This window comes from Falco cherrug, chromosome 15, assembly GCF_023634085.1.
Source record: "Falco cherrug isolate bFalChe1 chromosome 15, bFalChe1.pri, whole genome shotgun sequence".
In the NCBI taxonomy this organism is placed as follows: Eukaryota; Metazoa; Chordata; class Aves; order Falconiformes; family Falconidae; genus Falco; species Falco cherrug.
The window spans coordinates 4,413,910-4,683,493 of NC_073711.1; the positions used below are offsets into that span (position 1 = coordinate 4,413,910).

At 43.3% G+C, this 269,584-nt stretch overlaps 2 protein-coding genes and 1 non-coding gene across 6 annotated transcripts; 1 reads left to right on the forward strand and 2 right to left on the reverse strand.

The window, feature by feature from the left end:
- Positions 1-2,145: 2,145 nt before the first annotated feature.
- Positions 2,146-201,024, reverse strand: PAK3 (p21 (RAC1) activated kinase 3). Of its 4 annotated transcripts, none has more exons than XM_055727253.1 (15): positions 201,004-201,024; positions 40,212-40,408; positions 33,809-33,909; positions 28,912-29,065; positions 27,305-27,342; positions 24,634-24,762; positions 23,486-23,648; positions 18,797-18,860; positions 14,983-15,031; positions 12,006-12,118; positions 11,029-11,146; positions 10,080-10,179; positions 9,444-9,640; positions 4,157-4,294; positions 2,146-2,610 (listed from the first exon to the last, which is right to left on the reverse strand). In XM_055727253.1, exons 2-15 carry the CDS (start codon positions 40,384-40,386, stop codon positions 2,521-2,523), a joined length of 1,629 nt encoding a protein of 542 aa, XP_055583228.1. In that variant the 5' UTR covers positions 40,387-40,408; positions 201,004-201,024; the 3' UTR covers positions 2,146-2,520. The 4 variants fall into 4 exon arrangements, with proteins under 4 accessions (XP_055583228.1, XP_055583229.1, XP_055583227.1 ...); XM_055727254.1 differs by lacking the exon at positions 201,004-201,024 and adding an exon at positions 79,795-79,816; XM_055727252.1 differs by lacking the exon at positions 201,004-201,024 and adding an exon at positions 79,434-79,555.
- CHRDL1 (chordin like 1) lies at positions 163,329-208,814 on the forward strand. The gene is made up of 12 exons (XM_055727255.1): positions 163,329-164,167; positions 167,101-167,252; positions 169,145-169,257; positions 173,246-173,339; positions 191,192-191,337; positions 192,352-192,445; positions 196,189-196,256; positions 197,555-197,729; positions 201,047-201,241; positions 202,983-203,150; positions 204,322-204,411; positions 205,680-208,814. Exons 2-12 carry the CDS (start codon positions 167,156-167,158, stop codon positions 205,808-205,810), a joined length of 1,371 nt encoding a protein of 456 aa, XP_055583230.1. The 5' UTR covers positions 163,329-164,167; positions 167,101-167,155; the 3' UTR covers positions 205,811-208,814.
- Positions 208,815-236,590: 27,776 nt separating this feature from the next.
- On the reverse strand, positions 236,591-236,679 carry TRNASTOP-UCA (transfer RNA opal suppressor (anticodon UCA)). The gene has a single exon. It is a non-coding gene; the product is annotated as a tRNA-Sec (tRNA).
- Between the last annotated feature and the right edge of the window lie 32,905 nt (positions 236,680-269,584).

Consider the following 269,584-nt stretch of genomic DNA (forward strand, 5'->3'; position numbering starts at 1 on the left):
GGTGGGCAGCCCAGCGGGGGCGCAGCCGCCGCACCAGGCGGGAACTCGCTGCCGTTGCCCACTACCCCGTAAGTCCCACTACCCCATAAGTCGGTGTTCAGCCAGGTGGAGGGGGCAGGGAATCCTCCGCACCGCACGCCCTGCCCGCCTGTCGGGCCTGTCTCAGGGAAGGGAGGGTGCGATTCCAGCAGCCCCTCCCGCAGCCTCCGATACCCCTCAGCCTGCTCACCCCCCCGCACTGCGTGACCGAGTGGAGCAGCTCCCCTGCCTGGGCGCAGACCCCCCAGCTCTGCTCCGCTGCAGCGTGCCCAGGGGGTTTCTTTTATCCGGGGGGGGGCTTGGCTGCCATCGCTGCCGGCCCCAGGTCTCAGCTGCTGCCGCACAAGCCGCGGGTCGCTGGCAGCTCTGTCCCCCCCGCGTTCCCCCCGCCTGGGAAAGCAAAGATGCCGGCTTTGGCAGGGTGTTTGGGCACCTGAAAAATCAGAGCTGCTGTGCTCCCCAGGAAATCAGGAACGGTTAATTCATATCACGGGGCATCGACCTCCGTCCGCTGCCTCAGCCAAAGCGGCGGGACGGGCAGCGCCACGAGGGCAGGCCGGCGGGCAGTACGAATGGCAGTTGCAACACAGAGACTGGAACCGAGTAAGAAGCCAAAGCCAAACAAGCCGATGGCCTAATTCAAGAACAGCCCAAGCATCTTTCATTCTTATTGGCAAAACACAAAGGTGGTCAGTCCCTTGAAGGCTGCTTTGTAGGACTGGGCCTGAACAGGAAGATCTACAGCAGAAAGCTGGTTTACTCTCCCCCTACCCCACCCCCCACCCCCCCGCCCCCCAATGGGTGGGTGTTGTTTCAATTGCTGTTTTGAAGGGCTTTGTACTACAGAAATACAGCAATACTCCATGCAAATGCTTTTTCTGGGTGAACCCACACTGCATCTTTCAGAAATGAATAAATAAAACACAAATTGCATACTTAAAATCCTCTGCTCCCTTACAAATCAGCTGACTAGTCAAGCACAACCCTCAGTCACATCCAGGATTCCCCCTCCCCGGCAGCTCGGAGCTGCACTCAGCAGTGCTTGCTGTGCGCAGGACAGCAGGCGCAGGCTGGCTCGATGCCTCTGAGCGGCTCCGCAATCCACTCTGCATCGCTCTCGCTCAGCGCAGGACTCCAGGTTTCAATGCGCTTGCTTCCAGAGCCGCCTGCTGCACTGGCTGACGCAGATCCCAACCGCGGGAGCCGTCACGCACCGCGCCAGCCTCAGTTTCCATGGCAGAACCTGCGTGCCCAAAGGACACTCACCTTGCGTGAGCCTGGGAGCAGCCCAGGCCTCCCCCTCTACCGAGGGCGGCGCAGACACTACTAACCTTTCCCAGGAGCTACAAGACGACCAGGAGAGCAGGCATCCTCGGAAGCGACGCTGCCACTCAGCTGTTTTGCCCTTCTTCTCTGCTCCTGCCCAGACTCGCGATGGCTCACGCCACTGGCCTGCGCATTTCACAGCGCGGCTGCGATCCACCTCGGGAGCAGCCCGCTGCAGTCTGGCTCGGACGGGGGTGTCAGTCGGGTCCCAGGGAGAGGCCAGCACCCGGTGTCCCTCGGCTGCCGCTTGCTGCTGCAAGCGCCTTCTCCCAGCCTGGGTGTGCGGATGCTGAGGCTGCTCTGTGCTGTGCGAGGGGCCGGCTGGGGCTCAGCACCAGGCAAGGCTGGGCCCGCTCTCACCTCACATTTCTCCTTCAGCTTTGCATCAGACAAGCCCTTTCTGAGCACACTGACTGATCTTTCTGCTTTTTCGTTTTACTAAGACTCTCATCCAGGCAAACAGTTTACAATTAGTTATACAAATCAAATTGTCAAGAACTGAAACACTATCTATTCACAGTTGAAAGCCTGTATCTCAACAGGATGTTTTGCCTGCCCCACTCTTGATTTGGTTTTGATTGGAAATGCAATTTCTCTTTCTTCCTCAGCTAGAAGTACCATGACTGGGCAAATAAATACCAGTGAGTGGGCTGTGTTCAAAAGGCAGTGCAGTCTGGAGTTTATGAATGAAGGAGATCCTTCTCCAATCCCAAACCATACCAAAAAAAAAAAAATCCCCCCTCCCCTTGAAAAAAAAACAAACCAAAAGAAATAACAACATAAAAGGAACTTTCCATCTTTAAGAAACAACTGACAATTTAAAAGTGAACATACAGCTTATTCAAATGGTGAGAAGGAAGGGAATCTTCCAACTGAATTTGCTTTACCTTGGAAATAATCGAGGCAGCAAAGCTTTTTCGGTCATTACCTCTGTCTTAAGCCCTGTGTAATCTTAGAAATAAATTAAGGAGCCAGAAAGCAGGTGGGACTGGGCTGTTCTCCCTCCTACCACCATGACCATGACCGTTGGTTTGTTCATTCGTCCATCTGTCCCACAGCACAAGAGTTGAGGTTTTACAGAGTTTTCGTTCTCAGTCCTGCTCTGAGAATGCTCTGAGAATGAAAGTCTGCATGGGAGAAAGCCGGCCTGAAGCGCTAGCGGCTGCTGTTCTTAATCGCTTCCTTTGCTGCAATGATCAGTGGAGTCAGGCTGGAGAGAGGCTTGGCTAATTTTAAAAATGGATGCTGCCCAAAGGAGAAAAAGAAATGAGCTATTACTTTCCAAACTCAGTTACTCACAGGCTCAAGCAGTGTTCCTCTGGTTACCAGGAATACGCAGAAACAGGGCTGAGGGGCCCACCTGCATCTCCACGTCCAGCACCTTGCTGTCACGGGCAAACATGACCCATAATGCTATTAATCCATTTAGCACGGTGTCTCCAGCTTGCTAGGATTTGTGCTCCCAGCGCCGTGGGAACGTTGCTTTCTGTCCCAGGGCCTTGTTCCTTTCAGGGAACTCAAAATGCTTACTCCTAAAGACACGGGCTATTTTAGTTGTCAAAAAAAGACAAAGGGTGTAAGCCATTCCTCGGGGAACGCCAATGCCTGTAGGAAATGTTTATCCCAGCAGCATTCAGGCCCACGTGCTGTTCTGGAGGCCACTGAGGTGCAGGTTTTCAGCACCGAGACAGGAGCAGGGGGACAAGTGACAGAGTGCTGATGGACTCAGCTCTGGGTTGCAGTGAGAGCAGTGTCTGCCACCCCCTGCCCTGCCCCTCCTGCGCCGGCTGGCACCTTCGCTGCAGGGACAGCCAAGTGGCACGTTCTGCAGCTCCCGATCTGCCACAAAACCTGGCAGCAAACCTGTAGCGGTTCTCATTCACTCGGCTGTGCCAGGCGGCAAGTGGAGCTGTGACAAGTCCCGCTCAGCTGTCCCTGTTTCGGCGGCAGAAACCTCCCCAAGTGGGGCCCAGTGGCAGAAACCTCTGAGAGTGGGGCAGGACGGACAGCCGGGGCCCCTCTGATGCTCACACTGAGCACCCACAGCACCCCTCCTTCCCGCAGCCAGCCCTCTGACCGCCGGGCTGTGACTGCCGTGGTCACCTCCCTGGCTGTGGCCGTGCATGGCAGTCACAAACCCAGGCCAGGCCTCCGTGCCTGGTATCGTTCCACTTTGGTTATTTTGCCACCCTGTAAAACTGATTATACCACCAAAATACACAATTGGGCCAGGAAAATGCTGAGAGGGCTGGAGCAGCTCTGCTGTGAGGAAAGGCTGAGAGCTGGGGTTGTTCAGCCTGGAGAGGAGAAGGCTCCAGGGAGACCTCACTGCAGCCTTGCAGTACCTAAGGGGCCTATCAGGAAGATGGGGACAGACTTTTTAGCAGGACCTGCTGCGACAGGGCAAGGGGTAATGGTTTTAAGCTGAAAGAGGGCAGACTGAGATTAGATCCAAGGAGGACATTTTTTATGACGAGGGTGGTGAAACAGTGGAACAGGTTGCCCCTAAAAATGGTAGATCCCTGGAAACATTCAGGGTCAGGTTGGACGGGGCTCTGAGCAGCCAGATGTAGTTGAAGAGGTCCCTGCCCACTGCAGGGGGGCTGGACTAGATGGCCTTTAAAGGTCCCTTCCAGCCCAAACCATTCTACGATCCTACTTATTTTTCATTTGCAAAGCATCAAGACTAGAGACTAATACGAGGGGGTTCCACCTGTCACCTTCGAATTTAGCTGATGAGAAAACCGTCACATAGCACAGCGGTTTCACTTGCAGCTGCTTCGCGTTTTACCTGCAGAAGCTCCTTGGCAGATCCTCGCCTGTCCACATCCATCTCCAGGCAGCAGTTTAGGAAGTCACGAAACACAGCGGACAGTCGCTCGGGGTTCTGCAGCTCTGGTGTCCCATTTGTAGCTATCAGATACAGCGCCTGCAGAAAAAGGAAAGGGGAGATCCCACCGGTTTCTTTCATATCCAAACTGCTCATACAGACACCATTTTTTTTAAGGTCCAGTCTCCAATGGCAGTTTCTTCCCTCATAGAGGGTTAGGAATGATTTTTCTATGCCAACAAAAAAACCCAACGACCCTTGATGCGGCCACAGCTATTCTAACATCAAAATGATCTCGCCTTGACGGCCGATTTCATTGGCTGACCTAGTTAGTATGAACTACATCAGCAAAAGCACATTTTGCTTCTCCAAGTATCGACACTAGCTTTACAGGCTATTTTAAAGAGTGAATTTGGTCTAACTGTATTATTTCAAAGTATTATTACATAAAATCCATCTCTGCAGTGCTCACTGGTGCCTAAAGTACAGTTTTCCATAAATCAAAGGTAGCCAAGTTCTTCGCTCTGTTCTTGATAAAAATGGTAACCGGATGAAAAAAAAAAGGTAAATCCATCAGCTTACTCCTTGGATAAAGAAACAAAAACACCTGGAACCTCATTTTCAACACAGACACCTAAGTTGCATGCACAAATATATTACGAAGAAAATGCATAATTGGGCAGACAGGAGCCACTTGCATCTGTGTCTTTCAGCAGTCTCCAAATTCCAGATCAGCTTCATTTATTAGTAAAAGAAAAAAACTTTTAATGGTCTAATCAGAAAAGTGAGTAATCCCACCCCTCTGGTAACCCTGCATGAATTTTGATACTCAAGTAACTACATTAATGCTGTCCCCATCCCAGAAATTGCCAGAAAAGCTATGGGAGGTTTTGGTAGCTGGTTACTGAAAGCTGGCTTGGTGACACGGAGAAAGCGGCTCGGTCATGAGATACATCCACCAAGTATTTCAGCAAACACGGACAAGCAGCAGCGCAGACTACGGTGCCTTTCAACTGCAATCGTCACGTTTCAGGCAAGCTTCCCAGTGAGAAGAACGAGGGGGCAGCTCATCTCCCACACCCGCTGTTTTAACCCAGAGCAGTGTGCGATCTGAGAACGGGGGGGCTCCGTCTGTGGTAAGGGTCGAGTCCTCTGTGGGTTCCCCACCATGATGTGCACAAACATCCAGCTGCTTGTCTGAGCGCAGACCTGTGCACACAGCCTACCCCGACACCTGAAAATTCCAGCCTTTCTCCTCCTTGAGAGCATCTAGCTCAACCTAAGCTTAAGTTTCTTGAGCAAAGCCAAGGATGCTCGCTTCCATTCAGCTGGCGGTGTCCACGCAGCTTTGCAAGCCCTTCCTGATACTCCTCAGGCCAAGGAACTAGAACATAATTTTGCAAAACCTAAGGTGAGCATTATCCAGTGCGGTGCACTCATACCCAAGGCCTAACGTGCCGAGAAGCCAGAGAGATCAGCTCATTCTGCTTTTGCAAGATGTTATTTAAAAAGACAAACATTTTGAACTATTCAAACTTGTAGAATACGTCTGAAATATAGAGCAATAAAAATAGAAATAGGCCTGAGAGTCTTCCGTGATAGTAACAGCTCTGCACTACTGGTGTTTAAACAGATTGTGACCAAACTGACTTTGCTATTATCCTCTTAAATACAGAGGAAAATTTCCAAGCCTAAAAAGGCAAAAGAACTATCCTAGAGTAAAAACAATAAAAGGAAGCTTCTTTACTTTTCCCACAGCATAAATGTCACAAAATCAGCCTTACCCTGTCCACCTGCAGCTGATCTCAGCCACTGGACACGGTGGTGAGCTGAAGTGCCTGCCCTCACTACACTCCCATCGTGCTACCCGAGGGATGGCGTTTCTCCTGGGGTAAAGGAACACAGCACTGATGTCGCCCTTGGAATTTTTATTCCAGCTATGTTCACCTGACTGCAAAACAGGAGTTCCAGGACTACTGGAGCTCTTTTACTTGCTCATTTCTTCACAGAACATGAATCATGAGGAAGAGCCATCTTTAGCTAGGTACTGCACCTCCTGAGTATTTCTACAACAACAGAAAAAGGTCTACAGGAAGCTGAAGTACCTTCTTATCATGTATCTTTTGGTTTCCTATGATACAGATGGCAAAGAAAACCAGTCCAGTACAAAGGAAATAAATGTTTGCAGTAGCTGCAGAGGGGCAATAAGCTCATTCATTCGTTTAACATACCAAGAAACAAGAAAGGATTCAGCATACAATTACAGCCGCACTCCGTGAAAATGATATCCTAAAGTCATCCAGGCCACCCAGATACAGACAGAACAACATACAGATGGTCTAGAAGCCTGAAACTATAGAAGATCCACGGTATTTGGAAAATATGCTACAGTTTGGAGGAAAACTGATGTGCTGAGGTTAATAAATGAGAAAGCAAACAGAAATGCTTAGTTTGGTTTGTTTGTGTTTTTCTGTTTTGTTTTTTTTAACTGAAACTGGGGAGTTCCAACCTGCATTTCCAAGGATATTTATCCCACCAGTGTTTGTCCCTCAGGCCCTAGGCATATGCCTGATGGAAGGAAATCACAGCGAGAGAAAACAAACACCATCACAGAAATATCCAGGCCACTCCAGGCTGGAAAATAGTCCATTCCTTGAGTTCTGCGTAGGCTGGAAAGAACCCGAGCAACGTGGGATGCATTTGCTCTACACATGAAAAAACAATAAATGCATCTATATTAAGATTGTTGTTAACTTTATGATTAATGATCCTTTAATGCCCTTGTAATTTATTATGTATTTAAATTAAATGTCAGTAACTGGATCTCCTGAGTGCCTTCCATTACCAAAACAATCATTCACAAAAATGAAAAAGCGTCCTATTGTTTCCAGGCTTTGCAGAATTCCCTGAACATGGTCTAAACGTGACTATTAAACCCAACAACTGTGTTCCATCACCTAAAAAATTTCTGTTCCATCAGCTTAAAAACTTAGCTGTAAAACCAAGTCTTGCTTGGTGAGAGCAAGACCTCTCACTGAAGTCTCCGATTCCACACACAACAGCTGATGGATCCTGTCCCTGCTGGGGTGGATTTACCTTAATTAAACCCCCCCGTAACGGGAGGACTGCAGGTGGTCCATCACAAGCTGTTTACTGCTCCCAGCGCAAGAGCAACAACCTCTGCAAGAGTCCAGGAAGCTGGTACAGACAGTACTGACTTCAGGTGCCTGATTTTAACCTACTGCAATTTTACTCAGACACCTGAAGATGCCTTTCTTAGGGGTTCAAGTTGATCTTAACTCCAGCCAGAGATGAGGCATGTACAGAGAAAAAAAGCACCTCAGATAATCTGGGTAAAAGCAGGAACAGCTGGACGTGAATTTGGTCAAAGATAAGAAGTTGACCTGAGGCTTCTCAAGGAGCCCTGGTCAACATCTGAGGTTAAGGAAGCAGGGAACTTTCAACACCTAAACCAGTAATGCTAACTATCTTCATCTGTTCTTCACAGTTGGAAAAAACCCCTTGAGATCATCAAGTCCAACCATTACCCCTGCACTGCCAAGGCCACCACTAAACCCTGTCACTAAGCTCCACATCTACACACCTTTTAAACACCTCCAGGGATGGTGACTCCACCACCTCCCTGGGCAGCCTGACCCAGGGCTTGACCACCTTTTCTGTGAAGAAGTTTTTCCTAATGTCCAATCTAAACCTCCCCTGGTGTCACCTGAGGTCATTTCCTCTTGTCCTGTTGCTCGTTATCTGGGAGAAGAGACCGACCCCCCCCCCCCGCCTACACCCCCCTGTCAGGGAGCTGTAGGGAACAATAAGGTCCCCTCTGAGCCACCTCTCCTCCAGGCTACACCCCCCAGCTCCCCCAGCTGTTCCTGGGTAAGACTTGTTCTCCAGCCCCTTCCCCAGCCCTGGACACGCTCCAGCACCTCAATGTCCCTCCTGCCCTGAGGGGCCCAAACTGAACCCAGGATTTGAGGTGCAGTCTCATCAGCGCTGAGCGCAGGGTGATGGTCACTGCCCAGCTCCTGCTGGCCACGTTTTGGTGACAAGCCAGGGTGCTGTTGGCCACCTTGGCCACCTGGGAATTTTTTTTGTGAGGGTCTTCCATGGAAGCAAGTGGAACATGGGGTCCTCTCTTTGCAGGAAACTGAAGCAAAGCTGGTGATGTGCAAAAGCCCATGCTGGTAAATCTGGGCTGCTGCCACCCTGCCGGCTACGGTGCACTGTGCTCCCTCAGCACAGCCCGAACCCAAACCTCCCTGCTCCTCACCCACCCTTGCGAGGGGACACACCGCTGAAACCACAACCCTAAGGCACCAACCAAACCAGGTCTTCCAAGAAAACTCAGGAAGCTTTTTTCAAAGCCAGCGGAAGACTGAAATTTGTGTAATTTTTTTGTTCCTTTCTTAAGCAGTACGGCTGAGGATTTAATCCTGCCCGTTTTTCAGCTGGCAGTACAGAGTCTGGGGTCCGCAGGCCAGACAGCACGCAGCTTTACTGCTGTGAGAAAAGCTAAAGGTCATGCTCTATTTTAATTTTAACCTTAACAGAAATCATGTATGTATACAGGTAAGTCAAAATTAATTTCCTCATAAATTCCTGCATCCTATCAGGAATTAACTGTGCAGCATTTTGACTTCCTTTCAGCCATCAGCCATGAGGTTTTATCTTGGCATACATTCCTCCACTATTACACTCTTATTTGGTCTAAGAACTGGTCATTTCATTTTAAGGAACAATGACGACTTCAAAACATGAAAAATGCATTAGTTTACTACAAGTATCTGTGCATAAACATACTTTCAGGCATGTATTTGGTAATAAATAACTATGGCATTGCTCTAACTAGTGACACTTCTGGAAAGGCTCTGATCTGAGTTTGAAGGCTCCCCTGCCTGCAGATAAGAGTTGAAATGGTTTTCGTAAAAACTCCCCAACTGGAGAAACGTGCCACTGAAAAATTCCTGCCATTCAGAGATACAGCTCAAAGAGTTCAAAAACCATACGGGAACTTTCAAGCACCGTTGTTCTGAACGGGCTACATGTCACTTCTGAGGTTCTCCCACCGACATAACCTAAGCTACGGGACACGGGGATACGCTCCAGCGACACTCGGGGAAGTGGCCCTCAGCAGAACCAGCTCGTGCTGATGTTTCTGGAACCTTGTCTCATGGGAGACAAAACATGGGACAGATTAGAACCACAGTGGTACCAGATCTTATATGCACCTTACCCTGAGAGGATTTTCATTAAGGTAAGGAGGTTCTCCTTCCACCATTTCTATTGCCATGATCCCAAGTGACCAGATGTCCACTTTGGGGCCGTACGCTTTTCTTGTCACCACCTCTGGTGCCATCCAGTAAGGAGTCCCAACCATTGTGCTCCGTTTACTCTGCTCAGGGGTGATCTGAGCACAGAAGCCAAAATCAGCTGAGGAGAAAAACAAGTGTTGTTAAAGCCAGCTTGAATTGTAGAACCAAGCAAAAAAAAAAAAAAAAATCCCACTACGTGCCTGTGAAAGCGTTGTTGAATCTATCTGGAAACGTGGCCACGCTCTGTTTACTCAGTGCTGTAGCCAAGGAAATCCTGAATTGGCCACTTAAAAACCCCTCAAGTTTCATGCAGTGGCTTTTATTCACTTGAAGCTTTAGACTGCAACTTCCTCTCTCCGGAAGGGACGCAGACAAACCAAAGCCAACTCTTTACACCTTTTCCTTTTTACACCTCTCTGCACGCTGGTACTGTGCTCTTAGCTCGTAGCAGTGGTCAGTGCGCTAGCACAGGCATCGCTTTTGGGTAACTGGCAGTCAGTCAAAAGCAGCACCAACGCCACGTCCTGGGAACCCTGCGCCCGACCAAGAATACCTACTCAATTTGACAGATCCGTCCATTCCGAGAAGAATATTGTCACTTTTGATGTCTCTGTGAATCACTTGGTTTGAATGAAGGAAATCCAGCGCTTGCAGGCACTGGTAGATAAAAAAGAAACACGAGGGTAAAAATTAATGACCTGATTTCATCACACAAGAAAGGAAATGGCTCTAAAAGATTTAATTTCTAGATGAATTGTGAGTAATGGCAGAATATTGTGCTGTCAAGAGGAATGACTTGCTGCTTCAACTATTAGAGTAATAACTTTCTAAATGAAGGCATATTAGCTTCTGAAAGAGAAATGTCACTTATTGTTACAGACTATCCCCTGAAAGCACAGACAGAATGACTGCTGCTGCAATGAATGTGCTATCTCCATCCACATGAAACACCATTGTTTGCCAAAAAGTCCCTTCCTTCCGTACAAAGTGGATCACTTTCAGGTGGGAGGTTGCATGACAAAGATTTTATTGTTAGGTTCTACAGCAGATTTGAAAGTAGCATGTTAGTCATTTTTCAGAAGCAAACACCATTTTGGGTGGAACTCTATCCTTCTAAGCTGAGAGCTGTGATAAATTAGCCTCTGTTTTTCTTTGTTATTATTTTAAAATAATTCTGCAACCAGCATGTTTGCTTTTACAGGCAAGGAATGCAGTATAGACATGCTCCAGGCAAAGGTTTAAAGAGGCAAAGTTGGGAATAGTAAAAATAAAAAAAAAATATATAAACAAATAAAAAAGAAATACAGTAACAGTATATAAGAATATAACTACAGGGTACAATAAGTGCAGTGATACCGGCAGGCAGTCCACTTCAGATGCTTTCTTCTCCGTATTATAAAAACAACACAGAAACAGCTCTGAACATGAAATCACTCACGTTCTTACCACCTGTTCAGAAGTACCATCCCGTCCCAAGTCATCAGAAGCCCATGTGGGACCCCTTACCTCCCTGCAGACAGCAGCTATCTGTCCTTCATCCATACATGTCTCCGTAACGACATCGGTTAAAGAGCCTCCAGCCAAGTATTCCATAACCACCCAGAGCTCATCACCAACTAGGTAGCTGAAAGAAGAAAACAATGGCATTAAGATGAACGTGCATAGCTAAATTACCTTATGGAAAAGACTACAGTTGATTTTTGTTTCCAGGTCAATTTAAATGAAGACAGAATAAAACAAATAGACATTCCTTGGCTATTACAGTACTTAGAATCTGTGCAGTCTAAATGAGAAAGGCACACAAGTGAAAAATTAGACATCTTAGATGGCAAGCAACTGAAAAATGCAGTTGAGTAACAGCAAAGATAAATCTTGAACCAGGACCTATAACATCATCTGGTTCATCATCACAACACATAAATTCAGTTACTAACTCCAGGAACAAGGCCACACAGCTTTCAGTTGTCCATGGTACAAGGGTGTGTACCACTGAGGACAGAAATTGGTCAACAGTTTGGAAAATCTTACATAAAATACATTCAGAAATAGGAAAAAAATTTAAAAACTGGCAAATTATGTATTTCTGGAAACAAGAACCTAGTCTTCCTGGCATCCACAGCAGTGGAAAATTGTGGGAACAGCCCAAGGGAAATAATTTCTATGATGATTTATCAGGACTTATCACAAGACACAGAAAATATGATCGACTTCAAAAAACAAACCAAAACCCAACCAAACAACATGGAGGTAGTGAACTTACAGGCTGTTGTTTTAGTAAGATATAGCTGATCCAGCTTTTGAAAACAGTCTTCAAACTATGTATGCCAGAAAAGATTATTGCAGACAAAAAGTAATCTCCTCCCATGCATTGTATATGAGTAGATAAATAATAAAGAGGTCAATTTGCTGCCAGTGACCAAAGTTTTCTTTTATTCTTTAGTTTGCAGCATATAAATGAACATGGTAATACCTGAAATACTTACCTGTCTAAGTAGTTAACAATATTGGGGTTCTTATTTTCCCTCATGACCAGGATTTCATTAATAATTAGTTCCTTTTTGGGCTGTTGTTGGAGATTCATTTGCTTTATGGCCACCTAAAATGACATTGAAACCCATTAACTTGAGCAGTCTGTTGCACAAGATCAGAATGAACAGGGAGTGAGTGTTTTTGGAACGACACAGCAGAGCTGTGCCAAAGTGTCTTGTTATTAGACATATGAGTAACTTATATTACATATTATATAATATAAGAGTAACTTATATTACATATATTAAATTAGTAACTTATATTACAACACCCTATTCCTCTGCTAGCTTGGATGCTAGTTACAGGACACACAGCCATATACATTTTGCCTTGTAAAATCCGTAAAAATGGTCTTTAAACTATCAACCACAAATCTCTAACACCGCTCTCTAGATGCATGTTCTTCTCAAATGGCCTTAGTTTATCACCACTATTATTATTCATGCACATTTTGCAAGCAGGAAGTGATTGTGTTACTGTGAAAATATATAAAAATATACTGATCATTGTTACAGCAACTGCTGATACTCACTTGATTGCGTAAGAACAGACATATGTACATTACATATAAAATGCCATACTAAAAAGATAGCTAAGGTTACCAAAAAACCCACAACCAACGATCTTAGCACCTCCTAATTTCCTGAATTTTGATTTAGCAACCCTAAATAAAATTCTTTAACAGTTTAAATTTGCAATTATTTTCTGGGTTTAAAAAGAATAATCAATTCTGTGGTATTTTATGGATACACCCAGGGTTATAAGCAGAGCTTGGGGCTTTTAGATCCCTTATAGACCTCTATTTAAGAGCAGTTACAAAGCGCAGCACTGCAGGTGGATGAGAAACTACCAGTACGATTCAGATGTATTTTCTGACAGCCAGAAACGATAAATCAGAAATCTTAAGCTGCGGCCCCAAAGAGCAACAGGATTCTCCAAGACACCACCTTGTCCATTTATCACTAATACGGTCCCCCTTGCTATGAACCGTTGTAGCCATCCTGCCTCCTCCTGCCTCCTCTGCCCTGTCCCATCTCCCCCCAGGCAGCCACGGTGTCCCCTTGAGCTTTTCATCCCGGCCTCCTTGCTGAGCCCTCTCCTGCCACCCAGCTCGGCTCCAGCCAAGGACTCCTACAAATCCACCTTTCCTCGAGGTCCCAGAAGAGCCCCACTGCCCGACACGCACCGTGGTCCTGTGGCTATTTAAAGGTGCCTCTCGCTCCCTCCACACGCAGTTTGGCCAGTTCCCCCTGCCTGGTCCCACTCCTGACGTGGCACGCCAGAGACCACCCCTCCGCTCTCACTCCTCGTCTCCTAGCCAGGCTTTTCAGACAGGGTTTGTAGACATTCAAAAACTCTGGCTTGGAAAAGGAAACGAATGTTAAGATGCCACTTTAAGTCGACCACTACAGGGGCCGTCAGAGCTAACGCTGCTTTCCTCCAGGATTTGTTTCTCACACCCCTGGCTCCTGCTTCCCTGGGACCAGTTCACGGGCTGTAACGGGCCATTGCTGACACCGGTCCTAAACACGACTGTTATCGTTTAGCCCTCTGCTCTCGATACACACCTTCTCACTCATCAGTGTGTGTGTGTCAACCAGCTTCAGCAGGACTAAACCACAAAACCGCATCCTAAACATGAACTCTCCTTAATTAAGTCTTTCATGATACTTTGAAGATCAAACGCATGATGGAAAAAATGCTAAACAGTATTACTGTCTGAACCTGAGATTAAGGCAAATTGGGACTGAATGATGGCAGCCTCCATCAGCTAGTTGATGCATTAATATATTTAATAATTAAGACAGAGCTAGTGTATCCTTCTCTGAAAGATACTGCTTCCCTCCTTGCATTCTTTCTGGTCGTTAATAAATTAATGTCCAAAAATTAAGCAACGTGTTGAAGCTGTTCATTCCTCCCTGCCACAGGGACATTTGTGACCACCCCCAGGGTTCTCCGGAGCCCTCTCATTACTACTTTATTATTTATTAATAAATTAATATTTATTTTATTTTTTATAATTTATATATTTAATATAATTAAATTAAAATACTAATAGTAATGTATTAGATAATACATTGTTACTCAGACCTATAAATTTTAACAATTTGTTTTGCTAACTAATCTATGGCCAGGTCTACAGGTCAATTTTTATGCTGTAAATTAAAGAGTTAAATTGTATAGAGAGACCAATATTCTCTGCAATAGCACAACTTCACGCCCACTGGGAAGCAGAGATGTAACTATTTCTAAACCCATACATTTACAACGGCAATAAAAATTGTATAGGTTTTAGCCAGCCCAAAAGCTTGCCGAGATTTCTTTACAGATTTCTCTCCATTAAAATACCCATTCTGGGATGATGGAACATAGCACCAGGCTGGACCAATGACACTGTGGAGAGCACAGACTTGTCCTGCAGACAGAGTAAGTAAAAAAAATAATTTTCTTACAATTGGACTTAAAAGCTACGGGTGAAGCACCAGCCCAAGCACAGAGACCAGCAAGGCTCTTACTGATTCCGGGGGGACGAGGACCTCCCCTCAGGAATTCGCAGGCACCTTTTCAGGCATTAATCAACACCTCAGTGTAATGGTTACTGGAAAGCAGAGGGCCACAGTAAGTGTTCAGTTACTGAGGCACAGAACCACATCGCCCCTGAAGAGCTTTCATGGAAAAGCTGAAGACAGTAGGTGATGTATTTGCCAGCTGACAGCAGTCTGTGCTGAGGAACAGCCTCACTAGAAGATAGATCTTACAGGCTGACACTGGTCTGCGCTTCAAAGGAACAGCCTTTACAGTAAAGATCTACTTGATCTTTACTGTAATCTTTACTTCTTGAGTAAAGAATCCAAAAGACCCCTCCCCCGTTCACACCAGAAGGGAAAGCACTGAGTACCTGCCAGATCTGCTGGGACTCTTGACACTTACCTCCTGCCCTGTAGCAATGTCGATGGCTGTATACACAGTTCCCGAGGCCCTAGAAACAAAACAGCAGCAAAGAAATGAGAAGCAGCTTAGTCCCTGTACGCGAAAGCCAGCCCAGATAGATCTCTGCTGCCTGCAGTGTCTGTAGAACGCTTCTGTTCCCCCGGTCCTTCATCCCGCAGCGCAGCAGCCCACCAGCCCTCTGCCATGCAGGGCATCCAAGATAAGACTTATGTCCAACATGAAGAAAAAGGGCTGGTGCAAAACTCAAATGTACATACTAAATTATCTTAGTTCAAAACTTAAGGGGGGGGCGTCTGCAAAAACTGGAAAATAATATATTTAATTCTTCTCCCATTTTCTCCAGTTTTGCTTCGTTGATTTTTGGTTGGGTTTTTTCCCCTTTTGTGTGCATGCGTGTGCTTTCCCCAGGGAACGTAACATACAGTCTAGCTGCGCCTTCTCAGACCTCTTATTTGAATCTATCTGTAAAACTCGAGCAACACCACCCAGCCCTTCTGAGAACCTGAACACGTGTGACAGCCAGTCGAGGAAAGAATCTAGCCACAGCTTTCTCCGGCACGCAAGGAAACTGTTCTCCAGCCAGCCCGGCAGGTCCCAGCTAAGGCAGGTTAAAGGCAGATACTTTGTTTCACACACAAACGGAGAACTACTCAAAACAGAGAGTCCTTAAGCAGCTTCTTTGTCTGCCAAGAGCTGTCAGCAGCTCTTCCCTTAGGTGTGCCACACGCGTGAAGGACCCTTCGTGGTGTCTGTGTCTGGCTTCTGTGGCAGACACAGGTGCTGTTGCAGAGCCACCAGAACTAAGTGGCACGCTCACCTGCAGACCAGGCAGCCTGGGACTTGGTTTGCCACCTGCCTCTCGTTAGAAGAGGTTATTTCCCTGTAATGACGTGAAGGGCTGGAAAGGCCACGATCAGAGGAAATCCCTTTGGGTTTCAAACCAACTGCAGGCTTGTAAACCCTCATGGGGCTTCTTTCTGACCACAGGCTTACACTGCCAGCGCTGGCAGCGAGGCAAGGGACAGGCAGGGTGGGAATTCTGAGAGACGGGAACGTGCATCCAGCAAGTGTCCCACTGACTGAAAAAGCCATAATCGGTTTGCTCGTTTTTACGTGATCCCCCGGCTTGTTTGTTTACCTGCAGGCTGAAATATTTCTGAAGCATTTTAATTCAACAGGCACCAGAGACCGTATGTCTGTGTTGGGAACAATGTTCTCATTGGGCACGCTATGTATTCTTTTAATATAAATGCAAATACATTTTCCTATGACTAATTGTCCAGATTAATCCAATTTGTTTGCATAAAAAGCCAACACCATTTATTCAGACTTGCTAATACCGTGCTGTATCTCCTCAGCAAAGTCCTATCAGGGTTTATTTTAAAACGGGTATTTCAATTAGGATGCTTCTGGTATGCTCCAGGCCATCTGTGAAGAGTTCAGATAAAGGTGAGTAATTTAAATAAAGCTGTGAATGAATTGCAAGGGCTCTGCAATTCTGCATTACAAACTTTTACTTCTAAGCCACTATAATTTCTGATCTGTATCGAACTTTTAAAGGCTTCTGTAATATCTTAGTTTTAACGCAGTTAGGCAAGTACCAGGGCCCACAATTAGATCTGTGTCACTGTGATGCAGAGCAGTACAAGTTAAAAAAGAAAAACCAACCTGAACCCAGGCTGCTCATAGCTCCATAATAATTTGTCTTTCTCGCAAGAGCTAACACTGTTTGAGCAAACACAGCCTCTTTGTCAAGCACCAGGTAACTACATTTCCTTCGGTGTCAGCAGCATTTTCAGTCCTTAGCTGGAGAAAGATGACAAGCCAGAGACTCGGCACTGAAGCTGACCTGTTCCTCAGCACAGGCCTGCTGGCTGCCGCTCACTGCAAAGTGGCTGTACAGCCATCCCACTGTTTCTTAACTTACCAGCCGCGTGAAGCCACCAAGTGCTACGTGCCAGCCAAGTTGCTTTTCCCCAAGTAAGAAGTTGCTTTCTACCTGCAGTTCTCTGGGCAGCCACCTCTCCTGCTGCCTTGCAGTGCTCTCGTTAGCAGCTACTAAAAACCTACTGGCTTCCACCGCTGCCAGTGCCTTTGGCGTAACTGTACCCGACTCATTGCAAGGGCAGGCAGCTCAGGAGCTGGCACCTGCATCAACTAAGCACATCAGCAGCATCCAAGGCAGTGCACCTCAGCCCAGCCCTGCTGCAGACAGACACGCTAACCCCAGCCATGCAGCAGTCCGGTCCCTCCTCCTCATCCTGTTTCATTACCTTTGTGATGATTTTTTTTTTCTTTAGGGTCTTTCCCCATCACTGTAAATTGACCACCAGCATTACAGTCATGAGCTGGTTACGGCAGCACACGCGCTCCTCTGTAAGAAGGGCGTGCAATCTTCAGGCTGTACTAAAAGCTGGAGGAAATCAATCTAGATACCCTTTCAGGCCAGAAATTAGCCACTTGTCTTTCCACCAGTTGTTGAGGCACCTCTGTACAAGCTCACTCCTAGGACTGTCAAAATAAAAGATTGTGAGGGTGATGGTCATAGACTCATGGTGACAGCAATAATCTGCTTCACACACATGTTTATTCTGACTCTCACTTCTTCAGTTGACACTTATCTTAGGGGAGACTGGCACAGCTCTAAGTGTCCACCGACACTTTACGAATGACAATAAGAACCAAATCTTCGGGTAGAAAGCAAGCTGGAATCTGAGAAAGGGTTTTTACAGAATGAATGGAGCAGGAACACGGTCCCACAAGTGCCCTACCAAACAAGATACATCTGCGATAAAGCCTGCCGGAGAAAAGAGCACGAGTGTGTCTGGCTTTCCGCCGTACATGTCAGTTCTAGGTCAGCAACATGCTACCCCGAGTTCAAACCTCACAAGCAGTTCAGGCAGAGAAGTATCTCCTGATGTCAGTAAACAGCTCCTGTCATACACCGACAGCAGCGGGATCCTGGTGTTGCACAAACAGCACTAGCCCTCCTGGAATTACAACGCAGCCAAGGAAACTTGTGCCAAGCAGGGAATCCATCCGTATTTAAAATGCAAGTCAAACACCTAATTTTGATCTAATTTCTTTTGCTCTTGCCTCCTCACATAGGAAATATTTCAAATCAATCCTAATGCAAGCAAAGTTTGGTTTCAAAAGGGAATAGCTTGGTTGATTATTTTCAGTAAACGCCTACAACCTGCAGGATCCACAAGTGCTCTGCCATCAGGTAGGCAATGAAGTACTTTGTGATCCACTGCATTTGTTACTAAATTTTTGGGGTTTAACTACCTCTGCTAGAAAAGAGAGTTTATCATCCAACCTTAGGTTTCAGTTTCTAAACTATGTGGTTATAATCCTGATTACTGAGTATTTTTTTTTAAGCAAAAATATTTGAAAGAAATGTTATTGAGAACTATTATTTATCTGACAACTATCAGGTGTTAAATTGCTCTTTTAGGCAACAAAGATTTTTCTCCTTTCTGTAGTGTAGCCATATTATTTTGAAACATACAAAAATGATTCCTCATAAGAAAACAAGCAAACATGCCACACACTGGAGGGACAGTAGATCTTCCAGATCCTGCTCCCTGCTGCAGGCAAGATATTGCCAGCATGAAGTTGTCTTTGATAATGCCTTCTTACCAAAGTCGTAAATTCTGATCAATACTGAGAGACAGGAGAATCTAAACTCAGTGTCTGAACATGTCTGAAGCTCGCCCAACTTCACACCTGATATTACAACAGCAAAATACCTGGCCCATGTTTTTGTACAAGCAACTGTGATTAGACTTACCCTTGACCAATTTTTTCAAATCGAGTGTATTTCTTCTTAGGGTCTCCCACACTCACAATGCTCCCTGAAAAAAACAAAGTGAAAGATGCTCACTTAAAAACAGAGGTACCACCTTCCAGCAGGTCAGAAATGCAGCCCCATGGTCTGGGGTTGTGAACTGTTTGTAGTCAGTTGGGTAACACCCCACAGGCAGCTCTGTAGCACAGCCAGCCTCCACGAAGACTGGTTTTCTACAGTCCTTTGGAGAGTTACCTTGACAGGAAACGAAGAACATGGAGAAACATTCACAGGAGACAGATATTAGAAAAGAACAAGTACCAATGCAAGTAAGTGTTTGTTGTCTATAAACATTAATGAGAGCTGGAACAACATAGCCTTTGTTTTCTTAGGAAAAATAACTCTGTGTGATTCAACATAACGTTCAATACTTCCGAAGATGAAATGCACCTTGGGTTCTGGAATCAATTTTTATGAATACGTGCCATTTTCAGAACAGGAAGAATATTGCAAAGTGTTTCCAGAAGGGGATTTCTCAATCTCTCAGCTGTTTGCCAAAAGAAGACCTTTATGTTTTTCAAGAACAGCATCTCATGTTCTAATCAATAATTATGGGGCTCTAAGAACTATGACCCCCCGTAATTTATTACCAGGCTGAGCTCTGAAGACCTTGCTTGTGCCATTTTTAAGGACCACACTGCCTGTCTTCAACCTGACCCGGACCAGTTACTAGCATTTGACTTGCGCTCTCAACACTGCACAGATGCTGATCTTCACAAACAAGCAGGGCCACGATGGGCAACAAGAGCGATACTCCTCAGGCAGAAGCCTCACACAGGCAGCTGCACAAATGAGATGCTGATAATTTCATGGGTACAGGTGATGGGACTGAGCAGCCAGGCCAGCCGGGCTGCGCTGCAGCAGTGGGAAGGCTGGGCCAGCGGCCGGCACAGGGCATGGGACAGTCCGACTCCATCAGCCACTGTGGAGCTCATGTGCCAGTGGAAGGTGAAAATTAAAGCATGCGCTGCTTGATGGCTTCTTGCCCACTCAGAGGTGTAGGCAGTGTGAAGGGGAAGGAAAGAAAGCAGTAATCAGGACACTGTGCTTGCACGGAATGAAAGAGCCAAAAACTGATAAACTCAAAACAAATCCAAAGGAATAATTAAAAAAAAAGTATTGTTTTTTCTGGTCCGGTAGTTTCCTAGATAAAATACAAACAATGACGTTTAAGGTGATGGCTCAATGCAAATGACTTCTGAAGATTTAACTTGGAACGTACATCACAAACACGTTAAGAAGATTAGTTCAGGAGGAAAGGCTTCCAATGTTTTGCAGCATGTTTTATTTGACTGATCTGGCAATATTCCTGTATCACAAATACAAACATGTACTTATTTGTTCATCTGTGCATCCAAAACAAGAGTAGGTGATGCACCACTCACTGTAAGTAGTAACAAGCATCTCTCCCCTGTCCAGGCCATGTCTCTGGAGCAAAAGGCTTTAGCATCCAAACGGGCATCTGACTGGATGCCTAGCCAGGCATCCTGCCTGCCAGCATGGCAAGAAAACGGGGCATCAACACCATCTGGTACACTCCCTGCTACAACAACGTTGCTGGCCTTGGCAAGATCGCTAACGGGAGCTGCAGGAGAAGAGGTTTCCTTCGCCCCACAGTACACACACCGCCCCCCCCCCCGGACTCCAGTGCCCACTGCTGATGGCAGTGCGAGTGCCTGCCTGCTGGCTGAGGATGCTACAGTCTCGAGTAGCCTGAAGCTGTCCTGCCCTGCTGTGCCAGCCTGCAAGGGTTACAGTAACTGGACTGTCTGAGTCTGAGCCAAGGACATAATGCTTTCATGACCTGGTTAACTTTTCATAGTTTCGTCTCAATGAAACACATCCCGTAAGACAAAGCTTTCATTTTGCTTCTCTGTAGCGGGTCTCCACTAAAAGATAACTCTTCAGTCAAGAAGAACATGACCGGAGGACTCCGGGACTCCTTTTTAACTGACTGGAAGAAGGGATGAGAGACGAGAAAGCATACCCCCTTGCTCACACTGCTGAGCTTAACCGTCCCCCAGACAGGGATCCCCCTGAGACTCTGCAGTACCACACCAAACGCGGCCGTAATCCTGCTCTGGGCTGGGTAACAGGGAAAACGCTGTGCCGTCGGTGTCTGGCTAGGTGCTATTTTCAGCCAGTTAATGGAACCATGTATCTATCACAACAGATATCAGAAGTTCATAGAAGTTCAGAAGAAAAAGACTGCGTAATAAATATTTTGAAAAAGATTCTTCCCAATTTGGCAGAGATTTTGCAGTTCAGATTTCTGGAGTTTTCCCTCAAAACATGAGTAGCTGTTTTCACAAGTTTGTGTTTGAGGCTGGTTTCCTGTGCTTAAGCCAATGCACATCAAATATGACAGCACTAAAATCAACAAAGTCACTGGTACGTGCCTCCAGTTCAGAGAGGCACTCCCTACTCCAGACAGAAGATAAACCTATCAGCAATTTGATGTCTTTAAGCACTTTCCTTTATTGAGTCCTAAATTAAGTGGCTAAGAAAGCAGAACTGGGCCACTTCTGTTTTGTAATTACAGTGGAACATATTCGTGATTTCATTACAGACAGAATTTTGTTTGATCTTATCTCAATATTACAGGCTTTACTCCCTAGTAAAACTTGCAATGAAAGTGGCTCTAAAAAACCCCAAGTTATTTCAAACCAAAAAGAATTATGAAAGCAATCTAAAATAAAAGAGGGCAGAGGACATCTTCCAAAAGTAGCATAAAATCACTTGTGGGGGAAGTAGGCAAGATGGAGACGTCATACAAGTTAAAACAAAACAAAACAGTAAAAAAACAACCACGACATTCTTAAATATAATTACCCCAGGTCTATAACAAAAAAGCATCATCCCCTGTTTTCACATAGCTTCAAGAAAGCACAAAAAGATTTTCACTGTCCACATCACAATTTGCCCAAGGCAGACCTTCAGACCTTGCTCACTTGGTATCAAATTCTTAAGAAAGAAAAAGCATGAAAGCATGTAATATTTCAAAGATATTACACACAATAACTCAAGGGCTCAGCCCTCCATCTGGCATACGCAGAAGCGTGAAGGAACGACACGTGTACTTACGTTCACGTATGCAGGGTACCTACCGATCTCACGGCGAAAGCCTGCCTCAAACATTTAGCCTCAGCTGAAGAAGCTACAATTCCTCCCTTTACAGGCTTACATACCTGCAGGTAACTAACTGCCTGCTCTGGAGTTTATTTCAGTGTGCTCTCAGCTAAAGCTACTGAACTTACCCCTTGGACAGACCCTAACGCCACTGGCATACAGCTCCTTATAGTTCTGTCAACCTGCTGAGGGTGCAAAAAACTCTACACAGGCAGCTGAAATCTCTCAGCTAAGGAAGGCTTGAGCCTCTGCAGTCACACCAGCCATCAGTGGCGGGGCAGGTACGACAAAAAGGTTGGTGTAGCACAACAATGAGCACCGACAACCACTGTGAAGAAGCCACAGGCAGACTGCACCCCTTCACAAACAGCTGCCCCATTAAAGACGGACCATTATTGACTTTGAGATCAAACACAAGGAAGTGTAGATCAATCCACTTTCTGTCCTAACAGTTAATGGTAGACACAGAGTAAACTTCACTATGTTATGAACCTAACAATTGATTATCTGAGAACACAGCACTGCCAGCTACTACATGCCAGAAGCAGATTAAACTGGTTGTACCGCAGCATCACAAGGACTTGGTGTGTTATCCTAGAGTATGATCTGCACGGGGGGTTGGGGCCAAATGTTTCTAATAGTATTAACTGGCTGGGAAGCAGCTATGACAAAGTGCCACGTGTCTGAGGAATATACAGGGAATGTGCTGGAGGCTGGCTCCTGAGAAATGCTTGCAGTGCAGTTTTATGCTAAGACAAAAAAAGAGAGAAAAAAAAAGGATTGTTATAAAATTGCCTGTTTTTTTGTTGAAGGGGAGGACACACTGAAAACACCTCTTCCTCTCTATCCATGGTGTCAACTGATGTTTCTTCAAAGGAGTTCTCTCTGACAAAAATGTAGACTTCTAACAAAAACTAACTCAAATATATTAGCAAAACTATTAGTAGTAACAACAATCATAAAATTGGCACCAATACAATATTTGAGGCAGGAGAGCTCCTTCAGGCTGAAGGCAACAGCGTAGTGCTGTAGATGTCTACTGGTAAAAAACCAAACCAAATCAAACAAAAACAACAACAAAAAACCCAACTGAAAAAAACCAACCAAAACTCGAACACATTTCTGGAAAATAATTTGGTTCTGATGACTGGTGAGAAAGTCAGGAGTGTGAAGAGAATTTAGTAACCCTAATACTCTGTTCAATTTGTCCATCGGCACACAGGAGTTCACTAGGTCATTCACTAGGTCACGGCCTTCTGCTCAACCAGAAACAATCTCTGCTCTTGCCTTCAGCACAGAAGGAAGCTCAGGCACATCCACCCCGGTCACAGCTGCCCTCAGAGGCAGGAGGAATACCCCAAGCGTGCTCTCGCTCCCACAGTAACACTTTGTGTAGGGAGTCGTCAGTGACTGCCACTAAAGAGAGGACGACCACTTGGTACGTATAATCCCGAGGCACGCATGCGGTACTGCTTTATCACACAAGAAATGCAGAAAACATACTCAGTTTCTCTAGGATCTCCTCATCTGTCATCTTGGATTTTTTTCGCTGCCGGTCTGTGTTTCTGTACAAAGTGTTCGTGTTCGAGTTCTCAGGTTGAGGAGTGGTGGCTTCTTTAGCTGGTGCTGGTGCAGCGGCAGGTTCAATTACAGAGCGTGTGTAGATCTGTGACAAGAAATTATTTTGTGTCAGAAAGGTGCTTTGCAGAGATGCCCCTGAGATCCTATCACAAATGCAAAGCCTTAGGAAGATGCTGTCTGCCACATCCAGGGCTCTTAAAATGTTTGTGTTTGCTGTCCACTTCTCAAACGACGCAGGCAAAAATGAAAGCTAGTTTTACACAAGTTCATGGCCACTGTCATTTTCAATTTTCATTAATTTTCTGAAAGATGACTGAAACAATGAATTTACTGCGTTCTAAGGATACAGAAATAGATCTGGCCAGGGCCAGGGCCCCAGAGCCTTGTTCCTTGATGCTCATGTGTTTTCAGGGGTAACAAAATGACTCTTCAGTTGGTACGTGTCTGAATAGAAGCAGGGAGCATTTCCCTCTTCTGATCACGACTGCTGAACTGCCTTCTCACCAGTGTCCCAGCCTTCAGGGAGTGGCCACTAGGAACCGTGTTCCAGTCCTTCAGGCACCTTCTCTTTACAACACCTAGCTGCGTGGGGTTCTTCCCACCAAACTCCACTCATGTAAAAGTTGAAGGTGTAGTCTAAGCTCTTCTCCTAGCTCCTTATACAGTCTGTGGAGAGGGACAGGTACCTCCCAGGGAACAGTTTCTCCTACGTATCCTGCGAGGGCATGAACTGTGTCTGATGACCACTCTCTCCACTGATGACAGAGAGCTTACACAGATACTTCAGACACAGTTGTTCACTTTTACACCGGTGGCATTAAAAGACACAATGCTATTTCTTACCTGATACTAAGACAAACTCATGGTCCCTATTAGAATCACAGGAAACTCCTAGCTCAATGTGAAAGTTCAAACCAGATTTTTCTGCTGTCAGTGGCTTGGGTGAAACACTATGTCATGGTAGGACTCCAACCCTCAGCCTTCATCCCCAAATGGCGAGTGCTGCCCGACTAAGAAACATGCAGCTCTGAACGACATCAAATACAGCGCTAACCGAAGCTGGGACTTACTGATTTTGTATGTTCAGGCCGAGGCGCAATTACAGGTGGAGGTTCATTGTCATCTTCCTCTTCATCGTCTTCATCCTCTTCCTCAGAAACAGAGGGAGCTAGCGGGGGTTCTGATGCTGTTTTTGTGCTCTGTGGACAGACAGTAGCTTGAGTGACAGTCACCATTCCAGCATTTGGGAGGTTCGATAATCACCCACAACTTTAGTCTGCTTAGACATCAGAAACCGATCAAGATGTGCCTACAGTCCTACGAGCCTCAGTTCTAATTCACACACAGCACAACACAATTTAAAGGTTACAAATTACCACGCTGTTTTGTTAATTCATCTTGGCGTATTTCATTTTTGCTAAAAACAACTAAATCATTCCCATGCTTAGTCAATTTCTAATTTCACAAAACGTAATACTTGAATATATCACTAGAAATCACATCTAGTTGCTGGTTAATTGCTTTGGCATTGTGTCTACAGAAATGGTAACAGTTAATTAAGCTAACAGGTGTCTACTGGCTAGGTTAATTAACACACTTCGAAGTGCAAAGCCTCCTTCATCGTCTTGCTGGGAATTTGATTTTGGAGAGAAAGGCTATTTGTTTCTTTACTGTTTTACCCGCAGAATAATCATATTGCCCGCTTCCACCACACTGAATTTGCCTGTTTAGCAGCATCTTTTTCAGCACCATCCTCTTTACCTAATCGTCAGTGAACACATTGAGCTTTTCACGGTTTGCCTGTTCTTACCACAACGGTACCGCAGAGCGAGCGCAGCCCTCAGCAGCGAGGTTCAGCCTGCCGACCTGCCCGGAGCTGCCAGGCAGGCATCCTGACTGCTCCCCCAGGCTCCTGTTACTGGCAGCAGAAAATAAAAGCCACTGCCAGGGTGCAGTCACCCTTCAGGCAGACTGCAAATACAGGGCCGCCAAGGGAAGCCTGGCTGATCAGTTGTCTACATGCAAATTGAAGTCTGCAGCACAGATATTTAAAGTTAGGTGCGTCGATACCCGCCCCCCCAGTCCCAGAGGCTACTCAAAGCAGGGGGTTCTATCATGTCACAGATTTGCTGGGGAAACAAAAAATAAATGAAAAGGTGTCTTGTAAAGTGTTTGCTGCTTTAAAGCTAGCTACAAGCCATTTGGAGAACTGAAGCAAATCAAAGGCGCTATTCTACATATTCACATCTCATTTGCATTACCTTTTAAAGATAACGCAAAAATGGCACCAACTTGGTCCAGGGAGACCTAATCTTCACGCCTGTGTGTTACTGTATGGATGGCTGTGTCAGTGCCTTAAGTCACCTGTACTTGAACACACTGTCATATACACACACGCAGAGTCTGGCATTTTCTCTGAGGCTCCGTTCCATTGCCCAGCTTTTAAAGGTAGATGGTGACAGGCTACTGATCCAGCCAAAGCAGGGAACGATACATCAGACACCCTAAACACCAGTTAAAGGGCCAACTCTGCCAAGCAAGGGGTGCCCTAATGGGAAGGTGAATGTTACTTTGTCAGACATTACGTCAGATGCTTTCTATGCATCATTAGCACCTTGCTTACATGTGGCCAGAAGATGATTAAGGGAAAAATAACCAAGGGAATAATCACACTTCTGTTATGTCCAATTCTTGTAACTGTCTTTTCCATTGGGCTCCCAGCTTGGTCTGACAGCATTAAATTGTGCAGCTAGAACATATACAATGTAATGTTATTTAACACAAGACTCCCATTAAGGAGCAAAATGAAATTAAAGTCATTCCAATGACTACTTGATCCTGTCAAGAGTTGTTTTCCCTGTGCTATAACATTCAAGCAGCATCCTCTGAGTCGGTAACTTTTGAAAGCCGACATCTTGACTGTCTCACCACCTATGTCTGCCAGAACAAAATACCACAGCAGCTGCCGATGTGTCCATACCCACTGGAAAAACTATTGGGAAGACTTACTGCACTCTGGCGAACCCCAAACTTCCTTTTAAAGATTTTATTAAAGATAATGAAAGTGCATCAATTGAAAATCTGAAGTGTGAATATTCAAAGATGATTTCCATTTCATTATACACAGCCCTTGCTGTGCAATCACAAACCTAAAATTAAGTTGCTTAACACTTGAAAATAAAGGCCAAACCCCCATTCAGTCATTTTCTATTTAATGCATTAACATTAACACTAATAAACCTGGTCAACATTAATGACGCTGTCATGACTACATCTCTGGGATTGCTATGGCAATCCAGTATTAATTAGAGTGGATGATTATTTAAAACTTTCTTTCAATGGTTCCAGTGAGTTACATATCAATTATAACCTTATTTATATTCAGCTACATATTCAGCTGTACTAATGATAAATGGTAAAATTTAATAGGAGGAGATTCTTAGTTGTTAAAACTAAATTAAAATGGGCTAATTAGACAGTATTGCATATTGTTGCGAATTATGTATCACCATGGCTAAGAACAGCAAGCAATCTTCTGTCTGCAAAACCAGACTTTCACCTATCTAAGAGTCCTTAAACAGAAAATTAGAAAACAGCCAGTGATTCCTTTTCCACTGCAAAGACACTAAAACGTACTTTCTCTCTGCCTACAAGGCTGGCACTCTATCCTAAAAGGCAAAGCTCAAGCTTGCTCCACAATTCTTACACACTATGCAAGGAAAAGGTTACTTTCACACTCACCGAAGGATGGCCTTCTATGTATCCACGGGCGCTTTTATCTGCAATGTGCAAGGGAAAATTAACCAGATGCTGTTACAAAACTGCCTGTTGTGGGGAATCCCACAGAACAAGTAAATCCAAACAGATAGCATTTTTTTTTTTCACAACACCCCTCCAGCAGCAACAGGTATTTTACATAGCAAGCAAGATAACAGGACAATATACTAAGTTATTCGTCTACAGTTTCTTGTGCCTATTTTTTTGCCCTGTTTTGCCAGTAAACAAAACAAATAGAAACTTGGTCATGAAAATGCAAATTGTTCTGTAAAAGTCAATAGTTCTGTTCTGCCCAAGAGCTAAAGCAGCTTTTTTTTTTTTTTTTAAAAAAAAGAAAAATAAATTGCATGCATTGATTCTCTTTAGCTTGCTGAAAATATTTCCCCATAAAAGCTTCCCCCAAACCCCCCTTAGCTGCGGCAGTTCTACTCTGAGAGCACAGTAACAGCTCCTGAGTTCAGGAGCATACATTAACTGTTTTGAATTTTGCATTTCATCACAAAAATAAGTGCTATTTTAGGAAACATTAAGCGTCATGTTAGACAGTCAAATCTCTTCATTATGCAATTTAGAAAAAATATGCTTTCTGTCAAAATAAGCATTAGTCAATTCTGGAGATAACTGCACAGGTTTCAGGAGGACTTCTGAGAAGCTGTCCCAGTCTTCATTTTGGAAGTTGTATTAGCTGAACCAGCAACCTGAGGAAATTACAGATCCTACTGCCACATGCTATTACGCGTAGGGAACTGAATCACTGCAGGTTAAACTACAAATGCTGTCCATACCCCATTGGACAGGGACACCCCCTTATTAGCTGAAGCTGCTAACATGAGCTTTACCAAACTAATGGTATCTTAATAGTATTTCTGTTTAAAACAACTCAGTTGTCCAGGAATAGCAAAGGAACACATGGATACAAAGGCCAGATATGCCACACCTAGTAAAAACCTCTACTTACTTCCTAGGTGTCTCACCAGCCTGGCTGTGGAGTCCAGCAAAAGTAAAATAATAGGAAAAATTTGGACAGGAACACCTAAATGAGTCTCTTCCCTGAATGAGTAAGCAGCAGAGACTGCCCTGGATACCCAGCATTCCATCTTATCCTACTGGAGCAACATGTCTTGACATCACAATAGCAGCCATTCCAGAACTGTTTGCGAATTTATGCACAGTAAAAAAAACCAAACAACTTCGCCACCAGTAACATAAAACAACCCTTGAAAATTCTCCTGTATCACAAAGGATCACCAAAAATCCCCATAGTCCATAACCTGTTGCTCAAAGGATCCAAGAGCAACTCACAAAATGCACGAAACAAGTATAGCCTACACCCCACTGTGAACGCTGAGAAGGAACACGGATGCAAAGAAAGAAAAAGTAAACATGACCTTCGTTCTAAAAACAACTGACAAAGAAAAGTTGCAGTTTCAATGACATTTAGGGGACAAAAGGAGAAATATAATTCATTTCAGGACTATTCCACAAAGCGGAATTTTTTAAGGTTGCTTCTTGACCGCTTGAATGTTGAACTCTGGCCTGACGCTCCCTTTTGCGCAGTGAGATCTACTTACCTCCTGACGTAAAGCTCATATATTTCTGGTTGTTAACTGTTTCTTTGGAATCATAAAATTTGAGAACATCTAGGACAGCTTGTGGGTTCTTCTTCTGCTCCAGTTTAGTTATGTTGGAGGTCTGTAGTAGCCTGGCCCACTGCTCTGGAATGCCCTGTAGATGTCAAGTGGAAAGAACGCAGATTTAGAATATTTAACAGCTGTGGCCTCACAGATCTTTACCAAGATCCCATGCTACCTGTAAGATTACTTTTCAGAAATTTTGATTGACACCTTACGATTAAAATTAATAGCTTATACGTTAGATGCAATCATTCTCTTCTCTATCAAAATACAGAGCTAAAACCAGGATCCAACTTTAAAAAGAAAAGAAAGTTATGACTGTGATAGGAAAAAAAGTGCATGAAACTCATCTTTAAATCAACTCTGCTCTTCCATGAAATAATGATTTAAGGCTTAGCTTGTTTTCCTGGTGATTCAGTGCAGACATAACAAGACTATTCTAAATTTGTGGACAACACAGTGTATTTTAGGAGCTTTACACTGGATTTTTAATGCTTAATAACACAAACACATTTTGCTGAAATGATCGCTGCTGTCCGATTGAAAGGTAAACCCCACCCTGATACAATTCATTTTCAGCATACCAGGGAACACTGCGGGGTTAAGAATCTGCATTTAAATTCTCAAAATTGTAACACTGAGTTGTACCACTGCTGCTAAGGATGTCTCCTTTCTTGAGCTCCTGTAGCGCTGTAGGTTCTCTACTGTAAATATGCAGAAACCAGGGACTCCAAAAACAGGCTGAGAGTGCCAAAGCCTTGGATGAATTCTAGGACATCTTATGAGTGAGGGTGGCATTTGAAAATTGATCCAATTGCTGAAAGCCGCAACTCTGCATTGAAATTGTATCGGTGAAAAATTGCTTTAAATATCCAGTATAATTTCCTAAATCTGAAAGCCTGTAATTTTCCCCATTTACTGCACAGCCAACATCTATCAGCGAATTCTAGGGCTTACTGAATGAAAAGCTACACCTGAAGTACATTTACACTTCGCCTTGGCGCCACCCCAATCTAGGTAAACACTTAAATACAGCTTCTGCCTAAGAAGTTCTCCACAAAACAATGTGTGACATGGGCCTCCAAAGTTTAGGATTAATGAAAAAAAAGTGGGATAAGCCAAGCAACAAATCTACTGCACACACATCAACCTGCTGCTGCAGTGCTATGACATCTCAAAGAAGCATTTTGATGCAAGATTCTTTTGGGCCTGTGACGCACCTCTGGGAGCTTCCCTGTGCACATCTGTGAGCCATAGAGATCTGGCTGTAATGGACGTAAATAAAGAAAGAAAAGAAAGTTAAAACAGGATGTGGGACAACTTAGAAGGTGGTAGGAAGAAACCAATGGGCCAAAATGGGGAAGTCCCATCTAAAATGGGAGTTACAAGGTAGATACCAAACAGATTAGGTGGTGGACAGGCTACAGGAAGGCAGGCTTAGGAAAACGGAAAAATCACAACTGTTCCAAAGTTTGGAAGCATCATTCCCCCTCCTCTCTTTTATAAATCAGTTTTTCTTTCCCTCATAAAAATACATTACTGAGGAAAAATTACCCATGATTTCTTTTCTTCATTAAAAAAGAAGAAGTTATAATAGAGAAAGATCCGGGCTTTTGCTATTTGTCTAGTTTTGAAAGCCAGGTCAGCATTTTTGAATGGCTCTACACCAGGTTTTTTCCAATGGTTCTCCAGCCCTGAGATCACAATTGGCCAGTGCCCGAGTCAAAGTGCAGTGGAAAAAGCAGCTGGTCCAACTCGGTTTTCACACTGGGAGGTCGTGTATTGTCGTAACAGAAACAATCTATGTGTGACTGAAAATCAGGCCAATTCTAAAGAAATGCTTGATTCGATTAACAGTGTGCAACTTCTTCACATCTATAGCCAAAACTTTCTCCCACTTGCTAATGTCAGAATCTTGAAACTTTAAAAGTTTGGTGGGTGACCACATTTCCTTCTAGACTAGGGATCAGGAAACTCTTTCAAAAACGCATGCCTTACAAAACGCACTCCCCAAAGCCCTGCAAACCACGCTTCTTCCTCCATTCAGAAAATGCAACTGTTTCTTCAAAATAAATCAACATAAAGCTCTAGCAGCATGCTCCCACCCAACAGTTTCCAACCAATTCCACTTTGAGCTTTAAAAGCCCTACTTCTTAGCGAATGCGGTTGCTCCAAGCACAGTGAAATGGAGATACAACGTATTTCATGAGCAACAACACAGCTTGGTGCTCAAGCCTGAAAGCCAGATACTCAGGAGACCATGCAACTGACTGGAGATGCAACTAACAGCAACCAGGTAATGCATCTGGGGGGTGACTGGGGGTGTCAGAAAATGGCCCAATGCAATGCACATAACCAGTGGAGCAGACGCTACTGGCATGACAACTGTAATAATCTGAAACAAAAAAACCAAACCCCATATATATTTGCACATTTATTGGACATTCCCATGGCACTTCCAAACTTTTGAAAGAGACAGACGGTGTGATCACTAGACAGTGGGAATATTTTTACATGATATGGCAAGTGGCAGTCCCTTCAGCAGGACACACTTACCACATGGCTACCCAGCTGATACGTGGGTTGTATCCAGGTTGGGACAAATCAAACATGCCTCATGTAACGTAACGCATCTAGGGTTAGTTGGGAGCTGATAGCTAGTTCTTAATGGTACAAAAATCCCCTTGCTTTGACATTTCACTCCACTAAGGACTACAGTGTTAAGTCCTACCCTGGCAAGCTGCATGGAGGACGACACCTGTCCCTCTGGTTTGTTTCAAATTGGTTAGCGCCTTCTCAAACCACAGCACTGCACTTCCACACTGTAGGAACAAGTATTATTGTAGAAATATTGTGCAATTGTAAAACAGCAGCCGTCTAATGTCCACTGTTTTGAAAGGGAGAAGGATATTAAGAAAAAATTGTGCTATAGCAATAAAGGTGGACATCTTTAGCCACGCACAATCGTTTTGTTCTATAAAAGTCCAGGACCTGTGCTGCTGGCATCTGACACACACCCCCACAAAAAAATCTCTGATGCTAGAGACTGTTTTGACACACCGGATGATAATAATAACATTCAAATCAATCCAAACCGTGATCTCTGAAGTACTGATAGAGAGTGCTTGTGCTTAGAACTGAAGTGTGTTAACCTCGACATCCCTCCTTTTTGTTCCAGCTGGCAGGGACGTGAAACTAACTGGGATCCTCACCACCAGTTAGTCTACGAGAGACCACGATTGTGACCCATCGCATTTGCATTGAGCCAGAAGGAAAAAGTCTGAAGCACAGGGTAGAAATAAAGGCAGAAGGCTGAAAGGAAGAACAAATATAGAATAAGAACAACTGAACATTCAGTGGGGAGAACAGTGAAATGAAGAAGGAAGGAAAGAAAAGCTAGACAAGAAGAAGGGATGCAAACACAAAAGGGAGAAAACGAAAGCAGAAAGTAACAGAATGTATAATATGATACCAAGGCAAAGAGAATGGCACTGAAGATTAATCTGAACAATAAAGTGACTACAGGGGGTGGGGGTGGGGTGGGGGAAGAGGAAAACCAGGATAGATAGTAGGGAAAACACAATTCTGAAAGCTTTATGTTAAGTTTCTGATGAAAAATGACCACATCCGGGCTTTTAAAACGAGCATTTAATCAAGCCCTAGGGTTTGGCACAGAAATTTTGAAGTAAGATTTTGTAAGCGACATCTATTTTAAAAAGGCTAATTAAGTAATCCACATATTTTCAATGTAGCTGTATTTCCTAATTACTAAGGATAATTCAATTTCACTACTCTTTTGAAGACATGCTTTCATTAAATGTGTGGTTTTTTCTTCTATTGTTATTGTTGTTATTGCTATTGCTACTGTAGCATACAGAAAGTTTCCAGCTTCAAGAAATGTTTCTGAGGAGCAAAGGGAGCAATCAAAGTAGGAAGTGATGAAGAGATCACACTTAGGGCTCACACTCGGAAAATTAACCATCCTTTGCCCAGGCAAATGATTTGTCCCATCCTGTTTGGTGTATGCAGCCAGTCAGTACTAGCACACTTTACCATTTGACACATGGTGATAACACAGTCTGACCACTTAGCTCACAGGGTACTACTGATGGTACAGAGTTGCTAATGCTTCCTCTCACCTCCACAGCTCAACCAAACGTAAGCTTACGGCCATCTTAGAGTTAAGGATTAATGGTTTCAGCACCTAACTAGTAGTCTGAGAGAAAATGCTTTGAAGCCCCCTGCACACTTCAAGGAGCTTCCATCAGACTCATTTTTCCCAACACTTCATACGCTTTGTCATGATATAAGTAGAAAAAGCTGACTACTATTTTATTGATACATAAAGGCTAGGAACTGTCTGGTCACCTAGTCTATGGACGTATCTTGAAGGACATTAAATTAAAACGAATGGACTTCCACAATGCTGCCTCTTTCTGGGTGTCTCCAAGGGCTGTCTGCAGAGCAGCTGGACTTTGTGCTTTGGGTCTGACTGTCCATAGCAAGACATATATTATGTACATGTGTGAGGGTTTTTTATGCTTTTCCAAAGACACTGAATAACCAAGCCCTGTAGCAGCTTGTGTGACTGGTAAAAGCATACACCTACATTCTTCCAAGATTTCATTTTCCACAGACACTCTGCTGACAATCCTTGGAGAAAAAAAAAGCAGCCTGAATCAGAAGTAAAACACCCCAAACCCTAAGCCCAGCAAATAAAAGTCTCTTTCTTCACAGCCTGACTGCTGTCATCTGACGTTTCTGGCAACAGGAGGCTATTTGACCATCAAGAAACTAGAATCTCTGGTAAGCACACAATTCAGCAGTTACTTACTGTGAATTCTCCAGTGACGGCATCAAATCCCACATGAATGGTATGTTCGAAGTCTGAAGGAAGAGATATCTCAGGACGTTCTTTCTCTTTCTTCTTGTTGGCTAGAGGCAAAACGTTAACACGCACTTATTCTCTGCACAGCTTTTCATTCAAAAATTTTCACAATCAGGTGTTCGCAAAATAGCATTTCAGAAGCAGAAAATCATTAACGCCCATCTTACTTGACAAACAGACACAAACTAATACACCACCAGCCTAACTGTCGAGCCCTGTGGGGGAAGGTCTGGAGCATCTAGGTGTCATTTCATTTTGTGTTTCTTCCAATCGAGTGTCACAGCTGCCAAAGCAAGCTGTTCATGAAGTAGCCTTCTTAGGCTATCTCTAACCAGTACGATTGCTATTAGCAGTTCTTTTTTTCGTCACTTTTTCCATATCTAGCAACTGACTCGTGTTTGACTTTGCTCTGTGGGTTCCTGCAGAAGCACCCCAGGACATGCAGGTGCACGCCTGTGTGCATGTGTGTCTTTCCTCCACACACTTTGGACCTAGTGTCAAACTCAGCCAAATCAGAGATAAGTTTCTTAACATAACCAGGTTCCTACAAGTTCCGTGAAAACAGGCTGCTCAGGAGAAGACACCTTTCTGAGTAAAAGGCTGAAGAAGCAGCAGCTCTGTATTAGAAACCACAGAATCTGCACAGCAAAAAATGCCATTGGAAAAGCTTCATCTGAGCTCACAACTAAGACAAATAACCATAACACCCAAACTTCATTAGTTTCCAGGAATTCCTTGGTTTTAAATCACTCCACCAGTACTCACAGAGTGTGGAGTACCTTACTGAAGGACAGACTTGGAGTCAGTCGATCTGCATATGTTTCTTATCTCCCTTGTATTATAACACCTTTTTAAAGTAACATCCCTCGGGTCATCCATCTCCTGTGCTTTTTACTATCAACAAATCTCACTTCAGCCCAGTTTTATTGACCCTGATAAAGAGTGAGTGGAATAAAGGCTGTGAGAAGCTGCCTTCACTCTGGTGCATCAAGAATCCATGTTCAAGCGAGATTTCTCTGAAAAATGGTGACAATAATGCCAATTCTGGACAACTCCCAAACACCCAGATAAACACAGCATAAACCCACATTCAAACATCTCTCTGGCAGGTACCTGAAATATTTGGCTTCCCTGGAGAACCAGCATGCTCCAAGACTAACTACCACATGGTTGAATAATACAGTACAGAGTTATTTATAGCATCTTCTCTAGTGCCAGTGGTACACCTGGAACAGCCCAGAGGGCAACTGCCATTCCACCAAATACATTTGTCATTTCAATGGAAAAATGCTAAATGATTGGAACAGAACAAATGTTACAGTGCCCACGTGCAGTATGCGGAAGTTATTAACGCTAACTCAGGAAATAAGACATGCATAAAGTGCTCATGTAGGATACAAAAAGGTCACACCACGTCACATCTTTAAAGGAAGTGCTCTGCTCCCCAGCATCCCACCTCTCTCTGCTGCCCTTCTCGCCCATTTAATGCGTGTCTGGTTTACATACCCTCACCATGGTCCTGAGCAGGCTGGCTCTATAGACGTGATGTGACGCGACTTCACGCCAGCAGTTGTGAAAAGCCCAGAGATACACAAAAGGTTTATGCTGCGCCTATCACCACGATACTCTGTATCAGGATCTCTAAAGGCCAGCGGATCACCATACATTAACGGGAATATGAAAACGAACACACACGCCATAATTATGCATCAACAGGAGAGAAAGGAGCAGTTTGTTCAGGTCCTGTACTCCCTCAGTGCAGCACCAGTGACAGTCATGCTATGCACATCAAAAACAGATGAAGACAAGCCTGCACGTGTCTTATTTCACGCAAGCAAGCATCCCCTTCTACCAGTATCAACCAGGATGGAGCTTTGCTGAATTTATCTTCTGGCACATAAGCCTTCTAACATAAAGCACTACTATGCTCACAGACTTTTAATTAACATCTTCCTTTGGTGTTTTAGTATTACGTTTGCCAGCTTCCTAACTTTACCTAGGGGTCTCATCCAAAGGCTGAACCCTGTATCAGCACCCCTCCCGCCCAGGGTCTGTCTTTGCTCACAGATAGCTCCACAAGGCCTCCCTTTGCACATATTTCTTACTCTGCCTCCCAGCCTCCTTTAGTTGGAAGATGTGCTGCTCCTCATAATTATAGTCTAGAGGATTTTGGATGTTTTTAATCCTTTCTCTGCATTGTTGCATTTATCCTCATTAAATAATTCACTGTCACCTTTTGTCTGTACTGCACACCCCTGCACAATGTTAATTGATGAATTATTTTCATTTAGCATTCAGTAAAGATGGCAGCAATATATCAAATACAAATGCAAATGCTCTCCCCCTTCTTTTATCTCTAAGATTATGTTGTTCAGCTTTCAGGATAGATGTTGCCAGTTACAGGATGTCACCCCCGTTCAGCACATATAGCTTTCTATTGCAGACAACAAAACTGGCTTCTCCTACCTCATCGTTTCCAAGCATATGCAGTGAAAATTAGATTTAAAGGATCATCAAACTCAGTTTAAAGCAACAGCCAAATCTAAAAGCAAAATAAGGCATTACAGAAAACATTCTATCAAAAGCAGCACTTGTCCATTTTAGGCCTCTTCTGCTGGAGGACAAGCGTTCCAGCTCATTCCCCAAGATCTGGCACATCTGCTTCAGGGACCTCTGCCTACCAGACTGCAGGTATAAACCTATGGTCCAAATGCTGATAAACTATGAACTAAATACAGAATTAAACATCTCCTTGCAACACCCTTGCCCCTCTCCCGTCTGAAAGCTTTGACACTTCTCCCTGTGCCCTGCAACTCAAATCACTTCTATTTCACATAAGTTGGCAAAATGATATGAAAAGGCACGACTGACTTGAAGCAGCGACTGACTGGATTTGAGGGTTTTATCCTGGACATTCCTATTTGATTTTCTTATAAATGCCCCTCGCAATACACTCCTGCTGCACAGCAGTTAGCCATGAGGGTCACCCACACCACCTCAGCAGCAATTACAGATTAAAAGACTCCAAGGAAAGAGTGTTTGGTCTCACGCAGTCTGCATCACCATCATCATTATTATGTTAACAAAGCAGTTGTTTGGGAGCAAAATGTGACCCAGCTAACTGATAGCTTTTCTCCAAAGAAGAAGGAAGGGTTTGACCTCACGCTTATGCCCTCCTGTTTGCTTGCCTCCTCATCACATTCTGCTCTTTCCTCCATCCCTTCTCCCACTGTCCCTCCCAGCATCCTTCCTGCCCTGCTCCTCCTGTCCTACTGCAGCAGCCTTGTCCTTTTCTTTCTCCTCCATTAATCTTAACCCACTGGGTTTCTCTCCTTCCCTCTTCTCTTGTTTTTCTGTACAGGAGGCAATCAGATGAGTGAAGGTCAGATGCCGCTCCCATCTGCAGCTAAGTTTAGAGCAGCTTCCGTGGAAGTACCATTATTCACCCAGAAATCTTGACAAGGATGTACCCTCTCAAGCTGAAAGGGGCATCGGAGCTGTGGTGGGCCCTCCCCTCGCGTTGCTTTAGGTTGAATGCTCTACAGTGCCTTCATGGAGCCACCAGCTCACACACAGTATTAATTTATTTCATAGCACAGCAATTACAGGCGGTTTAATGAAAGAAGAACAAGGCTGTATCAAACAACCAGAAGGATGCAAGTAATTTCTTTCTGCTCTCAATTCTCCTGAGGTAACAAGCGCTGCTGAAAGGAAACACTAACGCTATGAACTCCACCACAGTTCCCATCACCATCATCAGCTCTGAGGAAGGAAGGCCAATTTCACAGCTTCAGCCTCAGCTATGGGGGAACAGGTTCAGCTCCTTGTTCCACACAGACTGCCCACATGACACCGGAAACGTATGTCAGCTGCCTGCCTTGGCTTCCTGCCCCCAGGAAATGGGGTACTTCATCCCAGAGACAAGGCTGAGAGGAGCTATACCAAGGACAGCCAGGAGGTCAGGTGCTATGGGAAGGAGCAAGACACTAATGCCTAAGTGGCTTGTTTCAACTGCAGAAGCACAGATAGGTCCCAGAGAGTCATCACAGCTTACCAAAACAGGGTTTTAAACAAAGAAGTGCTCAAACCCTAACTGAAACCTCTACATTCCAACAGGAGAGTGACTACGAAAGATTCCTGTTCCCTGAGCACAGCAGTCCCAGCATGCACCATTGCCATGGAGAGAACACACCGCAGCATATCCGTCCTTGCATCCCTCCTGTCTGGCAAGCAAGTGAAAGACAAAGTTCCTGCAGGTTCAGACAGAAACACTCTGTCATGGTGTTTTCTTCATACTCTGTTCGCTAGTACCAGTGGTGGACTATTAATATAAAGTTGTGAGATGCTGCAAGCACTGCACCAGCCCAGAGCAGCCACATCAATCATCTTCAGCTTTATAAGCAGGACTCTCAAAAATGTGTCACAGTCTGTGAAGCACGTACAGGCCAGCTGATACTCTGACCCACAAACCAACCCTGAGATGAAGTGACCTGAAGGGGCTTGGCCAGCCAAGCTAAACTTCCTCCATTTATTATTCCACCCAACAAAGACCAAGCTGTAACCCTTAGCTTACCTTGCCTCACAGTCACATTTAAAATCATGGTACTTGTATGTTTCTTAAGATTGCTCTGACTGGTGTTAATTACATTTTTTATGTCACTGATCATTTCCAGGAGGGGTTGTTTCTGGATCTCCCCGTTTCTGCATGCACTTCACGCTGCACCTCCTACCGAAGAAACGTTCCCTCAGAGAGGCGTGATACCATCCTGCTGGCAGCCAGGGAAGAACTGACCCAAATCCTCCCAGGAATTAAACAAGCAGGGAGAGATTTTACTTTTGGCCTTTAAAAAGAATCAACTGAAAATTAGTTTTGCTCTGAGAAGGGGACATTTTGGGAAGCACTCTGCAGAGCAACCTTAGGCCAGGTCTGCCTGAGGAACGGGCCCATCCAGCCACAGCCTTCGCATGAGAGGAAGCATCAGGACTGCACCTGACCAGGGGAGGAATGGGGCTGGAATTGTGCCTCCTGCTGCCAGTGAGGAGTTCAGAATGCCAGACCCACCTCCAGCTGCTCCCGTGACCCATGGAAGAGGCTCACGAGCAGTGCCGGTGAGCTGGAGCTGCAAGGGAATGACCGCAGTTCCTTAGTTCTGAGCTCCACTTGGAGGAACAGTGACACACATTGAAGGCAGAATCCCCCTTAAAATGCAGCTGGATTTCATGCTGCTGGTCACAACCCTCTGAGCCCAGCATTTCAGCCAGTTTTCAGTCCACCTCGCTGTCAGCTTATCCAGATGGTACTTCATCGGTTTGACTGTGAGGATGCTATGGGAAGGTGCATTGAACTCCTTACTAAAGTAGGAACAACACGCTGCACTCCACCACCAAGCCTGTCATCTCGTGGTAGGAGGCTGTCAGTATGCCTCAGCATATACTCCCCTTCGTAAAGCTGTGCTGACTATTCCCAAACACATTCTTATCCTTCATGTGTGTGGAAATGGTTTCCACGAGGACTTGCTCCACTAGTTTCCCAAGGACCAAGGTGAGACTAACTGGCCCACAGTTCCCCAGATCCTCCTTCTTAAAGACAGAAGTGACATTTGCTGTCTTACAGACACCAGAAACATCCCCCAGTCACCATAACTTTTCAAAGATAATCAAGAGTGGCCTTGCAAAGACATCAGCTCCCTCAGCACTTGTGGGTGAAGCCCACCAGTTCCTACCGCATTACAAAAAAGATCTCTTCCCTGAATTCTGTAAATACACTAACTCAAACCAACTCCCTTCTGCACATGCATTTCAAAGAATGGGAACTGAAATGCTGTTTCCTGTACATTTAAAAGACTCTTGCTGTAACCACACCTAGCAGGTTTTAAACCAAGCCAATTCTGCATCCACTCTCACTGCAAAAGCAAAAAGCAAGAGCCTTGTTCCTGTTCCTGGAATGTAAGTGCATTTAAAACAACCCCCAGAGTGTCAGGCATGTTGCCTTTCATTTCTGCAAAGGTATTTTCAAAAGTACACCACCTCATCTCTGCTTTTACTGCAAATGCAAAGCAAAATCCAAAGGAAAGGATTCCCCAGCTCAACTATAAAGTTATTTTTAAAAGGCAAGTCCCACAATGTGTGCACGTTTTACTGGCTTTTCCAAGACAGCAAAGTAACTGACTGAACACCTCCTCCTCTTCTGAAACATGTTACTAGAGTATTTGGCACAGAAGGCTTTGGAAGGACTTTACCAGATTCTGCAGCTGAAACAGAAAGAAAACAGCGGCAGGAAGACGGCCACGACCAACCAACAGAAAGCAAACAGAGACGTAGCCACCCATTCACACTGCTGATACTTTACTTTTATCCCCTCCTCCTGGGAAGATGGAGCGAAGCCTGGCTTTCTTGTTCTTCTCCTCAGGGGCCATGGGGAGCGGTTTTGAACTGTGGTTTAGTGCTGAAGAATCGCGATTGTTGCTGTTCATTCTCAACGGTGGGGCTGGAGGTTTCTCTTCAATATCCAGACTATCGGACATCTTCAGCAGCCCTCACAGCCTCCTGCAAAAGCAGAACAGAAAGCATGCCTGTCAAGTAAGGATGCCAAGGCTGGGGTCCTGGGGAGGGAAGAGGGCAAGAAACGCCTTCTGGTGGAGTAAAGAAACCTCTCTATTAGACGTTTGCTCTGAATAAGGTTACCGCTGGTTGCTATAAATAAATGCAACAGCCAATTCCTAAAAATTACTGTATTACCAAAAAAAGAAAAGCTTTTTTTCTCTCCATTATAGCCTTTTTAAACCTTTATTTACAACTTTTCTCTTGCAGTTGTTTACAATCCGAATTTTCCTCTAAAATCAGACTTACAAAGGAAAATTTAAATGTTTTACTGAAACTACCTGGTATCGTAGTGAACCATTTTTATGATGTAAGAAACAAGGAGCATGTTGGGGGGATATGGACAGCCAGCAGAAAGATCTCTGTTCTCTTCCTGCTGTGTTCAGAGAGAGTTTAGACCTGGGACTGTGGGGCTTCAGAAGGAATGACCTTCCCCAAGGAAATTCTTTCAGAAGTACCAATGAAAAACTTTCTTGCACATAAAAGTAGAGCACGTGTTTGCTTTAAAATCCATCAAAACCTAAGAAAAATTATCACATCCTGAAAACAGTTAAAGTCTTCTCTTTTTGTCCTGCTACCACACAGGCCTGTCACCACAGGGTTGTTTGTGGCACAGCTTTGAGTAAGTGCAACCATAAAGTCCCACGTATGGTATATCAGCAAGGAGTGGATACGTATGATCTTTTGTTGACCACAAACAACATGGGTACTGACCTAAGGTGAAAAAAAGCAACCCAGAAATGGTTACAAAACTTTCATAAGCTGGGAAAACACCAGGCAGGTAAGACTTCTCAAATTCCTCATCTTTCTAGTGTATCTTAAATACTAAAATTCAAGTCTGGGTTAAGCAGCTGGTTTAAGAAACAAGCTCTTTCTTCAATTCAAATAAAAGTATAATAATAAAAAAATATGAAGCAACTTATGTTTTCCAGCTATGGAAATCGTAGGGGGTTTTTTTATTATTATTTTTTCAGAAGTATCAGCCAAACATGGTAACTGTCGCTTACGCAAAGAAGTCCTGAAGCTCAACTGGTAACAGCACTGCTGCTCTCACTTCAGTCAGGTAAAGCTGCCACGGCTGAGGGTTTTTGGGGTGTTTGGGTGGGTTTTGGGTGTTTTTTTTGTTGGTTTGTTTGTTGTTGTATTTAAAAAAAAGAACACCTGAGGTTAATGTTTTCAACAATTCCATTTATATTGATATAGCTGGAATTTTGCTAGGATTTCCAGCCAAAGTATTAATAGGGGATAATCAAATCCACATTGCTTTAACTGACAATACCCTCCACGTAAAAATGAAATGATGAACTGAAAAATTTAGAGATATTCACTGTAGACTGTTTTTCATGAAATAAGCATTTTAGCCTCTGTGATAATTTTTTAATTACTACACATAAACAATCACTTTTTATTACTTGACTTACATTTTTTCATTTAATCTAAATGAAATCCCACAATGCTAGGCTGAAATGCAAAGCATTTGCTCAGTGACGAGAACAATAAATGAAATATACCATCACATTTCTGTTTTGCACCGGTCCCTGGTTCCACAAAGTGCTGTTCCTGAACATCTGGCTGCTCAGGGACCCATCCCAGGGTCACGCAGCTGAAAACCCTAGCAACAGCCCCTTCCCTAGTATATACAGCATGAAGCCAGGATCCTGGAGATCTTGATTCACAAACATGAAATGAAAGGTGTTAGTGACCCCAGCTGTGCACCTCCACAGGGGAGCAGTATGTATGAGCACCCTTCCCAGCTGACTTCATCAACTGGTTTGTGTTAAATCACTGCTCTGAATTATTCTGGTCTATTTTGCCTGCAGCAAATTGGGGGCAGCTTGAACAATTGCTCCACCGATAGATTAACACAGTGTTCAGCAGCCAAAGAAGATGTCTATTTGTAGACTCGAGCCCTACATGAACTGCTAGACCTTCCCTACACCACGGAGTTGCCCACCTCCACCTGCATCCACAGGCGATGCTGAACCACAGGCAGCCACCGACCGGGCGTCATTCCCTAGAACTTTGCCTTCAGGCCCAGAAGCATGGGAAAGATCACGCGCTCTTAACTAATGAAGTCACGTGCTGGAGGCAGCTGTCAGACAGAATGATGTTTTTGTCATTTGGAACACCCCACCTGGGGAAGCACAGACGTGACCCTTCAGACCCCCGCCGTCGCCAGCACGTGCCCGGTCCCCACGAGAGGGTTTGGCCGACACAGCCTGGCTGTCCAGGTAGAGGTCGACTGGGAGACCTGCCCTGGAGATGACGGACATGGCCCACCCTCCCATGGAAGCACGTATGCCGGCAGTAACACGCTCCGTATCACCAAGGAATAGCTATCGCTGTGCCCAGGCTAGGGCTTGTGCTGATCTGACCTTCAAGTACAGACTGGCCTATTTGTCTAGAGAACTAAATGGTTTCAAACAGTTAACGTTACTGATCTCCATAATTTCTATCCTGAAATGCAAAAAGGTTTTCAGTAATGGGTGGGAGAAAAAAAAAAAAACCAAACACAACCAACCAAACAGTGATGAAAACTATTGTTTCGGTACCAGTGAGACCTACACGTGCCATACATGCTATCTCGGGGAAGGCGAAGCGCATGATGCCCAGGTATTCCTGCACAGGGAAGCAGGCGGGAGGTCCCAGGTCATGGAACCCAGCAGAGACACTGGGACACAGCTCCCTGTGCCTCCAGCAGTTCTCACAGACTGGGAGCTTCTGGCGACAGAGACCTTTATTTTCTCTTTAAGCCACCTACAAATGCTTTCCCAGTGCCAAGGCAGCCTTCACTCGCCCAGATCACCGGCCTGAGGCTGACCGCAGAAGCACCAAGGCACGTCTTCAGCTTGTTACCAAAAGCAAGATGGTTATTCTGCGAAGTCCATTACAGGGCACAAAGTTTCAGCTGTCCCTCAGAATGGGACAACTGCATCTGTCACTGCATCTATTTGTAAACAATGCCAGTTTGCTGAAACAGGTCCTCCCATGGGATTTCATTCCACAAAGAATACCATTAACGGTTTCTGGCCCAATTTGCCTATGATGTAATGATTTCCAAGATTTTGAAAGGAACACTATATTTTGTTCAGAGCTGTTTCAGGCTCAGTTTCAAGAACTGTACAAAGCTCTTTTATTCACTTCTAAACCAGAGGACAAAAAAAAAGAGGGGGGAAGATAGCCTAAAAAGGCTTAATGGTTGATATTAACTTTCTAAAGCTGATCTAAATGAAAACTAAAGCAAACCACAAGGCAATAGACACCAAGGGCCTTAAAATTTACAGTTTTCCTGATCAGAGGCCATCTGCTCTTTCATTCATTCTAATTTTGAGAATTTCCATGTGCCACTGAATAATGTCAAAAGAACATTCCCTACCATGTTAAGACTTCAGATTTTAAGCGTTTTGCACCAAGTCACTCCAACCTTAATTTTGGGAAAACCTGTAATGAACAGAGAGCCAACAAGATATGTTCAGCTCAGAAACTTCTCAGGTTTACATTACAGAGAAGTGTCAACAGCATGACAGCCCAAGCTAAACCCTGTCCTGGGGCCAGGTTTTCCTGTCATAATAATAAGTCCTTGGTCCTGCTAGTCTTGTCCTGCATGGGACAACCCCATCCAAAACCAGCTTCTCTGTATTGGAAATGACTATGCCATACCTTCAGTCAAGCAGCCAAATTCTGGTGTTCTCTCTCCCTTTTTTTTTTTTTTTTTTTGGGGGGGGGGGGGGGGGCAGGGGGTGGAGGGTCTTGTGTGCTTTTTAATAAAAGGGTATTGGTAAGATTGGAGTCAAAAGCCTGGACATTAGGAAGTAGTTTCTTTACAGAGAAGGTGGTCAAACAGTGGAACAAGCTCCCTAGAGAGGCAGTTGACACCCCAAGCCTGTCCCTGTTTAAGAGGCATTTGGACAACACCCTTAAACAGTATGCTTTTACTTTTGGTCACTCCTGAATTGATCAGGCAGTCGGATGAGATGATCACTGCAGGTCCCTTTCAACTGAAATATTGTATTCTATTCTAAAAGCTAATTATCTTGGTTTCTTATAAACGTGAGGTTCACTGAGAATTTCATTCTTTGGAGATTACCTTTCAAAACAAAATGCTTTCACTGCTCCCATCATCTGACAAACCAGTAAGCATGCATTGAAGCACTCCACAAAAAAAGAAACTCAGCAAAACAGTGTATTTGGCCTCCTGATTGTAAGACGGGAGTTGTACCCTTTTTTCCATACCCAGAAGCAATAGCTACTGCCTCATTAAGAACTCTTCAGTGTTGCAGCAGCACCAGTTCCTGCCTCCCAGGAATAATTTCTGCTGGCTCATCCCCTTCACGCACCTCTTGTTCATACAGACACAAGTCTCTCCACCCAAAACACACTGGTTTCATGAGTTTTTGCTATGCCTCCTGGCAGGCTCCCAGGCAGCCTTGCTCCCTGTAACGTCTACACTCAACATGCAAGGTGCTGTTGATTGCATTCTTCCCTGGAAAGAAATGGTCACAAAACTTCCATTTCTTAGGTGCAAGGTGAGTTCCCAAGTCTCTGACTTCATGCTGACTAAGTTTCTACGCAGTGCTTCAAGAAGCATGTCATCCACTGAAGACCTTCTCCCGGAGAACCTACTGAAAGCAAACCCCTCAAGATGACAAAAAACCCCCATCCAACTCCCACCTGTATCAGAATTGCAAATTCTAGCAGTAACAATGCTTAAGTAACATAGTCCATGCCCAAAAGACGGCAAAATCCACAGGACTAACTGAAGGGTAGGGCGCAGTTCCAGGGTCTTGAAGCTAATATTCCACAGGCTCTGCAAGCCCAGGGTGACAGCGTGAGCACCGGTTTACACTCCTGTCACATTTTTTACACTCTTCCTGCAGCCCTGAGCACTAGAGACTCCTTTTGAAAAAGCAGAACTGAGATTGCAGAATAATTCTGCAACAGAGATGAGGTCCTGCTAAGTCCTGCATGCAGACATTGGGAAACCTGCGCCCCACTGCTGAGTGCTGCTGCAATCCAGCTAGCTACCAGAGCACTTCACCATGGCACACCAGAGCTATGGGAGCCACCCAGGCTGTCAGCAGGGACAGCTCTTGGAAGAGGCTAACCTGTGCTCACCAAGAAGACAGAGTGCACAATCAGCAGGATTTTCCTCATCTCAGTCTGCAAAGATCCCATTAGTGCAACCAAGGCAGTGCTGGTAGCCCTTTAAGAGGCAATTCCTAATATAATAGCGTGTGTGCAACAAAGAGGACAGACACCCAACAACCACCTACTTCCAAAGAAAATTCCTTTCAATGCCCATTGGCTTTAAGGAAGCATTTAAAGAAACTGACTGTTGTATCAAAATACAAAAGTGTATTTGACTGTGTTAGCTAGGGCTTCACAGCCAAGTGGCAAAAGCTGAAATTAAATTCTCAGCCAGGCCAGTCGCTTCCACTCAACTATTACGGGGTTACAGAAGACGATCCAACGTCCCTTCCCCCCATCTCTTCCAATCACCAGTTTTGTTAAGTGTAAAGACAAACACTGACTTCAAATACACGGCATTCAGCTTCTCCATGACTCAATTCCCCCTTTGCAAAAGCTTGTCTTATAATATTTTTATATCTAGTTCTTGCCAAGCTGGGGAGAGGAAAGGAAGGAAGATGCTTGAAGCACCAAAATGTCTTCAAAACAACACACACAGAAAATTGGTTCAATTCAGTGCAAGTTCAGAGCAGAATCTCATGCTGGGCCTTTATCCCAGTAAGCTCTTCACCCCTGTGTATCTGGGGAATACTGTTTGTAGATAGATCTTGAATAGCTTTCTTAGGTTGGTCACGTTATTTCAAAGTCTGCACCATTCAGACATAACTGGTTCCAATTAAGACTCACAAAGAGTATCCTGTTTGCAGAGACACTGGTGTTCATTTTCAAAGCCTCAGAGATACTATTGCAGCTTGTGATGCAGCAAAACTGTCTCTAAGATCCCCTGACTGGAAGGAGCCATGCCAAATTTCAGGCAGTTGCTTTGCAAACGTAACTTGAAGATGCAATGCTCGCTCTTTGTTTATAAATATACTTCCTGCAAAAAGATATTTTATTACTTAGTTATACAGGCTAAATTCTGCTCCCAGTGATACCCATCCATTTCCAAGAAATCAATGGTGATGTAACTGAGAAGGATTCTCTCTAGATATTGAGTACTGAGACACTCTGTTAAGTACTACCTGAAAGTATTTATACAGTACTTCCCAGCTCAGCTGCCGATGTAGAAAAGCAGATACAGTTGTTCTGCATGTTTACTTGCAGTTTTCGTAAAACTTCATTTGAAAAAGCAGCTTGCTAGTTGTACAGGATGGATGCAGTCACAGTTTCACTGCTTACACGACAGATGTTCACCGCCTTCTCTGCAAAACTTAAACTAAGTTACACAATACTGACACCTTTTTGATAATAAAAGGCCCATATTCAGATTCAGCTGAAGCAGAGGGCGCTCAGGGTCGGTCCATCATAGCTCCAGGGCAGTCTGTGCCCTGCTGCTTCCACCCCTGGCTTTGGTGGGCTGGGGGTGGGTGCGTGGGGCTGGCTCTGCCAGGTAGGACAGATGCAGCCAGGGTGCCCCAGTGCCTTCGGGAGCAAAGATGTCTTTCTGGGACCTCCCCCGCATGTGCGTGTTGCAAACCCACCATTGCATCCCTTCTTTATACAACCCTGAAAAAAGGGAGCATTCACACGAACTACAGAAGGAATTATAAATCTAGAAGCCCTAACAGTAACGCTTCACTTTCATACAAGTGTCTCAAAGCACAATACAAACATTTGCCAATTAAACCTCCCCATTCCCCTCACAGGCAGGTAAACATGCTCTGAGCTGAACCAATTATTCAAACTGAGTAATTTCTTTGATGAATGTACTCTCTTTTTCTGTTTGCAAACACCCTGTAAGTAGCTTATGATTTCCTCCAATATATTCATTTATTCAGAAGTTATCCTCCGAAACTTGCTACAAGTAACTTCTGGCCTCTGAACTAGCTGTTCACAAGCAGCTCCCTGTGCCCAATGGGTATTCTGAATTCAGGCTGTATCCGCGCGAAACTACCTGGGGTCACAAGTGCTTGCAACTGTTTGTTTTCTGACATGGGATAAACAAGCTTCTGTTAGTAAAACTCTTAATGCTGTGATTCCCAAGTGACTTACTGATTTAAAATTCACTCTTGACAGTGTACTTGCAGCGATAGCGTCAAAAAATGAATACAGAAGGGATGCAAATGCAACAGCTGTGAATTTAATGGTTTTCACTAAATATTTCTTCGAACCTAAATTACTGTGTCCTCTGTCTGGACCTTAGGAGTCACCCAGTTAAATTGCTAAGAGCTGGGAATGGACTGAAGCAGTGGAGAGCTTGTCACAACTGATGAAAGTAACCTGCAAACCTATTCCCCTCCCCGCTTAATTTACATTTGACAGCATTTTTCAGTAAATGGTCTTCAAGGATCTCCCCTCTTCAAACTTAGTCTACCTATCTACCTACCTTTCTTTCCACAACTCTTTCAACTCTTTCTCTGCAAACCACCAATGCAGCCACAGGCACCGCTTTACAAAACACATCTGACTTTCATCTCACAACACCCTTCAGCCCACCTGCTTCAAGCACCTCTTCCCACACGGTACGGTGCTGCTGCTCTGCAGGCTCCCAGCATCCAGTACGAGCTCCCACTACAAAAGCTTCATGACTCCTCACATAGCTTCGCTCTTCCAAGTGCAACAAGTAATGGGACGTGCCCCAGTTTTAACAAAACACTTCTCACTTTCCCTCTCTGTACAAAGCCACGGCTTTTCGGGCTGAGATGCCAAAAAGCAAAACACAAGACTATTTTTGCATCACTAAAGCCAGCGATGTTTCAAGTTAGGTGTGTATGTAAGGGCTGTGCTTAACCAGTGCTTAACGTACGAGGTAACATGAACAAGGATGCTGAGGCTTCAGCAAAGCTGCAAGACACCGTGAAAGAAACCCCTGGAGAGGGTCCCTCTCTGCCCCGCTGGGACGGGGCTGAGCCCTACAGCACACTCCTAGCCAACATATTTTCTTTGTGGGTGTTTTTCAATTACACCAAAACAAAAGCAATCTGTTCAAACTGTGCTCATGCCGAGATCCTGGCCACTTACTAAACCACTTGAGCTTTGGGATGCTTACATGACCTGGGAGGGGGAGAAGTGTGTGTACAGAGGGTGTGGGGCAGTTTTCCGCATGAAACCTTGTCCAGGCACTCAGTAATTAAACCTTGTAACAGCACAGCGAGGAAAGGAAGTATACTCCTACCGGCTACATTAAGGGAGCACCTCGCAGCACCGCAGCATCAGAAAATGGCCTGCAAAGTGCTTGTAAAGCCACCCAGTGTAGCAAACACGCAAATGAAAAGTGGAAAGGAGAAGTACGGGTAGTAAGTGCATGGTCAAAGCTTGGCTGCCAGGAAAGCCCCTGTGGTAACCCTATGCCAGGCAGCCTCTTGGTCATTATTATTTTAAAAACATTAACGGTATATGGATTTTAAGAATTAAGAACCACACTTCCAGGTAACTACATTTTGATAGGAAAAGTGACTTAAATTCACATGAGAGGTATGGACACATCATACCCTTGGGAAGAGCCACCGACACCTCCACCCAATCCCAAACAGCTACATTGGTATTTCTGTCATTGTTTTAAACATCATGGTTTGAAACAAAAAGGTTGTGCTCTAAGCTGCTGAATTTGGAGATACTCTTAGACTGCCAGAGCAATGGACACCCCAGAAGGAGCTAAAAGCAGAAAAAGTGATGGACACCAAAATGAGTGGAAGTTCCCAGAACTATCTCCATGATGCCACAGCATTTTCTTTTCTTTTTTTCTGTTTCTTCTAATGTAATGGGAAATGCTTCCCTGTGACTGATAAGAAATAATGAGAAAGTACCAGAGAAGGCATTCATATGCAAGAGGAAAACCCCAAAAAATCTTACCACTCCCTGTTTTGCTTTTTATTTACACAGCTGAAGGGCTCCACAAAGCTGAAAAGGATGTCTCATCATCAGCTATGCCTATCAGATATCCCACGTTCCACAGGACTGCATCCCTTGCCCTCATCCACACATAAAAGCATCTCTGTGAAATGAAGTGCAGATTTAAACCACTGCAGATAGACTGAAATAATTCTCCATATGGACTTTATTATTTCTAGTTCAGACCTTAAGCCTCAGGTTCACTTTTGTTCTCTAGGAGTCAAATGTAAACCAAAAGCTGCTTACTGGAGACACCAACATGGCAACTCCAGCAATGAAAGATTCATGACCTTAATTTGGATTAAAAATAGTCAAGACAAACTGTTTGAGTTTGCAACTTTAAGGCAATCCTGAAGCAGTGTCCAAGAACAGGTAAGAGACGCCAGCCCCTACTGCAAGCTACAGATGGAGACAAACAAGTCACTTGCTCTGACTTAATGAGTCCTTTGAGCGTGGCAACAAAGCCTGCCCATGCCCTTTCCTTCTTGCATCCCGAAAGTGATTTAAATGCTTTCTAACTGACAATCAAAATGGACAGTCACTGATCCCAACAGAACTGACAGGCAGTAATCCTTGGGCCTGCAGTAAGGCTCTGTAACCCGCGTTGCTGGATTTTTTGCAGGTTCAGGCTAAACACTTGTTGCTTCACTTAGTTGGCCACTCAACCCGAGCACAGAGCAAAAAGGTCTACGCTCTTCAGAGATCATCTTTTCCTGGTACTAAAGAATTCATGATGGGAAGCCTTACTGCAGTCTCCGCAGTGGCTTAACAAAAGGTTGTGATTCCACCGGTTCGGCTGGAGAAAGGCAAGGCCCAAAGCAATCCAGAGAACCCAAACCTGGGCTTGCTCACTGCAGCAACTCTTAGCGTTGCCTGGACACTTGAAACACTAATCTGACCAGGTTTGAACAAGACCCATATTTATATGGTGGGGAGCATGCTACTATTGTGCTCAAAGATGACAACTGCCACAGCCTGGCACAAGAATTTCACCCCTTCTCTCACCATGAAGACATGTTAAAAGTGAATCCATACTAGCCTAGGAAGGTACCAGGCTACCATGTATGCTTCACCTACACCTGAGAAATACCCCAGGTAAATCATGCTGTGGTACTGCATCAATGTGAATGTCTCTGATTTTACACATCATGTGTGTTGCCTTCTGCAGAAAAAGTTACAAAGCTCCCGTACACCCACATATCTGGAACCACACAGGGCGATGTCATCACTTCACACCAGCAGGAAGACACTGCTTTCTTCTGTTGACACAGCTTCAGGACATGCAGGTTGAACTGCCAGTTCTTCCACTGGCCTTGGACAGCTTAGCAGTCTCTTCACCTCGTCCTCCTACCTTTATCCTCTCTTCCTCACTTCTTGTGCCTCTCTAGTGTGCATGCATCTGGGCACAGGGTTTGCCTCCAACCCGCATACACAGTATCACACAGTGGTCTCTGCCTATGCTCTCAGCAGAGTGATGCACATCTGTCCACCAACCCCACCGTTTGCACCATCTTCAAATGGACCTGGAGCATCCCCATGCAGAGCGCTGAGGTCCATTTCACACAGCCTGCTCTGTTGCAGCAGGGGGGAGGCTGACAGGACTGCAAACCGCCAGCGCAGGAGCCTGAATCTGGCCACTCAAGCAAGAGTTTTGATCCCCAAGTACACCCAGGCTAAAAACCAGCGACCTGGGCAGAGCATTCACCTGTCACAGGGTTTGGCAGATGCAGGCTTGCTCTCATCATTATTCTTTCTTACCATGTAAACAATATCAAAGGAAACCTCTTCTTGCTTAGACTTCCACAATAAAAATTCTCTACCTAACAAGTCCTTGAGTTCACATTTTTTGGTCACCCTAAACTACTGAACTCCAGCTGATGCATTAAGACTGCTTTTAATAAACCACTTGGCATCTTGCCTATTAAGTTTTCAATGTTGTTTACATTAAAAAAAAAGAATCAAAGAAGGTTTGGAGGAAGAGAGGGAGGAAAAAAAAAGGAAAAAGGACTATCTTCCCTGCTCCTCATATTCTCTGCAGGTGTTGGTGCTCTCTCTGCTCTTCCATAGTTTATTCTCTGCTTGACATACTTACAGAAGATGTGCCATGACAAACACAACCAGCTGACCCCCCCCAGCCTAGCACCATTCCAAGCCACGCTAACTATGTTCACCAAGGAAACAGCCATGGCCCTTGCCCCACAACTGTCCCCGTGGGCAGACCAAGAGCTGGCTTTGCCTCGAGCCACACGTGTGCGGTTGTGCAGGAAGCCAGCAAGAAGGTGGGTGTACTGGGCCAACTGCAGCTCAGCTCTGCTCAGGCGCTGGCCCGTGCCCCACTAGACACATGCCAGCCAAGCCAACAACCACCACACAACTGTGGAAGAGATGAGGAAGCAGCAATATAATGCCAGTCATTGAAAATTAGGGACAGTTGCCATTTTCTAGCACCTTCCAGTCACCTTTTAGCACATTTTGCCTTTGCAATTGCTTAGTCTGCGAGCTGAGAAACTTGCTGTAGTAAATAACACTAAACCTCTGTGACAGAGAAGGATGAATCTCACATTTAGAAGGTCTAACTCGAGGCCACCCCAGGATTGCCAGGCAGAGCTGGGAGGTGAACCCCACTCCAAGAAGGAAAAATAAAGAACAGGGAGTCCTCTGGATGTCTCCAGCTCTGCTACTGGGGCTGAAGACAAAGACCTCTAGTCAGAAGAGCGTGGACTTCAGGCCTCCAAATGCCACAAGCAGATACAAAGACCAACACCACATGAGAAGATTTGCTATATTGATCTTCCTAAGGCATTACGGTACGTTTGGAAGGACACAGCTTCTGCCTCCAGGTAAGGAAAGGGCGAAGCCCAGGCTGCCACATGCCTTACACCCGGGAGGTGGATGCATTCCAGACTCTGCATCATCTCTCTAGGGCACTAGGGCAGGAAGGCATTCATATACCCATTTACTTCCTCAGGGACAATGTTTTGCCTTTTATTCTTTGCCAGGCCTTTTATTTACAGCTGACTAGCTTCATATATATAATATTCACCTGCTACGTTAGTGATCTTATCGTGCGTAATGGCATATCTACCTTGGGGGTATTCTGGATCTGGAGCAGTCAGAGGGGGGAAATGGAGCAGTTGCTGCATGCACTTATTTCCAGTTGCCAGCTAGACCCTGGCTTCAGAGCAGCAGGATGGGAAGACCAGGAGAGCAAATGTACAAATGCTATTCTTAAATAGGTCAGGGGAGAAATGACACCTATATGCAGAAAGCAAAACGAGATCCACACACTAAATGTGGTGTTTTCTCAGCTACCACAATGGTCTGGTATTTTTAAACTGCTAAAACAGGGACTCAGCACTTAATGCCTCATTGCTCAAAAAAATAATCTTCTGTTCCAGAGCAGAGCTCTACTACTCCTCTTTGCCTGACTCCATATTCCAACAGGAAAACAGTCCACCATCCTCTTACAACCCAAATAAAAAATAAAGGGGTTTGGGGAACTACTTACAATTCCTCTGCACTTGTCATAGCCTCCTGCAGAGTCTGCAGCCACCATGGCTAAGAAAAATGGGCCAGCACAGGATGAAACACCACCCCCAAAAGGTGGTGGCATCCAGGAGTAAGGGCACCCCAGCCTCAGTCACCGTAAGGCAGAGTGCTTGAGCCAGCAGGGACCGTTCCAGTTTTGGAAATGGCACTGTCCCCATGTTACAAATCCTAGTTAGAGCAACTGGTAGGTAAATCATAGTTTGGGGTTTCATTTGTTTCCTGCAGATTTTCACTAGGACAAACCACTTCTCCATACAAGCACAGATGCCTTGTCTGAAGAACCTGGGAGCACTTTTGCAAGTCACTGATGCAAAAGGACACAGATCTTTTAATATACACAGACAAGAGCCAAGCCACATCTGTTCCCAACACATCAGGGTGCCCCCATTCTCTGAAGGTCTCTGTCCAGAATGTGCGGAGCCAATCTGCACTTGCTCCTTTAAGAGGGAAGCGCCTCCCTTGCTCAGTAGGCATTTCTAAAGCAGCCTGAGGTCCTAATGCAAATCCCTACAAAAGTGCGAACTCCCAGAGCAGCAGCTGACACTAATGCAATCTTGTATAAGGTCAAAGAAAGCACCAAAAATAAGGAACCATCAAAAAAGCACAGAAACAAGTAAACAAACAAAAAAGCAAGGGAAGAGGAAACAGGACAACAACAGGACCTGAAATAGATTCCTTGTGCCAGGCACACATCAGATTTATGGCATAAAAGCTTTGCAAATAAACCTGTTCTTAAAACAGCTCATCAACATTTACCCTGCTGCTGGCTGAAGCCTACTACTGTTTGACACTCCCTACCTTCTATTTACAACTTCAGGCCTTAAAACTGAAAGGTATTAATTGAGCACACTACGAGGCACAAAATGACACCTGCATTGTTATATATTCTATAAGCAAAGCAGGCTGAGAACTGGGGAGGACAACAGAGAAGCAGTATCCCAAGACAGATGTCCAAGACAACCTTACCAGCTCCTCCTCCGCTTGTCTTTATCCTCCCGTCATTTCAAACAAGGGCCAAGGGTTTGGAGGGGCACAGCTCTCCCAGGCATGCACTCGCAGGTGGGTACTCAGGCACACGGCCTGGAGAGCTTGCGCCAGGGCACCGCGACAGCCAGCGAGGAGGCAGATCCAGCTGCACTGACCCAGCACTGTGCCTGAGCAAAGGCAGCTGATACACAGGCACCGTACCGAGGCAGAGACAGCTCATGACCAGCCAACTCCAAGAGCAGACAGAAGATGGTACGCCTCTGTGCTCGCTTCGCGTAGAGCTGCGGAGCCTTGCAGATCCCTTCTGGCAGCCTTGAGCAGGCTTGTGCCCCACTCCTGGTGCTGACAAATGCTGTAGAGCATTTCAGCGTGTACACAGACAGCAGCAAACTACTGCTCCTCGGCTCAGCTAGCAGCAACAGCCACCTCAAACTACAAGATGCCCATGTCTGCAGTGAGCGATGTAGGCATGTTCCTTCCCAGGCCCCATCCCAGGAGGGCCAGTAGAAGCTATGGGAAGATGCTGGGATACTAGGGAACTGGCAGCACACTGCCAGCCTCCAGGCTCACAATATGCACAGCTCCACCTCCCCACAAACCAGTGCCTGAAACTGGTCACCACCAGGGAACAGGAGCAGGGCTCTGCCTGCTGTTTCCTTGCAGACCATATCCACAGAATCATCAGAGTTGGAAGGGACCTCCGGAGATCATCTGTTCCAACCCCCTGCTAAAGCAGGTTCACCTAGAGCAGGCTGCACAGGATCACACCCAGGTGGGTTTTGAATACCTCCAGAGAAGACAGAGGCAGAGTCATGTGCTGAGGGTACAAGCATGGGACACCTGCCACAGACTTCACAAACTACCTCAGACAAGTTACTCACCGTCTTTGTGTGTCTGTTCTTGCAAACTCAGTTGTTTCTTGAGAAACTCAACCCTCTTTTCACTGCTGTTAACATAGATGGGAGGTTGCTTCCATTTTGCCAGACCTACCAGACTTTAAAGAACCTAGAAAGAGCCAGTTTAGTTTCAGAAACCTGACAGCAGTCATGTTGCTAGCCAGCCCTCGGTACATGCAACACAGTGTCAACAACCGGGATAATGAAGCAGAGAAAAAGGCCCACAAAATACCTCCCAGGAACTGAAAAAACAAGCACTGGAGGGGATATCAAACCTCTGGAAATGCTGGATTGCTAGGGGGAAAAAAAGTCAACAGAAGCAAGAATAAAGCCTGTACATTTATCTGTCCTTGAGGAGAAAAAGACAAGAAAAATGGAGGTGAAATGATTTTACTAAGCAGCAGAAAACTAGGAGAAATGAGCAAGACACTGTTGCCAGGGACAGTATCTAAAAAAAACCAACACAGAACAGCAGATACATCGTCTGATCTCAGACAAAATGAACCTGTCTAAAGGCACTATTGTTGAGGCAAAATCACAAAGCAGAGAAAAGAATAAATGCTTCAGTTACAGAGCTGTGCATCACCACGTCTATGTGTAACTCCAGAGATACTAGAGGCCCCCTAGTGAAGCAGGTAACAGCCCAAGCCACTCGCTGCTCTGGTTACAGGGGAGCCTGCGAGGCTCCTGCTCCAGCTCTAGAGAAATGCCTCCAAACGGCACGGTCTGACCTACCCAGTGAGTGTGGAAGACAGTGACAGACCCAAAGAGCGCATCTGCACCAAGTAAGAACGTGGTTAAAGGAACCCAGGCCGCATGGAGACAGACAGCCCGAAAATACAGACTTTGTGGTCCTGAGCACAGTACAGGAAGATATGTGAAAAGAAAAATGCTCATCTCAGAGCAACGGGGTAAACACATACAGGAAACAGAATACCTTTACGATGGTTTCTCCAAAGAGTTAAGCAACAAGAGTGAATGCAGTGACTGAGGATGCTCCTGTGAAAAGAAGGGTCTCTGCAGTACAACCTCAGCAGACGAACAGACTCTCAATAGTCAGGCTCCACAAAAGAAGCTGCCAGCCATTCTACAGCTATGTTTGCTGTTGTGCCATTAAATCAAAGACCAATTTGATTCCAGTTGGATTGTAGAGCCAGCTGCAATGGTAAGAGGCAATCTTAGACTGGAGAGATGCCACCACACATTGAAAATGTAGAATACAAAAAAATGTTCTGAGGTCAGTGGGCAAATACAAGCTGTTGATAAAAAAAATATCTCACAAAACCAGAGGCAGTATCACTTTAGCGTGACAGAAGCTGACAGAACCATCCACTGCTTGGCAGGAAGGTGATGTAAATGTGAAATAAACGTATTTGATAAAGAAATATCAGCATTTTCATAGAAACTTATGTCCCTAGAAGGCCTCAGAAGACAAGATGCTTTGATTAAAAAACAAGAAAGAAAAAAATAAAAGACCACAGAACACACTAAACCAATTAAAAGCCACACTAACTAACAGGTCACAAAGACAAACTGATCTAAGAATCATCACTGAGTCAGCCTGTTCCTAGTGAGGTTAACTCCTTGTCCTGCATTTACCCAGAGGCCTCTAAAGACAGTCTTAGAGCAAAAGACATGATGAGCACCTTACAGTGTACCGGGCTGGAGAAGCTCTGCAGACTCTGCACCACCACTCAAGTCTGTGAGCATCTGAGGCCATCAGCACACACTGCAGCGACAGGCGGTGGTAAGGGATGGAGAACCTCCATCCTGGGGCTCAAGGGTCCTCAGCGGCAGAGGGTGGGGTCAGGGCCACCTCAGGGAGCACAACCAGACATGGGTCCCACCCCAGCTGGAAGGGCAGCTCATCAGCCTGCTGTCTCCACCAGCGGGGCAAGGCTGGAGGCAGTCAGAGCCAGGAGCTGGGAACACAGGTAGCACAGCCCTGGCTGCCTGCTGCTGGGCTAGAGACCTGCATCAGTCCTTATCTCCTGAGCCGCTCAAAGAAGCCGGTACACCAGAAGTTGCTCTGCCACTAGCATGATTTTGTCAGCTCCTCCCTAATTTACAGCCTTAAGCAGATGCCTGCTTTTCCCTGCCCAGTCCTGAGGTACCAAAGTCCTACACAGCAGCTCAGAGCAACACTAAGATGCCTCAGAAGCAAACCCATGAACAGCAAGTTGGGAAGCCAGCGAACCCATCCCGTCTACCAGGTGACGCCTAACAGGTCACAAAGCACATTTACTCAGACAGAAAAGAAGCCACCAGCTACACCCCCTGGAATGTGACTGTTCCATCCACACCTTACTAATCACCAGCACTGTCTGGGTCACAAGCCAGGAGAAAGGACCACGACAACAACCTGGTGGAGTACATCCAAGAGATAATTGCCCATGTTCTGCAGAAAGCATCAGCATACAGCGCTTCCTGGTTGATCACTAGTGGCAGCAAAGACATGCAGGAAGGGAAGCTACAGAATGAAATGTGTGTGCCTCAGCAGAAGAAAAGACAGTAGTTTAACACATCAAATTATTACCGAACTAATGGGAGACTCCAACTGATTTCAGAGTGCAGCAGACAGTAATGCAATGCTGGCTCCTTGATGAACCGGACGACAAGAAAAAAAATACTACCTTCTCTTTGCAAGACTACATGTCACGATATACCAGCCAGCCACGTCCTCAGAACTTCTGTTGATAGCATGTACCCTTGCCAGCACTCATTAGAGTGCCACCGTCCCGGGTGAATCGAGTTACAGCAACAAAAAAATACCTGCTTATGCCCCAACCTTTTCTAGCATTGCTTGGCAGCCCAGAGATCCACTCCACCAGTGAGACACACAGACCTGGGCTAGGAGAAAGCTACAGTGGAAAACTAGCCAAAGACCTACTAGTGTAAAGGTTCAAACACCCCACCACCCCCCAAGCCTTGTAAATTTTGGAGTGAAACCTAAGCGATGCCTCTGTGAAAAGGCAGTGACCACCTGGTCCTGTTTGTTTAGTCTTTATACCTGAACAAAAGCATCCACCCACTTTTAAGAGGTGAAGGTTCTTTTGCAAAACCAATGATTTCTTCCAGCTCAAACAGCTCTTACTTGTCATCAGAAACCAAATAAGACAATAAAACCTTGGTGTACCAGAGAAGAGAAAATATTTATCTTGCATTAAGTAAACTCTTCCCAAGGTGCAGGCACAACTGTGAACATGAAGAAATGGTAAGAAGAAACGAAGATGGTAGAACCTGTTTGCAGCTACACACCTCAAAGCCAGAAGGGATACGAAACTGGATCTCCTCTCTTCAGGAGTAAAAAAAAATGTCACAAAGAACCACAAATTATTTATTAAAGAGAGTATGATACCACAGGGAAACAAAACAAAACCTAAAATAATCTAGATGCAGACATTTCTATCAAGAGAAACCAAATAACAGTACAGGGAAGACAGCTCTTTCCTCTATTATCTTTAATGCAATTCTGCTTATCAGCATCATCATTACAGCTAAAAGTGCAAAGACTTTAACACATTTAGAGTCTTATTCAATTCCCACTGAAGTCACCGAATAGACTCCAGTAATGCTGTATCAGGTTTCTATGGGCCCTTCCAATCTGAGGAGCTAAACACTCCTTTAAGAACTGAATGAATTCAGCTTCCTTCCCTTTGTGAGGAAAATGCCCTGGCCGCCTGCCCTTTCTGACTCAGACACACTTGGCCCAGTCCTGCAAAGGACTAAGTTCCCTCTGCTCCCACCAAAGTCAAGGGCATCTCTAAGGCTCAGCATGCCAAAACCCAGGCTGCCAGCCACACCGGGGCCAAACGCCAAGGCGCCAGCTAGTAAATGCACAAACCCTGAGAAGAAAGAAGTGTGAAGGCAAAGCCCATGGCACGGAGCAGGCGGTCCTGTATCATTTTCTGCGCATGCCAGGCTCATGCAAGTCCTGCTGTACCAGTGGGCATGCTTCTCCATTTCACCCTGGGACCTGCGAGTCTAATCTGAGCTGACGCAGAATGGTGCACACACTTGAATGAGCCTCCGCTGAAAAATGTGGGCCATCACATCTTGGTTTATTACTATTTCATTATTTTCAGATTCAGTTCGGACCACAGCAGCTCCTAAATAAATGCAACACTTTACAGATGTTGTTCCTGTATTACTTTGTGCTGTAAAATATTTTTCTTCTATTCTCTACAAAATATTTATACAGAATGGTAACATTTGTGCATCCAAAGAGCCATTTATCTCAGTTTTACAAAGCCCTTCACCAGCTACAATTAATTAAACCCCTTGATAGCATAAAACTAAGTTTCTGTAACACCCATCCCTAACTCTGATAATCTCAAAGCACTTCTGGAGTGATCAGTGAATCCTTATTAGACAAATCACACACTTGTCTGTAGAGCCAGGGACAGAATCCTGGGCTTTCCACTGCCAGAAGTCTCCAAGTAATGGGAAATGAGAAAAAGCGGTAAAGCCAGACGCTGCAGACTGCAAACCACACAGCCTGGGCCGGACCAGGCTCACCCTTGGCACCAGAAGCTGGGCAGAGCTTACCTGAGCGAGCCAGAAGATGGGCATCAACCTGCAAAGAGCTTACAAATTAGGAAATCAATGCCCAGAGATTAAATTACCACTCCAAATTGTCCTAATAAATCTACGAATGTAAAAATGAGATAAATTAACAAACAGGTCACCAACTGTCCCTGATACACACCCCAAGAGCCCGAACTCCTCCTCCTGCTGTCTAACATTTACCACCAGCAGTTGTAAGCTCTCCAGCCCAGGAATGCAACCGGAGTTCCCACATTCTGCCCCTTGTACACACAGCATGTAATGTATCAAATCTACATTCTGAATTAAATTGTACAAAGCATCTCCTGTACTCCGGGGAATAGCAAACACTGCCAGCTGAAGACAATGACAGCAAAATCATCTTTTGCCCCAGCGCACTGCCACACTTGTTAGTTATCCACCATCCAGAACAGTCCAGTCCAGACAAAGGTCTACGGAAAGTCAGCTTTATTATCCCTGAGACATCAGGTGGTTTGCTGCACTCCTACCTGCCACACAGCTGTCCCGTCCTTGTAAAGCTGCATACCCTCTGCTACGTCTGCCCCGATATTCTGACATTCAACCACTTGCCTACAGCTACGGCGGCAGGTGTACCTGGTCACATCACTTACTGAATTCTCTTCTGCTCGATGCACTGACCACATGCCCTCTGCATGTCTGCAGCCTCTGGTTCCCTTCAGCTACATCACTTAGTGGCTGACTTCTTTCAAATAATTGATTAATGCTGCTATTGACATGCCCATAATTTCTGCTGTTCTCATGAGGAGCTAAGGTCTTTTAAAAATATGGCCTTTGATATCCAAATCAAATCCAAATATCAAAAGGGCTTTCTCCCATCCTGCCTCCTTGTGCAGGAGTGCAGGAGGAAGTGCCAGGAATCTGATGTTCTCTTCTTCTCTGCTCTGTAACTGACTAATCACGGGGACTCTGGCCAATTGCATAATTACAATGTGCCTCAACTCCCTCATTTCTCAGCGGCTACAATTACGCTGTAACAAATCCCTGGTGACCTGGGACTGATCCTGTACTTTGGATTCTGCCTCCCTGCAGGCACTTCACATTTTTGACAGGCACAGGCCATGCTCCTGGGAGAGCCAAGGTCTCCGACTGGAGCTTGTCATGGATTTTTCAGCAACTTACATGTCAGTGGCTTGAAAAAAAAGAATCTTTTCATGGGAATATACCACTGCTCTGGAAGGCTTCATCAAAAGGATGTGTCTCTGGATGAAACTGAGAGCGGATGAGCATTTCCATTCTCTTATAAAGCAGCTGAAGAAAATGCAGACCTGGGACTGTTAACAGGAGAGGGAAACCTGGGTTCAATACAGGCATCAGCCTGGCAGGTATCCTGGCAGGGGATCCGGATTCCCCAGGAACAGTTTTTCCACTCCTTTGTGAAAACTTCTTAATAGCGCTCCTTTCACTCCCACTCTTTTCTAAAAAGCTTTAGAAGATTTAAGTGCCAGGGAGATACGGAAGAGAAAACCCTTTCCCACCTGGCCCTTCGACAGGGATAGAGCTGAGGTTCCACACACCTGCAAGTGGTGCTGTGTACACACAGCAACCTGTGTGTCACCGGCTCAGCTCCCAGGAGTCCAGGGATGTTAGAATCGCCACCCAACCTCCCTCCAACAAAGAACCAGCCTGCTAGCCACCTCCCAGGGATTCTGTGCAGATTAATGATTAGTTAATGGCTGGAGAGTGCTTGGAAAAGGTAGAAAGGAAGGTACTGCTGTCATTTCCCATGACTGTCACAGCGCTCTGACACATGCCACAGGCAACTTGGATCTGTCCTTCCTATGAAGCTGTGATGCTGGACTCCACATTCATCAGTTCTTCCAAGCACAACATGTAAGTTACAACAAGCAAACTACAATCTTGGCCTAGAACCTTTTAAGAGAGCTCTGGAGATGGGCACAGCGCCACACGTTCTTAACATGCAAATGTAGCCCGTGAGACATCACTGTCCCATGAGACTATCTGAAAAAGCCCTTCTGCCAAAAGCTACTGCGCATCCGGAAAAGCTGGCGGAAAGGAAGATTTGTCCGTACTGAACTACTGTACGTAGCAGCTGCTGACTCAGCCTGAAGCACCACTGAAGGGATTTGGGCTAATTTTCCAACCCCACAGTGACAAAGGCTGATGCACACATTCTTGCAACTTGGCTCCAAGGACGCTAAGTCCCAGCAGAGGGGAGGAGAGGACCACCAGGACTTGGATCTACTGGAACTCACCAGCCTTCCCTTCAGCTTCTTCACCCAAACTGACAACATGGAAGGCACTGGCCAAACTCTCCTTAGAAAATTATTTATTACAACACAAATTTTAATGCCAACACATCTAAAGCAGGCCTAACTCTTCCAGCAGCCAGTATTACTTAATTTGACAATCCAACTGCACAAAATGGATTGAAGCAAAGGCTGGAATTTGCACAAGCATGTTTATGCTGGGTGTCCACACGACTCAAAGCAGGTGATTTATAACTAAATCAGTTAAGCCACTGTCACTTTTCTGACAAGCCCAGAACTTTCTCCTCCCGGACTGACAGGACGGATTACCTTCATCTCTTTGTAAGTCAAAAGACCAAAGAAATATCTATTCTGCAGCCAAAGTTGTGCTTGACATTCTTAAAGATGCACTCAACTTTGCTCTTCCAGCAGGCACACCAGCACAGGTCACAGCCCCCTCCCAGCACAAGGGCCTTGGTGAGAGCCTGGCCCATGCCAGCTTCCATGGAGAAGCTCGAGGGGAGCACCTCTGCAGCATCACCTTATGCCCTGGAAGAGAACACTGCAGTTCTGGCCCCCCAGGAATTACATACCTCTACTCTTTACCTATCTATCCTCAGTAAAAAAAAAAAAAAAATCTGCTTTGATAACTTGCTGGCAATGGCTGTCAAAAATCCAATTTATGTGCATGTGAGTGCTGTATGTGCGCACATCAGAAATTACTTTTATCACTCAGCTTTCTCACTAATCTCCTTTTTACCAAACTCTGTGGATATAGGGTAACCTGATATTAAAAGAACTCTGCTAGATTATCAGTGCAGGCAGTGTCCAACACCTCCATTTCTGGGTGTGCAATCACCTGCAATTTCAGATAATGCACCTTCCCCAAGGCTTTGACAAAATACACGTTTGTGTTGCAGAACACCAAGAGACAGAAAGGCAATAAATTCTCCTCCCCATCCCTCCTTCCAAGAGATAAACAACTTGGCAACTTGAGTGATAAAGGACCAATATAATTATATGTCATTAAGCTGCAACTAACACTGGTAGAAAATGGATAAGGGCCTGCTGATTAGAAATGCTATCAAGGAACATCTAAGATGTGGCATTAAGACACACTGAAAACAGAATACATTTCATGCTTCTCCTAGAAATACTTAACTCTACTTCAAGCTGTCACCTCTTGTTTTACGTGGCATGAGCACTTTATGCCATGAACAATTCTTTCTTCCATCAAAGGTTTTATGAAGGAGAGAACAAACAGCATCTACTAACAAAAGAGCGCCTCCACATTCTCTCTGGCAAAACGAAGCCCGTCTCAATCTTCTTTCAGAAAGAAATGCCAGCCTGATCAGAAAACAGTACCAGACCCCACCGCACATCCCAACTCTCCTCATCCAAGGGCTCCACCTGAATCCGTACCACTCCTGCATTTACTTCTTGGACTTTCTTGAAAGAAAATTCCTGTGCTGAAAATCTCATCCATAAGTTCCTTGCCAATCATGACCAAAACTTCATTCATTTACTTTCCAAGAATATTATGAGAATCAGTAATGCAGCAGAGAAATCACTGCCCGTTTCAGGTGCAGGCAGAAGGCAGTGCTCAGCTCCCATGAGAATCCAGCTCTGATTGCATGAGTCTCACCGTCCACGTGGAGAGCAAATACTTCTACTCATCTGCCAAGCGGCAGGTGCTTAGACTTATCAAGCACATATTCCTGCACATTCCCTTCAGGGTCCAGACAAAGTATCTTCAATATCAAGAACCCACCTATATAACACCAAGAGAGCTACTGGTACCTCTACAGCCCATTCGGGTCCCGGCCTCTCCCCAGAGATCACCACAAGGGGGGTTAAACAGTGGTTCTGGTATTTGCAATGGAAAAATTGTGGGCTGCTGCAGGATGTGGGACTGCATTCCTTTAAGTCTGAAACAGGTTTCATATCAGATCATACAAATCTCTGATGACTTGTGAGCTGAAGAGGGAAGTTTCTCTGCCCCTTCGACCGGTTCCACTGATTTCTATGACAGGGGAGTTTGACAAACAAAAGCATTAGCCCAGTTCTAACCTGACCTGTCTTCTGATCCCACACAAACATTTCTATGTGGCCAGTATATGACTGGCCACCAAGGCAGAATCTGTGCCAGTCTTCTAGGTTTGCACCATTCTCAGCTCAGCGAAGTTTCACAACAGCTGAAAGCTGAAGCCTTTATCAGAGGTGAGTGTTCAGCGTTACTGATGGAACTCAGTCATGATTATCCAGGTAGATGTTATACTCTTAGCAATTACCATCAACACTAACATAACTTGCTGCTGCGAACTCCAGGAGTACCTTGATCTGACTGACACTCAGGGGGCATTCCATCATAAGGTGCAACATACGATCCCAGTCTGACAAGCTGATGCTGCAGACTGTGTAAATGGAGGTGAATCACTTCCTAGGCCTTTGCAGGTGGCTTGTTTGCCCTCAAAGAAAAAAGTTTCCATTCTTCTAAAGGCCACTTGGACAGCACCACCATACATTCTTTTCCCTGTCTATAAAGAAGCACCTTTAGGGTAAAAGCCATTTTCCGACTGGCCTACGCCTGCAGCCACCTGCAAGATGCCTGTCCCAAGAACTCTGTGAGAGGAAACCTTGTGAGAGGAGAAGGACTTAGAAAGAGAGCTATAGAAAGGATGAATGTGTGCTGGAAAAGAGCAGAAATCTTGAGATCATGTTGCTATTGCAAATGCTAATTAGGTGTCACATCAAGATGAGAACTGATGCAGTTGTGAAATACAACTATTTTATAAAACTCAATTTTGTAAATTAAATGAAAACTTGAGGTCAGACCACATAACTGGAAGTAGGATTTGGCCTAATGCCATCACAGAATCATAGAATGGTTTGGGTTGGAAGGGACCTGAAAGCCCATGTAGTTGCACCCCCCTGCCACAGGCAGGGACACCTTCCACCAGACCAGGTTGCCCAGAGCCCCGTCCAGCCTGGCCTTGGGCACTGCCAGGGATGGGGCACCCACAGCTGCTCTGGGCAGCCTGGGCCGGTGTCTCACCACCCTCACGGTGAGGAATTTCTTCCTAATAGCTCATCTAAATCTCCCCTCTTTCAGTTTAAAGCCGTTGCCCCTTGTCCTATCACTACTTGCCCTTGTGAAAGCTCCCTCCAGCTTTCCTGCAGCCCCCGTCAGGCACTGGCAGGCTGTGCAGGGTCTCCCTGGAGCCTTCTCCTCTCCAGGCTGAACCACCCCAACTCTCCCAGCCTGTCTGCACAGCAGAGCTGCTCCAGCCTCTGAGCATCTTCATGGCCCCTCCGGCCTCCCTCCGACAGGTCCGTGTCCTTCCTGTGCTGGGCCCCAGAGCTGCACGCAGCGCTGCAGGGGGCTCAGGAGAGCAGAGAGGCACAATCACCTGCCTCGACCTGCTGGCCACGCTGCTTTTGGTGCAGCCCAGGATACCGTTGGCTGGCTGGGCTGACAGCGCACATCGCTGGGTCATGTTGAGCTTCTCATCAACCAACACCCCCAACCAAGTCCTTCTCCTCAGGGCTGCTCTCCATCCGTTCTCCACCCAGCCTGTACCTGTGCTTGGGATTGCCCCAACCCACGTGCAGGACCTTGCACTTGGCCTTGCTGAACTTTGTGAGGTTCGCACAGGCCCACTGCTCAAGCCTGTCGTGGTCCCTCTTGATGGCACCCCTGCCCTCCAGCACAGTCAATGATCCAACACAGTTTGGTGTTGCAGCAAACTTGCCGAGGGTGCACTCAGTCCCACTGTCCGTGTCACCAACAACGATGTTAAACATCACTGGTCCCAGTTCCAACCCCTGAGGAACGCCACTCGTCACTGATCTCCACTTGGACATTGAGCACAACTCTTTGGGTGTGAACATCCATCAAATCCATGTCTCTCCAGTTTAGAGACAAGGATGTTGTGTGGGACAGTGTCAAATACTTTGCACAAGTCCACGTAGATGATGTCAGTTGCTCCTCCCTTATCCACAAAACAGTCACCCAGTTGTAGAAGGCCACCACATCTGTCAGGCACAGTTTACCCTTAGTGAAACCATGCTGGCTGTCAGCAATCACCTCCTTGCTTTACATGCGCCTTAGCACTGTTTCCAGGAGGATCTGCTCCATGACCTTGCTGGGCAGAGATGAGACTGACTGGCCTTTTCATAACGACTGGCCTCTGGGACAGCAGGTGTGTCATGAAACCCCTAGTGAGATAGTTAATGCAGGCTAAGAGAACAGTACTGACAGATTACTTTTGGCTCAAAGCAATCTCACCACTGAGCTCTGACAGAGGTTTGAAAATCCCTTCAGATCCCAGAAACTTGACTGCACAACAATGCAACATGTGGCAGAACACACATCTACATGTAATACTTACCTGGGATGCTGCTTGGAGTGAGTTTGTTTAGTTTCCCCTGCTCTCTCAATTCCAATGTGTTTGTATTTCCAGGAATTTAAGTGAAAGGGCTGAGAGTGATAAGATTTTTCCAACATCACAGGAAAAAATACAGGAAAACTGGTAGGCCAGAGTTGCAACTGCGTTTTCACTTGTTTCACAAACAAAACACCACTTGTGCCGAGTGGGTGCGGGGGGGAGATGTCAAGTTTCACGTATCGCCCAAATTGAACAAGAGCATTATTTAACTTCCCAGTTAAATGGACTGAAATGGGTAAGTCCCTTCAGCTGAGGGATATCAGCTTTCTGGAAAGACAATGGCACAAGCCTAATGTGGGAATAATTCAGGCCCTACCTTTTCCCTTCAGAATGTAAGGCACAGACATTTATACAGAAATGCAGCTCCACAGGCTGTGGGATCCAGGGTACCAGAAATTCTGCTCAGTGCAGTCTCAGGCAAAGCACAGGGAGAGGAGAGCCCAGAGGGACAGTCTCTAAGATGTGATTCCAACATCCACAGCTGGCCTAAATTTTACTCCATGCCAGGAAGCAGCTCTTTTTCTCACAGATGGCTGCTGTTAGTGAGCGCTGACACCCACCACGGAGCAAGTGGGCATGCAATATTAATAGCATCAATGAGAAAATTATGAGCCCACATCAAAGCACTGAAAGTTGTTTTTAATGACTTTTGGCTTTAAAACTAAGTGCAAAGGGAAACGTATTACACACAGCTAGGCATATTTAGAGGACTTTCTTTTTAAGATGTGAATCTGCAGTTTTCAAACACACACACATGTATGCAGAATGACCCCTTAAGGACAGAGAAAAGCTGCTGTCAGCTGTAACTCAGCAAATCACAAGTTACACAAAGAAATAAAAATCAATTCTGCTCTGAAATTTACCCTGGTAGAAAAGTCAAAGGTATCATAACTAATAGCTGGGAAGTTCTTCTGTGACCATGTTTTTCCTACAACACAATCATCCCCTTGGAATCTGGGTCCAAAGATTCTGCTGGAATTAAACAGAAGGAAACCAATGATGTAAATGAAGTAGTACAAACTCATTTGCTAGAATTTTTCTAGTAGCAGGCAATGATAAAAGAGCATAATGAATTAAACTAATTTAGAAGTCTCCCCTCCTCCATTAAAACACTCTTGACGTTTGACCAAACTACATAGAGCCTATTTTCATCAACAGAGGCAGCACAGCTGAAACACAGATGAAGACACAGTCAGCAATGCAATCTCTACGAGAAGATTCTTGGATTTTGGGATATAATAAATCAGGGACAGATACAAAGCATAGAAACACGATTATGAGGATATACAGTGGCTGTTACTGGTGTCCCTTCTGACTGGCACAGGGACTGCTCAGCCACAGCTAAGTCTCCACAGGCAGGCACAGCCCCCAATCTGAGTTCCTCTGCTTGTACTCCAAGCAACTTGAAGCACGTGTGTTTTGATAGCTGTAAAGGCATGTGAGCCGAACTGTACCCACACCAGCGTGCCCTGCAAGGCGTCCATCATAGTCGTGCCCTGCTGACAGCTACAGGAGTCTATCATTTCCAGCTTAGAGGACATGTGCTCTATCACTGCAATGCTCTGAACAGCTGTAAAGTATGGCACGACGGTAACAGTGAAGTCTTCATGTGATTCTAGATGTGTTTCTTTGATAGCTTTGCCACTCTAACATCCACCCACAGTGAGGGCCTGACATCTTTTTAAGTAGTTCGTTGAGACATTACAACCTGATGACTCCACTTAGTTATTTATCTTAATCTGCAACAGACCTCAGAGCTGTACAGTAAAATAGGATGGGCTATTTCCTCTCTGAGCAGGTGAAAGCTGGAATCAACCACTAATATATCTGCTCTACTTTCTCTGCTCAGTTAACTGGTTTCATTTTGAATCAAACCCTGCCTAGCTTGTACTTATTATTTGGGAAAAAAAGACAGGATCAAAGCCAATCCTGTCTTACACACGTGCAGCCTCCCTGACTTTACTGGCGCTCAGGCCAGACAGTCTGAAATTACATCACTGGCATCTTGATGCAGCTTAGATGGCATCACCTCAGGTTACATAGGAACACAGGACTGGGAGAGACCCACCGGGTCACCAAGTACAGTCCCACTGCCCAGGCAACCATGTCACCCAATCCCTTTATAAATGAATCAAAAATAGTTATGAGCCATGCTTCATCAGGCACACCCCTGGCTGGCCATGAATGATATACTGTGGTGTAAATTGACTCGGGAAAAAGTATTACAGACACATCCAAAACAAATTAGCAACTGCAATAAGCAGGGAGGCAACCTAGTCTAATGGCCAGGCAATGGGACAGGCAGCAAGGTGGCTAGGTCCTGCTGCTGGCTCCCGTGCTGACCATTCCGCCCACGGTGGCATTGCTCTAACCCTTCAGGTTCCTCTGGGTTGAGACCAAGATACTGGCGTTGTCCTTCCTCTGTAGGTTGCCTTTAGCTCTACAGACAAAGAGAGGGATATAAGAACTATTTTTATCCACTCAGTCTCCCCAGCAGGTTTTTAAAGCCCGTTTTAGAGCCCTCCATTGCAATTCAGTCTGTGAATAATTTGCTACCTGCATCTCCATAAAGTTTAACCTGTCAGAGCCTGGCAAAGGTGTAATTTCATCCGCAGGCTCTTCTGACTTGAGACTCTGGAGCTTCTCTTTGTGGATAAAGTATCAAAGCAATAGCTCTGTGAGACAACGGCCCTTTGCATCTCACAACCCATGCATTATTCTCTCTAAACATGGTTCAACAGGCCCCAATCGAACTTTTGCTCTCCCCTTATTTCTCTTCCCCCCCATGCACATTTTTAAGAAAGAACATACACAGATAACAGCAGTAGACAGAGACACAGACAGAGAGGATGGTTTATCCCACAGGCAGAGAATTACTGCATCGTGATGTAATGACCTTGTTCAGAAAAGAAAAAGGTTACTTACATGACAGCATGAGTTGTAGAAATACCAGCTCCTTTCCAGAACAGGGTAAAACAATGTCCATTTAAAGTTATGCTGAAGAAAACGTAAAACACTTGTCCAGTGAACTGGAGAGAGAAAGAGCAAACTTCAGCCCAGCTGGCCTGGATATAGTCTCTCTCCAGATACACGTAACACATCGAACCAAACAAGCAGGAGTGTCGTTCAGCTAAGTACGCACGGAAAGGCGATGCCATTCTGCTTTCTATGTGTCTGCATCTTCAAACACCCAGGAGTCCCCCCTGCCCCCTACAAAGGTACAGGGCAAAAACCAGCCACTTTTGTGTTTCATTTCAGGTGCAACATGCTACAGAGCCAACCATTTTATTTGCCCCCTACGAAGACGTTACATTTGTGCTTTCTTTGAATGTTTTCTTCCCTCACAGAACAACTGGAAGGAAGAAGGCCACATGCTGCCTGTATATGAAGCAATCCCATGAAAGAATATCTCGAGGCCAGGCTTGGCTTCTCTGTTTAGACAGCATTCAGTGAAGTCTTGGCCACGACTAAAACTCCAAGGCTGAGTTAATCACATTTACAACTACAGGTTCCTCAAAGGGACTTGTTTCTAATGCATTTTCAAATGCTATGAAAATAGTAGGTATGGTATTTATCATTTAAAACATTGTAAAATAACACTGATGTTACTGCCCCAGTATAGCACGCTTATTTCACTGCTCCAGATTCAACCCTCACTGTTGTTATTCTGCTAAAGCGAAGCGTATGTTATTAAAGCCAATATATACCAACAGATACTGCAGTTGTGAAAGTAATACAGTTCTTCCATGTAAAACTAGGCTTCCAACAGGAAATAAAAGGTATTTGGCAAGTCTTAGCCTGCCAAGGGCAACTGCTACATGTCCTGTTTCCTGGACAAGAAAGCCCTCCAGTTACTCCAGATACTTCCAGTGGTGAATGCTGAGCTTGTCTGGTAAGTTTTCTGAGCCCAGTGGAAATCCTACAGCAGACACAGAAAGCTCTGAGTCTAAACTGGCACCAGATGCTTTAGAAAACAAGTGAATTTCATTTTGTTACAGGAATACGAGAAGGCCAAAATGCTTTATTTGTCAGCACAGGAACAGTCACTCATCTAAGAACAGGAATATTCTGTTGAAGTTGTTATAAAGTGAGACTCCTCCAAGGAAACCCTGCACTGAGCAACAGTGCCATGTGCCAGCTTGCAGTGCTCTCCACACTCGTACGCCACAAGAAATGTCTTTTCTATAGCAGATGAACAGCAACAACAGCCTTCAGACTAGAGTATGGAATATAATTTGCAACAAATCCAATGTCTCAGGAAGACGTCTACAACATCTCCCTACTAGCTCAAAGACTCCCTACGAAGGCCAACTCAACATCATGCGTCTACTGCAATGTTTCTTCTCAATTAACCAAGAAAAAGTGTATTAGCCATACATCAAAACTGCATTGCAGCTAGAGCTGCCAATTACTTATGGCAAAAAGAGAGGCTGATTCATTTGATTGTATGTGGGCCTTGGCCGGAGTTTTCCCAAAACGCTACAAGAAAAGAAGAAAACCTCAGTGAACCTCCCCCTCATTCCCACTCCTTCCTCCCCCCAAAAATCACAGTCAAGAGCCCTGTGCTTGCAAAAGCAACATTTCCTGGAGGATTCTTTCTCCACATCACTCCTTTTCTAAATTCAGACAAAACACACAGCAACTCAAAATGCGTTTGCATATGATATATACACTTACAAGGACACCCCTCCCAAACAAGTGAAATGCAATGCAGCATCTAAAAAGCCTTTAAGTCCCCAGAGAGTCCCTACACCTGCCATCATAAACCCCAGTGTCACACGGCACCTGTGCAATGTGTAATGGCCACCCTACAACGCTCAGCTCAGCACCCAGCCTGCAATGGTGGGCGAGCGGGCGGGGGGCTTGTCTTTTTGCTCAAAACAGTCACAAAACAGAGTATTTCTGCTATGCACAAGAACATCCTGAATCTACATCGTTTCACAAGCCCCTTGTTTCAAATGTGTTTAACATCTGACATGTCAGAAGCAGCAGCGCTTCATCCGGCGTGTCCCCGTTTCAGTGTGTATGTTTCAAATGAGCCTTGCGGCCTCGGGGTGGCAGGGCTCTTCTCTCCCTAGCGCGGCCAGATGGAAGCACCACAGGTCTGCTTTGAAAAAGGCCATGTGAAGTCAAGTTCCACCATAAATTGTCCTCATTGGTCACTACGGACCCAAACTCTATCAATTAGGTACCTACTGGCTGAGGTTTGCAAGGTCCCTGGCCACACCAACACTGCTGCCCGCAGACTGTTCAGGACACAAAACCTCAACTGTTTGCTTCTAACTAGTATCTTCCATGGCTCTGCCAGCACCCTACTGATGACCTTGGACATTTGACTTCATCCTTGTCTGACACGAGTCACGCTGGCACCCAGGATATGTAACCCCGGAGCAGACCCTGCCTTAACACATCTCTGCTTTTTCTCCAGGCCTTTCAGCCATTTATTGTAAACCTTTAAAACAGTTTTCAAAGAAAATGCGCTTTGAGATCCTCAGATCTCAGACACTCAGGCACAAAAGGTGCAGACAGATGCTTGAAGCATGTACCTGCTGCTCACTGCCTTCTGGCACTCGTATTCAAAATTCAAGTGAGCACACTGGGAGGGAGCCTGGGCCAGCCTGAGCCACCCTTTCTGTGGCAAGGGCAGTCAGACATGGCCAGCTCCATGGACCACAATGCAGTGTCTCACCAACGCTGCAGGACAGACAGAGCAGTGCAAAGCATCTTCTGCCTAAGGACCTCACCGACAAAACCCATCACTCTAAGGAGAACTTATGCTTCAAAGGCTGTTTGGAATAAGAGCACAATTTTTTCTTCTCCTTGCCCAACAGTAAGTCCTACTGCAGGGTGACTTTGGGATTCTGTCTACCAGACTGCTTCCTGGCATACATACACAGCTGTAACTCTCCATGTATAATTTCTGTTCTGGTACGCAAGCAATTATACTCAGGATAACCGCTCCAACAGATGTATTCCTCAAACACAGAATCACACGTGTTCAGCTGTACCCATGAGGCCAAGCTCTGCCATTCTTCTGGGAGCAGCAATGCAAACACCAGGAAATACGGCTCAAAAATATGCTCAAGAATCAGGTCACTGATTTCTTCCATCATCTGTGGGCCTGGAAACTTTGTCCACATGCTGTTGCTCACTTAAGTATGAGGAGAGAGATCTTACTACACCAAGGACTTGGAACTGATAAACTACCTCATACACAGACTCCCGTTGCTTTTCCTCATCACACAAAGAAGCCTGGCATTCACCTTAAGTGTCCAGAGTGCTCTACAGACCACAGGAGAAGGCAGGGCATGCCCTGAAGAGCACGTTGCTCAAAAGCTCTCACTGTCTGCATTATGGATCGTGGCTGTACAAAGTGCCTCCTAATTAGATGCTTTGGAGACATTTTACTTCAGAAAAACACAATGGCACCAGGAGCTCCAGTGTTTCAATGTCACTACAGCTTTCAAAAAGAGAGGTCCAGGACACAATCTTGGTGTGTGAACTGTAAGTATACTGCAGAAAAGAGTAAGTCTCCACTCTCAGCTTATTCCTTCTGAAGTGTTTAATATTATTCATTAATGCCACTAGAGAGGATTCTGCATTCCCATAGTGCAAGAAAAAGTGGAGAGAGAACTGTTATGGCATGGAGAGATTGTGTGGTGCAGGATGTGGGGCAGAAATGAAAGGAAAAGACTGTCCCCACAGACTGCCGCCCTAGATACTTCCAAATACTACCCCATCTATTTCTAGTCCATGCATCCTATGAAGTGCATGCTGCCTCCTCATAAAGAAACAAATCGGGAAGAAAATTCTGGCTGCTTTAGTCTTTTTTCTTGCTAGAAATCTCATTTCTTCTGAACTTGAGATCCCAGAGCCTCTGGAATGAAGAGAGGAGAGTCACAGCACAGCACAGCTAACAGAGACCATATCTGTAGGAAATAAATAACCAGGATGCCAACCTGAGCTGGCTAGGCTCACTGAAAAGATCAAACGGGGATGTAAGCAGCTACTTTCTGGAGCAGGCAGGCATCGTTTCAGTTGTTCAAATATTCATGCCCCAATAGGAGCTGTGGTATCAATGTCCGTCCCTGATACAAACAAACCTGAGCTCAAAGCATGACAATCTGTGTTGTGCAGAGCGGAATCACAATTAAAGGCACTTTCCAAGCCTCTACTTCTGCATGCACACATTTGACAGCTTTTCTGGTGACACTTCAAGAGCATCCCAAATCTGAGTCCACAATCTTCTGCCTGTGAGGGCAGAAGACATTAAAAACAGTTTTAGCAAAAGCCCAGGATTTTAATTGTGTGACTTCCATTCTTCCCTCTCATGTTTACCATGCACCAGCAGCCCCGTGTTGCATCTGGGGAGTGGCTGGGTGTACCTGATAAGTGTGACCTGGCATCTAGGCACTGCAGGTTGAATCAAAATTCTCTGCAGAGAAGTGCCTGGAAAACTTCTATCTGGAGGATTTTCTCCTTCACAATAGGGAGTGGAGAACGACGAGACAGAAAATGGAAAACATTAGAACTTTCACTCCCCTTGAGACACACACGCAAGTACCTTTCCCAAATAAAGCAAACAGCGATTTATTCATGCCAGCAAAGGGACAGGGACTGGCGGGGGGGTCACACAGCTGCTGCCCATTCAACAGCACTGTCTGGAAAAATGGGCACACTCAGGTGACATGGCAACAAAACATTTTAGTACTCCTCTAATCACATGCAGCCAGCTGTGCATACACCCTGCAAAGCAATGGTGAGCCTGCTAAGGTGCCAGAACATTTTCAGCACTTGAGGATTAAAAAGAAAAATGAGAATGGTCTGGCTCTGGAGTCTGTGCTGTACTGTGACGTTGAAATGGCAGTTTGTTTCATGCTTATAGGGGGTCTAAGGCTGGACAAAAATGACATTGCAGTACACTGTGTTGTGGTAAAGCCAAGCACATGCACGCGCAGCAAGCTGGATCAAACCACAGCTATCACTGGTCTGTGTGCAAGGTATCACTTTCAGAAGTCAAGGGATTGTGTCAGAATCTTTGTTTCCATTTCTCTGAGGAAGCAGGCTTTTGCCCTTAGGATTATGAAGAAATAGGTAGAAGTTCCCCAAAGTTTCCTTGAATACATGTATCAGGACCCAAATTAACTTAATTTGCTTTTGATGGCAACATAAAAATACACACAACCAGAGCAGAAAGAGTAAAGGAGGTGCATCCAACCTTAACTTGCCATGTCCCATCTTTGCAAGCCTTATACAGTGCAGTACTGGAGTGTCCCGCACATGTACTGCACAGAGAGACCCAAACCAGCACTGTCCCGCGGAAGCAGTGCAAACTATTCAAACTGACAGCAAAGACTCCAGGGCAGAGAAGCGTTTTGCTCTGGATCAGCCAAGAGTCAGTTGCACCTGCCAATACACTACTAGGTAAGGAACTGACAATAAAAAATAATGTTGGGAAATGAGCCCACTGAACATACAGCAACACCATTTTACCCTTGAATATTTAATGCACACAGTCATGATGATAAGTCATTAGAGCAAGACAAACCAGCAGATAATATCTGTTCACGCAAAGCAACATTCATGGCAGAGCTTTCTCAACTGAGCAGGACATGCCCCTGTTTTAAGAGGGACGTGATTTCTAAGTATGCCTCTAGAAGGGAAGATATGAGACTAGACATCAGCGTACCCAGAGGGTCACTTAGCCCAGTGCTCTGAAAGCCAGACTGGCAGGTAGGGCTGGTGGCACACGCGGACAAGATCTTCCCAATCCAGGAGTCAGAAGACCTGGAGTACCTGTAGGCCTGCCTGTCCCCCACCCAGGGCTTCCTGGGGTCAAGAGATCCAGTAGCTGGGGACACCAGACTGCATCAACAAGATCATAGGCTTCTTGGGTGACAGTCAGTGGGACTAACTGGGCGGATGCCATGCTGCTTGCCCAGAACAAGGGACACAAGAACAAGGGCTAGTGATTGTGAGACTTCTCCCAGCCACTTCCAGAACATTTTGTCTGCCTCTTCATCCTGGCCGAGTGGTCTACAACAGACTCCCGCCTTGGCTTTCCGCCAGTTCTTCCCATAAACACTCAACCCTATCTGTCACCATCGCTAAGCTTTAGACAATCAAAACATTCCCTTACCACCTCTCCTTCCTTGCATGTCCCTTCTGAAGAGCTTGCAGCCATCCATTGCAGCACTCCAGTTGTGCGAGTCAACTCACCATCTTTCTGTGATGGCATGAATAAGGGTAAAACATGAAGGCTTTTTATACATAAGACAGCATTGCACAGAAAAAAAAAATAATAATCCACCAGACCTTGTAAGTTTATAAAGCAGAAGAACCCACCTGCCATGTCCCACACCACCTGGCTGAGGAGATGAGAGCCACCTGGCAGCCCAATCTCCTGTCTCAGGAAACCCAGCAGGCCAACTCATAAACAGGGCACTGCCAGAGCTAAGTTGCACCTGTCCAATTAAACATGCAAAATGAAAAGTCCCTTTGCCCTCCCCAACAGAGCACACCCTACATTTGCTATCAGCCTCAGACAATCCATAGCTGCTGACATTCACCTGGAAAAGATCTCCAAAACTCAAAGCACTGAGACAAGCCGCGAGCAAACCACAGGTGCTTCTGTCATGTTTTCCACCCTAGAATTACTGCTAGGAGAAGGAGACACGCTAGCAACAGCAAGTCTGAGACATGACGTTCACATCAGCATCTCTACCTCTGCTGACCCAGGCACAACCAGACCCACTAATCACCACTCGGCCTAATGCTGTTCTTCAATTTATCAGGCGAATCAAAGTAAACATAGAAGAAACCGAAGATACACAAGCTCAACTATCTGCGTCTGAAACATAAAAGGCTAAATAGCGCTGCAGTGCTTGCTAAACACAGAACAGTACTGACAAACAGAAAGGTTTATTTCTGCAGGTGAAAGTTAATTCATGTTCCCCTCTCCCCTCCCCACTCACTGTTCCCCCTGCCCATCAAGTTCCTGAGAGAAAACCTTCAAGCACCTTCTGCAGGAGCTAAGGCAGGTGATGAAAGAGGAAGATCACAGTGGGCTCCCACCTGCCACTGTGTAGCACAGCAAGGAACAGAAATCTGTACTCAAGCTGGCTAGGCACAGACTGACAGCACTGTTCATGCCCCAAAGTCACAGGGAGTCTAACCAGAGCAGAAGCAGAAGCCAAATCTGGCAATATCTCCCCTGTGACCAGTTCTGTGCAGACATGGCTAAAACAAAGGAAGAACTGAAGGCAGATCTGAAAGACACCCAGTTTCCAGGCCATTTTTGATCCTGGAATACCAGCAGTTCCAGGAACACTTGGATCCACAGTCACAATTAAATAATACTTTTTTTTTAAAAAGTATATTTTAAAATATCTTTTAAAAAAGAGGAGAAAACTTCTAGGTGGAGGGAACAAGAACTAAAGTGGGACTATCACCACAAACAAGCTCTCCTCTAGAAGCAAATGCTACCAGGCCAGGAGATGGCAAATACAGGAGCTGGGTTTGTTATGGCACACAGTATGTTACAGAGCTCAATTCATCAGACCTATCCCTGTAACTGTGTGCACAAAAGTTGCAAAGAAATATGGAAGGTGGAGGAAGATGACCTCTTATGCCAAGTTTTGTTTTTCCAGACCTTGTGAGCTGGCTCAGGACACACAGGATAATTTGGACTCCAACTTCCACACACTTTCAATACCGAGTCCTGCTCAGATTCTGACAGAGAAATTGCTCAGTGAATGGTCTACTGGGAGAGGTGAAGTCCTCTTCACTGTAGGCAACAACAAAACACTCAACAACTTCTGCAGGACCCCCCTATACAGTCTCATTTGGCTTGTTAGTTTAGAGGGCACAAAGCCCCTGTCAGACATTCCCGAGGAGAAGCTGGCAGGCTCGTGCTAAAGCCCTGACATGAATGTAGTCTGAGCACAGGGCCAGTGACAACCAAAGCAGCTCACCCTGAGTATTGCCTCCTGCAGCACTGCTGCCACAGCTGCCTCCTGAACTGTTGCTGCTGCAAGCGGTGGCCTATGAGGCTGGAAACCTAATCCTGTAACAGGAGCTGAGGGCTCACAGGAGCCACCGAGACTTACTTTTAGTTATCCAGTCACCCGGAGAAGAAATGCCATCCATGCAGGTCTGGGTTCAGAGCAGAGACATCTCTGCAGCCCAGTGGCAGCCGCCTGCAGCCCCCCACCCATGAAGCCAGCCCCTTGCACTGTGCCTGCAACGAGCTCCTCTGCCTAGTCCCCTGCTGAAGGAAGGCAGCTCCAACCAACGCAGCCACAAGCACCGCCATCCCTCGCCAACCCTGCACTCACCGCAGAAAACCCAGGCTCAGGGCAATCCTTCCCCTCCATGCACATAACCTGTCACGGCAACTTTCACTGCCTGAACAACCCCCCAGCCCATGTCCAGGCTTACACCCAATGCTCCCCGATTCCTGATTTATTTTCTGCTCACGTGGCTGGGCAACCTGTGACCAAACACCTTTCCTGGAAGCATGAGGCTCCTCTGCAGACACGTACCCTGCTTCCATGACTGATGGGGCAAAAAATCCCCAGTGCCACTTCTTCACGGCTGGCCTGCTCCCTGCCAGCAGGCCCCGCACCAGCTCCTGCTTGGGGGATGCCGTCACCTCCCGCATGCCCTCCCGCTGCCCAGCCCCAGGCAGCTGCCCTTGCAGGGGCTACGCTGTCCCCCCAGTTCTCCCGCTGCACTCCCCCCTCCTGTGCTCTGCCTGGGGGTCCCTCAGCACAGCAGCCTCCTCCCAGGCTGCCCCTGCCCCCTCGTAGCTGTGCCCGGGCCCCCTCTTCTCCACCTGACAGCCACGGAGAAGGTGGATACACACCAGAGGAGGAGCCAGGGGGAAGATCTCATCTCCTGTCCCCTCGGACGAAGAGCTCCCTTCCCTCTCTGCCCCAGGCAGGCAGGTAGCAGCCTGGCTCTGGCCCTGCAGCCTCCCCCGGGAGGGCCCATCCTCCTCCTCCTCACTGGGGGTGATTCACCTCAGCCTGAAAGTCGCTCAGCAAAGCCTACTTTGATCTCCAGCCTCGTGGGTTCCCTGTGCTGAACGTCATCACTGGCTGCACCCAGAAGGAAAACAAAAAGCGGACACCCCTCACCCGCAGCCTTTGCACGGCGGCGTCGGATTCGGGTAGGTGGGGCGTCAGAGAGGTCGGTGGGAATGAGGCCTTTAGGGGTGTCTGCCAGACCCTCCTCACTGATAACCAGGTCGTTCACTCCTAAAGCACGCTGTGCCCACCTCAGCAAAGGGAGCCACATGGGCAGAAACAAAAATCCAACCCCTCGACACCTTTTGGGGTTGCCAGTCCAGAAATAGCCCTGCTCTCCCCAGCTGAGGCTCACCACCTCTCTCAGATGTTGCTCACTCCGAAACCACAGCCTTTCCTGTCTGAACTCCCTCAACCTTCCGCATAAATACATCACCGTTATCTAAAACGGGGCTCATTTCTGGCACCGGTGAAAACTGGATCTGAAAACTGTCTGGACGACCAAAAAGGGGGCACTGGCGCTGAGCGCATCCCCCACCGGAGGAGGGAAGCCCCAAGCAGCCAGACATCACGCTGGAGCACTTCCTCGGCTGGCTGGTGTACAAGTCTGGGACAAAGGGACAGCCCAGCACGGGGACCAGCTTCAGTGTGGCATCCCCACCATGCATGCGCAGGGGAGAGACCACCCTTCCCCGAACGGATTTCAGGGAAAACTTAGCAGGCGTTTCTAAAGGGGTCAATCGGATGCGTGTTGCCAATAAAGAGTATTTAAAAAAAAAAAAAAAAAAAGGCAGAGTTATTTATAGTCCAGAATTTCTCACTCCTCTGCAGAAGCACAGCCCAGAAGCCCGCATTGTTGAAGATGGGGAACACACGCAGCGCGGCCGCCTTTATGGCCGGTGTCGGCACTGACACAACTTCAGCCCGGCAGCGGCTCCGCGGCTCGCAGCCGGCCGGGCGGAGCTCCCTCCCGCCGGACACCGGGCCCCGTTTACAGACGACGCGGGGCCTGCCCGGTAACACAGGTGTCACTGACGGGAGAGGCACCTCAGCCGCGCAGACAGCCCCGGGCCCGCGGCAGCCCGGCCCCCCCCGCGGCCGCACGCGGGGGCCGCCGCCGCTGCCCCCCCCGCCGCCGCCGCCGCCGCCTCACGCAGCGCCGCACGCCCGGCCGCGGGCACCGCATTCGGCGGGCGGCCCCGGGCGCAGCTCGGCAGGCCGCTCCCGGCGCGGGCGGCGGCCGGCGTTACCTGGAGCTCCCGCTGTCATGCTGCACCGGCCGTCCCCCGCCGCGGCCTGCCGCCGCCGCCGCCGCGGGCCCCCCCGGGCGCAGCCCATCTGCCGCGCGCCCGTCCCCCCGCGCCGCCGCCGCGCGCCAATCGCCGCCCGCGCCCCAGCCCCGTGTCGTCACCCGCCGCCCGCCGCGCCCATTGGCTGCGCCCGCGCGGCTGCGGCGGCCCCTGGACGTGCGGGGCGGGCGGGCGCGCGGGGGCAAATCTTGTGTTTCAAGGCAGCTGCGTGGGGAAAGCGTCGCGCGGGGGGGCTCTCGTCCCCGCACCGCCGCCTCCCCCCGCCGGCGTGGCTCGGGCCGCAGCAGGGCTGCGCGGGTACCTGGAAGGCGGGGACCCGCCCCCGGCTGGTGCCGAAAGGTGTCCTGAAACGCATCGTAACGCTCCTCGCTCCTCGTCCGCAGGGAGCAGGAAACGCACGGTGAAACGCCGCCCCCCCCCCGAGCGCGGCTCTCCGTGTAACAGCCCGTGGGCGTCCCCTGCCAGCGCCCCACGCGGGACGCACCCACCGGGCGCAGGGCTGCTGCTGCGACAGCGGCGGCACGGCCCTGCAAGGACCCCCAAATGCACCAGAAGAAAAATCTCCTCCCTCCCCATGTGTGTGTGCCTTCCCTTCTCCTTTTGCTTACAATCACCCTTCCTCGGGCAGAGGACGGTTCCCCGCTCCTGCGCCTCCCCAGCCCGCAAGTTCAACTCCTCTATGAAAGGTCTGAAAAGCAGAAACAGACCCTGTTCTGATGAGGATTTTTTTTACAGTATTTCCAGCTAAAAGAAAAACCCACAGCCAGACAAACGTGACCGCAGGTACAAGCTCCCCGGCAGAGCTCCCGGGGACAAGGGAGCTGGGGGCAGCACCTTGCCCTGCACAAAGTTGTCTTCAATAATGCATATACTGCTGCGGCCACCGGCAAGAAATGAAGACTACCTTCCCAAAGGTAAGGCAGGTCACATGTAATTAATTACCCCAGAGGAGATACCAAACCCTCCCAGCCCCACAACATGGCATGTGATCTTCTCCGACCACGAGTGGTCACACCGTCGCCTTACAGCTCGTCCAAAGGACAGGCTCCCCAGAAGCAAACGCACACTGAGTCACCCAGTCAACACTGATGTGACAAGCAGCCCCGACTGAATCACTGCCGTCCCCTCCTGCCGCACGCCGAGGTCTCACCAAGGTTTTCTTCCCCAGTATGAGTCAAATCTATCACTTAGCTGGCTGGCTCTGCAGTGATCGAAGTCAAGCTGTGGAGCAAGTTGTCAGCACCGTCTCCATCCCTGCAGAGAAATGCCCCTGTGGATAGATGACTCTCAGGATCCTCTGAGGTCAGCAGTGACCCTGCAAGGCCGCTGTCCCTTGACAGTGGAAGAAGAGGCGCCTTCCATCTTCTGCTGCAAGTGTCTACCCTGGTGACAGCACAGTGTGCATGCAAGGGGGCTTGGGACAGGCAGTCTGGGTGGCCCCTGCAGAGGACACGCTCTCCCTTGTTGAGCCAAGACAGGGTAGTTTGCAGAGGGCTTAGGCTTTGGCCAAGTTTTCCCCCTTCAAAATCAGTGGAAATATTTAGGGGAATGTCCCCCAACAGCCGTGATGAAGGAAACGCAGCTGAAGGAGCTGCTGGGGTCCCCGCAGGCTCACCTTGCCCTTCAGGGCCAAGGGGCCATACCTTGCAAACCACAGCGGCTGCTCCAAATTGCTGCTTACAAACAGCCCACGGAGTTGGAAAGGACTGGGCAGGTGGTGGGCAAGCGGTACCCAGCCACCTCCAGAGTAAAAATTACTCCCGATTGCTTCAGACACAGACCAGCAGGTTATTCACCAGCCCCACGCCCCAGCACACCACGCACAGCATGAGACGCGTGTCCCGCTCACCGGCTTCCGAAGGAGGGAGGCAGCTCAGGGAAAAGCTGCCGACAGAGCACGAAGTCAGGCAATTACAGATGTTAAGACTGAATTTGTGGGTGAATCACTTTCACTCATTTTAAAAGTCCAACTAGAACACAGTCTTAGCATAAACTATTAGCAAAACTACTCTTATAAGCACTGCAAGAAAACTGCAGGCTCTTCGAGAGACCAAGCCCAGTGCCTCGGCTTCCATCTGACTTTGCCGAAGGCCAGGCGAGAGCAGGTGAAGGAAGAGTTTCGGCTTCCTTTCCCCTGTGAAAGAGCAGAAACTTGACTCTGTGACTGCACGCAGTGAAAAAGCAACATCAGATCTCTTACTCTCAGCCTGGTCCAAAGTTACGACTCTCCTGGGACCCGAGGAAACCCTGCAAACATTGAGTGTGCACGGCAGAGTTTTTCCTGAAAATCATAGAGGTTTTTCAAAATCCTGTGCCTTTTGGGTTGACCTTTGGAGACCATAAAGCCCTTGAACCTGTGCTATTTCAGTCTTCCTGGGTTCTCCAGCTATCTTTAAGCTGCTGGATGGAAGCCAATGGTCCTGTGCCTGATAGGGAGCTGATAGCCCATGCCCTCCTGGCAAAGGAGACAAAAAGAGGAAGCAAAGGCAAAGGCCAGAAAGGAGAAATTGCCCAAACCACAGAGCCTTCTTGCTCCTCACCCCAGCCATACACAAGGCTGACCCCATCAGAGCTGGAAGGCTCCTCTGTACCTGTGAGCAGCCAGATGTGTTAACAACTGGCACATTGCTCGTGGCATGCTGCTGGGAGAGGGCAAAAGCCGAGTGACTGCATGGCCATGGCACCCACACAGCCCCCGGGCGTGGGGCTCAGAGCACAAGCTGGACTCGCTCCACAGGTCCCACACCTGGGACGGGCTGGGCTGCGCCAGACCTGCAGAGTATCACTGAGCCCCATCCAGGCCAGACTCGGACAGGGTGCCCGTTTTGTCCCCACAGGTCACAGGAAAGCAGGCTGGACCCTGCCAGATGTCGATCCTGTGTGACTGTCACAAAGGTGCTGGAAATGCTTTGAGTCAGCATGCCCACAGGTCTGGCCTCCAGGGCCTGCCTGAACCCTGTTTTTTCAGGAGCCAGCTAGGTCTCCAAGTGAGGGTCTCATCCTGCAAAAGTAACCCCAGGAGCTGCCCTAACTTGAGCCACAGTGCCCGATGCTCTAAAAGTCTGAGAAGCAGGAGGAAAGACTTGGCTGGACCAGGTCCATCACCAGCCCCAACAGCTCCTTTCTCGTATGCTAAAAAAGGGAAGCCTGGCTGTACCAGGACCGTCTGTGTCGGCTGTGCGCAAGCTCCCCAGCCCCTCTGTAGGGTACACCCCACCGAGAGTGGCCCAGGGACAACTCCTCCCTGAAGATGCAGCCCCATGGAAATACAGGGCCAGGCAGTCAATGCAGCAAAGCGAGAAAAAGGAGCATTAGCTCTCAGCAACAAACAGCCTTCTCATAGCCTTTGTTCCTCCAAAAGATGCCTGGGGACTTCAGAAGCCGAAAGTAACCTCACCTTTTAGATCTAACCAGATAGACCCTCGCAAGCTGATCGAAGTGCTGCAGACTCCCACTGCCTGAAACTACCAGCACCCTTTCCTGTGGCAGAGCAGTGTGCAAGGATAAATGTCTTGGTAAAGGAGACCGAGCAGCAGCATTTTCAGAAACCAAACGCACGCTTGGCTGGGATGGCCAAGAAGTTAAAAAAAAAAAAAAAAAAAAAAAAAAAAAAAAAAAAAGCGCCTTTCAAGCAAAAAGAGGAATCCCTTTGAAGAACTGCCTGATCCTGCTTTCATAGGGAATGTGCCCAAGCAGGGCAGGAACGAAGGAAAGCTCTGCAGCCACATGTCTGCAGGACGCCTCGGTCAGTACTACGGAGGATGTCACCTGAACGGGGTATGCGGTTCCAGAGGTGGCTCAGAAACACCCTAGCGAAGGCAGGAGGCTACTGAACAACCCCCTCTCTACTTCAGCAGGGCAGGAAGGTGGATGCGTTCCCCATCTGCGACAGAACTGGTTCTGCTGCATTTATCACACCTCACTGGCAAACATGACACAATCCCAGCAATACGGTGTGACTGGTAATTGGGTGTCCGTGGGTTTTCGTGGGAAGGAGGGGGATAAGGATCCCATTAATCTCCCATACTTAGCGGTAGCTGCCAGAGAGCTGGTCCTGCAGATAAAATTAACTCTGACAACTAACTCCCATCCCCATTAATGAAACCCCAAGAAGTAGCAGCCTGTTCTGGCTCCTAACAGCTGTGGGTATTACACTACCCCGCAGCTTTCTGCCCGTGCCAGACTGCTGAGGGATAGGCACTCGGCCACGGTGGCTCCCACTCCTGACCAAGGCTGCGTGATGTGGGGGCTCAGGGGAGCCGAGGAGCTTCGGCGCGGTCTGAAGCGGTCCCACAGCAGGGCTGGCTCGCTGCAGAGGGGCTGATCCGGGCCCCACCGGGGGTGGGGGGGTGGGGGGGTGGGAAGGGGACCTGGAGGCCAAACAAAGCTCACAAAGCGATGTTGGGGCCTGCTTGGCCCATGATGTCATGGCTTCCCAGCACCCTGCCGATTGGCTGCGGGTGAGCATCTGCTGGGAGCTGGGGCTGGTTATTTGCCTGAGGTTCAGACCTTTCCCAGCGGCTCTGAATCAGGCTGGTTGTCGTGACAACCTGGGTAGTGGCAGCTCCTGATAACCACGTAATGAGGTTGTCACAAAAAGGAGCCCCTCCATCAGAGAGGTTTAGGGATCATTAATGTTTCTGAGGGAGCGTGAGAGCAGAAGAGGTAAGGGGACCATCTGGCGATGCTGGAGCACATCAACAGCCTCCCTTGGAAAGGAGCTTCATTAGACAGGAACCACCTACCGACACGTAGCGATGGGAACCAGGCAGGCTGCCTGCCAGCAGCGAGGGGGTCCCAACTGCTCAGCTGTGGGATCCGGTATCTGCTGAGATGCAGGCAAAGATGGAGCAAGGAGGACGCAGGAGCACTGCCTGCGAACAGCTCGGGGCCCTGTGCGGTGAAGGCACCTGGTGCTCGCTGGGGCAAGGGCTGTAACACAGCCTGGGACAAGTGACACAGTGAGGCTGGCACCCAGGCGCCTTCCCATCACGCTAGTGGTCTCACATGCCACCTCTCAGAGGGTAGGTCACTGAAACTCTGTGCCGTAGTTTACCCCATTTGCAGGTAACTTCTGTGAATGTTCAGAACACCTTCCCACCGCCGTGCCAGCGGGCACTGGGAAGTCCATGTGCTGCAAACCTCACACAGGGCAGGGCAGGGACCGGCAGCAAATGCAGCTCATTCAAACAGAATTCATGCATGACTCTCCTGTCCTGAGGATTCTCTCAGCTCAGGTGCAAGAATGACAAGGCAGGACAGAGATGTTCCCTTGTCATTACTGGAGACTGAGCCTGGGGGATCAGGCAAGGCACCAAACACAGTCTTCCCCTGGGATCTATACATACGCTGTCTTCTCGCCCCAGGAAACTTTTTGTCCTTCACCTTGTCCTTGTGAAACGCATGTTCTCAACAAACCTGCAAGGTATCTACCACTGGCTGCAATAACAGCGGATTGGGGTGCTGCAGTCTGAAACCTTCACGGATGGTGGCAACACCACAGCTTGGAGAAGCTCGGTTTCCAAACTACTGATCCCTGAGACCAGGTCCCTAGAGAATGCCCACATGCATGCTAAGGAACACACTTCTGAAAAAAACTTCCCTGTAAAACAATGAAGTCTGATTTTTTTCCCAAGAGGAGATAGAAATTACCTCCATAGATAACTCTTTATGAATCTTACAGCAATAATTGACAGAATGGTTCTTTTATGTCACCTTCATCTGTTTTAAAAATACCTACTGTCAACACTTGCTTAAGTCAGTATAAGACTTTATTAATAAAGTCTTCATATTAAAAGCAGTTGCACTTTAGTTTATATTTTTACCTCAAATCATAACTATCCTACTCAAAATTAGTGCTCCAACTGTGGATTTAACTAAGATTAAATAAGAATATTAACACATGCCAATTAAATACCAATCTACTAGTGACTGCATTTAATAGATACATTTCTTAATATACCACAGCTACCTCTCATTAAAATGTTGGAATTTTCAAAACTGTTGTAAACAATCAAGTGGAATATAATCCACCTCCAGGAACTAGTAAAACTATGTATGTAGTATGAATGTAGTGTTCTCCTCCTGTGGAGACATGTGTGATATAAAATTCAAAGCTAAGACAGAGATGTAGTGGATTATATTTAACAGAAATACGCTCAGATTAACATTAGGTACCAGGTTCCCAAATCCTGCCTCTCTCAGAAAGGGACGGAATGTCTGCAAGGAGATCTCCATCCTGGAACAGCTTTTTGCAAGAGGAAAACAATCTGAACTGATACTGCTTAAACCCATGCTCTGATATACTACCCGAGCTGTAATTAGTGATTTTTCCCCACAAGAGGCTGTACAGCCCAGCAGCGTTGCTCCTCCAGTTTTGGCAGAGGGGAAACTGAGGCAAAGAGCTGCTACAGCAGCTCAGTGGCAGCTGTGCACTAACCTCCCAGTAGCATTGCCTCCCACAGATCCCCAGTGTCACTCCCAGGCCCTTTTTTTCCTGTAAACTGCAATTTAAATCACCTTCCAACAAGAGTAGCAGGACTAACAGCTTAAGCGTATCAAGCTCTACCTTAGCACAGCTTGTAAACAACACATCACAGCATCCTGCAGAAACAGGACCGGGACAGAGAGTTTTTCAGGAGGCCTCCATGAAGTCCGATCCTGTCTGGTTTGCAATTAAATATTTCCCATCCTCCTTCATGGGGAGCATCACATTTGACTGAACACAAACAAAGATGACTCACCTGCCTGCTGGATTTTATCTGCTAAAGATGTTGAATTCAATCCACTCTTAAGTCCTGAGAAAACCTACTTGTCTAAACAGCAGTCCCTCCTGGTGTCAGAGAACAAGACTCTGAGATGCAGCATGTCACCCCAAACCCAGGGGAGTGTGACCAAGCTGCCGTGGCCCAGCACAAACACCAGATTTACCGATATGTGACAATGCTCAACCCCTTGCCTGCACTACAATGTCTCAGCAGAGGTGAAAGATCACTTCTCATTAAGGAACAGATATGTTGCCATATGCTTTAAGGGCAAAATCTGACAGTAAAACAACCACAGTGAGATGGGCAAATTCAGCAAATTTATCTTCTCCTTGGAAAACAGTTGTCATTCAACATTGATTCATTGATTGGAACAGCCACACATCACTATGCCTTAGTTTTCAACCTGTAAAATGTCTAGAGCTGGGTGAGACTTATAAAAACTATTCTCCAAGCTGTTTATCTTTGTTTTAATCTGAAAAGCATTTGCCAACATACTAGATAGACTTTTAGACAAGTCATTCTCCATTTTTTTCCCCAACTCCTTGTGAACAGGAATGATACCAACTGTTATGCCTGCTGGGAACCATCAAACCAGAGAGGCTCAAAGGTGAAATGTCAGCATTATACAGGCTACGTTCAGGCGTAGCCACACTGTGGCAGTGTCTGAATCTGGGGGTTTAATTTACATTCACCTACATGTCATCATTAAGACTAATTACTGCAGCACTGAGGCAGAATAAGCGTGAAGCAGCCCTGCCTGCACAGCTCTCCGCTTCTGGCACCCAAGCTCAGCCCTGTGCCAAGAACACACATGTCAGCGCGAGACCTGCTGAGCTCCTACCTCCATGTACGTACATGAAAGGGGCAAACCACGGGTGGTACCTGACATTTGAGGGTTTTTAGAGATGCTGAATATGGAGGCCAACGTATAATTTGTGACTGACCAGAGCATCTCAGCATCCCAGACCACACCACATGAAAGTAAACCAAGCAAAATCCAAAGGGAAGGTATGTAGCTGATCTGATTTAAGAAAATGAACTGATTAAATCCAATAAGGCTGTTAGGAAATGAAATGGCATTAACAGCTTTTACGCTGAAGCCACTACTGAATTTTTTTGATGCCTGTTCTTGGTCAGACATGTTTACAATAAAAAAAGTCTTCCTTTCTGGCTCTTTCCGACATAATGCAGTTGTGCTTCAGGAACAGAAAGGGCTTAGGCAAGGATTCAGACCTCTTCTTCGCACTCCATCACCAGAAGATTTCACATGGGGGATGATTCTGGACTGAAGATACAGCACTGGCGTACTGTTTGATGTGGAAGAGAAGCAGTGTCAAGCTGCTGTCAGGAAAACTTTGCCATCCCTTATCTCCTGCTGCCTTCAGAGTATTCTGGAGAGAGCAGGAATGTCTGCTGTTGCTAAGTCCAGGATTTTTCTGTTGCCCTGAGACAGGCTCCATGGGAGCAGGGAGGGAGCCAACCTGCAAGGGGGGCAGCAGCACACTACAGAACAGGCTGGACATACAGACTCACATCCAGAAACAGACAACCCGAAGAGGAAAGACTGTCTATCTTGTTTTCAGCCTTGAACTATCACCCTTCCTTTAGCATCCCAGCTGCTAGGAGCATATGATGAAGGCATCACCCAAGGGTGTGAGAACAGCAAAGCTACCAGGGGCTCCACAAGTTTGTATCCATGCAAACAGTCCTTGCAGCTTGGACATCCTTCCATGGTAACCCAGTCACACAGCCTCCAAGAATGGATTGGCTGGACTGCAGCACAAACAAACTCATAATGGTTTGCACCCCTTAGAGATCCTAGACCCTCAACTACAGTATCAAAGGGGAGGATCTGAATTACTCCTTCAAAGCAGATGGGACAGCTGAGGCTGCTTTCATCTTTAGTGGGTCCTTCTCCCGTCCCCACAAATGAAAGCAGATCCTTATTTCCATGTGGCTTCTCCTGCTCATTCAGCTCGCTCACTTGAAGATCCACTCTTCCCGTAACAAATGTTGTGAATCTGAGCATTAACCTGATATTAGATCAGTATGAGCTTTGATTTCACAGCTATGGCAACTCCACTGATGTCATGGGTGAATATGAACAAAGGTGCTATGGATGGCAAACACACAGCACTGCGTGACGGCTTGTAAGTACTGAAGAATGCCATGTTACCAATGTGTTGCAATGCAAAGGTACTGTAGGCATTGGGATAACATCAGCCTAGAGGGCCTGGAGAAGAAAAAGATCTTTATGTGGTTCCCATTCCACAAATGAAGACTTCATTGCCTGGAGAATATCCCATGACAGTTAGAGTTTACTAACGTGCCAGCACAGGGCAGTGTCCTCCTAGCAGCCAGAAGACTCGAGACAAGGGTTGTCTGTGATCTGTCGCACTTCCGTATCAGCCTGCTTAGACTGAAGCCTTACAATTAGAAAAAGCATGATTCAGAACGTATGCCTTGACTTAGAGAATACCCTTCCCAAGCTTACCGGGGCTATGACCTGGAAAGTTAAAATGCAAGAAACTGGCTGCTGACCACGCAAAGTATTCGATACTGGGTTAAAGAATCAATGGCTCCCAGCTACAGCAGACAGGCATCACCTGCACTGGTTAGAGTGTCCCTCATTTCTTTAGTGTGCCTCGTACCATCCAGAGCAGCAGGACTGAGACTGCCTTTGTGGTGTAAAGAACTTGCAACTGCTGAAGAAAACTGGTTTAGTGAGACACCTTGAACAAGATTTCAGGAAGCTGTTCTGGAGGAAGGACTTTTTACTTTTGCATGACTGACCATATCACAATAATAAATGGAGAATGTGCCAGAAACAAACTTACATATAACTGAGATGAGCTATCAGAGCCTAAAACACAGTTTTCCCTCCAACACGCCCTCAGTGCAGTTACTTCTTTAGAGAATACCCGCTTCTCCTTCCCCTTGTCATTGCCATTGCTGTCTGTGATCCCTTCCAGCACTCTCCTTCCCTTTCTCGCCTGTCACTGCACACGTTTGTAGCTCACTATACATCAGGGCGCAGCCAGTAAAATGTGAGAGCTTAGAGAGTTGTTCCTGCCAAGCAGCATTTCACTACTCTTTGTCTCCAAACTCTCGGTTTTGTTTGGCCGCAAAGAGAACTCCATAAGAAATAGTGAAGGCTGGTACCCAGCTAAGCATGTGCGCAGGTACAAACATCAAGAAGAAGTTCCATAAATTTATCTTTCATGTCACTAAGAAATTTAAGATCTGTTTTGATACAGCATAGAAAGGACCATGCATTAGTTTGAAGACAGAAGGCCACAATCCCAGAAATAATATCTTTACCCTAAGTTCTGAGTCCAGAAGGCAGCGGAGCATGAGTTTTCTGTCAAAATAGCGTGGGTTTTTTTCTTCTAAAAATTATGCTTTTCAGCATACAAAGCAACCTGGGTTTGACAAGTCTTATCTGAACACTATAGTAGAGTTTTGAACTCCAAGATTAAAGAAAGATATGTTCATGAGACCCTGCAGCCAAGACAGTCCATAGGGAGAGGGTGAGACCTGTCTTACACGTGGAGGCCTTTTCATATCACCTTCAGTGACCAGCTTCTTAAAAAAACTCAAGAAAGCATCAATTTTAGCAGGCACCCACAGGATGGGAGAACACTTAATTCATGGCAAATTTAGGAAAGTTTTGTTCTCCATCCAGTCCAGATCAACAACAAGTATAGAAAGAAAAAATATTTAAAGAATTGTGAGCATGACCTTCTGACCAGCTTCAGTCAAGTTTATAAAGCACGACAGTCCATAAAGCACTACATTTCAGCCCTCATCTCTGGCTGTGAAAGTCAGATGTCCAGAGAATACAGTCAGGCTTATTAATCTGGCGCTTAAAGATGTCACCTAATCAAAAGCTGAGATCAGGAAGAAATCCCCAGATGACATTAAAATGTTAAATGCAATGGACTGAAACCAATTATTATTTTTGTTGGAATTGCTAATATACGGGATGGGGCTTGAGGGTCTGATTTCCAAGATAAACACATGATATCAACGCCACTGGAGACAGGGAGTGATTGAGACTTTCGACCTGCTCTGCACTGCTGCTGTGCCAGGTCAAACTCCCCTTCCAGCCCAGGCCCACTGACATCTGGGCAGTCAAGATACTCCCATGGGATCAGGGAATCCCTGTCACAGCAATGGTGTCTGGCTGCTCTCATCAATCACAAAGGCTACAAACCTGCTCAACTACTCCACTAACCCCCCGTCTTCCAAGAGGTATTTCCTATTTTTTGGTACCCATGATATGTAAAGCTCAGGGATTTATGGGCCCTGGTAAATAGCATACAGAGAAACTGTCTCCCTCCATGAGCAAATTAATTTATTTCTGTGAAGAGATCTCACAGCAGGTCTTCATCTCTTTAGGTTGCATATGTGCAACCTGTAGCCAATACAACAAGACAGCCTACTTTGTCAGGATAGTGGCTTTGCAGTTAGCTGATAAGTCTCCCTGCCAGTCTGAGCTGCTTCAATGCAAGGATATGTCATAAACCTTCCTCCCAAAAAATCCTTTACTGCATGAGAGGAAAATGACTGGGGTGTGTTGACAGCCTTCAACTATTTGAAATCACTTTGTGAAGCGTTACAAGGACCCAACCCAGCCAAGAACAATCACCCTTAAAATAGAAATTAAGATTAAATACCTTTGCTTTTTCATGAAAGAAAAAGCAACATGTGTCACTGGAGCACCCACTCCACCTCTGTGTCACTCTGATACCTGCACTGACAATCATGCTTAGCTTCTGCCAGCGCCCCATGGAGCCCACCAGGATGGGCTCACCACGCTCAGTACCCACCTCCCTGCTCCTGGTGTCTGCCAAGCAGATAATGGCTCCACATGAACAACCATCACAGTGAAAGGTACCATCCCATTTTGAGGGTGCTGGCAGACAGGAACAGAGCCAGCAGCCAGTACTCGATTCGGTGGGATCCTGCCTGCTCTCCTGATGCCACATATCTGCACTGGACTCCATTCAAAATGATGCAGCCAAATGTAATAGGTGATTCCATGACATTACACCAGTTTACACCAGCGTAAGTAAGACTGGGCTCCTGCCCTCACTTTTCCAGTGCTTCCAGCATTGCTTTACTGTGTGACTGCCAGTCTGAATGCCACTCCAGTCTGCCTCTGGCTTACTGTGGGACCCAGACTCTTATGCTTCAGTGCATCCTTGCAGTCAAAACAAGATGTTTGTTCATATATATTTTTAATCTTGTTGCTACCCTGGCTGCTTCTTGTTAGCTGTCTTGCACCGCCGTTGGTTCCACAGCAGGGACACAGGCCAATTATCTCGCACAGCCCAACGGAGAACTGCTCAAGGAGGCAATGGGTGCTTGCCCTGGTAGAAATAACTGTTGTCCCATGGTGAGGGGAGGAAATCCCAGAAGTTCAGAAAGTCTCAGCAAAGCAGGGGAGGAAATGCCAGATAAATTCCTCATCACCAAAGGAAAAGAAGCAACATCCTTCTGTGTGCTGTCTTTGCTGCATCTCAGAGGGCTGCCCAGCGCCCCACAGACAGCAGCTCTGTTTCTGGAGTCAGCAGCTCCTTGGGGCAGAGCTCAGGCACTGATGCGGGGCTGGGCAGCTCCAGGGCGCGTTCACTCTTCACAGGCCAATGTGACACATGGCCACAGACTCAAAGCTGGTGAACAGAGACCTACATTGCCGAGCAAGATGGGCTCACTCATCACCAGCATTTCAGCTGGTCCATTAACTTGGACTGAAGGTCTCAAGGGGCCACCTTAGCTAAGACCAGTCACCTTACCCACACCGTCTGCTTGGAGCTGACACCTGCAGATGAAGCTACCGTCGGGGCCATCAGCAGACAGCCTCACGCCGCTCTACCTAAGCACAGGGCAGACACATCAAGCCTGGGCTGCAGTACAACACAGAAGGTAAATAAGACACAGGCAGTATGGCTTTCAACTAAGCCAAAAGCTCTCTGTTTGCTTCTTCACACAGACATCATCAGGATCACATAAGACATAGGCTCTACCTCCCGTAAGAGATCTGATCTGTCAGTTCAGGCTGAGGCACGCAGAGCCCAGCTCCTCCTCCTCACAAGGAGTTAAGTGATTGTACAGTCTTAGCTACACTGCCTGGTGTCTGCAGTGAGGGAAGAGAGAGGGGAGAGGAGGCTGACTTGCCCTTTGGAAGTCCAGTTCCTTCACCACCTCCCTCCCCAAGCCCTGTACCAGGAGAATGGATTTTCACGCTTAATCCTGCACACAGTCTTTGTGCCATCCCACATGATTTTACGTGGCAGCCACACTCGCTTTCAAAACAGTGCACAGTCCAGAACAGATTGACTGCGCAGCAAGGTGAATTGCAGCTGCGAACAAGATGTCTGGACAATTGCTATGGCAAAAGGGACTGGCATTGCTTCATGCTACTGCTGCCAATTATCTCCTGGTTGCACAATGAATCCCTTATCACCTTCTCTCACCAGAGCTAGGCAGGAGGAGCTTTGCAGCCTTTGCTTTTGCCTCACTAATCATTGCTGGGCTGACAAGTCCCATGGACTGGGAACAGACTGCTCTTCTGGCTCAGAAATAGAGCCCATACCTTGCCTTCAACTCTGACTGCTGAAAATGTGCCCTCAGATGGCCTGTGATGCCATTTTTGTCTTCTAATGGAAGCTGAATGTCACTGCTTTCCCCATCAGGAGCAAATGCTGGCAGACTGAAGCCCCAGTTCTGGCCACTTGTTGCACCAGACAGCAGCTGAACAGGTCTGTCCAAGGAGAGGGGCAGTGGGCAGGCACGGCTGGAAGCCCAGCAGCCCTCAGTCCCAGGGTGGGCAGCGCCAGCGCCTGCCACAGCCTGCTGAGCTACAGCCGCACAGACGGGCAGCCTTGCACGCCCCAGCTCCTGCCTCCTGTCGCTGCCACCCTCAGCACTCCTTGGAGAGGTGGGAAGTCATGATGCCAACACCAGTGCCCTTGGAAGGGGACTAAGAACCTGAGTGTCAGTTGAACCCAAATGATCTGCTCAGGATCAGCTGGATGGATTCAGGAGACAAGAGGAGAAAGGTCTTACCCGTTTGCTGTTTAGTAGTTTAAAGTCAGAAAGCATTGGGAGTAAAAGCATCTCAAGCTTCATGACCTTCGAGCTCTTTTGGTTGTGGTTCAAAAAGGCAAACCCCAAGACAAAAGAGCTCACATATAATGTAGGAATTTAGGAATTTTCCTCCCTCTGTTGTCTCCAAAAATATGAAACCAAATTCTACCTCAGGTGGGCTGCAGCCCTGTAGCAGGCACAATGCAGGGTGACATCCACATCTGCCCTGTCCCCCACTGTACTTTCTTTAGGGGTGCTGGCCCACAAGCAGTGGCCAGTCTGTAGTAACTCCACTGCATGAGCTACCCAAACCTCATGTAAATAAGACAGAGAGAAACAGATCAATCTTACCCTACGTAAGGGAAACAGAGAGAAGCACAGCCAGTCCCATATACATGTTAGCATTGTAGAATAACCCACTGTACTTTGGACTCCACTTCCTATACTAATTGCCCTACTTTGTGATTTTCCATGCAAAAATCATTTTGACCCTGCAGTAAACTGTCCAGAATTGCCACCACTGACCTGGCAGGCCTATGTCAGTACATCTCCCTCCAGCGTCCCTGTACCAACAAGGCCTGGAAAGGTGAGCTGCTCTGAATGGAAACAGGACAGAGGGGGGGATATGGAGATGAATGGCCAACAAATCCATGGGCATCATCAGTTTTCTTTCTAAGACACTGCAATCGCTCCTCCTCACCTCCTGGGCTCACCAACCTGAAGGTTATCTGCTTCCTGCCACACTGGCCACCTGCCTTGGAGCCCTGTCTGTGAATTCACCATGTGAACGCTGCATTATTTTGCACCTTTTGCTACACATGCCCAAAAGAAGTGACTGTGGCCCTGCCAAACCCTGAGACAATGCTGTGTATTCATGAGTGCCATCTACTGGCACCTTCTCCCTTAATTAACCTTTCCAAAGCCACTTTGTGGGGTGTGGAGCTCTCCAGACCCAGAACACACAGGTACCACTAGGTCCTGTCCCCTTCCTAGCAGGGGAAAAAGTCTGTGCCTTCTCCAACATCCCAGTCTTGCCGTTCTCATCAGCTGCAGGAAATAAATCAGGTGGATTCATTCTATAATCTGCTACAAGGTTTGTTTAAGTAAAACAAACATATTTTCCTGGTAGGGAAAGGATAATAGTTAAGGAAACACTTGAGATCTCAAGAGATTCTTCACTGCTTCTGCTAGCTGCGTAAGCTACATCAATGAAAAAAAAAATATCCATCCAATGTATACATATACTGGCTTCTTCCTCAGAAGACTGTCAGCCCCCCTGGAACTTCAGTTTCTAAGGACTGCAGCTGCAAAGAAAACAAAGATTCAGATGCCCAGGTATCTTACAGAGCGTGCTGAGAGCCAGAAAGAATGGCTGTACCATGAGTGATCTCGTCCCTAACCACCACTGGGAAAAATATGGGTACTTTATGCAGTTTTCCTGGGAGAGAGAAGCAAAGGGGATCCCAAACCTGTACCCTTTCCACAAAGGAATATTTCATTGAAGAGGCCCAAGTCAAAAGCATCTGCTGGACACCATTGCTTATTTTGTTCCCCCAAAATGTCAAGGAGACTTATCAGAGTCCCTGTGCTACATGAGCTCTGCCCACTCAGGGCAGGAGAGCCATGCAGCACCTAGCCTTATCAGGACGATAATTACACTCATGGGACCTTTATAAAAAAAAGTCTGGCAAAATCAGAGAAGCTGGCAACAGTGGGAACATGTTGATCTAACTGGTAAGTAATACAAAGGCTGCTGAGAGATGAAGAGCAAAGGACTGGAGTGCAGAGGATGAAACACATCCAAAAGGGCAACAAAATGACACTCGGATGGATAAAGTCTCTTTGATACAAGCTCTGGAAACAGTAGAGCTGCCTCATCTCTGAGCCACACAGGCTTAGGATTTGTGTTCTTCTTCATGGCTGTCCTTGACATGGGACCAAACTCATCCTACGCTCGCAAACAATGCCCCGTACAGCAAGCTCTTCCTAGTGCCTTATACAAACACACACATCAGCCTCCTCTGAGATCACCGCACCCAGTGCCCCCCTCCCCTTCCTTTCCTTCTGTCCTCTCCTTGTTCGGTCAGCCCTCCTATTAGCTTTTTCACCTTCACACAGGAAACAGTCTTATAACAGGTGCCCAAACCAGAAAATCATCCTGCAAAGAGCCACCTCAAAGCAGGAGGCTTAGATCCTAAACTCTCCCAGGAAGACATCTGAGTTATGCACGCTCCTGATGATAAAAGTGATTAACCTTCATTACCAGTTGCTGCAGTGTCAGTTCTGGTGCTCACTCTAAAAAGGACAATGTCTGATGGCACAGAGTTTAGCAAAAGAAATAAACCCCCAGAATTTAAAGTCCAGATAATCCATCTTGCCGAGAGCTGAAATGAGCTCAGTGCCTGTAATTTAGTAACGAGAAGGTTACGATGCACCTCAGCCACAGTCTATATGTACCTGTGCAGTGAAAAATCCTGAGCTTAGTGGGTGCTTGAGTCTTTTTTAATTTTAAATAAAAGCATAATGAGAAGCACAACAAAGACTGGAGGCTGGAAATCAGTAAGGGGAGCATTTTTAGACCAAAGCAATGCACCACTGAAATAATTTACTAAGCAAAGCATTAGATTTTCTCTGACTTACAGTTTCTGCATCCCCCCTGGATGTCTGTGTAAAGGACATGCTCTAACCTATGCAGAAGTTATTGAGCTTGAAGTAGAAATCTTTGCATAAAAGTCTGCGATCCATTTTGGATGGGAGGTCAGACTCGCTGGTTTGAACTGTCCCATCCTCTTGTGAACAGGCCCATGATGTGAGAGGAGAGCTGGAGTCTGCGAACTGGCAGCCAAAGAACAGTAGGACACAGCAACAACAGTGTCCCATTACCTGGGATCACAGTACCATTAAGTCAGTAATGTAGGATGTAGAATATTAATGTTGCCTACCTCGGGTTTCTCCAGCAGTAATGAAAATTAAGGAGATGTATAGAGTATGACTCATATAGGCTGTGTACAGTAAACAAATGATGAAAATAAACCATTGCAATAGGCAGTTAGGGAACTCCTGTACCATATGTGTTATTATTTATTAATTATATTCCCATAGCAATATACTTCTGCAGCACCCTGTAGCCTAAAGCCCCTTGCTTTCTAACTGTTAATTAGGGCTCACAATAAATGCCGAGAAGGAAAGGAAATGCGTTTGTCTCTCCTACATTTGTAAAGCCCTACAAGCAAAACCCAAAGGGACTTGCATGAGGTCACAAGAGAACCCATAGTACTGCCAAAAACACAGCTCAAAACTCCTGGCTTCCAGGTTCCTTCCACAGAGGAAGGTTGGTAGCAAATCCCAAAGAAGTGGGAATGAGCAGGAAAATCACAGTGTGCAGTCTGGCTGTGTTCACAGGTGTGTTAATTAGATTGTGCCCTAATTAAAATACAGCCTTTACATCTTGCCTTTTTTCCTTAATGATGTGGGCACGAGGTACAGGTTGCCCGTAAGTTTAAACTGTAAGCTAGAAAACAGCTTCTAACCTTGGAGAGTTAGGAAAAAAAAAAAGTCAGTGATTTTACTATATAGCACCTGGTATGCTCATGGAAAGCATCCCTGGATATAATTGCCTGCAAGAGCCCAGGGAGAGAAACGAAGACACAAATGGCTCCTCCCAGTGCTCCCGTCCACAGTAAACCTAGTTTTAGAAGCACCAAACATTTGCCATTTCAAATTAAGTTCCCAGGTGTTTGGTGCCTCTAGAAAGCAGCTCCTGCCCCTCAGCAATTTCCATGAACATAGAAGTCCCATATGATTTTAATGGCTGGAGTTACAGACTACTGCCAAAACAAGTGGCAATCACACACCTCTGTGTCACAGTGAAGTTGGGGCAGCAACAGCATTACTTGTGTTACGATATCCCTCCTCCCTTTTTGCCGGGAACACGGTAGGAAGGGAAGGGAAACAACTCGCAACAGGCCAAGAAAGTGAAACATGAACCAAAGATCTGACCTCCACACACGAAACCTAACATCTGGGAAAATTCTACCACAATAAAAGAGCTTTTTTTGTCTAAAGATTGATTTTAAAGGGCAACGGTCTGGTCAGGGAAAAAGCTGGGTTTAACTTGCTTCATCAGCAGCAAGTTTTAAGGGTTTGATCAGGAGCTCACTAGAAGGACCCCACTGCTGTCATCACTCGCCTGTTCTGCATAGGCAGAGGTGTCAGGAGCACAGGCAGCGTGCTATCACCGCTGGGGAAAGAAGGGTTTCAGTCACTGAGAGAAGAGTGCAGCCCAGGTCCTTACTGAAGCCTGACGTTCACAGGAGGATGAATAGTCACAAAATGAAATACCAAAGTTTCCCTCTACAGAACCAGTTCATGAGTGACCGGAGGTGAAATGCTAAAACCGATTCAAGGCAGCGTGCGCAGGACTTTGCCGCAGAGCCAGAGCATTCAGGAGGTGCCCAAGGCAGCTTCACACAGGCTGCATGGCCAAGATAATTCCCTGCCAAGACAGACACCCTCTGGATGCAGACAATGCTGAAATGCATGAGTGTTTGGCAGATGAGAAGGGAAAAAAACATCTGTTAACTCCAAAGGTAAAAGACATTACTCTTGCCCTCAGTAACTCACAGATGTATTTTTACCTATCTTGTCTGCCAAACATTTCAAACCAGTGTTGCATTTCCTACTAAATCATGATGCCCACACAAGGAAACTCAAGCGAGCGGTGGCTCATGAGACAGTATAGTGCTTTGAAAAATGATGCTTCCAAAAGCATTTGAGATAATGGAAGAGAAAAGGGGGGATCAGAAGCAGCAGTGAACGAACACAGAGACAGGATTTCTCTGTACATCAGAGCTCTGAGCTTCAAAATCACGTGGAAATCCCAGCTTTCCTGGTTTTAGCAGGAAATATCCCAGGAGATAGGCTGAAGGCTCTGAGGCAATTCATTTTCCAACATGACAATGCAGTCCACCGCCAGAGCATCACATTGCAGTCATGCTGCCTGTTACTCAGTGTGAAAAAAGATCAAAGAGGGGATGGATCCAGCAAGGCACGCTGTGAATCTGCAGCTGCACTGCTGTCTCCCTCACAGCTCACCTAGCTGAAAGCAAGGAGTCTGCTCAAGCTGTGGCTGTCTGCATCTACACAGAGAAGAAACCAGGAATGCCAAGTAGCCCCTTTCCCCTGCTGCACTACACACACACACACACTTAGAGCCCCTCACATTCAGTGAACAAGGGAGCACTGCTGGTTTACTACAGCACAGGAGGATCAAATGAGCCACAACTCCAGAAAGGTCTGGTTGCAAACAAAAGCCAGGGAAGCTCATGTCTTTAGGAACTTTTATCAGCTTCCAGTCCCTTTTCTCTTCTGTTTTGCTGTCACTTATCACTAAAATTAAACAACAATTGGTCTTGTCACTCTCGGTCTAACCTGCTGGATACTCATTCCTGGTACACTTGACGGAAAAGCACAACCTAAGATGGAGAGAATAGGGGACTCATCCCTTGGAAATTTAAGTGCCTGATGCCTACCCAACTCATAAAAGAAACATTGCAAAGGGGCTAGAGACACAGAAGACTTATAATTGGAATGATGCTTTACAGGCGTATCAGTAACTGCTGTTAAACAGCATGGAAAAACCCGATTCACAGCCCTGCAAACGATCCGGGATAGAGAACATTAGCAGCACAATGTATTGCCCAGTCTTCACACCAGGCAGTCAATAGCCCTGCAAAGCTGCCTTCTTGCATTTCATATCTGTATTGTCTTCCACGCTCATTTTCCTGATCTTAAAAAGGTGCTGTCCATCTCCTCTTCTTCCCAAACAACACCGCCCCGGTGCTGCACTGCCATAAGCTGCTTGTGTATTTCCATGCCTTGAGAAGCTAGGATAAGGACATTCCAAAACCTGAACTAAAATCAAATGGTGCTGGATGCTCATCAGGTCATCAAAAATACAGGGTAGCACTGTAGCACGGACACAGCACTTTCTGCAACTGTGCCAGCTTTTTAGGAAGATTCCTGGTTTTCTTCTCTCTTCCTGATGCTTCCTCACAAATCAGGCTCGCTCTCCGCCTGGGCCGACTGTGATAGAAGTCTCGTTGCAGCTGCAGGGAAAGGCAAGCCATTTTGCTTGCATGGCCACCCCTGCATTTCAAGCTTATTTGTATGAGACACTGCCACCCAGCACAATTTGCATACGTACCAAAATGTGAGACCTGCACAAAATGAAGCAGGAAAACCATTTGTCTTTCCTCTCAGAAAAGGTTAATGGCATGGATACTTTGCAAATGTTTACTATGAAGTGTTTCCTAAGCCTCTGAGCTATAGAATTTGTACATAAAAGGAGGTTCGCCCTCTTCCCCCAGCCCCACAATCCTATTTGCTTCAGATTAACACGAGTGACCTCTACTTCACTTGAGCTTCATTCATCGCCCACGGAGCAGAGCCTGGTTTTTCTGAATTATTTCCCTGCCATCATGAAATGCTATTCAGCTGCATTGGAGGGGACAAGGCTGCAGAAGCAGGTGTTAGCTTTCTATTACATTAACTGTTCAACACCCAGACAAGATTCCTATTTAACCCTTACTCAGATCAAGAAGGTTGCAGAAAACCACGACATAAATACAAGATACCTGGACTAAACACACCAGAACACCTGGCCCAAACGTGCGATAAAGCAGGGGTGAACTACATCCTGGTAATTACATGGTCATACGTGTCAGGGGACAAAGCAGCCCTGCCACGAGGCACCTCAGCTCAGCTCCTCCTGCAGCTCCCTCCCACTCTGTCCCCAGCTGTGTCAGCCACCCAGTGTGCCCCACAGTTGTTGTCTTAAGAGTGTATGGGAGGCTCTGGGATGGGTGCTCTTTGAAATGGCTTAATTTAAATTGACGTATGAAGTGTCATCTCCAAATTAAGCCAAGCTGAAGAAAACCCTTCAGGACCTTTCTGTCCCTTCTCTCTCTTTCTTCCCCTCTCACCTCCTTGAGAAGAGGGCTTACATATCGCTCACCTCTCCGGCCATCAATAGGAAACAACTCCTACCTGAAAGGTGTCTTCAGTTGCAGACTGTAAGGGCAGGGAGACATGCCCTCAATTCCCCTGTCCTCCAAGAATAACAGCCCAGACTGAAGTCCCTCCACAAGTCAGATCTCCTGCATCAGACACAAACCCAAATTATTCTGGCACATAAACACAGATCTGTGCTGAAAGAATGGCCATTGGGCAATTAACAGAACGAACATTAAATCTGTCTCACTCCTTTGTTCTCCAGGCAGGCTGCATGATTGACTGAACCCTTTTACTTGGGAAAACAAATATTAGGCCCGATCTTCAGCTGGCAGAAAGCCGTGCAGTGCCATCCCTTTCTCTGCTACCCTGACTGATATTTTGACCTATGGCTTCCAGTTGCATCAAATCTCTTACTTGCTACCTGCACCTCCCATCCCTTCAAACGGCACAGTAACTCTGAGACTATTTTTTGCAGATCAGGGACAGATTTTCCCAGCCCTCACTTCCCCCCCCCCGCCTTGCTATTTGTTTCTGGGTTTCCTGCCAGCTGGATACCCCTACCAGGCTTGCCTTTCTACCTCCCCACCCTGTTCTTACGCACACAGGCTGTGCTAAACAGTTGTAAGTAAAAAGTCGGATGCTTTCTGGAAGTGCCACAACAGCGCAGTGCAAATCTCCCGCAGCATTAGGCTCACAGCGGCCACCCTGTGCAGCACCCAGGCTGCCTGGCAAATACTACTCCAATGTGGACTAGATTAAGCCAGGTTTTGGACCTTTTGCTGTGATTTTCAAATAATCCGATCGCTCAGACACAACCCATAAATACTGTATTCAAATGTTCCCCGCATTACTACAAAAGAGCACCCTGCCTAAAGAAGCAGAGCCCTAAACTTAAAGTAGAGCAGACAAGTATAAAGGCTTCATAGCTGTAATTGTCCCACTGTCATGGAGCAAGAGAAGCAGAATATTTAAATACCTTTTTTTAATTATTATTTTTATTTATTTATATATATTAATATATATATATAATTATTTATTAAATACACAGCACTTGGACTTTCCCAACAAATATTCCATCCTTTAGCTGTCCGAAGAATTAAATTCCATTCCTTATTCTGCACAGACAAGAACTTGCTTTTGCATTCAGTGAATGGTGGTTGGGTTTTTGGTTTAAAAAAAACCCACATGTATTTACAGACTATCACATGTGACTCTTGTGATGAGCAAAGCCATTTTAAACAGTCCATAACCTGGGGGAACCAGCCAGAACACAGAGGGTGCTGTTTGGGCCCCTCTTCAACACACACATACTGAACTCCAAAAAAGCCAGAGACTGATGAAGACTGGTAGGATAATCAGAATAAGGGAGTTTCTTCTACGGGAACGCAGAGCAGCCAGCTTTTTTTAGCTTAAGCAAACAGAAACTGAGAGGGGTCATCACTGCCACCCAGAAATAACTCAATGGCAACCACCAAGGAAGAAAAACAGCTAGTCAAGATCAATGACTGGAAATAAACAAAGAAGAATAAAAAAGACATACGTAAATTTGGAGTGGAAATTATAATGTTTCTATTATCAGAAGGATGAGGTAGAAACTACTTTTCAATAGAAATAATGGGGGAAAGGAACCATTAACAATCTTTGGGAGTTTATAAAGCAGACTCTAGGATGTGGAACCTGCAGTCGGAGGGGTTGAATCAGGCACCCTTGAGCTTCCTTGCTACACTGGGTGCTCAGCTCAAAACCAAAGAAGAAGAAGAAAAAAAAAAAAAAAGGAAAATGTCAACATTCACCACTGCTGACAGAAATCTCTCATTAAAACTAGGCCACAAACGTAGAAAGCTCTGCAAGGAGGAATGCCCAGAGGAGAAAAATGGCATCTCTGTGAATTCAGCTCCCTGATCGTTTGTGCCTCTCCATCACAAGCACAGACACTTGCCCCACGCTTGCTCTCCAGGATGAATTGCCACCTGGGATTTTTCTGTAGCACATCTACAGGGAGGCATCAGGAAACTCACTGCAAAAGCTATTGGAATAACTCTACCCAAAGTACTCTATTGTAGTGAAACAAACGGTTAAAGGGGAAAAGTGCTCAAGTTTTTCTGGACTCCTATTTAGTCTCTGTAACTAGAATTTGCAGGAATCAAAAAGGAAGATAAATACTTCCATCTCTAGTTATAACTTTTCAAACAAATTGTGCTTGTTATGTTCCCCAACAAACATTTCCCATCAACATTTGCAATTTATGGCCCAAAAGACAGGGAATGCGGAAAGTAGGCAAACACATAAAAGAAAGCAAATGTCTACTTCTTAAAAACTTTTTTAAACATTTTACAACATACAGTGCAGAGAAAGAAAGAAGCAAACTCAGTTGGCCTGAAATAGGCAAAACTGTTTTTAAGGGCTTATTTTCTAAGCTGACAGAGTTCTAGTACATCTTTCTCTCTCTCTCTCTTTTATTTTTTTTTTTCTCTTTTTTTCTGAAGGACACAATATGCTCATGCCTTCAACACCTTAACTCAGGATTCAGTGTTCCAGGTCTGACATGGAAGGATTATATGCCGGATTATACGACGCTTTGTGCAGGCATTCTCATTAAGGGCACAGAAATCTCTGCCTGTAGATCTATTCTCCTCTGAAAGTCTGGCAGTGCCACTGAATGACTATTTATCGTGACCAAAACGTGAGTGAGCTCATTCTTGTCTCCTTGCATGCATGGAGCTTGTGATGATATCTTTAACTTGCCCATGAGGTAAAAATAGAAAAGGAAAATGAAAGGAGAGAGGAAAATCAAGAAAAGGGGCAAAAAAAATACGCAAGGAGGGACACAGCAGAAAGAAACCCAGTGCAGAAAACAAATAGCTTCTTCCGTATACCTCCACTGCCACCATCTCCAAACTGTATCCACGTCTCTCTTTAATACAACCTTGCTATTTTGCAAACACTTAAAAAATAGCCAGAAGCCTTTCTGTCAAATATACAGTGAAAGAAATACCGCCAGGTTTGCCTTTCCTTTCACACCCTCCTTCTGCCTCACCTGCACCCAGCCTAGGAGGAGTGCAGAATCACACGCAGATTTGCTGCGTGACCTGTCAGTGCTACGGAGGGCGACGCTGGCTGGGCTGAAGGCAGCTCCCACCTCCTGTATGCTGCAGCAACAGCGCTCTACCTACGACACAGCCGAAAGCTTGCAGTTCCCTGTGACATTTTAGAAACTAGTTGGGAATGACCTAGGATTTCTTAAGGTGTTGAAATATGACGTGTCCTACCGCAGGGAGAATTTCATCTGAATATACCTGGAGACACAGCACATGCACAGACAGGCACAGATGCTTTCAGTGCTCATGGACAAAAGGGTTACTTGAATACAGCTGGCTCTCAGCTAGAATCAAAATGACTGAGGAAAGTTTATCGTTACTCTTCCACCCATGCATCTTCAAAGCATGCTGGTCAGTAATAGAACAGATCCTCTGAAGGAGTCACTGGTACCTGTAACTCATTCCTACTACTATCCCAAGAAGGAATTACTCAATACATTAGTTTCTAGGCACTTGCTGGGGGATCAGACACCCATTTTGCATGGACAAGCAGGAAGGATGCCTGCCCCTGTCCTACATCACTTACAACCCTTGTTACTGGCTACACACCAGTAAAGAAGATGAGAGGACATGTAGCTGAAGCAATGGACAGCACAGCACGGAAACCAAGCCCCAGTTCACTTCCCATCTGCCTGATGCCAGGTAAGAGCAACACACAGACCTCCCAGCAGAGAGAGGTTTCAAGGAAGTATCAAAAAAACAATCCAGTAAAATGGTGGCTACCTCAGATTTTATGAGTTTTCCAAAGGCACCGGGATGTGACTGGAGAATCAGCAAGTGGATCTCTTGGGACTGACAGAGCAAAAATAATGGTCAACATCTTGATCCAACCATAGACCGCTGAGGAGATACTGCCTGGTGAAGAGCCCTAAAGACCAAGCTCTTACTTTAAGAAGGTAGTTCCTTCCACTTTTCAAAGGGCAGAAGCCAAAAGCCTGTCCAAAAATAAGATCAACAGCTACTTTAGTTTAATCACAGGAGCAAATTTAATTAAAAAGGACAGTACAGTAGAAAGCTGTGCAAAATAACTTCTTGGACTTCTTTTTCTCCTTTCTCACAAAAAAAGAAGGTACTTGTCAGTCCCACCAGAATGTCTTTATCTCAAGACTGATCTAAGGAACAAAACAAGAAGAAATAAAAGAGAAAATGAAAAAGGCTCTCTGGAAGAGTGCAGTATGCATACGTCTTTCCCCTCCACACACTGCTTCACCTCCGCCTTCCCAGCCACAAACAGGTGACTCCTCAGAGCTGGCAAGGTACAATGCAGAGCAGAGTCCCACACAGCCCGACACGCTTTGGGCACTGCCGTAAGGCCCTGCCAGATCCTCCATTCTGCTCCAGTCTTTGCTAGTTGTGTTAATAAGCGACCGAGGTTTATTGTGCGATAGTTACATTTTACAGTCATACACAGTGCTCTTCTGAACAGCATTCTCCCTCTTAAATTCCCAAGAGTAGGGAAGCACAGCCTGTGAGGTTTAAGGACTTTCCGTATGTTGAATTTTGAGGCCATCACCACTGCTAGAATAAAACTGCACTGGCCGAAGTCTATCTACAAAAACATAGTTATCAGCCCTCCACAGGCTTGCAGAAGGTCAGGGAAGCCAGGCAGAGAAACCTAAAATTCAAGAAAGACTGTCTGTTTATTAGGTCTTAATTTAGCAGTGGCTTGGGTATTTCAGCACTGACTTAAGGTTAGGCATGCAAGTCCTCTCACTGAAGTCACAGGAGCTATTTGTGCGCTCAGAAGTTAGACACACATTAAGCACTCTCCTGACTTGTGACTTCAGGCTGTAACATCTGTGAAGCCAAGTCTACTGCTCAATACCGCCTTGTCCAGCCCTTTACATCACAATCCTATTTGCTCCAAGATCTAAGAGCCACTGGATAATAATTATTTAATTCAAATGACATCTGTTGAGCTCAGGCTAGCCTAAAGTTTGTCTTTTTCAGGAAAACCCAGAAAGTATCCATAGACACACACTTCTCTTCTGGTGTTGGCAAAAATTTTGCTACTGATTTCATGAAAAACAGGGTTTCACTGCACCTTTTTTATGCTCTGAGTGTCACTAAGTAAAAGTGGGGCTGTTCCAGATTTCCCTACAGTTGTTAAACAAGACAGTTATCAGTTCTAAAGACAAAAGCAGAACTGTAAAAAGTGCTACTTGCAGTGATGATGATAACTGGAGGAAAAAAAGGAAAATTAATATTTCTTTGCAGCAGTGGATGTTCCCAGCAAATGCTAGAAATGGTAACAGTGTTCAGTGATAGACACTGCTTGTTGTTCACAGAAGGCGTTCTCACCATTGCTTTTTTTTTTTACCTTTTTAGTCTTCATTTTACAAGATCTCTGCCTGGGTTTGCACTGGCCCTCTGCAATCTGAAAGCTGAACAGCCAGCCACAGTGGAGCAGAGAGCCTGAGACACTAACCCTGAGACCTGGGGAAGTTCCTCACTGTCCGCTGAAACCTGCTGCTTCAGAGATCCCAGCAAACCCTCCTCCATCACACGGCTGCTCTGCCTGGCTGGTGGGCAAGCAAGCACCGAGTCCAAGAAACAGATAAATATTTAGCCATTCTTTTGGCACAAACACTCCTGTTGAGGGGAATGAAAAGTTCATTTGTATTCACGCACACCGAGTGGTTTGTACAGCTACCCCTACTGCTGTATATCACACACACAGGATCAGACCGCAGGCAAGAGAGAAAGTGGGTCGTTAAGTCACAGAAATTCAGTCAACCTGTCCAGATACGAGTCTCAGGAGAACATTCAATTTAAACAGTTTCCTCAACCCTCCTGAAGCTCTGTTTATGATCGATTCATCTAGACATACAGAAATGATAATAACTTGATAAATCTCAGTATGCAGGAGGTCATTTTTAAAGCATCATTATGTGCATTGGAAAGCTTTAACACTCATGACACCATAATTATAATCAAGCCTCATCTGGCATTACCTAGCATTGGGACGAGTGTAGGGGCGGGGGGGTAGTTTGGCTTAATTCCTAATCTAATTAAAATTTTGTTTTGTTCCAGCAGCCAAACCCATCTCCCATTTCAGAAGCGTAACAATGCATATCTGCAATTATGAATTAAGTCATTTCATTTAAAAGCAACTGCTACATACAAGAAACTCCTGCACCTTGGAAGTCCTTGCAGAAAAACACGAATTACACATCTCTGACAGAACTTGCCAATTCCGGCTCCTTACAGCCCAGTACTGAAGTAAAACAAAAAAAAAAAATCACAAAGCTCACCGCTTTGCAGGGCAAAGGCACCGCTGTATTTCATACCTCAAAAAAACTATTCGATGCAGCACAGGCTTGAAAGTAAATTTTTGGGGTGGAGCTATGGGAGGATGCTTACATCTCTTCACAGTTGCCTACTTCAGTTACGAAGTTATTAGCCTCATTGTGAGAATTACAAGGCAAAATACCACATCTTGAAAAATTCAGGATGCCGGATTGAAGTAGCAATGCCTTCTCACTTGAAATCCTGTCTCCCTCTTCCCCATACTGGGTTCCTGTGACTCCACTAAACATAAAGCAGCAGGCAATGAAAGAACCAGCCGTTACTACAGACAGCTGCATAAAGCTCCGCTCCCTCCCTTCTGCCCCTTGTGCCCATCAGAGATGTCTCTCTGCATCCATCCTTCTTTTTGCTGACTCGTGAATGAGAAAGGGAAAGCAAAGATTATTGATCTGATCTCCAAATTCGAAAGTGCAGAGCATCCCCAGGCTCCAAGAGGGGAAATCCCTGGGAAGGTCATGTCAATAGTGTCCTCTAACTAGCAATACTTCATACAGCTGACAAAACTTTCAAGGTGCCCATTATCACAGCTATGGGGTGAAATCAGAAAGTCTGACTGGGGTTTATAAATCCCAGTTTAACACATGCACACCACAATTTATGAACGTGGTACATTAATGGCTGGGCTCAGCATCACTAAATCAGTCCCTCCTGCTCCAAGTATGAAGTAAAGATGGATAAATCAAGACATTCATTTAGGGTGATTTACATTGCAGATAAATCAACAAAGTGATTTGTTAACACATTGCAGGGTCTTCTAATCTCTCTCTGGTTTCTGTCAATCAAAACTTTTTGAAATTACATCACTAATACCCAGACTAGAGGGACAGGGCCATAACTTATCCTGGGGGCAAAACCAAGCAGGCTTATGGGGCAGAGCGAGGGTTTGGTTGGGCTGGGCTGGGCGATGAGGCAGCTGGTTTCAGTTCCCTGCTCTGGGATTCCTTGCACAACTTGGAGGCTAAATTTTGCATGGGATCCGCTCTCCTGTCTTGTTCTGCAATTCCTCAGTCCCATGCCCACAGGCATGAACGTCAGACAAGAGCATGTTGCTCTGAGGGCTGGATCGTCAGGAAAAACACCTTCAGAAGAGCATAGAGTGTTAAACACTAAGGCAGCTACACTGCAGGGCAGTCAGGGATCCTGGCCACCCCAGAGAGCCATGAGAAGAAGATGAAGTCTCCCTCAAGGTGACAGAGTGATCACTCACAGATCATAGAGACAGATGCGAGATGGGGTGACCTAGAAGAGCATAGACTTGGGAGCATTTCTGTGAGGAACTCCAGTTGGGCTGTGCAAAGATTATGAGCATAATTTTCACAATGAGGAAGATAATTTGCAGGAAAACCCACTGCCTGCCCCCAGGACACAGAGTTTCCTAAAAGACTGTTGCAATCATCCAGCTTGATCACCTCCGCAATACCAGCCACAGAAACAATCCAGAAGAGATGGCAGAAGAAGGCTGGAAAGAATGTCCCATGAGGAGTGGCTAAGGACTTGGGGTTGGCTAGTTTGGAGAAAAGGAGGCTGAGGGGCAACCTCATTGCTCTCTGCAGCTTCCTGAGGAGGGGAAGCAGAGAGGAAGGTGCTGATCTCTCCTCCCTGGTATCCAGTGATAGGACACGTGGGTGGGAATGGTTCAAAGCTGCACCAGGGGAGCTTTAGATTGGATATTAGGAAGCATTTCTTTACCAAGAGGGTGGTCAAACAATGGAACAGGCTTCCTGAAGAGGTGGATGGTGCCCCTAGCTTGTCACTGTTTAAGAGGTATTTGACCAATGCCCTTAACAGCATCCTTTAACTTCTGGTCAGCCCTGGATTGGTCAGGCTGTTGGACTAGACAATCACTGTAGGTCCCTTCCAACTGAAATAGTTTATTCTATTCTATTCTATGAGCTCCTAGTAAAGGAATGAAAAAACTTCGAGGTACGGTACAATTTTGGAGGACTGCACGGCGCAGGGGCTGCACAGAGCCAGCACAGAGGCACACACCACAGCTATTCCTCCAGCATCTTTACTGGACCATTTCCATAGCTCCAGAATGGGGCCCTGAGGGCAGAGAGGCCCCAAGGACAACTTTTCTCCTGCATCTCAGGATGGATGACTTCTGGTCCTGGCTCCACCCTGGTCTGTCTGTTCCCCATGCTGATCTGAGTGCCTGCTTCCTCAGCTGTGAAGGGGAAATTGGAAAGTAGTCTCATTTATAAAGCACGTTGAGATGTGCTGATGACAAGTGCTCTAGAGGAGTGATTTGCTCTTCAGGCATGACCTCTGATCTCAGTGGTTGCTCAGTCTTTCAGCATATCCAGATAGCTTAAGACTCAGCGCTAAAGGACCTATGCTGTATCTTTGTATTACATCTCACAGACTTCATAAATTCTCTATTTCCTCCTCCCACAAACCAACAAATTTGTTTTCTTGTGCAAAGCTGAAACCTTCTCCATCACAAAAGCACTCCAAGTTAGTCAGAATCCAAAATACAAGAGCCAGGTGTGCCTCTCTAGGTTTCTACCTACAAAAAAAACCCTCTCTCAACAGTTAGGCCTTGGCAGCTACTGCTTCTCACATGAAAAACTACTGTCCTGTTTGGCTAACCTGCTTCAGCTTCCATGTCATAATGTGGTGCTGAGGAAGCAGTACTAGAATAATCTGCAGTTCAGCAGACATGAAGTTGATTAGCACTGTACATGAATCACTGTCTGACCTTTGCATCCACTTATTTCAGCAGCAACACTCATTTGAATTGATCTAAAGGAGCTACTTTCTGACATGCCGTTACACCGATGCAAACAGTTCTATAACTCCTTACAAAGGAACACATCCAGCGTTATTCAGGAAGCCATTCACAACATTCTGACTGTACTGGATGGACAAGCAGCACCAGAATATTAAGGACTGACTCCAAAAGGCATTTGGTTGGGGTCTTTTTCATTTTATCTTAAGCACAGATGGGAGAGGGTTGTGCTAGCAGGAGGTATCAGAGAGAACTACTCCAGAGAGGGGAATGACCCAGCCACCATAGAACAGGCACCACACAGCAACAGTGGGCCTCTCCCAGGGCTGGACACAGCTGCATCCTGCAGGCCAAATGGGATGCTCCCCTCCCCATCAGATAAACCCTGAGCTTGTGTCGCACACCAGCAGTGACGAGGGGACAACCACCCCCTTCGCTGCCCTCACCAAAGCACCCCTCTTTCCCTTCCTCACCCTGCCCAGAGCAAGAGAAGAATATAACTTCCACTCTGCAGTGCTCTAACTGTTGTACACACATATAAACACATACACAAATACACATTCATATATACATATACGTATACATTTTGTTCATACATATGCATGTATATATACATATACCTATGCACATACATACATATATACGCTGGACACAACTGTATGAACTGAAAGAGCTCAGGACACAGGTCAAGCGTCCTTTCCAAAGCTCACAGTATCCACTTGTTCCTTCCCTCACTGGTCCAGCTGCGCCAGCAGAGAAAACATTACCCTGACAAGACTGTGCTTTTAACTTTGATGAACTGTCTGTGTACAGTAAAAGCACCAAGTTTGGCCAGAATCACTTTTCTCCCCACAGGAACAGTGAGAGGGCAGGGTGTTCTGGTGTTGCCCCGGTGGTCCAAGTTCACAACCTAGACTAATGTTATCCTTAATTTATCCTACAGGTGTATCCAAGCAAAAGAAATCAAAGAAAACCTTACTCCCAAAGACTCAGCCTCTGTCGTCTGGAACAATTCTCCATCAATTCTTTAATTATTTTAACAATTTGGCATTCTAGCTGGATTTTGCCACTTTCAGAATGATTTCATGGTCCAGAGATGCCTGCTGAGGACAAAGCAAAACTAGAGTGCCATTTTAAATATTAGTTAATTAGATAACTTGTCCTTTTAAGTATACAGCATGATTATTGGCACATAAAACATCATAATGCTTCTGAGCTCTGGTAAGACCCATGCCTTGCATTAACTGCACAAGCTACAGGCCCAGCCCCAGCGTGCTCTGACTTCTGGATATAGGGCATATTCAAAACCTTACCAAGTGTTAGCACAAAGTTCTGTCACCTTATTTGTGTCGTCTCTCCCACAACGGTGACTTGAGATCTACCCTTCAAATATTTACACACACATTTCACACACCAGACTAGACAGTGTTGAAGCAGAGCTATGGGTATGCATAATACACCTTTTCTTTCCTATGATATTGTTATGAAGTAGGAGGTGAGATTACTCACATATTAGGCCTTCAGTCTCCAGGGAACTGTCTGTGGTTTCTATATTTATACTTTCAGGGCTGTCACAGAAAATACTGCAACAGATTTTGATCTTGAAAACTGATGCAAATTAAAAAAAAACTGTGGCATTTCCACCTCACCCCCAAAGCTGGGGGAAACAGAGGCTCTCAGATTTTTGTTCTCCTCTTCCTTAAAAACAAAAAGACAGAGTAAAGCAGCAGGAGGCCATCATGCAAATATCAATATTAAAATTGATCAGGCTATCAAACAACTGTCATCAAGAAGCAGAAAACAGATTAATAAGTATTCATTATTGACTGGTCAAGTAGCCTGGCAACAGCTCTCTCCATTTGCTGACAACAGCAGGACTTTCTAATCATTTCCAAGCATGACAGAACCTTTCTTATTCCACTGGTCAGCACAGCTCTGGGATTTTGCTCTTCACCATGTGGGGAAGATAAAACAGGACTTGGACACAATACTGGCTGCTGTCTAAACACAAATATTCCAAAATTAGAATTCCCTATTGTGTAAGCACCAAGAAAAATGTGCAAATCTAGATTAAGAGATGTACAACTAAATACTTTCAACAGCTTATTACAGCTTGGTATTTCAGAGAAGGCTGCCTCTTACCAAACGAAAACACTAATAGTAAAGTTTTGACGATCAGCAATGAAGAAGTGGTGCAAAACTGAAAGGATTCACCTGGTAGACAGCTTGGTCCCTGCTATGTCAATGCCACTCCATGGCCATCAGAACTGTTCCAAGTTGGATCAACCTTATCACAAAGAGAGGGGCTGTGGGCTGGGCAGACTCTGAGAATGTTCCTGCTGTCCAGTGTACTGCCCAGGTCTGCTGTGTTTGTCTGGGCATTGAACTGCCCTCATTTTACACATAGCTCGGCATATGTAGCATATGTACAGATTAGCTTTTTTGTATCTGGCCAGTTCAAATAGGTTGCACACACATTCAGGGTCATCAGCCTATGTGCTCATGGACGGGTCCTGTTCAAACCAGCCTAACTCCAAGGACCTTCCAGACACAGAGCAGAGGATATTTATCTTATCAGGTTTCTGAAGAAGTTTGAGAACATTTTACAAAGGGCAATGAAAGGGGTGGAAAAGCACCTTATGTCAGCAGCTGGCTCAGCACACATGGACCTGATGGTTTGAATGCTGCCAAGACTGGGATTGTGTTGTTATTGTGCAGCAGATGAACTGCAGCCTTGTATAAAACAGGTATTGGTGGCTGTGTTGAAAAGAATATTCTACATTAATGAATGAAGTGGGTGGCTTCTTGGTTTGCTTGAGGGACTGCTTCTATCAGGTAAAATAAACAGACAGGGATGAAGGCCAAAGACGTAGTAGGGAAGTTCCACCTCAAGAAACATCTGTTTCTACAACTCACACCTACTAACCATCCCACAAGGTACGTAGTACAACCCACATACATTCACCTCCCACACACGGCTGCGGGATTCAAAACCATTATTGACTGGTGCAGTGCAGAATGAGTCCTGCAATGCCCAAAGGGGCCCAGTGGCAAAGAACCAAGCACTTACACACTCCTCCTCTGTGACAATGTACAGTTGTCTCTGAGCCTGTACAGTGACAATGCAGGCTCACCTGATTCCACCACGTTACATGTGTCCAACTCCTCAGGTACAAAACAGGGGAAAAAAGAGGGTGAAAGAGCTGGTATGGTCTCACACAAGCCTCTCTGTCCTCTCCCCACTGCTGCTGTCCCTCTCCTGAAGGAACTGAAACACATAGCAGAAGCAGCTGGCACTAAAATATACAGAAAACTATAGAAATCCTGCCGTATGCTTTGTCTTCTGCATTGGGACCCACCTCTCCTCTCCTACCCTATGTTTCCTTGTTGCATGATACAGTGATCTGTGAGGTACACCAGCACTAGTGGCACATGTTCCACACAGTAAGGAGTTCCCTCTGCCTCCACTTCTCGGGTCACTTCTGCATCAGTGAGAAGCCCCATGAGCTGTCCTCCACTCCCAGTTGTCAACCAATTATAAAGGGATGTAGGGTACTTATGCCCATTTGTACCATTTAAAGATTACCCCGCGGCTCACACTTGGTCATCAATTCTACAGAGGTGATATGAAATATGGGTCAATATTTAATGTTGCTTAATATTAAAAGATCGATTGTAGCAGGGGGAAATTAAAAGTGCAGAACATGCAAGTGTAATCCAACAGAAGCAAACGCCTCTTCCAAAAGAGCTGTGATGCTGCTGCACAGAAGAAAACAGCATTTATCTGAGTGTCTTTAATAATTGAAGAGTTCACTGCCTTTGTTAGCCAACTCTAAAATAAACATCATCATCAGTACTGCAGTGAGGCCTGCAAGACCTATCTCCCAGGCCAGGACCCCAGAGGACCAAATGAACACAGGCAGCCTTCCCTAGTGAGCTGACAAACAAAATATAGAGCATGAAGTACATGTGGGTACAGCTAAGGATGCATAAGGAAGTAAGAGGAGGATTTAGGTCAGACATGGGAATAGTGCTGTCCAGTGTCAAAAGAAGCTGAATAATAATCTTTAATAAATGCTGTTGGGGAAGACGGAGTTTTGAGGCAGGATAAGAAAGAAGAAAACAAGAGGTATACTGGGGATCTTGGAGGAACAACCACTCATATGAGAGTCCAAGTCCAACAGTCAGTGGTCAAAGACCCCCAACAGGCTAAACAGCCTTTATGGTTAGTTCAAGGGAGATAACAGGAGTCAAGTACCTCCTCACTCCCTCCCAGCTGCCACTGACTTCCAGAGATGCTGAGGCAGTGCCTAGTGTTGGGCAGGTTAGCTGGAAGCAGCACCAGGAGAGTGGGCAGCTAGGAATCGGGGAAAGCAATTTGTGTCTGGCAGGAGGGAGAAGGTGAAGGGCAGTGGAGAGATGTTCAGAGAGGAGGAAATGCAGGCACCAGTCTGGAGAGGTGACCTTTGCAGTACCAAGAGAAGTGAGGTAAAATGCAATTTGGCAATCCTCATTGCTTTCCAAGAAGGATGATGCAGGGAGCGGAGACAGAAGATAGAAGGGACCTGGATGGAAGAACTTTATTTGTACCTAGGCTTTAAAAAAAACCCAAACCAAACCAGCGGCAGCCTCTTCATATGCTCTGAATGCACTTGACAAAAACATCAAACTAAAAAAAAATGTCTGAAGATAACCCAAGCACAGATCATAATTCAGTCTAAGCCCGTATCAATGATTCAGGTAACTCCAAAGCTCTACATTCACTGAGACAAAACACCATTATCAGCAAAATAATTAAAGCCATTTGTTCTGAGGTCTGTGAGATCTGAACATGTGAAGAAATTGAGTTCTGCTACCTCATTTCAATACCATATATTTTCTTAAACTAATAAATCATGCCACCAACCCCTCTTTTTTGTAATGGGGGAAAAGAACTTCTCCTTCATCAGTTCAGTCCTTCTCCACATCTTCCTTACCTGCAGCGCCTATTTTCTAAACTGAGTGAAAGCAAAGGTAAAAATACCACTACCCAAAAGAAAAAAAAAAAGATAATCCCAACTCTCACAATTGTTTGTACTGCTAGCGTCCCCCTGACAATCTGTCACAATGAATCACTCCCCAAAGGGAAGCTTTTCTGGGATGCTGATGGTTCACAGTGTTGTGAAGTCCTGTTTGGGACCAATTTGAAAAGAACATTTCACGAAAGATCAAAAAAATGCCCCAGGATAACCTTTAGCCGAAATTAGAAGTAGAGGTCCCAATGGCTTTCATGCACTCAAGCAACTTCTTTCATTCCCACCACCCTTCTGCTTCTGGCTTCAGATTTCCACAGAGAAGAAATTAAAAAACACAATCCCCACAGGCCATTTTATTTATTAATGTGCAAAATCCTCTCAGTTTCTTCACTGCTTTTCCCATAGCTACTAGACAATGCTCAGATGCCCTTCTGCTTGTGTTACCCATGTACAGCTAAATTTCATTTAATTCAATTATGAGTGAAAGCCACAGGAAGCCAGTATGACAACTCCACTAGATAATCTTCCACTTATCTGACACAATTCCATCCATAAGGTCCTTTTCTCATTTTACTTCAAGATCCCCGACTGCCTCACAGTCTGATTTGCTTATTTTAAGACAAAAGCAGTAATTTGTCTTTTCAGTCATGCCAAAGATTTTTGGATGCAAGTAGAGATAAATGAAGTTTTGAGATACCGTATTTCTTACATAGTTAAACATTCGATTTTTATACTGTTAAATGAGAAAAAGTAAATGGTTAATTTTTAGCACTAGGAGGGACATTAGTCTTGCTGAGTGCTTCTAACAGAGATGCATGCAAAAAAATCACTGTGCATTGCACAAAATATAAATAACTAAAATAAAATAGAGCTATATAATTATATGGCATTTTAATGAGATTTTATAATTATATTGCATTTTAATGGGATTTGGACAATTAACTCCCTTCAGCTCTTTGCAAATCTCTGCCTTAGGCAATAACCTTGTGCCAGTGTCCACCCCAAACCAACGTGTAAAACAAACTCCAGGGTGACTTATGTCTCCACTGAAGTACAGGCACCTCCATAAAGACAAACAGCCACTGCTGACCCGTTACAGCGGCTAGGACACAAAGCAGGAGCGCTCTGCTTAGCCATAAGCCAACAGGGCTTTTCACCGCACAAGATGTGATGCCGACAGCCTGGGACAAATAGCCCCATCCCATTTGTTTTCTTCCACTCCACGGTCCAGCCAGGCTGACTGAGAGGGAAGAGCATCGTTTCATCAGCCACTAATGCCACGTCTTAAATCAATGCAGGGGGGATGTTGCCTTGGGAATCTCCCTGCTGAATACTAACCTGTGCCAACCCATTTCTCTTTTAAGAGCTGGCAAGGCTGGACAAGCTTACAGCCATAAACCTGTGGGTCAGGAAATCTAAGTTCTCCCTGGGAACTACATTTCTAAATAAAGCCAGTCTTTTCAGTGCAGTGCTATATATAAGGGCTGCAAGTTTATACTGCTCATTCTCTATTTAGTTTAGCCTTTCTCTAATATTCATTATCTCACTCTTGACTTCTTGCTCTCTGCATATCCATTGTCACCTCTCATTTAGGAGTGATTCATTCTTAAAAGGATTTAGTCAGCTGTGAACAGGCAAGCTAAGTACTGTGCGTGGCATAGCCAGGGAAAGAGAAACTCTAAAATGTCTGGACAGATCTATCTAGATAATCTCACTGCAGACAGAGCAAGCAGGTAGTCCAAATAATCCGCCTTGAGTCTTCGGGGATTTTACTCTCAGAATTTAGGGTCAAATTATTGTTGCCGTCATGTAGACTTTAAACTGGATAAAGGTGCAGGAGCCTTCTCCTCCATTCCATCACGGCCCATCACACCCTTCCAAAGCAGCAGCTATTTCTCTCACATTCTCCTAAGTGCAAGAAGCAATATAGAACATTTTACCACCTGTCCAGCAGCAGTGTCCAAGAGCAGAAATTTGACCCACTATCCTATTGTTCTACATGCCATAAAAAAACCTTCCTTGAGGAGCTCACTATCTTTGCCCCTTGTTGGAGCTGTTGGGGCTCATTCCTGGCTGGGCAGAGGTGCCTTCTAGTGGGACTCATCTGACAGCTCTGTTAGATGTCAGCTCCTCAGTCTACGGCTGCCTTCTCCGCTGATGAACTGGGTGGGTGGGTGGCTCACAGGTCTGCAGGTGAACTGGGTGGGTGACTCACAGGTCCACCCAGGAAGCTGCTTCTAGCACAAGCAGTCAGGAGGAGGAGAGGCTGCTCCTGAGGCTTGAGGGAAGAGCACACTGTGCAACCCTTACATCTGTGAGAAATGACAAGCCAGCCTCAGAGTCCCAGAGAGCTGGAGGTCCTCTCCCATCAGCTCTGTCCGTACTCACTTGGGAAAGGAAAAGTAAGCCCTGTATTAAATGAAAATTTACTTTAAGGTTTAAGAGCATGCCTGACGATCACAGAGGTGTCCAAAACGCTGTGCTAGCAAAATGCATCCAGCTTCCTCTTCAAGTGAGTCTAATAAACTGGGAAAACCCTGTCAGTCTGAATATACTGTAAGTTAGTGAGGCGCACATTTAGTCCCCGACAAGGCTGACTTCCACAGTGTAGTTACATGCAATGCAACTGAAGGGGATGACAAGTTACCACACCTTACCTCTCTGGTGTAGGAAATGCCCCTGCTTTGGCTGCTCCCACTTTTTGGGGTTTGTTCAGAAGCACAAAATAACTTCACCTCCTCCTTCTTCATCACCCACACACCCTCTGCCCGCATGGGCTGGCCACGCACATGATTCAGCTACGTGGCAATGGAACAGCTTTCTACAGCCATGTCCACCACAAGGTCCCTGGGACTGTTCTGCCAGTTCCTGGGACAGAAAAACCAACCTTGTCCTTCAAATTTCAATCTGCAAAGCAAAGCCATCCCACAAAACCCACAACCAAAGAGAGATAAAGTATTCGAAAGAGCAAAGATTCATCCTGTTGTTTGACCCTTCTCGCCAGAAAACGACAAAAGTCAGAACTGGTTTTGATCAAGGCCCCATTGTAGCTGAAAGCGATACATTTGAGGGATGGAAAAGGCAGGCTGATAAACGGTTCTAATTTTGGCATATCCTGCTTACAAATGCACCACATAGTAAATCACCCCAAACCAAAGCAGACGCCAGCAGAACTGGTATCACGAGAGCAACACTGCAGGCAGGCCCTGGTTTCAGTATCTACACCAGAACAAAACATTGCACACAGATTTCTGCACCAGTACAGCAGTCACTCAGACTGTACTGATGTTTCTTTCCCCTTCTCCTTGCTTACGTCTCCTGGCAAATTATATTCCTCCCCCTGTGCCCCACCCCCCCACCCCCCAAAAAAAAAGCAGCTTGCTGAAACTAGAAAGCTAGAAAATTTGCTGAAACCAGACTGTAAGAGTATCAGAGAGTAAGTGTTGCATCTGCAAAGCTGAGTACTTCCCTGCAGAACTAATTCCAGAAGCAATTTTTGTCCGATTAATGAAGTGAAACAAACTGTTGCTAGGCCTAAGGAATTTGCTTAGCCAACCTATTTGGACATTGCTTCTGCAGCTTTCGTTACAGAAGAAGCTGGCAACCTGAGTTCTCTTTCCTGAAATCAATCGAATCAAACAAGAAATAGCCTGTCATGGGTCAAAACTGCACATAATGGCAACTGTTACCATCCAAATTACATAGCAGCAAAACAAGTGGACAGATACAGCCAACCAGATCATGAAACTAGATCTGCTTTAAAAAAAAAAAAAAAAAGTTGGTTTTGTTGGATGCAATACAGTTCAGATTTCAAATCCTTAAGGGTTTGCCACAAGGTATAGCTCCACCACATTTCCAAAACAAAGTACAATTGAGGAAAGTCACTCTTCCTACAGAAACAGGAAAAACAAACAAACAAAAAGAGCAGAGAACTCATTTCTTAAATAAGAGTTCCCTAAGAGTTGTTCAGCTTGTTCGCTTGCTCCAGTCACAGCTTAGTATGTGTCAGGCAAATCTTGTGGGTAAGGGCTGGTACAGAACCTAGATCAACCTATTTCTTCTTCTCTCTATTTAGGGTAAATCTACTTTTCACAATGTAAGTGTACTAAATTGAAAAACACTGGGCAGGGAGCTCAACAGGGAGCCCCCATTCCCACTAGTGCTTTCCTGCTGTAATTTGTAGAGGTCTAGGAGAGTCCCAAAAGAGATGATAAATCTCTTCTCACTAACCTATGGTATTACAAGGAAATCCATAACAGCCTGGGGTGCAGATATCACAAAATAAAGTAAGACCTTGTAGAAGAAGTGCTTTTAGACTTCAAATTATGATTGCCTCACCACAGCATTAAGAAACAAAAATTCATTTGCGTTGATCTTTTGCTGAACACTTAGACCATCTCTTTGGCATCAAACAATCCGGTTGCATCTTGCACCCTTCCCACATCTCCTCATAACAGTGAACAAACAGTCCTGAGCAGCAGGGGACTTTTCTTCTTAAAGAAACTCTTCACCCAACTTTTACACCCCTCCACCCTGTAATGATTCAGAAAGAGTTTGAAAAATATTCCTTGTGATTAGCAATCCGGTCAAATTAGATTCACATTGTTCTCCTTTAGCTCAACTATGCCTGCAATCCTCCCTTTAGCTCTGGTTAACCACTGTTTGTCAGTCAGGTCCAGCATACAGATTAAATCCAAACAGCATGCTCCCCGATGGCGTCACTGGCCTGGATGCTCTGCTTCCCCTCAGCAGTGCCAGACTCAGGAGGAGCCAACGTGAAAGCGCGCAGCGAGCTCCTCTATGAGGAGACAAAAACACCCAAGGTGCTTCTCATTACAGCTTGCTGAAACTCACACCCTGCTCTCATGTTCCAGTTTTCCTCCCTGAAAGCATCCTGAATACAAAACGTATGAAAAACACATGGGGAGACAGGAGGAGGGAGGGGAGTGGAAGTTAAAATTTCTGTGATGAAAAACTTTCAAAGCTTTTTCTCCTTAATGCAAAAATAGGAATAAAGAGATTTATTTTCATCCTCTTTATTGTCCCCTCTTTATTTTCTACCTTTCCAAGCCTCTCCGATTTTGGCAAAGCTACAGAGTGGCAAAATTCCACTGTTGCTTTTTTCTCCTTCATTTTGCTTTGGAAATATTACAGAGAAGTTGGGGCTTTTTCCCCAGAGTGGGGAAAGGAAAGTGTAAAAGAAAGCATCCCTAAAAAAACCCTAAGCTTTATTCATGCACCTGCATCATGAGTTCAAAAATGCTGGGGGGGTGGGGGTGGAAAGGAGCATTCAAGAAAAGCCAAAGTAAGAAAAAAAAATAATCAAACATGAAAGGAATTATTTGTTTCTGATATAAAACTAGAGTTTTGATTTTTTCCACCTCTCTATCAAAGAATAGGAGACTTTTATTTCAATTATGCATGTTTTTCTACAAAAACCCTTTGAGGGGATAATAAAAAATAATTTTAATTCGGCTTTCTTTAATCACGGCAGTTTGACATGCACCACGAAAGGTGCCTTGTATGCTATTGCCACTACCGTCCACTGAAGGATATGCTGAATGTCTGCCCAGTGCATTCCTCTCCAGCAAGTGGTTCCAGTTTTCCTGTATCTTCTGACAATCACAGGGCTAACAAACTGCAAAACACCCCTGTCCTTCCCTGTACATACAGAACCAACTGGTGAGATCACCCACGTACAGCGAAAATATTGCAAGTGCATTAACGGTCTTCCCCCGAGTCCCTGAATGACAGTTCAGTAACCAGTAGGTCCTGCTCTGGACTGCTGTGCACACACGCTACACCGGCTTTGTAACCAAGTTGGGATTTTCAAACAACCCAGGGAGCCATTACGGAAGCCAAAAAGCAGCTTGAACTTTTAGATCAAAAAGTCTTGATCTACACAGGAACAACTTTATTACAAACATACTCACTTTCCTAAAGGGAGACCACACATGCCCTAACAGTTCACCCTTAGTTAGGAAATTCCCTTTCGCCAGCACCCTGAACGCACGTGCTGCTTGCTTTCATCAAAGAAAAATTAAGCAGGCAGGGAAGGAGGGGGAGAGGTGTTGTTGGTACTAGGGGAATTTGTGAGCTACAGAATCAGAAAGTAATTTCTAAAACCCTAAACACTTCAGCAATAAATATGCATTCCCCAGGAGGTGCAGGTCCTGCAAGTGCCTCTCCGTCAGCGGGGAAGCAAAACCACACCTGCTGAAGGACAACCAGGAATGGGAATTCACCTGGCAAAGCGTGCAAGGAGGAAAACACAGCAGCAAAACAAAATTCAGTATGGAGACATCCCGTGACTTGTGCCGTATCAGGGCACGCATTTCATTTTCCCACTCCCCCCGCCGTGCACAGGTCCTGCCCTGTTTGCCCCCGCAGTGGCGGGCAGCACGGCTGGCCTGACGGGTGGGCCATGTCCCAGCCCGCACCTCAGTAAAGCGGCCTCGCACAAGAAACCTGCCTCCAGCGCCCACAGAGAAGGTACAAAATGAAAAGATTTGTCAAGTGAAGCATCCAACAGGGACGGACGGAAATGCAAACCAAAAGCAAGGTTTCCAATGAGCATTTGTTCGTGACGCAGCAAGCCCAACGCAACCCACCCTCGTTCCCTCACTGCTCCTCCTGTCCACACATCTCACCTCTCCCATGTCCCTCTTTCCTGGAAGGGGAATGAAGGGTGAAGACACCTCTGCTTTTCCTGCCCCTGCTACAGGACAACAGCCTCTGGAAAGCCAGCAGAGGACCAAGGAGAAAGCAATGAGCTTTGGTTTGCCCCAGCACCAACTAGCAGCCTCTCTGGGAGCTTCCCACCCCACCCCTGGGCTGATCCAAAGCACCAAGTGCCTCAGCCAAACCCCCTCCGGCTCTGGGAGAAGGCTATGGTTTCCATCCTCAAGGAGTCGTCAGCCAGAGGTCTGATCCAAGTGCTCTTCCACACAGGCAAATTCAGATCCAAATGAACATCCAAACTGAGGCCCAAAACACGTGGCAGCGTGGCCAGCGCCTCGGCGTGAGAGGGGCTGTTGGGGCCCAGCTGCCCAGGCAGCTCTGCTGCCATGGGTGAAGAGTCTGTGACCCTGGGGAGTCAGACTGGGAACTTCCCTTGGCGCCGCAAACCAGAGTGGGTTCGCAGGTGGTCAGCTGGCCAGAAAACAAGGCCCTGGACAAAGGGAAATAAGAATCACATGGGAAGAAAACACAGAAAGATGGGAAGAAGGGAGCCACGGGCTGCATGGTGGACATTTCATGGTCTCCACCCCAGTTTGCTGTGCCTAAAAGCACTAAATATGGCAACTGAGCACGTACAGGCCCACTCTGAAGCTACCAAGAGCACTGGGAATCATCTCACTGGGTTTGCTGGGTTCAGGTCAACAAGTCAGCACATACATGGGTTTCCCTGAGGGTGCGGGCAGGATTGCTGTCAGACCTCAGAGCACCTGAGTCTTGTGAACCTCACCGCGTTCCCCTCTGGAGGGCTGGGAGCAGAATTCCCCACCAGGAGCCACATTATAAGGTTCTATTTGGAATGGCAGACCTTTCCCTGTCTCAGCGGATGACCAGGAGCATGGACCATCCTCCTGATAACAAACCTGTGACTTTCTGCCCGAGACATCCCAGGCATTTCCCAAAAGTCCCCGTGTGGCTCACAGCAGTTACCTTTCAAAGTAATGTCTTTTTAATTTGCTCAAGGACACTTTGTGGTGCCATTAAAGTATCTCTCCAGCAAACGTGCTATTACACAGCTTGGAAACTTAATTAATTAAACAACATGTACAATTTATTTTCAGCAGCTAATGCAGCACAGAGGACAATGATCTGCCATGCCCTTCCCTCAGTGCCACTTCCAAGCTCTGAAGCCTCTGGGCAGACCAACAGCCTCGTCCTGCCCCCCTACCACACCTTTTTTGATCACACAGAATGATCCTGTGCAAAAGAGGATCCTCTCAAACAGCAGATGCTGCAGCCTAAAAGCCTCACAACTGACTGCCCTCCACATGGTTTTTGCTTCAGAGCTACCAAAGCTGTTAGCATTGGTAAAATTCTTCTTCTTCAAATCCTACTGTGGGTTTTCCTTGAAGACACCACTGGCAGATAATTCTTACAGTCCAGCCCATTGCTTTGTATGCAATGAGGTCTTTCAGCTGTTACTCATGGCCCATTTTTCAGTCTGAATTTCCTTCTCTCTCAAGGTAAAATAGAGAAGGAAAGGACTGATCAGGCTTTCTAACGAAATTTTTCAAAACTCCTTCTCTATTTCTCAGCAAGCTTTAAAAGCAGGCAATAATAATATGAAAAATTAGTAAACTGTTGTTGATTTGCTGCACTTTTCTGAGAACTAAATACCAATTTCTATTTTCTCCTCATTTGGATCTTTCCAAACACCACTCCTACAAACAAAGGGTTAAACTGAATCACAGTTTAATCCATTTGCAATTACACTGCTGAAATGAGCAAAAAAAAATGGTGAATCTTGGGAGGATCAATGCTCTGCTTCCATAGAACAAATGACCCCACTCAGCAGTTTGCTAATTTATCACTGTTCATTTTAAAAAGAAGCTTTATTGGAAGTTTAATACCTTTTGTTTCCCTGGAAGTGCAGGGTTTGCCTTGCCTCTGCTACACAGTATGTCAGAAGAGAGAGGCAAATCCACCCAAAGTGATCTGACAGCTCTGTGTTACTAATAATACTTCAGTAGGAGCAGCTCCCTGATTGTATCACCAGAAGTCACTGATAAAGGCCACCAAGAGGCAATATCCCCTGTGGAGATTGGGAGCATCAGGTAAATTCCTTTATTGTGCTCTTAAGTGCCCAGGGCTTATCAGCAAGGCTGTAAGGACTGTGGTACCTTGTTACCAGGAAAAGACTGGGACCTGCAGGGGCAAAAGACAACTGAATCATCAGAGCTGAGCTAAGTCATTTAACAGGACCCTGCTTAGCTGCATTACTTAAGTCACACAGGAGGTTTCCCTCTCGCTCCTGGAGCTGTTGGAGAGCACATCTGTGTGGGATCTCTGCTGGGATCACACAGGCTGGACCCTCACACTACAGACATAACCACCAAGACAGTTGTATTTTGTAGCCTCCTCTGCACACCTGATGAGAGATGGGCCCAAGGAGAAGTTTAAAGTCCTAAAGGCCACATCTCCAAACCGCAACCATGCCAGAATCCTCCCTCAAGTTTAAACATCGCTGTAGTTCAGCTCAAAATGCACAGTGCTGGTTTGACACAAACCCTGTCTGCAGTGAGCAAAGGCAGCTTTCCTCCATCCCCTCGTCCATCACTGAAACCCTGCCACGCAGTGAGCGGTCCCCCAGCTGTCCTCCTCCTCTCTCCCTCGGAGAGGCTGGGAAAGCAGAAAATCTTTCTTGATCTTCTGTTAACAAGCCCCCTGTCACAAATCCATATACCAAGGACCAGGGGGAACACTAATTAAAGGAGCAAATATGCCCTGGTTTTGAATATGCAAGGCACTCTGTGACACAGCCTGGATTTCAAACCAGCTGGCTTATTGTGGGGCAAACAGCTGCTTGATTTGTCAGGCTTCATTGCCTGTTCAGCCCAGCACCGGGCTACAAATACACTGAAAGAGATTTTCACCAACACATGTGAAACTCATGACTTCCCCTCCCTCAAGCAGGCACATAAGCCATCTCTTCAAACGGGGTCAGTGTTAGTTAACCCACTTTAAGCCCCTTTATACAGAAAAAAGAATACTTTTCTCTTTCTGTGGACACTTCTTCATCTACCAGCTACCACTACATTGAATGAAACTCAGCTCGCTCGCTCTCTCTTTTTTTTAACTTGTAGGGAGAGGGATTTTGCATACCCTCCATATTCAGGAAGATCCCCAGTAGAAAGGCCGCCCAGAACAGGAGAACACGTAGGTGGTGGTATCAGCCTATTTCACTGAAAAGCACAAGCAGAATTGTGGAATGAAAGCTTATTCAGAAAACTCTTTTAGGAAGGTTTGGCTTGCCACTGTTCACAGAGGGACTTTTGGGTTTAGTGTATATATATTTATTGGAAAAAATGAGCAGGTAGGATATATGTCATGCACCCATGTTAAGGGATCTCCTTTCTTTACTGCTATTCACACACACAACTTTCATCCTCATTCAAAACCCAAGTCAGCTTCTTTCCCCATCAAAGACCTGCAAAGTCCAGAGGACCTGCTGGAAAAAGCATTTCTTTTATAGCATCTTTTAAACATAAAACGTAACTTTAAGTAAAGACTGAGCATGTGACTTACTGATTTGTTGCCAATAACTCAAACACAGGTTCACATGCTTCATGCCAGGCTTACCTGTAAAAAAAACCCCAAACAACTAAACAAACAAAATATACTGATTCACAAAATTTTATGTCAGGCAATTTCTCCCCTTTTATTTCTGTTATAAAATTTTAGATTATTTTAAAACTACAGAACATTCAAAGCTTTGAGTGCTTCTAATATTTCTGGTAATTTCCTGGCCCTGAACCTGAACTTGCATAAAAGCCTACCTTCACTGCAAAAAAGACAAAAAAGCCTATTTACAGGGAAACTGCTATCCTTAGACTAAAGTCTAGCAGAGATGCAGCACTGCTGCCCTGACCTTGAGAACGTTTGATGAGGAAAACTCCACTGGGAAGTATACAATGAGGTTCAGGCGGTGACCTTGGGGTAAAAGCTGGAGTATCACTAAACCCCAGCACTTGAAAAGCAAAAGTCAGGCCTCATAATAAACACACACAAACAAACAGCAATCTCGGTGTTGGGGACAGAGGACGGTTTCTCCTTGTTCAGATTTCCACTTACTCTTCCATGGATGGGGAACGTAAGAAATAACTTCCTTAAGGGATGCTGAGAGTCTCCCCTGAATCCAAGAGCTGAGGCCTCAAGGAAAACCTCAAAACAGCAAAATTTATAAAAAATTAACACTGAAAGGTGGGCTTTGTCTCAAGTAAGACTTTGCATCAATACCCACACAACCTCTTGGCCAAACAAAGACAAAATTCCCAATTTCCTCAGTTTTACTTCAGGATACTCCCCGATCCTTTCTGGCTTCTTTTTGCTATTGTGTTTGTTTTTACTTCCCCCTCCCTTTAGCCAGATTTGTTCCTTAGACGTAAATCTTAGCTACACCAATTTTATAACTAGCTCGTAACATTTTTACGTTCATATTCTGCATTATAAAAGACCAAAAGGACTATACAGAGAAGCCCCTACTGTTACATCTTGTTTCTGCCTCAGAGAGGACAACATTGCCTAACAGAGCCCACATCTCCCATGCCACACCGCAGGGATGGTAGGTACAGCTGGGCACGTGCCACGCTCTCTGCAATTCTTCTCTCCATCCCCCAGCTGCGTAGGTCTGACCGCTGGACCCCAGGCATGATTTTAATGGGTGATTTTTATAGGTGTGACAGCTGGAGTAAAGTACTTAGCACTTGTGAAAATCAGGTCTCTTGTCTCCAAAGCCAACACAGGCATTCAAAAATCATTACTCAGATCCTAATAAATAATGAGATTAGCCTAGAAAACAAGATGGTTTTAGATATTATATATTTTATTTGCCTTATGGTGTTTCTGCCTTTTGCAGCTATGTATTCAAGCCATTTTTTTTTCCCCTTCACAGCAAGGAGAACTAAAAACTTTCTCCTAAATGAAAACAGAGAATCTTCCCATAAATCACTGGACTGCTGGAGCTAGGATTCTAGGAAAAATATACAACCTCATCAGATTGATGGTAATTCATCGAAGTGAATAACAGTGCATATTCCCATTAGAAGCATATTTTCTTGTACGGGCTTATTCCGGGTAAAAAAGGTACTGGCAATGTTTTCTCCCCTTGTGGGTGCTGTTGGGATGGATTTAGCTTGTTACCCAGTCTCTCCCAATTATCACAAAGAGGATACCTACATTCAATAACCAAGCACATTTGCACTTGAACTTACAGATCTCTACAAAATTATTTCAAAAGAAAAGTCCTGCATTGTTGGAATTGTCACCCTCACTTCATGCAGCCTGAGACACTGCAGGAGACTTCGTGCCCTTCAGCAGTGTGAGAGAGACATCAAGGCTCTACTAAAGCCTTCAATGCCTCCCCAGGTTCAGGATGGGATAATCAAGTAGCCTGAAGTCTGGCTCTTTGGGAGGCCTTGATCCAAACATTTCCAAAGTTCTAGGGAAGGCTTAAGGCAAGACAGCTTTGTAGCTTACTCATTCTGAGGGTGGAAGATGAGGGAGCATAACATTAATTGCATATATCACATTATACCAGCATGTCTAAACCAACCTACTCCTCCAGCACTCCCATCTACAGCAGGACAAACTAGCCCTTAGCTGATAAAAGCCTACCAGATATCAGAGAGGCTGATCAGTGGCACACTATGGATGGACTTTCAAGGTCCTTCTTCAATTAAAAAATGCAAATGATTCTATATAGAGAGGGAGGTTTTAACGTATATTTATACATTTCAGCCTGGCCACATTCTTTGAGTTCTGCTGTTGAATTCTTTTCTGGGAGGAGGGGGGTGGCAAGATGATGTACCTATTAGTGGAAATAATCAAATACAAGCTAGGCATGAGACAGGAGTCCACCCTCTCAGGATCTCAAGGTGGTAGGAAGATCACACTTCCATCTCCTCCCTTATGATTCAAAAGTGACAACTCCCATTTAACAGGGCAACCATATCCTTGCACTCTTGCTGGCAGCTTATCAACATCTGTAAGACAGCACTGCTCAGCAGTAGCCTGACCAAACGACAAGATCTGGTGCTGCTAGATTACCCTGGAATACAAGATGGCTGAGACACCCAACTAGTTACCAGGCTGAAAGCTTTCAAGAGCCATCATGGTTGTTTCCAAATTATTCTTCCAAGGTATAATCACAGAATATCTCAAAGTTGGAAGGAACCCATAAGGATCATCAAGTCCAACTCCCTGCTCCTCCGCAGGACTACCTAAAACTAAACCACATGACTAAGCATCGTCCAGATGCTCCTTGAACTCTGACAGGTTTGGTGCTGTGACCACTTCCCCGGGAAGGCTGTTCCAGTGACCAACTGCCCTCTCAGTGAAGAACCTTTTCCTAATGGCCACTCTGAACTTCCCTGGCGCAGCTTCACTCCATTTCCTCATATCCTATCGCTGGTCACCAGACAGCAGCACCTCCCGCCCCGCTGCCTCCTGTGAAGATGGTGTAGGTTGTGATGCGGGTGCCCCTGGGCCGTGAGGGAGCCCCTGGGTCTTTTCTTCAAGCTGAACAAGCCAACTGACCTTTTCCACGAAGCCTTCTTAGAAGCAGAACAGCAACAGACCATTGCCATAATGATGCAGAGGACCATAGGCCAGGGATCAGGACTTGGTAGCTGTTAATTGATGCTTCACTTCCTATGCTATAACCAGAATCAGTTTTGACTGGAGATGGTGCAGCTAAGGGCTAATCATGTTCCTACTGAAGTTAATGGAAGCTAATTTGCTTACCACTTTCACCTGTGTTAGATAACTTAAGGACATTCAGCTATCAGTGTAATCAGAGATGGAGTTATACCAAGGTGGAGGAAGTGGGACATAAAGCCATTGTAAAAGAAAAATGAATACAGGAGCAAAGATCATCACACTCCATCCTGCTTAAGATAATTTGAGAGGCCTGTCTTTATATAGCACATTTTTGGAAGAGATAGGCATACTTACTGCCTCCATTTTTGCCCTGTGAACTCTCCATGCTGCTCTAATAAGAGTCCCTGGTAAAACAAACTAAACATACACAGGTTTTCAAACAAGGCATCAATGCCCTAAGATACATAATCCTTTAAACCCTTGTGCATTGCAGCACTTGCTGGGCCTTAGGCAGGGGGAAAACAAGACAAACTGCAGCTGTGAAATATGAAGTAAGACAGGAATGAGAAAACATTCCTTTCTCCTGAGGAAGCATAGGCAGAGCTGCAAGCATTTTGATCTACCACTTTAAATTAGGCCTTGCAAATCACTTGCCTCTGCACACAGAGCTGAGAAAGAGTTCTTGCTGAGCGCATGTAGCACGGGCCTGTAAGCAGGTGTCCCAGCAGCACCAGGAGATGAACAGAACCAGCAGGAGGAAAACAGCGGTCTTGCTCTTCCCGTCTCCTCTGCTGTTATTGTTTTATTTGGCTTTCTTCCTCACCTGTATTCTGCTAGAACTTTTCTCCTTAGAAAAGAAGCATGACAGTGCACAAAGGGAAGGATGTAAATCATGCCACAAGATGTTTTTTAAGTTTTAAAGATGTTTTAAACTGCAGGTAGAAAGTGAATACTCCCAAGAATTCTGGGAAAGGAGAAGCTGGTGACTGGGCAGAACATGCTGTAGCTCTTGTTTTCCAGCCAACAGTCATCCCAACATGGCCAGGTACGCTCAGCTCAGGTACTCTATTATGGGCACTTTTGCTCAACCTTCTTTCGGTTTTGCAAGGCAGGGAGGGAGGTACTCCCACTGCTGTTATAATTAATAGCTTCCAGAGCCCATCCACCACATCTAACTGTATGTTAAGTCTGAAAATGGATGCAAGAACAAGTTTCAACTTCCTGGTGCCAGTCCCCGGTTAACCATGAGGCTTTGATTCCCATCAGGGTCACTGCACCAAGCAGCAGCAAATGTCATCACATTTAGGGAGAAGGACAGAAGGTCTGTCTTCCAAAATGCTTGTGTAATGTTGATATCTCAGCATCTTAAAACACCTACCTAGGAACCAAGTACCCGGCTCAGTTTAGATCAAGTCAGAGACACAAAGATAAGACCAAAGCTGATCCGCTGTCAGCATCCAGCGTCTCTGAGAGCCATCCTTGTCCTCTGGCCTTCCCAACTGTCCTTTCCATAACAAGGAAAACAGGAGATATCCAGTAGCTGCTGACACGGAAACAAATGAAATATGCTTTGGCAGTAAGTTAAGTTAACTCAGCTTGAAGGAAACAATATTAGGCATTCCAAAAGCAAATAATTACACTATTCCTAACCAGAGCTGTCACTCCAGAGACTTGCACAGAAGAACCTAGACTTGCCCACTGCAGTCCTGCCATCTCTGAATGTATCTCTCTTCACAAATTCTTTTTAACTTCTTTGGGCACAAACTTTCCCTTGCTGTTCTTTATGTACATGTGTAAGCATGGCCTTCTTGAAGGTGGAGACTGCCAGGCTGTGATAAAGGCTTGCAAGGTTGTCTAACACCCCTGCAGTCTCTCCAAGAGCTTCTGATCCTTTGCAGAAATGTTGTTTCGTAACTTTTCAAAGCACCTCAATAGATTTTAACAGATATCCCTGCACCTCATGTAAGCACCAGCATGCTAACAGGACTATTTTTCCTATCCAGCCAACAATGAAAAACATAAGGTACACAGCAATGACATATGCAGGCACCAAGTCTTAATTTCTAACAATAGTCGCTTCTGGCCATTTCTGATTTCCCTCGCTCATCAGGAACCTAGCTGTTACTGTCAATTGTCTTCCAGTGGCACGGCACATGTTATTTCAAGGGAAGAAACTAAAAACTTATTTCAGAAGTGTTCAGTCAACCCTGTCAGTATAATATCTGGCAAGTGAACAAATTAGGAACACCAGAACTTAACTGGCATGGTTCACTATTTCACACCAAGTACTGCTATACTTATCTGTGTGTACAGGCACCAGCAAGGTGCAGGCAGAGCAGAATTTTTTGCTCAGGCACTGAAGAAGATCTGCATCCCAAATGGTAATAAGCATTTCTTTAAGTCCTCTCTGCTGTGCATTTATATAAAAACCCCTGCAGATACTCTTCAGTCCCAGCTGTGTGTGAACTGAAGATAGTACATACAAGATCTGATAAGAAGACAACTATTTTGCTTCATGGCATTTTTTGAGGTTTCAGTATTTCAGTGCCTTCTACAATGAGTTGAAAGCAAACCTATTCTAGTGTTTTAATGTAGCAGAATCTTCTGAAGCATCATCCACATTTAAATGGGAGTCTTTCCGATCAGGACATGCAAACCCAATGATTATTGTACTGAGCTGAGACATGACAGATTCAAATACTAGTCCCTGATGTGAGATGAAATTGCCCTGACAGACGAGGGACCTTGAATCTCTAATACGTGGTTCAGTGCTTGCACTAGCTCTGCGTTTGTGTCTACAGGGCCACTTTCATAAGCAGGTGCACCTACATGCTGAACACCTTCAACGTGGGCAGCTGACAATACAGCAGAGGCGTGGCAGCCCCTGCTAACAGCCTGGCACCGTATCTCCTGTCAGCAAGTGCCTTACTTCATAAGTCGATCATTCTCAATTGCTGAGAAATTTAAGAGCAATCAGCAATCTGTAAGTGTGTCTTATGTACTCAGATCTCAGTACAAGTTCAGCACCTCAGTTGAGAAGAGCCAAAGGGGATATTCTTGACAGCTTCCCCCTCAGTATTTTGTAGAATGCCACATCTCCTCTTTCTTCACCTGTTTCACACCAGCACTCCACTAAGATAGTTTCTTAAACAAGAACTCTTTTCCATGTGCCAAATGCCATAGTGACACATAAGTAATCCCAGAAAGTGAGGGAGATGGGTCCAAGGGTGGATGTTACCTAGAGTGATTTCTAGAACAATCTTTCATATCCCACCGTTCAATTTAGTCCTCCAGATAGAAATGTTTTCTCCTCTATGCATATCTCGGGGATTTCCTTCTAGTTTTTACAGCAAGGAGACCAAAGCGAAAACTATTGGGTTTTAGATTTTTTGAAATACAGATTTGTCCAGAAATGTAAAGGTATCTAATAACACATACTGTTAAAACAATCTCTTTTCTAAAATACAGACGTATATAAAATATATACGTAATATTAGATCCACCTCTGCTGAATTTCACTTGGCCTTGACACAACTTACACAAACGTTGAGACCAAGGAGAAGCCTTCTCCTCACTGTCTTTGTTTAAGGGAAACAGGCCCACCTTTGTATTTCCAGTGCTCCCAGGATAAGCAAAGGATGGTACTGAAGAACACCTCTGTTCGCTCTGTGCTACTCTCCAGCACTTGAGACAGGGATGGGAAAGAACTAGCATTGTGCAACAATGTAATTTACACAAACAGTGTAATTAACTGTCATTTTCCCTGGCCCTGGAGTCCTTGTCTCCTTCACCCATAACTGAAAGAAACAACAGAAAGCTCTGGAGGCAAGGGAGGGGACAAAAGCAGCTACTGAAAGTTGTTCTCCCTGTTGGCTGCACGTTGCTTACTCAGGCAACTGGAGATGACTGGTTCTTTGGCTAGTCTTTTTCATCACAGAGGTCACCGTAAATGAATTCTCCACACACATCATGTTGAAATGGAGAGATCAGGAGAGTCAGACTCACAAACCCAAAATTACACTCTCACTGGATCACCAACAGCCTTGGGCAACCCGTCCCTTTCCCATTCCACCATCAAATGCTCTTTCACCAGGACACCACATGAAGCCTGACATCAGCCGAGACCATTGCCTGTCACATTGCTTTACCCTTACCTCACTGTCTCCCCACGCTCCCAACATCTTCAGTTCCTCTTACACTCCCACTGTGAGCAGTCTGGGGCTGAACCTGGCCCAGCGTTAACGCTCCCGGTGCTGATTCAGGCCCGGGGCCGCAAGGCACAGCCTTAGCCATGCCTCACCTCACTCACCTGTAAAATGGAAGCCAAGATGCTGTTTTCTACAGAAGGCTAGAGACTGGGTGTCAGCTCAGGAGCTGCCCTCCACTGCTGATGAGGTAGGAGATGTGCAGCTTCTGAGCTTCATGTGCTCTGCCTCTTTCGAGACCACAGACCCAAGGCAGCAGGTCAGAGGGACCCAGCTTGCCGGCTACCAGTTGAACTGTCCTGACTTGTGTCTCACGAGTACTTGATAACGAGCAATCTAAGTACTCAGATACTTGAACAGAAGGAGGAATTGCTTTCTAATTAGAGCCACGGACACCGAAAGAACTATATAGCTAATAAGCACAAACAGAATCATCACTGGAGGAGACTATTAAGATACTTACAACTGAGATCGCAGCCATTTGTTCTGCCAATAAGTGCAGGCAAAACTGATGCCTGGTGTCCTTTAAACATCAACTAGCTTAATTAGACTAGTTGAGGATATTTGATACCCCACCCCTTTTAGCCCCTCTAAAAATAATCACGTCATATGTCCTATTTATTAATTTTTATTTACATCAAGACACTTCTCTTTTCTCTAGGGAGCATTTACAAAAGTTAAAATGCAGAGCCAGCCAACAAATCCATCCTGTATATAATGAAATGACCTTCCAAGGAAGTAAAACCATTCTCCCTGAAAAGCCTTGGTTGGATTTGCTGAAGGTAACTACAGCTTGAAAGATGGCATCTTTGCCTATGAGGGAGGTTGGAAAAAGTGGTAGCTATCATATTTGAGTGCATTATTAAAAGTGACAATTATCTCTGTATGGAACTTCTGATTTCATAGACTATAACAAATGCACCGCTGCTGTTCTGGATGGCCTAGCATTAATAAAGCAAACCAATTTTGAACGCCCAAGGCCAGGACCTCAGGGACAGCAGATGGTGCCCAGGATACCCATTCTGACATTAGCATAAGAATAGTACGGAGTGGGTCACAGATTGCCTTTAAGCAAGCTTTCAGTTGTCCACACAATCTCTGCCTCCTACCAAATGAGACAACAGCATTGTTTTGGTTTTCTAATTTAGGTAATCAGGGCTTCCTTACATAGAACATACTTCACAAGCAAGACAAGCAGTAAAGAAATACATCTCCTTTGAAACACCTTGCACTTCATAAGCAGCTCATTCAAACTTCAGACACACAACAAAAGGAAATTAATAGTCTTTGTTTATATGCATTAAAACACTTCTGGACAAATGACTTAAGAGTGCTTAAAATTAGACTTTTTCTTCTTAAATTGCTTCTAATTTTGTGCACAATCAATTGCAGCTGTAATTGCTTGTAAGCACAAATGGTATGCCCATTGATATTCATCCTAATTCTCTCATTGAGGACCAGAACAAATTCCAGATAGCAAATTGGAAGCTGTGCTTCAGATTCTTTAAAAAGAGCATGAAATTCACAGGCTTACCTGGATTCAAAAATAAAACTGTCCTGATCTCAAAAGAGGCAAAACTTCACCCCATTCCTAATTTCAGCCTCAGAGTTAAGTACAAAGCAGCCAAGGCCTGGGCTCTCCAGAGAGTTCAGATCAAGACTTAGGATATCATATGCAATCCCTCATGAGATATTTTGACCTTTCCAGATATTTTGACCTTTCCAGTAAACATAGGTAAGTTCCACTTTAAATAAGGTATTTCACTGAGTGTGTGTTTGGTATCTTAACATGAAAAATGAACAGAGCTTTGTTTATTTAGATGTCTGACTTCTTGGCAGAAGAAAGCAGATTTCTGAATTAATTAATTAATAATTAATTTCAATTTCTGAAAATATGACTTTGCAGTCCTTTTGTAGTTCACACTTTGTTCCCCTTGGACAGGGATGCTAAGCAGAATTTGTTTCCCGGGTGGTTACTAACCATCAAGAGAATGTTTCAAGTCCACTCATCACATACATCAGTCAAATCAAATCTGGAAAAACCTACAAGAAGAAGTAAGTTTATCAAACAACAGGAAGCTATTAATTGAGAGCTCACAAGCTCTCTGCAAGAAAGGCACAGAAGGGCAGAGCTCATTTCTTTTTTTTTCTTTCCATGAAACATGAAGAAAAAGAGGGTGTGTTATTTGCACTCCCAAACCCAAGGGATTAAATAGAGCAGCTAAACCAATCCACACAGATATCACGTGCCTATGCACCTCTTCCTTATCACTGCACTTATTCTAGAAAATTGCAATCATGACTTTACCTGCTGGGATCCCTCTTGAGATCCCCATGATGGGAACTTTGGAAGTGAAGACTGGTATTAAAAATCTGCAGGGTTTCAAATAGATGGTTAACCTCATTCCAAGTCAAAAGTGCAAAAATCCAGGGATGACAGTGCTATGGATTCACTAGAATGGATCTCGGCAGGCTAAACAAGCCCTTAGTTTCCTCAGTTGTTCTCTGAAACAAGCTTGACAAAGAGCTAGCAAAGGCAAGTCGCTCCACACCACAGGCACACCCCGGATTCCAGACATGGGTGATGGTGAGGCAGCTGAGAATTACAGATTTACACACAACACAAACTGGCACAAGGAACAGACAGAAATCTTTTGTTGACGTTGCTGTTCTTGTTTCTCATGTAACACAGTTTTCATTCCCTACAGCCAATACTAATTGCCAACTGAAAATAAGTCATCGCATCATCTTACTTGAATAAATACCAATAGTTCTTGAGCTTGACTGGAAAATTCAAGAAGCCATATCTGGGCAGTGAAAGCAAATAACTATTTCTGTCTCTTGCTCAGCCCATTTCCTTCTAAATGAACTGCTTAAAAATTATGAGTTGTCTGGAAACATTTTGGAATTGGGGAAAGCTTTTGAATAAACTGGAGAGTGTTTTGGGTCAAAAGATCACTGAACTGCAGTGAATTACGAGTCTCCTTTCTTGGATGAGGAGTTCAAACAATGGCTGAGGATTTTGTGATTGATAGATCAAATACGAAAAAACACCTGGGATAGGGACTGAAAGCTTGTTCCCTATGTAATCTCAAGCAGCGTTGCTTAGGGCTTATTTTTCAGAACCACTGAGCTTCAAGAATTTCAATTTTCACTCCACTTACTTCCAGTCAGGTATTTCTGGGGATGGAAGTTCTAAACATTACACCGAATGAGAATTTTCAAGCTTGCCATCAGAATGCAGCACACTGAAAAGACCCACTGCTCAACACTCAGCATTGTTTAATGTTTAAGAGAGAAAATGTAAATCTAGCAGCATTTTTTGACACTACCTTTGGGGAAAGAGCTTTCCAATGTTGCAGGTGTCTCCTTGTAAGCGGTTCCAGAAGGAGACCAGATGCAGAGAGGCGGTAATACTTGCTGGAGGGGAAGTGGCATCCCCCTCTGTCAGTGCTAGGACTTCTCACACTCATCACAGAGTGAGAGCAAGAGAAGAGAAGAAGACAAACACAAATATTACAGTAAAACACTATGTAAAGATAGTACACTGCATTGGTGCTGGATATTTATAGCCATAGAGTTGGGACGGCATCCATAAAAGTATTATTTTAAAATTATCTCTAATATCTAATTTATTCTTCTCAGATTCTGCTAAGCTGCCAAGTTGGGGTGGTCTACAGAAAAAAAATACACTGTAGCTAAAGCACTGCAGGCAACTGCTGAATGTTCTGTAAAAACATAAACAGTTTCTTGCCTACAAATCTCCTCTCCCTCGTATTTCTCATCTTTCGCTTCTCAGTTCCCAAGATACTAGAATTTCCTTAGTTCTATGGTTACCTAGAGTTTTCTCATGGAAACAAGCACCGAGCACATCATGAAGAAAACAAACAATAGGTGAAAATCCCCTAAAACCAGCTTATTATTCCCTTATTCTTCCTGTGCAGGCTCAGAGCCAAAGATACTCCAGCCACAGCTGAGGAGATCAGTGTTAAACGTCGTTAGCACAGGAAAAATCTTCAAACAAACAGTTCTTAAAGGTATAATTTTTCCCCTGATAAAAATTAAAGAGGGGAAACAACAAGCAACCTCTGCTTCTCCCCGCCCCCCCTTCATTAGTTAATAATATAAGCTGAAAATGAAAATGGACAGTTTCTTCGACCCTATGGGAAAACCCTAGAACACAGGCATACGGCTTCTGTCCCATTTGTCACCCTGCTGCCATGATGGTGGGTGGTATGGCAGCAATGACATCCCACACTGTGACGAAAGCTCATGTCATCTGTCATGGGCATGTGCTCTCCCAGTGCACTCAGTGGTGTGGGCTGGGCAGGCACTTGCCTGAAGTGCCTTTCTGAATATGGAAGAGGAGGATCCTCCATTTCAGTCCTTGCACCTATTAAGGAGTTCCAGTGACATGGTAGTTCAAGACCTGTCAGGCCAAAATGTGCTGCACTTACGGAGCTTTTACATTATTTGCCTCTAGCCGTCTTTGCAAAGGGTGAGGATGATGCTTAGCATCCTTTTAACAAAGATCTCAAAGAGATAAATAAAAAAAATTTCTGTCTGGAACCGGCGAAGTGCAGGGAGGTTAACTGAACAATCCAGCCTCTCACAGCAAGGCAACGGGAGAGTCAGGGACAGAATCCGTATCAGCTGATTACAGTCCTGTGATCTCAGCACTAAACTAGTGTCTTCCTGTATTTACAGTCCGCTTCCTAAAGAAGTTTGTCCTGCCAATGTGTACTCCAAAGAGTGACCAAACTGGTCTGGGAGCCCGTGCTGCCAGAGCTTGTGCATTTGTGCAGAGAAGGTTGGTAACAGCCTTTCCAGGGCTTCTTCCAGACGTCAGTGATCTTACTGCCTTGTTTCCTTTGGGGCTCTTCCCGACTTTTAATTTAACCAAACTGATTTGGTTCGTTGTTTCTCAGTAATAAACTGTTTTCCTTAAAAGGGCTAATCAAACTTTGATGAAACTTTTGTGCAATGGTAAGATCAATGAGATATGTTAAAGGTCAGGTGTGCATCAAAACTAGAGTTAAGAGCAAAAACTCCCATTGAGTTCAACGGAATTATGATAGGGTTTTCTGTGTGTATCTTTTCCCACTGCTCTAGATCATATTTGAATGTATTTGTGTAACTACCTCGCTATCCTGGAAGAGGGAAATGGTAATCTCTCCCATGCTTTACTTAGCTTCTCTTTGTTTGCCAGTATCACCACAAAAGAAACATGTTTTTTTGGCTCACTGCAGTGCCCCCTTACATCGGTGCTCCATTGGGCTACAGAACCATAGCTTCCAGTGAGGTGGGCAGATTAAAGCAATTAAGAGGTGTTTTCTGCCTACATTGTAGACAACTGAAACCTAGAACTCATCAACCAGGCAGTCATCCAGACCCAGAACCTAACAAGATTCAAAAAGGGATTGGAAATGCGTACAAATACAGACCACCAGAAGATCCTCGCAAACTAATACCCAGGACATCTCCATGCTAACCCTTCCTGTACCAGTGCTGCTCAGATCTACTTAACCTGGCACGAAGACTGCAGTGCCCCAGCCTCAGCTCTGCCCAGTCACCCTGTGTTGTACATGCACCCACCGATGGGATGAAAGTGATGTTTTTGATGGCAAGATCTGGGAGATGGGCAAGGAAAAGAGGTTGTCCTGCAGGCACGCAGGAGTTGTCGTGTGTGTGGGAAATGGAAGCTCTCAGCAACGTTCAGCTGACGGTGCAGACCTGAGTCCCCCACTTGAATACTTATGCCCTCAGCAATACTTGCTTTCTTACTCCCAAAAATCTTCAGCAGTGAAGATGCTGCAGTCTCCCTAGGTAGCCTATTCTAGGATATAGTACCACTACTGCTGGAAAGCAGTCTTAAATTTATAATGATAAACTTCTGAAAAACATATTAAACCCCGTGCTCATCTCTGAAAGTGAAAAATGAGCTAAAATTGGGAGAAATGGACTACCCAGCAAGTTCCTACAGTATGGTCTTTACACTGTCCCACCCAGGATGAGTCATATCAGGCTAGAACAGCAGAGTAGGTGACCTTCAGACCTACTCTAATATGGCAGTTCTTACGCTTCCACAAAAAGAAAAAGTTCACACCAATTGCCAGACAGAAGGTCAGTTTTTCCAGTGATCCTCTGTCTTATTATGTAAGATACACTGATTATTGCTCTCTGCTAACCTCTGCATAAATTAGCCATTAAGGACCAGAACAGAAATTATTACTGAAAATTCAATCAGTGTTTAACTGATTTTTAATACATCATCATGTGTAGGTCAAAGAGCATTAACCTGCTTGAACGTATTGGAAAAGATTTCATTAACAAACTCCATACAACCTAACAACAACAGTACAGAAACGGATCAGTGGTCCAGGAGATGGGACGGATGGGGAAAATTACGTCTGAACTTCTCAACTTCAGCACTCACTAACAGTGTATTTAGGAGGGAACATTTTCCATTATTCCACCTACAAAGGAAGTTTTACCTTCTACATGGTTTCATCTCTACTCTGCTTCAGCTGACAAATGTTCCAAAGCTCTTGTTCACTAGGCACTAGTGACACGCAAGGCCAGAGCAGGTGATCCACACCTTTCCCTTTCCTGCAGAAACATACCACTTCGGCAGCATTTGATGTTCACAGTCAAAGGCGGCCTTGTAGAGTGTGCTGCCAGTTAGTATCCAAGGTCTGAAGTTTGGGAAAGAGCTGACACACTGGTCTGTGACTTTGCTTGGGGCACACTTGGACAGCGCAGTATCAGGGAAGGAAATGCCTTACACCGTACAAATATTACAGGATGGCTCCACTCCAAAACCAAATCAATCCCGTAGGGGAAAAACATGTGAACAAATGGGTTCCAAGCAGCTGAAACTGCAAGAGGCTCACAGAAAACCCCACGGGTGGAAGGAGACATGTTAATTCAGCATTTAATCCAGTCCTGTAACGCAGTCCACCATCTATCTGAGAATGCTGCATTCGAAGGCAGGATTTTGGAGGTTTTGTGATAGGTTCATTGCAAGGCTATAGCTGTGCCAATCTTAACTTTGCATCAGAGCAAACCCCATCCAGAACTTAGCGCGCTACATATGCTCTCACACTACTACTACCACTGCCTCAAAAATCCTATTTCAACAAGGTTTAGTCAGAGAAAAAAAAAAAAAAAACAACAGAATATAAAAAAACCTGTAAGGCTGCCTACAACCAGCAGCATCCATAAAAAGGACTCTTTCACATCTCTTCTAGCCTCACTCTCTCCATATAGCTACATATGTATGTATATATATCTGTATCTAACAAGAAGGTATAGAAAAGATGAAGCCATACTCCAAGAGGTGTAGAGTGAAAAGTAACAGACATAAACTGAAACATGGGGAATTCTGATTAGATACTTGTTTTTTCATGAGTATGGTCAAACACTGAAATGGCACCACAGAGGCTGTAGGATCTCCATTTTTTGAGATACTGTCAATTTAACTGAACCAAGTCCTGAGTAACCTGTTGTAAATTGGTCCTGCTTTAAGCAGCAGGTTGGACTAGATAACCTCCACAGGTCACTTCCATCCTAAATTATTCTATGATTTTTCCTGGGTATATTTGGGGCCATACCCTAGGGTCTTAGTAAATATTAATACATGTTTCTAATACTTAAGCTGAGCCCCTGCACTCAAGAGTGGAGGCAGACTGCCAGCGCTCAGCTAAGATGAATAGTAGCACCACCCACAAAATACCCACAACCCAACAACAATCCGCACTGGAGAGTTTTACACTCAGAAACTTTCTCCAGTGTACTCTATGCACACTTCATCCACCATGGTCTCAATGTGTTCAGGGAGATACTACACATACCCTGCTGTGCTCAGCAGACCAGGACCCTGTGACTACAGACAACTGGTTCCACGGTGAAACCTTCTAGAACGTGATGCACTGGAAGAAAGATTACTGCGGAGAAAAATCAGAAGAAAAAATCCTACAGGATCTCAAAACGCATCTCATTCTATCGGAAGGGCTAAAGCTTCAACTAGGAGGACAATTTTAAAGCACTTGCTTAATCTTAGAGAGCACTGTGAGAGACTGGGAGTACTTACATATACTGGAATAGTTACAATCTGATAATTTAAAGCGATCTCTATTGATGCCCAAAGGTATTTTTGGGCCCATACTTTCTTCACTGTCTGTTTTCATGTACTTGTTTTGCCAACTACTGACAATCTGTTTAGAAATATCAGGGAACATGAAGTCTGGAGGTGTATCAGCGTGCAAGCGTCCACTTGAAAACCTCTGTGAAAATAACCTTCAGGAATGGCAATCAGCCAGAGATGCAGTTTGAAGCCAGCTAAGATACAAGTAAATATTCATGGCAGCTAAGGATTTTGGATTTAATGCCATTCTGCTAATGCAGATAAATATTCAGATTTCCTTGGCTGCTGTAGACTAAACCCAGTTTAAAAAAGAAATCCATACAATACTATTCAAATAACATCGCCACTGGTAGAGGTTTTGGGGGAGGTGGAACAGGCTTGTTACCCTAATTTTCAAAGACCAAAGTTAAATTTCTGTAATTCAAATGTCTACATCAGAAAGCAGATGCATAAATATGCACACTTCCCAGGGGACTCTGGATCACTGCTGCCTCATGGCAAAGGGATAGGTCTACCTGTACCATACTGTTCAGCACTATGCTGTGCTTTTACCTACGGGACTGTATTTCATTAGCAGGTAAAGCACCTCTCACTTATTTTGACATCTTTGCAATGAACAATATAACTCAAAGTTAAGATTTTACCACTGTTACTCCTACCCACTGTGCAGCCTTCTCTGTGTTAAGGCAAATGTTTATGTGGTATAAACCCCAGGCTCACAGTTGAGTGTAACCAACTCTGAAGTGACGATTACCTTCACGAGACTCAGTTTACACAGAAGGTATACAGCTGAGTTAGACTTAACCATGCTACTGCAGCTGTTAACCGTGTTACAGCAGCAGATCTACATAATCACCTAACTAGGTTAAAGCAGGGCTCTCCTCTCCAGCTGACCAAGAAGCAATAGTTAGGCCCTGTCTCCACCACAAATTCTAGTCACATCAGAAAGAAAGAAAATTATTTCCATTTCCTTGCATGTTCACAAGTTAAAGGACAACTGTGCTCTATAGCTCCAGCCACACCATCAGACTCTCACACACCAGATGGATGTTGCCCAAGGCTGTAACTTTGGGACCACTGATAAGTCACTTCACTCTCTCAGATGTAAGTCAGAAGCCTAATTCACAGGCTCCAGAACATGAACTTTTAAACTATTTTTCAACACACCTTCAGACTTCATGGAATGAGCTGGATGACATATGGAATAGTTGTTTTTTCTTTTTTGACAAAACACGTCTCTCAGTCTGCATTATCTTACTGCTGCTTATTTCTTCTGTGCCATACTTTCATTTCTGTAAGTCTATCTATATAGACTGAACAACTTGCACTTTCATGTGACTGTAGTTTCTGTAAAAGGTTAGGAAAGGAGGACAAGCAGCTCCTAAACAACTCTAGCTGTCGCACTTGTGCCTGGCCCAAATGGGGCAAGAGAAAAGGAATGGGAAGAGGAAGTGCAGCCACAGGGCCATGATGGGCCAGGGTCTTTTCCACAGTCTTTCAGTGGCTTTAAGCAAATCATTTCCCTTATATGTTGCTATACATCTAAGTAGTATGAAATTGAGCAGGCTTCTGGCAAGACTTCCAAAGTACAAGGCTCAGCTACCAGTACACAAGTTTGAGGTATCAAAGAGCTCTGGAATTCAAGGTGTTCATCTCTCTTAGACATCAAACATAAAATTAAAAAAGCAAATGAAGATAAATATAAACAGAATCAGCACATGTATTACCCCTAGCTAAGAAGCTACCTTCAACATAAGAGCTATTGGAATAGCCCTACCCATTCAGCTCATCAGCCTCCCTAATTTTAAAATGTATACTGGGGACCACAGCAGCCAATACATTTATTCTCTCAGTTAAGATATACTTATCCTAAGCTGCGTTTTTGTACAATCATGACAATTCTCACTCAAATGAGAATTACTTGAAGACATACAGACCACAGTTTTTGCCCTGCAAAAAAACTATTTACAAGTGGGGGTACCATAGTGTGTTAGAGCAGCTACTTCTTTTAAAAAAAGTGAAAAAGATGGTATGTGTTCATACCATACCATCTGTATGTGTTCTAGCAGCCAGGAAGTCATCCCTGGCGGGATCTCTGACACTGTCAGTGACTGCAACATTTTTTTTACATGATCACAGTGCTCACTATCTGTCGGATAGAGTGTGCCCAGAGTTTGCCAAAAGAGAAAACCTAAAAGCTGCACTGAAGTGACAGGAACAAGGGCAAAGGGGAGCTTTGCACCTGACCCAAGGGGAGGGGGACCAATTTAACCTTCCATTTTGTTTCAGCAGAAGTTCACAGTGCTCATCTCCATTCCTAAATATTCTGTTCACTATTACCAATTTTTTAAACTGCTCAGCCAGCTTGATAGTGTTCCCTTAAACTAGGGCATCAGATCTAACCCAGCAATGGTTTGACAGGCGGATGGATTACGTCACTGGCAACACGAAGAGTTTTAGGTTGTGAATGGTTTCAAAGGGAGCCCATTCCAATTTTTCTCTTCCTGTGAGTCTGGAAGTGACTCATGCAAAGACAGTCAAGACCATCCCACCAAGCCTTCAGATTAAAAATAACAACAAGGCAAAAGTTGGAAAATGTTTAATGTGTGAAAAACAACTGATTTAAGACACTGGAAGGGGAAATTGCTTCAGGTACATCTAGCATGGGAATGAACTTAGCTTGGCCCAGAGGACAGGCAGCCTGGTTCCGCGGTGGCTCACCACGAAGAGCCTGCAGCCCCCTTGGCCTCGCACGCTCCCTGCCTGCACCCTGCCAGGCTCCCTGTGCCTTCCAGCCCAGCACAGCCAGCAGCGTGGCATCCTGGCCATCCCCCCCAGCAGCCAGGCCCAACCAGCACCACCAGGCACATGCAGGAACGTTTTCCCATACAGACAATACTCTGCGGAGCCTCACGCTAACCAGATCCCCCAGAATGGGATGAGAGGGTTTGGGGTGGTTTAAAGGCACAGATTTGGAAGCTATCAGGGAGAACTGGGGAACTGACAAATAGCTCAGGGTCTCTCCCCAGTCCACCCCAGCCTGCAGCCCCACACGGACCCCCTGGCTGGGCTTTGTTGCTGCGGCTGGCTGCCTGGCAGGCTGGGGAAGCAGGTTGCAAGGAGCCTGCCTTGCCCTTTCCACCCAGGACAGAGCTGTGCCTGGGCACGCAAGGTAAAAAAGCAAAGGACAGACCTTCTCTCTGGCCTCTTCCACGCTGGGGAGGGTGCGCTGGTCCTGCCGGCTGCGGCCGCGGTTGCCGGCGGGATGCTGGCGGGCCGGCCGCGGTGCCTTACCAGCTCCACATTGATCTGCCTGCCGGGAGCCTCTTCCCTTTTTCCTCCCCCTCCTCCCTCCACCCCCTCTTTTCAGGGGGGACAAAAAAGGGGTGGGTGGGGGGGGACCTTTCTATTATTATTATTCTAATATATTCTGGGGGCTTGTGGTTCCTGCAACCAGGCGGAAGTGAAACCCGTTTTGGCCCCCCTCCTCCTTCCGCGCTGCTGCGGGGCTGGATGCAGGCTGGCGGCGGCCGGGGGGCTGGGGCCGGCGCGGGGTACGCGGCTCCCGCAACGCGGCAGCTCCCGGGCCCCGGCTGCCCGCAGCCCCCGGGCGGCAGCGACATCCCGGGCTGCCCCGCTCCCGGGTCCCCGGGCGGGATGGGGAGGCGGTGCCGTTCCCGAAAGCAGGGGTTGCTTTGAAGGCAAAAAAAATAAAGGGGGGGGGGATTATTTTCTTCAGCCCCCCGAGAGGGAGATGTGCCTGCGCTCGGCTGGCGGAGCCTGGGGCCGGCGGCGAGGGGCCTGCGCAGGGCGCGCAGAGCGGGGCCGGTCACCGGGCGCGGCGGAGGGGCACTGCGGGAGCGGGGGGGCTCAGCGGGGCGGCTCAGCGGGGCACTGCGGGAGTGGGGGGGCTCAGCGGGCCCGCAGGGCTGCGGGGAGCCCGGCCGGCCGCGCACAGCCCGCTGATGCACGGGCTGGCAGAGCGGCAGCGGTTGCTTCAGTGACAGGGATTGCGGCTGGCAGCACCGCAGGAAGCGCGGTCAGGCGCCGTTAAATCCAGCAGGATCCGCCAGCTCCTTAGTGACATCCCGTGGTGCGGGGGCACCATTGCTGGCGGGCGGCGGAGCTCGGGCCCCCCGCGGGCCAGGGACGCGCGGTGCCCCCGTCCGGGCGGGAGCAGCCCGGGGCAGCGATCGCCGTCGGTGCTTCTGGTTTACATGGCTGTGCTGCCGCGGAGCTGCTGCGTTTCTGCGGGGTAGCTGGCTCTCGGGCAGCGCGGGGGCCTGCGCTCTATAAATGCGTAGCACCTTCCACAGTGCCTTACAGAACAGCGAGGGCTCATACCTAGATACTGCAGCTGGCCCCATGCCTGGGCTGAGGAGCAGAGTGAGTGAGACACCAAATGAACATCCAGCTAACTAAGGCAAATGTTAATTTCCTAATTCAGCGTGTGTCGTCATGTTGAAACAGATTTGCAGAACATCTGCCCCAGCCAAGAAGCACAGGAGTAGAGGTGAGGCAGTGAAACCCTGTCCCTCCCTCAGCCTTAGCTCCTCTAGAGAATCCCCCCACCCCACCTCCGCGGCACACAGCACACTGGGGCACTCCAATGGCCTGTGGCAGAAAAAACAAGAGAAAAGCAGTGAAAGAGCTGCTGAGCACGTGGGCCAGAAGACCACAACCTATCCACGGGCAGGAGGAAAGCGTGAAGTCAGCACGTAATAGGCATAGCTGGGCCAGCTGGATTCCAGCTTACAGGGTTGCCACTAGTAATGACGATTTGATGGCATCAACCTAAAAATGTCTCCACAGCCCCTGGCAAGCTCAGTAAGGTCCATGCCACCGTATTTACAATGCTCACATTGCCCAGATGTGAGAAATGAAGGCTAGCCTGAGCAGGCCTGAACACACAGCAACTGCAGCTCCCAATAATTGTTCGGAGGCATGTGGGTGCTGTTGGTAAATGGGTTGGAAAAGACTCCTCTGAATTCTACTACAGAAGTAACCCATATCAGATTATGCAAATGTTCACAAGAGATGACTGGGACACTCTTTACTGAGGTCTCTGTTGTGCCCAGAAGCCACCTGCTCACAGCATCATGGTGGAACTTAACCCCTGTAAAATTCTAGTACTGCCCCATCCTTCTTGTCAGAAGCGAAATGGTCAATGATGCTGACATCTGTTTGATCTAGTGGCACATTTAGGACCTGCTGTTCCAGACCTTGCAGATTCATCTCTGTGTTCAGTTTTGTGTTAAACGTTTCCTTCACATCCCAACAGCAACCAAGTCGCTTAGTCAGCTGGCTGCATACGTCCTACAGCCTCAGGGTGCCGGCAGCCTCCGAGTTGCTAGTGGATGGCTGAACAGCCCGTGTCAGCAGAAATGCCCTCTTCCAGGTGGGACTGGCCAGAAGATTGCACCTCATCCTAAGGAGTTCACGCTTGGACACACTGATGCATGAATTTGTGTCTCGCAGCTTAGTTACTGCAGCTCCCTATGCTTTGAAATAAACCACAGCTGGTGTAAAATACAGCAGATGTCTGCTTAGCAATGGAGAGCAGCCTGGTGCTTTGCTCACCCTGGTTTCTTACTAAGTACAGACTTTGGTTCTTCCTTTCTGATGTCCAAAGCCCTTCCAAAATCTTCCACAGCCAGCTGCTGCTGGAGCACTGGCAGCCATTGGCAAAGGGGTAAGGTAAGACTGGGAGTTTCATCTTTCCCAGGCAGTATTTCTGCACTACGGAACTTATTTTGCCCCACAGAGATGCAAATAACCCAGATCTCAATGCATTCAGAAATAAATTCAAACTCTCCTCAGCTTCATTTCTTCGCACAGAAACATGCAGAGAATGCTAGTACCCAGCCCAACAAATCCAAGTCCTATAAACTAATCAAGCTATTCCTCTTATGGGCTAGATAGAAAGCACGGCAGAGAAGGAAACAGCTTTTTTCTATTTTAAAATACTTGGGAGACACACAAGTCCCACAGAGATGGGAGCCATCTACGTACATATAGACGTAGCGAGATAAATGAATCCATCTGTTGTAATCTAGCAGTTTCATAAAACCAATGAAAAAAATTGACAGTTTCATGAAACCACTAAAGCACTATTGATACTTTCAAATTTTTAAAATTCTCCTTCAATGTGTATGAATGTAGGAAATCAACCATCCCCTTTGGATTCCTGAAATGAATAGAAACGGAACAAGACTGTGCATGATGCTGATGCAAACAAATGCACAATGTAATTAAAACAAATTGCCATTAACAATCTAACACAGATTATTACAAATCCCTCCTCACACCCCAAAACACATTTCTGATTTCCATGATATGTCAGCACACACATCCACCACTACCCTTCTTCTGTCTCAGGGATCTCAAAGCATCTCACAGATGGTGCTTAAATGAAGCCTTACAACACTCCCATTCTATTTCTCCACAGGGGAAACTGAGAAGCACAGAGATTTGCTTATCGACTAACAGCAAGTACTAAAACGTCCAGAAAGATGTAGGTGTCCTACCTGCACATACACCTTGCTCTTACTACTAGACTACTAGAGAGTGCTTCTAGTACAAGTCTGCTTGTAATTAGAGAAGGTTGTTCTTTTAAAGACTGCACTGAGCAATCCACTGACAGCTTTACAGGCAGAGAAGGGCGAAGGAATTGTTTTGCTGCCTCCCAATGAACGATGCCTTTTCTCAGGTCTGTGTCTGAAGAGCTACGTGGCAGCTATGGAACAACACGCATTAATAGACTATGAATACACACCGGGTATTGTTGGTTTCAAATGTTCATATTTTGGTACAGCCAGATGACAGGTATGGGAAACAGCCAAAGGTTCCCATACATCAGGGAATCCTACAAAACATATAGGAATAGAGTCATTGCATAAGTACCCAGTGTATCAGCCACCATCCCACCTTCCAGCCACCATTGTTACCTTCCAGCAAAGCAGCCTAGTGTGGGAAGTGGGAAACCAAATGTGCATTAGCCAGCAAGCTGTACTAGGCCAGTGGAATACCCCTGAAAGTGTCTCCCATTAGATGTGCAAGCAGGTTCAGCTTCCTCCCTTCCCTCTCCTCTTCAATGCATGCACACACTCCATCTCACTGTGGTTTACGGTACAGTCCTGCTATGATCTTTCTGGGTAAATCTCTATGCCCAGAGTGCAAGCAGAGGGCATGAGTCTGAGGAACAGGCAGAACAGGTGATTTGACAAGCTATGTCCTGAAAAATTTCCTCAGTTTAAAGTACAGAGATATCCACAGACCTCAGGGAGCTACCAAAATACACACTATCCATGAAAAAGGCACCAGCTGTACTACTGACCGTGTTCAGTTACTCTCCTGCGAGAGAAGTGAAACTACACAACAATCAGTCCCGCAGCCTGTAACACAAAGTCCTGACTAGGTATTATTGTACATATAGAGCATTACATACTGAATTCAAGGCTACCCAGCAGCTATGGGCATCAGGTATGATACAATGACAGAGGGAGCTGGCAACAGCTGGTTGCTTCTGGATATCGCATCTGGGTTACTATGTTAACGTGCTCCTCTGTTTTCCTTTTTTTTGTTTGACTTTTTCTTCTAGAACTTGGTAACTGATGTCTCATTGTTATTATCAGTATTTTATTATTAATATACTGTCAGCATGTATAAAAATTACATATTTCTCCCCATAAATGCTACAATATGAAAAAACAATCTGCTGTTAATAAAACAGAGACAAATTCCCAAAGGAAATGAATGCTCTTAAAACCCACAAACTTGAAGTAAGAAAACAGTCTGCTGCATTTGAAGTAATAACAAGAGAAAAATTACGAAGACTGTTTCTTCTCAAAACTTGGCAATTTTTATATCATGCTACTGATATTTCTTTTGAAAAATGGTACTTTTATTCACTGCCACTTCTTTTACTTCAGCCAATGCTGTAGCCAAACATCTGCTTGTTAATTCAGCAGAGTAGATTGATGGTTAGTAATTCATGAGTTTCCAAAGAAGATCTCCACAGACATTTCCAAAGGAAGAGCCGGTCTAAAGCTTTGTAAGGATACACTTAGGAGGGGAGAAGACCATGAAAAAACAGAAAGGTCCAGACAAAGCATCCATGTGAACATTCACACAGGTTGGGCTCTTCTCCTAAAAAGCCTCAGTGAAGGATTTGGGGACAAGTTTTCAGCTGAAGCCATTCCAAAGCTCAGAGTGCTAGCTGCACACTGAACATGCCACTGTGACTGTAAAAAGCTGTGTGCTGTGGCCATGAGGCTAAAAGCAATAGTGAGGTAGCAGATAGTTCACTGCTCAAGGGATCCATTCCTTTCCCTTCTATCTTTAGAGAGCGGCAGAGGAAAAACAATCATGATTAGTACAGTTACACATTCTGAGCCTGTTCCTGCTAACATCCATCTCTACACTGGAAAAATTCTTAAGAGGCAACCCAGCCTCACCAAATATATCCCAACAAATGGAATCCTGTATATCCAGGATTTAAGAGACAAATCCCCAAAGAGCCTACTGTCCAAGCAGACACAATCCAGACAATTGCTAGCAAGTCTCCCGTGTCCTTGGCTTACACTATCTCTACAGGCTGTGCCAGGGTAACGGAGAAGGGTCAGACTTTGGGACCCTCCAGGAGCAGGTACAAAAAAGGCATCATTACGTAGCCAGACTCCGGCAGCATTCCCACTGAATGCCTTTCCGTTCATACTGTTGACAATCAATTATTACACAGCAGGGTTGAGACAAAAAAATACTACTGGCAAAAACCAGTGCATTGACAGAATAATTATTTTTAAAAGATCTAAAAGAAGCCACACAAATGCATGTGTAAATAGTCTTACTATCCTCACAAGGCAATTAGATTTGTTAGGCTGAGGAGTAGAAAACAACTCCTTATTTTTTAAAATGATAATAAATTTCTTGCAGGCAAACTACAACAGCCCTGGAAACTGAATCCTCAAACTAGCCATAGACCATGGCAGCACAGAGAAAAAGGAGCAGGTTTCTCCAGAGCAGTGCCTGAAACCCAGGAGTGCCTTCTCCCAAAGGCAGTGAGGAAGCCTGGGTGCCAAGACAAGGAAAAATTGTGTGGTTGTGTGGTTTTGTCTGCCTGTGACACACCTGCACAAATGCACTCCAACTTGTTTTCAGCTGCAATGGGAACTGAAGGTGTTCAATTATTTTCGTACAGTATGGGAGTGTGAGACTGTGAGTTCAGCAGCAATGGCACAAAAGTGAGGAATGCACTGGGGTACAAATGATATCAAGATCAAGGTCTGAAACTTTCAGCGTGTTCTGAAAATAAACCACTTCTGACTACTGCTGGCTTGCTTTTTTCAGACTCCAATAGTTATTGTGCAATGGCAGGACATAACTCAATGCTTTGCATGCTCTGTGCTGCTGTTAATTGCCAGCAACAAAGACATTCACCACAACGTACACAGGAAGGTCAACAAATAATTGTGCAACTGTTTCCTAAGCAATACTTCCTTACCGCCACTAGGGGGCAATGTTTCCTACAGTTCCACTAATAAGACTGCGCGCTCTGCAAGTTCGATTTTAATTAGCAAGGGTTAATGCCTCCTTTTAGTTATTGAAGTGTTTTATAAGCTATATTATGTGTGTTTAATAAGTTACTTCTTCATGACGCAGTGAATTTCAGGCCCATTTATTGTACTTTCACCAACACCAGCAGGCTACACTAATAAATCAAACAAACATATTAGTGAAGGTAATTCTTCCTATGAACTTACAAGCCTAAGTGGATAGCTAGTCTAAAATCACTGGTTTACAGTCAGGTTTCAACCAAAAGGCATAAACGACTTTGCAAAACACATCACTTTTTGTATATTCATTTTTTCAAAATATATCATTTGTATCTGTGAAAACCTCATAAACTGTCCTCATCTGTGTTGGCAATAAAATATTGGTAAATCTGCAGCCTGATGGCCTTTGATAGGTACTGATTCTGCTTCCATTTACACCAGAGACACTTCTGCCATGGACTTCACTCAGAGTGAGGACAACATCTGCTATATTCAGAGGCAAAACTTCACTAGCGGTCCCATTTCTTCAGGCATATTTTGTGTTCTGGAAAATAATTTAATCCACTTGAAAGACTCCACTAAGTAACCTTCTCTCAATCTGTGTTTCTGAAAAATATTCTGAAAGACCCACTCTCACCAGAAAGTAATTCGTATACTGTAAGGCTGTGGCTTATTTACAAACAGTAAAGCTTTTATAGGACGATATAGCAGAGCTACCTGGTTATCCTCACTTTCACACTCACGCAACTAAGAATTGTCCATGAGGTAGTTGTTACAGTGATAATATATGACTGTATCAAGCCCAGCGCTGTATGATTTCAAGACCATATTCCAACATCTTGTTTGATGTCTCAAACATTCAAAGACATTCAAATTTGTTGGCTACAAGATCAGTAGCTGTACAATCAAGCTGATACTGTATCTGCACAAGCAAAATCCAACCTCCATGATGTTTCTTCAGCGAGAGAAAGCACAAGGCACGTCATATTCAATTAATAAAGAACAATTTAAAGTTAAAAAAAAAAAAGTCTTGTGAACAGAAGGCTGTCCAGATTCAGTACTCTGCTGAATAGTACATCTAACCTTATCTACACAGATAATCCAGTGCAATTAGCCCCCACTGGTGCTAGCAAGAGACAGTGGCACAGCCAAGCAACAGACATTTTTACTACCCACCATCTAACCCTGCCCTGTAATTAACTGCAGAGCCCCGCAGATTTCTGCCTGATTAGCTGTTTCAACTAATGAGAGGCTCCAGACTCCGCTAACGCGAAGCCTGAATTACCTGCCATTCATGGACTAGTCTTTGTGACTGCACAGAGCAAATCACAGGTGCAGAACTGTGCTGCAGAAGGGACAAAAAGAGGAAAAGGGGGCCTGCACACAAACTGTGTACAGCTCCTCCGACTTCAGTCACACATATTGAATGTTTTGGATGGTTACGCACATGGGAGCAAAACCTGGCGGTTCCTGTATGGTCATTACCCAAGATATAAAATGTTTGACTTTTAATTAAGATCTACAATATCAATGTCACAAAATGAGTCTGAAATTACAAGAGCAGGAGCTGATCTGATTGTAAAAAGCTCAGCTATTCAATTGAAGGCCAATGCTTGGTCATAACCAGAGAAAAGTTGAGGTCAGGAGTCCAAGTTCAGGAGTGGAGAGAATAAAAAGCTGAAGGAAACATTATATCCTCCAATAATCCTTGCAGGAGATATGATTTCAGCATGAAAGGATGCAGTCCAGCTTTAAAGTTTCCAGGCAAAAATCATTCTACTATAACTCCACTGTGAGATAAAAGCAGACATGTGATCTAGTAATACGGGCCTCTTTCACTGGTGTTTTTATTGGTGCTGCCCTCCATATTAAAGAAAACAAACACTCTGCTTTTAATATTAAAGATAACTCCAACAGGTCTGCTGTAGAGAACCTTTCTGTGTTAATCCATTCCTTGTAATACAGTTAGCCTTGTGTAAATCTGGAAGGTGGCCTGTAAAAGGAAAAGCAAACAGAAGATTGGCTCTTTTTAAAACTTTTATCCAGCTTTTGGTAGGTTTTGTTTGGGTGGTGTTTTTTTTTTTTAATATCAGCTTCTTCTTTCTCTTTTGAAGAGTCACGGCAGAAGAATAAATAAGACTGTGACTGCATACGAGGTTCTTCCATTTCTTAACTGAGGATGAGGGAGGCTGAATCCTCCTGTGACGTGAAATACCTGAAGGAGTGCATAAATACATGAAAGTGCATGTTTATTGAGTAGAAATATCCCTCAGTTGATAGTACACCACGCCAACTCAGGAGACAGGGTCTATTGTAGTTCTACTCTGAGCCTGATGGGCACCTCCACACAAAGCATTTCCTCTTACCGTGTCTCAGTTTCTCCGTTTCTGAAAAAAACCATAACCTGAAGTGCACTCAAGTTTTAATGCTCCTTCAGGTAAAACAGTGCAGTATAATAGCAGTGCCAGCCGTGAAATCTCCAGACAGCTAAGGTAAGACACCCTCCCTTGCCAGCACAGCCCCTGTCATCAGATGGGGCAGGTACATTTTAGCAATGCAAGATGTAACGCAAGATGTAAGATGAGCTGCTAGAACTCCTGCTCTCTTCTCCCTCTTCATAATGTGGCTGGATTCAAACGGAAAGGATTTTTTAAGGATGCTACAATGGTAATAATTTTGCTCTCACTCTACCACCAGACTGTAATTTTCTTGTACTTAAATCATGCAATCAGATATTGTTAAACATTCCTTAAACGAGTTCTGTCGGCTAGTCAAAGAATGCGGCACAGAAGAACCAAAAAGCAATCAATTGCTGGCATTAATAAATTCAAATAAACTGAAGCAAAATTTTCCTGCCTGCTTTCACTAGTCATGAATTTGGCCTGCAAAATGTCTCATGATCAATCACTGCTATAATATTTGTATTTCTAATGCACAGAAGAGGGTGGCGGAGCTCTTTGGCGATAGAATCAGTAGGGAATTCTCCCCTCACAAAGGAAGACAAACACACTGACTGGTAGTTACTGAATGTTATAGAATAACAAACAGAAACCCAGGAAGTCTTGTGAACAGTAACAGGTGCCAGCGTCAACAGAAAAATAAGGTGTATTTGCTGAGATAGAAGTATCTTCCTTCCTCTCGTTGGTACACATTTGTCAGCTGCTTATAGCAAGGGACATCATCTACATCATTTCACACTGATGAGTATTTGGATGAGCTGGAGTGCAGGACAGGGTGCTGTTGACCTGATTGTTTCTAGGACCAAAATGGGTCACATGTAACTTTGTAGCATTACTAACATTTGGATTCCTGTTTTCCACAGTGGAATCCTCATGTACTCCTGAGGAAAGAGTTTTACACTATGTATTTGCCCATCATGACAACAATCTGGGGAGAAGGCAAACAAAAAATGAAAACATTGAAGAAACCATCTCCTCTTCAATTTAGAGTACCACAGCTGCTGCCCCAACCCATATCCTCCTACAGAAGGGAGACATTGGCCTTGATAATTAGCCAGACATCAAAACCTTCCTAGGGAATTCCTCCTCCTGAGAGGCACACGCAGATCAGAAGAGGACAGGCTGTCTAAACACAGCGAGCCTCCTCTCCCTTGCTGGGTTATTTTCTTTCTCCCTAGGGGAGCTCCAGCCAGGGGAAACTCCAGCTTTAACAGAAGGTGGTTTGGTTTCCTCCCTGTTTTTATAGCAAGAACAAGCTACAAAGGCACCCTTGCAATAATTTCCAGTTCTTCAAAGTCAAGTTCTCTGCAGTACCTGAAGCATTTGAAACTTCAGTTCTGCTTTCATGGTAGTTTTATCTAGCTACTGTATTTCTAACATACCCGGAACACTGGTACCCTGATCTGAAGTGTACTGATGTCAAATAGCAGAAGACATTTCATAACTCTTGACTCATTCCAAAGAAATGTCAAGAACCTCACTCACAAATGAAATATCGTGTGTGTTCCACAAGTTAGAGATGCAACATCTAGAGGTTCCTAGAAATCCAGTATGGGCTTTCCAGCTCTAGGAGAGACAGGGACCCAGAGGAACAAAGGTCTCACCTCCTAGGAGTTGGGCTCCAGACAGCTGAACTCCTGTCCACTGCAGTTCAGATGCCATGCTTGGAGGTACTTATAGGGAAATTGTATCAGCATTAAAAACATCAAAATTGGATTATACTTGGACACATGCTGGCAAAGTATTTGCGATGGATTCAGAATAGCTGGAGATTGGCCACAACCACATAATATTCCTAAAGTTGGATAAAATTTAACAGCAGTAAATTAGGAAACTTTGCCAACTCCAAAGCACTACCTCAGACTTGGGCCAAAACAATGCACTGGCACTCAAATGCTCTAGAAGGACTTTTTCCCTTCTGCCAAAAGTTGTTGATCAGATAAGAAGAGCTGGACTGTGGACCACAGAGATTAGGGATGCTGTTGCTGGAGAAGGCTGGGCTTTGGAAAAGAGCCTTTGCAGCAAAAACGAAGAAAGTTACAATCAAAAACTAAAACACTTGCAGAGGTGTGAGTAGAGGACAAAGGAGCAGGGCTGCTGGGACATCTGCTAGTCTCAGCCAAAGAGCACTCTGGACAGTGGATGCTGCTCAGAATCCGCTTCTGCTGAGCTCTCCTCAGCCACCACTCTGTATTCCTCACTGACAAAACTACAGAGGAAAATGGAAAACTAAATTGTACGTTAAAACATTCCCTCCAGAGAGATATTTGGAGCACGATGCAGGGCAGGGGGTCAGAGGAGAAGACAGAAAGAACAAAAGAGTATTAAAGGGGAGAGACAAGCCGTTGGCACCCATGTCTTTTGTCAGATCTCAGCCCTAGTGCCTATTGAGCTAAGCTGAGAAATGTGTATTTATTTTACAGACCTCTGTGAGGCTGCTTATACGTGACAGTGCTCCCTGCAAGCAATTCTGCGCTGCCCTGCCTGGCCCGCTGGAACCCCACACAAGTACACAACTATGCAACCACTCCGGAGCAGAAGCACAGCTTTGCAAGAACCCTTCCCTCTACTTCAGGATTATTCGATGTGATATTTAAAAGGTTCTCCCCATCTCTTAGAAGTGAAGGGGGGAGGATCTGTCTGATTGTATCCGTGACCCTGGCAACTCTTCACAAGCAAAGACAGCTGAGTCACTAATATTTAGAAAAATAACATAATTGACTGTATTCAGCCCTGGGGAGGACTCCTGCTGGGTATTCACAGTTAAACATTAGCAACTCGGTCATTTCTGGCAGCCTTTGTGAAGGGTTGCCAGGGCTGTAGATTCAATTAGATGACCTCCGACAAACCGATTTCCACTGCAAATATCTTTTAAAAAATACATTAAATCCCCAATAAATACAGTGAAATTGGAGGAGACAGCCCTTCCTACCTCATTGAATGTCCCAAATCACCCTACAGCCCCAGCTAGATGTCTTGCCTGGATGTTATGCATGCACGGACTCTATTATCACCACTGCCTAATGTGATTTAGCACTGTCTGCAGATTGCACTCTTTAAATCTGAGAATGTGACAGTGTCGCAGTTGGATGCAGATTAGGATACAAAATGATGTTGAAAAGGTAAAACCATTCGCATGTATCTTTCTTCTCCTTTTCACTGGCCAGGGGTGACTATTCTTTTACCACTACTTTTTTATCCTCTAACAGCTTTTTTTTTTTTCCCCATTACTAGCCATTGAATTATTTTGATGTAAGAGGTACTAAGATGAATTGCTACATTCAGTGTTTTGTACTACCCATTTACAATAGACTGCAGCAGTGCATTACACTGCCTTGGAATATTTACTTTCTTCTTAGTGATTACACTAAAAGTGATTAATGTACCACTAAGGCAACTAGAAATGAGAATTTAAAATTCTGTTTTATGCACAAGGTTTTATGAGAAGCCCTACAATAAAAAAATCAATGTGGACACTACTTGTTAACACTATCATAATGAAATCAGCTAACACCTTAATTACATATTGTAATTGCTTCTCATAATGTATAAAGACATTTCTAATTCAGCTTTTAAACATCCCAATTGTACAAGTTCCTGTCTCCTCAGACTACAGGATTTCATTTCAGTCCACATGTTCTGCCCTGGTAAATTGGTTCTTAGCTTAACTTTTTTGTTTGTTTTTTTTTTTAATTATTATTATTATCCTAAATAATTCTGAACAGCTACCAAAGCCTCACCTTTTTTGCACACATGAACGTTTGAGGAAATATAAAGAAACAGAGCAGTGCTGAATTCTCAAGATGTCCCTCCAGAGAGAAGCTTAACAAAACAATGTTTTAAAATAATATATCCCATTGTTCGGGTTACAATAAGATACAAACTCAATAGCAAAAAATTGTAACAGGGTAAGAACTATTATGAAATGATTATCCAGAGAGCCATCAACTAGCAATTTCTCAAATGCCATTGTAATTATTCTTTGTACGTGGTGCAAAATAATATAGTAAGACTACTTACAGAGAGGAGACTTTTCTTTACATATAGTGTAAATATAGTGTAAACTGGTATATGGAACAGAGACACTGCATGGAGTTTAGTCTGATTTTTTTTTCTCAATGTTCCCTGCTGAGCAGTGCCACAATTAATCAAGCTTTCTAGGTTTTAGTTAATTGCTGGACCCCAATAAATTGGTTTGTACTGGCATTGGTCCAGGTCTGATAATTTCACAGCCTTGGAAACTGCTGCATGTTCACACAAGAACCTTGCAAGCAGGGAGCTGGGATAAAAAGAATAAAAGAAACTCTTGTTCTGTGACGTTCCATTAATACTTAAAAAGCCAGCCCACTAGCAACAGTGTCTTCACTGTTTGTTTTTCTCCATGTGTTCTATACTGATGTTTTTAATGATGAAAGGAAATCTCCTCCCTTTCCTTATTAATTTTTTTTGTTTTCTGTAGATAGTTATTCTCAAAGAGCCATTTCCAATTTCACCAGTATCCTCTTGGAAATTTCCACTGTTCCCATCTTCTGCTGAAAATTCATTGTGGCTTCTTGACACAGCTCGGCTGTCTTTTTCCCCTCTCTCTACGATTTTGTTTGTGTGAAGGGATCACCATCTTCTGGTGAAGAAAAGTTCAAGACTGGCTTTATGAATTAGACAAGAGAGACAAGTGGTCCCGCAGTCTGGCCTAACTCGGTGCTGGTGAGTGCCCCTCATGGTCAGGCAGATGCTGCGAGACGGAGCACAGCGTGGCTTCTCCTGTGTGCAGTCCGAACCAAGCAGGCTGGCATCACAGCTGAGTGCGAGTCAATGCACTGGGGTCTGCTGTGAGTAAATACCCAACGCTGCCATCAAGGTGAAAGACAGGTCCACAGCCATTGGTTCATTTTACAACTGGGCTCAGTTACACGAAGGACTTTGCATCCTCAGCTCTTGGTGGTAGCAATAGGATTTGCAAGCGCTCAGCCCCTGGCAGGCTCTGGCTCCATGCTGGCACACATTTGACTTTGTTCTCCCTAGAGAAGGCTCATTTGGCAAGTTCAGTTTTACTAATGGGTTTCAAAAGCACTCTCACACCAGCAAGTTTCTAAGCAAAAGGATTACATAATACCCGAGGTGTTCGGTAACCTCGTTGTTATTGTCTTTGGCTTACTAAGGCGAGATTAGCAGCACTAATCACGGTTTTATAAAAGTATATTTGAATTGCAATTGGAGCCTCATTCAGTCTGCCTTGACTCCTTCTGTCACGCCTCGGAAGACAGGACTGACTGGGTTTATCCAGTGGATCTCAACTGTAAAGAAATGTCTCAGCAAGTGGATCCTTATCATGGCATGACCGATCTGTAAGATTTGTTGCTGGTTTTCTCATGCATAGCTATATCCTCAGCAAGTGCAAATCACAGTGATCCTTTTAAACTCCTGCAAATTTCTACCAAGTGTGACTCTAGTCAACAATTTCCATGGCAGGGAAGAACGTCTGTTGGTTTTATATGAACTATACCACCTTCTGCTCTTTTCAAGAATGTGTGGTACTGAAAAAAACAATTAAGCTGAAGCTCCTCCCAGAACTCTGAAAGAATCGCTTATAAGGATGGCTTGGTGCTGCTTTTCACTTGCTGAAAATAGTCACCAAGATGCTGTTGCATGCTATATTGTATTACCCTTTGGTAAAAGCAGTAATTGTATGTTCTGCAGGCTTCCCACCCACAAAATGCTGTCCATACAAGAGTTATAGATGAGGGTTTGGACTGAAGATTTGGACTTGATATCTCAAGAAAAAAAATGCCCCTTTCATTTTCCTCAAATACGTGGCATCAACTAGGGATTTAGAGCTTTATTGATGTTATGCCTCCAACACTCATTACATTTCAATATAAAATTAAATAATGCAAAAGAAATTCATTACTACTATTAGTAATAGAGAAAGAAAAAAAGCCAAATCTGGAAGGGTTAAATAATTTGGTTGTGTTTTTTGTTTTGTTTTTTTTTTAAAGGGTAAATTAGATGGATTAATATAGAAAGAGGATAAATTAGAAATCAGTGGTTTCTGTCAAAGATTACAATACACCACTGACAGTAAGATATACCTGGTCAAGAATTTCTGAATTGGAAATTAAATTATCTGGATAAGAAGGTACAAGGAAAGACAGGACAGACAGGAAAACTTTCTGGGAATGTCACAAAGATCAGCCCTTTCAAAATTTCATTTTAGTTTGTGTAGATTCCTTGGGCTTTTTTGAAAGTTTGAGTAAGAATTGCTTCTAAATATCTTGATGATGACACTTCACTACTATTTCACTCTCAGTAAACCACTGAGTACTGATGTTTTGATACACCACAGTGAGGTTCATGCAGCTCATGAATATAGAAAAAATCCTGTATTCCTACAAATAGTTTTGCAGGCTTCCTTTGACATTACAGGTATGAGAGAGGATTATAGGATCATAATTACAGCTGCACACACACTGTGGTGGTGATAGGTATCTTATAAATATCGGGATGGGATGGGATGGGATGAGATTAGATCAGATTTGATTCGATTCAATTTGATTGGATTAGAAACAGCTGCAGATGAGCACTTCAAAATCAATGCAAAATTCAGGTGGGCCTCAACTCTGAGTGCATGCATATCTATTCTATACCCACACATTGGTATTCTCGACACCCCACCTAACAAAGTGTCACTTGCACTAGTACAGAATGAAAAATTGTGTGGTTCGCTTGTCTTGCATTTTCATGTTTCTGCTGGCAGCTCTCATGATTCTCTTCTCACTTGTGTATTTGGAATTGAAATTTAATGACATATATCTTTTTTTGACAGAACAATGAAAGATTTTCAGCTACTCTTCAGTCTCAGCTAAATATGTGTGCATCAAGGTAATGAGGAAATGGGCTGTAATTTGACATTTTATGTAATGGTGGTTTTGTTTAGCAAACTGTATTGAAATCTCAGATTTGCTACATCCATCTGTCTCACTGCTAAATAAGAAAATTAATTTCTAGTGCTAGAGACTGAAACCCCACCGCGGATGAAGTCAGTGCTACAGAATGAACAGGAGGGTGGAGAATGCTCATGACCATCCTATGCCATAATCACAAAATCATGCACATCTGAAGCCCTTTTTGTTTAACAGTATATGTGGAGACTGCTTGATGAACATCCAGATTGTACTCCCAGTATGATAGTTGGAGGGCTGATCCAAACCACAAAAAGTAATTTAGAGATTTTTATAAAATCCTGGGAATAATTTTTAGCATCTTAAGATATATTTTCCAAAGGGCTCCACTGAATTTACAGGAATGCAAAACCAAAGGAATTCATTAGTTTAAGGACTTCCTTTCATACTTTTTCAGAAGTGAAAATTTGACCATAGCTAATATATTTTTTCTTGAAAGCAAAGAAAAATGAAAGACAGGGAGGTAAGTGGAAGTTGTGTCATATGTCTAACATCTCTCAGAGCTCAGTGTCTGTTCCAATTAAGAAAACTCCACATGGTGTATAAAGATGTTAGAATTGGCAGGAATCTTTTATCCTGGGGTTTTTTTTCCCTCACAAGAACTGAGAAATAATAGCAGGATACCTACATACTGGCTCAGTCACTGTGAGGCACAGCACAAGGAGATGGACTTCTCCAGACAGTGTCACAGTTTATTTGCTGTTTAACTTCTGTTATCTTTAATGAGAAATTACATAGCTAAATCTCTGTGCTCTTAAAAACTTAGGGCATCCTTGAATCTCTAATGCCTACTATCAGGAGCAGTTCTTTCCTCTCCAGACACAAGGATGCAGAGCATATTCAAGCAGCGAGTTCTGCTTGGCAGCATAAAGGTAACTACTACATATCTGATGCTTCTCTGGAGCTCTGTCTGTCACGTGTGCAGCAGCCATGAACTTCACAAACTGCAGTAAGAGCCCGGTGCTGAGCAAGAGCACAGAGCAAGGTGTTTGCTAAGTCATATCAGTGCTGTGGTCCAAGGGGAGTACGACAGACTCCCTAACATGGGGGTGTATTGACTGCAAGACAAGGCAAAGCATGATGGGCTGTGGCAAGACACAAAGAGTAGCAGCTTTTAGTTGTACTTACTCCTCAGTGATACTTAGGCAGAGCTGGGAGAAGAGGAAGCTTGGGTATGGGTGCAGCACTACCAGGATCCACGGGCACTGGCAAACCCTGCAAGCTCAGCAAGGGTCGCTCACCATGAGGCCACCTGTGAAGGTGTCATTCATGCGCAATGCCCAGCATGTGTCACATTATCCTTTGACCTAACAACCATTAACACTTGCTATGACACTATGCCATGTGAAGATGCACGACAAGATACAGGCACCCCTTGGACATAACCAAGAAAATGGCGGACCCTGATGATTTTAAACTGTGTCATTGCTCAAAAGCCCTCAGGGACATCCCAGCAACTGATGAACAGCACAGCCTGAGCAGCAGGGCCAGGACTAGCAGTAAGACTAGGGCACCCTGCCCTTGAAAGTCTGGGTTTCCACCAATTGCCCATTCAGTGAGTCCCAAGCCTTCAGCCGAGAGAAATGCTCTTTCAGCTAGATCTCTACAAACTAAATCTGCCAGAGTGGGAAAAGGGCTCTATTTATTGTATCTACATGTTCAGCAAAGGTCTTACACCTGAATTAGTATCTCCAGACACTGTCAGACACCATCATCTTCTGAAACAGTCTTAGAGAATGCAGTAGAAAGTGCTGGCATCTATAGCAACTTTCCCAAGGCACTCTGCAGGCCAAATAAGGAATTTCTTTTCAAAGAATCTCTCTGCAAAAGAATTCAGGTCACAGAGTCTATAGAAACTATTTCATTTCTTGTTACTACTACACTGACTGTGAGTAAAGAGTACTGCTTACTGCAGCACTGCTTACTGCAACGATTACTGCTGTCTTTACACACACTGGGCTTTGTATCAGCACAGAGAAGAGATACACGTGATGAATGCTCTCTAGAGGACGTTTGACAGAGGTGGGTAGCTATGTTGGGTAAGTTGTTCCATAGGGTATCTACAGAGTAAAACTGAGCTCTGCCCAGGCCCAAAGTTGCACCTACTAAAGTCACGCAGATGCTGTAAAACCAAACTATCAAGCCTGCCTACAAGCACCTGTGGATTCCTACTCGAAAAGATTTGCAAACACTTTTCTGTTCTGGACTGAATTACAAATTGTGTATTTGGTTTGGAGTAACACTGAGGGAAACAGATACATTCCCCGGGATGACTAAAGTCTTCTGAAAATATATGTTCAATTTGGCCACTGTTATCCATAAAGGGAATACAGCTTCTAATCAATGACATGAACAACAGAACAAAAACCTCGGAGATTAGAGACCCAGCAGAGAAAACCCAGCCTTCATCCAACTGTAGTAATGCAGGAATTTAGAAAATCAAAACATTCCACTGGAATTTGGACAGCCCATGCAATGTCCTTTTCCCATAAAGAAATGTCATTTTAATAATGTTACTAAGGACATTTTAATATCTTGTTAATTCTTCTGAAATCTGATGCCATGTCAATTTAGCTCTAACACTGTAGGGAATGGATTGATTTTTGATTTGGAAGAAAAACCACCACATGCGGAGTCACCAGCACAACTTCAGCCTCCTGTAAAGGACAGCAGGACAAAACTGCAGAACTTCACTTGTAGTTGCTGCACTAAATTCAAGAAACATCCCTGATGATGCAATCTAGTTTAAATTTAGAGCTATCAAGCGATGTATATATACAATCTGCCACATCTTGCTGGACTGTTCCAGCACAAAACTCTTTTCCTTTCACAGTGCAATCTTCATTTCATTTGACTTAATTTACCTTCAGTGTTACACCCTTCACTTTTCTACATTTCCTTGTGGTGTCTGAGCTCAGTTTCTGAGACAAGATCAGTTGCACTGGTGAAGTGGTACTAGGGTAAGATTTACAACTACTTCCACATCCCACGGGCTCCCAGATAGCCAAAGGCAGCTCCTAGGAAAGTCCCTCCACCCTGTGTCGATGTCGGTGGGAAGCCTCTGACTGGCTTTGGGTCTAGCTCTTTGCAGAATGCAACAGGGTCAGTTCAGTCGCAGATGTGACAGTATATGTTATTCATATACAGTTTACCTCACAGGCTGAGCTTGCACAACCTAACCCAGTACAACACCTAAAGGAACAAAATGACTACGGCCTCACAATTTAGAAGCGCATGTGTACACGCTTAACTCTTCTCTCCATGAGTGTGGATATACCTTTGCAGGACCAGAGGTTGCACAGCTCAGATTCTCTGCCTTCAAGTGCAAATTACTATCGTATTTCTGATACAGAGTTACCATTTGTTTTTCCATCTGCCCATCCCTATTTCATACAGTGGCTCTTCCAAAACTATCCACCTGCAGCAGTAGCCACCATATTTGGGACTAAGAGATTTAAGTCATGATTTTTCCTCAGGAACATGGATTACTGCCCGTGCATAGCAAGGAAAAGAGCAGCAGAGTGACACAGAAGTGGGCATGGAGCAGTGTTTCCAAAACACTTAGCTCCAGAATGCAGTTCCTTACTCTTTTCCTTTTTTAATGTTGAGAGTTATAATGTCGCATTTTACTAACACACAGCCCTGATTACCCATGAAGACACACTACAAAACCCTTAGTAAATCAGCTATTCTCCTCTCATGCTAGTATAAGGTTTCACCATACACTAGATCATATTTTGTCCAGCAAAGTTACAATGGAAGAAATGAAAGTTCTGCTCAGTTTTCAGGCTTCTGAAAATACTTACCAAACCTGGGAGGTGTATGACCTCCTGGCAGTGCTCCCCAAACACCATGCTCCCCAACTAGGGGAAAGAGGTTGCAATTTGTTTCTCCACACGATGTCTTTTCATACCTCACCCTTTTTCTCAGATCATTTGTCAAGGGTTCACTGATCTCTTCTTATTAGTTACAGAGGCTACAACAGGACAGAAGAAGAATGTTTGACCAAGCATATAATGTCATGAGTCATGGGTTTAATTTAGTTCCACCAGAATCTCAACGTGACCTTGAAACCTTCTAACACAATAGATCAGACAAGAGGGTATCAGCAAGAAGGTGTCTGACAAATCCCAGCGGACGCGAACTCCACCGGGTCCGCTCCGGAGGGCACCCCGCCCGTGAAGAGCCCACCGAGGGGCCGGGTGGCTGTGCTGCCCTCTCTCCGAGCACGCCGCCCGCGGGCTCGGCTCCCGCCCCGGGCTGCGCTCCCCCAGCCGCAGCGCTGCCTGCAGGCACCGCGGCGAGGCCCCGCCCGGCCGGCTGCGGCTCCGGCCGGCCCGCAGGTGGTCAGCGGGGCCAGGCGGGCCGAGCCCCCCGCGCTGCGGCGCGCCCCTGTGCCCCGGCCCCCCCGGCCCCCCACCGCGGAGTCAACTCCACCCCAGGCCGTGTCAGTCACGCCGTGTGCCGGGCGGCGGGAGCGGGCGCGGGAGAGGAGGGGGCCGGGGCGGAGGCGGACCGCCGGGGCGCGGGCTGCTGCGCTGCTCCTCCCGCCGCGCAGTGCCGGCGGGGCAGCGGGGCAGGACCCGCCGCTGAGCATCCTCCGGCCGCGGAGCCTCGCTGCGCTCCCCGCTGGGGCAGCAGGCGGTGGCAGGTGTCCCAGGCCGGGCAGCTCGGGACCTTCCGGAGCTCGGGCTTAGCGGATTCCTCCCTCCCGGCTCCCGTCCATCAAGTCGGGGCTCGGGGGCGGCCGGTGGCGGCGGACCCGTCGGTCCCCTGCTTGCCCCCGCGCCACCGCCACTGCGGGAGCGACGGGGAGACGCAATAGCCCGGGCGAGCCGCGGGAGGAGATTATGGCGACGTGACTGGGAAGCGGAGCCCCTGGCCGGAGCCCCTTCCGTACCCCTGCGGAGTGGAGAGCGCGGAGCCGCCGATCGCCGGCAGCCTCCAGGGCCCGCGGCGGAGCGGAGCGGCCTCCAGCCCTGCCCAGGTCTGTGAGCTTTCCTTTCCTAGCCGAGACCCCGGGGGCGGCGCGGTCCCGCTGCCGGAGCTGTGCCCCTGGGCGCGGGCGCTGCCCCGGGGCTGGGGTCGCGGAAGAGGCAGCCCCGCGGGGGTGCCCGACGCTTTCAGCCCGGCGCGTTCCGCCCCGCCGCTGGTGGGAGCCGGCCCGCGTCCCGCCGCCCCTCGGTGGCACCGCCGGCACCTGGCCGGGCCCCGCCGGGCGCGCTGCCGCGGCCCCGGGCGAGCGCCGGGGGCTCGGAGCGGGACGCCGCGACGGCAGCCCCCGACCCAACCCGCCCGCCCGGGCCCGGCGCGCAGCGGACGGCCGCTCCGGGAAAGTAGCAGAAGCCGGGCGCCTCCGGCCACGGCTCGCTCGGAGACTCCCCCCCTGAGAAGCCCTCCCCGACGGTAAGGGCGCCGGCTTGCGGCGAGCCTGGCAGGCAGAAAAGCCGTGGGGCCAGCCCGCCCGGGGCCAGCCCGCCCGGTGAGCGGCCCCGCGTTTGATCCGCCCGCCGCCCGCAGTGCGCGCCCCGCAGCGGCTCCCGGCCCGCCCCGCTGTCGCCCGCTGCCGCCGGCCCGGCCCGAACCGGGCAGCGTGGCCAGCCCGGGCACCGCCGCTTGCGGTTACTGAGCCGGGCGGCGGAGGGCGAGGCGTTAAAACCGACCCGTGTGCCTTGTTCCGGCGAGGAATTCATGTGAGAAGGGGTTCGCTTCCATTGTTTCTACCAAGCAGAAAACACACCAATAATTAACAGGTTAATCCTAGCTGAGATTATTTAAATCCAGGAATATTTTTAGGACGTTGCCCTTTGGGGAAATAAAGGGAGTGTGCTAACAGTGAAAAGTATGTGTTTATATTTGGAGTAACAACAATACAGAAATTAAAGAGAATTAAGAAAGACATCAAAAGTCTCCATCCCATTTCTGTTATTAACTCCTCCATTTCACATCACCGTGCAGCATTTCTGCGTTTTAGCAGTCCAAGTTTTAAAATGTTCTTCCTTTTGAAGACCTGACATCTAAAATGGATGGATTTCTGAGCCCTTCTATTCGAACTAACCAATCTAGCTAACAGGTAAAGCACTGCACAACAGATAATTGTGCTCCATTTATAAATATGGTTTGCTTAAACAACTCCCAAGAAGGCCAAAATACTTAAACATTCATAGTTCTGCTAGTCCCAGTGATGTGCTACTGTTGTTCTCAATGCATGTGTGATGTCCTGGGACTAAATTACGAGGTTTTAGTTTTAAACAAGTTTTTAAAAGGTTGTTTGGCTTAAAAATGTCCTTTGTGATTTGAACACACTGAAAGGAAAAAATTACTTAAAACTTTTCTTCTGAAATTGAAATATTATCCTCAGTTTCCAAAACAAATGGAAAGTTATAGTTTGTTACTGCATAGCTTATGTACTTTCAAAACAGTGCTATTTTTTTTGAATGTTTTCAGATGCAACTTGTATTATTTAAAGCGAGCTTAGTAGTTCAAGCTTAGTAGTATGAGAGTAGTTGCATAGATGAGATTAGTGAAGGAAGATGTCCATTTTGGTTGTGGTTTGGGAGGCTAGAGTAGAGAACCCTTAAACAGTAAAGGCAATAAAAACACTGATAAAATCAGATCACCCACCCTTTGTTACAGTATCCTAGATCTCAACAGTCTTAGAGGATGATTCTCTTTTTAAGTGCTTGTTAACTTACTGTTTAGTTAATTTCTCAAAGTGATCCACCACTTCATTTTGAATATACGTATACAAATCAGTATTTCTGCTTTGGTTATCTGTATGCTGAAACATACTCATGTACAGTTCTATTATTTACATGAAATCTGAAGAGGTGAAATTAATTTACAAAGCAGATAGTTTATTTTTCCAATACTGAATCTTTTTTTTTAAAAAAAACAACTTTTGTGAAACTAATTGTGAATCCACATCAAGGCTCTTAAAAGCAAACCCACATGTTTTCAACACTGTAAATTATAGACAAGTGTATTCTGGGAAGATAATACTCCTGCAGTGAATTCTGATAAACAGTAAAGAAACAACATATTTCTCAATTTGGAATCTTAGGTTAGCTATCAAAATAAATTTTACTTTAGTCAATTACCTTCTCCCTTGTTTTTTTATTATAAAATAATTCACCTTTTAAAAGCCAGAAAAAGATAAACAGAACGGCTCATGCAGCAAGTATGATACCATCTCTGCACTTCACAGAGAATACATTGAGCTTTGCTCCATATGCGGGATTTTGACATTAAAGATCTGCAAGAATGAAGATGACATGCCATTCCCCAATTCTACTTTTGGATATCAAGGCAATGGAAGGGTTAACTCTAGAAAAATTAATTATACACAATCCCAGAACAATAGTAGTTGGGAGAGGGGTGAAGGGCTGAATTGAATAGTGATGGAAGCCTATTAGATGGAGCGAGGAAAACTGCCACTGACTACGGCGTGCCCAGCATTTTGCCCTGCGCCTGGATTTCCATCAGGCAGGGCCCATACACCAGGTATACCCATGGGTATTGTTACAATGAAGCAAACATGTTACAACTGACACCTGTATTTCCTAAGTTATAGCCAGAAGAGCTGCTCTACAAGAACATCTCCCAAACTAGTTTCTTGTGGAAGAGAACGTTAGGAATTTAGATGGCTTACTTGCCATCTCTACTTTGGAATAAAGGACTTCATTAGAAGAAACATCCAATTTTCAACTTTAATGAATGAGAATGTCATTTTTTTCGGCCCCTTTTCCGAAAATAAAATGAACTGAAGCCAAAGCTGTTTCCATGAAAAGAAGATCCGTGACATAGACAGGTTTTGGTTCTGGCAGTTTAGGATTTCTGTGTGTTGGATGAAATCATGTCAGGGAATTTAAGTATCTTAAGGATTTTAGTTTAATTAATTTAACCTTTTCTTCCCAACAGCTCAACTCAACTTTCTCTACTTCGGAGGCTCTTTCTTTTCCTTTTGTTGATAAAGATGAGAAAAAAGTGGATATTGGAGGACTTTCATTTTATCTTTTTTGGTGTGCTCTGTCTCCTTTTCATAGATGGAGGTAAACTAGAACAAGTAAAACGTAAGTAGACTTCAAACAAAGCTGTCACATTCACCCTGATTTGACGTTTTCCTTCTATTTGACAGATGTGGTTCAGAAAAGATCTTAAACCAAGAATGTCCTAAACTGGAACTGCCTTCAGAACCTTCTAACGTTCTTCCTCCTTTTAATCCTACATTTAGTAGAATCAGGTCACACCCACATTTGGGGTACATTTTCCTAAAGCAGTACAGGTTTCATTGCATCATAAAGAACTTAACACATCAATTGAGGAATCTGTTTTATTTCAAATACCCTGAATCAAGAGAGTGCTTAATTCCATTTTAGTGACCTCTGTAAACATCTGACAGATTATCTGGATTTTGTCCCATGTGTAAGACTATTGTGATGAAGTTTTAGCTAGTGTAAAGCTCATCCAAGACTGTTCTGTTGTGTTCCAAAAACAACCTCATGTGAACTGGATTAGATACACCCTTTGAGAAAATTAAGAGTCTAAACACTGTCAAAAACTTGATGAGAAGAATCAGAAAGAATACAAACAAAACAAAGGGAATATTTCTACAAAGCCTGTCATCCATGGGAGATGTTAACACATTCAGGAAGCATGGCAAGGAGGAATAACTAACCAAATAAGTCAAGGAGTTACTGATTGCTATAGCCTTGTTACTCTGGAATGCTCTCCCCACCTGTACAGGCTGGGTTTTGGCCGCCTTCTTACAAAAGACATTGTTTTCCCTTGAGAAGTAGTTAAAATTTTCAGTCTTAATATCAGCAACTTCTAAGGAAGTAGATGCAAAAAAGAAAAAAAGCAAGAGAGAGACTGAGCTCCAAAAAGGCTGCCTTCTCCACTGAACTTACAAGAACACAATGCACAGTTATCCCTGTTCAAAGAAAGCACAGTGTGAGAAATTATCTAACTCCACTTCAGCCATCTGCTTTTCCAGATCCTGCATTTCATTTGTCATGCTTTTGTGTGAAGTGAAAGCAGATCACAGTTGCTACTAATAATCCCTACCTCTTGCTACCTTCTTTTAGTCCAGTAAATGTGAAGAATGTCCCTTGCTTGGATTATCACTTAGAAGACAGGTATTTTGTTTGATAACCTGAAGTAGCATCTATAACTGAGGGTAACGAATTAAGCTGAATCTGCATGTCATTAAGATAACAGGAAGGAATTCTCTCATGGAAACACATGAGAAGTACCTTTTTATTGAAGAGATTTGAGTTTTTGATGTGAAACCATAATGTGACAGGGAGTGATGGGGCAGTAATGTCTGATAGGTAGATGGCTATCTGCAAAACTGCACCTGCAAGATTAGAAGTGCTTAACGAACAGAAAGATCTTAAAATATTTTGAATACTGATGCAAAGTCAGCACAAATTGTTCTGAAAAACTAGGACAAACATCTTTTTTATTAGGTTGTTAAAATATGGAGGTGCTGAACACACAGTATAAACATAGAGCATTTATCTTCCTTTTGCAGTCCCTTTGTTAAAAATCTCTCTGCTGTACAACCTAATATTTTCCTGAGTCAAGCCAATTGCTTTGGTTTTGCAGTGAAAATCACTTGTTTCCTATAAACCTGTCTGAGCAATCACGCCCTTTAATTTTGTTACCTAAATGGGATCTTCACCTGTGTTTTTGCAGGTGAAAGCATAAACTCACCCTGTATGAGAGCCATTTTGCCAGCTATTTCAGGAGCTGCAATTTTGGAAAGATGGAAGGCCATGCCATTTATTTTGGTTTGGGAGGTTAAAAACAACAGCACATGAAATTAAGGGCATTTCCGTTGTGTCATTCTCCAGGAAAAGAAAAATAAGTTTACAGAAAGCACTGCACACCTAAAAACACTTTGTAAGCATGGAATGGGAATGTTCATTCATAGCTCTTTCAATTCTTTACTGTTTTACAGATTCAGATACGTACTGTGTGTTTCAAGATAAGAAGTATCGTGTAGGAGAAAGATGGCATCCTTATCTAGAACCCTATGGCCTTGTTTACTGCGTTAATTGTCTTTGCTCAGAGGTAGGACTGCTGAGTTATTAATCCTACAACTTCTTCTACTTGTTTAATTGACTAGAATCCTTTGTGTTGTATCTACAATTTGACAAAGCTCAAACCTGTTTTCACTAGTAGGTCCTGATGATGCAGCAGGAAACAGAGGCAGGTGATACTAGCAGTGGGAAAACAGAGAAGGCCAGTACTGGCAAAAAAATACTTGCGTGCTGTAGACAGAACAGCTTAACTAGACAGAACCTTTGCCAACGCTGAGTATTACATCTTCAGTAACTGGACCCCACTACCTAAATATAACCTTTGCAGTTCCATCAATATAGATGATTATGCTGAACCTGAATTTGGTAGTGTTTTGGCCTAGGTACAATGCCTGTATCTTCAAAGGCATCTCCACAGTCAAAGCATCTGCTGCCCTAACGTGCTGAAGGAACAGGCTTGGATACCACCGTTTGTAAAAATCTATGAAAGAAGAAGAGATGATGAAAAACGAGAAAACGGTATGGGGAGCAGGGACAATTGGAGAGGACATGAAAGGACAGGTCCTTGGCTACCATCAGCTGATGCCTGATATGAAGACACAGCAGTCATAGATCCATGCCATATACAGCTGGGGGCGGGTGTGCAGAAAAATGAGGGCAGAATGTGTCCCTTGGAGTACTTTAAAATGACTAAACAATAAGGGATCTTAATCACTAACACATGAGACAGTCCAGATGCTGAGTCTTGTCTGCTGTATTTAATGCAGAATAAAGTTTTCTTGGCTATTCCCCCCACCTCCCTCCCCCCCTGGCAAGTGTAAAATATTGGGCCCCTGTGCAGCACTTGCACTGAGGGATCTGCTACTACAGTTCAGTGCAGAGAAGCACAAACAGTAGTCCCACAGGCTTGGCTGCATCTCAGATCTGTGCAGTAGAATGCGTATGTAAGAGAAAAAACAACGTAGCAGGAAGAAGACCTTGGTTATAGCAAGAAGGAGTTTCCACTCACTTTTGCTGATCTATAGGCAAAGTTGACAACTCCCTCAGAGTCCCTGTGTGGTAAAACACTCATTAAGTTGCTGGAAGGCTACATCTTGGGTGGGGATGAAATTAACTGGAAACCCTAGAGATCTGGATACAGATCATTGCTCAATGATTTTTAGGAAGCTGTTAAGACAGTCTGGAGGGACACGAAAGTGCCTGGTATGCTCCTCTAGAAACAGCACTGCTGTGATCCAGGCATACCCATGCACTGTGAAGCTCCAACAAATGGAGTATGTTTTATTTCTTTCCTTTGCACATGGGCATGGGAAATCAGAGTGACAGTTCAGGGGAACAAAGTTAATGAAGAAGTAAACTGCTTGTGGTAATTACCAGTACATGCAGCTCAGAAGTGGACTTTAATACCTTGTTTGCTCTGTTTTACGTTTGTTGTACCATGAGGGTGCAAAATGTAACTTGGGGTCCTCAGCTGTGAGGACGCTGAAGGATCTCTGGGATGTGACTCGTTGCCTGGAAGGAAGACTCCAGATAACAACTGCAGCATCCAGCCATTCATTTGAGCTTTATCCTTCATCCTGGCCAAAAGAAATGCCCTCAGAACACTAACCTACAGCAAAAGCTCCAGATCATCAGGAAAGTCTCAATAATTTATAATTTTAACAAAATTAAGGCTAGATAAAGCATTAGAAAACACTCCATGACATAGCACAAGCACAGACCTTAAACCAAATATTACAGCACAAAAAATGAAACTAAAGTGTGCCACAGGCAGCAAATAAGAGAGACCTAAGCATTACCCACCTGTGATTTACGGGCATAAGTCAGTTAAGCATCAGATATTTACAGAGTCTGAAGCAGCAACCTACTCCCTCATGCTGCAAAGAAAAGCAAAAAAATTCCCAGGGGTCCGCATTACCAGTGTGACCAGCATTTCTTTGCTGGCCTCCAGTGTCACGATCCATATGATGTCTGCACAAAACAAGTCATATCAGCCAGGCAACAGACCAAGATCTCTGCTCCACCTCTAACAACAGTCTGTCCATTCATCCCTCCCCAACACACACACACTTCTGATGTTTAACAAAAAGGCGAGACAAATTAACTAAACAGAGGCCAAATTATTCAGCCTGGGATAAAAAAAAAAAACCAAAACCCAAACCACCTTCCTGTTCTTATGTGTATGTAGTATTGTCTTTTTACAAGTTATAATTTACATACTTAAACCAGAATAAAACTAAACATCATTCAGTGTTCTCACCCTGTTCCCTCTTTCTTTTACAACTCTTCTCCCCCCACCAAACACAGAGTGGAGGCTGTTGATTGTTAACTGTCAGGTAAATTGGAGCACTCACAATTTGTCAGATCATTATTTTACTTTCTAAAACACAGCAGCTTTTTGCTTGTGTTCATAGTCAGATCTGCAGACTTCAGGGGCTAAAATGAATGCTCTGCACCCAGCACTGGTAACACAGCTGGGGAAGAGAGATGCAGTTACTCATTGGGTATCTGATGCAGAAATGCTAGCCATGGCCCTGACTCACAGAAGCCTACAGGAGCTTAAGTTTTACTCTAGTCAGTAGGGCTTGATCTCCCAGACATCCCTGTGAATCTAAGCATAAGATCAGTCTTACCGAGCACAAGATCAGTTAAAATAGTTCCATCCTGCTGCAAACAGTGGAGTGCTGCAGGCAGCACCGAGGAGCGAAGTAGGCCTGCAGAATTTTTATCACAGCTGATCATGCACAGAAAGTAAACATTCACCTCAGGGGATTTCGTAGGACTAACAATTAAAAAGGGAGTGAGGCCATGGAACAGGACAAGTAAGCAACATGGAGCCAGGCCAGCAGACAGCGCCAGCCTTTCTTCTACAGTAGTGCTTTACAGGCTCTCAGATGATGGTCTACAGGGCAAGGAGCTGTGCAGACCAGTGATAGTCCCTATCCCACAAAGAGTCTACAGCCTAAAATTTGCTCTTCTTCTATAAAATCAGTATATTTAATTTCAGCCATCATTGGAAACAGATGGTGATATCATTTTTAGTGTCTTTTTTCAAAGCAGATGCACAAATGTAGTTTGCGGGTAGTAATGATCTAACAGTATGATTCCAGCCTGTGGTCTGCAGGTATTTAGGAGTCAATGGATTCTTTTGAAAGAGATGGCTGTAAAGGCCTATACATATGCTGTCTAAGGAAATCTGCACCTCCACTGGAAACATTTCAGTGCTCCAGAAGGCAGATGAAAATAAAGCGAGTTTATTCCTGACACCACCGAAAACTACAGTTGTAGCATAGTATCAGTGTTCATGCTGAAAGACCTTTCTTGCTATAAACATGAGCAACTCAGAGCTAAATTAGAAGGATGAATTATAGATGGGAAATGGGAATTTGAAATGGATAGTCTTTTCTGGTTACAAACTCTGGAGAATGAAAATTCCCTATGTTTTAATTATAAATCAATCTTAGATGTGGTCAAATAGAATATTATGTTAATGACATGAATAATGAACACTATTCCCAAGGCTTGCTCATATTTCTTAGAAAAATGGCTACTTACCAACTGGTGTTTTTTGTCTACTGGGGAACCCATAAAATGAAAACAAAAGACTCTGCACAGTTTTCAGGAACAATTACAGACTCTATTGTCTCTTGCGGTCTTGAACTAACCCTCAGTAGGGGATATCTCAGAGACCTACCATTCATTATCTGTGTCTTAGTTTTGGAAATACAATTCCTAAGCATAATCTGCTCAAAAGAAAAACACAAATGAAGATTGTTGCAATCAGTTTTTAGGCACTTCCTCTGATTTTAAGGTTTGTGTGGATTTCTGCTCTGCTGTATTCTGACCTCCAGCATAAATTCAGAGGCAGTGAAAGCAGTGTGGCCTTACCATGGTGTGAGTGAAATCATAATGTTGTAAAAAGGCTTTTTTTTTTTTAATATGTAGATGTAGAGTAGAGAACACAGAAATTTGTAAGATGGCCCATTTCATTACAGTATTGTATTATGTTCCACCTGCAGAATGGAAATGTACTGTGCAGCAGAATAAGATGCCCAAGTCTACACTGTCCTTCCCCTGTGCATGTACCACAGCTGTGCTGCCCGCGATGCCCAGGTAATTTGTATTAATGACATACAGTCCTTTCTGAAATAGTTATTTAATATGCTGAGTAACAGCAAAATTAAATGTCTGTGCTGGAAAACTCCTGTGAAGTAAACATCCTTCTATATCCATTTAGGTAATGAGAGGCTTGTCCTACAGTAAGTTACAGTATCTCCTATAGTGGTGTCTTTTTAGGAAATCATAAATATAGATTCAGGAAGGGATCAGGTAAGCTACCACGTCCAATCCCCTACAATCCAGGCAGAAGGTACTAGGAATTTCACTGATGAAAATTAATGGAGTACCCACTCCCAACTCTTTCTCTAAACTCCATCACAATAAAACCTCATTTCACAAACTTCCCAGGTTTCTGCTTTTGGTGCTTTTCATAAGAGCAGACTAAAATACGTGGTTATTTGCAATGGTTCTCTGTTAACAAGCAATTCAAAATTGCTGTGGCAAATGTGTATTTGTATAGTATCACTGTACAACCAGTCTGGTAACATTTGCCTTTTACATCTCAAATCCAGGCATAGCTTCATAATTAGTAGAGACTGTTGTAAATCATAGAAGCAGTGCTGTAGAAGTTTATGACTATATAAATCCAATTGGATACTGTATAGTAAATTCCTCCAGACTGTACATTTATTATATGCTCATTATTAAGAGCCACTGTATGAAAGAGACTAAGCAGGATCTTTCACAAGGCTGTTACAACATTCCCGACATGGCCTAATGGCTGGTAGATTTGACTGGAGCTTTTCCCTAAATGTCTGTCTTAGTGGCACCCCTCATTTCCACTTATAAAAGAGTATTCATGCAGCATCATAGAAAGGGGTTGTATTTGACCTTCTCTAGAGAGTTTCATTGTCTGAGGAAAACAGCTGTTCCCTGACCAAAACCTGTGAGCAGAAGGCAGTACGCAATGGTGGAGGGACATGAGTGCACAAGCAGTTTGCTGTTCAGCTGGGGTTAGAGTGTGGTCATTGCACTTACTGGAGGACGAATGGCAACCACCCATCAATTTTTTGTAGGATTCATCTGTCCTGACAATTACATACATCTGTCTATCAGATGTGTGTATCAATACCTGATCTAGGTATCTAGAATTCTTTCTTAATCTGTGTTGACAAAGAATCATTTCAAGTGTGTAACTCATCTGGTGCCATGATGCCACTCTTCTTGTGCCCTGGGATGAGATTCATCCCATTCAACTTTGAATCTAACACTTTGGCATCTAGTTGATGGTAGAGTTTTATCTATGAAGGTCTAAAACATAGGACAGAAAGTTTGTAAGGTAGCATGCTTTATTTGACCAAGTAGCACTGTTAGATTACTAAGCTTCAGTTGGCAAGGGAATCATCTAGATGCCCTTCACAGCTGTTGGAGACATGCTGTCCAGAGGGTGATACATCCTGTTACCCAGAATGAGAAAAATTTTTCCCTGGGGCTGCCTATCTCTCTCCACTGATTATTGAGGGAGCACAGGTAAGTAGCTTACACTAGATGCTTACTTTTTGACAGCTTAAGTTAAATCACAATCGCAGAAATTCCAGTCTCTGTAATTGGCATTTGCAGTCAGGAACTTTTTTTTTTTTTTTTTAATATCTCTGTACAGTATTTAGTATAGAAACATAAATGCTTCTAGATGACTGATTTTGCTTCAGGTGCTCTTTGACAGTGACCTATTTGGCTTTTTTCTGTTCATGAGGCTGTAAATGTCATGATACCTATGAAGATTTTAAAACATTCTACAATGACCTAGTAAAGAAGAGTAAGGGCCCCTGTAAACTCTCAAATCCTTCTTATCAAATGAAGTTCTTGCTATTCACAGTCTTCAGCTAGAATTTTGTACTGTCTGTTTAAACTGATAAATCCAGAAAATTATCAGAATGAACCTTTCCTGAATTGTGATCCATTATCTTCTCTTAACTGCTCCTAGAATCTATCTATAGTCTATCTGCTACATATGATGGGCCGATAAATTAAAAAATGAGATGGGCATCTCATTAAAAATGAGAGTCCCACTAAGTAACTGAATCTGTAATTCAGATAGATCTGCACCAATGTTAGGCAAAAGAGGACCAGGAATCTCCTGTGCTTTCAGGGGTTATTTGCATTCTGCTTTCTGCAGTGATTATGTGTATCATATTTGGTGCTGTATCTTCAGTGGTATTGTTTATGCCTGATCTGAATAGGAATCTCAAGCTTTCTTGCACATCTTATGCCAGCTTTCCATTCCTATGTGTCTGGCGTACAGTATCTTTTGTGCAGCATCCCATGACATGCAGGAAACTTCTCTAGTTTCTCCCTATTTTTTAATGGAACATGCTAGAGCTCTGGCCATTAGCCATCCATTTGAAATATTCTCATAAATGCTCATTATATTCTGTCACGTGTGTTCCCCCTCAGTTTCTCAAGCTGCATTTCAGAAATGAGTACTACTAGTCATAGTGACTTTGGGCTCTTCCGCCTGCCTTTCTGCAGGCCTTGTAGAGTGTAACTGCCCAAATAACTGCCTCCTTATTTAATGAAGCAAAGGTAATGCCAGGAGGCAGCAACTTTCATTGGAAACTGAACTTCATAACTACCTAAGTGGAGGAGCTGTTGAAGGGATTCCTTTGAGAAAAGTTGGCACTGCTCTCCCCTTGGAATTAATGTCTCCTGCGTCCATAGTGACACTGGACTTGCTGACACAAAGAGATGCAGTGTTTGTATCCTGTCTCCCTGGCACCAGCCACCATGAATCTTAAGTAGTTGTCAGACATATGTTATGAAGCATCTTCTGCTTTTCACCAGTGGTTCAATCCTACCAGCTTCTACCATGGATTCACTGCTAACTTTCTTTTTGTTGTTTTTAAACCTATTATTTCTAGCATTGGCAAAATCCAGACCTTGTATGTTATACATAACTAAAAAGTCCTCCCTTTTGCAGCTCTGAAAAGTACTTTACTGCTTGAATCAGATTCTTATCATCACACACATGTAACCACAGATACTAGGTTCACATTCATTGGGACTTTTTTTACACATTAGTGAGACCCAAAAGGACATCACATGCTTCTGAGCTTAAACTCCTTCCTTCCACCTCAGGATGCTCCAGGCATCATCAGGGGAGAGGTGATGTATAGAGTCAGGGAGAGAATTCACCTTCATTCTCAGAGCTGGATCAGCTCTCAAGCTAGCATGGACTTCAGACCTCCTGCCTCCTGTCATGAAAATAAACTTCACGTACAAGTTCTTCAAGCATTTAACTGCAGCTATCTTTAATGACACTACTATGGACAGTGCCTTTATAAATGGAACGTTTATTGTAGCTTTTAGCATTTCTACATGGAACGATTGTGAACCAAAGCATTTAGAGTCTGGTTAAAGATCTAAAATTTTTGAGTATACTCTGGAATATGTTAATTTAAGATGGTGCAAGCTTACACCAGAAGCAAAAATGCACAATTGCATATTTAGAAAGGGTTTCCATATTCCACTTTCTGGTTTGATTTCTCAGCAGATAAGGCCACATACTGATAGATGAATTGGCCCATCTGGCTCCAGTATTTTTTAAGCTTGCTGGCCCAACTAAACACACTGACTTCCACCAACATTCATGATTAGTAACACATTTCAGTTTAAGCTCATTTGGTACTATGATTTTTCTGTATCAAATTCAAAATGCTTTTCTGATGTACTTTTTGTTGCCCTATAGATACTGAAATAACAACAAAATGCCAGGTGGCACCTATATATATAGCTGGACTAAATACAAAGATGGACCAGATCAGGTATCTCACAATAGTGGTCTGAGAACATCACTTAAAATTAAATGAGGCTATGTCTGCATGGCAGACTGCAGCATGACTTGGTAATACATGTATCTCTGAACTAGCTGTTTTAGATCCTGGAAGCAGCCTAGTTAGGACAGTATAGAGCTCACTGCACTGCAAAACTTGCTTAAGAAGCAGGAAAAATGCACCTGCAATGAGCTCCATGCTACTTTCTCTCAGTTCCTTCCAGTAACTGAGCTAGTCCAGGTAACACTGCACTCTGTAGTGTGGAAATTCTTAGACTCCAAGGTGCTGAGTATGTACAACACCTGTTGACCTGATATACATCATATATGTAAACACAGAAGCATGTGTATTATACAGTGTATCCTGCACTGAATTACAACCAAAATCTTCAACCTGAGCTGTTGGAATGATTTTCTGCTGCAGAATGCACATACAATAAACTACTTGGTGAAGAGGTTTCACCCAGCTCACACACCAGAGCTCCCAGGCTCTCAGTTCCAGTCTTCTCACCATTCCACTCAGAAGAACGCAGCCTATTTCACAAATATTTGTTGGATGGAGGAAACATATTGTGCCCAACTCTTCTATTCTCTATGCAATTTTTGTGCTACCACCTACCCTTCTTAGATCACTAAGTGAGAAACTCATGGCCCAGATCTCACTGAAGTTACAATTTTTAATTGTCTTAAGTAGATGGGTTAGTAGAGCCTGAGTAGGAAAGAGAAAAAAACATACAAATATGGTAATATTAAGAGATGTTCAGATGGCCTTTTACTGAGCAGACACCATTTTCCATGCTGTTACTAAAAGAACAGTTGTTACCTCCCATATAAAAAGTATCTCTGATGAGTGATGCTACACCTTTGAAATCAGCCAGAAACACTCCACATCCTGAATTCCAGACTGAAAACAGGCTATTACAGCAACACTCTCGATAAAGAATTTGTACAAGTATTGTGGCAAAGGGCATATAAGTTGTGCCTGAACCAATACACATGGTTCAAACACCTAAGTATTTCATAAGAGTTTGGAGATGGATCCAGACTTCACGTATCACTTGCAAAACTTTAGAACTCTCCACTGTCCAAAAGATCAGCTCTCTGCCATACCATGAAAGTTCTTCAAGGTTCTTAAACCTGACAAGTTGCAAATACAGAAACGCTCAGTGTGTTAATCTGTCCCTCTATTGTCTAAGTCTCCAGGCAGCAGAATTTCTTCTGGAACTGTGCTGCCAAAACATCCGCTTTCCATCTAACCCCATAAGGATTTCAGACCACTGGTCATGCAGTAGTATAAACAATCTCTGAGCTTGTGATTTCCTTTCTCTTATATAATGGTGAAAGGATTAAGGAAGAAGGCCACGGGGAGATTTGCATGAGAAGAATGATATTTAGATAGTATTTCTTTCATGATTCTTACTGAAATTTGAATTTGACAGTAATAAATATCATAGCTACTGAAAGTTGATACATGCTGGTTTTGAGACAATAATAAAAAAAGGCATCTTACAAAGATGCTTCCTAAAGGCCTAGATGTAGTCTGTGAGATGAAAACAACAGAGCAGTAACAGCTGTCATTTTATGGAAGACTTGATAAATTATGGTGAAATCTTACAAAATCCATCACTTGTGGAAAACAACAACAGCCTGTAAGCAATTTCAATACTGAAGTCCTCTGTGTGCAGCTGATGGGAGCTTGACACATGAAGGGCCCACTGATTAGCATGGATTAAGGAACGGTAGAGGACAATCTTAAACCATTGATTGAGACTGGTTAAATGTTGGCAGAAATGTTCAGATGAAAAAAAATCTAAGGCTACACAAGCATCAGTAAAGTTAGGTATTGGAAATACATTATGATAACTGGGGTTCCCTTCACACACCTCTTTTGTCACCATCAATAGTTAGCACTGGAGGACTTCAAACATCTGATCTATATGTCACCTACAAAGTCTAATCCATCAGTGACAGCACAGTGTACCACAGGTACAACTGAAAGTCTTTGAAAGTGTCTTCCTACAAAGCACAGTGGTAAAAAAAAATAAGGAAAAAGAAAACTCAGTATGCAGAAAGAGATATTACTTTGGGAGTATGAGAGTGGGGAAACTTCACAAATAATCAATATTAACAAATGAACTGCGAAGCATTAGAAGTCCTGCTGGTTTTATTCTTTGCTCATACAACATTATCCACTTTTCTGGAAGCAGCTGAATTGTCTGAGAGATAACAGAAAAAGCTAGGCTCCTGAAAATCTTGACCATTTGAAACCATTATCTATGCTTGCCTGAACTGTTAATCCAAAGAATAAAATCTCTATATTCTGTAACTGATGCATGGTATATAACAAGTTCATAACCGCCTTAGTAATGAGTCCTACAAGGACTGTCTTCCTGACACCAAGGAATAGATAGCTGGCACTTAAATAACAGTGCATTGACAGAAATAATGAGTTTGGAGCTATAGTCACATCTCAGATTTAAGAAAAACTGGCCATATTCTCAGCATGCTGCCCACTTTGCCACACGTCTGACATAAGCCTCAGTCCATGGAAGAAATTCTGCATACTTCGCTCCCCTTCAATGTTCAGCCGCGCCTTCCTTTGTTACTTTACCTCAGCTTCTGCATCTCTTGAGACCTTTAAACCATGCTGCTGCACTGCCTGTAGGCCCAGTAGCTATGCTTTCACTGATCACCTCTGCACTTTTCAGATAATGAAAAAGAAATTAAAAATAACTTGTGACCTAAACTGTCAGCAGTCACAGTACAGGAGACTGCGGAATTGGTATGCCAACATACACAGCAGCTGATAGTTATAACTGGAGAACTATTATCTATTGATAAGAGCAAATTTCAAAATTTCCAGTCTGCATTTGGTGCCTGTGGAGGTACCATAGAATTACAGAGCTGTACTTTTTTGTGGTTACTCCACATATACAAACAAGGTGGATATTCATATCTGGAATATGAAAAATGCACAGAACGTTACACAGCACCAGAGATTAATAAGATTCTTTGGGTTTTGTATAGTCCCAACAATGGGTAGCTGTCAGAAGTAAATTTGATTTGGAAATACAATTATATAGGCATTCTTAGGACACGTCTAATTTTTTCCTATTGATGTGTGCTCAGATAATTCAGTTTGTTTTGTGATTTTCTTTTGTTATTGGCTTCATAAGGAATGTTTGCCATCACAGCCAGATTGAGGTTATCACTTGTTTCCATTCTGCTTTTTTGAGTATAAAAATTCAAACAATCTATCTGTACATTGGTATCCAAAATGCACTGAAAAATATGTATCTTCCCACATGGATGACAGAATTAGAACTTCCATTCTTTGGGCTGACAAGATAGGATAGGATAGGCTGCTCAGAAGTTTTCCAAGATAACTTCCAAGAGCTTCAAAGATGCTTCAGAGAGGATTCAAAATTCTGCAAAGCTTCACTCAATTTGTTTCCTTGGCTGGGAGAGTGATTGGTAGATTCATATAATAGTTCAACCTTGGAGCAGGAATTAAAATGGAGCAACCTAGAAAGTGTTTTATGACTTCTTCAGAGTTTTGCTGGGCAATTTTTTATGCCACTATAAAAGAAAACACAGGAAATTAAGCTGCAGAAAATATATTAAAATAATGTGAAGAGCTTGACTCTAGCCCTAGAAAGCTAAAAAACAACCAACAGTCTTTTGAATGTTTAAACTGAAACTACATCTTTGCCTTGAATCTGTATGAAAGTTCATACTCTCTAGATAAGGTGCTACTAGTTCCTTCAAGCAATGAGTTTCATACACTTTCTACTGGCTGACCATATTAAAGGCTAGCTGTTGCGATTAACTCTGAATTACCTTGGAGTTTTTAGAGCTTAACCTGGTCCTTGAAGTTATTTTAATGTAAAGCATTTTGTGGCTTAATATCTTTGACACCTGCACCTCCGAGAGGCACATATGGATTTTGTTTAGAGCTTGTGTTTGCAGTTTTTGGATAGTGCACAACTTTTCAGTCCAAATTTATTGTCAGCCTCAGCCACTGCTTTAAAAACATCATTGCACCATTTTTGTTGTTTTTTAAAGGGACATTCACACATCATCTATGTTTCTTTAAATCATAGATTTATAATAAGTTGGATTGTGATGCATGACTGAGGGAAAAGGCTAAATGCAGATGGACTGAGGGTTGATCCATAGTCTACTGTAGTCAATCAACAGATTTCTATTAGCTTTGATAGTTTTTGGACTCAGCCTTCTACAAACAGATGCAGTTACTGACTGTGGTATAGCCCCCTCTCTAGAAATGCTGAGGAGTATGGTAGAAATATGAGACAGAAGATGAAAGAGGCAAGTGCCTTTACACTGTGCCACACAGAGTAGGTGTTTGGGCCAGCTTCCAAATCTATTTAGTTCAATGGACTTCAGATCAGACCTTGAAGTGACACATTCATGTAGAGTGGAAACAAAAGTAGAGGGAAGAAATTAAGCAAAGGAATTTTTAATAGGAAAGAAATCCATTTGCTCTCTTATGCTGTGCTATAATCCCCCAAGGACCTCCAGCCACAAAGGTTATTTAAAATAATACTAGGTGATCCCTAGAAGATAACCTTGCACTGAAACAGTGTAATAGGTTTTCTCTGTCTGAGGTTTCTGTATTCTCATGAGATGACGAATCAGGATTTAGTTCTGGTGGTGAAGTAGCTCTAGAATATTGGTATTTTACCCTTCTTGACATGATAGGGAAAAAAACATCTACCCTTTCAGCAGCCGGTGGTTTTGACCTTGCAAGAGCCAGTTTGCAACAGCAGTTTGTCCCACCACGTGCTGCTGGCACTCAGGGCTCAGTTTAGTTATTGGGACCTGAAACTGCACTGGGAGCAGGTCAGGAATATGCAGTGACTGAGGCGAAGGCACTGACAGGTTTCCTGCCTTTCTGAGGCAAATGCATGCAAGAGGCCTCCACAGACACTGAGGAAAGTTTGGTAAATTTCTGGAAAAAACAGAGCATGTTTTTTCCAGAAACACACAATGACACCTGTGTTCCACAATGTCCCTTGCTGCCTATAATACAGAGATTCTCTATTCTCTGTCTTCTCTGTTTTCTTTACCCCCTCTGCATTTGGCCCCTCTCATCAAGTAGCCCCAGCATAGCACACTCATGCTAAGGTGGCCAAAATATGATCACAGAACATCTTCTGTACTGAAGGCCTTTTTGGGGAAGTGAACCATAGTGGCAGAATGAGGAAATCCAGATTCCCAGCTATATGCTTCTTTGCATTGGCCCTTCTGATACAAATGGATCAGAACGTAAGCATTAATTGGATCTCTGGGTACAAACCAGGCCTACTGCTGCCACTGTACCTTAGTTTCACTGGAGCTGCAGAATAATAGGCAAGTGCTCTGTGTCATATAAAAGCATCGCTATTTGTGCATGAAATGCACTGCATACACACAGAAGAATATCATTTATGTGATCTTCTTCCCATATAAACATGAGGATCATTTTTTAAAAAATATTTTTAAAAATACAGTTTGGTATGAACACATGGCATCAGGGTTAGTTCAGTCAACAGAGTTGCTCCAGATTTATTCAATGTAACTATGACCAAAATCTTGCTGTCACTCTCCTAGCAAGATGCATGATCTCTCTCTGCAGGATGCTTCGCTTACCTCTTGAAGTCTTAGGCTGCTGTGTTTTGAATTTGTAAGGAACAGATTATCAACACGTATTTATTCCTCCATTCCAAGTATGTGTCTCATACTGAAAAGCTATTTCTTATATATAATAACCATATTCTATTGGCTTATGTGTAGTAGAGGGAGGAGCCTAACACAGAGGATTTCTGAACACAGGCTTTATCTTTTACTTGGAATGTTACTAGCACTTAGAATTTACCAGTACTGGGAAGGGCTTTGGCTGAACCCCTTGGAACACAGACACCAAGGCAGCAGGGATCAAACCACTCATTACCACATCTTCAGAGCTCTGATTCCTTAGGTGAAAGGAGGCTAGTTCAGATATTGTTAATCAGAGCAGCTCCAGGACTGCTCACATCTATACATGCTTATCTAGCTGTCAAATGGCTGTTCCAGCAACAGGAAGAGGCACATACCATATTAATGCTGGAGAGAGGAGTTTAGCCCAGGTCCCCTCACAAAGCTAATTTCAAAGTGATTAGATTTTCCCACTTTGTGTTTCTCTCCTGTACATCAGGGTGACAGAAGATTCAAACATGTTCCAACTGGCTGTGCAGTCAAAAGTAACTGTAAGAGTAAACTGCAGTCACTCACTTGCATTGGTAGCATGCCAGACTGAAGTCTGTATCTCGCAGTCGGTAGGAGCTGCAAAGGAGCTTCAGATTCTCCAATATTGTACACGTCTTTGGTGTCACAGAAAGACAAGTACCGTGTGTTAGTAGGCAGCAAACATGCACAGCTAGAAAGGAGAGTCCAAACCTGCTGCCATCCCAAATGATACTAATACATCACTTGCTGTTGTTTTCCCCATGTACCAATGACACAGGGCATTACCAGCATACACCATCGAGAATGAAGGACACCATTTGTCAGGACCTTCCTTTTAGCTTAGTTTCTCCTGCATGAGGTGCAAAAAGCATTACCTGCTGAAGAGAAGTGTTTTGAACCAAAGTGCAGCTCATGTGCTTTGAATTAATTTTCAATACTGCTGCCTCAAAACTGAAATTAAAATGTTACACCTTGTTTACTTAAGAGTCCTAGTCTCTGGAGTTTTTCACTGAGGAGAACTTCCTTCTAGAAGTCATTCCCTGGCTTCAGCAGGACCTGCTTGAAAGAAATGGACTGATCTGTATTGTGGTATAAAAGATGCTCTTCACTGCATGCAAGGTGGGACCTTAGGGTATATTGTTACCCTTAAAGTTTTAAAGATTCTGCACCAGGAATAATAATAATAATAATAATAAAACCACAAATGATCCACGAGCCAGCTCATTGTCATGGGTGTTTGGCAAAAAAAGACAAGAACTGTTTTGGCTGCTGTCATTCCCAGCTACGCTTTTAGATAAAAGCTGGAAGTTGGAGTGGGAGGCACAGTTCCTACTCCGCATGTGTCTGGCTCAGGATAGAGCAATTGCTATGAATGATAGTACTCAGGCTAGCTAATTTGGGGAAGTCTTGTCCCATACACAAACACAAAGGGAATTCCATTCTAAGACAGATGCACAACTCCTGTGGGTGACAGCCTGTTTCATGTTAAAAACACATTTCAGTGGTGGAGGCAAGCAGTAATTTTGACATTGTGGTTGGCCTTTGGCAACTGCAGCCTGCATTCTGGGAGCAGCTGAAGAAAGCTAGAGAGGTAGCAAGGTGCATAACATAAAGAAAGCTTCCAACACCTTATCTGCATCTTATCTGCAACAGTCTCCTGGCATTTCATGCTTCCAGCTCCTTGCATGAATTGCAGTCAGTGCGAGTTAGCATTTTATTCTACATTGCTGCCTAGATTTTTTTCAACCCACTTTGTAAATTGCAATTCCACCTGCAGGTTTTTATCCAGAAATGTAATTTTCTGCACATGAATAAATTATCCCATTACTGTTATTCCAGACTACTTCAGTTAGTATTTTGGGGCCTCCTAGAATTAATCCTTCACAGTGGAACCTGAAGCCCATTGTGTTAGCCTTTAACACTGCTATGAAAAACAGCAGTAAAAAGACTCAGTAAGCAAGAATCATACCTGTATCTCTCTACTGACTTATGTGTACATTACCCTAGAGAATGATTTTCCTTGTAGGGAAAAGACCTGGACTTCATGAAAGAGGAGAATTAACAATATTTTTTTAACAAGTAGACCTAGGGGTATGTGCAACTCCTGCCCAAGCAGTTTTCCAAAACCAGATGTCAGGTCATCAAAGTGCTGCCTGCTTGTGTTGGACAATGTGTGCACCTGAGCTGATCCAGATTTCATAAATTTTTCAAGTACTCTCATATTCTAGTCATGTTCCCCTTTGGCATTAGAAATGCTCATGATCCGCACATTTCCAAGAATTGTGTTTTATTTTGACCTTCATAATTCCTCTATATCTTGCTTCTGAACAGTTAACCTCCAATTCTTGTGCCAATCTTAAATGTCAAGGCAAGTAATGTGGCCTCACATCATGTTATGCTACAACTCGGGGTGATCTGATTTCTGTACAGAAGCAGTGTGTGAGATGGCCAGTTAGCTGGTGTCTAAAGAGAGTCTCCTGCACCAGAATATGGTGTAGAGAGCTTTGAAGTACCCACTGCAACTAAACTGACTCAGTTTTGTTCAGTAAGTAGCAAAACTCACTGGGAATACAAGTGAATACGCAGGATAGATGTCAATGTGAATGGTTGTCCCAGAGTTATAGCAGAATTCAATCGCTCATCTAGTGAATAGGGTTCCAAAACAAATCCTCAGTCTCTTAGTTGTACATACTTATACTCTGTGTTGATTTAGAAAACGTTTTTCATAAAATCCTCCCTGGACTCAAATTCATAATCTATCATCTGTTTACTTACAAAAGACGAGAGAGAATTATCTGTAGAACAGTTCCCAGTATGGTAAGTTTCTTAAGGCATTAGACCTCGTGATTAATTTCATCTTGTTTAGCTCTTGATTGTTTTTATAAGGGTGTTTAATAAACCAGAAAAACTGCAAAAACCAAGCCAGGCTGAGCACCTAGCGTTTCTGCTTGATGTTAAAAGCCTATCTTTTTCAGTAAATGACACTAGGTGATTCTGAATGTTGCAGTTTAAAAATAGTTTCTAAGTCATCAAGCCAAAAGTCTGTAGGATTTTTAAAAAATGATCTTTGCCAGATGTTCTGATATTAAAATAAAGCAATAGTGAGAGTGTTATGTACTAACGAGAATGGTGAGAATATTGTACAAGTATCTCATAGAGATGCAATAAAAACCTGCAGACCCTTACTGAGATGCTGTGCAAGGTCCTTACAGACCTTGCTGAGAGGTATGCAGCAGCATGAACTTTGCCTACACACCTTCCTTGTCTAGTCTGTACAAGCTCCATTTCGGGAGTACGCTCAGTTACCACTTCAACTTATTACTGGCTGCAGATCAGTAAAACTTGACACAATGACTTTCAGAAAGCCAATGCTTGGTCTTGTCCACAATGGTGAAGACCATCCAAAGCCAACTGATTTTTTTGTCTTGAAGGTCAGATGTCACCTTATAAACACTTTACTGATTATCATGCCACGACTGTACTGATTCTGAGGTGGTTTTGCTGGTTTGTTAGTTAGTGTCCTAAAACTGTTAGCAATTGTACCTGTACCTCCTGACTTTCTCCAGAAGGATCCAAGTTGAAAACTTAATTGATTGTAGTAAGGCCTGGATCCTAAAGCCCTTCCTCAAGTAAGTCACCCCACATTTCCCAAAAGCCTAGTTTGCTCATAGCCAGTTACTGCTTTTCACTCTCTGCACATAAGTACTTTTACAGAAGTAACCACAGTTTCAAACACCAGGAACTGCCCATGGAATTTGTCTAAGCTATTCAAGGGATTAGTTGCAGATAACTGATGCTCTTCTGCTCCATATCCAAGTAAGGGTAAAGCATCTCAGGACCAAGCTTTCATAACAATCCAGGAAGGAATAGAGTTGTAAACAGATAAAGCTAAAAGATGGCATTTCCAAAACTGTGATCCATGTGACACAGCATCTGTTTCTCCCAGGAGACTGGAAAGCTCCAAAAGCCAGGAAGCCCTGGTCTCTGTACATGGTATGGCTGCCCTCAAACCTGGGCCCTTGGAAACCCCAAGTTATAGGCAGACCATCAGGAACCCAGGCAGGTTTCCATGGAAAAGCTGTGATTGGAGTGAATTCCACTGAATCAGAAAATTTCCATAAATGTCTGTGGTTTATCAAATTCATATCTGTTTTGTCAGACTATCAGGAAAGCACCAGTACTGCACTTCACATTAAGTTAGTATCCCTTTGTGGCAAACTTTTTACCATCTGTTGCTTCACATGCCCTGTCCAATAGACTACAGTTCATGGAATACATGAACTATACTTACCTGCAGTTCTAGTTCATAGTGATTTTTTATATCAGGCTGTATTACAGATCTGAATTGATACAAATCTTTTTTTGTATAGATAAACAGTTCCTTCTAGTTCAAGCATCCATCTCAAACATGATCTTAAAAAGCAGCATTCAAGTAAGCACCTAGGCTGAATCCCGAAGGAAACCTTTCTATTGGCTTCATTGAGGCTAGGATTTACCTTGTGTATGGTATGCCAGTGAAAAACAGCCTAGGTAGGCAACAAAAGCTGGACAGAATCCCATGTGTTTGGAAGAGGAGAATGCTTAGATATAAGAATTCATGCATAGCCACCCCAGTCTTCAATTGTTTTCAAAAAAATAATTGTTTTGAAGCTATTCCATTTTTTTATACAGTTGTATTGTGTTGCCTGTTTGTAAAATCTGAAAAATTTCTTCAGCCAGGTTCAACCTTTAAAGTTACAGGGTAAGTTCAAATCCATATCAAGTCTTGTGAAGCCTTGGTTGCACATCTTAGCCCCCTGCCATTACATAATGCCAATGTTGGTGATAAAACAGTGCTATCCGTATTGCTCACTCGTGGTCTTATCTTGATCGCACTAAAATTGCAGGCAAATGTCAGCATGGTCTGTCAACTTCTACACTGAAGTCTGAGCCCTTAGAGAATAAATGCCAACCACAGAAACAAAGATATTTCCTTTTCAATTGATGCTATAACATCTTTATTCTATATGTTTTATATTGCTTCCACCAACAGGCTATGAATGCCAGAAAGAAAAGCTCAGATTGAAGCCAGTTAATTAAAAGGATTCACACAGATGGTTTGCCTGGTACTTTACAGAGCAGCTAATTAAAGCAATGTTAGTCAGCACCATTAAAATGCCAGATAAAGCTTTGGGAACAATCCTGATTAGGAAGCGAGGTTTACAAATAGAGCTTTGAGCAATGCAGTATATTTGCAGTTAAATAATCTAGTTCTAACATATCTTAACTAAGGCACAGAATAATGCATGCTGATATCAATATTAATGCCAAGATTTTTCAAAGTTCAAACCTGGCGCTTATTAAAACAATCCACAATGACTCTAATTTCACATTCTACAGGAGAATATGATATCATGAGGGAGTCTGAACTCCTCTAATTAGCCATGATTTAAAGAGCACTAGAAAAGAAACCAAGGCAAGTCCTAGCTGAGGAAAATCAGTCACACACAAGCAGAGAGAGAGAGAAACTACACCAGACAGAAGTTATATTTAGACATACAATATAAACAAAGCTTCCTTGCACTTCTAGACAGATGCTGTGTTTGGGGAGGATCAGTCATGCTCTCCAATATGCTGTCTCCAATATATGACTGTATATATTTTTTTGCAATAACAGCAATGTGGTCTTGATCTGAAAACTTATTCTAAACCTTATTTTATGCAACCAAATAGGCCCATTCACTTAATGTGCTAGAAGATAATCATATGCACAGGTATGTTCACCATAGCACCTAAACCATGGTCTTACTCCCTGTAATTGAAACTGACTTTTCTTGTAATTATTTCATCAAATAAGACTTCAAAATGGCAATAGAATTTCATCCCAAATTCCAAAGATAGGCAGATATCCATGTGTTTTGGACCACATGTTATGATTTAGCTGTTATAGGCCTAACTTCTATGGTCAACCTAAAAGAAATAGAGGTGAAAACAGTTACCTACTTCAACTCTCCACTGCTATTTTCCAAGCAATAAAAGGTTCACCATTTTCCTTCCCTTGTTTAGAAGCCACAGTTTGAAGGCATTTAGTGATTTCATAGTGAACTGAATAATGTGGCATATATCAAGGTAAATCTGCAGTAAAATTCATTCTCTTCATCCAATACTCTGAAGAGTCACAATGAGTCACTCAAGTATTGGTCTCCGCAAATGTCCAACCACAAGCCAAACACTGCTTTTGGACAGGCATCCCATGCAGGCACAGCAATGTCCTGCAGAGGCTGCATGAACAGGGCCTCATAGCCAGACAAGAACCACCTGTATTCTCCTTTCATTTCTCCTTTCATTTTAATTTCTTTCCAGTTCTACTGCTCTTGCAGTTGCCCAAGGGGCAAGGGGATAACTAAGGCTTTGGCAGTCTCTGCTTTCTGTGAGATGACTCTTGGAAAGCCCAAGAAACTACGGTGACATAAGTTTCAGAGTATAGCACAGACCTGAGAGGTGCCTCTTTTATTCATGTTTTCCAATATTTGTGCCTAATGGGACAGTAGCTGAATTTGTCACTTGAATCTTTTGCTGATGACTTTCAAAGGATGCTTCTTAATTACACCATACATTGTGCCATTCCAGAATGTGTATTACTAGCAAACCATACAGAAGGTGCTGAAAGCACTGCATTTCTATGCCAAGCTCAGGTTTGTCAAAACTCTGTATTATTGATAAGATTCTGGAAAGGTATCATTAGACACCCTTGATTGCACTGAAATAATGGACACATTTGGTGCTTTCAAAGGAGGAAGTGCGCTTACCATGTCTGTCTTGAAGAGAAATGTAAGATCAGGGAAGGAACCCTAAATGGCTAACTTCTCCTGCCCTCGTCCTGCAGAATGTTCTTTGCTGACCCACTAGACTCCCAAATACTATAGTACATATATGCTCCACAGCCAGATTTGACATTCACCATTCAAAATATTAATATTTGATGGACCAATGTAACTAAATATATGCTTTTATGGAAAACTAAATGTCAGTGTTTAATCCCAGTGCATGCCAGCAGAAAAATGCTCTTTCACTTGAGCTCCTAGCCAAAAAATGTGCATTCTGTGGTGGCACAGCTTCACAAAAAAATCTCCCCAGGTTTATCTGACAGATAATGAAAGGCGCTACACAAAACCTGAATTTTCAGCTCAGATTTCTTTTACATGAAAGCCCAAACCCACTGACTGAAATTTCAGCTGCATTCCTAGAAATCTGCAGTGATGCAGGCTCCAGGGAACAAACGCTCCACTGTTACTTCCACAGAGCTCTTGTTCAAAATGTCTTTTCCCATGCTGAGATGCTAAATTCATGTGATTGTGAATGTATAGTGCCAAATTCACTGCCCAATAGGTATCAGGTGACTTACATTTCATAGGTAAAGTACAATCCCTTTGCACAGTTCATAAACTGCTAATAGTTAAACAATCTAGAGGATGTTTTAATATAAGATGTGGATAGCTTTATGTCTTAGAAGAAAATTTAACCCATGTGGTGCAGGACTTGATATGATCTTGAGTTGAAACAGGAGGTTTCAGGTTTGAATTGACACTGCCATCTTATACACTTTGTCATATGCACTCATTTTCACATCTGACATTAAAATGCATGTCAGAAAAAAATCAGCTTTTGGGTAGCTTTTGAAGTCTGCCTTTGACAAGTTTTGCCCATTTTGAAAACAACAGCGGCCACAAATTGTGACAGTCACTAGGAACAAACACTTGCATAGTACATAGTTTTCTCTTGACACAGTTCTGTCATCAGTATCACCACTCCTCCACCAGAAGGCTTGTGCCTGTGGATGTCATGGAATCATGCATGCTCTGTGGCACAGCCTGCTACCCTATAACTAAGTCTTCCAGGGGCTACAACACTACAAACCATTAATAAAATGTTACCAGTACTAACAAGGGGGAAACCATGCTATAACAGTGTGATTGATAGTGGGGTTCTGTGTGTATACAGGACCTAATGCCTTCTACATTAATGCACAAAAAAGCTGTATAACAAGCAGGCACATAACTGTATCTGCCTGTCCTAATACCAAATGCTACAGCAGACAGCGGGAGAAAATACAGCAGCATGAGACATGACCATCAGTGCTGGCACTGCAGCTAATTATTGGCAGCCTAAGATTAACTGGGACAGTCAACACATGAATTACTAAAGTTCAGCAAAACAGCAGCATATCACTTATATTTTGTAGCATGACAAAACTTGCCCTTTTATGATAAAGATAAAGGAAGGAGAAGGGAAGCTTTTCCTCCCCTGTATTTGTGATATCACGAGTTGTCAAGAACATTTGCATGAAGTATTCCTTTCCCATTGCTTCCAGAGGACTCCCTTTTCTCAGTAAGCAGCAAAATCACCGGGAAATCCTGTGAATACAATGGCACCACCTACCATCATGGAGAAATGTTTGTGGCAGAGGGTCTTTTCCAAAACAGGCAAGCAAACCAGTGTGCCCAGTGCAGCTGCTCAGTAAGTAACATGATTTGACAGAGACCTGCTCTGTCTGTGCTTCATTTCTCCTTTCTAGAAGACATGCCACTGAAATATAAGCAATACATAGCAAAGGCCAGGAATGGAGAATTAATGCTGGAACTCATGAAAATGCACAGAGCCAGTCTGCAGCATCTGGTATGTGCCAGGCTGCCTTTTATTCAAACACAGTGCGCAAAGCTTACCCCTGTCAAGCATCTGCTGTAAGTGAGCTTACAGTGCAGAGGCAGCAGTTAAAATATTGATACTTAGCATATATAGAATATTTCACTTCAACCTGACTGGAACATATGGCAAAAAAAAGAAGCCAGTGACTGAAAGTGAATTCATTTGGACTGAATGATAAGTAAAGACCCCCACAGGCTAGGAGTGGACAACTCTGTGAACTGACACTGGGCCACAGAGCCATTTCTGAGATGTCACCAATTCAAATCCAGTATATTTAAGCGGTCACCCAGTGACTCTTCAGAGCCAGTGTCTGAACCAAAGCATCCCTCTCAGTCCAACCAGCTCTTCAGTATCAAGCATTAACAACTCTGGACCTCCTCTGATCAAATCATCATCATATTCTACATTAACTACAAATTTGACAGGCCAAGTACTGAACAGACTTTGATTTTTAGCTGCTGCTAAGCTATATCTCCAGTTCAATATTAAGATGCAACTAAGATAGAGCAGGTGCGAGAATTTACACTGGGTGATTTTAGCACCATAATATCAGTTACATTTTCAAACTAGTAATTGTAGTTCTTCCCCCTGCACACTTTTAACTCTTCCCTTTTCCCCATTTTTTAAAGAACGGGACCTCCTTCTGTGCAACAACAAATTTTTAAAAAGCTATTCAGACTTTTCATTGGTCTAATATTCTGCTTCTGCATACTAGAGTGGCATTTCTGTAAACACATACTAGATTTAAGCATGTCCATTAAAAATGCATATGCAGTACCAGAGGAATCGGATGACTCCTGAATTATCCTTGTGTTTTACTGGCAGGAAGGAAATGTGTACTGTGGGCTGAAGACTTGTCCCAAATTAACTTGCTCTTTCCCAGTTTCTGTTCCGGAGTCCTGCTGTCCAGTTTGCAGAGGTAAGTTCGAGTACAACCACAGAAGAACAGGCTCTGAATTTACTCCTTCCCCTGGCACAGCCCTGTCTGTGCACCAACTCGGGACACTGTCTGCAAGTTTCCCATGTACTTACAATCTAGTGCATGTTGGGAAACTAAACCTTGAATGCAAGCAAGGTAACATCACTACCTTTGTTTTCCAAAATTGAAACAAGGAGAGAATGCACTGATGATAAAGTTGCATCCCCATAGTGAGATAAATCAAGGCTTCAAGTAATGTATTGAAATAGCTGTCATTGCTCTGGGTAGAAGAGCTTTGCAATAAAAGACGAGCTTCTATCTGACATATTACCAGACCTGCTCAAGTTATGCAAGACACAAGAATTTCAATTCAGAGGGTAAGGCCAGTCACTCCAGTTCAAGTTAGGTGTCAGTTGATACGCAGGTGACTTCAGTATTTTACTAGTAATTTCGATTTAGGTCTTGTACACACAGGGAGCTTGATTCTAGGGGCCCTTCCCAGCCTTTCTGAATGTCTAAACCTAAATAGCTGTCTAAAAGACCATCTAAAGATCTGAGAATTTCTAAATGTATTTTATCTTACTGTTAGTATTGTGGCATTTGAATCACCATTTCTAGGGTATGTAAGCACCTATGGCCAATTCTCAAAGGTTCAGATGAGCACCCAAAGGTACCTATGGTTTTCAGAAGTGCCACTCTACTGATAGCAGCGATGCCAGGCTGCATTTGAAAAATTCTCCTGCTTGCACCTTTGTGCAGCCATATCCTTTTGGGATCCTGCTTGTTTGAACCCATTACTTTTGCATGGTAAAAATAAGGAGTAGTATATTGCCAGTTGTATAATTTTGCCTGTGATGCTAGTTGTGAAGCACGAACTAGCATAGTCCCACAGTCCCTGTCCTAAGGAGTTTACTGAACACACATGCTGGACAAAAAGCTCCGAGCGGTGAAGCCAAAAAGAGGGTACTTCAGAGTGCCTCAGTGCTTAATAATGCAGCACGATGCTACAGCACGCTTGGAAGGAACAAGTTCCTGGAGAGAAGCTGTGTAAGTCATGTCAGTGCAGCAAGCTGTCTAAGCTATTTAACCGTGGAGATGCAGCAGTAATTAATTTCAGTGTGGCACCCTGTAGCACCTGAGCTAATCTTTTGGCAGGGCAATGCTGTGTGCTGCATAAATACATCAGCTCAGTCAGAGCAAGTATGAGGATCTTTATGCAATACTTCTTTGTGTGGACATGGTTTCTCATTCTTTGCTGTTTTGCCATGTTAGTCCACAGTATCTTTATAAATATTGAAACATTTTGCCAGGGAAACTGCTTATTAAGCTTTCTGATCTCAAGCAGACAAGGTGACAGTTCTGGCTTCCCAGGGTGCGATTTAGTGATATACTGTTTTAAATTAATACATTTTCAGTTAATTAAAGTAAATCCTTGCTAATCATCTGATTCCTAGTATCTGTTCCCTGATAGTTATTTGAGCTGTATTTGAAACAAGTCTCTTCAAGTTACAAAAATCAAACTGACTTTCAAAGTTAGAAGTATCAGACACATCTATGCTGTAAAATAGCCTTACGCTGGAGAAATCAGTCACTTCAGCCAGAGAGAGAGTCACAAATGAGAAACAGGTTCATTAGAATTTCCATATGAGAGGTGAGATTAAATTGCATTATGCAGCAGAAATGACCCAGTGTCTGCACTGATGCAGGGTTTTTTTAATGTATTCCACTGTCTGTTACTTACTTAAAATGTTAAAATGCCCATTTATCTTGTAATCAACTTTGGTCTTTTCAATACGGCATGTTTTATCTTCCCTTTGTGATTCTCACAAAATGCAAACCTAATCAAAAATTTTGTGTCAAGATCTAGCACAGCTCATGGGGAGGAATCTGAGTTGGTTTCTGCTCCTTGCACGCCAAGTATGTTAACATAATTGAATACAATTTTGCTGATTTTCCTATTCATTCCTCTACTAGTGACTCGAGAAGGTTCCAAACACTACTGTTCAGATGCTGATTTATGTTAGGATCCATCTTCCCCTTAACTTAAGAGGCAAGCTCTCATAAACTGCATAGAGGATAAAATGCTAATACATAGTATGCACTAAGCTAGTGGTGATGGATCTGACTGATGATTTAACTCTAGAACTGGGGGCATACCTACATCAGCACCATGGCTCTCCCAAGCCAGTATCACGCACTACTACTGCTGTAGCAGCTATGTTGCTTCGAGGACCCAAGCCCACGGTCTGCGCCATTAATGTAAGGCTCCTGATGTGTTGGTACTGCACTGCTGCGTTCCAGCGCAATGGTTGGCACATCTAGAGCTAGGCTTTGAGCCACTAGCAAAGCAGTCTTATCTGTACCTGTATCTGAATTCCAAGGCTGGGATAAATTCCAGGCTTAGCTCCACACTAAACGATTTCTCCTGTTCTTGCACAAGTTTCCCAAGAGTCAGATATCAGTTCAAGTTCCATGGCTTGTCTTATCAAGGAACGCCTCTAAATATGTCTCTAAAACTTCTTAAAGCCACATTCTATCTCTAGCCTGAACTAGGCTATAATTTTTTCCTGCTATAATTTCTACCATAGCTCATGCTTAGTTATGTTTGTATTTATGAAGTTGTCTTTACAAAGAGAACAACTGGACACTACTCCTGAACAGAAACTGAGCGTTTCTTCTTTCCAACTTTCCTTTCCATGAAACACATGTTTAGCTGTGAGGAACCAGAGCCTGACTTTGCAAGTACCTCCCATTCATTCTCAAAAGCATGCATTACTTCCGCATCACATGCACAAATCACAAGTGCTCCAGCAAAACCTTTTCTCTTTTAGAAGACAAGTCAGAATGTCCTTGGTGCTATGAGCCCTATCCTGTAGTACTTTTGTTGGCCTGATTCAAAAAAAGCAGTGCTGAACATTTCATGCTCTCTATGTGCAAATAAAGGATCCTATGAGCTTAGATGGGATTTGGTTTTAGTGGGTCAGCTTCTTATACATCCTGCCATAACTCATTGGATGCGCCTGGCTTCCTGAAAGAGTTGCTGGTTTGTGTCTAGTGAGTCATGCACTGTGCATAGCCATCACTTCTATTTATGAAACAGAGTATCTTTGTCAAACAGATGAAAGTACCTTCCTGGTTCATAACCATACCTGGGGGTGAATTGCGACTTGGCAATTTTTATTAAATGAAGCATAAATAAGAGGGAAAAAACAACCATACAGATATGGGGACAAGAAATTTGCAGGACTTTTTCTTGATATGTATAATACAATGTTATTTATTAATGGCTACACTTCACAGCTGACTACAAAAACCTAGTTCAAGATTCAGTTCTCAGGAAGTTACATGTCACTTGAGCAACAGTTAACTGTGCTTATGGCTTCACACTGCCCACAGCAGATGGAAGGTCACACAGTTTAGCTTTTCTCTGTAAGCTAAGTCATGTCTCCTCAGCTTTGCCTGAGATCACATAGCAAATGGTTGCAGGAAATCACCTTGCTCATAGCATCTTGTTAAGCTGCACAAATCTGACAGTAAACCTTCATCCTGAGTTTGCGTAATGCATGGGAAGAGGTCTTCCTTTTGGTCTTTACAGAATCTAATACAATAAAGTCAGGCTACAGACTGGATGCAACCTCCAGCTTCAATTTAGCTGTAAAGGTGGATGAGACTTTTCTCTTAAGTGTCTCCCAAGGTGTTGCACAATTAGTCCCCTAACTTATACTGCTCTGATTCATGTACAGGAGATGGAGAATTATCATGGGAACATTCTGATGGAGATATCTTCCGGCAGCCAGCCAACAGGGAAGCCGTAAGTGTGACCTACAATTTAAAGATAGATTTTCCTGCTGTGCACGCCAGTACACTGGGGGGAAAAAAGAGAAAAGGATGATAACAGGTCTGAATATCTACTCCTTCATCCTGGGTTCTGTGAATCTAGGCCAAAATAGGCTTCTTCCACTTCTGCAGACCCTTTAATAAACTCAACCTGAATTCATGAATAATGATGAATTAAACTCCCATGAGCTCCTGTGGGTTCTGGATTTGGTCTTTGCTGTATATGCTTTGTAAGAATAAAATCCTACAGCATCTTGTTTGCTATGCAAGCATTACTTTTAAATCGTAATTGCAAACACTTACTTCCCAGTTGACATATACACTTGTACGTATTTACTTTAGGGGCTTCACTACCCCTGGGGCTAAAAGTATCCACTAACCACTTACTCCTCAAGAGATTATTTTTATAACAGCATTTGGAGAGAATATGAAGAGCTTTTAAGCATTAAGTGCTCTACCTAAATATATAAACCAACAGGTCTTTGAATCAGTGAGAAGAATCATGCCTTCTAAAATAACTGCTGTAATATACACTAGCCCTTCATGCACTTCATGGGTACTTCAGAAAGTAATTCTTTGAAAACAAGTGTTTTTGCTGTAGAAAACACACTGCACACTACTACTACTACTACTTTCCTTTGCAAAGAAAATGAGGTTTCTCAGTCTGTAAGACAGATTCTAGTGAGGTTCTGTTCAGTCTGTGCAAACCTAACACTGGCCATGCATGAGAGTTTAAAGCTGCAAGGAAACAAGAAGCTGGACAGTCATTCTGGACATGCTCTGCCACTGAAGTCCCCACAGAAAACAATTCTGATGAGGAAAACTAGACAGGCTTACAATTCTTCTCATCTAATCTTTAAGCAGAGTAGACAACAGTAAAGTAGGTATCTAGCTCTGCACACCATTTTTAATACATGGATAAAAACAGGTATTTCTGGGTTGTGATTCATCTCCTCATGATACAGACATGCACAACATCCACAAGTCAGGTTCTAAAATGGCCTCTCTGTCCATTGACTTGGTTAGGGACTTCAGATGACCTGCTTAGATAAAGACACCACTGATGTGTACAGTCTGGTGAGATGCGTTACCACTACCTATGTGTAGATGACTTCATTACTGTGTTAACTGTCTGCAAAACCCGAATGGTCTTTATTTATTATGGTGCCATTCATTACACGTAATGATGATGCCCGTGTTAAGCTTCTAATACAGCCTTTTCCCCCATGTTGATTGGAATGAGACATTTACTTTCCTGCTCTCTGCCTCCAGAGACACTCATACCATCGCTCCCACTATGACCTGTCACCCAGCTCGGCGAGGCAGGTAGTCAACATTCCACGATTTCCCAATGCCAGGAGTAACCGTGGAGTCCTACCGGATCCCCAGCAAGCTTCAGGAACAATTGTACAAATCGTCATCAACAACAAGCATAAGCACGGACGAGGTAAATACAAGTACTTCTCATAGTATTACTATGAGTCAGGAATCAATCACCTATAGCTCAAAAAGACTTCTCAAAATATACAGCAGAATCTTGGAAATTCACACTGGTATCAAAAGACCCAATGCAAATCAGGGAGGCAAACCCCGATAAGCTATTAAGGATGCAAAATTAGCTCATGACTGAGATCAGTTGTGCCTATACATACAACAGTGCATTTCACTCTGCAAAGACACTACACTGTTGTGTTGCTCCCTGAATTACTTTGTGGGATTGTGCTACATGATTCTGAGAACACATGCAGTGGTCACTCGGGAAGTGAGCACTTTGTGCCGTAAAGGACACCATGATGCCTTTGGATTTGCTAACTTGTTCACACAGTGACTTGTCCAGAAGGAAATTATTTGTGGTTATTTTCTTTACACTGTCTCCAGTTTTGTAACTTTACTAGCTGTAAAGAGCATGTGTTTAAACTGCCCCACAAATCTCAGACCATAAAGTTTTGCCATAGTATCAAGAGGTTTTCTGCCCCCAAGACTTAGCAAATTATTCTCCAGAAAGACAATATCATGACTTCTCCCACCTTAAGCTAGTGGCCTGAGACAGTGGGATGCAAGGGGTGCTTTTCCTCCTCCCTGGCTAACACTAGAGACAGAGTAGGCAGCCTGTACTGGATGCCTGAGCTGTAAAGTGCCAAAGTTAACCAAGATAATGAATCTCACCCTAAGAATCCTTTAGTGCCTTCTGATACTATAATACAGTGCATATTACATTCTGGGGACCACAGAACTTTGAGCCTACATGCAAACCCTACCCAAACATGACTAAGCTGTATTGCTGGTACATAACAGGAAGGACAAAAGTAGAGTGAAAATACCAGTTCACCAGTCAGTGGGACAGGAGGTTTTGTGCAATAAAAAGGGTGGGATGCTCAGTTCCCACAGTAGATGCACTTTGGTGAACAGAGGTCTGCAGGAACAGGCCTAAGAAACCATAGAAGAAATAGCTGTAAAAATGCATGTTCAGAAGAGCATCTGTCCACAAATACCAGTCAGTACACACTGAGAAACTACCCACAAAGAGTTAAAAGCCCTTGTATTGGGGCCAACTAATCTTTTAAGGTATTAACTAACAGAAGGAATGTTGGCCATAGGATCTTTATTATCCACCTGAACAAGCATGAAAAAACATTCAGATCATGCCAGTGTTTTATGTTGAATCTAGGAGCAGGAATCTCCATGCAGTGCAATATCTTTGACATGTAATTCACACATGAAGACATCATCAAAGCAATTTCTAACTGATTTGTTTCAGCAAATAAAGAGCATACAGACGAATAGCATATTTCTGGATGCAGTATATAGTAACTGCCGCAACTTCAGACACTTGCTGCCTGGAGAGTGTCTGAGAGATCCCCATGATGGAAAAAAGGAATGCTGACTGTGTATTTTCTTTTGTTCTTGTGCAATTAACAAGTGTTGTATTAATTAATGCACATATCCCTTGAGACACATTTCAACACGTTAAAAAATAAACACACAACAACTCTCCTGACATGCAAATACTGCGCAGTTGCACGGGTACAGATTTATCATTCTAAACATGAAGAGAACTAAAAACAGGGCATCAGGGAACTAGGAGTTATTTGGTGTATTTTGGCTTCTACTGGAGGCTTCATCTGCTACCTCAGGTAATTACTTAACTGCTCTGTGCTGAACAAACCCTTAAAACAAAATACTTATCTACACAATGTTATGTATTATCCCTTCCCCTGTCACAGAGAAATTGTGAAATATTTATGTCCATAAAGGATCTGGAGAGCTCTAGCTGGGGAAAAAAATCCATTAAAGCATAAATACAACTAATAATAACAATAAAATAAGCATGTAAGAAGATTGCTGAGTGGCTGAGTACTTACCAGTTTTCTCATTTATAATTTTTTCTCCCATATTATTAGTATACACTTAACACTTTGATTTTGAGAAAAAAAAAGATGTTTCCTACCTCTAAAATAAAAATGTGTCTTAAGAAAGAGTTAAAAAGTAGCAAATTATAAACCAAATGATAGCATAACCCCATGAAAGACAATACATTGCAAAAAATACTCCCCATAAATCTTAGTAACTCAGTAAAATATAAGCCAGTTGGTCACATCTGTTACCAGTTAGATGTAAATTTCAGATTACAGATAAAAATTAAATTGCTTTTGAAAGTTACAGGCAAAATAGGAACATATTTTACAAATAAAAGCATTAATAAAAATGATGGCATATTAGAAGAATTGGAAATATTTACAACATATCCCAGCTTCCCTTTAGTTGCTTTTAGAAATCAGGCAGTGTCCTTTCTTTCACCTTGTTAGAATTAGTTTGCATTTTTCTTTGTGTTTATAAAATATTTAAAAAGAAAGAAGTAAGGTTTATAGGACAAATGCAAACATGATGTAAAGTGATATAATTCCCACTAACTGCTGGGTGACCCAAACTGGCTTCTGCTCTCCTTGTGTCATCTGTATTTCTCTGTCTCCCAAGGGCACTGATGAATAAATATTCTGAGGTGCTTAGATTCTATTGGAATGCAGTCCCATATGCATCCTTTCATGCTAATGTTTTCTTGTGATTCCAAAAGCCAAATGTCTCTGTATACCTATAGACATATATATTTCCACAAAGGCCATTAAACTTCATTTTGCAACATTCCCTTGCTTTGTTCTGTGTTGCGTAGCAGGAACTGTCATTCAAAAGCAGTAAAAGGCCCAGGTGGCACTAATCCATCCTGCTGATAGCAGGGCTCTCGCTGCAAAAGCTGTGTTCAGCTAATGGCAAGAAAAGTTGTACAGATGACTTAGTAGCAAATGTCATAATCCTGTCATCTGCAGATTCAATTCTAGAAGGCAGAGCCAATGTAGTGGGCTGTGTCCCGTGTGTGGACTGAGATTAGGAGGGGAAGGAGGAGTGAGTTTTGTAACCTGGTTAATGATGTGCAACTGAAATTAGTGCACTGGAGAGGAGCTAGTCAAATACTTGACTCGTCCACCTTCACTGTTCTCCTCAAAACAGTGGTGGGCACTTGTGTTGGCAGAGTTGGAATCAAGGCAAAACTTCTCAGAAAACGGTGATCACAGGCTCAGGGTCATTTTCAGCAGCAAAAGTCCAAGTTAAATTAACAAGCAGAGAAATGGGCCAGAGACACTAACAAACTATGTATAAAGACACTGCTTTAAACAAATGTGCATGAACCAAATGAATATTCATAGAGAGGTAGCCAGTGAACATACCTTTTCCAGTTGTACTCTTTCTTCCTTTTTTCTTCTTTTGTAGTTTGTGTCTCAAATGGCAAAACATACTCACATGGTGAATCTTGGCATCCTAATCTCCGGGCCTTTGGAATCGTAGAGTGTGTATTGTGCACCTGCAACATCACCAAACAAGAATGTAAGAAAATTCATTGTCCAGAACAATATCCCTGCAAATACCCTCAGAAAGTAGAAGGAAAATGCTGTAAAGTCTGTCCAGGTAAAACAAAGTTGATCGCAGACCACCTTTTTGCTGTGCATGCGAAGGGGCTTGGCTCAAGCCTTCTGGTCATGATAAGATCTGATGAAAGCAGCAATAGCTATGCCTGTTGTTCTCATGTGTGTGCAGAGCTCTCAGTGTGAGACAGGCAGAGCTGCCTGGCCAGCCCTGCTGTTCACTGCTGTTCCTCAAATGGCGGGTTGCTGCCTTGGGCACGTACGTTCTGATCAGTCACTGCCTTTCTCTCTACTGTAAGCATGACTTCCTGACACTCATTTCCAAAGAGAATATTACAGAAACATACACAGAAAGTTCATTACTGTCAAAAGACTCTACCATCTTTCCCCCACTGCAGTGCCCACAGAACCTTCAACTCATTTTCTAGCTTGTGAAATTTGCACGGAGATAATATAATTTCTGCTTTTTAAAATGTACCAGAGGGATTCAAAACCCCTGATTATAAATTCACAGGTATCAGTTATGTAACTTAATCCTTAAAATAAGTAATAACTTATCACAAATCTAGCATTGTTTCTGTGCTGCACTAACGAATAAACTTACATAGGTACTACTTATTAAAATCAATGCCTACAACTAGTGAAAAATCTGCTAATATGAATCTGCTGATGGTCTGCCAAACAGCCAGCCATGTTGCACATGATCTAAAGAGTAAAGGGGTGTCCAGTTCCCTTCTGTGCCTTTAGTCTTCTAATCTGGATGGTCCATTTCTGTGTGTGTTTGGTGATGCACTGGGCAGAAATGCTCTATGGAAATGAGTTGTTCAGTCATATCTAGAAATCCTTCATAGAATGCGCACTTCCCATTTTCTCTTGCTAGCCTTGCTTACTGGGAAAAAGCACAATGCAGTGGCAGTAGGCAGGCAGGAGATGTGTGTCTAGATCCTGTTGGATACTTCTGAATCCGAGATCCACAGTTTTTATTGGGCTCATTTGAGATGAGAACAGTCACCAAAGCCTGGCTGACAGACTTCAATAGAAAATTTAATAGCAAAAAGAAAGCTACGGTCTTCTTCTTTGAGATTCTACGTGCCAATTTTTAAGAAAACTGAACCTCTTCCTGCAGTCTGTCTAGTGTGTGTGGAGATGTATTAATTATTAGTTTTTACCACAAACAGCAGTCCCAGTTTCTGAGTTGCATCATCTCTCTTACATGCTTGTCCAACTTCCAACTACCAACAGAATAATTACAATTTCTACTTATATGTTCTACAACTTTAGCAGATGGGCAAGAGATTATGTGCACTGTGGCTAGCCCAGGCTTGTGCTGGTCAGCTGGTTGCTGCCGAGCAAAATGCAAACCTTGGAGGTTCTCTCTGTCCTTTTCCTCCACAAAGCATTAATTTGGGTTTCTTCATTCTGTCCAACCACCGATTTTCAATTAGTTATTTTATTACCTCTGAGACTTCTACCATTATTTCAAATATGCCTGAAAAGTGGACAACAGGTTCAAAAATTGTGAGGCATTTCACTGACCATGTGGTTTTTACACAGCTCATTTCCTTATGAAACAGGATTATAAAGATGAGTACTGTCTTGCCACCATAGACAGGCCATCAGAACCTAGCAGTACAAAACACTGGGGCTTAGCTGGAGGTGGATTTAAGTGGCCACGCAAGTGAAAATTCTACTTTTAAATTAAACTTGCTTGGCTATTGGTGCCAAGTATGTTCTGGAGGACTTGATTACAGCTGCAGCATGTGTTTTGGGCTTTTTTTAAACAGAAGAAGTGCCAAGTCAAGCCTTTGACAACAAAGATTACTTCTGTGGGAAAGAGACATTTCCCGTCTATGAATCCATTTTCACAGAGGAAGGAGAAACCATCAGAAAAATCGCGGTAGAGACTGAAAAGCCACCTCAAATAGAAATACATGTGTGGACAATTAGAAAAGGTGAGTTGAGCAAATTCTTTCTTTCAACAGTGTATCAACTTCCATTAAAATCCCAAGACATTTTACAAATCCAAGTGTCTTGAGACTGCTGTTCTGGCTATTTAGGATATTGGTATTACTGCCACTTCCAACATATTCAAGTTTTGCTGCACAAAAAAACATTAATAACACACAAAACTCTAGTTCTGCGAACTCCTGCCTTTCATTTTGAGCAAAAGCCCAATGACAAACAGATTGTCAGTAATACCTGTGTAATTTATTGTGGAGAAAGGGGTAGTAGGGTTTCAACCAAGCACCTGGAGGTTCTTATTTAGGATGGACCAAAAAGCTTTCCAGTGAAATCAGTCTGCCCTATCTGCCTTAGTGCTGCTACACCCATGGTGGTGTAGAATACAGGCAAAAAATGTGTTAAGGATGGAAACAATATCTTTTACTAGACTAACTGGTAAAATTAGAAAAAAAACAGAAAAGCATTCAGAAGCTTAAGTACTTCTGCAAATCCTGAACTTTTAGTATAATAAAAATTATCTTCAGCCTCCTAAAAATCCTCTCTGTTCATCCTCTTTGAGGAAAAAGCCTATGATCCTCATAGGAAACCCTTATATAGTGCAGCCCTTTACACAGAAGTGATTCATCTCTAGAATGCACTTTAAAGCACAAAGCCAAGCCCCAAGTGTGAGCAGAAAAGAAAGCACGGAGGATTGGATGGTTAATAACTAATGCGTGTGTTCAAGAAGCCACAAAGCCTTGTGATGATTTGATAGCATGGTTGCCTGCTAGCTAACAACAGGCAAAATGGCATCTGCCTGCAAAATTATACTGTTTTTCTCCAAGACACTGGGATTTCGGCTTCTGTTGTAATCTTACTTTATTCATGCTAAGGAAGGGTTCAGTTGTGTTGGAAAAGAATTGGCTAATTCTCACACCCCTCACAAACTCTCCACAATCATAAATCCACACAAGGATTTACAGGGGAGCAGCAAAAAAAAACCACCAAAGGGGTGGGAAACAGAATAAAAAACAATAGGCTCAAAATCCACGTAATTGGTAAGGATTATTTCACAAGGTGACTTGACATGGCAGTATTTCTACATAAAGGCAGGACAGTAACCCAGGTTTAGAACAACAGGCACATTTCCAGTAATGTGTACTTCTCACTTCTTTGCTGAAGGGATTCTGCGTCACTTCTATATTGAAAAAGTGTCCAAGAGAGAATTTGAAGAACTTCCTTACTTCAAGCAGATAACAAGGACAACACCTAGTAAGTAAAATTCTGACCTTTTCAAGTTTCTATTCTCCTTGTAATCATAGCCTTGAAAAACATTTTTTTACTCAACACAGATGTACTAATTTTCCTCCAGTACATGGCTTCAATATTTTATAAGTTTAGATTTAAATAATCAGGTGACAGCAATTTAAAATATAGACACACAGAACAGTAGTTCATGTCCATGCTGTCCTGCTCTCCTGTATTTTGATAAAATACAATATAGGCTGTTTTCTGTCTATACTGCCCTAAATCTGAAATACAACTGAGATGAGCACAGCAGCAGGATTTGGATTTATTTAAGTAACATGTCAAGTTACCCCAATTTTTTAGAAAGTCATTTAGAAGGGAAAAGATTCAGAGGTGATTAAAGGAGTTCTTCTACATACATGTAGGTTATATTTGAAAGAAGCCTTTCCTATGTTCTTAACAATTTCTTCGTTATTAAAATCTGCCTTTTGAAAGGATATGTAATTCTTTAATCAATCCTGAATCAATTTCTTTTTTTTTTTTTTTTTATTTCATCCAGCTTGGGATATGACACTTAATTTGATAGTTGAATTAAGGTATAGACATTTTTAGTTCCCAGTTCTTTTGCTTACAAGTTGGCATTTTTTTCTGAGGTCTCTAAGCAGGCAAGGAAGTATTTATCCCAGGAATAATATATTCTTGATAATACAGACCTAGTAAGAAGCAGACACCTTTTCATATAAAAAGTTTCCTAATTTTTATGCTGTCAGCCTTCTGTAAGCTTGTCTTTGTTATCTATAGTACAGTATTCTAGTTACCAGGACAGTGGGCATTTCTATTAACATTATAAAAAATGTATGGAAATATTAATATCCAACAGACACAGTTTGTATTACACACAGGTAGGCTGAGTTCCCAGTGCATGAGACACTTAGACTTGTTTCCCAACTTTTAAATACTTTGGTTTACCATCAGAGTTAAATTTTCACGTCACTCTGTCATAGAGTATCCAACGTCATAAACAGTTGAATAAATAGGCTCAACTTACAGTACTACTTAATCAAAGAAAGGAATAATATTCTGGTCCTTGTTTCTTATTTTCAACAAAGTTATTCTGCATGGAATATGTTATGTGATTATAAAATACTTTGAATATTTTCCATGGGAGGATTGGATATTCTGTCTTTGACCATTGTGAATCAGTTGGTCTGGAGAGTGCTTGTAAATGTCTTCACAGTTCCCTATGCTCTTTTCTAAGTCAGTATCTGTCTCCTTTGTATTTTTGTTTTCAGGCCAGTGGAAAATATTTAGCGAGGGAGAAGCTCAGATCAGCCAAATGTGTGAAAGCAGAGTGTGCAGGACTGAGCTCGAGGATTTGGTAAAGGTTTTGTACCTTGAAAAGTCTGAAAAGGGTCACTGTTAAGGGAGACAGCACTGGAGGGAAAAACACAAGAAAACTTATGAAAACTTGGATCTGCAGCTGGACTGCAGGCTTATTTTGCTTAAGTCAACAGTTGCCCTAAAAACCAAAACTATAATGCAGTAATTATTCACATCATGCACAGCAAATTTGCTGCTTTATGTGTAGTGGTCTGTGTCAACCGTTCAAATATCTCCTCCAAAAGACTAGGAGGCTCTGTATTACTGGTGGGGGAAGGAGAAAGAAAGACTGTACTTTCATTTCTTTACAAGTTAAAAAGAGAAAACAGAACATTTTTATTATTATTATTTGGCAAGTTATTCAAACTAATGAAAAGAAGGACACCTAATAAATGTGCAGGAGCTATGGAGAGCATTATTTCCTGTGCTGAATTTATACCATTTCTGGTGTTGAAATGACTCATGGATTTTTTTTAGTAGTGGAGGAAAAATACAAGTGATACAATACTTATATTGGAGACATAAAAACCATTTTTAAACTAACAAACTGTTAAGCAGCCTGCCTTTGGGATGATGTCTTGTAGTTAAGCAAACTGAGTCCATAAAGTGAACAGCAGGTGTTAGTGGCAATCACTGTATTTTTGTAGCAATTTGAGCAAATGTTCGCTTTTAAGTGGTTTTCGCTGTTTCCTCCATCCACTTCTCTAAAAAATGTGAAGTGTTAGCTCCCTATCACAGCGCCAATAACTTCATTCTTCTGGGTCCTATTAACACATGTTCTTGGCTGATAAACTGCCTTCTAAAGTGATGTGGCAGAAGGTGGTGAAGTACTTGTAGTACTTTCAAAACACCTAGAGGGTTAAACCTTCCGATTAGTAACTCCTTAAAAGTTGTGACAGTACTTAATTTATTTGTTCTGATTTCTAACAAACCTAATCTGCATTTCTCTGAGGGTGACCTCTCGGTTCTCACACTTCAAGACAGTTCTCTCCCATGACAAACACTGAACAGCTACAGCACGCCTTGAGAACACACCAGCTCTGTGAAAACTGTTCTTTGTGAAAAACAAATCTGAGAGATTCTGCTAAATTTAGTACAGCCTGTCTACAGGTGTTTAAGAAAGGTGGCTCTCATCTGCAGGAAAAGTATAAGTATACTTTAAAAAATGTTTTCTCTGAAGAGTCACCAAAATACTGCACTGCCTCTGTGGCTGTGATGTTGGATTAAATCCCAAGAAGCAAGTGACTCTGCCTGCTTTTGCTCCCATTTTCTACTCCACAAGCAGACAGGAATACTGCTGTTCAAACACAGGCTAGGAAACAAAGCTTTATGGAAATGGCCTGAGCCAGGGGCTGGGTTTTCACGGGGAGTGAAATCAACAGTGACAGCAAGGATTTTGGGGTTTGTCACCCTGCCAGTGACAGCACTGCAGGGCGTCCCCATTTCTAAAGGGATGAAGGTGTGGGACAGCTCAATGCTGAATGCCCGTTTCAGGCAGAGCTTCACCATCCTGGGGGGAACCTTGTCTTGAGCAGCAACCCCTGGCAGCCCCCCTCTGCAGCGCAGGCCCCAGGGCCAGCCTCCTCCCTGCTGCTCAGGCCCTGCCTGCGTGCTGCAAGGCCCAGGCCTGCAACAGGGCCCCTCAGCAAGGAGGAGCAGGCATGAAGGTGCAGGAAAGACCGAGGGGAATTAGGAGAATACATACAGGGTGCTCTCAGGTCCTCAGCGATCCTGCCTGTATATAATGACCCCGCTGTCCCAAGGCCTGGACAGAGAGCAGATAATGTTTAGGAATGCTTCCCTCTCTACCAAGCACTCAACATGGACCACTGTCTAACAGGAAAACACACTAAAAAGGGAGCTCCTCCAGCAGCTGCTGGATTTGCAAGAACAAAGTACTCTCACCTGGTATCAGTAAGAGCCACGGGAGTCTCTTTCCAAGCCTCCACGGCCACAGGGAAATCCTCTGTGGGCCCCCCACGGCTGCGGCTCCTGTCAGGCGAGCCAGCTCCCCAGGGTCCCCCCATGGCGGCAAGGGGGTCCCCGCTCCCCAGCCCGGGGTGCGGCGGGGCCGTTCCTCACAGGTTTCCCCTCAGCCCCGGGTGCCCTTCCCTCAGCGCCTTCCCCGAGGCACCGCCAGCCCGGCGGGGCTCGGCTGTGCCTGGCGCTGGGGCTGCTGGAACCGGCTGGAACCGGCTGTGCCCGGCATGGGGCAGCCCCTCCGCTCCCCTCAGAGGGGCCCGGCGTCTGACAGCGCTGACACCACACTATAGCACAGCGCCTTAACCAGCACCGGGCCGTTACAAGTCCTGTGTCACTGTTCCTTAACAGCCGAGCTGAGCGAACTGTCCCAGCACCTTGCCAGGGCCCTGGCCTGCCCTGTGCGTGGCAGGGCTGCAGCTGCCCGGCCTGGGGCCCCAAGGCCTCGCGGCCCTACAAGTTACTGCCGCGTGTCCTTGCACGCCACAGTTTGGCATCAGTGACACCCACGGCATGTGGCACCTACTGGGTTGAAATGCACTGCAGAAGTGCAAGATTTTATTATAAATCTTCTAACAAGTAATGAATTAACCTTATCAGTCCTTTGGGGAAGGCATTGGAAGGAAGAGGTTCTGAGGAACTGTAGCAATGTGGTGGGAAGACCAGCAATTGATTTCTCACCTCACAGGCATCATCTGTTTGTAGCAGTAGCTGGTGAAAACAGACTAAGTGGAAAGTGTACAGCGTTTGTAATTTTTTTTTAAGGCGGTGGCGGCAACCTGCTTTTTGTATTTGTGACAGGACAGGTGGAATCCAGATTGTGTATTTATTTTATAATAAACACTTTTTAAGAAAAACAAAAAAAAAGAATTCATAAGCACCATTTAGTAAAATGCAGTGTTGCATTTTTCCAGTTTCTGGTCACTTAAGACAACAAAGTACACAATGTCATGTTTGTCATTCTCTTCATGGGATGTATGTCTGTTACGGTACTTATTTATGTACTTGTTGTATCACTTTGACCTGGTTTGATAAATTAATAAACTCTGAAGTTGATAATAAACGCAGACGTTTCGTGCCTGATGCTGTTTGATGAAGCTGTTTGTCTTCAGCTCCCTGTTGGCAGTGCTGCTGCCGCCAGGGAGGCAGCCCGCACCAGTGCCCTGTGAGAGCTGCCTGCTGCAGGATCAGGCACTGAGCTGTGGAAGAGGCAAATTCAAGGCTCAAACTGCTGCACAAGGGTGCAAAGAAAGGCTTCAGCACTCACCCGCATCCTTAGAGCTTTAAGTGTGAGCTTGAACCATGTGGACTTAAGCAGTTCACCTCAGATACCAGTTTATCAAAAACCTAGGAGATACACAAAGGTTATGAGCAGTTCTGACCTACTGTCGCTTACAGCTGGGCCTGAGAAGCTCTGTGGAGGACACACATGGGAATCCCAGTGAACTCAGCAGGATCACGTGGCCCTCCACAGACAAGTTTTCTTCAATTAATTAATTGTTGCAACATGCTGCAGTGGTTAATCCATAGGGTTGGTAATGCTGCTCCCATTTAAGTCAGTTTCAGACCAAGGCAGTGAAAGCTTGCCATAACTCAGCACCCATGGGGTTGATGCTGAGCTCTGACTGCTCTCTACATCTGAAAATCAGACACATAAACTTGCAGCAGGACAGCTTTGTCCCCAGTGCTGCAGTAGTTCATTCTTTTGGGTCTTCTCTCAGGAATGTCTTCTGTCGAATTTTGCAAACCGACTTAGACTAGCACTCACCCAAGCTAAATTGAAAAACTACAGAAATTATCACAACCTGGGTAGCATGAACATAGAGATTAGAAGGCTCAGCAGGATGCTCAAACTACCAGTTTATTTAAATTGTTTAATCTCAGGAGCCACAACTGTTTGCTTTCAGGACTGGTTAATACAGCAAAAATGGTATGCAAGGAGATATATAGATTTTCTGCCCAGAGATATGTTTGACCTTTGGGAAATACCCAATTTAATTCAGCTTTCACCTACCCAGCATGATTAATTTTGAAAATCAAACCATTGACATCCATATGTGGAAACCAACTAAAGAAGAAATCAAGCATTGACAACTGAGAGAACAGTAAAGGACAAACTGCTTTCTAGGCAATATACTGAAGCTCAAAATAATTGGGGAAATGTTGATGGAATCAGTCTGTGCTAATTACTAAAAAGAGATGGTCTTCAGAAACATAAGGAAAAGTGTAAAACAGTAACACACACAGCTAGCAGGGTAACTAAAATGGAGAGTATCGGCCTTGGGAAAGATGATTGTTCAAAGTGGTACCACAGTATATCACTTTGAACCAGTAAGTACAACAAATCTGAAATTCAAGATGTCTCTGGAAATTCTTAATGAAATTAATTTTTGCTATTTCATCACAACCTGCATATTCATCTTGGCCACATTTTTATTTTAGCAAGGCGTCTGTTACAGGAATCCCTTCCACGAGGACACGCGCTAGGCATGCATACCTGCTCTGCTCTCCTCCTGTACCAGCCCCCTTCTCCAAGCATAACTAAGCGAGGGGCATTAGCCTTCCTAGCAATTGCAGACTGGAAGTCACCAACAGTCAGGGTTGCACAGCTGCATCTCCATGGAATGTATTCTCTTGATTTCATAACTTACAAATGCTTTTTAGCAGCACACTAAATCTTATTCCTCACTTCACTCCTATTCCTCTCTCACCTAACACAGATCACCCCTGACTCCACACGACTCCGCAGGCCAGGAGGGGTGGGGTACTGAGAGGAGAGCCCTGTTCACTGCTAAGTTCTTCTGAAATTACTTTTAAATATATGCACACAAGTTCAAGAGAAAGAATGTGTCAGCCTAACACTCTCATCTTCATACACTGTTCGTTAAAAAAAAAAGGTCAAACCATTTCACAATTCAGATGATGAATACTTCCAAAATAATTGATAGCACATGAAGTATTTGCGTAATATTGGTGTGCTCTGGTGCCTATTGTGTTATCCATCTAAGATAAAAGCCAAGATTTTGGAGATTTATTGTGGGAGGGGTGAAAATTGACAAAGTTAATCCTTATTTCCATTTATTGCTTTTGTTTGGTGTTTGAAAAATGTCTTCATCTTCTGATCTGAGGTTTTGGACTGTTTTACTTCTTGTGTAAAGTATGTCTGCAACTGCATGCGTATATGAGTATGAACCCACAACCCTGCCCTTCTCACATAGCACCAACCCAACTGTGAGCAAGAATGCAAAACATCCAAAGCAAAAACAAATAATTGATTTTAACTGGCAAAACAGTTTTTAATGTAGACGCACCGGATGACAGTTCAGCATGTTCAGAAAAGGCAGCGAGCCTGGTTTCACTACCACTCAAAGTGAAAACTCCCAATCTGTCCTCAAATGACCTCAGCTCAAGAGACAGAGATAATACATCACACTACACTTTAGGTGTAGCTAACTACTTCTCAAACAGCACACATTCTTGCCTTGATTGATCTCTCCATCGAGATCAATTCTGTCCCCTATAGATTTACTTCTCCTGTTTCTCTCTCCTTTGTGTGTTTGTTTCAGGATGCCAACACCACAAAATCAGAAGTGTTAAGGCCACGATAAATTAAAACTGCATTCTATTTACACTGAAGTAAATAGCAAAACTACCAATCTCTTTAAGAACGAGTCCCTGAAGAACTCATACTGATACATAGTGTCTCGGCATTAAACACATTTTAGTGTGCTCTAATATTTAGTGTGTACCAAAGGTACATTTTATACTTTTCACAGACAGATCCCCAGCCACTTAATGTTCATTAGCCAACACCGTTACTCCAGCCCGTTCTGCCCCAGATCAGTTCTCCCCTTTGCCAACAGCCAGGATGAGACAATGAATTTGAGTCCTAATCTTAGAGGCATAAATAGGAGTCAAGTGATGCTTAAGGTTTATGAATTGGGGTATTTTTGTTCCACATTTCTAGATGGGAAGATTCAGACTTCCTCATTAAAACATTTAGCTCGAAATTAATATAGTATTTATTTTCATTTCCTGTGCTAAAGTGTTGTGCAGCATGGCTAGGTTGTATTTTGTTAAATATGCAGTTTGAGGTAGCTGCAGTTCAGCAGAGACTGAAATAGTTGCTAAATAAACTTTTTGTGGTGTACTCAGGATGAAATGGGAAATGCTGTAGAAGCATCAAACGAGAAAAGTGAGTTCTTCAGCCATTTTTTTCATTAGTGAAATGAAAAGACATTATGTATGAGTATTTACAATTACAGCTGCATAACTATCTCAAACTAATAAGCAACAGTCACCAACTAATCAATCTTCACAAAGTTCTTCCTAGAAAAAGGAAGATTTGAGTGTAAATATGGTTATTTCGTTAACAAAAAAAATATTCTTAGAGACACATGTACAGCTCCAAGTGAGGATATGTTCCAGAAAATTGTGTTTTGGTATCTAAGATCATGGTCTCAGTTCTGTGCTATTAGAAAATACTTCCTTGCTTTGAATGTCATATTATATATTCACATAAGCTAAGTCTTACAGAATTTTTGGGGTTAGATCTAGCCAGACAGTGGCATCCTTTCAAAAATGATCCAATGACAGCATTAAAAAACATAAGAGGATGTTTACAATCAGAACTGATTACCCACCAGATTTAACTTTGCCATTTACATTAAGGCAAACTGGTTGTAAAATCATGTAACCAAATCCTAGCAGTAGCCCTTCTCACTCACTTCACACTATGTAAATTACTATAAACAAGTCTAAATTAAAATTAAAAAAAGAAGTTATTTTGAACTTCAGCAAATGTGCTAAATTTCTGGAAACAAAAAAGCTGCTGCTATAGTATTTGAAAGACTTTTAAGTTTATAAATTGTGGATTGTTTTCACAAGTGAGAGGAAAAAAATGCAGACCTACTTATGAATTCAAAGAACATTCAGCCTAGAGTCTTTTGTATTTTTCAATTATAAATAACTGGAAGATTGAATTGATATTAATGGTCAAAGCATACGGAGATTTAAGAACTTAAAACAGCTTTTCCCATCCTGATTTTTCTTCTTAACTCAAAGCCAGACATCTTTTAGAGAACTTTGCACTGATGAGTCCCTGCTGAAGAGACTGGGCTCTTCCCATGACATCAGCCTGTAAGAAGCTCCCATTTTCTTTATAGTTAGCATGTGCTGGGAATTATGTCCATGATGAGATCACTCTTATTAAGACAAAGCTATCATAACTACCATGCTCATAATGATCACAGCTCATATTAATACACAGAGTGCCTAAGAAAATGTAGTAACTAACTTACTTTTCAAGCAAGAAGTTAAGTAAACCCTAGAGAAACTGAGAGGCAGAGAAACTCTTGACAACTGCAAAACTGCATTTGAATACTAAATGTTGAAAGTTGGAGCTCTTTTTCCTGGCGTCTCCACCTAGTAGTATATTTCTAAGAGACATTTTATCTTTTTGTCTGATTATCGAAAGGAGCATTTGCTAGACCAGTACCTCTAGAATGAAGCTCCAGCAAAATCAATCTGCTGGGAGATTCTTGAAGCCAAGAATCCAGTAATAGCCAAATGGCCTTCTCCAGATACTTGATTACACAGCTGAAATGTACCAGAAACTCACTGCCTGCCACTGTGTCCTTAAAATACATTTCCCCATAGATCTATGTAATAGTCATGATAAACTCTGCAGGTTTTTGTGAAACTCAGTAGAAAAAGATACATCAAGTAGGATTTAAAAGGAAATTATCAATTCAAACTATGTATATCAGTCTGTTTGCACATTAGAGGGACATCTGATATGACAGAGGAACGAGCACTTCAATCTGGACAGAAAGCACAAGAGAAAAATTAGGAAAATTATGACACTGTCCGTTTTAAGTGTAAGGAGAAAGATTTTTCTCATCTTCACATTTTCTTTTTAAATTGCAGTTTCAGAGCCGTTGCAAACCATTCATTGCTACTGCTGCTGAACAACCTGTGAAATCTTAATAGATTTCCAAACAGAGGTTCCCAGGGGACCGCTTAGCTCAGAGGATTAGTAGAGTGGAGCGGTTGTCACTTCGAGTTCTGCTTCAGGGCAACGGGATGAACCCAGCAGACCAGCTTTTATTTCCATCTCAGAAAACACATCCAGAAACCTTGCTTGTAAATAAAGATTGCTCTGGTCTAATACATGAAAGGTAGTCAAGGTGAACCCCAGCATGTCTTCTGGGGCTGCCTTAATCAGCCAACCTATCTTAAAGCCACTGCTACTGGTCTATAATATGTCACTTAACATACATTAACAAAAAATGGTCAAAAATATAGACTTCTCCTTTGTATCAAAATAACCTGATTTCTGTCAAGTGCCTCCTCTCTACCAGCACCTTTCCATTCCTAGAGCTAAGGACACCTTCTTGTACCTGTTCTGCTCTGAAAAAAATCTGGTAAAACAAGATTTTGTGACCAAGAAAAAAGCAGTAGAGCCAAAAACTGCTTCCTAAGAACTCTTGGTGTCCTAGTTGGGAGAAACTCCGTACAATTCCAGCTCTGCTACCCTGGAAATCAAAAAAGATACTGGCCTATTTCTGCAAAAACTTGTGAAAAGCCAGTCTGCCTCTGCCAACAGCATAAGTGTTATTTTCACTAACTGCCAACTGAGAGAATATCCCAAAAGAAAGTTGGTGATTGGGCTTGGAATGGAATGATGTAATGTTTGACAATAAGCTTTTGACTTAAAATAAGTAGTTCAAGAAGCTGAAAGTGCATTTAATTAAAATATTTTATAGATCAAAGGCGTTTCCTTTCTGACAAAGCTTCAGGTGCTACATAATCATAAAAGTTTCATTTTAAAGGTTGACTACTGCATAGGAGATGGCAAAATCAAGGAGGAAATGAGAAAATTTGACATAACTCCTCCAAAATCAGCCTTTAAGTAAGTTAAAATAGGCTGATGTGCTCCTTTTTTTTTTTTTTTTAACATCTTAAACGTTGCCCTGTAAGCTAACTACTTTGGATATGCCTGTATCTCTTTTCTCCATTACAAAATACCATTAACTCTTCACTGGAAACACATCATCTTCCACTACCTATCTTATATAAAAATTATTTTTTCCAAAATAATAACAAATAAAATAGGGTGAAAACAAGCTTACGGCAGTGATGAAACTCCTGTATGAAGTGAATAGGTAATCTCTGTGCCAATGCAGTCTATTTAATCACAGCCTAACATTTTAATTATGTATATAGCTAAGCAGACTTGCTTGCATTGGCTTAATTATTCTCCATGATAATATGAACAAAGGGCCTCTGTTAAAGTAATCAACAAAAATTTTAGCTGGCTGAGTTTCCTCAAATGTTCCAAGAGCAATGAAAGTTCTGATCATTAAGCATTTACTGCCCTTGAGAGCTATTTTAAACCTGCTCGCTTCATATCACAGCTGGTCCTTTGAGTAGCCTCAAATTCTTTTTATCCGAAAGCCCTAGTAAGGCAGAACAAAAGAATGTTTCTTGTTTGGAGTGAGCTGTCTGTGTCATCTGTGTGATGTTCACTAGCAGGAGATGTCTATCTTAATGAGCTTTTGGCCAGGAACAGCGCTGGCACTTTCTAACTTTTGTCCAGTTCACAGGACTCCTGATGCAGGGCGCACTGGATGTGTCAGAATTGTAAATGAGCCCCAGCAACTGCACATTGCATAAGGATCCCACAATAACAATTAAGCAATAGTCTTCGCTGTTGTGGGCCTCGCCGGCCAGATAATTGACCACGACGGGACATATGCAGAGAACCCACGCTGAAGGTGAGGACACATAACAGAAGTGAAGGTTCATTATCTTGCAATGAAAGGGAAGTTAGCACCAATGGGAACTGGGTTTTAAAGAACTAAAGCTTTTACTTTCTTGAGGCGTTTACCATTAATTTCTCCTTTGCCAAACAGAAGCCAAGTGTTTTGAAATACGCTCCATTTTAGTGGGCCCTGGGAATCAAATCAGTGGTGGCCATGTAAACACTCCAAACCTACCCACATGTATGTTAGAAGACAGTCCAAGAATGCCAGAAAGTTGTGCATCTTTATCAAAAAGCTAAATGTTCTGTCACTGTACAAGCTTTCTATGTAAAATCTGGAAGGTTGGCAAGAAAACCAACAACCAACACATTACAATAAGAGAGGATCTCCCCGGTACCCTGCAAGAGTTGAAGTCCAAGTACTTTATGATCCCACTTCCCTCTGTAAGTCTCCCTCATCAGATCATGTTTCCCATTATGCACAACCTACTCTCACCGAGACGATGTGCCACAAGAGCACCTGCTCCTTGCTGTATCTGGAGAGATACAGCTCATACACCCCACCAAGGGGAACAGGAACGGGGGGAAGATAGCTACAGGAGTCATCCAATATCATGGTAGGCATATACATAATTTCTATGTTGAGTCGTTGTTCAAATATTCATTTTCTCAATGAAAAAGGAACCTTCCCAATTTCTTCCTTACCAAAATATGCCAAAATGTTGTTGATAAGCTCAGCAAGAAAGAATCCAGGAAGTTGTAAAAACCTGTTAATTTATTATATGAGAGGCAGATTTACTGGGGGGAGGGGGGAGTAGGGAGTTCTACTGTACTTGAATCCATGTGCCTGAGCAGAAGCTGTAGCATAGCACTATATCATCCCGATGTCACCACCACACCTAATTCAATTTCATGTACAGCATATATCAATGTGATATTCCTCCTGTTCAGTACAGTCTTTGCTCCTGAAGCTGCACTCGTTTTGCACTCTGCCTTCTGCTTCTGGCTCTGCCCAGCTGTCTCAGCCCCATACCATTCACCCCAACTCTGTTCCCTGCCCCTATCACTCCTGCTAACAGGCCTTACCGTCTTCTTTAGGCTTGTCAGTCCTCCTTGCCTTTCAGTTCCTCTGCCCCTCAGACTGCAAAGCACATTCCTTTTCAAACATCTGATGCAGTTGATAATATCTGTGAAAAGGCAGTGGTGACAGATGATCATTTTGAATAAACTTGTGCCAGAAAGAAAGAGCGTAACTACAAGGAGAAAGGGCAGTGTCACACTGTACACCGGGGGAAGTGGGAAAGCACTAGTCCCGTTAGCATATCCTGCTAGTCAGGAAAGTGCCTCTAGGTGACAGTTACATTGTCAACACACTATATCATTAAAAAGGCAATAATAAATATGCATTTTTCAATTCACACTCATTAACAGTCAAAGCCACTCTAGAACTGACTATTCCCAGGATCTTATGCCCTTTATCTATATTCTAGTTCAGTCCCTGAAGCTTCTCCCTTACCTCATCTGCATTTTTTGTCATTATTTTCTCTTTCCACAAATTCAATTAGTTTTGGCCACCAACTCAAAAATGCTAAAGGCAACTGGAGAACAGTGGGATTTTTCTGTCATCTTATTGGCAAGGGTTACTGTTTAAAAGTTAGCCTGAAGAATAAAAGGAGAAATAAAACGAGGCAAAACAATGACTGAAACTCCTACAATGCACCTGTGGGTTTAGAGAGCTGGGTATTTGTGAGTGGTTACTCTGCTTTCCTCAAATCTATACTTCTGAGGCATAGAGATTCCCTCCTGATAGGAGATGGTAAGAAGGAAGCAAGCAAAGGAGGGCAGGAAAGAGAACTTTTACAGTTGTGCAGATGGCAAATATGAGGAAAGGACCTATAATGGAAAAGAAAGGATGAAGAAACCACTACACCAGTCTTGTCTTGTGTCTTGCTGAGCAACTCCAGTGGATTGACTTTACAAATTTTTAAGCAGTTTCCTGTGCAGCACTTCATTGTTTGTTTGCATGCAAGCCTTTCTGCTCTGGTCTTGGCTTCCACATTTGGCATACTTCCTCTGTAGGGTGAACCTTATTTCCAGACATACTTCCCACACCACAACCATTAAGAGTGGACTATGAAATATTCACAGCCACATGCCTGGTCACAGCACAAAAATGATTCCCTTAAATTGTTCACAAATGTCAATATATAGGGCATAGTAATGGTATGATGCCCTTGGGGAAAAGGGCAGATAGCAGATCTGCCAGTCCTACCTATAAGAGCTACACTGGGCCAAACCCCAGCTTTTCCAGCTCGAGTTTCACTGCCATCAAGCAGATCACCCCCAGCACATGCTCAAACGAGCAAACAAGACATCTCAAACTTCATTGTGGTCTCACTCCAAAAATGCAAATCCCAGAATTTAGCTGGATCATCGGATTTCATTTTTGGGGGTCTGAAGATATCTACAAAGCTCTGGGAAGATCAGAATCTCACCAGAAACTGCATAGAGAAATATTTTCTTATTTTGTACATTTCTCTGGCCTGCAAATTCAAAAAACTGTGGCTAAGTCAAGAGTTTTCTCATTAAGTAATTCTTAATCAATTCACATTCATTTATTAATTCTGCCATCTGAAAATATAGCTCTGTATTAGATATGTTCTGATCTTCATTTGGAACCATTTATAGAATCAATATGTTTGATTTGGGGGAAAAACAATACCAATTCTCTGTATCATGGATTTGCCTCAATACACAGCAAAAGTTGGCAAGAGGTTCCCCAGGAAAACAGGTATGGATGTGCTGTGAGCATGCCACTTCGTTAAGGTCAGAAAGTTACCACCAGGAACCAGCTACACCCCAAGATCTTAACAAATCCTTGCTGTTCTCCTTTGAGCTAGCGAATAGCAGTAAATTCAAAACTGGTTAAAAAATAATAATCTCTTCTGCCAGCAGTCTTTGAAAACGCTGCTGCAGGAGCCCACACACAGGAGTCCAGAGTGTTAAAAATAGATTAGAAATTCCTGGGAATATGAAAATCAATAATTAAAACCCTTATCATTTCACTTTTATAATGGGACAGCAAGAAAAGAGCAAACCAGAACTGATTTCTGGCAGTATGCAGTGTTAGCATTCTGGCATCATTTTCCATACACACAGATCTACCAAAATAGAAACAACAACCATTAAAACAGTTTTAAAAAAATAAACTTGCTTTCACTAGAGATAATAACAGTTCTCCCCACCCTGAAAAAACATCCTTTTATTTGTCAAGTCAGGAAAAAAGGTCATGACAGTTTTCATAAAATTTGGACAGTTTTCAGCCAGCTCTAACAACAATGACAAACGACAGCTGACAGACTTAAAGCCAATGTAGGAGGGAGGGAGAGCTCTGTGCTGTGAGGGATTCATACTTTCCTGTATTTCATTTCTGTCTTATTTCTATTTTATGTGTTTAGAAAAGAATTTATACACATAGATGTCCAGGCCTAAATTTATGCCTGTTTTCAGGCAAGTTATACCTTTGTCTCTCCTGCATGCCTTTCCAGTTCTTTCTTATTAACTCCTGTCTATCTGAGTTAATTTCTGAAAAATTTCCCAACTACAGTTTTCTGATAAGGAAAAAAAACCAAAAACCTCTGTGAAAAATATTACATTCATCCTGCTTTTTTCCACTTAGTTTCCATTTCCAAATGTGCTGATATCAGCTGGGATAGAGTTAATTTCCTTTATAGTAGCCAGTATGAGGCTATGGTTGGGATTTGTGCTGGAAACAGTGCTGATAATGCAGAGATGTTTTAGTTATTGCTTACACAGTGCCAAGGCCTTTTCTGTTCCTCACCCCTCCACCCGCGAGTGGGCTGGGGGGGCACGAGGAGCTGGGAGGGGGCACAGCCGGGACAGCCGAGCCCACTGGCCCAGGGGATGTCCCACACCGTATGGACCCTGCTCAGCAATAAACCTGGGAGGGGAGGTTGGAGGGGGGGCACTGCTTAGGGACTGGCTGGGCATCGGTCTGTTGGTAGCGAGCAATTGTTTTTATTTGCATCACTCATCTTTCTTGGGGTTTATTTTTCTCTCTGTTGTTTTCTTCCTTTTCCTTACAATTATTTATTGTTGTTGTGGTTATTTATTAAACTGGTTTTATCTCAGCCCACGAGTTTCCTCACTTTTACACTTCTGATTCCCTCCCCCATTCTACTGGCTCTCTCTTTATTTTACATGAAGAAAAAACAAAGAATGGTAGTGAAAGCAAAAAAGGGGAAGAAGCAGGTCTGTCTCCAATTTCCTACTGCAAATGCTCCTCGGCCCCTTCCTGTACAAAGCTGGCATCTTACAGCTAAAGGTGCAGCACCCAGACCTATCACTACTTATGTGCCAAATTTTCTGAAGTCCCTGCTAGATTATTTGTGGCATCCAACTTGCATCAGTTACAAAAGTGCTAACTTTCAAAAACTTATATATCCATAGAGACTGTAAAGCAGAGTACCAAAAATTACCCATCCTTTGATCAGGATGTCTTACTAACTGTTAGATAGTCGATAAAGATTCTCTTCCCTGAATATAAAATACTGTGAATCTTTATTTACAATAGAAAACCAAAACCTATATTAGGGTCAAAATATATCTTGCCTTGGTTTTGTTTCTTGGCATATATATTCTGGAGTTGTCGTCTTGCTCTAGGAACAGCATCTCAGAGTACCCCAGGCCACACCTATAATGAGCAAACATATAAGTAAATGGACAGATATGGTACATAGTCAATGTATGTTATCACCCTTACGTCATCACGGTCAGTTCTAAGAGCATTTTCCATCCCCAGGTAATCTGCCTCTCACTGAAAAGACTAAGTAGGACGGTTGTGTTGATGCTGTGTGGCCAAGTCCCACCAGTGAACCAAGTGTGGTCCAAGATGACTTGAGCTGCCTTCTTGTGCGTAGTGCTTACAGCCGAAAGCAAGCTGGGCAGCAATGACCCACAAGAGCCAAGTGCCAAGGAACCCAACCATATTCTGAGGGTTTGAACACACATCCCAGTGCAAAATCTAGTCTCTTCTGATGCAACACATTGAGTAACGCAAGAGAGAAACATTGCCTGCTATGTACAGGCTCCAAGCAGCATCCTATCTAGCAAAATGGGTATTCAGGGCTGTCCCCATGGTGGCTACACGCTGCTTAGTTCTCTTATGGACTGTTGGATTAGCTGCAGCAGTGAGATTCTACCAGCAATTTTCTCCTAAGTGAGTAAAGACCTTCACCAAGGATGGTTAGATCCACTCTGTCCCAGCATTAACAAAGCACAAGAGAAGAGTAAGTCAAGACAACGTTCGCAGGGAGGTTGAGCTACATTTCCAAACTGGGTTCTGAATTTTTGGAGATTCAGAGTCACCTGGCAGAAACCTCAGAGCACCTATTCTCTAAAAATGAATCTTTCCCTAGTATCTCAAATTAGACACCCAAAGAATAAACAAATCTGCAGTGCTAATATTCAGCTTATTTTCACTAGTAGCAGCTTTTGCAGGGATAATTTAATTCTTCTGTTTCATCTAGCATTGGTGCTTGTAAACTCCTTTGAGGATCCCTACCAGGAATTCATCAACATGAAGGATATATACTGGGAAGATCATAATCAAGTCAATCAAGGGGAGAAATTCAAAAGCTTTGCCACTAAAGGAATCAAACATAAAAGCCTCCCTGGGGGGGAAGAGGTTTATGTACCATGCCTGGCCTATGTTAAGAAAATTAAAACTCGTTTCACAACATAAAAGAGCCAAAGTGTCAAGTCACTAAAACCAGTTTCCAGTACAGATGCCCTTTTCCAGACTGGTTTATGAGGGAAATACAGATTTATAATACATTTAAAGAAACACAACTGACAAAAACATAACTAAGGGATATATACAAGGAAGACAGCACAGAACATAAATTAAACAAGGACAATTTAAATGCAATTTAGCAGCCATCCATGTTGCTATAACTAAGGATTCTTCTGTTTATATACATGGCAAACTTCTTACTTTTTTCAAATGAAATGTTTGCAGAGTAGATACTTCTAAGGAAGCTGGCCTAACATAAGAGTTGAGGTTTGCTCTTGTTATTTCCCAGAGTCTATTCAGATGGAAGGGTAGCAATGCATGAGGAAGGGAATCGAGACTATACTGGAGTATGTGTGTCAATGAATGGAAAACGTACTTGGGTATGCTGCTTTTTAGTTCTGTTGGAATAGACAGTTATCCTCTTCCCTCCCCCTTGCCTGGTTCAGTAATTTTGTTTTGAAAGCCTGCATATTTAAGGTGAAGCACATTTTAAATACATCATTCAGAGCAGGATGGAAAGAAATCATTTTTCTGAAGAAGGCTGTCAAAGTAACGTCCAGAAAAGGAGAACAGGATCTACTAGCTCCTTTCCAAAACTGTCATTCCTTTGAAACTGTATCATATAAAGAACTCAACAGAAACGAAATAGAAAATTTGGCTGAACAGAAAAATGGGGCTCTTTAAACTTGAGGAAGTAAGATGATCTCTAGCTTTATGTTAGCAGTGTTTTAGGAAACGCAGCTACATAACTGGGTAAACATTTTGTTGCCTCCAAGAAGAGTCATAAAGAATCTGGTGGAGATTTTTCAAAGCTGCCTTAGGGGATGGATGTCTAATCCCCATTAAAATTAACAGAAACTGGCTCCTCAAACCCAGTCAATGGCTTTGAAGAATCAACTCTGTGGGGGTAATATGTAGTATCAAAGGGTAGGGATGAGTTGTATGGTTAACTCCATCACATGGGATTTACTTGTTTGTTTATTTGTTTCTTGGAATAAAAAGGAAGTGGGGGGTAGGAAGGCGACAACAACAATAATAATAGAGATTGATAATCATAATCTATTATTATTATTATTATTATTATCATCATCATGAGACTGAGCTAAAGAGCCAGGCAGATTTTTCCCAATGGGCTTTAAAACAGTGGTAACTGGAATTCTCTGACTAAACTCACAACTCAGACCTTTTCTGGCATGATGATAAATTTAACAAATCATTATTGGCTGGAACACAGTTATTTATTTTTAATTTCACCAATTTTCTCATTTTATTCTCATAAGGTTAAAGAGAAGATTTTAGATATCCAGTAAGAACGAAAAAAATTAATTAAAATGTCATGAATGTAAATGTAAGAACTTTCAACTATCCAAATGACAGCCCTCTTAAGGATGAATATTTTTTTAACATTAATAATTCTGAACACTTTGAAACAATTTCCACCAACTGGACTTAAAAAGCATTTTGAATTGAAGACTGGCCCTTTCCTGAAATTATTACAAAAGTTTATGAACTGCTGTTCTTACCAAGAATTGGTAATATCAAGTAAAGCTTAGAGGCAACAACTTAAAAAAATGAGAATATTTAATGCAGAACAAGAATTACTAGAATAGACACAGGAAATAGTTGAGGAAAAACTTAATTGGATTGACTGAAATATTAAATGAGTACACAAATAAAAATATCCACAGTTCCATAAGACTGGATCAACAGTTCATCTTTAGGAATTTGTCATCATTTAAGTGAGATTCCCAAAAAATACATTGTGTATGGGCACCACATTCTGTTTTCCCAGCCTTACCTAAGATAAAAACCTCTTTGATACATATCTGAAACAGAGACACTTTTAACCTCCTGCTGAGGATGGTCCTTGGTCTCACTTTGCAGACTGGGAAACTGAGGCTCAGAGAGATAATGCAGGGACATAAAACCTCCCCACATCAGGAGCTGCCTGCTCCACATCCCCGAGCAGGTACTAGAACAGACCACCCGCTGCTCCTCTCCGGTGCCCTGCGATGCAGGGGCCAGGCACGCTCGTACCTCTCCCTGAATCCACCGGCAGCAGTGCTTGGCAGTGCTGAGAATGATGGGCCTTATTTGAAGGAAGCTGCATCAGTGGTGCAGCCAGCTCTCCCGGTCCCACTGCCTTTGTCACAATTCTAAAATCACATGCTCCCTCTTCCCTAGAAAGACTCCCACAATAAAAGATAAAATGGATTGTTTTGAGAATCAGTGAGACTGACTATGTACAAAGTACTTTCCTTTAGCCTCTTTCAATATTTGGAGGTGGTGTTTGTTGCAGTGCAGAAAAATACACGAGTTGAAATGACAGCTTTGACAGCATTCAGTTCCTCTTTCAATTAAACAGCTCCTGCCTTCTCAGTCAACCCACACTTGGTAGGAGCGTTTCACTCAGCTTTTCTCCTGGCTTCTGGCTTCAGGGTTTTATTCCCACTGTGTGAAATGAGGGTGAGTCCATACCTAGGTTCCAAATTGGGGTAAAAGTCACCACAAAAATGGGAATAATGCTTAACATTACCAGAAGTAAATTAAGTCTAACTAAACAAGCCATGGCAAACAGGGTAAACTCACACTGTAAGGTGGACTTTCACACAGAAGGCAGCTATAAACTGAGTGTGGCCTGCAAATCAATCAGCCCCCTGCCTCTACCTAATGAGACCCTTTTCTTTATTGCATTTTTATAGACTTATAAAACCAGCCTAGGATGGATTATATGGGCCGTCTGTCTACCCTGTCCATCTGTCGCTATGGTATTGGTGTTCACCTCCATAGACCAGGATGGTACTTGGCAGGGGTTGGAACTTGAGGGAATACAGAGGTGACTGAGAAACTTTTAAAAAATTAACAAAACAACAACAGATGTACAACCTCCTCCCCACTAAAACACTGAATTCCGACAATATCAGTTTGTAAAAAGGACTGTAAAATCAAAATGAGTCAACAGGAAAACTTCTCTATAAATGCAGCGCAATGCTTCAACAGCCTTTGTGTGAGTACGCATGTGAATGTCAGTCCTAATTCACATAAAAACACAGACAATTTCTCACAACTCTAAATGTAACATAATTACTTTTTTTTAAAAAAAAGTTATGTCTATTTGGGTAGAACTATTTCAAAGTTCTAGGATAATGACTTCATTTAACATCCATTACACATAAGACATTTTTGGAGTTATTCCCATAGAATCAAAGCTTTCCTGTTCACGTAACTCATTTTTGTGATTCTTTATTTTGTCAGTGTTGCTGTAAACAATGTGCTGCTCATGGCAGGGAGGGGAGAGGAGAGACTGTTTAAGGAGCAATAGTCATCCCTCCACAGAATTTTGTAGTTACATTTACCAGCTGCATAAGTGTTCTGATAAACTGCCAAAAAGGGTCACTATAAAGCAACACTCCTTTAAAGTTTTAATCCCTATTAAAGGAAATTATCTGGACTCTCTCCAGAAACATTTTTGGGGGGAGAAAGGGGCAAAAGCTTCCGCAGAAGATCAAATGTTGTTGATTATAAATTCATTACCAGCATAGCTGCTAACTTCAGTAAATTAACAAGGAACTTTTATTACATCTAATCAAGCTCTTGTTAAAGATAACAAGTTCTTTTCATTCCTTGTATTTGTGTAACAGTTACTTTTCTGGAACTCATCAAAGCTTGTCGTGAATCCATGCCAAAGTACCACTCTCTCTTTTAACAGCTTTAAAAAAAATTAATGAAACCTTATGATCACAGTGAAAAAGCACTGATTATGTCAAAATATTCCAAGATAAAAGATTTGGAATTACAGAGAAATCTGCCCCGGTATCAGCAAAGAGACTGACATTCCACAGCAGAAAAGTCCTAAAATGACGAGTTTTTTCACTCTTGCTTTTTATTGTTTTGTTTGTACAGAAAAAGCTTAGCTGAACAGCCTCTTTATGAAATCTGATAGTGTAACAAAGATCCATTATGGTTTCACTTTAGAGCAGGCTTCCACTCAAATATTAATTGCTAAAAAGCTATTTTACATAATCAGTTTAACCATATGATTATGATAAGAATCCTTTATCAAATAATCAAAAGTGGCAGGGAAGAATGTTTTGCTTTGAGGCTTCTCACTAATAATACATTTTTTTTTTAGAAAATCCTTAACTTGCTGTAAAAAATAACTACTTCAAAGCAAATATCTTGGTGACAGCCTACTGCACTGAGATCCCTTTCTTACATGCCATGATCTAAATACATATTTTTCATCCATTTCATTTGTCTGCTGTCCAAGTTTATAGTGATGAAAGAAACGTTTCTGGAAAATACCTAAGAAAGTTGCAACGCCCACTGAAATCAATGTCTAAACTGGATTAGTCTAATATAAGAAATTTTCATGTAAAACTTAAAATTATCCCTACAATGAAGTATGATAATAAGTGATAATAAAGCATACACAACTGATGAGATTAATCATTTAATAAAAGGCAATGCAAAACAGTTTTTCTCAGTCCCACCCCCCTAGCAGTACCAAAAGAAAATAAAACCTAATGGATAATACATGCCTTTTTAGGTAGGTCAACTAAAAGTCCTTCTATATGCAGTAAGATATTTCCACAATTTAACTTTCTTTTCCTACAGTCAGTCAGTAGCTTATTGCTTATTACTGATATTGCTTGAAGCCCTTTGTTCTAACAAGCTATTTAAATAGGAGCTTTCACGGATAGTGCAGTTCTTTTGTTTATTTCTTTTCCATGTTTGTTGGCCAAAATGAAATACTCAGGCACAGAGAAGCTGAACATGAAGATGGTCATTTCTCCTTCTCCCAGTAGGACACCAGTTGTATCTGGGCAGCCTTCCATTGTCTGTTGTCCTGGCATAGAAGTGTTTGAAAATCCTCTGTAGAGGCACTGTCCAAAAGTCAAGAGGTGAAGCTGAGAGGGCAGCCACCTGCAGTCTTTTTATATCTGCCTAATATCAAATACATTCAGCTTAAAATGTTCTTGGACAGCTCTAGCATCCTGTAATTATCATGTAATGCATCCCTCCTCCCCAAAGCAATCTAAGGTTCATAGGCTCGGGTTAGATAAAAACAGTCATCGTTAATAAGACTAACATTATGTAATGAGCTGACAGAAGACCCATGGAGCAGCACCGTGGTTTGAACCATAAGCACTCATTTGCCTCAGTGCTGAATGGTGCCACTGCTTTTCCATGGAGCCTAAAGCAAGTCACTTCATCTTTGTGCCATGCAGACTGAGAAGGAAAGAGCTCTTCTGTGCTCCTGCTGATTAGGGGCCGGTTGGGCCCTTGTTCTTAGCCTCTTGGCTGCCTCAGAACATGAACAGAGCAGCTCTTTCCTTGGAGTTACACTGCTCGCAGCAGTTACAGCATTGGCTGTGCTGTGTTTGCTCTTCTCTCTAGGCCGGCTCCTCTGCAGAGCCTCTTAGTGCCCACGCCCGAATAAACCAAACTGTGTACTTGGGCAATGGCAAGAGCTGTGGTAATTCACCTTTCTACATGAGGAGAGAAAAGCCCTGGGTACAATGTGAGGCTTGAGAGGTGAAAACATGTGTCCCACATGCACCCACATGTTCCCTTGAACATGAAAAACCTAGCTAACTAGGTTTTGAACCTATGCTGTACTGGCATTTCTGGAAGATGAAGGGTTCCTTGCAGAACCATGACACAACATGCCACAACATGCCACCCTGTTACCACAGCACTGCTTCTTTCCTACAACTGAAGAGGTTCTCTGCAGAACACAGCAAAGCAATACTGGGATTCAACAAGTGGTGTCCTTCCTACCCAAGGACGCATGGTCACAATGAGGTCTAGGAAGGAGGAAAAAGAAAATGACAGATAACTAACCTAAGAAAAGACAAAGGAGCCAAAAAGATGAGGGATTGATGATGGAAGAGGAATTGTAGAGAAAGAAGGCAAGTGGACTGTGATCACAAAAAAAATCTCTCTTACATGACCATAATGATAAATTGGCCCTGTGTCCCATAAACTGCCACAAATTAGCTATGATTCTTCTTTAATCTGTGTTTAAACAAACCTGCTATCATCTAAGGTTGTTGCTACATGACCTAGAACACCAAGAAGATCCAGTCAGCTTTCCCTTTAGAAGCAGACTCTTGCTCTAGCAGTCAAGGCTGACAGGCGTGCTCCTTGGGTTGGGGACTGCTTCGTTCTTTAAAGCAAGCAAAATGTCAGGAAAGCAACACTGCCACAGTTAGCACGTAAAAGATACATGGAAGATTTTTCTTACAGCAACAGGCAGAAATAAGCACTAGCAAAACCTGTGCAACTCCCCAAACAAAATACAACATGAAGATTTGTTTTCTGTATTAAAAGCTTAAGATGTAACAGCCTCTGAACTGAAAATACTAAATAATTAGGTATAGAATAAGGTAGGTAATAACACCCATACATACATTTCCTCCTTTGAACCATAGATTTATTGGCTGACACAGGATACATGAGGATTCTAAACCTCATATAAGTCAGAAACAACAATCTCTACCATTGATATTTATCATGTGTTCAAATGCTGATTGAAATTTGAACATCTAAAACTGAAAACTGACCTTACTAGTTATGGAAAAAAGTTTTCTTCTGATACCAACAGCAATTACACATCATTAAACATAAGCTAAAGCTCCTGTGTTGTTTTTTTTCTCTCCTTCCTTTGTTTGCTTTGTTTCTGTACTTGCCTTTCATCCCATTAAATTCATTGGCCAAATTAGTCACTGTTATCTGATTTAAGAATCATTTCATAATTAACCAAAAGGAAAAATAAATCAGGTTGTTTCCAATTCCCTAAAACCCAAATCTTATCCACCCACTCCAGCATCTGCAGATGGTAAGCACAGTATGTCTCTTCATTAATATCAATAATGTTAGTTGTTAATATCTACATACAATAATCTTTTGATCTATACTGAAATTATTTGTATGGCCTACGTCTGCACTCATTGCTCAGGCAAATAACTCTTGAATCAAAGAGAGCTTAGCTCAATTAAAGGCTACAAGGAAAGAGCTCATATTTTGTTTTTGGCACTAAGTGCACTGGAAGAATCCCGTAAGAAGCAGCAACATTACGGGGATATACGCCTTTGTACTCAGCAGCTGCAAGAGGGTGTCTCAGCTCTGTGAATCAGCCCTGTAAAGCAACTACTGGTGGAAATATATGAAGAGATTATTTGTGGAGCCAACAGGTTTTAGCAGGCACTGGTTAAGTTTTGCTACAGTGTGAGTGTCTCTTACCACTTCAGAAGGGACATAATTAAGTAGTAATAACGTGTGAGAGATATTAAGGACTGTCTGTCTCAAGCATTTAAAAAATAAATCAACTTCTCCTTCCCTAAAGAATGAGCCAAATAAAAATACCCTTTTTAATTGACCTTGGGCTTTTCTTTAATAGATTCTAAGTCTTTGAGGTTTGCATTTCCGAGCTTTTCTCACAACAAGGGGCTCAAGAACTTATTTTGAAAGGTAAGATGCTTGCAGAAACAAATTATTCTAGCAGCTGAGGCTTTAGGAAAAAATACTAAAATGCCATAAAAGGTAAGTTATTTCTTTATGGCCTACAGATTTAGAATTACCTTCCATACCAGTTCAAAGCCAGAGAAAAAAATCTGTTTTCTGAAATATGGAATTTGTTTTTATAATACTTACCATTCAATTGTGTGTATTTCATATTTCTGCAGTTTTCATTTTGTATTTACAAATGCCCTGACTACAGGGCCATGTTAATTCAGCTTTGCCCAGGTTAATGGGTAAGAGTAGGAAGGTGGGTGTTGTTGGGTGAGCTGGTTTAGAGACCTAGTTCCCTCCAGAAATGTTCTTTTGAGGAATGCTGCTGCAACCATTACAGATAAGATATACAAGAATATTTGGTTTTCTGTGACAAGAGTGGTGATTGTATTCATTCACTGAAGGCTGAGCACACTATTTCATCAGTTGATGGTTATTCCCAGAACATGCAATTAAAATGCAGCTGTTCATTAGGAAAATAACACAGTAGTCTTGCATAAGTCAGGTGTGTCATGAGCAAATAAAGGGGTCATTTTTGGTCCAAAGCAGTCTGTGAATAAACGTTGGACAGGACATTTCATATACAATTTGATAATCTGCAGTAGAGGCAAGGCTTGAAGCAAGAGCAACAATAAGCTTCTGAAAGTTGAAAACATACTTTGAGAAAATCTTCAAAAGTACTTCCAATAGTCAAAAAGATCAGTCCTAGCAACACACTGAAATTAGTTAAAGCATCAGAAATTTCTAGGAACTTTTCTTCCCCAAAACAAATACCAACCCCAAAAGACACCCAGCCTCAAAGACAACTATGTATTCAAAATTTAAAAATTCACAGGGAAGAGGTAAAGGACAGATTCTCACTTTTGCACCAACTTTTGTTATTGCTGTAGCAGGTCAGAAGTCTTCCAAACTGCAGTTATATTATTAATCTCTTTTTTAAGGTCATTTTTAATTATCGCAATATGAAAAAGACTCTTGTGCAAACAGAGTGACTATATGGTATAGGTGCTGCTCTGGTTATCATCTGAAATAAGGAATAAAGTATAGCAACAAGCAGTTTCATCTCCTTATTCATCACTGATTCACATTGCTCCGTGTGTTTGGACCTAGGGGACAGACAGCTCCATGTTTTCAGCCTGATACCAGCACTCAAAGGCTGCTATACAATCAAAATTTCACAAAACGTGGTCATGCAGGATTCCCCGTCCATGGGACAGAAGTGACTGTTCTCCTTAGACCTGCGAATTTATCCACAAGTACATCCTTTCCAGTCTGGGATCCTTCACTGATATGGTAGGTGTGTTTTTGAGGCTGGTTTGGAGTTGCATTCTACCTAGAGAAAAGGAAGATTGCTTTCGCTTTTTCAGTTTCCCAAGGATCAACAGCTGGAAGTGTAGTTAGTGGACAGAGTAAGACTCAAGAAATGAATAAAATTGAAAGAGGTGTAGTTCTCACAGTAGAACGGTACACAATCTTGGCCATTAGGAGAGAAGGTCTGCTTGTTCATTAGCTTAGACAAAGGCCTTGTCCAAAGATTATACCAATGAACTAAAACAATATGATCCCTCCAATGTGGTTTTAATGGCACAGGCACTAATGGAATAAAGGTGATTCTTGCCTCTAGGGCATAATCTACCTTTATTCCAGTAATTGCATTTAAGATATGATGAAGCATTACTGTATAATTTTAATATAAAATAACAATTCAGACTAATCCATCCATACTGCTAAAAAATTACATCCATTCTTGCTTTCAGTTCATTCCTTGTCAAATATCAATATAGGGAACAGCCGCTTAAATTTTTATGATATATAAAGCCTGCTTGTTTGGAGATAGCTCCTCAGAGACCTAGCTTGCCAAGGTCATCTTATGTGTATAAATTCCTAAGTCAGAGACCAAATTATGAATTATTAAGACTAAGAGAAAAAAACTGCATTTGATTATTGGTTTTTCATTATTATACTTTAATATGCATCATATTTATCCCAGATCAGGGAAAATATATGAAAATGTATGCTCTTCATCTCTGAAAACCTGCTTATCCAATTCAGTTACAAATCAAAACAGATAACAGATAATGCCAATGGAATAAATAAAAAAATTATTAGCTAATGTGAGGAAAACAGACTAGTCATGTCAGCCACAAGGTTGCCAGTTTTCATCCACAGCAAGAATCTCTTTTTTGGTCTCCTTTTTGCCTTCAAAATATGAGTTTCCTGGCCCAAGCCTCAGTGGGTAGTTGAAAGTCTGTTTTCTCTCTTCCTTTGGATTTCTAATTGAAATCCACCCTGCTTGTGACGTTTAATATTCCAGTAGCAACTAGTGAAAAAATTTTCACTGGTGAAGGAGTTTTCAGGACTGAGCATACAAGTGACAATTAAAAAGCACAAGGATCATCTTTTGAATCTCCAGAAAAGCCTACTTTTCTCTCTTGACTATATCACTTCTGTCAATCTCTTCTTAGAGTGAATAGCCTACAAACACTGTTCCTGAAGACACTTGTAGTGAGCTAATTCCTCTTTTTAAAAATTCTAACCCAGCAGATACATGTCTTACCTTCTAAGCAGCAAGGTTGGTTAATGCTTAATTCCCATACATATTTGAAGAACGGTATACCATTATTGAATGAATACAATGGATTCTAGGCACAAGCAAGCGTATACACAGATGCACACAAAGGCACCTTGGAGGGACGTACTTGAGGTAAATGCAAATAGAAATATCCTCTGGGAATGGCATCCTTCTGCTAACAAAGCAGGAACATAATACCAGTTGAAAATGACTGATCTGCCTGCCAGCGGCTGTAGCCCTTTGACACTATTACACCTCAGTAAGTTGGTGTGCGTTGCTAAACTTGGCCCATGGCTTGCAGGGGACCTACTGACAAATAATTTATGTGATCGTATTTATCTTAAATTCTGCATGTAATATGCATTTGCCATCAAGAAGCATATGGGAAGCAGCTACTCTGAAGCTTTGAAGTGTGCGGCAGACTAGCTTCACTCCTTTCTTTTGTTTTGTCAAGGTGGTGTCCCAGTTCCCATCGGAACTTCTCCATGGGCCACAGCATAAACAAGGGGGATCATGCTGATGCAAAGAAAAACTTCTCCATTTAAGACATCTGAAAAATGTCCATCCGAAAATCCACAAAGATCCACCTAACCATCAGGCCCACTGTTATTTTGAATCAATCCACAAGCTTTACCTCCACCACATGAGTCAAGAATAAATTTTACTGCATTAAGCTCACAACTTGAAACTACAGGATATAAAAAAACCCACAGGATAAGATAATTATACCAATCATTCTGCTACGCATAGGAAGAGACAATATTACAGGGAGAGATTTAGAACTTCTCCATTAAACTTCAGTACTTAACATTTCAAATGTGAACAGCATTTTGGGGAACAGAACATTCACAGGAAAGTTAAACGTCCATTTGGTTAAAAATTATCCCACTAGTTTCCCCTTAAAACTACCATGCAGCCATTCACTTCTATACAGTACATTTGTCAAGTGAAGAAGGAAGCCACTAGGGCTAATGTCTAAAATTTGCAACATCTAAAAGCAATGCTCTTAAAGTCATGGTTAGAGAGAAGAGATTGTTCAATACCCTCTCTTATGTTCTGTGATTATCACAGCTCACACATTACAATTAAATCCATTTGTAAGCATCAAAACAAAAATGCTCTGACTTTAGAAACTGCCAGCCACCTGCATCATAAATTGACTTCAGTCTGTTTTGCAAGCACTCATTTCAAATAGAGACTTTCTTCAGGTGTACCCAACTTCAGTCAGCCAGTGCCTTCAGTTCTGAATGCTCTTTAAAAGACAAACATTGAAAAGGCATGTTCCCTCTTCACAGTGAATGGATTCTTTGAGGAAATGGGAGTATTAACTGTGATACAGCTACCCTTTTTTTCAAATTCTTTCACAAAGACATCACTGCTTCTGGGACCCACAGGCCCACATATTATTCACAGACCACACACTGGGAGGAGATGCATTGACCTCAGGTCTGTTACATCACCATCAGTGTTACTCCACCCAGGATCTGAATAGTTCATTTGGATGAAGTTTCAGAAGTTATCAAGAGCAGCCTGCATAATAAACCACAAACTTGGGCTGATTCAGTTTTGAAAGGCTAAATAGTGCTCGAAACGTCAAAGAAGCCAAATTTTCCTTAGTTTTTGTTTTTGATGTGGTTTGGTTGGTTGGGTTTTTTTAATTCATATTACAGATTCCCTATTTTATTGCTCGGTCCCAAGGAAACGAGACAAAACTTTCATCTGTACTCATTTATCTCATCTATCATTTAGAGGATGACACGGCCTCCTAAATTCTACAAACTGGATGTGAGGCTCTGCCTTACGTGAGCAAAGAACACCGTCTCCAGAGCCAGACCGCAGGGCTCTCCTACTTCTTTTGTACAGCTGAAGCAACACAAAGCAAGTGAGAAATTACTAAGGATTCCTTCCCTCGACACAGGGGATCCTCTAGGTGGATGGATGACAGGGCAACCTGCATTACACAACAAATGTATGTCCTTCCCAGAAGGGGCCTGTTAGGGATTGTAAGCAACCAAACTGATTGGGAGCAGACATGATAATGTAAAAAGTCTTTTGAGCAGCAGAATGAAGGATTGCAGCCCAGCCTTGAATGTGTGCTAAGACTAAAAACCAGAAGTTTATTAAGATTGAGGGAAGAGAAAGAGACCTGGCTTCCATGTCCTTCCCTCTTCAGGTGTACTGAGCATAAACCCAGCACCACTGAGAACTGTGCTTTTGGGCTTTCATTTCTCAATAGTCATCCTTTCACATGCCTATAGGACAAAGGGTAGAAGTAACAGAGAGTGTTAATAGCTTCACTACAGTTGACTGGTGTTAAAGACATGGGCTTTAATCAGAAAGCTGTTGCACATACATAAACCACAGCAATCTTAATCCAGAGAGTGACACTGTGCGTACAGACCTCTTGCAAAAGCACGTACCTTTAATCTGCATTTGTGTTTTTAGGGGAAAAGTCTCAGCAGAATTCTATCCAGGAACTCATAGGAGATAGAAGGAAAAAGTATATTTCTGTCTAAAAATCAGAAAAGGGCACTAAGAATGTAAACAGAACAGAATAAAAATAACCACATAGATCAAATTACGCAGCACCAAAACAGAACAGTAAAGTTTTCCATTACCTTTCACAGAATAGAGCTCTCTCACTCTGAGCAAGGCTCCAGCTGTTCTCTTGGCTGTCCCATGGGCATTGATTATGCCAGACATCCTATGAGCTGCTGCCCCCCTGCCCCCCCCCAAAAAAAAAAAAACAAAACAAAAAAAACCCCAAAAAACCAAACCAAACAACCTTGGCAATATCATCTAGAATATTCTAGCACTTTAGGAATTTAGGTACCCAGTTTGCTAGAAATACTGCAGTGGAGGAACTCATGAACATCAAAGTTTACTCTGCTAAACTGGGTAGAACGTGGAGGTTCCCCTGCTGGGAAGCAGTCCTGCCAGGCAAGCCAGGTGCCACACACTCCCTCACATTTGCAGGCAGCCACAAACCCCTGCAAGCTGCTCCCTGACCCCAGTATAAAAAGGAGGTTACCTATTGAGGCCCAGAAAGGCCATGAATTCTGAAGTCCACAGCCTTGTTTCTCCTAAGTATATGCCCAAGTACTCAAGTCAGAACAACTTCTTGGCACTTCTCAGTATCCACAGAGGAATGTCCATGTCCTGCCTCATCATATGGGCTGCATATGCAGTGTAAATGGGTGCAATGCACTTTATGTGGTCAGCTTTGTTCTAAGACTTTAAATCTTTAATAGGATTTGAAGGTAGAGAAGAGGGTGCGTAAGCTGGGAATCTATGTATCTCAACATAGACTCAACTCTTTCTAGAGTGATTGTCCATATGCGGTCTTACACTCTTAGAATGCTTACTATCCACTAACTTTCCCACTCCACCAGTGTAGATTACTTGGATGAGAAGACCCAGGCCCTCAAAAAGAAATAGAGAGGCAGAGAAGAGAACAATCCTATCAGGAATTACAGCAGCCCCAGAAGCTTCTGTAATAGCATATTGCCTAGTGTAAATAGAGCCACGTGGTGGCTTTGCAAACTGCATGCTTCATGAACAACATGAGAGAAGCTCAGTCTCCCTAGCACTCTCCTAACAGCTCTGATACACTTGATGCCCAGGCAAAGCATTCTTCTTTCAGCATCAAAAGGTGTAGATGTCTTTAAAGATGGATGTATTGAGTTTACATGGCAAGGTTTTGGTAGCAAGTGGGGGGGCTATAGGGGTGGCTTCTGTGAGAAGCTGCCAGAAGCTTCCCCCACGTCCAATAGAGCCAGTGCCAGCTGGCTCCAAGATGGACCCGCTGCTGGCCAAGGCCAAGCCCTTCAGCAACAGTGGTAGCATCTCTGGGATAACATATTTTAAAAGGGGAAAAAAACTGCTGTGCAATGCCAGCTGGGAAAGAGGAGTAAGAATATGTGAGAGAAACAGCCCTTCAGACACCAATGTCAGTGGAGAAGGAGGGGGAGGAGGTACTTCAGGCACTGCAGTAGATTTCCCGCCCCCCCCTCAGCCCACAGCGAGGTAAGCTGTGCCCCTGCAGCCCACAGAGGTCCACAGTGAAGTGGACAGCCACCTGCAGCCCATGGAGGACACTATGCTAGAGCAGGGGGATAAGCCTGAAGGAGGCTGTGACCCCATGGGAAGTCCATACTTGTCACAGCACTCTTCAAACTATCAAGCTGCAACAAGGTCTTTTACCATCTCATCCAGCATACTCTTCATACCAGTCCCTCTGCTGCCTTCTCCTCACCTCATTCAGAGCATGTGCTCTCTCTCCTCCTGCTTCTTCCTCTCTCCACTTCTTCCTTGGCTGTTCTCTCTTCATTGGCTCTCAACCACTTAACAGAACCAGCCCCAGCTGCACCTTATCTACATTGACCAACCCACTGCCTCTGAAGCCAACCCACAGCTGTATATTATCAATGCTAATTAACCCAGCTTCATTCTTCTACAATTCCCCCTTTTTTTTTCTTAACATTTCATACCTTATGTTTTTCAATCATTAAAACCTTTTTACAAGTAATTTTTTCATACAGTCCTCTATAATTCCTCTGCACGTGCTGGGGCAGGTTCCTGGCAAGACCTGTGATCCCATGGAGAGAGGAGCCCAGGCTGCAGCAGTCTATTCCTGAAGGATCGCACCCCATGGAAAGGACCCATGGCTGGAGCAGTTCATAAAGATCTGCAGCTGGTGTGGAAAGGATGCATAGTGGAGCAGTTCACAGAGGACTGTCCCCTGTGGGAGGGACCCCACACAGGAGCAGGGGAAGAGTGTAAAGAAGAAGGAGCAGCAGAGACAATGTGTGATGAACTGAGCCCAGCCCCTTTCCCCATATCCCTGCGCTGCTCTGGGGGAAGAGGGAGAGAAATCAGGAGTGAAGCTGAGCCTGGGAAGAAGGTAGGGGTGGCAGGAAGGTGTTTAAAGATTTGCATTTATTTCCTATTACTCTACTTTGATTTGACTGGCAATAAATTTAATTAATTTCCCCAAATCAAGTCTCTTTTGCCTATGACGGTGATTGGTGAGTGATCTCTCTCTGTCCTCATCTCAACCCACGAGCCTTTTGCTGTATTTTTCTCCCCCTGTCCAGCTAAGGAGGGGAATGATAGAGTGGTTTGGTGTGCATCTGCTGTCCAGCTGAGGTCAATACACCATAGTCCTTTTCGGCACCTGAAAGGTGGAAATGAACTACTCTGGCACTAGAGACAGCTACAAGTTTGAAGCCTGCACCCCAGACCACTGATGGTTGTCTGGGCCCTGTAGCCCCGCAGCTACCAAAATCTTGCCATGCAAACCCAATAAAATGGTAATGCTGAACAGGAACGTCCCACAGGAATAGGCACTCAGCTGTGACAAAGCTCATCACTTTTCTCCCATTGAAAAATCATGGTGGGAATTCAACATCGAAAGGACAAGATGCTAGCACAGCTGCAAAATCTTTGGTCTTCCACAGATTTCCATGGTTGAGTATATGAAAGTGCACAGGGTGAATGTACACAAGGACAATCAGTCAAAAAACAGATGCAGGGGGAAATTGTGTGGGATCTACACAATGTCTAGGTAAAACTGCGTTATTTCTAAATCCATATTGGAGTTCATCACTTGGGTAACCCTGGTATACATACACAGAGACAGCATGAGCTTCAGCTGAGAGATGAGAGTAGTCCAGAGTCATGGACCGTGTGAATGTGTGAATGTCACCAGCGACTCACCGCCCTGGTTCAGTGGGGAAGCCGCTCTGGCACTGAAGCTGGTAACACAGATGCCAAAGCAACAACACGGGATATGAACTGGAGTGGCAAAAGGGAAAATAACTAGTAATAATGCTAATAGTAGCTTTTTTTTTTTCATTTTTCAGCTCTAATCAAGTACCTATATTTACAGGTAGCCACGCTAATGAAGGGCCTGATTCCCAGAACCATTGAGTCTCCAGCAGTTTCTGTGGAAACTGCTATATAAAAATCCAGCCTCTTACAAGGGACTAAATATGCATTGAATAGCTAAAGCTAGGCCACTGTTTTTAACAATGACACCTTGCTATTTTGGTTTACATATCATAACAGCTGGGGATGGTGCAAGGCTGATAAGCAAACTGAAGTGGAATTAAAACATAAAGCCAGTATTAACTGTGTAAGTGAAAGCCATGGTTGGTAACCCTTTATGTGGAGATTGTGTAGACTGAATATTAAAGGGGAAAAACTCCAGAAACCTGACAGGTTTTCTGTGCTGCAGTCAGTTGGGGAGGGGGAAGAAGAAAACAGACATTCAAAGACAGAAAAAAAGGGGGGAAGGAAAACAGGAGGTCAAACATTCATTTGATAGGCTGAAATAATTCAGGGGATGACAACATTTTTAATATCCTGACAAACACTTGGGCCTGCTAGTTTAAGAATTTTGTCCCTTCCCCTTATAACTGACACAAGGCAAAGTGCCCGAGTTATGGGGGTTATCGCCCTAGAAGGCTCTAAGGTATAAACCCCAGGACTGGACACCAAATGGTTCCACTCTGACATCTAAAAAAACATTTACAAAGATTCTTTACAATGCTTGGAGTGACAGTTTAGCAAAGGAAGATAATGAGACTCCTCCCCCCAATGTTTACATTACGCCATAGAAGCATTATGGATCTATTGTTTTATCACAGCATTCAAGGCAAATTCTATACACAATTATAACAGAGTAAATCTGGAGTATGAGTGTGGATTTCATGGATTTGGAATTCCCAATGATTATTGTTACTGAGATTAACACTGAACAGAAATCAACCTTCAGGCTGAGCAGAAACCAACCCATCGTGAAGGTAGATTAATATAGAAATCCTGATCACCTACAGAGTCCTTAACTGAACGTCTGCTTAATGAAGGTTAGGATTCAGCTTTCATTTCATTTGTGAATATGTACCACATCTCCTTCATCCCCCAAATATCTCAGTGATGTCTGCTGGCATTTGTGTGCACAAAGTAACTAGTAAAGAATTTAATATATTGCAGCTTCTTCCATTCAACCTAACAGCAGGAAATAACCATTTTCTGTGTTAGTGCTTCAGGGACCAAGTGCCTGCACCTGATACAATGCTGGTAGACCTTAGAAGCAGTGCAGGAATTAATAGCATAGAGAGAATAATTTGTGAGAATTGCACTACCTCCAAATGAAATCCTTCTGCCCCAATCTTCAGCTATAAAATAACGTGCTGTGGCCATTTCCTAACATCCATATTATGCTGCAGCTACTTTTTCATGTACCTTCTTTTGTACAAAGCACATTGAAGTGGGGAGTGATGGGAAGGTCAAATTTGTTTTGGAAAAGTCCGAAAGCTCTTTCTGCAGCAGTTATTAGGAGCACTGTGAGAAGGCCCAGTGGCAATGATATATAGATAAACATCTGCATTCCTTACATACCAAAATCATTTTTGCTTCAAGTAGAACTTCACACTTCCAATGCTAAGCAGATTGTGTATGTGTCAATTAGACACCCAAATTCTCTCTCCCCATTTGGTGTCAGGTATCCATTTGATAATTTGCTTTTGCATTATGAAGAGCCATGACTGACTCAGTGATCCTTTCTTTAGATTTGTCAAAGCTCTCCTGCACGCTGAGCAAACATTTAGTCCTTTTACAATACTGTGTTAGCTGACTCTTTAGTCAAAAAGTATTCCACTACCTTAGAGCTGCATTGCAAAGATCCCCAACTATTTTATGCACTGCCTACTTAAAAAATAAATAAAGATTGAATTACATTCCTGAGCCCAGGATCCTCTTGCACTATACAAATGTAAGTATTTAATTTGGCTTTCCCTGTTTATGTTAGTTTGTTTTAGTTGCTCTGTGTCTTACTCAACCACAAGAATGCAGTATAATTGGACTTATTCAGTACTGTGTGTCTTTGGCTGCTTTTTGATTCCCAGAAGTAAAAAAAAAAAAAAAAAAAAAGTTTTTAAAGGAAGGTCTAAAAGTGTTTTTTGTTCTTTAGTTGTGAAACTAAAAACTAGACAAACAACCAAAAGAAATTTCATACCGAGAGTCTGCAAATAAAGGCACAGAGTTAAAAAATGAACCGATTGTAGCAGTGGTGAAAGGAAGCAGATTGCCAGCCTTAGAGACTGAAGTCTGCTCACTCCTGCAGAAACATGTTGGAGATTAGAACTGTGCAGTACCCCCTCCTGAACTACCTTGCCAGCATAAATTGGTTTATGGCAGGTACAGGGGAGAAGAGGAAGAAACCACACAATAGACAGCGATGGGGTGACCTTCCCTGGGAAAGTTTATTCTAGCCTGCAAGAACTGGGACGTACAAAAAACCTGTTTCAGCTCCCACTGTAGGAAATGGAAAGACTGCTGCTGGCTGTAGAAGGAGCCGCTGCAGGTCACAGGAGAGGCTCAGGTGACTGTCTCAGCACCAGAGCACCTCACGCCCAAGCAGCAGGACTGACAATACCAGTCCCCATGGCTCCTTCACTGAGACTGCCCACAGTCATTGTCAGTAGATTCTAATTCTGGTGGGGTTTGTTAGCCGGTTGCAAAAGGCTAGCATGTGAAAGCCTGAGCTACAACTCCTCTTATTTCACACTCGTGTCCGGTAAGGTCTCATATGCTCAGTCACCTGGAACACCATCCTGAGAGACCAGAGCCTGGAACCTAGTCTGAAGAGTGGTGCCCTCTGGTTTTAGGGGTTTATCTACATGGAGCTTCTTGCAGAGTTAGACCCTAGTGATGTAGGCAGACTGTTCTCAGGGTACTGGGAAATGGTGACCATACGCAAAAGCAGGCCTTTCAACTTAGTAGGTCAAGCAAATACACCGTCAATGGTTCAACACCTACTGAACTTCTTCTGATTTTCCATCCATCCTATCATTTCATTAAATACAGATTAATTCCTCAATTAGTATTTTTAAAACAAAGAGTTTTCAAATTGCAGGCTGTATTTTTATTAGCAGACATTACTGGCAAAACACAAGAGGCCAGCAGGAGCATATTTGTTGCTGGTGTAAGCCAGTTCACCCCACGGGTTTCAACAGTACTATGCTACTTCTTTAGAACTACAGCCTTGGTTTTGTAACTTAATTTAAAATAGTTACATACTTCTTTTTTATCTGAGTGAAAGTAATTTGCATCAGCATTGATATCTACTATGCCTAGGTAATGACATTCATTCAGTATCTACTATGCCTAAGCAACGATAGTTCCCACATTCAGAGAGGATCTTACGTCTCAGGTCTTCTCTGACAGATTTCTCCTTTCTGCACTCAGGAGTAAGAAGCAGGTTCAGGGGGGGACGAGAGCAACCAGGCAGGATGAGGGACCATCTTTTACTCTGCAGAAAAGAAATGCTATTTGAATGCCAGGCTCTAATGGAAATGGGGAATCCTGCAGGCCACCAAGCAGCAGAGGAACTAAAAAAAAACAACCAACCCTGGCCTCATGAATCTTGAAGAGCATCAGTAGAGCTTAAAAGTCACAGAGACAGCATCTGGAACAATATGGAAGAAACTTTGTGAATTATGGGTTTTTTTGGTATCTTCCCTTAGATTCACTCTGGTTTACAAGTACATAAAGTTTCCCTAAAAAGACGTTGAGGATTCTCCTAGGAAACATGTTTTCTCTAGCAAGATATACTCTACATAAACAATCACTCACAACCAGTTCCACACCGAGCATGCCAACAGCTTTTCAGTGCAAAGTGCACGGTCAGGGTCGGGGCTGGAATGTGAAGTGCAGCCCTTCCCAGACACAGGGAGCATGCCTGAGAGTGAGCCTAGCTGAGCAAGTTCAGGGCAGCCCTGTAGATACTTTTGCCTATTTCTACAAAATGTGTTAAAAGAACAACAACCAAAAAAACTCCACAGGAGGCTGAAAGCAGCAGTACCCAGAGCAACTATAGTCAAATATTCAGAAGTAGCTCCAGTTTGGAGATGTTCTTAGTTTTTAGATACCTGATAAAGAAGTTCCACCCAGAATCCCCAAATCAGTTACCACATTTTAAAAGACTGATTTTCTTAGGCTGATTTCTATGCCACAATGCTCTATCTAGCCTTAAAAAGCTCAATAATTTTACTGAAAGTCCATGAATTTCAAATCTTTATATTTTACAATTGCTTATAATTGAAAATTATGTTATACAAGTATTTGAATTGAAAATTTATTGTAAGTATTGTTCTAGTCATCAGTTGTTTAAAAGCACTGTGAACAAAACTGATTCTATACTCAGTTTTAAAATACATGTGCAGCAAGCATTGCATTAGCAAAATAAGGAGTAGCCAAAGAGGAGCAACATAAAGCAGAGGCACACCCTTCTAAGACAGAATGCAAAGCAACACCCATAAGTAAGAAATAAATAATCTGTCACAAATTTTATACCTTACTGTTCTCTGTTGCAGGGGCCCACACATAGATATTTTGCAGATGCCATCTACTGGGGGAGCAGGAAAATTAATTAATGGTACGCAATGTTCATGTAGTAAATAAAATAAATTGGGAAACTATTCCTAAAATCTCACAATTTCTTCACTTATGTTAGCTATTGCAAGAAGAAAAGTGATGAAGGCAACTGTCCCTTAAGCATTTATGATGGGCCAAAAAGAAAGAGGGGAAATGTAGATACACGAATGTTAACATCACCGAGACAGCAACCAAAGTAGAAACAGCTTTTTTAATTAATTAAACCCTGATCATAAAACTGAGACATCACTGGTATCCTCGAGAAGTACCACATTTAAACTAAGAGCATTTAGATGCTTACAGACCGTAAGAGGTCATATTCTCATTGTTTATACAATGCTGCCCTCTAGCACTGAAAAGTAGTGACAGGATTCGTGAAGGTTTTTCTCATGACAGGTTCTTTTCCTTTCAAAAAGTGTCTGTTGTTTGCCATATCTGTGCTTCAAAGCTCTGCGTTTTAAAGCTCTTATTTGGTAAATTTTCTACACTAGCTGCATTTCTCCTGGCTAAAGAGAAACAGAAAAATTAGCTACTTATTTGCAATTGTGAAAGTTGAACATTTTTGGAGACAGCTCTGATTTATAGAGATAGACATACCTGGCTAACCTCTGCTTACTCAGTGGAAACTGCACTATAAGAAAACCACTCTGGTGCCAGTGAACTCAAGCAGCGGCTCTACGTGCTTCCAAAGACCTACGTAATACCTTGTCGTTTTTTCTAGTGCTGTACATAAAGGGTACATTGCAGTTCAAGGCTGGAACCATAAACCCCAACCACACTAGAACATACTGATGGGGTCTGATACATTCTAACCCATTTTGCATCTCCACACATTCCCCCCATAACCTGTGATCACTTTCTGCTGCTAACGCAATCCACCTGGGAATCAAGATGCCAATAAAATGCATATTAATTGAAATTAAAAACTAAATCAATAATTTTTAAGGGCAGTTATAAAAGAAATTCTTATTTCATTTCTTCTTTGGCCTGGTAAAACATGCTAAAATTCCCAAGCCCTGTGTTGATCTCAGGCCTAGGCTAGCAAGGCATCGACGAGCATGTTCATCTCTAAGATACCCTGACCAGTACCACCGAAGTCAGTATGAGTTAAAGACAGACTTTTTTTCTGAACGCCTGCCCTAAACGGAAGTTAAGATTCTGGTCTCTAATTGAGTTGAAAGCCACTGAAAAAGAGTTTCATTTAGAAAATCTTGTTTGAATTAAAACAAACCCAAACTGGCTCCAGACCAAAACTGGAGAGAAACATAATTAAATATTCTGATTAAATGGCTTCCATGATTACAAAAAATAAATGAACACAAGTTTTCTGTTAAAAAAAAGCCATCTCAGGGAAAGTACCAGAAATACTGACAAAACAACGAAGGTGGGCTGGCAGCCACTGAGCTAAGGGAGGCTCTTCAACTACCTACCTATAAGACCAAATTGTTTTTTGAAATTATGCAAAATTTGAAAGCCATAGCAACATAAAGGTCAGGCATCAATAGAAACGTACTTCAAAAGGCAAAGAAATTTGTATTTTACCGAGTATACTCCCTGAGGACCTAGCAAAAGATCACTGCTGTCATGTGAATTCAGTTGAACTGAGGAAGACATCAATCACTGACATGCATCTGACTCCCTGTTTCTCTCCCTGCCACTACCCCAAGCTGAATTACACTGCCACAGGATATAGCACCCATAGGCTGGGCAACTCAAGATGTCCATACTGACCTGCATGTCCATCTTCCCCTCTATCTTTCAAAATCTTTTGTAGACAGCCCAAGTGGAGGGGGTATGGCTACCAGGAACAGCACATTTGCACTAGAAGATCTCAGCTGGGTATTTGAGGAGGCTTTTGTACTGCCTAAATAGGACAGCAAACTTGGTCATTAAATAACAGACATTAGATAAACACATGAGGTGTGAAGGCATGGTAATGTATCTGCCTTAGGGACTCCAGAGTACTGAAATGTCATTTTACAGTAAACTGCTACTTTGCATCTGCTGAGAATTTCATATTAACTCAAAGCATTTCCACTAACCTTTTCCCCGTAAATTTAAACCTTGGGAGGGGTTTACAAGTGACACTACTGAAAAGCATGGTGCAGTACTGGAAAAATGTTTTACATGGAACAAAATGGTAGATTAAAGCCTCCACCTCTATTTGTCCAAACAAATACTCTTTTCCGTTAACCATGACACAGGAAACCTGTACCACAGTCTTTGAGGCTGATTATGTGGAACTGCTTTTAAATATTACTTTGGGGTTTGTCTTTTTAACTAACCAATGGGACATTCTTAAAATACCATCAAACTATTTCCCTTGCTTAATATTGACAGCAACACTTTTTGAAATGTTCAGCTTCTTACCCGCAGCCAGTTTGCTGAAAGGTCAGGATTAGATCCACTAAAGAGTCATACTGGGTAATTTTTCAGTGTGTTATAACCAATAATTGTCAAATGGTACACTTAAATCTCGGATAGGATTCTACAGGCCTCAGGCAAAATTCCTACTGTAGTCATGAGAATTTTTCTTGAGAAAAGACCAAGGGATTAAACTGCTGAAGGAAAAGAGTAATTTTATGAAGCCCTGCTGGCCAGTTTACACATCAGATAAACTGGTGTTGAAACTGACAGGCAATAGAAGATAATAGAAGAACCATCATACCCAGTCAGACCCCTGATTCAACTACTACAAAATCTTGTCTCTGGAAATCAAAAGTTTGTATATGTATGGGGAGACGAGAAAGCCCTAGAACTGAAGATACCTCAGAATAGTACCAAAGTACCTCAAATAGGAAAATTACACTTAATTAAAAGAATGGTTAAATATTGTCCTAATATAGTCCTAAATATAGTCATACTGCAATGCATACTTATCTTCAGGTACATGTTCAGTGCTTTTCTGATTCAAGATACTAATGACACAGTGCTTCCTATGGACAGGACGATCTAAACTGAGAAATACAAAACTTCAAGAGTGCGTGTAGCCACAAATGTCTGACATCTTCACTCACAGCCAAGCACCAGGAGCTGATAAAAAGACCACTGCCATGCAGAAAACAGATGAGCAAGAGCTCTAAAGGACAGAAAAGGTTGTGACAAGTCTCTGAGGTGAAGGAAAATTATTGAACGATGGTACACACCATGATAATTTACTGACATTGCTTTTATTCCTCTTTGGTTGCGGTTGGGGTTTTTTTGTAGCTGGGTTTTGACACTTCCAAATTTCCCCAGTTTCAAAATGTACCACAAATCAGCTATAGACTAAAAAAAAGCACATGCTTGGGCTCCAGTCTGGATCCTGACATATTCTTCCTGTGCAGCTCTTGACAAGTCATTTAACTTCTCTACCCTGTTTCTCTTCTTTACTATAAAATCGCAACCCTACCTCAAAGGACTACTGATACTATTTTGCTATGCATACTTTCCCAGGGTATTTAGATAGCCTGACTGCAGGCAGCAGAGCTATAAAAAGTATGTTTAAACAAGAGGAACCTCTAAGCCATCTTAGAACAGAATCACTGCACTGGAGACAGATAGTGATGATAAGAGAAGGGAAAGGCAATGCAGCAACTGCAACAGCAAGTTTTCCCCACAGTCAACATATCAGACAGAATGACACTGATGGGCTTCAGGCTGCAGCTGACTTTTAATGGAACCTTTCCTCATTCGTACACTTCAGAGTAAAATCAAGTCCAACAATAAAGCCCTAACTCTTTTCTGAGAAGCCCATGCATTTAGAAACTGGACTAATCACAATTATGAGATAAAGTATCTTTACTTTTTGTCACTGTGAAGTTCACCTCAAGAAAGGATAAAGCAATTATCTAACTCAACCTCTCCATTGACCTGAAATGTTTAGTTTTGAAAGAATTATTTGGATTTACAGCTGTACGATGGAGCAGAACCAGGACCATTTTGCTCTATTTGCTCTAACATTCAGAATAAAACCTTTGGTAACGGAGTTAGCATCCAGGAGTCAGCTGCTTTGGAGTATCCTGGTTTGTACTACTGTATACATGAAACTGAACGAATATAGTAAGGCCAAACTGAATGCTTCATAGCATGGGAATAATTGTGGGTTTGGTGGTTGTTAATAGAAATTTCTTACTGTATTCTCTAACTTTGCTAAAGCAAACCTGCAATGCTTGGGCCAAGCAGATGCAGAATGTATCAAATTAGTACCTTAGGGCAAGGAACACAATAAGATGTTTCATTATAAACTCACGGAAGTAAACTATATCCTTGACATACTCCTTTCCCAGACATTGTGAGGCTATCGGTATTACTTTATGTCTCATGTGAGGATCACCAGAGAAAATCTCTGGAACTAGTCATTAATCAAACAAAGCATAGCACAGAGTTAGAATTTTTGAAATGGTGCCAAAAGCAGTTGTGGAAATTTGCAGTGACAACTGATGAGAAACCAAATACCTAGAGGGAAGGTCGTGGCTTTCCTCTGGTTTTGTTCTATTTTCTTTTTCACTGATTGTTACAGAATCTTTGTAGGGATCTTGTAAAATCATGCAGTCAGTCCTCTGCAGAGAGAAAATCAATTTTATAAACAGTTTCTATTATACTGGCATCTTTTCTGTAGTTTTACAGCGTGAGATTTACCCAGCCCAACAGTAGGTTTCCAACTAAAGAAAACCAAAATACAGGGCACAGTATGGGCCTAGAATAGAGTAGGGTGGGATGAGCCATGATCAGAATGCACTTGGCAAGGGAGATGAGGATTAAAACCGGGTTTTAAACACAAAGGAGAAAGTCCCAGACAGTACTGCAGAAAGGTAAAAAATAGAGAGAACAGAAAAAATGAGTGAAGAGCTGCTGGTAGATAACAGCAAGTGTCTGTGCTTAATTAGCCTTAGCTAGAATGGGAGAGACATATTGCAGCAAGCCTGGGTGAATCAGTTGTCAGGTACAGGAAGGGGGCTTATGTTTCAGGTTCCTGTCATAAAATGAAATATTTTGCACATTTTTGCACACTGCCTAGAGAAACAGTGCTGCTAGCTATGGACCACTGTACTGAAACCAGTAAAAAGCTGCAGTAATCAAGGCCATTAACCTCAGGTTGCCCTATCCTATCAAACTCGGACCCTTCCTGTTGAAACAATTCAGCTAGGCACAGTGTTCAAGGCACTATCACTTACTTTTATGATATGCCCTGGGACACTAGCGATGCCTTTGAGGACATAACAGAAGGCAAAAAATAACCATATCAAAAATAATGTACACGCAGAGAATTTCATCAAATCCTAGAACAGTTTGGGTTGGAAGGGACCTTAAAGACCATCTAGTTCTAACTCCTCGGCCATGGGCAGGGACACCTTCCACTTGACCAGGTTGCTCAAAGCTCCGTCCAACCTGGCCTTGGGCACTGCCAGGGATGGGGCACCCACAGCTGCTCTGGGCAGCCTGGGCCAGTGCCAGGGATGGGGAACATCCCCATACAAAGAAGCTTCCCTTGGAAAATAATGTTGCAACTATTGCACCAGGCAGACTCACTGGCATTCCCACCAGAAGTCTATTTATCATATAATACTGAGCAACAGATTGTTCCAAGATCCAGTGGACCTTATGTTAAGGCTTTTAAATTGACATTTTCCAACCTACTGTGTTTGAATTGTCACTTAATATCAAACAAAGCATCTAGGAACATATTACATGAAAGGCATCACAGAAGAAGGTTGATTTGATGCCTGAAATGAAATGGGGAAAACCTTTTAAATGCCCAAACAAACTCTCAATTGTTTTGATTCAACAGATCCAGTTTAACCTCACATTGTTACACTATGGTAAAAATATTTTGGTGTCGATTCAGTGATAACATAGTAAAACCCATGACAATTGCTCTGAACACTGATATCTTTCAATTCTAAGTTAGGAAAAAGACTAAAATAAAATTTCACCCAACAAACCCTCAAGATTTATTCATTTTGCTTCTTTGTTCCTATCGTGCAACTTTCCACATTATTTCATAAGAAAAAGAAATACATCACATATTAGGCAGTTAAATCCACCTTGTTAGTGAAGAATTTGGATTACGCTTATAACTGTTTCAATAATTTCAGATAATTTATGGTTAAACTACTCACTACCTTAGCTGCTTTAACAAAGGATTTATGGAAACTCCATGTATTCAGCACAACAACTAAAATTTCACAAGGTAACAATCAACAGAAGACAGCTGCCTTTGTGGGTACTGCATACATGTTTGAGCTGAGAATTACATTTCTAGCATTTCGTGAAAGCATAATATATTATTTTATTCTCAAGGCCATTAACATTTCACCATTAACAGACAAGTTTACTACTTTAATTAGGACCTCATCTAGCACCCTGAATCAAGAGGAGTTTTCCTACTGATTTCAGTGGGACCAAGATTTGCTCAGTGTTCCCTCCTGTTATTAAAACAAGGATTTCCTCCAACCTACTAGTCAAGATAGTATGTTAATTTAATTATTAGCTTGTTTTGACTTCAGAGAGCTCTCATATGAGTTGGGTGTGTGTGTGTGTGTGTGTGTGTGTGTGTGTGTGTGTGTTTAACTCCAAGTTACTTCAGGTAGAGTTAATCCTTAAAGTTTTCGTACTGTAGTGTAAGGTACTGTGCTTTTTCTCTTCCCATTGATCGTACCGGGGCTGGCATTTGAGGCCTTTTTTTCAAATCTTAGTCACAGTTCTGGACAATGCAAAATGTCCTTTTTATACCAACTCTAGCATTGTCATAAAATGATATTTATCAATTATCATAAAAATACCTGCCAATTTCATAGAAAGATTATCTGTCAATCCACTGGAAATGTTCTTACTTCAGTGATTTACATGTGCCAGACATAATTTTGAAGTTCAAGCTCCAAAAAGCTTCCTGAACAAAAGGCTGTCTAATAGGAAAAATAATTGGTGACATCCTGCCCAGTGAAATGTTTAAAACACTCACTCGCATTTCCTGGTTTATTTTGCTCAACAAGTTTCTGTAATGGAGTTTTCATTTACAGCCACACTAGTCTGGTGACTTGACTGCACTGGTAGAAACAGGGCTTTGTTTCTCTAGATCGACAAACATCCACAGGTGAGGACTTTCTAACATTACTAGATGCTGAAATTCAAATCCTGAAGTGCATACAGACACAACGGCAGGCGATTCGTTGATGGCACTAGATGATACAACAGGCTCACAGCTAAGTCAGTCCTGGCTGGATAGCAGTTTGAGGTAGTTCTCCCCTTCTTACCAGGGAAATAAAAAATGAAATCCAGTACTTAGCTTACACTGGGTGCTCAGGCAAAACTCAAGTCATATGATATTAAAAAATTACTGAATTGAAGGGAAGAAGAAGAACGGGAGCATTCAAACATTTAGCTCTCAAGAATGTGTTAGATAATTTAGAGGCGTCATGATATAAAGCATCTTGCTTAGTGGAAGAAGTACTTTCTCCATATATCTATTTGATAGTCACCATAACCATTAGCGTTTCACTATAAGAAGGATGAATGTATGCTAACATCTTTGTTTCCATGCCAAACCACCCATCTGTTCCCTGCTCAGAATTGTTGTACTTTTTTTTTCCACTTTTGCCCTATGTTATATTTAAAAAATACAAAAATATGCATTATCTCATATATATAATTTATGATCTAGATTCTCGGTACTAATGAAATTCAACAAAGAGAGAATGGAACAAAGAGAGAATGGTTCAGAATACTAAGTTTCCAATTGTTTGAGATGAAGCACTGCTTTATTGTGTTGCATTAGCAACCTCTTCATAACAAGGAGAGACAAAAAGAGTATTTGAATTAATGACCTCACTCGTGGGGAAAAAAAATACTTCATTTTTTAATGCATAGTTCATCTGCTAACAGACACTAGCCTCTGATGATAGTCTTATGCTGATATATCACTAGCAGTGTACCATACATGATGAATTACCGGCTAGCCGTCATTTTTACTGGCTTTGGGTTTTATTAACTTGCAAAAAAGATGCCAACAAAGTCTTTTATACTCAGTTGCTGCTTCAAAGACAGGAGCAGAGGTTTGCTTTAGGAGTTTTTAGGAGATCAGTAATCAGACTTCTTGAGAGCACCATTGAAGTTATGAGATAATATATACCAACACTAGATAGGCCTAAGTGCTTACTGCCTTTTGTCTGAGTGAATGTTGCAACATGAGTCATAATTATTTAGGCCATAACTACTAATATTCTATATTTCCTTTTGGTCAGCAAAAGTACTTCAGAAAGTGCCTGCTGGGGTCTAAATACAAATAAAACGACCAGCCTACTTCAGGGATGGTCTACACTTCTAGCTCCTAGAACACTTACCATCAGAACAGTCAGAAGTGTAGATAGACCAAAAGACCTGATAATAGGTCTTTTTTTCCAAAGCACCTGCAAAAGGAAAGGTCATAGCTAGGCATTCTCAGCTGCCCTTGTACATGTGCCAGTTAAACACCTATTTTTTTCCGTAAGACTTATGTTTAACTACTTAGCCCCCAGAACATCACTGTGAGTGTGAAACTACAGCAAATAGTGTATATTAGATACATTCACATACACACAGCATCTTCAAGATAAAATGCTCAGATACTCTTATTGCTTCATCACATAAAGTGTACAGTCCTATTCAACTATGGTTGAAGCACATAAAATATTTTGTTCTCCCTATGATGCCATTATTATTTGGCACATCTTTAAAAACTGCTGTTAAAACAAAAGCACATTCTGAAGTAAGGGCAATATTCAGCTCTTTTCTCAGATGCACAATTGCTTTCCAAAGCAGCAGCTTCTCATAATCCAGTCCCATGTGGCTTGAATCTAACCCAGTTCTAGTACTGAAGCTTTTTCCCTTTTCAGTGTCAGTATAAAGAAAACTGGGGACTAGCTCCTAGTCCCTGCTCTGGCTGCTTTAATACTGTCCTAAATAGGTTACTGAGGATTACTTTTGGCACTGCTTGGGAAACTTAACTGATGTCAAGCCAATGTACCCAGCTTTGTGCCAACTGCTTCTTGTTCTCTTCTAAATCAGGGAAGTAACATAAAAAACTGCCAGGGAGCAAGCTGAGGGCTGGGGCTAAAGTACACTGCGCTCTAGTCATCTGTGTAAGCACAAGGAATCCATAGGGGACACTTCGAGACCAGAACAGCCTGAAGCTTAAACCACTGGAATTTGTTCTGGGCACAGTACAGAGATACCAGTACCTGCCCCAGGGCTGTGCCAAAATATTCTGGCAATTCTCGGTGTTTTGTCAATAAGACAATGTTTGCAGAAAATTTCCTAAAATGTTATGTTATCCTTCCATCCTTCTTTGAAACTTTACCTGAAATCCCTTTCACTCTGTGGGACCACAAATGGCTTAAAGGGGGTATTTAGCATATACCCTATACAAGACTGAGCTTTCCAGAAGTTAGAACTGTGCAGTTTCCAAGACCTCTGCAAAACATCAGCTTGCCTGACCGCTTTGAAATTTAGGAAATAGGGCACTGCTAGAAAATACTGTCACTACATCACAGATACTACAGTTGCAAAGAACTTTTTATCATATTTCCTCTTCCCTCTGCTATTTCAGAACTTTCTTTCCTGCTGAACTCTTAAGGGTTAACTAGCTTTGGGTGGAGGAGGGGGAAATCAGAGGTCAGCTCTTGTTCTGATACCAGTGAACTCACAAGTTACTCCTTAAGCATGTGGTTTCATCCTAGGTTCTTCCTGCCAGCAATTTCTCACTTTAATCATACACCCACAGCAACCCAGATCTTTAAATTCAGCAATTCTTTCTCAGGTTTCAGCAAGTCATTGGCAGCCTGAGCTATTTTTGGGATATTTTCTCTACTGCAGATGCAGCTCAGGAAAACGCAGGGAGCATGCTAAAGACCTGCAGCTATTTGCCTTGTACAATTTGTTCATTTCTCTTTATTTCTCTGTTTTCCTGCACTGATCACTTAAAGGACAATCTCTCTTGCAAACAAAATCCCCGGAGCCTGATTAGAGGGACTGAAGGCTCCCAGACACGGATTGCCTGCCAGCCACAGCACGGTAAGGACATGGACACTTTTGGCTAGCCTTGCACTGCAGCTTTTTAAGCTTTGCTGAACGTTTATTTGTGTCCATCGCTTCCAAATCAACACTGCTGGCATGGCAGGCAGTCTCCAGCTCCTGGTCTCCATTTTCATTCCCTAAAATCCTCAGCACTTGTAAGTAACACATTTATACTCACCGTCTCTTTGTGTGTGCTAGAAATCAATGACTGACACTAATTTTGATCAGTTCCAGGGGTTGGGTTTTTTCCTTACATTTGAGCATCTTTTGGAGATCTGTAATTCGTAATCCTGATTGAAACTGTGAATATTTCTATTGCCTGATCCTCCCTATTTTAGGTATACTGTTAGTCTTATTATTTAGCTCAGCAAATTATTCAAGTCAGGGAATGGTTTTATGTACAGTAGATGGAAACATTATAAAAAAGATCTGCTACTGCTGATTTGCAGTTATATACATAGCTTTCTTGTATTCTGTACCGGCTCTGCTATAATACCTGTAAGCTGCCACACAGCAGTGTGCTAACACTACAAAGACATATACAGCATAAAACCAATGCAGCAGACCAAGCTGTACTAAAAATGAGTAGGCTTTATCATGCAGTTCTTTTTATATATGCTCACAGAAATGCACCAAGTAAGCTTTGCAAGAATGGTGAGATTCCAATTTTATGGGACATACTATTTTATTGAAATACTTGTACAAATAGTTTTAACATCCTCAGGGATATTTTACTTACACATACTACTGCAGGAAGAGGAACACAGTTCATGTCTGATGAATGTACAAACCAAATTCTGGCAATCTCTGGTGACAGAAATTGGAAAAGGGGGTCTTTTTTGGTCCTTTTCTGTACTTCAGGCTTTTTTAAAAAACTGGAATTGCTTTATGCTTTATCCTTTCATGTTCAGTAACCCGATGATTGCAAAGAAGAGAATTCCCCTGAGGGCTTAATGTACATCATCCAAATATTTGACTGCAACTCAGTGTTTGTTGTCCTATTAGGAGAGGTTTTAGACCTTAGCCTGACTTTGCACTAGGGGTAGGGAGGCCTTCAGATAGAATAAGCAATCAAAAGCTGCCTGTGTTTGCTGCCAAAACAGACAAAAGCATACTGTACAGTTGTAGCCCCATAATATTTCCTATCAAAATGCTTAGACACTACAGTCCGCAGCAGAAAAAAAAAAAGTTACCACAGCCTCTGAAACAGTATTTTAGGAACTTACTCAACCTTCACCCTTCACCTTTTCAATATGGGAGAATTTTTATTCATTTTCTAGCTTGCAAATGTTTCTGGAGTGATTTATAAAACTGATTGGAGGTATGGGAGAAATGCTGTATGTGCACATGAGCACCCTGAAGGTCTTTAAGGCATAACTGTCAGTATGGGAAAAGTTCTGATATTGATATGCAAAGAATAAAAAAAAAAAAAAAAAAGGGAGGGGGGGGGGCAGGGGGAGAAAAAAAAAAGCCATTCAGGATATAATGACTTACAAGTCAGAAGACCTAGAAGCAAAAAGTTAAAACTTCAACTGGAATCAACAGATTTAGGATCAGTCTCTGAAAGTAATATTTTTTTCTTCTGAAAGCCTCTCATCAATTTTGAGACACAATTTCTATGATACTATGTTGCTTGTGAATATAAGACGCACCTCTGAGCCTGGCTCTCCTCCCACAGGTGAAGCTCTGCCTCAATTTCACTGAAGTCACTGATACTAAATTAGATTAATGAGAAATATGAATCAGTCCTTTAGTCCATAGTTCCAATCCCAAATGTTAGCACTCAGCTTGCTGGAAATCTTGAGATGCAACACATTTCCCAGAGACCGCAGTAGGAAAGAAATTATTATAGCTAGATGTGTTTTGCTAAAAGTTAGCAAAACATTTGTTTGTTCACTGTTAACAGCGGAACTGACATATCATTAGACAAATTGCGAGGCATGCATGTAAATCTAGACCTCGTGTTTCTCTCTCCCTCAAAAAAAAAGTTACTCTCGCACAAAGAGAAGTTGATTGAAGGAAGTTCTACTGGCAGGACAGGTCTGTGCAGAACTGTTTTGGAAATTCAATGAGATAAAACTCAATACAGAGATAGACCTGTACAGATAACCATTCAAGTGGTGCTTGTTTGGGCTCATTTTAGAAAATGTCACACTAAATTGTGCCATTGATAAAAATTTTATTAGAAAGACAATGCATGTTATTTCACAATATGTGGAGAAAGGAAATTATCTAAATAATGAAAAAGCAGATGCCATCTAGGCTATATTAACCTTTCTATTTTTAAAAAACCCTGTTGCCTACAGGAACTCTCAGGAAGTTGAAAACCCCATCTTTGTTAGAGGAGAAATAAAGACCACAGGGATTAGCAACTCTCCAGATGTTCCCAACTGAGGATACACACATGCTACATTAATATACTTTTTTTTTTCTGTGCACATACATTAAATCAGCCACACAAGAAACTAAAGATTAACTGACTCTATAAATGTACTAATTTATAATTCAGCAGCAGCTATGATGCCAGGCACTCCCATAACTCATACTTGATGACCCTTGCCTAGAGACAAGTATATATAAAGGACTAATGGGTATCACTAAGGGCAACAGCTAAAGTTGGAACCCATGCTGACTTACAGTAGAACTTGTTCTAGAGTTAGAACATGAGTCAAAACCACAATTATTCCTTCACTTGAACAATCACAGAAGTGGGTCTCTCCAATTTTAATGCCACCCTCAGATACACACTAAAGTTACAATAGATAAGTTACTGTGCATGAGCACAGCCATGGTAATTGGCCAGTTATATTGTCTTCACCCGACTTTTTAAAAAAGTTTACTCTTTCCAATTTTAGCTTAAAATTCAGTTTAAAAAAGATTTAATTGGTCCTGCACTACTAAGTAAATGACTAGACTAAAAATGCCTATAGTCTCAATGGCTCCATTGACATGCAGTAACTTACCACAGAGCAACAACCCGATCAGATGGCTGAGCCCTTCATTAAAATTGAAGGAACAGTTTTATTTTTCCTGGCTGTCACTTTGCACCAGACTAATTATATTAAATCCAGTTGAGGGACTGGGTTGAAAGAGGGATCATCAACATGTGAATAGTACAATAATTCGTCAAGGATTGGATCTGAATTTTAATAGTCTCAAAGCAGGGCTCTGCAACAAAAAACTGACAAATTTTGCTGGTGATGTGTTGGGAGACAACATCAGTTTAGAGGAGGAATATCACAAAGTAACAGAAATGAGAGGAAATGTAGTAGAAATGTAAGGCTCATTTGAGGCAGGAATAAGCAAATGAGGGAGCAGCCTAGAGTGGCGAGCTGCAGGCTTGTGCATGAGGAGGTAGGCACTAGCTTGGCTCGTCCAAGTAGCTCAGCTTTGTCTTCTCTGTAGCTGCTGACTCCTGGCAGTGCCTGCAGTTCCAACCTTCTCTCAAGTGGCAGCAGAAGCATGAAGATGCTCTGCAGCCCATTTCTCTCAGACCCTCCCATCTCCATTTCTTCCCACATCATTCCATAGCAGGAGAAGGCCCTGGTCTGCTTCCAGTTCTCACCTCAACCTCAGCCTCTGCCTCTGATAAACAGAGCACAGGGAGGTAGTAAGGGCTACCTGGAAAAGATGAAAGAGGGGCTACAGGGCCTGGTCAGCAGGGTGGAAATGACACAGGAATGGAGATGGAACTGGATATCCTGGGAGGAGGAGTGTGGGAAGAGACAGGTAGACAAGCAAAGTGCAGCTGCTTCCACCCAACACTTCCGAATGTGATACAGCTGAGAATAAGACAAATCCATTCCATAGGACACCACTAAAGATAAAGACATTTGAGACAGTATAGCTCTGACGGCATCCTATAGGTATGGGTGAGTCGCTATTTGGAATATTACACAGTTCTTGTCACTCACAAAACAGAAAAATCAATACGTATCATAACAATGAGGCAGGAGTATGATTGCTTTTGGTAAAGAAATCATCAGGGAAATTAATCATTTAAAATGTATGACAATGCAGGGCCAAGAACAAACAGATATAAATCAAACACAGCAAGCAGAATTAGGAGAACACACTGAAGCAGTGAGATGGGAGCAAGAATCCTATCTTTTTTTTTAAGATGGAGTGTGATCAATTACCAAAAGCACTGAATGTTTTTGAAATCTGCGGCAACACTATAATCACTCCAGGAATGTTTTCTATGTCACTGTCATACATGTTAATATAAGTGAGATAAGAACCAGTTCCTGCATATAATACATGGATGAATGGATAGGTGCTATAATTTGCTTTAGCAGATGTTGCTCCTTTTGACATCACCTGTATCTCTGTACAAAGACTAAGATAACATCAATGTGATAACATCAGCCTCTTTAATACACACAAATGAAACTAGACTGAGTTAGAGAAGAATGATTGGAGCAAACTTGGTTCTTGATATTCTGAAGAATCTAGGAAATCTGTTAGGAGGCTGCACAGATTAGGGTACGCTGAATGTATTTTAAGTGTAAACAAGTACCAGAAAGTTATTTTCAGGTTAATGTTTTTCCTCTTTTGCTCAAAAATCATGTTGACCAGGAAGTCAACAGGCTGCCCTCACGGGAGAGAGAGGGGAAGACTGAGAGCATGAGACCATTACTTCCTTTTTACCAGAAAGAAAATGAAAGTAAATGCCACATAGGCAAGAGACAGAGACTATGCTGTATATCTGTACTGATTTGTCTGACACTAAAGCAACAGACCTCAAGCACCAAGGCTAAAATTTTTGCCAATAACATGTCAGAGTATCATAACTCCATTTCTATGTAGATTCTACAACTGCCATACAGATTATAGTATGTTTGACTTGTCTCTTTCAGACGTCTTTTCACAGGCTGCAGTATCAATAAAGGGAAGGCTCTAAGTAGCCTTCAACAGAAATCAGCATTTCTGTTGCAATTAATCTTTAGAAATAGATGGCTGTTCTTTTCAAATTAATTTTTGAAAGATATCCTTGCAAAATTTATGACTGAAATTCCATCCCTAAAACTGGAATCAGTCACTGTAAATCACATAATATTCAGGTATTTAGATTATCCTGAGATTGTAAGGCAGTGACCTCTCACAGCAGCAACGGAGAGTATAATATATCAAAGAGATCAGTTTAAAGATGACATCTCTGAGGCTACATCAAACAGCAGCTACAAGAAACAGTTCAACAGCAGTCACTGGATAATTTTGCCCTAACTGAAAAGAAATAAATCCATTGGATGAAAAGACTAGATTTCTGGTATTTAAGATATCTAATTCATTGCCAAAAATACGTAAAGTTTTTGAAACAGGCAAGATGGATACTTTAAAATGTTACCTATATAAAGACTGACTGAGTTGAATTACTTTATAAATTTCCCAAAAACTGGTTGGGAAAAAACCCCATTGTCACTAATGTTTTATGAATCTTAGTGATAATGCTTTGTAGTCTGCAAGACAGATATAATCCCTGGTACCATCTTTTGACTTTCTAAACATTGGTTCCAGTTAAACGCAGCTGCAATAGACTCCTTAACCTTCCCCATCAAATCTGTTAACCTTTCTTTAGTGAGTATTTCTCTAATCTTGCTTATTCTTGCCTGACTTCAGTTTTACTACATATGATGATCAGGCCAGCAATAATAGGGAAAACCACTAGCAAAGGCATCTAAAAATGGTATTCATTCTTGAAAGTCCAAGCCCAAGTCACTAAGGCAAGTCACACAGATAACAATGACATATAGCAGATCCTAACTCCAACTTCTCATTATGCAATATCATTTCCTCTGCCATGTCCTGTTACTAACTAAAGTCACTAACTTTATCTGAAGCTAGATAAAGTATACAATCTCAATGAATATAATATATCAATGCAGTAATGGTCTACTAAATGTAAAAACTACTTTTAACAAGGGTAAAAAATGCAAGCAAAACTCAGCTTTCATTAACTCTGTCTCACACTTATCCCAAATCATTTATGCTGTGACTATGTCTTTCTTGATGCTAGACAGAGCATTCAGCTGTCAGTCCTCTAAATCTGAAGGTCTAAAAGGGTTGAAACAAATAATCTTTCTGTTTGCAAAGGAAAAACAAAAGGCCTCAGCTGGGAAAGAGAAAAGAGATTATTGCCACTAAGTATGAGAAGACCTCCAGATAAGACAGTGATCTAGTCATATTTATGTCTAAATTTCACCATTTCAGAGCTGGACAGAAAAAAAATATGTTTCAACCTTGCAGAGCACGCTGACATCACACAGCCCCCAAATTTAGTTCTTTCCTGTAGTTTGTCTGTGCTGGTGTTATTAATAGGCACACTAAAATGGGAACTTCACCCTGGCTCAGCTTTGACTCACTGAATGGCCTTGGGCATCACATAACCTCTGTCTCCAGCTCTCTAGCTGCATAATGCATTTGTCTATCTAGTGACTTTACAGAGTCATGAGGCAAATAAACGAGCCACTTCACATAATTTTTAGATTGCAATACACTGGCTTCCCATATAATCCCTGTGCACTTTAATAACATACTTCCTGAATTTTAACATAAACTTACCTTTTTCATGAAGGCAACCAAACTGCTTAAACAGAACTATTAAAACTTCCAAACTAAGCCTCCTAGGATTAGTACCTTGAAGTAAAAGAACAGAACCACAGCCACATAACAAAGCTTATAGTCTCACAGCCCAGGTGATGTTTTTAAAAAAGCTCTTCACTATCCAGGGGAAAGGGAAGAAAGAAAGAAGCTTAATTTCTCACCATGCAAAGAAATAACAGCTAACGTGATTAGTAAAATCTGCACTGCAAAGTATGGTCTGGGCATACGAGATGGAAGAATCTGTCAACTAATCTCCATTGTTAAACTGGCAGTGAAAAGAGCTATATTATTTTGCAATCTAAACGGGCTCGGTGCAAGACAGTCATGTTAATTTGACTGCAGCAGAGGACATTAATCTTCAGTGTAGCTGAGATGACTTGCCCAAAGGTAATCCAGTTAGTTACATGCTTAGTTAATTTTTTCCTGATGTCCATTGAAACTATTCAGATTTGTTAGCCTTCTCTAGATGATAACTTCTGTGCTCCAAGTCTGACCCTTTCTGTCTTAAAGAGAGAAAGACCCCTACCATCAAGGAAGCCCCTGAAGGGACTTTTAATACGTTGACTTGCAATACTCAAATGTTCATTTATTTGTAATGGGAGCCTAAAGTAGATGCAAAAATAAATTATATAGCCATCTGACATCAGTTTAAAATGCAAAGATGGAAAAAGCAAGAGCATTAATTATCAAAAGTAGAGTAGTTCAACAGGGATCATTGCATCAGTGAACGCCAGGAGATAATCTCCATGTTGCAGCTTTATGAGGTATAGACATTAGGCTAACAACTGATGCCTCATGAGATACAAGTGATTGAATCTTTCAAGGTGGTATCCTTGGATGCACACTCATCCATCATCTTATTTTTTCTTATGACTTGATTTACTCTTTGCTGGAATTAGGGTCTAGATCAAAAATGAAGAGAGAGTAATGTAAAAGAATATTTATAAATCTTGGATATGAGACATATGTTGAACAGTTTTGCCTTAACTAACTGAGCTGTTAGTCCCCAAGGTTAGGCCCCCTCAGCTATGCTAACCAGGAGCACAGATCTCCACAAAGTGTAACTCCCTGAGAATAGCAAATACCGTTCTATTTCTAATTATATCATCAGAACAGTGAGAAAAAAAGAATTTTTTACCCAAATAAGGCTGCATTAGATATGCATGAATGCAGAACAGATGCCTGGTGTTAGAACTACCTTGTCCACTCCACAAAAAAAAAAGAATCCAGAGCTCCAATCTAACTCACAGTTTATGTCCTCATGGAACTTGGCAAGAGGACAAGGAAAAAAAAAACCCTCTAAAGCTGATCTAATCACTAATAATGACAGAATTATTATGACAGAAATATAAATTTATGATATATCTAGTCTGACAGTGCTATTTTAGGACAATAATTCAAATGAGGATGCAAAAACCCCAAGGTCGAATTCATTCCCAATATAAACTGGCAGTATTCCTGTGGACTTCAATGAGAGATTTACTTGTTCACTCCAGTTCTAATTTTGAGTCAGCATCTTTTCAATACTTAGGATTGAGTTGCACTAGCCTAAAACCTACTCACTCTTAAATCCAAAGCAAGCATCTCCAAGGAGCTGGGGAAAAGGCATATTTTCATGTAAGTATCTGCATTTAGACAGAACATCTAGATTTACTGTTACTGGAGTAACTTACCCATATAAAGAGAAAAGTTCTTTATAAAAAATAAAACCTAAAAAGCCTTAGAGGCAGAGCAGCAAGAGCCAGTCTAAAATATCTGTGTGACTCTCATATCCAGATAACCATAAAGCAAGACTTGAAAGTTGCTTAATGGCTGAGCAAAATAAAGTCGAACATACAGTTTCATGGCAATGGCTCTGCATGTCAGATGGGAAAAGATGCAAATCCTCAGCAAAAAAAGAATGGAAGATAATGGGAAATTTGGATACATAGAGCCTCACCCCCATAATCCTGACTAGTAGACAGATTTACTGTGGAGGAAAGATAAGCTGAGGAAATAATAGGAGTCCCTGAAATAGAGAATAACAAGGAAGAAAGAATAGGCAGAGCCTTAGTTACGTGCAATCTGCTTGGGTTGTGTAAGCAACAATAATAAATTCAAACATTAAATCAGAATGACATGTTTCCACTTTTTTGTTTTGCGGGAAATGGGATTTTGTTTTCCTTGTGATGCAACCAAATGAGTTACAAAACAGCAAAATTTCCTGAGGAAGGGAAATTTTGAGTTGTGCTATGCAAACGCTTTAGTTGTGTTACTGTGTGAATTGCAGTAAAACACAAAAACATACTCCACCCTACTGTAACCCAAACTGTAACAGCAATGAGGCTAGAGAATCAGTAGCAGCCCAAAGTCAAACCAGAAGTATTGCAACAGAAAGTTTGTGATTCTGGAGAAAACACTTTACCATAGGTTGGATTACCTTTATAATTGCTGTGATGATAATAAAGCATATATTTAGATACTTTACTGTTTGATCTGAGGGATTTCGCCACAGAGTAGCTCTATGAAGGGAAAAATGAGAGAACTGAGGCAGCCAAGTGGTCCATTATGCCTTCTCAGAAGACAAAACACTCAATCATTTACGATTAGTTCAATAAGCAAGACCACTGTTTTTAGAGCTTAGCTATAAATACAATTTTTTTATGTGGTTATTGATTTACTATTTAAAGATGGTTGGTTAAAAGATGAGGTTGCCCAAGATCTGTATCCACTACCATTAAAGGATAAGTGCCTAGGACTTGTGGATAGGTGCTGTTTATTGACTTTGATATATTGCATAAATACTGTGGCTGTGTCAGTGACTCAGGTCAGGGTGTGTTGCTCGAAACCCTCCACAAATGTTGAACAAATTAAATCCCTGAATCAGTATTTTATATATTAAAACATAAAAAGAAATACAAGTTTTATAAAAGCACAGGACTTGAACCGTAGTTTCTGAACTGCTAGGTTACTTTCAATAACGATCACCTGAATTTTATCCACTCTTTAAGTATTGCTTCGCATTGAAAAGAAAAATCGACTGGGCTCCCCTGCGTAAGCGGTACTACAGGTTTCTGCCACTAGAGTGTGTCAAGGCACGTGTGAGGAGCAAACCTCTCCGTACTCCGGCTCCCATCCCTGCATTCGAACTACGGCCATAGCATTAGACAAAGACAAGCAGCCTGAATGTACCATTTTCCTGATTTCCTGCTTGAAAGCTAGAACATGTCCTAAAGGTTCTACTCCTGAGAAAAGGTCTCACCTCATTCAGCTTATGCTGGGCACAGGGATTTTCATATGAATACTGAACAACACAGGCATCCAGAAACAGTCCAGCCAATTTTAAGATCCATTACACTGTGACCATCAGTTCAATGTCAATGAAACATCCAGGCTAAGACTCTTACTTTGATGCAATACAATAACCCTGTTATTTTGTACTGAAAACTCAGCACATCCAGTCAATGTATGTAGATCTGTCCCTCCCTGCTTGTCTTTCTGCTAGATGTGTGCAGTTGAACAGTTGCAGTAAAATTTGGGGAAAAATCACACATACTTATACAAAACCTGAAAATCTGCTGAGAATGGAGATGCTCTGCTGTGTTTAAGACATCAGTTTGAAGACAAACGATAAAAGCCCCTCTCTTTGATAGTAAAAAAAAAATAAATCAGAACAGTTAAAATTAGAAATGCGTAGGCATAAAGCATTGCCAGTATCAAACAGAATATGTTGAAATGTACACATTTGAAAATGCTAAAAATCAGGCTCTGCCTCCGTACTTTACTGAATAAAGGCTTGGCCCCTTCTCCATCTGTAAAACTGCACTGACAGCGCTCCCTTCCTCTTTTTGCCCATTTTTGTCTCCTCAGATTGCAAACTCTTATTAGCTGTTTTGATTACAGAGGTTAGCTTCCAGTAATAGTTTTCACAGTCCATAGTGTTACCACCCTCTTGCTGAAGATTTTAGCTACTAACTAGGCCAACCATATTAACTTTTATTTAAAATACAGTCAAAAAAATTCAAATTTAAAAAAAAAAAACAAACAAAAACCAACACCCAAACAACTACCATATGAAAAATGGGAATCCTACACACAAATTTGTAGTCCCATACATGTTCAGGTGGTGTTCTGAATGGAGACATGTAGCACTTGATTTCATTATCTACTTACTTCCCTTAGGAAAGCTCTGCTAAGCCTTTCTTGGAAACTGAAAGAGCTTTCTGAGCTTCCAGAGGTCCACAGTGTTATAGTGACAATGATGACTGAGCAAAACACCTTCTGAAATCCTTAAGGATCCTTCCAAGTCAGCCACATAGGGTCAATACAAATAATGGGAGAAGAACCCCAGATGTGAAGATTCAGCCTTTGAGTTGCCCAGATCAGCCTGAAAAAAGGGGACAGCCTGACTGGACACCTGGAGTTCTCATCTCCTGCTCTGTAACTTTACATGAAAAATTTTCAATGTCCTATTTATCTGAAATGAACTGGTGGCTGACAAGAGACCAAGAACATGAAAGAGAAGAACAGGAACATGAAGTATAAGGGAAAGACCTGTGACTGGTAAGGTCTCTTTTACTGGGCTAATGATACGTTAGGTAGGTATCCCACAGTCACGTCGGAACTAAGAGATCCTTGTTTTCATGTGTAGCCTGCTGAAATCACAAATCCTTGCACAGCATGTTGTCATCCCAAAGACCAGGAGTACAGCACATGCAGAGCATGCAGCAAGGTCTAACAGTGGTACAGCACATGCGAGGAACTATATCCTTACACACTAACAGAGGTGTAAGCAAACATCTTTTCACAAGTCACCTGAAAACTGTCAGGACAGCGTCTGATGAAGATTTCATAAAAAAGACTAAGCAAGTAAAGTTTTCCCCAGTTCAATAATCAAGCCAAAATGTCAGAAGGAAGAAAGCAGAAGCCTCAGCTCACACAGAGTATTTTTTTTCTTACAAAATAAAAACCTAGTAATTTCAATTTGGGGTAAACCTGAAAGAGTGCATTTAATTAAAAAAAAAAAAGTTCCATGCCATTTAAAAAAAAAAATTACTTTTTTTAATTCAGATCAATTTTGAAGTGGAAAATGGTACTTCAGTTTCAAAAGATGAAAAATTTCATTTTAAGCATGTTAAAATATTGCCTTTAAAAACAGAGAAAAGTTCATATTTTTCCTATTATTTCACTTCAAACTATTTGTCTAGTTCAACTTAATCTCAAAAACGATCCCAGTCATTTCAAAACTCAATTATTCTAGGAATTTAGAAATAATTCAATTTTTTTGTCCAGCTCTATTCATAAATTCAAGCAACATTTTGGCCCTACAATCTTGGGAAAAGAAATATTCAAGAGCCTTTCTAAAATACCTTTCCATTTCCTGCCACTGTGTCCCTAGTTGATACCGCTTGTATCCTTGTGCAGCAGTGGCTCTACCCTCAACACGGCAGAGTCCCTCATTAAACATTTTCTAGAACTACAGTATGAAGGCTAGAAAGTGAACTTGCTGCTTTTATAAAGAAGGAAGAACACCCAGGAGAAGGTATTTAAATTATGTCCTGAGGCAGAATGAAGTTGATTTATGTCAGGGATTATTTTTATCTTCCCAGTCGACTCGAAGCTATGCAGCGAAGACTGCATAGGCACTGACACGTAGCACTGTTTTGTACCAGACTCTTGACAGTGTTTGAAAAGAAAGGAAAGTGAAGAGCAGGTGGAGAGCTGCCCTTCTGCAGCCCATCACGCAGGTCTCCGCAGGAAGGGCTTCCCCGGCCAGCCACCCGTAGGCACCAGATCAACTCGGTTTGCTCGGCTCGGGTAGCAGAAGCAGATTGCCAGAGGATGGAGACTGTTGGGTTTGGCTCCTGCATCTACCACTCCACACTTGTCCTGGCATGACGATGGAAAAATGGGATGGTTAATGTAGAATCCTGTGCCCCGTTCTTCACTCACATACTGCCACTAAACATCTCTAATCCATGCTGAGATCAGGATAGTTGAACCCCAGACACCTGAGAACTTTCTCCCTCCTTCTTGGGCTGGCCCCAGCACAGGAAAGAATATATTTTCCACCCCTGAGACCTCAATCCAAAGCCCTTCCATTGATTTCAGAAATCCTTGGACAAAACCCTAACCAATTACCTCTACAGAATAACAACCAGAAAACAAAACCAAAATGCTGCAACTGTGAAATTACCTCTGGAAGAGGAATGGCAATTTCCTCAGGAGCTTTTTTGCTGAAAAAGGGCAGTGTACATACCGAGTCTTTAATGTGCAGAGGCGTGTATTCGGTTGCCTTAAAGAACATGATCTAAAACATTAAACTTCCACGTTTAATTTTCATGGATAGAGAAGGAAAATCAGTGAAGAGCTGCTAGAATAAAAAAAGTAAGAGCAAATGTCTCCAAGCAGCCTACTAAAATAAATAAATTACTTGGATTTAAAAATTTTCTTGCAGTGATCGAAATACAAACATTGCACCACATTTCCAGTGCTTGCAAGCAAGAACAAATTCATTATAAACTGACATGAAACTACATTTTCCTGTACCATTTATGAACAAGCAGTGATGTGCAAGCTCATAATTAAGAAATTTAAATGCATTTGTATGTTAATAAATGTAATGATATATGTAGCTGAATTCTTAATCATCTAGTGAATATAGTTCCTAAAATTACAGAGGGTAAGGAACTAACTGGATTCTCTTCATCTTGTCTGTTGGCTATGAGTAACATATTGTGTGTTCTCTAGAACTGAGAAAGGACAACACTCTGGAAAAGGAAGGAGTTAGATCCAGAAGCAATCAAGTAGCTTGACATTTATGATTAGGAGCTTTTTATCTTTTTCTTCTTTTAAATTTTCTAAGTAAAAATACCGCTTATTTTAAGAGACCCTCCCATCCCCTGAAAGAAATATAATTGAGAATCAGTGAGATATGTTATAAATAAAAAGATAATTAAGATAATTATTAAAATAGTAGCTAAAAGGAATAGTTCTTCAAGCAACTGCAGCTAGCACTATAACCTCTCTGAAGTTTCAGACAGCACATCTTCACAAGAGCAAAGATGCGATTTTACATTATTAAATACAAGTGTAGAGATGCAGTGGATATATATGTTTTCCTAATAAACCTATCTCTGAGTCCTTGATATTCTGAATCACAGCAGCAAAAAAGCACTGGAACATAAGATGGGGTGATGCAAAAATAAAAAAAAAATTAAAAGAAAAAAATTCTGTACATGTTTTCTGCTAAATGCATGGTATATACATACTACACTCAAGCTTTATTCCTTTCTTGGCATGGATTTTTATGGCAATATTACTTGGAAGTAGAACAGAAAGATTATAACATATATTACAAACTTAACACATACAAATAGTGTTCTGCTGAAATACAAAGGTTTTTTTGAGTGCTGCATTATATGGCATTATCTTTTTCCTGTTATGAGAGGAATCTCATGTCATTCCTATGAGATAATGACTTCTCATAAGAGCAGATGAAATTTGCACAGCAGTTTGCAAGAAAGAGAACTGGTTTTTAATCTCCATTTTACGTAAACAAAGCTGATAATAGCAAACCTTCTGGTGAATAAATTATTAGCAATTAGCCTTAATTTGGGCAGTGTATACTATTGGAGCATTTCAGTGGTAGACAAATGCGATTTGAGAGAGGTTTGTTCTCTAGCAGTAAAATAACAGGCTGAGGTCACTTTAAACAAATGTTTGAAATGCAGTGTATTATTAGTATTTCAATCACTGCCAATTGCCTTTACTTACTATAATTACTGTTTCATAAGATTTAGAACAAACATGTTTTTCTATCTACTGCAAGACAACATATCACAAATTGAGGTGATTCAGATTGAGACTTGTCTTATTTTAAGCACATTCTGAAGCCAAGACTTGAATCCTAATATAAATTATTCAAATCTCCTCACGACTGTACCTGTTTCCTCTAAAAAATAAAGTAAATATTGTATGCATTTTGCCTTTCCTTCTTAGAGATGGCTGCTCCTCTGGTTCTCTTAGTTAGGACCCACTCGTTTCAAGCATTAATTCCTTTCTTCTCCTTTTCCTTTCCTAATTTTCCAGAAGGAATCTTAGTGACCACAGTTGTCTGATTTTGTCAAGAGTAACTAATTTACAGCGTTCTACAGGCTTCATGGAGTGGGTTCTCTTTTTCCACAGAAGGGTGATGCAACAGGCCACCCTGTTTTACCTAGCAAATTAAAATCAAACATTAGAATAACTTGCTTGCAATCTAATGCATTGGTGATGAACAGAAAACTACCTGGTAATGTTTCTCATGATAATTTTTTGCACACTGATGTTGGATGATGACTAGCAGGACCCTTGCTGAGGGAGCATATGGTTAGGACACTGATGACCAGAGATGATATGACATTGACCGTCGTGAATTACCCAACATTTTTAAAGCAGACTGTATTTTGGTGTCCTAACTTCTAAGTGGTTATAGTAATATAAAGCCATCAGATTTTCTTAAGTGAAAAGTACATACATTTTCCATTGTCATCAGCTGGGGAGCTATCACAGCATTTCTCTTCTTGTGCACTTGCTTATAATAACAATTACCTCAAATATTGACAATCCTAAATACACTGTAATATGAAATGCCATATAAACAAGTAACTATCTTTACAACAGATGTTAAATGTTTTAAAACAGAAACAGTTAAAAGTTTCATGAGAAATGCATTCATAATATATAAGCTGCACCAAAAAAAACCCCAAATCTCCGAACTTTTAATTAGCTTTCCATGAGGAAAAAAGGTGTTTGCAGCATAGTTAGCACAAATGACTATTATTATCTCCTTGGTCTTGAAATCTGTGAATCGACAAATACAATGGTTTATACCACTCACTTCATACATTGCAGATAGAACAGGTTTCCTGCATCGTCCTCATGGGGCCCATAAGATTTGAAACTCTGCATTACAGCAATAATTGTAATCAAACCACATACTTCTGCCAGAAATCCACAGGACTCAGGAAGGAGTTAGTTTCCCTCATGCACAATTAGTTTCCCTGATACACAATTAGTTTTTATCTATTGGATTTAGGTTTGGGCATTTTTCACCTCACTCTGAGGCATCAGCTCAGCCCTAATTGTCTGGACATAAATCCAAACTCTACCCACCCAGATCAAGTCAGAAGTTAAATCAGATAGTGGCAACAGACTTTTAAAATTAAAAACAATGTAATTCAGTGGTGTATAAATCATAGTCTTCCACAGGCAGCTATGCAGTTTCTACAGCTCATCTGGTGATTGTTGTTCCAAAGCAAAACCAAATAATTTTATCTTAATTTCACAGTTTCTCAAGTAATTACACAAACTTTGTACAGCACAAATAGGTTTTCTGGTATTTTGATTTACTTTTCCCTAGTAGGTGCAACTATCTAAGTAGGACTAGAAAAGTGTAATGTTACATTACAGAATTCTGTTTTGGTTAATGTATTTCTAGTCTTCATGACCCTTTTCATGACTGTACAGTGTGGCCCTCACTCTATACAATCCTGAGACCCTTCCCTCTCTACTCCCTCTCTACTCAGCATTTTTTGCTTTTTACAGCCCTTTTACTCAAGCACACAGCTTAGGTCAGTCATGGAGTCCACCTCATGATGGACTGCAGCTTCAGACCTCTGAGTGAAGTACAAATATGATCACATTTCACACAGCTTCTTTCGCTTCTGATACCAGCATGACAACACAGATGATGGTAACATGGCTGTGTTAGAGCCTGGGCTGCTGCTAAGGTGAAGGGAACTTGGGAAAACATGGTAGCAACGTGACTTTAAAATATCTATGAACACAAGGTCTTTCACACATCTTCTTACCTCTATACTGTGAAAAGGAATACAAAAGTCACATATGGCATTATTTCTCTATTCCTTGGATAAACAAGGAGGGCTACCCATGGGGTCAGAATTCATACAGAAAATGCCAGTCTTCTTCATTCCACCTCCATAAAGGTTATCAAGATCACACGTAAGATTTGGGGAGACAAGAATTCTGCATCTCTAGGTGCTGACAGCACTTAGAACGATCTTAATTTGACCCAATCTTCTTCACTCTACCTACATAAAGGTTATCAAGATCACATGTAAGATTTGGGGAGACAAGAATTCTGCATCTCTTTAGGTGCTGACAGCACTTAGAACAATCTTAATTTGATCTGCTTCTGATCCCTTTTCTGTTTATGTCCTTGGTGCAAGTAGTTCAAAGAACAGGATTCTCCTTAACTTCTGCTTCTCTGCAGAAGTTCTCTGAACTTTGTTCTCAGCATCTCTTACTTCCCCCTCTGCCTGGCAGACAAGGCAACCTTTGGGACCCTTGTGCTCTTGGTGTCATCACAGGGCAGAGGTTATGATTCATAGAAGAGCTGTCTCCTGCCAGGCTGCGAGCGGTATGCTAATGTGACAGCTTGGCAAGTATTTGAGAATGTCACTTCTAGCAAAATAGCTGTCCTGAATGGTATTTGTCATATATACAAGCAGATATCCATCAACAAGAAAGTCCTGCAAAATTCAGCTCTAATATATATCTCAAATGAGATGCCTACAGGCACTTTAACATGAGTACATGTCAGTAGCCATATGTGCTGTAATCCTCCTCTTTATACATACCCAACATAATTGGTTCATGCACCATAGATCTAATCTGCATTCTCTGCTTTGGAAGCAAGATTAATCTAAACACTTCAGAATTAGTTCAAATGCATTAAATAGAGTATAAATCTTCATTACTTTGGCTACCAAGCAGTTAAAGAATGTGGCAAATGACCAAATCATCAGTTTGCCATTCAGTTTCAGCTATATGCTGCGCTACCACTTCATTTCAAGTTCTTCAAAGCCCTGCAGCTGAACTACAGCCGGGTATTTAATGCAGAATTGTATCTTTTGGGGAATGTGTTATTTTTAAATGCTTAATAATTATGAATTCATTTGCCATTCTTTTTATAAGCAGGGGGTTGTAATGAACTCATCTGTTATTCATGTGAATGTCAAATGTGTTCCCACAGGAGTTTTATTCTAATTCACTATTAGTGGACTCATAAAATAAAATGCTATCCATTTTTTACTCTGAACATGTAATG

What these genes read in the sequence shown, in the direction of transcription:
- PAK3 (XM_055727253.1), bottom strand. Translation starts at nt 40,386, where the DNA reads ATGTCCGATAGTCTGGATATTGAAGAGAAACCTCCAGCCCCACCGTTG. An exon ending in GGACGGATCTGTCAAATTGA is followed by an intron (nt 9,641 to 10,079) that starts GTAGGTATTCTT and finishes TTTTCTCCTCAG; the next exon opens with CTGATTTTGGCTTCTGTGCT. An exon ending in CTGCCAAGGAGCTTCTGCAG is followed by an intron (nt 2,611 to 4,156) that starts GTAAAACGCGAA and finishes TCCTTTGGGCAG; the next exon opens with CATCCATTTTTAAAATTAGC.
- CHRDL1 (XM_055727255.1), top strand. Translation starts at nt 167,156, where the DNA reads ATGAGAAAAAAGTGGATATTGGAGGACTTTCATTTTATCTTTTTTGGT. An exon ending in TTAATTGTCTTTGCTCAGAG is followed by an intron (nt 169,258 to 173,245) that starts GTAGGACTGCTG and finishes TTCCACCTGCAG; the next exon opens with AATGGAAATGTACTGTGCAG. An exon ending in GTGCCCAGTGCAGCTGCTCA is followed by an intron (nt 191,338 to 192,351) that starts GTAAGTAACATG and finishes TTTTACTGGCAG; the next exon opens with GAAGGAAATGTGTACTGTGG.